This window comes from Bombina bombina, chromosome 10 (assembly GCF_027579735.1).
Source record: "Bombina bombina isolate aBomBom1 chromosome 10, aBomBom1.pri, whole genome shotgun sequence".
Lineage (NCBI taxonomy): Eukaryota > Metazoa > Chordata > Amphibia > Anura > Bombinatoridae > Bombina > Bombina bombina.
In genome coordinates this window covers 58,673,750-58,962,107 of record NC_069508.1, presented here as the reverse complement: position 1 = coordinate 58,962,107, position 288,358 = coordinate 58,673,750, and the positions used below count along the sequence as shown (strand labels likewise).

Sequence of the window (288,358 nt, the reverse complement as noted above, 5' to 3'; positions counted from 1 at the left end):
GAGAGAGAGAGAGAGAGAGAGAGAGAGAGAGAGAGAGAGAGAGAGAAATACATAATTTTTTTTATTAAAAATAGAATTTATATAGTTTATAACCAAAGTTGTGTTGTGTTATTTATACATATCTTTTTCTCTTTTTGAATAAAAAATGAATATTTTGAAAAAAAAAAAGTTTCGTTATTTACTTTGAATAAATTTTTTTTATTTATTAATATAAAAAACTTTATTAAACAACAAAAATTAACATCAAAACAGTGAACTCTAATAAACATTAGAAAAGGCTATAAGTGCGTTAAATATTTTAGAACCCATAACTTAAAGGTATATATGGAGAATACAATTATAAATCAGGATGTCGTCTATTCAAGAACTCTAACTTTTTCTGATAATACTCCTTTTGCACTGTTAATTGTTCTTGAAGTATATTATTTCTTTGTTTTTCCAATTCTATCATTTGTTTAAAAAATTCATTTTGTTCGTTTCTGAAAGACAATGCCATATCTGTTAATCTTTCAACCTCATTTGGTCTCTCCGGTTCATCTATCGGGCATTGTTCTGCATCCTCAATCTCTTCTTCACATTCTGATTCCTCTACATGTGGTGTTTCAAGTTGTGTCAATGTTTGTCCCTCTATTTGTGTCTCATCATCATCATCCTCCTGACAAACTGTGTCAGTTACAAGTGGTTGTAATGTGATTTCTATTTCATCTATGAATGTAAAAAATAATTATTTTAAAAAATTATTAAAATTACTTAAAAAAAAAAAAAGGCAATAATTACCATCAAATAATGTAATTGACGAATCCTGCATAGTTTGTAGTAATCCCATGACACCTGTAACAAAATTAAATTGAGATTAATATATATGTTTTTAAATTAAATATCTTCACATAAACAGAATTTTCATGGTGAAAAGTAAGAAACGTAGTAATACATATTAATTACATTTCATTGTCCATTCTTTTCATTAATACAAATGATATTATCATTTTTGTAATATACTTTTACTTACTGGTAGTTTCTTCCCTGCATGGTATACCACATGAAGATGTTGTGGGTTGTTCACTAGTCAACTCAGACTCGGATGGTAGGTCCACCTGGGCATTTTCTAATTCATTTTCTAATGCCTGTTCATGTTCTTCTATAGTACATATAAACAAATTAAAATTTAATTAAAATTAAAGATTGAGAAACTGAATATACAAAATACATGTTAAAGAAATAGTATAGTGTAAATTATTATTTCATTATTCTGATAGAGCATTGAATTTCCAAAAAATTTTATAATTCAATACTAATAAAATTTTTATATTTTCTTCTTTTTGGATTATATCTCATTTCCGAAACCAAAAATCTAAGTTTAGAAGCGTGGCCATTTTTGGGTGTGACACCTGTTTAGCGCTTGCTGATTGGTTTCTTTTTAAATGTAGCCAGCCAATTAACAAGCTGTATCCAGGTACTCATCCAAAAATGGTCCTGCTTCCAAGCTTACAAGCAAACTTTGTTCAATACATATTAAAATAAAAAAATAAAAAATATTCATATAAAAAAATTATTAACAGGGTATGCTCTGTCTGAATCTTGAAATATAAGTTAAGAATATATTATACTATTCGTTTAATAGCAATCAATTAGATATTTACCTCGAAAATCCATGGTATCTGATGGTACATCAAGTCCCACCACGACAGCATCCCCCATCCTGGCATACAGCATCTGTTCGTAGTCAAGCAGTTCAGCCCTATATGCGGGGCCTCCACCAGTTCCTTTTGATAACTGCTTTTCCTTACATACTTTTCTTTTAATATTCTTACGAATATCATTCACCCGCTTCCGACAGGCCCTGACGTCTTTCGGAAAACTACCCTCTGCTGACACAGCACGACTAATTTGTTCCCAAATAGCCTTTTTTCTTTGAGGGTTGACAGATTTTGCTTGATATCCGATAATAACATTGTAATGTTCGATGACAACTTCAACTAGAATACAGTTCTGTCGATGACTAAACATCACACTTCGGCCACTTTTCGTCTTTCCAGCTAGTCCAGTAGCCATCGCAAATTTAGATAAAAAAATGGCGCTAATAAGAATAGTGTCTTCGTTCGAAGTCAGAATAAAGTAATGAACAATTATCACTAACAACTTTTGTTCCAGAACGTTACAGAAATGGGGCGTTATATGAATAGATTACTGAATAATTTAAATAAATTTAGTAACTGTAATTTGATTGCACAATTAGAATTTACTTTATTCCTATTGGTCAAATGTGTATTTTTTTCAAATTGATGTGTCTTTATTTTTATATACATTATTTTTAAAAATTCGAAACTATTTGTATGTATCAATTGGGGTAACAACGAACATAGCCCTAAAAATAAATTTAACCTAGGAAAACAAATGTATCGACTGTAGAAATATCGTCACAGTTATTGCGCATTGTAACAATTGCCAGTTATCTTCTATCGACTGTAGAAATATAGTGCACGTTATTGCGCACTTTGTAACAACTTACATGTAATCTATATTGATACAAAAAGATGTAACTATTTTTTTTTTTTTTTTTTAATATTGATAAATAATGAAGTTTCGACTTGATTACTTATTTCTATTAAAAATAAATCATTTTTAAAATGGGTATATTTTAATGCGCACTAACAATAACAATTAGTTCCGTTATTGGGTGGAGTTTTATGGTTAGAGAGATACATACATACATTTGAAGATGAATCGTTCCAAGAAGTTTTCCATTGGTGAATTACTGATTATCACCTATACAATGGAAAAGTATTTTCCGAAAAAAAGGAAGGGGATATTCACATTGGAACAGGATAAAAGAAATCCAATTTTATCAGAGATGGTGCGACGGGTCAGACGTCTGTCTGGCCATAATAGGACTAGAAAACAGTGCCTGAAGCGTTATAATGATCTAATCCGGAGACAATCTAAATTAAGGACCCTAATAAGAAGCTATGTTATGAAATGTAAGTATTTATGTAATAGTTGTGTATCAATTTTTTAAATCTATTGTAATCTGTCATTAGTTGTTACTTTGTTTACATAATCTTGAACTTTGTGCACAAATATAATTGCAAATTTTGGATACATTTTATATTTATTGCGGTTTGTGAAACAGTATTAACAATGTAATTGTTTCAGTCTGATGTTGTACTGTGCAATCGATTACCAATATAAATACTATTGTATTTCAATTTTTAACAGTCAAAAATAGAAAAAGGCCCCGTTATCTGCGCCCAATAAAATGGAATCCATCCAGTCCAGAAGCTGATTGTGATCCACTACCGACTGTTTTTATGGAGTCTGAGGCTATAATGACAACAGGTATGAATATAGTTACTAAAATGTATAATATTAAGATAACTCATCATTGATATTAACATTTATATGTTCAAAATTTTTACAAAAAGGCAAAAAAAAAAAGAGGCGACAACGTCGCAGAAGGCCAATGCCCATCATTGATGATGAATCTGACAATGAAGGTAGATTTCATTAACATATATCTTACAAATAAATAAAATTATTCTATTTAATGACTATAATCATATTAATTATAGACATGATTGAAGAAGATACAGACCAAAATGCCATTGAAGATATAATTGTTGAAGAGGAAAATAATAATATGAATCAAGATTCACCAAATAGCGAGCAACAACAAGACAATAATATATGTAGGTTCATATGTCTATTCAGTCACTCCTTTTATGTCATTATTTGTACTAAAATAGAAATTTTGTTTTAGTGAATAAATATTGAAAAGAGATATGGATTTAAATCAGCATTGTTCTATTACATAAGTATTCCTGTTATAATTATGTATGTCTTTCAGCTATTCAAGATGAAGGACAGAACCTTGAGCAGGAAGAAGAAATGCAATCTAATTCATCCAATGTAACGGAATTTTATGATTGGAGTGAGTTCTTTTGTATCATAACAATCTTTTGTGTGGAACAAAAGATGCATGTGCGTGTACACAGTATTATCAAGATGACATGCTTTTAAATAACAACAGAGGTGTAGATAAAACCTTCTAACAAGAGATTAGTCTTTTGTCTGTGTTTCTTGTTAGCATTAGTTAAAACACTATTGATCTTGTAATACTTTACTGAAATGTATTCAAGTCATGACATAACTATTTTTCTATTTCTCATTGGTATAGTGGCTGAAGAGCAAGAAATAACTATAAACAAAAAAGAAATTTTGGATACCCTGCTGGAAGTTGAAAATAATTTGATGAGGACATACATAAAAGTGCAAAACTTAAGAGAAAAATATCAATCCTTTTAATTAGGAACAATAAAGAAAAAAATAATTTCTTTTCAGTTTTAAATAAAAAAAAATATTATGATATGAAAATAACTTTTATTTTGGGTTACAATAAATACATATATTTTACTATTTAAAGGTGTGTGTGTGTTTATTTAATCTAAAAAAACCAATATTAATGCTGAGGGGGGAGGTGGATATAAATATAAGAGTTGGGTTAGATCAAAGAGTTGGGTTATATCTTTGAAATACAGAAACTCATGTTTAGATAAGTAGTTCAAAAGTTAATAAAAAGATATAATTTGTAATACAATTTTGATTGAGATCTTGATGTGCTTTCTTAAATAATATAAACATTGATACAACAAATCATAAAGTAGATATCAAAAAATTGTGTTATTTCAACATTAAATTTTAATCTTACCATTTAACTTAAGATTTATATGTGAGAGAATGTGATAATATGATCACAATTATTATATTCAAATTTTTAAAACATTGTTAGCGATTATCGTAAATATAAATAAATTTTGTGTTTATTGAAAAGCACACATCGAATTTGTAACATTGATAACTGAACAATACAAATTAAAAAGTAATCAATTAGAATTCACATTTATTTCTCATATGCGCTTTAATTTAAGACATTTTTAATAATAAATATGGCGCAAATATATGAATAACGGCGAGATTTATCAATATCACGCCACATCTCGCCTTTGGAAAGTAACGTAGAAATACGACCCCTTTTATGATAAATAATGGCGCACATGTGCGCCTATCGGATGGCGATATGCAGAGTACTTGACGGAGAACTGAATGGCGATCTTGAACAAAGTTTGATAAATCGAGCCCAAATAGACAGAAAGTACACGTGGGCTATATAGATAACACTGTGTTCAGGCACAGAAAGTTATTTAAGATCTAGCACAATACAATGCTAAATGCAAGACAATAGATAATAAACAGTCACAGTCATGTGATCAGGGGGCTGGAAGAAGGTTCCTAGATACAAGGTAATCACAAAGGTAAAAAGTACATTAATATAACTGTGTTGGTTATGCAAAACTGGGGAATGAGTAATAAAGGGATTATCTATCTTTTAAAACAATAACAATTCAATGGTTGACTGTCCCTTTAATGTTGCCTCTACCCACAATGAAGGGTGAAATCAGTTATTCTAGTTCAGACAAAAAAAATACAAACCTATATAAAGGGGCATAAATTCTTAGAGCTGGTTCTGTCAACCCAGCTTCTCTGGTGGGCAGCAATCCCCTGCTTGCATTTACCATTGCACACAAGCGCTCCTGTGCGCTTGTGTGAAACACTGCCTGCAATCACACATGGGCAGGAGCTGTGAATCTCCCTGGTTGGAAGAAACCTGTGAGATTGAAATTCTCCCCCTAACAGGGCAGGGAAGCAATGGTCTTACTGTTGCTTGGTAAATTCGGACTGCAGGTTCGCTTGTGCAAAACTGCAGTCAAAGTGGAGAAAATAGCTTGATAAAATTGAGCCCTTAGGTTACTAACAGACTGATTTTCTAAGATAAAATACTTACTACATCAAATTAATATGCCAATCCAGAGCCGATACAACATTAACAGAATTTTGACGGGTAGTGGGGAATAGCTGTAGGTAGGGGTGCCTTTTAAAGCTTTCCAATGAATAATCAATAAAGTATGTGTGTATATATACTTTTTTTTTTTTTTTTTTCCTCACCACCTTTCTTTCCTGTCAGTCACTGTTCTGTGTTCCTTCTCCCTGTTAATCAAAATGCTCTGTATGAGTAAAGAAGCACTTTGGCCATAAAGAGAATAAAACTCTACTTATCTCTGGCTGCTATTTTAATGTAGTGTTCAAGCTTTTTTGTGGTGTGGGTTTTAGCTAAACAATTTTACTGATCATCCCCAAATTATATCTATAACAGTATGTGATGATGTTCCCACTGATTCAAAAGAAAAAAAAGCCAGTGCTTTTAAATTGTTCTGTTCTAATTTTTTTTACTCTTAAAGTACTACTCCTTTTTGGGTTCAGTACATGTAACATTGGGCCCTTAATTTTATGTTTCATCACTTTTTCAACCTTTTTTTGTATAAAAGCTTTAGTAATGGGCACTTAGTACATACTGTCACAAGTCTACATCATATTCATGAATGACACATTTTCATCAGGTATGCAATTTTTTTTATCTCCACTACATTTTATATATTCATTTTGTAGTAAGCTTACACTTTTGAAGTTTATGGGGGGGAAGTGTGCGTGTTTTTTGTTATATATTTTTTTTATATATATATTAAAAAGAATCTATAGTAGTTAAGGGGGGTGGGTTGTTATTGTTTTCCACTCAGTTTATTGCAAATGTGCATATATGCAAGTATTTGAAAGTTTTATTCTGATTTTTTTTTGTGATTTTTTTTTCTCTTCCTTCCCCCCCCCCCCCAAAGTATTTAGCTACAACTGAGCTTTTAATGAGATTTACTGAATGCCTAGGGACAATCATTTAGATGCTTTATATTTCTAAGTACATTTATGTAAGACACTTTAAAACTGGTAATGTATATTCTTTTTCTAAAAGATTAATCAAATGTTTTGCTCTATTGTATTAAATGGCATATTAAGGGAGAAAAGCGCAATAAGCAAGAATGTATTTTTGTAATTGAAAAGAGTGGATTATAGTATACTGCACTTGTAATATACAAAGGATGAATACAAATTTAATTTTTAATATTAGAAAAAGGCACTTTTCTTAAAAAATTTGCAACCTTTCGTTACCACTCAATACTTACAGTATTAGCTTCACAACAGTATTCACAATTGTGCAGTTGTGCATCATATTGACAGGAATCTTCTCCTCTGTAACCTAAATATGTATTTAGATTGAATATAAATATCTTCTGCCTATTTAAATTAAAAAAAAAAAAGAAGATGGACACATCAAGTTTAACAGCACTGGATAAATACTCTTCACAAACAGATCAGCTGATAACACACATTGTCAAATGATCTGCTCATGGTCTGACCAGAAAAACAAGATGGCACCACCCATGAAAACAACAGCATTGGCCCTTTTTGATGATGATAGATTTGCACCAATACTGAATACATCAGCAGCATGTAAATGTTACTAGTTACTGATAGTTGCTAAATCAATACAGAGATCAATATTGAATGTAAACATATCAGTAAATGATTTTAGAAAGTAATTTTAATAAAAAAAGAAATGCTTCCCAATCCAATTCCAAAGACACACACATACTCTTTCAACCCCAGCACTCTCTTATAGGGATCATGTTGCTTGTGTGACATGTTGTCAGTTTAGGATTGGCTGTGAAGGTGATAAGGATATTATGTAAGGTAAAAAGAGTGCAAATCTGCCATTTTATATTTAAGTGGTTGTTTTGTTCGGTGTATCCATTCCAGTGTTTGTTCATTCTCATGTTATTCTTTGTTAAAGAGATATCTAGATAGGTAGCGTGCACATGCCTGAAGCACTACATGACAGGAAATAGTGCTGCCACCTAGTGCTCTTGCTAATGTATAACATTGTTATAAAACTGCTGCCACCTAGTGCTCTTGCTAATGTATAACATTGTTGTAAAACTGCTGCCACCTAGTGCTCTTGCTAATGTATAACTTTGTTATAAAACTGCTGCCATCTAGTGCTCTTGCTAATGTATAACATTGTTATAAAACTACTGCCCTCTAGTGCTCTTGCTAATGTATAACATTGTTGTAAAACTGCTGCCACCTAGTGCTCTTGCTAATGTATAACATTGTTGTAAAACTGCTGCCACCTAGTGCTCCTGCTAATGTATAACATTGTTATAAAACTGCTGCCACCTAGTACTCTTGCTAATGTATAACATTGTTGTAAAACTGCTGCCACCTAGTGCTCTTGCTAATGTATAACATTGTTGTAAAACTGCTGCCACCTAGTGCTCTTGCTAATGGATAACATTGTTGTAAAACTGCTGCCACCTAGTGCTCTTGCTAATGTATAACATTGTTATAAAACTGCTGCCACCTAGTGCTCTTGCTAATGTATAACATTATAAAACTGATGCCATCTAGTGCTCTTGCTAATGTATAACATTGTTATAAAACTGATGCCATCTAGTGCTCTTGCTAATGTATAACATTGTTATAAAACTGCTGCCATCTAGTGCTCTTGCTAATGTATAACATTGTTATAAAACTGCTGCCATCTAGTGCTCTTGCTAATGTATAACATTGTTATAAAACTGCTGCCCTCTAGTGCTCTTGCTAATGTATAACATTGTTATAAAACTGCTGCCACCTAGTGTTCATGCTAATGTATAACATTGTTATAAAACTGCTGCCATCTAGTGCTCTTGCTAATGTATAACATTGTTATAAAACTTCTGCCATCTAGTGCTCTTGCTAATGTATAACATTGTTATAAAACTGATGCCATCTAGTGCTCTTGCTAATGTATAACATTGTTATAAAACTGATGCCATCTAGTGCTCTTGCTAATGTATAACATTGTTATAAAACTGCTGCCATCTAGTGCTCTTGCTAATGTATAACATTGTTATAAAACTGCTGCCATCTAGTGCTCTTGCTAATGTATAACATTGTTATAAAACTGCTGCCCTCTAGTGCTCTTGCTAATGTATAACATTGTTATAAAACTGCTGCCACCTAGTGTTCATGCTAATGTATAACATTGTTATAAAACTGCTGCCATCTAGTGCTCTTGCTAATGTATAACATTGTTATAAAACTTCTGCCATCTAGTGCTCTTGCTAATGTATAACATTGTTATAAAACTGCTGCCATCTAGTGCTCTTGCTAATGTATAACATTGTTATAAAACTGCTGCCATCTAGTGCCCTTGCTAATGCATAACATTGTTATAAAACTGCTGCCATCTAGTGCTCTTGCTAATGTATAACATTGTTATAAAACTGCTGCCATCTAGTGCTCTTGCTAATGTATAACATTGTTATAAAACTGCTGCCACCTAGTGCTCTTGCTAATGTATAACATTGTTATAAAACTGCTGCCACCTAGTGCTCTTGCTAATGTATAACATTGTTATAAAACTGCTGCCACCTAGTGCTCTTGCTAATGTATAACATTGTTATAAAACTGCCGCCACCTAGTGCTCTTGCTAATGTATAACATTGTTATAAAACCGCCGCCACCTAGTGCTCTTGCTAATGTATAACATTGTTATAAAACTGCTGCTATCTAGTGCTCTTGCTAGTGTATAACATTGTTATAAAACTGCTGCCATCTAGTGCTCTTGCTAATGTATAACATTGTTATAAAACTGCTGCCACCTAGTGCTCTTGCTAATGTATAACATTGTTATAAAACTGCTGCCACCTAGTGCTCTTGCTAGCTAATGTATAACATTGTTGCAAACTGCTGCCACCTAGTGCTCTTGCTAATGTATAACATTGTTGCAAACTGCTGCCATATAGTACTGCAGACACGTGCACACTCCTGAAAGTACCTTCATGCTTTTCAACAAATGATAGCAAGGAAACAAATAAAAATTGATAATATAAGTACATTGCAAAGTTGTTTAAAATCGTATGTTCTATCTAAATCATAAATTAAAAATGTAGGGTTTTATGTCCTTTCAAGGGTGCCGTTATGGAGAAAAAAAATCTCATGGCAGTTATTCTGATGTCAAACAAGAAAAACATAATTTATGTAAGAACTTACCTGAGAAATTCATTTCTTTCATATTAGCAAGAGTCCATGAGCTAGTGACGTATGGGATATACATTCCTACCAGGAGGGGCAAAGTTTCCCAAACCTCAAAATGCCTACAAATACACCCCTCACCACACCCACAAATCAGTTTAACGAATAGCCAAGAAGTGGGGTGATAAGAAAAAAGTGCGAAAGCATAAAAAATAAGGAATTGGAATAATTGTGCTTTATACAAAAAAATCATAACCACCACAAAAAGGGTGGGCCTCATGGACTCTTGCTAATATGAAAGAAATGAATTTATCAGGTAAGTTCTTACATAAATTATGTTTTCTTTCATGTAATTAGCAAGAGTCCATGAGCTAGTGACGTATGGGATAATGACTACCCAAGATGTGGATCTTTCCACGCAAGAGTCACTAGAGAGTGAGGGATAAAATAAAGACAGCCAATTCCTCTGAAAAATAATCCACACCCAAAATAAAGTTTAAATTTTATAATGAAAAAAACTGAAAACATAAGCAGAAGATTCAAACTGAAACAGCTGCCTGAAGTACTTTTCTACCAAAAACAGCTTCAGAAGAAGAAAACACATCAAAATGGTAGAATTTAGTAAAAGTATGCAAAGAAGACCAAGTTGCTGCTTTGCAAATCTGATCAACCGAAGCTTCATTCCTAAACGCCCAGGAAGTAGAAACTGACCTAGTAGAATGAGCTGTAATCCTTTGAGGCGGAGTTTTACCCGACTCGACATAAGCATGATGAGTTAAAGATTTCAACCAAGATGCCAAAGAAATGGCAGAGGCCTTCTGACCTTTCCTAGAACCGGAAAAGATAACAAATAGACTAGAAGTCTTTCGGAAATTCTTAGTAGCTTCAACATAATATTTCAAAGCTCTAACTACATCCAAAGAATGCAATGATTTCTCCTTAGAATTCTTAGGATTAGGACATAATGAAGGAACCACAATTTCTCTACTAATGTTGTTGGAATTCACAACCTTAGGTAAAAATTCAAAAGAAGTGCGCAACACCGCCTTATCCTGATGAAAAATCAGAAAAGGAGACTCACAAGAAAGAGCAGATAATTCAGAAACTCTTCTGGCAGAAGAGATGGCCAAAAGGAACAAAACTTTCCAAGAAAGTAATTTAATGTCCAATGAATGCATAGGTTCAAACGGAGGAGCTTGAAGAGCCCCCAGAACCAAATTCAAACTCCAAGGAGGAGAAATTGACTTAATGACAGGTTTTATACGAACCAAAGCTTGTACAAAACAATGAATATCAGGAAGATTAGCAATCTTTCTGTGAAAAAGAACAGAAAGAGCAGAGATTTGTCCTTTCAAAGAACTTGCAGACAAACCTTTCTCCAAACCATCCTGAAGAAACTGTAAAATTCTCGGAATTCTAAAAGAATGCCAGGAAAAATTATGAGAAAGACACCAAGAAATATAAGTCTTCCAGACTCTATAATATATCTCCCTAGATACAGATTTACGAGCCTGTAACATAGTATTCATCACAGAGTCAGAGAAACCTCTTTGACTAAGAATCAAGCGTTCAATCTCCATACCTTTAAATTTAAGGATTTGAGATCCTGATGGAAAAAAGGACCTTGCGACAGAAGGTCTGGTCTTAACGGAAGAGTCCACGGTTGGCAAGAGGCCATCCGGACAAGATCCGCATACCAAAACCTGTGAGGCCATGCTGGAGCTACCAGCAGAACAAACGAGCATTCCTTCAGAATCTTGGAGATCACTCTTGGAAGAAGAACTAGAGGCGGAAAGATATAAGCAGGATGATACTTCCAAGGAAGTGACAATGCATCCACTGCTTCCGCTTGAGGATCCCTGGATCTGGACAGATACCTGGGAAGTTTCTTGTTTAGATGAGAGGCCAGCAGATCTATTTCTGGAAGTCCCCACATTTGGACAATCTGAAGAAATACCTCTGGGTGAAGAGACCATTCGCCCGGATGCAACGTTTGGCGACTGAGATAATCCGCTTCCCAATTGTCTATACCTGGGATATGAACCGCAGAAACTAGACAGGAGCTGGATTCCGCCCAAACCAGAATTCGAGATACTTCTTCCATAGCCAGAGGGCTGTGAGTCCCTCCTTGATGATTGATGTATGCCACAGTTGTGACATTGTCTGTCTGAAAACAAATGAACGATTCTCTCTTTAGAAGAGGCCAAGACTGAAGAGCTCTGAAAATTGCACTGAGTTCCAAAATATTGATTGGTAATCTCACTTCCTGAGATTCCCAAACCCCTTGTGCCATCAGAGACCCCCACACAGCTCCCCAACCTGTAAGACTTGCATCTGTTGAGATTACAGTCCAGGTCGGAAGAACAAAAGAAGCCCCCTGAACTAAACGATGGTGATCCGTCCACCACGTCAGAGAGTGTCGTACAATCGGTTTTAAAGATATTAATTGAGATATCTTTGTGAAATCCCTGCACCACTGGTTCAGCATACAGAGCTGAAGAGGTCGCATGTGAAAACGAGCAAAGGGGATCGCGTCCGATGCAGCAGTCATAAGACCTAGAATTTCCATGCATAAGGCTACCGAAGGGAATGATTGTGACTGAAGGTTTCGACAAGCTGATATCAATTTTAGACGTCTCTTGTCTGTCAAAGATAGAGTCATGGACACTGAATCTATCTGGAAACCCAAAAAGGTTACCCTTGTCTGAGGAATCAATGAACTTTTTAGTAAATTGATCCTCCAACCATGATCTTGAAGAAACAACATAAGTCGATTCGTATGAGATTCTGCTAAATGTGAAGACTGAGCAAGTACCAAGATATCGTCCAAATAAGGAAATACTACAATACCCTGTTCTCTGATTACAGACAGAAGGGCACCGAGAACCTTTGTAAGAATTCTTGGAGCTGTTGCTAGGCCAAACGGCAGAACCACAAACTGGTAATGCTTGTCTAGGAACGAGAATCTCAGAAACTGATAGTGATCTGGATGAATCGGAATATGCAGATATGCATCCTGTAAATCTATTGTAGACATATAATGCCCTTGCTGAACAAAAGGCAGGATAGTCCTTACAGTTACCATTTTGAATGTTGGTATCCTTACATAACGATTCAATATTTTTAGATCCAGAACTGGTCTGAAGGAATTCTCCTTCTTTTGTACAATGAAGAGATTTGAATAAAACCCCAGCCCCTGTTCCAGAACTGGAACTGGCATAATTACTCCAGCCAACTCTAGATCTGAAACACATTTCAGAAATGCTTGAGCCTTCGCTGGATTTACTGGGAGACGGGAAAGAAAAAATCTCTTTGCAGGAGGCCTTATCTTGAAGCCAATTCTGTACCCTTCTGAAACAATATTCTGAATTCAAAGATTGTGAACGGAATTGATCCAAATTCCTTTGAAAAAACGTAATCTGCCCCCTACCAGCTGAGCTGGAATGAGGGCCGCACCTTCATGTGGACTTAGGAGCTGGCTTTGATTTTCTAAAAGGCTTGGATTTATTCCAGACTGGAGATGGTTTCCAAACTGATACCGCTCCTGAGGATGAAGGATCAGGCTTTTGTTCCTTGTTGTGACGAAAGGAACGAAAACGATTATTAGACCTAAATTTACCTTTAGATTTTTTATCCTGTGGTAAAAAAGTTCCTTTCCCTCCAGTAACAGTTGAGATAATAGAATCCAACTGAGAACCAAATAATTTATTACCCTGGAAAGAAAGGGAAAGCAGAGTAGACTTAGAAGACATATCAGCATTCCAAGTTTTAAGCCATAAAGCTCTTCTAGCTAAAATAGCTAGAGACATATACCTGACATCAACTCTAATGATATCAAAGATGGCATCACAAATAAAATTATTAGCATGTTGAAGAAGAATAATAATGCTATGAGAATTATGATCTGTTACTTGTTGCACTAAAGTTTCCAACCAAAAAGTTGAAGCTGCAGCAACATCCGCCAAAGATATAACAGGTCTAAGAAGATTACCTGAACACAAGTAAGCTTTTCTTAGAAAGGATTCAATTTTCCTATCTAAAGGATCCTTAAAGGAAGTACCATCTGCCGTAGGAATGGTAGTACGCTTAGCAAGAGTAGAGACAGCCCCATCAACCTTAGGGATTTTGTCTCAAAATTCTAATCTGTCAGATGGCACAGGATATAATTGCTTAAAACTTTTAGAAGGAGTAAATGAATTACCCAAATTATTCCATTCTCTGGAAATTACTTCAGAAATAGCACCAGGAACAGGAAAAACTTCTGGAATAACTACAGGAGATTTAAAAACCTTATCTAAACGTTTAGATTTAGTATCAAGAGGACCAGAATCCTCAATTTCTAATGCAATTAGGTCTTCTTTAAGTAAAGAACGAATAAATTCCATTTTAAATAAATATGAAGATTTATCAGCATCAACCTCTGAGACAGAATCCTCTGAACCAGAAGAGCCATTATCAGAATCAGAATGATGATGTTCATTTAAAAATTCATCTGAAAAATGAGAAGTTTTAAAAGACTTTTTACGTTTACTAGAAGGAGGAATAACAGACATAGCCTTCTTAATGGATTTAGAAACAAAATCTCTTATGTTATCAGGAACACTCTGAGTATTAGATGTTGATGGAACAGCAACAGGTAATGTAACTTTACTAAAGGAAATATTATCTGCATAAACAAGTTTGTCATGACATTCAATACAAACAACAGCTGGAGGAACAGCTACCAAAAGTTTACAGCAGATACACTTAGCTTTGGTAGCTCCAGCACCAGGCAGCGATTTTCCAGAAGTATCTTCTGACTCAGCTTCAACATGGGACATCTTGCAATATGTAATAGAAGAAACAACATATAAAGCAAAATTGATCAAATTCCTTAAATGACAGTTTCAGGAATGGGAAAAAATGCCAGTGAACAAGCTTCTAGCAACCAGAAGCAATAAAAAATGAGACTTAAATAATGTGGAGACAAAAGTGACGTCCATATTTTTTTAGCGCCAAATAAGACGCCCACATTATTTGGCGCCTAAATGCTTTTGGCGCCAAAAATGACGCCACATCCGGAACGCCGATATTTTTGGCGCAAAAGAACGTAAAAAATGACGCAACTTCCGGCGACACGTATGACGCCGGAAACAGAAAAAAAAATTTGCGCCAAGAATGACGCAATAAAATGAAGCATTTTCAGCCCCCGCGAGCCTAACAGCCCACAGGAAAAAGTCAAATTTTAAGGTAAGAAAAAAATTGTTTTATTCAAATGCATTATCCCAAATATGAAACTGACTGTCTGAAAATAAGGAATGTTGAACATCCTGAGTCAAGGCAAATAAATGTTTGAATACATATATTTATAAAAAAGTGCCCAACCATAGCTTAGAGTGTCACAGAAAATAAGACTTACTTACCCCAGGACACTCATCTACATGTTGTAGAAAGCCAAACCAGTACTGAAACGAGAATCAGTAGAGGAAATGGTAAATATAAGAGTATATCGTCGATCTGAAAAGGGAGGTAAGAGATGAATCTCTACGACCGATAACAGAGAACCTATGAAATAGACCCCGTAGAAGGAGATCATTGCATTCAAATAGGCAATACTCTCTTCACATCCCTCTGACATTCACTGCACGCTGAGAGGAAAACCGGGCTCCAACCTGCTGCAGAGCGCATATCAACGTAGAATCTAGCACAAACTTACTTCACCACCTCCATAGGAGGCAAAGTTTGTAAAACTGATTTGTGGGTGTGGTGAGGGGTGTATTTGTAGGCATTGCTAATTACATGAAAGAAATATGAAATATTTCAAATTTGATGTGTTTACTACAAAGGTGTTAAACACATAGGTAAAGTCCTGCTTGGGATTTACAAACCTTGCAATCAGTAGCAGCTGTAGCAAGACCCTACTCACCAGCTGTGTACTGCTTGGGAGCTGCAAAGCTATACTAGGGGGCCTATCTATCAAGCTCCGTATGGAGCTTGAGGGCCCGTGTTTCTGGCGAGTCTTTAGGCTCGCCAAAAACACCAGTTATGAAGCAGCGGTCTAAAGACCGCTGCTCCATAACCCTGTCCGCCTGCTCTGATAAGGAGGACAGGAATCGCCAGAATTCAATCGGATCGAATACGATCGGGTTGATTGACACCCCCTGCTGGCGGCCGATTGCCCGCGAGTCTGCAGGGGGCGGCATTGCACCAGCAGCTCTTGTGAGCTGCTGGTGCAATGCTGAATACAGAGCGCGTATTGCTCTCCGCATTCAGCGATGTCTGTCGGACCTGATCCGCACTGTCGTATCAGGTCCGACAGACATTTGTTAAATAGGCCTCTAGGACTTAACCTATGTGTTTAACCCTTTGCAGGTTCAAAGCAGTACACAGTCAGCCAATCAGAAGCAGCAGGCATATGACTCTGCCAATCACCAACTGTCCCCTACTCAGGAGCTGCAAGACTTGCAGCTTCCAGAAATACTTAAAGAGACATGAAACCACGTTTTTTTCTTTCAGGATTCAGATAGAGAATACAATTTTAAACAACCTTCCAATTCACTTCTATAGTGCTTCATTCCCTTGGTATCCATTGTTAAATGAGAAGCAGTGCCCTACTGGGAGCTAGCTGAACACATCAGGTGAGCCAATTAATGATTATTCAATGATTACTCAGTTTAAAAAAAAAAAAAACTATTGATGTTTTATTAGTTAAAGGGACATTAAACACTAAATACATGCTAGATAGAATGATGCATTCAAAGAAAAGATTAGTCCATGACTAACATGTAGATGTATTTTTTAAAGTTTCATTAGTTTAAAAAGTGACAAAATAAGTGTAAAGTTTTAGTGTATATAAAACACTGGGAGCTGCCATGTTGTAACTTGTGTTACCTTTTCTGCTGTGGCCAATTAGAGACAGTTATAAATAAGTCACTAGAGTGTGCAGCCTATGGTTGTGCTGGATTTAACAGTGTTCTGCACTTCCATTTCTAACAGGAACTGAAAAGCTCACAATTTCAGAATGGAATTACAGGCAAAGAGGACAAAATAAATAATGAAAGTTATATTGCAGAGTTGTTTTATATATACAATTGATCATTTTATATTACCATCTCAAAGTGTTTAATGTCCCTTTAAAAAACAATGGCACTACTAAGAAAAGTGGAAATATCATATTTCTGCATCATTATATCCACATGTAATGATGATTATATTATGTAAATACTTTGCAGGGTATAGGTGCTGTGTACTTATAATACCAAATGCAATTTCTTATCAGTACAAGTCTGATATTTATGTACAACTTAAAGCACTCAATTTCAAAATGGCTAGAAGTGGAACAAGATTAGCAGGGCAAAATTAAGTTAAATATTACTTTTATTAAACAATTTAAAAATGGAAACATATTAAAACCACAAGGAAACAGAGGGTGGAAAAGATTACTGTCCCTTTAAATATCCTATGTTTATTTTAATCCATGGTCATTTAATATAAAGGTTAACATTAAACACTTTGTTATGATAATATAAAATGACAAATCATATATATATAAAAACCTCTTTAATATACTTCCATTATTATTATTATCAGGTATTTGTAGAGCGCCAACAGATTCCGCAGGGCTGTAAACATAGTCGATATAAAGGATAACTTTTGTAGAGATCAAGTGGGTAGAGGGCCCTGCCGAGAGTTTCACTGCTGTAGTCGGCTCTAATGAAGGTGATCTGCAGACAGCTGGGCTCATAGGCTTACATTCTAAGGGGTTCAAGGGGAAAGCAATGGAGTTAGGAAAGGTTAGTGTAGGTTGTAAGCATCCCTGAATAGTAGAGTTTTTAGGGAGCGCTTGAAGCTGATAAAACTAGGGGAGAGTCTTCTGGAGCGAGGCAGGGAGTTCCACGAGATGGGGGCCAGTCTGGAGAAGTCCTGTAAAACGGGAATGTGAGGAAGTAACAAGGGAGGAGATGAGGAGGAGATTGTGATCAGAGCGAAGGGGACGGGAGGGAGAGTATCTGGAGACAAGTTCTGAAATGTCAGGGGGAGCAGTGCAGTTGAGGGCTTTGTATGTCAGAGTGAGGATTTTGTGTTTAATCCTAGAGGCAAGAGGAAGCCAGTGAAGGGATTGGCAGAGAGGTGCAGCAGATGAAGAGCGACGAGTAAGGAAAATGAGCTGGGCAGAGGCATTCATTATGGATTGTAAAGGAGCTAGGCGGCAGCTGGGGAGACCAGAGAGGACGGAGTTGCTGTAGTCGTGTCGGGAAAGGATAAGAGAGTGGATTAAAATCTTAGTTGTGTCTTGTGTAAGGAAATGTCTAATTTTAGAGATGTTTTTAAGGTGGAAGCGGCAGGCTTTAGCCAAGGACTGAATGTGAGGAGTGAAGGAAAGGTCAGAGTCAAGTGTGACCCCAAGACATTGGGCATGCGGGGTAGGGGTAATGATGGAATTATGAACAGTTATAGAAAATTTGGGGGGTGGAGATATTGGAAGGGGGAAAAATAAGGAGTTCAGTTTTGGAGAGATTTAGCTTAAGGTAGTGAGAGGACATCCAAGATGAGATGTGAGAAAGACAGTTAGTGATACGGGTTAGTAAGGAAGGAGGTAGGTCTGGTGCAGAGAGGTAGATTTGGGTGTCATCGGCATACAAATGATATGGAAACCCATGGGACTTTATTAAGGAGGATTGGTTGCGGCTGCACAGCTCCCGGAGCTCTCTGCCGAAATCTGTCCCGGGTATGTGACGTCACCCGCTGTAGCGGATGCAAATATCTCCGTGGTAGGTCCTCGATTCAGAAAAGGTGCAGGGCTCAAGGGTGCGGGAACCAACCGCACAGAAAAGTGCAAAAAAGATAAAAGAGCCGCACAAAGTTCAAATATACAAATAAGCAAATTTATTGCATGTAGATAGAAAAAACAAACATAGCAATAAAGGTGTCTGACGCGTTTCCCGCCCTCTAGTGGCGCTTAATCTCTGATGAAGCGCCACTAGAGGGCGGGAAACGCGTCAGACACCTTTATTGCTATGTTTGTTTTTTCTATCTACATGCAATAAATTTGCTTATTTGACTTTATTAAGGAACCTAATGATGACGTGTAGATTGAAAAGAGAAGGGGACCGAGGACAGAGTCTTGGGGTACCCCAACAGAAAGTGGTAACGGGGCAGAGGATGCTCCAGAGAAGGCTACACTAAATGTACGGGTAGACAGATTGGAAGAGAACTACGAGAGAGCTGTGTCACAGATGCTGAAGGATTGGAGGGTTTGGAGCAAGAGAGGGTGGTCAACAGTGTTAAAGGCTGCAGACAGATCAAGGAGGATAAGCAGAGAGAAGTGGCCTTTGGATTTTGCTGTAAGTAGGTCATTGGTAACCTTGACAATTGCTGTCTCTGTGAAGTGATGGGGACGAAATAAATTGGAAAATTACATGCGCCATCTGAATCATGAAAGTGAAAAATTGGAATTCATGTCCCTTTAACTAGCACCCATATCAGGATTTCTGAACATACTTGCGTATGATAGCAGTGGAAGTTCTTTTTGTGATGAGCAGTAATACAGGAACTCTCATTTGTAAAAGATGCCTACATATAGGGCTTGATTTATCAAGCAGGGACCGACAGGAGCGTACATATTCGCAATCCGCTGCCGGAATTTAAGATTGCACTTGAGTGCTATCTTGCGCTTGCATGCAATCCCGCCCCTTGCCCACGCATAGCCAATCACGTTCGGGCAGGAGCTGTCATTGAAATTCTCTACCTAAGAGGTGGAAGAGAGGCTAGGACCGCTGTTTGATAAATACTGACTGCAGGTTCTCTTGTGAGAACCTGCAGTCGGAGCTTGGCGAACAGCTTGATAAATCGAGCCCACAGAAAAAAACGTGTTTTATCACACCCATGAGCAGGTATTTCTATCAAGCACCTATTTAGGTGCTTTAATTTCATTTCACATTGGGATCATATTTGAGTACACTGTCCCATTAAGAAAGGTCTTCATTCTGAATTCTGCCATCAGTTGGTTAAATATGATAAGACTGCAGTGGCTGAAACACTTAATTGAACATCAGTTGCTACAATATTAACATACAATGTGACTGACATATCAGTTTAAAGGGACAGTATACACTCATTTTCATATAACTGCATGTAATAGACACTACTATAAAGAATAAGATGCACAGATACTGATATAAAAATCCAGTATAAAACTGTTTAAAAACTTACTTAGAAGCTCACAGTTTAGCTCTGTTGAAAAGGTAGCTGGAAAGCCCACTGCAAGTGGGAAATATCAGACACTCCCCCCTCCCCCTTCTTTTGCATATGAAAAGACCCTTTACACAAACAGGAGCAAGCTGGAGAAGGTAGCTTACGGTATTCACATAAAACTTTGGGGCTTGGTTAGGAGTCTGAAAATCAGAGCAATGTTATTTAAAAATAAGCAAAGCTATGCATTAAAAAAAACAAAAAACTTGATGGGCTATATAAATAGATAATCTACAAAACATTTATGCAAAGAAAAAATGAGTGTATAATGTCCATTTAAGGGATATTATAATGTAAAAATGAAATGCTCTATTCCATCACTGCATACCATATTTAGATAAATTCCCCTTTTTAATGTGTTTAAGCCTAGTCAAAATGGTACAAAAACACAAAGTAAAAGAATTTGTTTAAAATAAAACACAGACTAGACTATCCGTTTAAGTGTTTATAACCAACAAGCTGTACACAAACATCCACTTCATTTTAGTTTCACTTTAAATTTACAGCTTTTTACTTAAAGAGATAGTAAAGTAAAAAATTAAATGTTCATAATTCAAATAGAGCATGCAATTTTAAACAACTTTCCAATTTACTAATATGATCAAATTTGCTTCATTCTTTTAGTACCCTTTGTTGAAGAGTAAACCTGGGTAGGCTGATAGGAGCTTATGAGTGAGTATGGGTCTTTCAAATTCCATGGTTGCTACTTTGTATAACATTGCTATAAAAATGTTGCAAACACTGCTGCCAGATAGCTAAAGATGTGCACGCTCCTTAGCTCACAAAGGATACCAAGAAAACTAAGCAAAATTGATCAATTGGAAAGTTGTTTAAAATTGCATGTTCTATACATTTGATTTAAGTTGAATTTTGATTTTACTTTGCCTTTAACTTTTTTTTTATGGTGATTTGTAAGTTTTTAACCCTTTCATAAAGGATCAAACAGAATGGGGAAGACTGAACCCACCAAAAATGCTTGGATCACATTTTACCAGCAGGGGGCACTAACACTCCATTAATAACCAAATTACATAAAAGTACTAAAAACTTTACAGTATAAAGTCCATGACACATGTAAGGAAGTCCAAACTCCAGTGCTGCTCCTCCCCCACTACACTTGGCCACATGTGAAAAGTCCGTCTGTAAAAAAGGAGCGCTCCATAGTGATTTATCTCAGATGTTTAAGTCTTTATTCGTAAGATAAGGGCACTTACAAGGTTCTACAACCTGCAGTCTGGGCACTTTAAAGGGACACTTAACCCATTTTTTTTCTTTAATGATTCGGATAGAGCATGCAATTTTAAGCAACTTTCTAATTTACTCCTATTATCAATTGTTCTTTGTTTTCTTGCTATCTTTATTTTAAAAGCAGGAATGTGATGCATAGGAGCCGACCCATTTTTGGTTCAAAAACCTGGGTTACATTACACTTGCCTATTGGTTTGCTAAATGTAGCCACCAATAAAGCAAGAACTAACCAGGGTGCTGAACATAAAATGGGCCTGCTCCTAAGCTTTACATTCCTGCTTTTTATATAAAGATAGCAAGAGAACGAAGAAAAATTGATAATAGGAGTAAATTAGAAAGTTGCTTAAATTTGCATGCTCTATCAGAATCATTAAAGAAAAAATTGGGTTTAGTGTCCCTTTAACAGCTGTCCACCAAGTTGATGCTAAAGTTCTGATGTTTTTTCCTCAATAAACACAACAGCAAACAATCGGCTAGATTTAGAGTTCTGAGGCCAAAAGGGTGCGTTAGCTATGCTGGCTTTTTTTCCCCCGCACCTTTTAAATACCGCTGGTATTTAGAGTTCACAGAAGGGCTGCGTTAGGCTCCAAAAAAGGAGCGTATAGCATATTTACCGCAACTGCAACTCTCAATACCAGCGGTACTTACGGATGCGGCCAGCTAAAAAAACGTGCTCGTGCACGATTCCCCCATAGGAAACAATGGGACAGTTTGAGCTGAAAAAAAACCTAACACCTGCAAAAAAGCAGCGTTCAGCTCCTAACGCGGCCCCATTGTTTCCTATGGGGAAACACTTCCTAAGTCTGCACCTAACACTCTAACATGTACCCCGAGTCTAAACACCCCTAACCTTACACTTATTAACCTCTAATCTGCCGCCGCCGCTATCGCTGACCCCTGCATTTTATTATTAACCCCTAATCTGCCGCTCCGTACACCGCCGCCACCTACGTTATCCCTATGTACCCCTAATCTGCTGCCCCTAACACCGCCGACCCCTATATTATATTTATTAACCCCTAATCTGCCGCCCCCAACGTCGCCGCTACCTACCTACACTTATTAACCCCTAATCTGCCGACCGCACCTCACCGCTACTATAATAAAGTTATTAACCCCTAATCCGCCTCACTCCCGCCTCAATAACCCTATAAGAAATAGTTTTAATCCCTAATCTGCCCTCCCTAACATCGCCGACACCTAACTTCAATTATTAACCCCTAATCTGCCGACCGGATCTCGCCGCTACTCTAATAAATGGATTAACCCCTAAAGCTAAGTCTAACCCTAACACTAACACCCCCCTAAGTTAAATATAATTTAAATCTAACTAAATAAATTAACTCTTATTAAAGGGATACTAACCCCACATTTTTTCTTTCATGATTCAGATAAAGCAAGCAATTTTAAGCAACTTTCTAATTTACTCCTATTATCAATTTTTCTTTGTTCTCATGTTATCTTGATTTGAAAAAGCAGTAATAAAAGGTTAGGAGCCGGCCCATTTTTTAGTTCAGCACCTGGGTAGAGCTGCTGATTGGTTTGCTACATTTAGCCACAAATCAGGAAGTGCTACCCATGTGCTGAACAAAAAATGGTCTGGCTCTAAAGCTTACAGTACTGCTTTTTCAAATCAAGATAGCATGAGAACAAAGAAAAATTGCTAATAGGAGTAAATTAGAAAGGTGCTTAAAATCTCATGCTCTATCTGAATCATGAAAGGAAAAAAATGGGTTTAGTATCCCTTTAAATAAATTATTCCTATTTAAAGCTAAATACTTACCTGTAAAATAAACCCTAATATAGCTACAATATAACGAATAATTATATTGTATCTATTTTAGGATTAATATTTATTTTACAGGCAACTTTGTATTTATTTTAACCAGGTACAATAGCTATTAAATAGTTAAGAACTATTTAATAGCTAAAATAGTTAAAATAATTACAAAATTACCTGTAAAATAAATCCTAACCTAAGTTACAATTAAACCTAACACTACACTAACAATAAATTAATTAAATACAATACCTACAAATAACTACAATTAAATAAACTAACTAAAGTACAAAAAATAAAAAAGAACTAAGTTACAAAAAATAAAAAAATATTTACAAACATTAGAAAAATATTAAACTAATTACACCTACTCTAAACCGCCTAATAAAATAACAAAGACCCCCAAAATAAAAAAATGCCCTACCCTATTCTAAATTAAAAAAGTTCAAAGCTCTTTTACCTTACCAGCCCTGAAAAGGGCCATTTGCGGGGCATGCCCCAAATAATTCAGCTCTTTTCCCTGTAAAAAAAAAACATACAATACCCCCCCCCAACATTACAACCCACCACCCACATACCCCTAATCTAACCCAAACCCCCCTTAAATAAACCTAACACTAAGCCCCTGAAGATCTTCCTACCTTATCTTCACCATGCCAGGTTCACCGATCCGTCCTCCGAAGTCTTGATCCAAGCCTCCGAAGTCTTCATCCAAGCCCAAGCGGGGGCTGGCGATCCATAATCCGGCTGAAGTCTTCTATCAAGCGGCGGCTGAAGAGGTCCAGAAGAGGCTCCAAAGTCTTCATCCTATCCGGGAAGAAGAGGAGATCCGGACCGGCAACCATCTTGATCCAAGCGGCATCTTCTATCTTCATCCGATGATGAACGGCTCCATCTTGAAGACCTCCGGCGCGGATCCATCCTCTTCTTCCGATGTCCAACTGAAGAATGAAGGTTCCTTTAAGGGACGTCATCCAAGATGGCGTCCCTCGAATTCCGATTGGCTGATAGGATTCTATCAGCCAATCGGAATTAAGGTAGGAAAATTCTGATTGGCTGAGGGAATCAGCCAATCAGATTCAAGTTCAATCCGATAGGCTGATTGGATCAGCCAATCAGATTGAGCTTGCATTCTATTGGCTGTTCCGATCAGCCAATAGAATGCAAGCTCAATCTGATTGGCTGATCCAATCAGCCAATCGGATTGAACTTGAATCTGATTGGCTGATTCCATCAGCCAATCAGAATTTTCCTACCTTAATTCCGATTGGCTGATAGAATCCTATCAGCCAATCGGAATTCGAGGGACGCCATCTTGGATGACGTCCCTTAAAGGAACCTTCATTCTTCAGTTGGACGTCGGAAGAAGAGGATGGATCCGCGCCGGAGGTCTTCAAGATGGAGCCGTTCGTCATCAGATGAAGATAGAAGATGCCGCTTGGATCAAGATGGTTGCCGGTCCGGATCTCCTCTTCTTCCCGGATAGGATGAAGACTTTGGAGCCTCTTCTGGACCTCTTCAGCCGCCGCTTGATAGAAGACTTCAGCCGGATTATGGACCGCCAGCCCCCGCTTGGGCTTGGATGAAGACTTCGGAGGCTTGGATCAAGACTTTGGAGGACGGATCGGTGAACCTGGCATGGTGAAGATAAGGTAGGAAGATCTTCAGGGGCTTAGTGTTAGGTTTATTTAAGGGGGGTTTGGGTTAGATTAGGGGTATGTGGGTGGTGGGTTGTAATGTTGGGGGGGGTATCGTATGTTTTTTTTACAGGCAAAAGAGCTGAATTATTTGGGGCATGCCCCGTTAATGGCCCTTTTCAGGGCTGGTAAGGTAAAAGAGCTTTGAACTTTTTTAATTTAGAATAGGGTAGGGCATTTTTTTATTTTGGGGGTCTTTGTTATTTTATTAGGGGGCTTAGACTAGGTGTAATTAGTTTAAAATTGTTGTAATATTTTTCTAATGTTTGTAAATATTTTTTTATTTTTTGTAACAGTTCTTTTTTATTTTTTGTACTTTAGTTAGTTTATTTAATTGTAGTTATTTGTAGGTATTGTATTTAATTAATTTATTGATAGTGTAGTGTTAGGTTTAATTGCAACTTAGGTTAGGATTTATTTTACAGGTAATTTTGTAATTATTTTAACTATTTTAGCTATTAAATAGTTATTAACTATTTAATAGCTATTGTACCTGGTTAAAATAAATACAAAGTTGCCTGTAAAATAAATATAAATCCTAAAATAGCTGCAATATAATTATTCGTTATATTGTAGCTATATTAGGGTTTATTTTACAGGTAAGTATTTAGTTTAAAATAGGAATAATTTATTTAATAAGAGTTAATTAATTTCGTTAGATTTAAATTATATTTAACTTAGGGGGGTGTTAGTGTTAGGGTTAGACTTAGCTTTAGGGGTTAATACATTTATTATAGTAGCAGTGAGGTGCGGTCGGCAGATTAGGGGTTAATTATTGTAGGTAGCTGGCGGCGACGTTGTGGGGGGCAGATTAGGGGTTAATAAATATAATATAGGGGTCGGCGGTGTTAGGGGCAGCAGATTAGGGGTACATAAGGATAACGTAGGTGGCGGCGCTCTGCGGTCGGCAGATTAGGTGTTAATTATTGTAGGTAGCTGGCGGCGACGTTGTGGGGGGCAGATTAGGAGTTAATAAATATAATATAGGGGTCAGCGGTGTTAGGGGCAGCAGATTAGGGGTACATAAGTATAACGTAGGTAGCGGCGGTGTGCGGTCGGCAGATTAGGGGTTAAAAAAATGTAATCGAGTGGCGGGGCCTCGGTTTAGGGGTACATAGGTAGTTTATGGGTGTTCGTGTACTGTAGAGCACAGTAGTTAAGAGCTTTATGAACCGGCGTTAGCCCAAAAAGCTCTTAACTCCTGGTTTTTTTCTGCGGCTGGAGTCTTGTCGTTAGATTTCTAACGCTTACTTCAGCCAAGACTCTAAATACCAGCGTTAGAAAGATCCCATTGAAAAGATAGGATACGCAAATGGCGTAGGGGGATCTGCGGTATGGAAAAGTCGCGGCTGGAAAGTGAGCGTTAGACCCTTTCCTGACTGACTCTAAATACCAGCGGTAGCCCAAAACCAGCGTTAGGAGCCTCTAACGCTGGTTTTGACGGCTAACGCCAAACTCTAAATCTAGGCGATAGGTTTTATCTCCAGTCATAAATTTAGACCACGTAGGTCTTTGCAGAGGTTAAACACTGAGGAGTTGGTCATAATCCTCTAGAAACTTCTCAATAAAATTCTCCTTTAAATTCCATTAGGATTTTTTTAGAACAAATCATTTGATACTATATATGCTCAGGAGCTACAATGCATTACTGGGAGCTATCTGCTGATTGGTGGCTGCACATATGTACCTCTTGTTATTGTCTGCCTGCTGTCTTCAGCTAGCTCCCAGTAGTGCATTGCTGCTTCTTCAATTACGGATACCAAGAGAATGAAGAAAATTTGATTTAAAAAGTTCTAAACCAGAAAGTTGTTTTAAATGTTATATTCCATCTGAATCATGAAAGTCATTTTTTTGCGGTTTTATGTCCCTTTAATTTTGATTAGACTGTCCCTTTAAGTTTAGTTTTGCTTATCTTAGTTTATTCTAGTTCGCTATATTTAAAAAAAAATGCTGAGTTAACGCAGGTTATGTTTCTTACCGAACTTACTGAATGTAGCATCCACAGATAATTTACAATAAGGTTCTTCCCGTTAGGTGGACGGACATGATTTATATTGTACAAATTACCTCCGGATCTCACATAACTGTATCCTTCTGTTAAGAATATTTTTATACGTATTAACTTGTGTGTGTGTTTCTCAATAAAAATAATTGGGGGGAAAAATACTTAAAAGGGACAGTCTAGTCCAAAATAAACTTTAATGATTCAGATAGGGAATGTAATTTTAAACAACTTTCCAATTTACTTTTATCACCAATTTTGCTTTGTTCTCTTGGTATTCTTAGTTAAAAGCTAAACCTAGGAGGTTCATATGCTAATTTCTTAGACCTTGAAGGCCACCTCTTATATGAATGCATTTTGACCACTAGAGGGTGTTAGTTCACGTGTGTCATATATAACACTGTGATCATGCAGGTGGAGTTACCTAGGAGTCAGCACTGATTGGCTAAAGTGCAAGTCTGTCAAAAGAACTGAAATAAGGGGGCAGTCTGCAGAGGCTTAGATACAAGGTAATTACAGAAGTAAAAACACAATTTATGCTTACCTGATAAATTTATTTCTCTTGTGGTGTATCCAATCCACGGATCATCCATTACTTGTGGGATATTCTCATTCCCAACAGGAAGTTGCAAAAGGACACCCACAGCAGAGCTGTTATATAGCTCCTCCCCTCACTACCATAGCCAGTCATTCGACCAAAAACAAGCAGAGAAAGGAGAAACCATAGGTTGCAGTGGTGACTGTAGTTTAAATTTAAAAATTACCTGCCTTAAAATGACAGGGCGGGCCGTGGACTGGATACACCACAAGATAAATAAATTTATCAGGTAAGCATAAATTGTGTTTTCTCTTGTAAGGTGTATCCAGTCCACGGATCATCCATTACTTGTGGGATACCAATACCAAAGCTAAAGTACACGGATGAAGGGAGGGACAAGGCAGGTACTTAAACGGAAGGTACCACTGCCTGTAAAACCTTTCTCCCAAAAATAGCCTCCGAAGAAGCAAAAGTATCAAATTTGTAAAATTTTTAAAAAGTATGAAGCGAAGACCAAGTCGCCGCCTTGCAAATCTGTTCAACAGAAGCCTCATTTTTAAAGGTCCAAGTGGAAGCCACAGCTCTAGTGGAATGAGCTGTAATCCTTTCAGGAGGCTGCAGTCCAGCAGTCTCATAGGCTAAGCGGATTATGCTTCTTAGCCAAAAAGAAAGAGAGGTTGCCGAAGCCTTTTGACCTCTCCTCTGTCCAGAGTAGACAACAAACAAAGAAGATGTTTGACGAAAATCTTTAGTAGCTTGTAAGTAAAACTTTAAAGCACGAACCACGTCCAGATTGTGTAATAGACGTTCCTTCTTCGAAGAAGGATTAGGACACAAGGATGGAACAACAATCTCAGGTTTGGTACGCAGGACTACCTTATCCGTATGAAAAATCAGATAAGGAGAATCACATTGTAAGGCAGATAACTCAGAGACTCTACGAGCCGAGGAAATAGCTACCAAAAAAAGAACTTTCCAAGATAAAAGTTTGATATCTATGGAATGAAGAGGTTCAAACGGAACTCCTTGAAGAACCTTAAGAACCAAATTTAAGCTCCATGATGGAGCAACAGGTTTAAACACAGGCTTGATTCTAACTAAAGCCTGACAAAATGCCTGAACGTCTCAGAGGCAGAGACCATGGTGGAAAGGATGACATGTCCACCAGATCTGCATACCAGGTCCTTCATGGCCACGCAGGTGCTATCAGAATCACTGATGCTCTCTCCTGCTTGATCTTGGCAATCAGTCTAGGGAGCAGAGGAAATAGTGGAAACACATAAGCCAGGTTGAAAGACCAGGGCGCTGCTAGAGCATCTATCAGCGTCGCCTTGGGATCCCTGGACCTGGATCCGTACCACGGAAGCTTGGCGTTCTGGCAACACGCCATGAGATCCAGTTCTGGTTTGCCCCAACGATGAATCAATTGTGCAAACACCTCCGGATGGAGTTCCCACTCCCCCGGATGAAAAGTCTGACGACTTAGAAAATCCGCCTCCCAGTTCTCTACACCTGAGATATGGATAGCTGATAGGTGGCAAGAGTGAATCTCTGCCCAGCGAATTATTTTTGAAACTTCTAACATCGCTAGGGAACTTCTTGTTCCCCCTTGATGGTTGATATAAGCCACAGTCGTGATGTTGTCCGACTGAAATCTGATGTACCTCAGAGTTGCTAACTGAGGCCAAGCCAGAAGAGCATTGAATATCGCTCTTAGTTCCAGAATATTTATTGGAAGGAGAGTCTCCTCCTGAGTCCACGATCCCTGAGCCTTCAGGGAGTTCCAGACTGCACCCCAACCTAGAAGGCTGGCATCTGTTGTTACAATTGTCCAATCTGGCCTGCGAAAGGTCATACCTTTGGACAGATGGACCCGAGATAGCCACCAGAGAAGAGAATCCCTGGTCTCTTGGTCCAGATTCAGTAGAGGGGACAAATCTGTGTAATCCCCGTTCCACTGACTGAGCATGCATAGTTGCAGCGGTCTGAGATGTAAGCGTGCAAATGGCACTATGTCCATTGCCGCTACCATTAAGCCGATTACTTCCATACACTGAGCCACCGAAGGGCGCGGAATGGAATGAAGAACACGGCAGGAATTTAGAAGCTTTGATAACCTGGACTCCGTCAGGTAAATTTTCATTTCTACAGAATCTATCAGAGTCCCTAGGAAGGAAACTCTTGTGAGTGGGGATAGAGAACTCTTTTCCTCGTTCACTTTCCACCCATGCGACCTCAGAAATGCCAGTACTACGTCCGTATGAGACTTGGCAATTTGGAAGTTTGACGCCTGTATCAGGATGTCGTCTAAATAAGGGGCCACTGCTATGCCCCGCGGCCTTAGGACCGCCATAAGCGACCCTAGAACCTTCGTAAAGATTCTTGGGGCTGTAGCTAATCCAAAGGGAAGAGCTACAAACTGGTAATGCCTGTCTAGAAAGGTAAACCTGAGAAACCGATGATGATCTTTGTGTATCGGAATGTGAAGATAAGCATCCTTTAAATCCACTGTAGTCATATATTGACCCTCCTGGATCATAGGTAGGATGGTACGAATAGTTTCCATCTTGAATGATGGAACTCTGAGGAATTTGTTTAAGATCTTTAGATCCAAAATTGGTATGAAGGTTCCCTCTTTTTTGGGAACCACAAACAGATTTGAGTAAAAGCCCTGTCCCTGTTCCTCCTTTGGAAATGGATGGATCACTCCCATAACTAGGAGGTCTCGTACACAGTGTAAGAATTCCTCTCTCTTTATCTGGTTTGCAGATAATTGTGAAAGGTGAAATCTCCCTTTTGGGGGGGGGAAGCTTTGAAGTCCAGAAGATATCCCTGGGATATAATTTCCAATGCCCAGGGATCCTGGACATCTCTTGCCCACGCCTGGGCGAAGAGTGAAAATCTGCCCCCTACTAGATCCGTTACCGGATAGGGGGCCGTTCCTTCATGCTCTCTTAGAGGCAGCAGCAGGCTTTTTGGCCTGCTTACCTTTGTTCCAGGTCTGGTTTGGTCTCCAGACCGTCTTGGACTGAGCAAAAGTTCCCTCTTGTTTTGCATTAGAGGAAGTTGATGCCGCACCTGCCTTGAAGTTTCGAAAGGCATGAAAATTAGACTGTTTGGCCCTTGATTTGGACCTGTCCTGAGGAAGGGCATGACCTTTTCCTCCAGTGATATCAGCAATAATCTCCTTCAAACCAGGCCCGAACAGGGTCTGCCCCTTGAAGGGAATGTTAAGCAGCTTAGATTTTGAAGTCACGTCAGCTGACCATGATTTAAGCCATAGCGCCCTGCGCGCCTGTATAGCAAAACCAGAATTCTTAGCCATTAGTTTAGTCAAATGAACAATGGCATCAGAAACAAAAGAATTGGCTAGCTTAAGTGCTCTAAGCTTGCCAAGTATGTCATCCAATGGAGTCGCTACCTGTAAAGCCTCTTCTAGAGACTCAAACCAGAACGCTGCAGCAGCAGTGACAGGAGCAATGCATGCAAGGGGCTGTAGGATAAAACCTTGTTGAATAAATATTTTCTTAAGGTAACCTAATTTTTTATCCATTGGATCTAAAAAAGCACAACTGTCCTCGACAGGGATAGTAGTACGCTTTGCTAAAGTAGAAACTGCTCCCTCCACCTTAGGGACTGTCTGCCATAAGTCCCGTGTGGTGGTGTCTATAGGAAACATTTTTCTAAAAATAGGAGGGGGAGAGAACGGCACACCTGGTCTATCCCATTCCTTATTAATAATTTCTGTAAACCTTTTAGGTATTGGAAAAACATCAGTACACACAGGCCCTGCATAGTATTTATCCAGTCTACACAATTTCTCTGGCACTGCAATTGTATCACAGTCATTCAGAGCAGCTAAAACCTCCCTGAGCAACACGAGGAGGTGTTCAAGCTTAAATTTAAATGTAGAAATATCAGAATCAGGTATCTTTCCGGAGTCAGAAATATCACCCACAGACTGAAGCTCTCCTTCCTCAGCTTCTGCATATTGTGAGGCAGTATCAGACATGGTTCTTAAAGCGTCAGTATGCTCTGCATTTCATCTAACCCCAGAGCTATCTCGCTTACCTCTAAATTCAGGTAGTCTGGCTAATACCGCTGACAGTGTATTATCCATGACTGCCGCCATGTCTTGTAAAGTAAACGCTATGGGCGCCCTGGATGTACTTGGCGCCATTTGAGCGTGAGTCCCTTGAGCGGGAGTCAAAGGATCTGACACGTGGGGAGAGTTAGTCGGCATAACTTCCCCCTCGTCAGATTCCTCTGGTGATAAATTTTTTAAAGACATAATATGATCTTTATTGCTTAAAGTGAAATCAGTACATTTGGTACACATTCTAAGAGGGGGTTCCACCATGGCTTTTAAACATAATGAACAGGGAGTTTCCTCTATGTCAGACATGTTTATACAGACTAGCAATGAGACTAGCAAGCTTGGAAAACACTTTGAATCAAGTTAACAAGCAAATAAAATAAACGGTACTGTGCCTTTAAGGGAAACAAATTTTGTCAAAATTAGAAAAACAGTGAAAAAAGGCAGTAAATCAAACAAAATTTTTACAGTGTATGTAATAAGCTAACAGAGCATTGCACCCACTTGCAAATGGATGATTAACCCTTTAGTTCAAAAAACGGATCAAAAAAACGTTATAGACGTTTTTTTAACAGTCACAACAAACTGCCACAGCCTGCTGTGGCCCTACCTTCCCCAATAAACGATTTTGGAAAACCTTTGAGCCCTTCAGAGATGTCCTATAGCATTCAGGGAACTTCTGAGGGAAGCTGGATATCTCAGTCTGTAATTTTAACTGCACAAAAAAGCGCTAAAATAGGCCCCTCCTACTCATACTACAACAGTGGAAAGCCTCAGGAAACTGTTTCTAGGCAAAATTTAAGCCAGCCATGTGGAAAAAACTAGGCCCCAATAAAGTTTTATCACCAAAGCATATATAAAAACGATTAAACATGCCAGCAAACATTTTATATTGCAATTTTAAAAGGGTATTACCCCTGAGAGTAAGCATGATACCAGTCGCTATTAAATCACTGTATTCAGGCTTAACTTACATTAATCCGGTATCAGCAGCATTTTCTAGCATTTTCCATCTCTAGAAAAAATTGTAACTGCACATACCTCATAGCAGAGTAACCTGCACGCCATTCTCCCGCTGAAGTTACCTCTCTCCTCAGACATATGTGAGAACAGCAATGGATCTTAGTTGCAACCTGCTAAGATCATAGAAACCTCAGGCAGATTCTTCTTCTATTTACTGCCTGGGATAAAATAGCACAACTCCGGTACTATTTAAAAATAACAAACTTTTGATTGAAGAAGAAAAAAAAAAAAAACTAACTATATTTCACCACTCTCTCTTACTACCTCCATGCTTGTTGAGAGTTGCAAGAGAATGACTGGATATGGTAGTGAGGGGAGGAGCTATATAACAGCTCTGCTGTGGGTGTCCTCTTGCAACTTCCTGTTGGGAATGAGAATATCCCACAAGTAATGGATGATCCGTGGACTGGATACACCTTACAAGAGAAAAGTGTATTAATATAACAGCGTTGGTTATGCAAAACTATGGAATGGGTAATAAAGGGATTATCTATTAAAACAATACAAATTCTGGCGTAGACTGTCCCTTTAAAGAGACAGTAAAGATTTTTTTTTTTTAAATGTTCTTTATTCCGATAAATCATGTAATGTAACTTTCCAATTTATATCTATTATCTAATTTGCTTCTTTCTTTTGGTATATTTTGTTGAAAAACAGCACATATATGCTTTTCGTCATTGGCTCATCCAGGATGTTTAGCTAGATGCCAGTAGTGCATTACTTCTCCTCCAACAAAGGATACCAAGAGAATGAAGCACATTTGATAATAAAAAAAGTATCAAAGTACTGTCCATGGGGCCATATGCGGCCCTGAAGATAGTTTATTCTGGCTCCTTGTTTAATAGGTAAACCATTAATTTGTCTTTAGGGTTCTAAGTTGATGCTCTATATAGGCACTCACAAGATAAACATAAGGAAAAGCGTCAAGTGTAGATTCCCACCATGCACTGCTTGGATAAATGTCCCTTTTTATGTTGTTATACAGTTCCAGAATGATCAACTCACTTGGCACTCACGAGATAAATATAGAAAACTATGCAAGTCTATTGTGGGCTACAACTCCCACTAATCACTACTACTTGGGTAAATGTCCAATTCCTAGTATATCCAGTTTCGGAGCACTTATTCAGTTCACGTGGTCCCCATGGGAGAAGAACGCTTGGCCAGTGGCCCCCGGATATTTTGAGCTTGATACCCCTGCTCTATCTGAATCACAAAAGAAAGAAAAAACTGAGTTTCATGTTCCTTTAAGTTTAGAAATAAGAAATGTAAACTGATCACCTCTTCCTCAAGTACCACCATCCAAATGTGATGCATAGTGCTGTTAGCACCTCCAATGTTTAAATGGACATTAAAGACTAAATACACGTTAAAGCAAAGTATTGAGGTTATGCCCCGCCTCCCTTCAGATACCTGCAGAGTAACCTACGTTACATAATGGTTAGAAGGAGGGGCCTAAAATGTATTTAGTGTTTAGTGTCCCTTTAAAAACTAGAACCACAACTGTATGAAGCTGTAAGTCTATGTTAAAGGGACAGTCTACACCAGCATTTTTATTGTTTTAAAAGATAGATAATCCCTTTATTACCCATTCCCTAGTTTTGCATAACCAACAGAGTTATATAAATACACTTTTTACCTCTGTAATTACCTTATATCTAAGCCTCTGCAAACTGCCCCCTTATTTCAGTTCTTTTGGCATCCATTATAGCCAGAGCTGGCTCACTCGATTTCCACGTGCATGAGCACAGTGTTATCTATATGACACACATGAACTAACACCCTCTAGTGGTGAAAATCAGTCAAAATGCCCTGAGAGAAGAGGCGGCCTTCAAGGGCTAAGAAATTAGCATATGAACCTCCTAGGTTTCGCTTTCAACTAAGAAAACCAAGAGAATAAAGCAAAATTGGTTATAAAAGTAAATTGGAAAATTGTTTAAAATGACATTCTCTATCTGAATCATGAAAGTTTATTTTGGACTAGACTGTCCCATTAAGTCCTTCTGTCCTGCTATGTCTCCATGTGAGTTTCCAAGTTGGTTGTGCCTGACTTCTTCTGTATGGAGGGCTCGTGGAAATAGTAAGCCACATTACATTAAACTGACAATTATGCTAAAGAAAATGACTCAAAATTAAATTAGATTATAATTAAATTTTTACTTAAACTCCCAAAGCAAACTAGAAACTGTAAAATACATTTAAAGGGACACTAAACCCAAATTTTTTCTTTCGTGATTCAGATAGAGCATGGAATTTTAAGCAACTTTCTAATTTACTCCTATTATCATTTTTTCTTCGTTCTCTTGCTATCTTTATTTGAAAAAGAAGGCATCTAAGCTAGTTTTTAGTTCAGAACCCTGGATAGCACTTGTTTATAGGTTGGTTAAATTAATCCACCAATCAGCAAGAATAACTCAGGTTGTTCACCAAAAATAGGCCGGCATCTAAAATTACATTCTTGCTTTTCAAATAAAGATACCAAGAGAATGAAGAAAATTTGTTAATAGGAGTAAATTAGAAAGTTGCTTACAATTGCATGCTCTATCTGAATCACACAAGAAAAAAATTGGGTTCAGTGTCCCTTTAAATGTAAAAATAAAGGTAGTATAAATAGATGATTACCTAATGAGAAGTGTAGCAGCTTTTTCAATAACTGTTTTCTGCTCACTGGTGCTGAGGGCCACACAAAACCCTTGGGACCGGATTCACTAAAGCTCTCTGGTCTGGTGAGATTATCCAAGAGGGACCATCTGTAATGCAAGGTCCCTCAAATAACTTTTTAAAGGCACATTTTAGATTGATAGCTATGCAGGGCTCTGGGTGTGATACCGACATTATAACATAATGATAAAAAACAAACACAACTTTTGTTGATTTCCCTACGTCAGAGAGTTTTTGATAATTGGGCCCTTGAAGACCCAGATGTGGCACATGGGGAGTAGTTTGAAGGGCCCGGCTATAAACTATTGCAAGGTAATATGAGAAACTGTTTTTGACAATCTCTGAAATGCTATTTTTTTATTCTCTTTGCTGCTTGATGTTTGGTTTTCCACTTATCCGAGAGTCACGTATTGCTTCTTTCACTTTGTGGGGTAGTTCTCTACCATTATTAAAGGGATATGAAACCCAATTTTTTCTTTCATGATTCAGATAGAGCATGCAATACTAAGCCAGCTCATTTTTGGTTCAGAACCTAGATAGCGCTTGCTGATTGGTGGCTAAATGTAGCCACCAAGCACTACCCAGGGCAATGAACCAAAAATGGGCCTGCTACTAAGCTTACTTTCCTGCTTTTTCAAATAAAGATACCAAGAGAACGAATTGATAATAGGAGAAAATTAGAAAGTTGCTTAAAATTACACGCTCTATCTGAATCATGAAAGAAAAAAATAAATTTATGCTTACCTGATAAATGTATTTCTTTCTTGACACGGTGAGTCCAGACTCCACGGATCATCATCAATTACAGTTGGGGAATATCACTCCTGGCCAGCAGGAGGAGGCAAAGAGCACCACAGCAGAGCTGTTAAGTATTACTTCCCTTCCCACAAACCCCAGTCATTCGACCGAAGAAAAAAGAAAGAAAATAAATAACACAAGGCGCAGAAGTGCCTGAGGTTTGTATAAAAAAACCTGTCTGAAAACAGGGAGGGCATTGGACTCACCGTGTCAAGAAATAAATACATCAGGTAAGCATAAATCTCAGCTGAGCAATCAAACAAGGAATGATGTCCATGGAAGCACCATCATACCAAATACCTCCATACACTGAACCTCTGATGCCGAGCATTAGACTGAAGAGAGAGGCAAGAGGAAGGATTTTGGCTTTTCTGTCAGAAGGATTTTCATCTATAGGGAAACAATTATAGTCGCTACACAGACTACCCTGTTGCTGAGACAAGGGACTTCTTTTCCAGCTCCACTTCCAATCGTGGAACTAAGAAAGACAACAAAACCCTCAGAATGAGATTTTGCTTGAAGAAGGATGCCTAAACCAATAGGTCGTCAAGGCAAGCCGCCACTGCAAAACCCGGAACCATTGAGAGAACTCTGGAAGCTGTGGCCAAGCCATTGTTGAACCACAAACTCAAAAAGTTTGGCCAGAAGTAAAACTCAGAAATCTGAGAAGAACCCTTTGATGGGAACCTGAGAGTATGCATCCTTTAGGTCTAAAATCATTATAAAATGACCCTCTGTACCAAGGAAGAATGGAGCGATAGTCTCCAACTTGGAGGACAGTACTCTGAGAAACTGTTTCGACATATCAGGTCTAAATTAGGACGACAAGTTCCCTCCTTTTTTTAGGAACCACGAACAGAATGGAAAATAAACTAACTCCTGTTCTAAAACTGGAACTGGACATTCACTCCCAGGGAGGAAGATCCTGAACACATTTCAAGAACGCCTCTCTTCTTATCTGACTACAGATAATCTTGAGAGGAGAAACCTGCTCCTGGGAGAAAGAAGTTGAATTCCAATTCATAACCCTGGAATACTATATCAACAGCCCTTTTGGGATCTAGGACCTTTTGTATCCAGGCAGTACAAAAACTGAGGTAGAATGCCCCCCGTAGAATCAGATCCTGGCTCAGGGGTAAACCCTACATGCAGAATGAGAGTTAGCTGTGGGTTTCTTTAATTACTTCCCCCTGATTCCATCCTGATTGGGTATCCAAAAGGGCTTGAACTACTCCAGTTTGGAAGACAAAGGGGAAGAACTTTGTGAAGTTACGAAGTAACGAAAATTAGCAACAGAAATAAAAAAGTGGCCTAACAGCCTTTTTGTGGAATTAGACCAGGCGTCGCACCAAACAATGATGCACTTGTCCATAAAGGTCTCCATTCCTAAAGGAGCATCTTTTTTAATCAGAATAGAGGACCCTACTACTTTAAGTACCATGCACCATGATATTTAAGGGAGACAGTTTATTACAGACAGGAGATGGGGAAAAAGGATTCCTTGACTTCTTCCATACCTGAGAAAATTCTCCTAGTATAGTCGAGAAGAACAGGAGAAATCTTTACAAATGAATACTAGTATTTATAAACATTACTAGATTCTAGAGGCTTGACAACGACAGGAGAGTCGAAGTCAACCAAGAAGCCAACCCTTCCTAAATAATACCCAAAGGTGTACAGGCTTGAATCTGAAGAGAACTACTTCAGTACCAGATGAAGGAATTATACTGTCTGAATAGGAGATTTAACCCTCAGATGCTACCGATTATAACCCTTATCAGCCTATAAGGAAGGCAATATGTATAGTAGCCAGCCGGGCAGAAACCTTACTATCTGATTTATTAAATTTCCTCTAGTGATTTCCCTTTAAGATAGGAAGAGCAGATAATGCCACAGATACCAGAAGACACCTGGGCAGACAATTCTGCACAAAACTCCTCCAGGAGATTGAGAAGAACTGCAGGACACTGCATGTGACGCCATAAAAAGGGGCTTGGGACGTTTGAGGAGAAGCTGTGGCATTAGCCTAGACAGCATCATCCAGGGAAACATGAGGCTAAAATAATTCTTGGAAATAAATTTATTTAAAAATATTTAAAATGACTGTGTCACTTTAAAAATAGAGACACTTGCTGGAATTATAATTATACTTAGGAACATACCTCTGTTCCATTCTTTAGCAAAAAAAAAAAATTAATTGGAATTAAGATAATGTTTCCTTATGTGAAGGAAATCTAACATAAACAAGGGATATGTATGAGGAACCTATGTAACAAGCATAAAATTGCAATTGTGTACCATACAAGAGCAAAGAAAAGGTTTTTCCTTAAAGAAAAAAATCAATTTGTTCAAAAACGAATTCTTTTCCCTTGGTATCCCTGAGTGTAATGTTCCATCGTTTATTTATACAGATCGTCATAAAAAACATAATATTCCACAAGTCTTGTTACTTAGATTCAAAACTAAGTTTTTAAAAAACAAACAGATCAACTCTATACAAACTCCGTTTGTATAATTACAGCGGAGAGCCTGATTTTGAAAAACTATGAAAGGAAATCTGCTTGACTCTGCCTCCCAGTACTATACTCTCTCAGGACCGTTGAGAAGAAACACTGCTCCGCTCTCGGTCGGAGAACGAGGCGGGGTCATCAAACCGAAATGACAGTCCAAGATGGCACTTCTCCTACCTGAGAAGGAGGCGGGGCCACGAGCACGGCATGGAGATGAAGCGAGCAAATAGAATACCCCAACTCAGAGATATTGCGTCTCATAAGGCAATATGTGTTCCCAGCTATTCAGCTCCTTAGAAATGGTGTCCTACACACTCTCTTCTCAGTCACTACCAGAGGAAGCTGTTCAAGTACAGATTAAAAACCAAACAGTATTCATTAGATCTAAGCCCCAAGGTAGTTAACCCCTTCCTTCTATGAAGGAGATTAACCCCTAGTCTCCAAGTCTGATGACTAATGTGCCTGCATACTGCCCTAAGTACCCCTAAGGATTTGTCCCACTCACAGCAGAGGGTCTTTAACCCCATCAGTGCCAGCCTTCTAGCTCCAGAAGAACAAAGGCACTTACCTGCATTCTAGCCGTCTGGCAGTCAGACGGCTCACAAAGTATGAGAGGCTGCCACTCCTCACAGAGACCTGTGTAAAGAGAAAAACAGAGTAACCTTACTCAGGCTTTCTACAGGGAGTGCAGAATTATTAGGCAAATGAGTATTTTGACCACATCATCCTCTTTATGCATGTTGTCTTACTCCAAGCTGTATAGGCTCGAAAGCCTACTACCAATTAAGCATATTAGGTGATGTGCATCTCTGTAATGAGAAGGGGTGTGGTCTAATGACATCCACACCCTATATCAGGTGTGCATAATTATTAGGCAACTTCCTTTCCTTTGGCAAAATGGGTCAAAAGAAGGACTTGACAGGCTCAGAAAAGTAAAAAATAGTGAGATATCTTGCAGAGGGATGCAGCACTCTTAAAATTGCAAAGCTTCTGAAGCGTGATCATTGAACAATCAAGCGTTTCATTCAAAATAGTCAACAGGGTCGCAAGAAGCGTGTGGAAAAACTAAGGCGCAAAATAACTGCCCATGAACTGAGAAAAGTCAAGCGTGCAGCTGCCAAGATGCCACTTGCCACCAGTTTGGCCATATTTCAGAGCTGCAACATCACTGGAGTGCCCAAAAGCACAAGGTGTGCAATACTCAGAGACATGGCCAAGGTAAGAAAGGCTGAAAAACGACCACCACTGAACAAGACACACAAGCTGAGACGTCAAGACTGGGCCAAGAAATATCTCAAGACTGATTTTTCTAAGGTTTTATGGACTGATGAAATGAGAGTGAGTCTTGATGGGCCAGATGGATGGGCCCGTGGCTGGATTGATAAAGGGCAGAGAGCTCCAGTCTGACTCAGATGCCAGCAAGGTGGAGGTGGAGTACTGGTTTGGGCTGGTATCATCAAAGATGAGCTTGTGGGGCCTTTTCGGGTTGAGGATGGAGTCAAGCTCAACTCCCAGTCCTACTGCCAGTTTCTGGAAGACACCTTCTTCAAGCAGTGGTACAGGAAGAAGTCTGCATCCTTCAAGAAAAACATGATTTTCATGCAGGACAATGCTCCATCACACGCGTCCAAGTACTCCACAGCGTGGCTGGCAAGAAAGGGAATAAAAGAAGAAAATCTAATGACATGGCCTCCTTGTTCACCTGATCTGAACCCCATTGAGAACCTGTGGTCCATCATCAAATGTGAGATTTACAAGGAGGGAAAACAGTACACCTTTCTGAACAGTGTCTGGGAGGCTGTGGTTGCTGCTGCATGCAATGTTGATGGTGAACAGATCAAAACACTGACAGAATCCATGGATGGCAGGCTTTTGAATGTCCTTGCAAAGAAAGGTGGCTATATTGGTCACTGATTTATTTTTGTTTTGTTTTTGAATGTCAGAAATGTATATTTGTGAATGTTGAGATGTTATATTGGTTTCACTGGTAAAAATAAATAATTGAAATGGGTATATATTTGTTTTTTGTTAAGTTGCCTAATAATTATGCACAGTAATAGTCACCTGCACACACAGATATCCCCCTAAAATAGCTATAACTAAAAACAAACTAAAAACTACTTCCAAAACTATTCAGCTTTGATATTAATGAGTTTTTTGGGTTCATTGAGAACATGGTTGTTGTTCAATAATAAAATTAATCCTAAAAAATACAACTTGCCTAATAATTCTGCACTCCCTGTATATCAGGGCAGCAACATGTCAGGAAAATGCAGCAAAGACCACTTTACAAGTTCCTAACTGTTTTAAAGCTACCACAGCCCTGCAGAAGAGACTAACGTGGAGCTATACCCAAATTATGATGGAAGATCACAGCAATCCTGCCCTGGCTTCAAAATAAAAAAATCTTGATAGAAGAATCTTAATCAGGACACCTAATTACTTCACCTCCTCCTTGCAATAGAGGCAAAGAGAATGACTGAGGTTTGTGGGAAGGGAAGTGATACTTAACAGCTCTACTGTGGTGCTCTTTGCCTCCTCCTCCTCCTGCTGGCCAGAAGTGATATTCCCCAACAGTAATTGATGATGATCCGTGGACTCACCGTGTCTTTAGAAAGAAATGTGTGTTTCATATCCCCTTAACCGTTTATTGACAAGTGGCTTCCTCTGGGGTTTTTTCTAGAAAATACGTATATGTATTCACTGTTTCTGCAAGAAACAAAACTCTGAAGAAATGTACTGGATTAGTTCTTAGCTGTAGGTGGTCTTTGGTTTATTTTGTAAAGTAAAAATAAATCTGGGATCAGCTGTGGATTTATTATATTGAAAAAACGGCATCACTAGAGAACATTCAGATGTGCTCTTTGCTCTCAAAGAAAAAATTGAATTTTTTTTTTCATTAAAAGGGACATTGCACACTAGATTTTTCTTTGCATAAATGTTATGTAGATGATCCATTTATATAGCCCATTTGTAGAAATATATAGTTTTGCTTATTTTTAAATAACATTGTGCTGATTTTCAGACTCCTAACAAAGCCCCAAAGTTTTAGATGTATACTGATGTCTACAGACTCCAGCTTGCTCCCGTTTGTGTAAAGGGTCTTTTCATATGCAGAGGAGGGGGTGGGGTGTCTGCTGTTCCTGTCCCTTTCATTGGGTGTCCCAGCCTAACCTCATCAGAAGTGTTAAACTAGGAGCTTCTAAGTTTTTTTTTTTTTTTATTATATTGGATTTTTTTATATAAGTATCTATGTATATTCTTCTTTACAGTATTGTCTATTACATGCAGTTATATGAAAAATGATGTATACTGTCCCTTTAACAAGCATGCTCTGCCAATGAAGCAGAACAGATAGTGCACACCAAAAAAAATACTGTTTAAATAGACTAAAATGCGCCAAAAAACTGATGTGCAAGTAACCGTGACGTGCACTAACCTGAGGAGCGTAAAATTAATTTGCAAACGAGCGCTAATCCAACGTGCGAAAGAACGTGCCGACGTGCGCTAAGCTGACAGAAGTTTAAAAATTAAGGAGCCAATAGAAAAAATCAAAATTTATGCTTACCTGATAAATTTCTTTCTTTTGCAAAGTACTGAGTCCACAGATTCATCCTAACTTGTGGGATATTGTCCTTCCTGACAGGAAGTAGCAAAGAGAGCACCACAGCATAGCTGTCTATATAGCTCCCCCTTTAACTCCTCCCCTCAGTCATTCGACCGAAGGCCAAGGAAGGAAAGGAGAAACTATAAGGTGCAGAGGTGACTGAAGTTTAAATAAAAAAATACTATCCGTCTTGAATAGACAGGGCGGGCCGTGGACTCGGTACATCGCAAAAGAAATAAATTTACTAGGTAAGCATAAATTTGGTTTTCTTTTGCATGATGTACCGAGTCCACGGATTCATCCTAACTTGTGGGATACCAATACCAAAGCTTTAGGACACGGATGAAGGGAGGGACAAGACAGGAACCTAAACGGAAGGCACCACTGCTTGCAAAACCTTTCTCCCAAAAATAGCCTACGAAAAAGCAAAAGTATCAAATTTATAAAATTTTGAAACGGCATAAAGCGAAGACCATGTGGAAGCTACCGCTCTAGTAGAATGAGCTGTAATCCTCCCAGGAGGCTGCTGTCCAGCAGTCTCATAAGCCAAACGGATGATGCTTTTCATCCAAAAGGAAAGAGAAGTCGCCATAGCCTTTTGACCCCTACGCTTTCCAGAATAGACAACAAAGAAGATGTTTGACAAAAATCTTTGGTTGCCTGCAAATAAAATTTCAAAGCATGAACCACGTCCAAGTTGTGCAACAGACGTTCCTTCTTACAAGAAGGATTAGGACACAGAGAAGGAACAACAATTTCTTGATTGATATTCCTGTTAGTAACAACCTTAGGTAGGAACACAGGCTTGGTACGCAAAACCACCTTATCAGCATGGAACACAAGATAAGGAGAGTCACATTGTAATGCAGATAGTTCAAAAACTCTTTGAGCTGAAGAGATAGCAACTAGGAACAAAACTTTCCAAGATAAAAGCTTAATATCTATGGAATGCATGGGTTCAAACGGAACCCCCTGAAGAACTCTAAGAACTAAATTTAGACTCCATGGCGGAGCAATAGGTTTAAAAACAGAATTTATGTTTACCTGATAAATTACTTTCTCCAACGGTGTGTCCGGTCCACGGCGTCATCCTTACTTGTGGGATATTCTCCTCCCCAACAGGAAATGGCAAAGAGCCCAGCAAAGCTGGTCACATGATCCCTCCTAGGCTCCGCCTACCCCAGTCATTCGACCGACGTTAAGGAGGAATATTTGCATAGGAGAAACCATATGGTACCGTGGTGACTGTAGTTAAAGAAAATAAATTATCAGACCTGATTAAAAAAACCAGGGCGGGCCGTGGACCGGACACACCGTTGGAGAAAGTAATTTATCAGGTAAACATAAATTCTGTTTTCTCCAACATAGGTGTGTCCGGTCCACGGCGTCATCCTTACTTGTGGGAACCAATACCAAAGCTTTAGGACACGGATGAAGGGAGGGAGCAAATCAGGTCACCTAAATGGAAGGCACCACGGCTTGCAAAACCTTTCTCCCAAAAATAGCCTCAGAAGAAGCAAAAGTATCAAACTTGTAAAATTTGGTAAAAGTGTGCAGTGAAGACCAAGTCGCTGCCCTACATATCTGATCAACAGAAGCCTCGTTCTTGAAGGCCCATGTGGAAGCCACAGCCCTAGTGGAATGAGCTGTGATTCTTTCGGGAGGCTGCCGTCCGGCAGTCTCGTAAGCCAATCTGATGATGCTCTTAATCCAAAAAGAGAGAGAGGTAGAAGTTGCTTTTTGACCTCTCCTTTTACCGGAATAAACCACAAACAAGGAAGATGTTAGTCTAAAATCCTTTGTAGCATCTAAATAGAATTTTAGAGCGCGAACAACATCCAAATTGTGTAACAAACGTTCCTTCTTTGAAACTGGTTTCGGACACAGAGAAGGTACGATAATCTCCTGGTTAATGTTTTTGTTAGAAACAACCTTCGGAAGAAAACCAGGTTTAGTACGCAAAACCACCTTATCTGCATGGAACACCAGATAAGGAGGAGAACACTGCAGAGCAGATAATTCTGAAACTCTTCTAGCAGAAGAAATTGCAACCAAAAACAAAACTTTCCAAGATAATAATTTAATATCAACGGAATGCAAGGGTTCAAACGGAACCCCCTGAAGAACTGAAAGAACTAAATTGAGACTCCAAGGAGGAGTCAAAGGTTTGTAAACAGGCTTGATTCTAACCAGAGCCTGAACAAAGGCTTGAACATCTGGCACAGTTGCCAGTTTTTTGTGAAGTAACACCGACAAGGCGGAAATCTGTCCCTTCAGGGAACTTGCAGATAATCCTTTTTCCAATCCTTCTTGAAGGAAGGATAGAATCCTAGGAATCTTAACCTTGTCCCAAGGGAATCCCTTAGATTCACACCAACAGATATATTTTTTCCAAATCTTGTGGTAAATCTTTCGAGTTACAGGCTTTCTGGCCTGAACAAGAGTATCGATAACAGAATCTGAGAATCCTCGCTTCGATAAAATCAAGCGTTCAATCTCCAAGCAGTCAGCTGGAGTGAAACCAGATTCGGATGTTCGAACGGACCCTGAACAAGAAGGTCTCGTCTCAAAGGTAGCTTCCAAGGTGGAGCCGATGACATATTCACCAGATCTGCATACCAAGTCCTGCGTGGCCACGCAGGAGCTATCAAGATCACCGACGCCCTCTCCTGAATGATCCTGGCTACCAGCCTGGGGATGAGAGGAAACGGCGGGAACACATAAGCTAGTCTGAAGGTCCAAGGTGCTACTAGTGCATCCACTAGAGCCGCCTTGGGATCCCTGGATCTGGACCCGTAGCAGGGAACTTTGAAGTTCTGACGAGAGGCCATTAGATCCATGTCTGGAATGCCCCACAGCTGAGTGACTTGGGCAAAGATTTCCGGATGGAGTTCCCACTCCCCCGGATGCAATGTCTGACGACTCAGAAAATCCGCTTCCCAATTTTCCACTCCTGGGATGTGGATAGCAGACAGGTGGCAGGAGTGAGACTCCGCCCATAGAATAATCTTGGTCACTTCTTCCATCGCTAGGGAACTCCTTGTTCCCCCCTGATGGTTGATGTACGCAACAGTCGTCATGTTGTCTGATTGAAATCGTATGAACTTGGTCCTCGCTAGCTGAGGCCAAGCCTTGAGAGCATTGAATATCGCTCTCAGTTCCAGAATATTTATCGGTAGAAGAGATTCTTCCCGAGACCAAAGACCCTGAGCTTTCAGGGATCCCCAGACCGCGCCCCAGCCCATCAGACTGGCGTCGGTCGTGACAATGACCCACTCTGGTCTGCGGAATGTCATCCCTTGTGACAGGTTGTCCAGGGACAGCCACCAACGGAGTGAGTCTCTGGTCCTCTGATTTACTTGTATCTTTGGAGACAAGTCTGTATAGTCCCCATTCCACTGACTGAGCATGCACAGTTGTAATGGTCTTAGATGAATGCGCGCAAAAGGAACTATGTCCATTGCCGCTACCATCAACCCGATCACTTCCATGCACTGAGCTACGGAAGGAAGAGGAACGGAATGAAGTATCCGACAAGAGTCCAGAAGTTTTGTTTTTCTGGCCTCTGTTAGAAAAATCCTCATTTCTGAGGAGTCTATAATTGTTCCCAAGAAGGGAACCCTTGTTGACGGGGATAGAGAACTCTTTTCCACGTTCACTTTCCAGCCGTGAGATCTGAGAAAGGCCAGGACGATGTCCGTGTGAGCCTTTGCTTGAGGGAGGGACGACGCTTGAATCAGAATGTCGTCCAGGTAAGGTACTACTGCAATGCCCCTTGGTCTTAGCACCGCTAGAAGGGACCCTAGTACCTTTGTGAAAATCCTTGGAGCAGTGGCTAATCCGAAAGGAAGCGCCACAAACTGGTAATGTTTGTCCAGGAATGCAAACCTTAGGAACCGATGATGTTCCTTGTGGATAGGAATATGTAGATACGCATCCTTTAAATCCACCGTGGTCATGAATTGACCTTCCTGGATGGAAGGAAGGATAGTTCGAATGGTTTCCATCTTGAACGATGGAACCTTGAGAAATTTGTTTAAGATCTTGAGATCTAAGATTGGTCTGAACGTTCCCTCTTTTTTGGGAACTATGAACAGATTGGAGTAGAACCCCATCCCTTGTTCTCTTAATGGAACAGGATGAATCACTCCCATTTTTAACAGGTCTTCTACACAATGTAAGAACGCCTGTCTTTTTATGTGGTCTGAAGACAACTGAGACCTGTGGAACCTCCCCCTTGGGGGAAGTCCCTTGAATTCCAGAAGATAACCCTGGGAGACTATTTCTAGCGCCCAAGGATCCAGAACATCTCTTGCCCAAGCCTGAGCGAAGAGAGAGAGTCTGCCCCCCACCAGATCCGGTCCCGGATCGGGGGCCAATATTTCATGCTGTCTTGGTAGCAGGGGCAGGTTTCTTGGCCTGCTTTCCCTTGTTCCAGCCTTGCATTGGTCTCCAAGCTGGCTTGGCTTGAGAAGTATTACCCTCTTGCTTAGAGGACGTAGCACTCTGGGCTGGTCCGTTTTTACGAAAGGGACGAAAATTAGGTCTATTTTTTGCCTTGAAAGGCCGATCCTGAGGAAGGGCGTGGCCCTTACCCCCAGTGATATCAGAGATAATCTCTTTCAAGTCAGGGCCAAACAGCGTTTTCCCCTTGAAAGGAATGTTTAGTAGCTTGTTCTTGGAAGACGCATCAGCCGACCAAGATTTCAACCAAAGCGCTCTGCGCGCCACAATAGCAAACCCAGAATTCTTAGCCGCTAACCTAGCCAATTGCAAAGAGGCGTCTAGAGTGAAAGAATTAGCCAATTTGAGAGCATTGATTCTGTCCATAATCTCCTCATAAGGAGGAGAATCACTATCGAGCGCCTTTATCAGTTCATCAAACCAGAAAAATGCGGCTGTAGTGACAGGGACAATGCATGAAATGGGTTGTAGAAGGTAACCCTGCTGAACAAACATCTTTTTAAGCAAACCTTCTAATTTTTTATCCATAGGATCTTTGAAAGCACAACTATCCTCTATGGGTATAGTGGTGCGTTTGTTTAAAGTAGAAACCGCTCCCTCGACCTTGGGGACTGACTGCCATAAGTCCTTTCTGGGGTCGACCATAGGAAACAATTTTTTAAATATGGGGGGAGGGACGAAAGGAATACCGGGCCTTTCCCATTCTTTATTAACAATGTCCGCCACCCGCTTGGGTATAGGAAAAGCTTCTGGGAGCCCCGGCACCTCTAGGAACTTGTCCATTTTACATAGTTTCTCTGGGATGACCAACTTTTCACAATCATCCAGAGTGGATAATACCTCCTTAAGCAAAATGCGGAGATGTTCCAACTTAAATTTAAATGTAATCACATCAGGTTCAGCCTGATGAGAAATGTTCCCTGAATCAGTAATTTCTCCCTCAGACAAAACCTCCCTGGCCCCCTCAGATTGGGTTAGGGGCCCTTCAGAGATATTAATATCAGCGTCGTCATGCTCTTCAGTATCTAAAACAGAGCAGCCACGCTTACGCTGACAAGGGTTCATTTTGGCTAAAATGTTTTTGACAGAATTATCCATTACAGCCGTTAATTGTTGCATAGTAAGGAGTATTGGCGCGCTAGATGTACTAGGGGCCTCCTGAGTGGGCAAGACTCGTGTAGACGAAGGAGGGAATGATGCAGTACCATGCTTACTCCCCTCACTTGAGGAATCATCTTGGGCATCATTGTCATTGTCACATAAATCACATTTATTTGAATGAATGGGAATTCTGGCTTCCCCACATTCAGAACACAGTCTATCTGGTAGTTCAGACATGTTAAACAGGCATAAACTTGATAACAAAGTACAAAAAACGTTTTAAAATAAAACCGTTACTGTCACTTTAAATTTTAAACTGAACACACTTTATTACTGCAATTGCGAAAAAACATGAAGGAATTGTTCAAAATTCACCAAATTTTCACCACAGTGTCTTAAAACCTTAAAAGTATTGCACACCAAATTTGGAAGCTTTAACCCTTAAAATAACGGAACCGGAGCCGTTTTTAACTTTAACCCCTTTACAGTCCCTGGTATCTGCTTTGCTGAGACCCAACCAAGCCCAAAGGGGAATACGATACCAAATGACGCCTTCAGAAAGTCTTTTCTAAGTATCAGAGCTCCTCTCACATGCGACTGCATGCCATGCCTCTCAAAAACAAGTGCGCAACACCGGCGCGAAAATGAGACTCTGCCTATGCTTTGGGAAAGCCCCTAAAGAATAAGGTGTCTAAAACAGTGCCTGCCGATATTATTATATCAAAAAACCCAAATAGAATGATTCCTCAAGGCTAAATATGTGTTAATAATGAATCGATTTAGCCCAGAAAAAGTCTACAGTCTTAATAAGCCCATGTGAAGCCCTTATTTACAATCGTAATAAACATGGCTTACCGGATCCCATAGGGAAAATGACAGCTTCCAGCATTACATCGTCTTGTTAGAATGTGTCATACCTCAAGCAGCAAGAGACTGCACACTGTTCCCCCAACTGAAGTTAATTGCTCTCAACAGTCCTGTGTGGAACAGCCATGGATTTTAGTTACGGTTGCTAAAATCATTTTCCTCATACAAACAGAAATCTTCATCTCTTTTCTGTTTCTGAGTAAATAGTACATACCAGCACTATTTCAAAATAACAAACTCTTGATTGAATAATAAAAAACTACAGTTAAACACTAAAAAACTCTAAGCCATCTCCGTGGAGATGTTGCCTGTACAACGGCAAAGAGAATGACTGGGGTAGGCGGAGCCTAGGAGGGATCATGTGACCAGCTTTGCTGGGCTCTTTGCCATTTCCTGTTGGGGAGGAGAATATCCCACAAGTAAGGATGACGCCGTGGACCGGACACACCTATGTTGGAGAAAACAGGCTTAATTCTAACTAAAGCCTGACAAAAAGCCTGAACGTCTGGAACATCTGCCAAACGCTTGTGCAACAAAATAGAGCAGATATCTGACCCTTTAGGGAACTAGCTGATAATCCTTTCTCCAATCCCTCTTGGAGAAAAGACAAAATCCTAGGAATCCTGATTTTACTCCAGGAGAAGCCTTTGGATTCGCACCAAAAAAGATATTTACGCCATATCTTATGATAAATTTTCCAGTAACAGGCTTTCAAGCCTGAATCAAGGTATTTATGACCGACTCAGAGAAACCCCGCTTTGATAGAATTAAGCGTTCAATCTCCAAGCAGTCAGTTGCAGAGAAATTAGATTTGGATGCTTGAATGGACCTTGAATCAGAAGGTCCTGTCTCAATGGCAGAGACCATGGTGGAAGGGATGACATGTCCACCAGGTCTGCATACCAAGTCCTGCGTGGCCACGCAGGCGCTATCAAAATCACTGATGCTCTCTCCTGTTTGATTCTGGCAATCAGACGTGGAAGGAGAGGGAAAGGTGGAAACACATAAGCCAGGTTGAACGACCAGGGTACTGCTAGAGCATCTATCAGTACAGCCTGAGGATCCCTTGACCTGGAGCCGTAACGAGGAAGTTTGGCGTTCTGACGAGACGCCATCAGATCCAACTCTGGTGTGCCCCATAGCCGAACCAGCTGAGCAAACACCTCCGGATGGAGTTCCCACTCCCCCGGATGAAAAGTCTGACGACTTAGAAAATCTGAATCCCAGTTCTCTACACCTGGGATATAGATCGCTGACAGATGGCAAGAGTGAGCCTCTGCCCATTGGATTATCCTTGAGACCTCTATCATCGCTAAGGAACTCTTTGTTCCGCCCTGATGATTGATATAAGCCACAGTCGTGATGTTGTCCGACTGAAACCTGATGAATCTGGCCAAAGCCAGCTGAGGCCATGCCTGGAGAGCATTGAATATCGCTCTTAATTCCAGAATATTTATCGGCAGGAGAGCCTCCTCCCGAGTCCACAAACCCTGAGCTTTCAGGGAATTCCAGACTGCACCCCAGCCCAGAAGATTGTCGTCTGTCGTCACTATAACCCATTCTGACCTGCGGAAACACATTCCCTGGGACAGATGATCCTGTGACAACCAACAAAGAAGAGAGTCTCTGGTCTCTTGATCCAGATTTATCAGAGGAGATAAATCCACATAATCCCCATTCCACTGATTGAGCATGCATAGTTGCAGTGGTCTGAGATGCAAGCAAGCAAACGGAACTATGTCCATTGCCGCTACCATTAGACCGATTACCTCCATACACTGAGCCACTGACGGCCGAGGAATGGAATGAAGAGCTCGGCAGGTGGACAAAATCTTTGATTTCCTGACCTCCGTCAGAAATATTTTCATGTCCACCGAGTCTATCAGAGTCCCTAGAAATGACTCTTGTGAGGGGGAAAAGAGAACTTTTTTACGTTCACTTTCCACCCGTGTGACCTTAGAAAGGCCAACACTAAGTCTGTGTGAGACTTGGCTAGTTGGAAGGACGACGCTTGAATTAGAATGTCGTCTAGATAAGGCGCCACTGCTATGCCCCATGGCCTTAGAACCGCCAGAAGGGACCCTAGCACCTTCGTGAAGATTTGCGGCGCCGTGGCCAACCCGAAAGGAAGAGCCACAAACTGATAATGCTTGTCCAGAAAGGGAACCTGAGGAACTGGTGATGATCTTTGTGGATAGGAATGTGCAGATATGCATCCTTTAAGTCCACGGTAGTCATATATTGACCCTCCTGGATCAATGGTAAGATAGTCCGAATGGTCTCCATCTTGTAAAGATGGAACTCTTAGGAATTGGTTTAGGATCTTGAGATCCAGAATTGGTCTGAAGGTTCCCTCCTTTTTGGGAACTATAAACAGATTGGAGTAGAACCCCTGCCCCTGTTCTGCTTTTGGAACTAGGCAGATCACTCACATGGTAAAAAGGTCTTCTACACAGCGTAAGAACGCCTCTCTTTTTGTGGGGTTTACAGACAATTCAGAAAGATGGAACCTCCCCCTTGGAGGGGAATCCTTGAAATCTAGAAGGTATCCCTGGGTTACAATTTCTACTGCCCAGGAATCCTGAACGTCTCTTGCCCAGGCCTGAGCAAAGAGAGAGAGTCTGCCCCCTACTAGATCCGGTCGTGGATCGGGGGCTACCCCTTCATGCTGACTTAGTGGCAGCAGCAGGCTTTTTGGCCTGTTTACCCTTGTTCCAAGCCTGATTAGGTCTCCAGGTTGGCTTGGATTGAGCAAAGTTTTCCTCTTGCTTTGCAGCAGGGGAAGAGGTAGAGGGACCACTCTTGAAGTTTCGAAAGGAATGAAAATTATTTTTTTTGGTCCTTGTTTTATTTGATTTATCCTGAGGGAGGGTATGACCCTTCCTTCCAGTAATGTCTGAAATGATCTCTTTCAATGCAGGCCCGAATAGGGTCTTACCTTTGAAAGGGATGGACAAAAGCTTAGATTTAGATGACACATCAGCTGACCAGGACTTAAGCCATAACGATCTACGCGCTAAAATGGCAAAACCCGAATTCTTAGCCGCTAATTTAGCAAGATGAAACGCGGCATCTGTAATAAAAGAATTAGCCAACTTAACAGCCTTAATTCTGTCCAAAATATCATCTAGTGGGGTCTCCATCTGAAGAGCCTCTTCTAGAGCCTCAAACCAAAAGGCAGCTGCAGTGGTTACAGGAACAATGCATGCTATAGGTTGAAGAAGAAAACCTTGATGAACAAAAATTTTCTTTAGGAGACCCTCTAATTTTTTATCCATAGGATCAACGAAAGCACAACTGTCTTCAATAGGTATAGTTGTACGCTTAGCCAGGGTAGAAATAGCTCCCTCCATCTTAGGGACCGTCTGCCATGAGTCCTTTATGGTGTCAGAAATGGGAAACATTTTCTTAAAAACAGGAGGGGGAGAGAACGGAATACCTGGTCTATCCCACTCCTTAGTAACAATGTCCGAAATCCTCTTAGGATTCGGAAACACATCAGTGTAAACAGGAACCTCTAAATATTTGTCCATTTTACACAATTTCTCTGGAACTACAATAGGGTCACAATCATCCAACGTAGCTAAAACCTCCCTGAGCAATAAGCGGAGGTGCTCTAACTTAAATGCCGTCATATCTGAATCTGTCTGAGGGAACATCTTTCCTGAATCAGAAATCTCTCCCTCAGACAGCAAATCCCTCATCCCTACCTCAGAATATTGTGAGGGAATATCGGATACAGCAACTAAAGCGTCAGAAGGCTCAGCATTTGTTCTTAACCCAGAGCTACTGCGCTTCTCTTGCAACCCAGGCCGCTTAGATAAAACCTCTGTGAGGGTAGTATTCATAATTGAAGCCATATCTTGCAAGGTGAAAGAATTAGACGCACTAGAAGTACTCGGCGTCGCTTGTGCGGGCGTTACTGGTTGTGACACGTGGGGAGAACTAGATGGCAAAACCTGATTTCCTTCTGTCTGACAATCATCTAACGCCAAACTTTTATAAGTCAAAATATGCTGTTTGCAATTTATAGACATATCGGTACAAGTGGGAGACATTCTAAGAGGGGGTTCCACAATGGCTTCTAAACAAATTGAACAATGAGTTTCCTCAGTGTCAGACATGTTTAACAGACTAGTAATAAAGCAAGCAAGCTTGGAAAACACTTTATTTAATGAAAAAAACACAATTTTCAAAAACGGTACTGTGCCTTTAAGAGAAAAAAAGGCATACACAAACTGCAAAACAGCTTAAAATTGCTTCAATTTTTCTGAAATTTTAAACAGTGTACCCACTAAGCTTTAGAAGGATTGCACCACAAGTTAATAAGCAAAAAAAAAAAAACACAAATGAAAAAATCGGATTGAAATATGTCTAAAACCGGTTAAAAACCCTGTTAGCACCTTGCCACAGCCCTGCTGTGGCCCTACCTGCCCTCAGGAAGCGATAATATGGGGTTTAAAGCTTCAATTAGTCCCTCAGAAGACTCTCAGGACCTCAGGAGAAGTTGCTTGCTGCTTGTAAATGTAGGCCCCGCCCACCTCACTCGATGTTGCTGGGGCCTACACAAAACTAACAAACCCTGCCTGAAAGCCATGTGGGTTATAAACAACCCCAAAGAACCCTCAAGCAAATGTCCCATAAAACAGAAAACGTTACTCCAAGACACAAAAACGTTTGTCCCAAATTGACATAACAAACTGAGTGCCCACAAAAAATTAACCCTTTATGCAAGCTAGTAAAAACCTCTGATAACACTAGGATTACTGCTTCCCCTATCCCCTAATGGGGACACTGTCAGCCTTTCTGAGTTAACACAGTCTCTGCAGAAAATATGACTGAACATACCTCATTGTTGTATAGCAAGAAACCGTTCCTCACACTGAAGTTTTCCTGTACTCCTCAGCTTCTGTGGGAACAGCAGTGGACCTTAGTTACAAATGCTAAGATCATCATCCTCCAGGCAGAAATCTTCATCTATGTCCTGCCTGAGAGTAAATAGTCCAACACCAGTACCATTTAAAAATAACAAACACTTGATTGAAGATAAAATAAAACTAACAGTTTAACACCTCTTCTCTTTACTCTTCCTGCTTAGAGCCAGCAAAGGAGAATGACTGGGGGGTGGAGTTAAGGGGGGAGCTATATAGACAGCTCTGCTGTGGTGCTCTCTTTGCTACTTCCTGTCAGGAAGGACAATATCCCACAAGTTAGGATGAATCCGTGGACTCGGTACATCATGCAAAAGAAAAGAGTGCACTAACCTGACGAACGTATATCAGCATTGAGAACCCAGCGCTTATCAAAAATGATGCGCACAAAAGCAAGGGGAATTTATATATATATATATATATATATATATATATATATATATATATATATATATATATATATACACACACACACACATATTTCATATACAGATAAACTTTAAAACCTATAAAAGTTCCCACATAAAGCTATACGAGTGTCTATATAAAAAAACAAAAACATACTTACCCATAGACACTCGTCTACGTACAAGCCAGTAGTAGACAGACAAACCAGTACTGAAACATAACATCAGAGGTAATGGAGATAGGAGTATACCATCGATATGTAGAGGGACGCAGAAGACGAGTCCCTGAACTGAATTTATAGAGGGCCCATGAAGGATTTCCTATGAGGCGAAACCATCGTATCACAAACCATACTCTAATACATCCCTCTGACAAGCACTGTACTCTGAGGGGAACCGGGACTCAACTTACACTCTTTTCTCTGAAGAACACTACACATCTTCATTCTTCGACAACCTCCAACGGAGGCAAGGTAAAGACAGAGGTATGTGTGAGGTGGAAGGGGATATATTTGGGCTCTTGGCGTTTGGGAATATTTGCCTCTTACTAGTGATAGAGAAGTAATTCCAATAAGTAAAAGAATTGTGGACTCTCACCACCTGTATGAAGGAAAAAAATATAAATAGTACAGTACAGACACATTTTATGAAGGTATTTTGTAAGGGAGATATGTAGATAAACAAGGTTTAACTAAAATGGTTTGATTTTTTTTGTCTTTTTGGTTATTACTACATTTTAGTGAAAGGAGGAAAATAAAGTCCTACAGGTGTGGATAATTAGTTTATATGAGGGTTTTTGAGTGCTAACAAAAATAAAATAATTCTGGGAGCTGTGGCCCCCCCTCACGCAGCACCGGTGGGAGGGGGAATGCCACTTCAGCGCAGGAATGCAAGTAAAAAGAAAAACAGCGGGCTACACCATCCGCACCCACTGGTCTAGCCACAATGCCGGTATGATGTACAGGTAACTCCAGCTCCAACTCCTAAGTATTCAATAAAGCTGCACACAGGAGAGCGGTAAGTTCTCAGAGTCCACACAACTTATGATAAGTGCAGCGCCTCTCAGCTCCGTCCTCCGTTTCAATTTATTCAGCAGTGATCGGGAATTTGACTTGCCTGTTGGTTTAGCTGAGCACTTCTTCTTGGGTTACCCCGGCTTAATAAGGGGATTGTGTGACAACAACCGTTTTTTTAAAGGGTATTAATTTTGCTGTAATGATAGGTCCTTTTTCAGGGCTGCTACCTGCAGCTATTTAGTGCAATGTCAGGGCACTATAGAGTTTCCAGCAGCGATGATATTCAGCAATACAAGCCACCCTAAACTAGAGGGTTTTAGGCGCGGTTCCACACCAACAGCTTGTAGGTAGGAGAGATCAGGACAGGTGCAGCACCTGATCACACACCTGTGCTCCTCCTCCGGAAGCTCCCAAAGCATGCCATTTTAAACAACTTTCCAATTTACTTCCATTAACAAAATGTGCACAGTCTTTTAATATTTAAACTTTTTGGGTCACCAGCTCCTATTGAGCATGTGCAAGAATAAGTGTGTATGCATTTGTGAATGGCTGATGGCTGTCACATGGTACGTGTATTCATTTGTAATTGGCTGATGGCTGTCACATGGTACAGGGGGAGTGGAAAAAGACATACCTCTTAAAATTGTCAGAAAAAAAAATCTACAACTCATTTGAAGTTCAGACTAAGTGCTTTTGCATTGTCTTGTTATCTTGCATTTGTTGATTATGCAAATCTACTGTGTTGACTGGTCCTTTAAGATCAATTCAGACTATTACACGATCACAGGCATCCATTTTAAAGGGATCTTGGGGGAGGGAAACACGCTGAGGCTGCAGAGGTGGATAAGGAGAAATTTATCAACATCCTAGACCAGTGATGGCGGACTGTGGCATTCCAGATGTTTCAGAGCTACATTTCCCATGATGCTTAGGCACTCAAGTCCAGTCGATCATCATGGAAAATGTAGTTCTGAAACATCTGAAGTGCCAAGGTTCGCCATAAACTGGAATAACACACAAATGTGTACCAATCAGCCAGAGGATGTCAGCATTGCTCTCACAAGAAATTGCCAAACAACAGAACCAGACCAGCGCTGTTGCACAGTTGAAAGACTTTGAGATCTAACCTGCCTAAACACTGTCTCAACCTTCACTCAGCAAAAACTTGAGGCGTTTGCAGTCTTTTTCTGCCAACAAAGTGTCAATCATCTGTTCTAACATTATCATAAATTAACCCTCTCACAGGATTTAGGAACCTCCAAAACAATTCCTCATCCTATTGGACAAACTTCACTGTATGATATTGTTTTCATTAAAGGGAAATTCAAGTCAAAATAAACTTTTATAATTCAAATAGTGCAGCAGTTTTAAGACACTTTCCAATTGACTTCCATTATCAAATTTTGCACAGTCTTTTTAGATTCACACTTTTTGGGGAACAAGATCTACTGAGCATGTGCACAAGGTCACAGGGTATACGTGTACTAGTCTGTGATTGGCTGATGTCTGTCACATGATACAGGGTACCGGAAAATGGGAGAAAAAATAAATGTGTCAGAAAAAAAATCTACTGCTTATTTGAAACTCAGAGTAGGTGTTAAACCATTGTCTTTTTATTATGCACATGTTAGTTATGTAATTCTACTGCATTGAGTGGTCCTTTAAACAAAAAAAAAAATCCTAAAAATATCCGTAGCATATTAAAAGGACATAATATTTAAAACTAACACCTGCTTGAGTGCATTGCTTTTTAATATAAGCATTTTTGCAATATACTTGTATTAGCAACACTGCTCCTAGTAAAACCTATTAACATTTTAGTGGCCTATGCAAATATGCTGTATCTCGTGCACAGAACTTGCTCAGAGAGTAAGTGGCGCCTTGTACGGTGTCAGCAATGTCTCATTCACATACGGTGCAGTCGTGGGGTTTGAATGCTGTTGCATGGGGCATGCACAGACATTGTGCACATTCCACTAACAAAAAAAAATGGAATCGTTTTTACAAGAAGCATTTTTTTGTAAATAGAAATATATTGCAAAATGCTTCTATTCAAAACTGAAATGCACATATCAATTCTGAAAATAAAATTTGAATAGAAAACTAGCATTTTAGATTAGAGAGTGTCTCTTTTGCCTTACAGATCATAGATAACCATGTGTCTAGCACCTTTAAGTGAGTTAAACACATAGATAAAGTCCCACTTTGGAGCAGCCTGCATTGCAGCTCCTGAGCAGGTAGCTGACTGGATCAAGTGCAGCCATCACACGGCTCATTTCTTTGGAAGCTGTTATGCTAATGGCTCTAAATCAGTATTCAAACTATGTGTAGCGGCGCTACACAAATAAATACTAATAATAATGTGTTTAACCCCTTTAAATTGGTAAGCCAGGGTCTGTAGTTTATGGTCCCTTTAACTAGACTACAAATAAAATGGATGACAAGCAAACCGTATATGAACCTGCACATACCTCATGGTGCTTCCAAAGGGATTTTCTGTGGGAGACTGTAAACAGCGTTATTCCAACCTAGATGTAAAAGAGACAGCATATGTTATTTCATCACAGGCAGAGACCATATCCCTATACAGCAAACAGATGGATACAATAACGGATTGAACAGGCTAAAGGGAACAACAAGTCAGTGTTATGTACAGCAGAGTTTAGGGAGAGAGGGAAGTAAAATGATTTAGGTTGAACAGGAATAATTAAATTAAATTGACAGTAAACGCCTTAAGACTTATATAAACTTTGTATTATTTATTTTGCCCCCTTTAATGTAATTTAGCTCTGAAAATCATATTTCTCAGAATCTGAAACACACTCTGCTGACTTATCAAGGCTAACCCTGCTGCATACATGTCCCTAATTGGCGTTATCAGATAATAACTGTAAAACAATGTATTTAATTCTAACATTATGACTAGTCGGCAGAAAACAAGGCTAGCCACAAAGCCCAGATTGGCTCTCCAAATAAAGGCAAACAGTGGATGGAGTTTGGCTATTGAAAAATAATTGCAGTAAAAAAGGAAGTTAGTTTTAATTTGGGGGATTTTCTTACCAATTTAAAAATACTAATCTGATACACAATTCCACTTCTGATTAGAAGATATTTCTATGGCATTGTGAGTGTTCACAAGGATCATAACAAGTAAATGTTAGTTGGAAGACTGCCATCTAGTGGTGCCATTGATTCATATGGAATAGAGAATGTTTTCCATGAGTTGCCTTGTTACAGCACTAATATAAATTTACACTTTAGCAAAAGGTAAAACAGTTTCCCAATATGAAACACGGATGTATTGTGTTACTGACTGTTATCCATAAACCGAGCTCACAAGAGACAGCTTTGGCGCCATCTGCTGGTGAAACATTTAATAGAGGAGAAACATAGGTGCTTATCTCATCCACACTTCTATAAATAAAGGGACATGAAACACAAACATTTCTTTTTTATGATTTAGGTAGAAAATACAATTTTAAACAACTTTCCAATTTACTTCCATTAACAAAATGTGCACAGTTTTTAAATATTTAAACTTTTTGAGTCACCAGCTCCTACTGAGCATGTGCAAGAATAAGTGTGTATGCATTTGTATATGGCTGATGGCTGTCACATGGTACGTTTATGCATTTGTGATTGGCTGATGACTGTCACATGGCAAAGGGGGACTGGAAATTGACATAATTTTTAAAATTGTCAGAAAAAAAACATAATTTATGCTTACCTGATAAATTTATTTCTCTTGTAGTGTATCCAGTCCACGGATCATCCATTACTTATGGGATATATTCTCCTTCCCAACAGGAAGCTGCAAGAGTCCACCCACAGCAAAGCTGCTATATAGCTCCTCCCCTAACTGCCATTACCAGTCATTCGACCGAAAACATGCAGAGAAAGGAAAACCATAGGGTGCAGTGGTGACTGTAGTTTAATGGAAAAATTGCCTTAAAGTGACAGGGCGGGCCGTGGACTGGATACACTACAAGAGAAATAAATTTATCAGGTAAGCATAAATTATGTTTTCTCTTGTTAAGTGTATCCAGTCCACGGATCATCCATTACTTATGGGATACCAATACCAAAGCTAAAGTACACGGATGATGGGAGGGACAAGGCAGGTACTTAAACGGAAGTTACCACTGCCTGTAAAAAACCCTTTCTCCCAAAAATAGCCTCCGAAGAAGCAAGGTATCAAATTTGTTAAATTTGAAAAAGTATGAAACGCAGACCAAGACTCCGTCTTGTAATCTGTTCAACAGAAGCCACATTTAAAAAAGGCCTAAGTGAAAACCACAGCTCTAGTAGAATGAGCTGTAATCCCTTCAGGAGGCTGCTGTCCAGCAGTCTCATAAGCTAAATGAATTATGCTTTTTAACCAAAAAGACAGAGAGGTTGCTGAAGTCCTTTGACCTCTCCTCTGTCCAGAATAGACAACAAACAAGGTGAATGTTTGATGAAAATCTGTAGTAGCTTGTAAGTAAAACTTTAAAACACGAACCACGTCCAAATTGTGTAATAGACGTTCCTTCTTTGAAGAAGGATTAGGATACAAGAATGGAACAACAATCTCTTGAGTGATATTCTTGTTAGATACCACCTTAGGTAAAAACCCAGGTTGGTACACAGGACTACCTTATACGTACGGAGAACCAGATAAGGAGAATCACATTGCAACGCAGATAACTCGGAGACTCTATGAGCCGAGGAAATAGCTACCAAAAAGGAACTTTCCAAGATAGAAGTTTGATATCTATGGAATGAAAAGGTTCAAATGGAACTCCTTGAAGAACCTTAAGAACCAGCTTTAAGCTCCATGGCGGAGCAACATTTTTAACCACAGGCTTGGTTCTAACCAAAGCCTGACCAAATGCCTGAACGTCTAGAATACCTGCCAGACGCTTGTGCAAAAGAATAGACAGAGTAGAAATCTGTCCTTTTAAAGAACTAGCTGACAACCCTTTTCTCAAAATCATCTTGGAGAAAAGATAATATCCTGGGAATCCAGACTTTACTCCATGAGTAACCCTTGGATTCATAACAATAAGATATTTACACCATATCTTATGTTAAATTTTCCTAGAGACAGGCTTTTATGCCTGTATTAAGGTATCAATTACTGACTCGGAGAAGCCATGCTTTGATAACATCAAGCGTTCTGTCTCCAGGCAGTCCATCTCAGATTAGTTATATTTAGATGGTTGAAAAGACCCTGAGGTAGAGGGTCCTGTCTCAGAAGCAGAGACCGTGGTGGAAAGGATGACATGTCCACCAGATCTGCATACCAGGTCCTGCGTGGCCACGCAGGCGCTGTCAAAAGCACCAAAGCACTCTCCTGCTTGATCTTGTGCAAACCCCTCCGGAGGGAATTCCCACTCCCCCGGATGAAAAGTCTGACTACTTAGAAAATCTGCCTCCCAGTTCTCAACACCTGGGATAGGGATAGCTTTTAGACAAGAGTGAGTCTCTGTCCAGTGAATTATTTTAAGACTTCTAACATTGCTAGGGAACTTCTGTTCCCCCTTGATGGTTGATGTAAGCCACAGTCGTGATATTGTCCGACTGAAATATGATGTACCTCAGAGTTGCTAACTGAGGCCAAGTCTGAAAAGCATGGAATATCGCTCCCAGTTCCAGAATATTCATTAGAAGGAGGGTCTCCTCCTGAGTCCACTATCCCTGAGCCTTCAGGGAGTTCCAGACTGCATCCCAACCTAAAAGGCTGGCATCTGTTCTAACAATTGTCCCATCTGACCTGCGGAAGGTCATACCCTTGGACAGATGGACCCGAGATAGTCACCAGAGAAGAGAATCTCTGGTTTCTTGGTCCGGATTTAACAGGAGAACAAATCTGTGTAATCCCCGTTCCTCTGGCTGAGCATGCATAGTTGCAGTGGTCTGAAATGTAGGCGTGCAAACGGTACTATGTCCCTTGCCGCTACCATTAAGCCGATTACATTCATGTACTGAGCCACCAAAGGGCGCGGATGGAATGAAGAACACGGCAGAAATTTAGAAACTTTGACAACCTGGACTCAGTCAGGTAAATTTTAATTTCTACAAAATCTATCAGAATCCCTAGGAGGGAAACCCTTGATATTGGGGATAGAGAACTCTTTCCTTGTTCACTTTCCACCCATGCAATCTCAGAAATGCCAGTACTACGTCCGTATGAGACTTGGCAACTTGGATGTTTGACGCCTGTATCAGGATGTCGTCTAAATAAGGGGCCACTTCTATGCCCCGCGGCCTAAGGACCGCCAATGTGACCCCAGAACCTCCATAAAGATTCTAGGGGCTGTAGTTAACCCAAAGGAAAGAGCTACAAACTGGTAATGCCTGTCTAGAAAGGCAAACCTGAAAAACCGATGGTGATCTTTATGCATCGTAATGTGAGGATAAGCATCCTTCAAATCCATTGTAGTCCTCTATTGACTCTCCTGGATCATAGTTAAGATGGTACGAATAGTTTCCATCTTAAATGATAGAATTCTAAAGAATTTGTTTAAGATCTTTTAGATCCAAAATAGGTCTGAAGGTGAAAGCTTTGAAATCCAGAAGATATCTCTGGGGTATAATTTCCAATGCCCAGGGATCCTGGGCATCTCTTGCCCACGCCTGGGCGAAGAATGAAGTCTGCCCCCTATAGGATCCGTTACCAGATAGGGGTCCGTTCCTCATGCTGTTTTAGAGGCAGCAGCAGGCTCCTTGACCTGCTTATCTTTGTTCCAGGTCCGGTTGTCTCCAGACCGCCTTGGACTGAGCAAAAGTTCCCTCTTATTTTGCCTTAGAGGAAGTTGATGCCACACCTGCCTTGAATTTTCGAAAGGCACGAAAATTAGGCCTTTTTTGTCCCTTGATTTGGACCTGTCCTGAGGAAGGGCATGATCTTTTCCTCCAGTGATATAAGTAATAATCTCCTTCAAACTAGGCCTGAATAGGGTCTGCCCCTTGAAGGGAAGTTAAGTAGCTTATTAATTAAAGTCACGACAGCTGACCATGATATAAGCCATAGCGCTCTGCGCGCCAGTATAGTAAAAAACAGAATTCTTAGCCGTTAGTCTAGTCAAAGGAACAAAGGCATCAGAAAACAAAGGAATTGGCTAGCTTAAGTGCTCTAAGCTTGTCAAATATATTCATCCAATGGAGCCTGTAAAGCCTCATCAAGAGACTCAAACCAGAACGCCGCAGCAGCAGTGACAGGAGCAATGCGTGCAAGGGGCTGCAGGATAAAACCTTGTTGAATAAACATTTTTTATCCATTGGATCTAAAAAAGCACAACAGTCCTCGCCAGAGGTAGTGGTACGCTTAGCTAGAGTAGAAACTCTTCTCTCCACCTTAGGAACTGTCTGCCATAAGTCCCGTGTGGTGGCAACTATTAGAAAACATTCTTCTAAAAAATAGGAGGGGAAGAGAACGGCACACCTGGTCTATCCCATTCCTTATGAAAAATTTTAGTAAACCTCTTTAGGTATTGGAAAAACATAAGTACACACCAGCACTGCATATTATTTATCCAGTCTACACAATTTCTCTGGCACTGCGATTGTACACATTCATTCAGAGCAGCTAAAGCCTCCCTGAGCAACAAGTGGAGGTTCTCAAGCATAAATTTTAAATGTAGAAATATCAGAATCAGGTTAAATCATCTTCCCTGAGTCACAAATATCACCCACAGACTAAGCATATTGTGAGGTAGTATCAGACATGGTTCTTAAAGCGTCTATATGCTCTGTATCTACCCCCAGAGCTGTTTTGCTTTCCTTTAATTTCAGGTAGTCTGACTAATACTGCTGCCAGTGTATTATACACAACCTTTGCCATGTCTTGTAAAATAAACGCTATGGGCGCCATTGATATACTTGGCGCCATTTGAGCGGGAGTCCCTGGAGCGGGAGTCAAAGGGTCTGACACGTGGGGAGAGTTAGTCGGCATAACTTCCCCCTCGACAGAATCCTCTGGTAAAATAAACGCTATGGGTGCCCTTGATGTACTTGGCGCCATTTGAGCGTGAGTCCCTAAAGCGGGAGTCAAAGGGTCTGACACGTGGGGAGAGTTAGTCGGCATAACTTCCCCCTCGACAGAATCCTCTGGTGATAATGTTTTTAAATACAAAAAATGATCTTTATTGTTTAACATGAAATCAGTACATCTGGTACACATTCTAAAATGGGGTTCCACCATGGCTTTAAACATAACAAACACAGAGCCTCCTCTATGTTAGACATGTTAGAACTAATAAAGAGACTAGTAAGCTTGGAAAACACTTTAAATCAAGTTAACAAGCAAATATAACAAACGTTACTGTGCCTTTAAGAGAAACAAATTTTGTAAAAATTTGAAAAACAGTGAAAAAAGGCAGTAAATCAAACGAAATTTTTACAGTACATGTAATAAGTTAACAGAGCATTGCACCCACTTGCAAATGGATGATTAACCCCTTAATGCAAAAAACAGATTAAAAAAAAAAAAGACGACATTTTTTTAAACAGACACAACAAAACTGCCACAGCTGAGCTGTGGATTACCTTCCCTATAACTGTTTCTATGCAAAATTTAAGCCAGCCATGTGGAAAAATTAGGCCCCAATAAGTTTTATCACCAAACATATGTTAAAAAACGATTAAACATGCCAGCAAACGTTTTAAAACACATTCTTATAAGAGTATGTATGTCTATTAATAAGCCTGATCCAGTCGCTATCACTGCATTTAAGGCTTTATTTACATTACTTCGGTATCAGCAGTATTTTCTTAGTCAATTCCATTCCTTAGAAAAATATTTTACTGCACATACCTTATTTGCAGGAAAACCTGCACGCCATTCCCCCTCTGAAGTACCTTACTCCTCAGAATGTGTGAGAACAGCAACTGGATCTTAGTTACGTCTGCTAAGATCATAGAAAAAACGCAGGCAGATTCTTCTTCCAAATACTGCCTGAGATAAACAGCACACTCCGGTGCCATTTAAAAATAACAAACTTTTGATTGAAGAAATAAACTAAGTATAAAAAACCACAGACTCTCACGACCTCCTATCTATGTTGAGACTTGCAAGAGAATGACTGGTAATGGCAGTTAGGGGAGGAGCTATATAGCAGCTTTGCTGTGGGTGGACTCTTGCAGCTTCCTGTTGGGAAGGAGAATATATCCCATAAGTAATGGATGATCCGTGGACTGGATACACTTAACAAGAGAAAATCTACTACTCATTTGAAGTGCTATTGCATTGTCTTGTTATCTTGCATTTGTTGATTATGCAAATCTGCTGTGTTGACTGGTCCTTAAAGCTATCCAAAGCACCAATTAATTGCATATAATATTGATTTCATTATAATTTATGCGATGTGCGACAGCCATTGAAAATTTAAAGCTAATTTTATCTCAATATTGGCTTCATTTTTAGCTGGGTGGTCAGTAAAATCAACTGGTTGGTGTGCACGTTAAATAGGTCTGGGAGAACACAGGCATTCGCCCCTTTAAGTAGAGACAAGAAAAGAGAAAAGTAATGGAGCAGTTTGGCTCTCTCAGATTTTAACACCTGAGTGCACTTTATTATAAAATCTGTTATTTATTTGTAACGAATATTTTGGCTTATAAAATGAATAAAACGATACTTGGTTGTAGCACTAATCTTGTTATAGAGGCAATTGTATACCTCACACTATAATGAGCAATGGGGTGACATACCAACAAAGGCGTTGAAGGGAAATTAGCGCGCAGGGGGTTTTCTCTCTCAAGTCTCTTTATTATGAATATTTTGTCTACTTTGCAATTGGGTAAAAATATAAATAAGCTTCAGCTCGAGCAATTGCTGCGTAGGATGTTGCAGGGTCAAACTTGTAAATCCTTCAGCATTACAAAGCTTTATTTACTATGCATAATTTAGCATTTTGTGGGGGATCACATTTTGAGTTTAATGTTCCTTTAAAGGTATAGTAAAGTCTGAATTAAACTTTCATGATTCAGATAGGAATTGTAATTTTAAACAACTTTCTAATTTACTTTTATCATCAAATTTGCTTTATTCTCTTGGTATTCTTAGTTGAAGCTAAACCTAGGTAGGCTCATTTGCTAATTTCTAAGCCCTTGAAGGCCGCCTCTGCATTTGACAGTTTTTCACAGGTAGAGGGCGTTAGTTCATGTGTTTCATATAGATAATATTGTGCTCATAAACGAGTTGAGTCAGCACTAATTGCCTGAAATGCAAGTCTGTCAAAAGATCTGAGATAAGGAGGCAGTCTGCAGAAGCTTAGATACAAGGTAATTACAGAGGTAAAACGTGTATTAATATAACAGTGTTGGTTATGCAAAACTGTTAAATGGTAAATAAAGGGATTGTCTATCTTTTTAAATAACATTTTTGGCGTTTACTGTCCCCTTAAAGGGACAGTCAAGTCCAAAAAAAACTTTCATGTTTCAAACAGAGCATGCAATTTTAAACAACTTTCCAATTTACTTTTATCACCAATTTTGCTTTGTTCTTTTGGTATTCTTATTTGAAAGCTAGACCTAGGAAGGCTCATATGATAATTGCTAAGCCCTTGAAGGCCGCCTCTAATCACAAGCTTTTGTATTTGCTTTTCACAGCAGGGGAGAGCTAGTTCAGTTAAACCCTATAGATAACATTGTGAGCACGCCCGTGAATTGTGGCAGACACTGCACTAATTGGCTAAAATAAAAGTCAATAGATAATAAATAAAATGTCATGTGATCAGGGGGCTGTCAGAAGATGTTTAGATACAAGGTAATCACAGAGGTAAAAAGTATATTAATATAACAGTGTTGGTTATGCAAAACTGGGGAATGGGTAATAAAAGGATTATCTATCTTTTAAAACAACAACAATTCTGGTGTTGACTGTCCCTTTAACTAAATACTGGTCCCTCTATAATTAATGTAAAAAGGTAGCTGTTCATTTACTCCAGATCTGTGCTGCATAGTAAAATCCCCTGCAGATGAGGTCAAGCTCCAAAGTCCAAACTATTCATTAAGTGACTTTATCCACAAGTCCTCTACAAATATAGTCTTATGAGCTGAGTCAGTAATCATTAACAGGCTACAGATATTTAAAAAACAAAAATGCCTTATAGATTCAAAGGGCATGACTGAGCAATCACTACACAGGGTTAACTGTAGCAAAATAAATACAAGCTACTACACCAATTAGGGTTATCTGCACTTTATCTGCGTATGTTAATAACCTTAAATATAAAAATGCAGCATATGTGCAGCGTACTCTTATCAGACTCGCGTTAGTCAAATGGACAGGATGTGACTGTGTTATCGTAACATTATATAGGCTGAATTAGAGGCACAAAATTGCAAAAGAAAAGGAGTAATTTGTGATTGCACAATTGCTTGTATTTAACTATGTGTTTAAAGTGATGGTAAATTTCAAGTATTTGAAGCACATTTATGAAACGTACCTAACCAGTTCTAATACCGCTATTTTTTTTTTATTATTCTTACTTTTATTCTTATTAAATTTATATTTTCTTCCTATCATTTTCGGCTGCTTTATCCTATCCCCTAACATTTCCTGTGAATGTCTTTCTGTGACAGAGAGTGGTCCCACCCCTGCTCTCTACATAGGCAGTAATGCCACTAGTCTTTTTTTCTTTAGTGCCGTAAGGCAAGCTTTTAGATTGGATATTTAAATAATCATATAAAAAAAGGCAGCTGGAGGAACGACGTGGATAGTAAGATTAGACTTTATATTTACTTTTAGGCAGAAAAAGGACACTTTAGGAATGAAAGTTATACTTCAAAATAACGATTAGTTTAACGGTTCTTTGATGTTACGGCAAAATTTACCATCACTTTAAGATATGCAAAGTCAGTTCTGGTGCAGCAAAGCATTACTGGGACCTAGCTGGATATATCTGGTGATCTAACCAGAGGCATATGTGTGCATCTACCAATCAGCACCTAGCTCACAGCTTCCAGTAGTATATTGCTGCAAACCTAGGTTTGCTTTACAACAAAGGATACCATAAGAACAAAGTAAAGTATCCAGTGTTCTAAACATAAAATGTTGCCACCCGGGTGGCATTATAAAGTAGCCAGGTGGGAACAGAGAAATACTTTGCAATGTTATAACATTTTCTGTTATTTATTAATGGTATTTAAGCTATCCAAAGTACAAATGAATTGCAAATTTTAACATAATGTGATTCATGGATAATTTGTGCAACAAACATTGAAAAAGTTAAAATTAAATAATTTTAGCTTAAGAGAGACATGAAACACAATATTTTTTTCACGATTCAAATAGAGCATGTGATTTTAAACATCTTTCCAGTCTACACCTTTTATCTAAATTGTTTTCTTTTGGCATCCTTTGTTGAAGAGGATACCTAGGTAGGCTCAGTAGCTGCTGATTACTATTATATGTCTTATGGTATTGGCTCACCCAATGTTTTTAGCTAGCTCCCAGTAGTGCTTTGCTGCTTCTTCAACAAAAGGATACCAAGATAATGAAGCAAATTAGATAATAGAAGTAAATTAGAAAGTTGTGGTTGGTAAAATCAACCGGATAGTCTGCCCATTAATTAGATGCGTTCTGCCGAACATTTATTTTTGTCTTTCATGTCCCTTACAAAAATATGTAATACAATTTTACCAAATTTGTTAAACTCATGTAAACCTCCAAATACATTTTCATTTAAAGGGACAGTCTAGACCAGAATTTTTATCGTTTTAAAAGATAAATAATCCCTTTATTACCCATTCCCCAGTTTTGCATAACCAACACAGTTATAATAATATACTTTTAACCTCTGTGATTATCTTGTATCTAAGCCGCTGCAAACTGCCCCTTTATTTCAGTTCTTTTGACAGACTTGCAGTTTAGCCAATCAGTGCCTGCTCCCAGATAACTTCACGTGCATGAGCACAGTGTTATCTATATGAAACACATTAACACCCTCTGAAAAGAGGTGGCCTTCAAGGTCTAAGAAATTCGCATATGAACCTCTTAGGTTAAGCTTTCAACTAAGAATACCAAAAGAACAAAGCAAATATGGTGATAAAAGTAAATTGGAAAATTGTTTAAAATTACATGCCCTATCTGAATCATGAAAGTTTATTTGGACTAGACTGTCCCTTTAAGAAGACCTGAAAAGGGAAAGGGCTGCAATGACTTGTTCTCCAGTATATAGGCTGAAAAGATACGTGGGAATAATGCAATAACTTTAAAGGGAGAAAACTGACATGTCTGAATGTGGGCGCTAAAGTGCATGTGCATATACGCTGTGGTGCACTCGCAAAGTAAAAGCTGAACACTGAACAGTGGTAGTTATTACAATAAACATTTCTATTAAAGGGACACTAAACCCAAGTGTTTTCTTTCATGATTCAGATAGAGCATGCAATTTTAAGCAACTTTCTAATTTACTCCTATTATCCATTTTTCTTCATTCTCTAAGCCATCTTTATTTAAAAAGCAGGAATGTGATGCATAGGAGCCGGACCATTTTTGGTTGAGAACCTGGGTTATGCTTGCTTATTGGTGGGTAAATGTAAGCCTCTAATAAGCAAGCGCTATCCATGGTGCTGAACCTAAAATGGGCTGGCTGCTAAGATTTACATTCCTGCTTTTAAAAAAAAGATAGCAAGAGAACGAAGAAAAATTGATAATAGGAGTAAATTAGAAAGTTGCTTAAAATTGCATGCTCTATCTGAATCAAAAGAAAAAAATTTGGTTCAGTGTCCCTTTAATACAAATATTCATAAGCATTTCACTTGTGGTTATTAACAGCATAGAAAACCAACAGCGCTCACAACAAATTTCCTGGCACTCTGCCTCTGAGCTACTAATATACTGCTAGGTTTGATAGGTTGTACTGCTTAATAAATTATTTTTCTTATAAGCCCATGCTGTATATATTAAAGGGACAATCTAGTCCAAAACAAACTTTCATGATTCAGATAGGGCATGTAATTTTAAACAATTTTCCAATTTACTTCTATCACCAATTTTGCTTTGTTCTCTTGGTATTCTTAGTTGAAAGCTAAATCTAGGAGGTTCATATGCCAATTTCTAAGCTCTTGAAGGCCTGTCAGGGCATTTTGACAGGTTTTCACCACTAGAGGGCGTTAGTTCATGTGTGTCATATAGAGAACATTGAGCTCACGCACGTGGAGTTCCTAAAAGCCAGCACTGATTGGCTAAAATGCAAGTCTGTCAAAAGAACTGAAATAAGGGGGCAGTTTGCAGAAGCTTAGATACTGGATAATCAGAGAGGTAAAAAAGGAAATTTATGCTTACCTGATAAATTTATTTATTTTTTCGATACGATGAGTCCACGGATTTCATCCTTACTTGTGAGATTATGCCTCCTGGTCAACAGGAGGAGGCAAAGAGCACCACAGCAGAGCTGTATAAATAGCTCCTCCCTTCCCTACCAACCCAGTCATTCGACCGAAGTTAGGAAGAGAAAGGAAAAGCCAAGGTGCAGAGGTGTCTGAAGTTTAACAAAAATATAATAACCTGTCTCAGTAGAACAGGGCGGGCCGTGGACTCATTGTATCGAAAAAGAAATAAATCTATCAGGTAAGAATAAATTTCCCTTTTCTTTTTCAAGATTCGATGAGTCCACGGATTTCATCCTTACTTGTGGGATACAATACCAAAGCTATAGTACACGGATGAAAGGGTAGGGACAAGACAAGGAAACCTAAACGGAAGGCACCACTGCTTGAAGAACTTTCCTACCAAAAACAGCCTCAGATGAGGCAAAGGTATCAAATTTGTAAAATTTGGGAAAAAAGTGTGAAGAGACGACCAAGTTGCAGCCTTGCAAATCTGTTCAACAGAAGCATAATTTTTGAATGCCCATGAGGAAGCCACAGCCCTAGTGGAATGAGCCGTAATTCGTTCAGGAGGCTGCTGTCCAGCAGTCTCATAGTCAAAGCAGATGATACTCTGCAGCCAAAAAGAAAGAGAGGTAGCCGTAGCTTTCTGACCAATACGTTTCCCAGAAAAAACAACAAATAATGAAGACGATTGGCTTAATTCCTTAGTCGCCGGTAAGTAGAACTTCAAAGCACGGACCACGTCCAAGTTATGTAACAGACGCTCCTTCTTAGAAGGATTAGGACACAAGGAAGGAACAACAATTTCCTGATTAAGATTTTCATTTGAAACAACCTTAGGAAGAAAATCGGGTCTGGTACGTAACACCACCTTATCTGAATGAAAAATAAGATAAGGAGAATCACATTGTAACGCCGAAAGCTCAGATACTCTGCGAGCAGAAGAAATAGCAACCAAAAACAAAACTTTCCAAGATAATAACTTAATATCAATGGAATGCATAGGTTCGAACTGAACCCATTGAAAAACTTTAAGAACTAAATTCAAACTCCAAGGAGGATCAATTGGTCTAAAAACCGGCCTGATTCTAGTCAGAGCCTGACAAAAAGATTGAACATCTGGAATATCTGCCAGACGCTTGTGTAACAAAATAGATAAAGTAGAAATCTGTCCCTTTAAGGAACTTGCGGACAACCCTTTCTCCAATCCGTCTTGGAGAAAAGACAAAATCCTGGGAATCTGAACCCTACTCCATGAGTATCTCTTGGATTCACGCCAATAAAGATATTTACGCCATATCTTATGGTAAGTTTTTCTAGTAACAGGCTTACAAGCCTGAATCAAGGTATCTATGACCGAATCAGAAAACCCACGCTTAGACAAAATTAAGCGTTCAATCTCCAAGCAGTTAGCTGCAGAGAAACTAGATTCGGATGATGGAAGGGGCCCTGAATTAGAAGGTCTTTCCTCAATGGGAGCTTCCACGGTGGCTGAGATGACTTGTCCACCAGATCGGCATACCAAGTCCTGCGAGGCCACGCAGGGGCGATGAGGATCACCAATGCCCTCTCCTGTTTGACTTGAACAATCACCCGGGGAAGGAGAGCAAATGGAGGGAACACATAAGCTAGACAGAAAGACCAGGGAACTGCCAAGGCATCTATCAGCTCGGCCAGGGGATCCCTCGATTTGGACCAGTATCGCGGAAGCTTGGCATTCTGACGAGATGCCATGAGATCCAACTCCGGCCTGCCCCATATGAGAACCAAGCTGGAAAATACCCCTGGATGGAGTTCCCATTCTCCCGGATGAAACGTCTGTCTGCTCAGAAAGTCCGCTTCCCAGTTTTCCACCCCTGGGATGTAGATCGCTGACAGATGGCAAAAGTGCGACTCCGCCCACTGTATTATCTTGGATACTTCTGTCATCGCTAAGGAACTCCTTGTTCTTTCCTGATGATTGATCTAAGCTACCGTCGTGATGTTGTCCGACTGGAACCTGATGAATTGGGCCAAAGCCAACTGAGGCCAAGCCTGAAGCGCATTGAATATGGCTCTCAACTCCAGTATGTTGATTGGAAGGAGATTACACCCTGAGCCCTCAGGGAATTCCAGACTGCTCCCCATCCTAGAAGACTGGCGTCTGTTGTCACTATCACCCATGAGGGTCTGCAGAAGCATGTCCCCTGGGATAGATGATCCAATGACAACCACAATAGAAGAGAGTCCCTTGTCTCCTGATCTAGAGTTATTTGAGGAGACAAATCGGTATAATCTCCATTCCACTGTCTGAGCATGGTCAGTTGCAGAGACCAGAGATGAAATCGAGCAAACGGAATGATGTCCATTGCTGCCACCATCAATCCAATTACTTCCATGCACTGAGCCACTGACGGCCGAGGATTGGACTGAAGGGCTCGACATGTAGTCATGAGCTTTCTGTCAGAAAGATTTTCAGGGAAAGAGAATCGATTAGAGTTCCCAAGAAGGGTATCCTTGTCTGTGGAATTAACGAACTCTTTCCCAGATTTACCTTCCACCCGTGAGTTCTCAGGAAGGAAAGGACAAGGTCGGTATGAGACTTTGCCAGCTGATAAGAGGACACCTGGATTAGAATATCGTCCAGATAAGGCGCCACCGCAACGCCCCGCGGTCTTAGAACTGCCAGCAGAGACCCCAGAACCTTTGTGAAAATTCTGGGAGCTGTGGCCAGACCAAAAGGAAGAGCCACGAACTGGAAAAGTTTGTCCAGAAAGGCGAATCTCAGGAATTTGTGATGATCTTTGTGAATGGGGACATGAAGATAGGCATCCTTTAGATCCACGGTAGTCATAAATTGACCCTCCTGGATCAATGGAAGAATGGTACGAATAGTCTCCATCTTGAAGGATGGGACTCTGAGAAACTTGTTTAGACTCTTGAGATCTAAGATAGGTCTGAAAGTTCCCTCTTTTTTGGGAACTACAAACAGATTTGAATAAAATCCCTGTCCCTGTTCCTGTATCCTGAATTGGAACTGGACAGATTACCCCCATGGAGGAGAGGTCTCTTACACAGCGTAAGAACGCCTCTCTCTTTATCTGGTCTACAGACAATCGAGAAAGAAGAAATCTTCCTCTGGGGGAAGTGTTTCTGAACTCCAGTTTTTATCCCTGAGACACTATATCTATTGCCCAGGGATCCTGAACGTCTCTTATCCAAGCCTGGACGAAGAAGGATAGTCTGCCCCCTACTAGATCCTGTCCCGGATCGGGGGCCAACCCTTCATGCTGACTTGGGTGCAGAATGGGTTTTTTGGACTGTTTGCCCTTGTTACAAGCTTGGTTGGGTCTCCACGTGGACTTGGATTGAGAATAGTTCCCTTCCTGCTTAGTGGAAGAGGAAGAGAGGATTCCCTTCAAATTCCGAAAGGAACGAAAATTACTCTGTGACCCTTGCCTCCCGTGATGTCAGAAATAATTTCCTTCAAGTCAGGACCAAACAGGGTCTTCCCCTTATAAGGAATAGCCAAAAGTTTAGACTTGGATGACAAATCCGCAGACCAAGATTTCAGCCACAAGGCTCTATGTGCTAAGATGGAAAACCCTGAGCTCTTAGCCACCAATTTGGTAATTTGCAGAGAAGCATCTGTCACAAAAGAATTAGCCAATTTAAGAGTTTTAATTCTATCCTGTATCTCTTCCAAAGAAGTCTCAGTCTTAAGAGATTCTTCCAGGGCATCAAACCAATAAGCAGCCGCAGTGGTAACCGTGACAATACAGGCCGCCGGTTGCAAAAGCAACCCTTGATGAACATAAAGCTTCTTAAGGAGACCCTCTAATTTCTTATCCATAGGGTCCTTAAAGGCACAACTATCCTCAATAGGGATAGTAGTTCGTTTAGCTAAAGTGGAAATAGCACCTTCCACCTTAGGAACCATCTGCCAAGAATCCCTGATAGCATTCGCTATAGGATACATCTTCTTGAAAACGGGAGAAGGGGAGAATGGAATTCCTGGTCTCTCCCATTCCTTAGAAATAATCTCCGAAGTTCTCTTGGGAACTGGAAAAACATCCGAATAAGAAGGAACCTCTAGATACCTGTCCAACTTACTCAATTTTTCTGGAGGAACTACAATTGAATTGCAGTCGTCCAGAGTCACCTAAACCTCCCTCAATAACAGGCGGAGGTGTTCCAGCTTAAACCGGAAAGAAACCACTTCTGAATCAGTCGGTAGCAGGGCGTTTTCAGATTCAGAAAGTTCTCCTTCAGATAGGGCCTCCAATTCTGAGCCCTGTGATGGTACATCTGATATCGCCATTAAAGCATCAGAAGCCGTATTGGCCACGAGGGTGTCCTTCCTTCTGCGTTTGCCTTGCAATACGGGAAAGGCAGATAACGCTTCTGAAAGCGTAGAAGACATAACTGCAGCTATGTCCTTTAAAGTAATCGCAGTCGAACCTGCGGAGGTATTGGACTGCGTCTGAGCAGGCGTTAAGGACTGTGACGCTTGAGGAGAAAGTTGCGGCATATTCTGAATCTCATCAGTAGAACCCTGAGAAGCATCCGCTTTTGTTAAATCTTTATAAAAAAAACATTTGTTCTCTAAACTGCAATGCCCTCTCAGTACATGAGGGACAAAAGGCAACAGGAGGTTCCACATTTGCATTCAAACATAATGAACATGCAACATTCAGAATATCTTCCATGAATAGCGCCAAGGCCCTAATTCCAAAAAATTGGAAAACCACAAACGTCCCCTCTATTTCAGATTGGTCGACTTGGGTTAGCAGGAATCTACAGCTGGAACGTTATAGGTACTGGAGAGAGGATAGAATAGAAATACATGAATACATGCTGGAACTTTGGAAGTCCATGAACACCTAAACATACAGGCATAGAATATGTGGTCTATTAGTGAAATCTACCACTTACCACCTACCCTCCTACTGCTCCCCTTCCTTCCCCTACTATCCCCCCCTTTTTTTTTTTTTTTTTTTTTTTTTTTTTCTCTCTCTTTTCTCTTTCTCTCTCTTCTTCTTCCAATTCCCCTTCCCTCCATCTCTCTTTTAAACTGACTTATACATCTATTTTTTCACATCTTTAGGTGTGCACTATAACACCAACAAATTGAAGAAAACTAATTTTTGTTCTTATTGACACTGTTTTGTAAAAGACTTGGAATTTATTTTGGCAAACATACAATAATATGTTAATTTTTGCTGCTGTACGAACAGTAGCGGGCTCACATTGTAACCAGAGCCAAGTCTGTCATATTCATATTTTTTGTGTTAATAAAGATTTATAAAACTAAAAAAAAAAAAAAAAAAAAAAAAAAATGAATATCTTCCATGTCAGCAAATCAAGCAAAACAGTTTTGGTCATGGATTGCAAAAATAACCTTATATGACAGTAAGCAAAAAAGCTTCTGAATTAAAACGTATAACTGTGCTTTTAAATTTGATTAATAAAGTAACAGCACTCTGGCATATCTAACATGGGACATAAGAAAGGATATAAGGAAAAGCCAAAGTCTTTTTTAACAACAGGCTTGCCGTTAAACTAAAGAGCCTCTGCCGCCTCAACAGTTCTGCTAAGGCCCCTACCTGCCCCCTCGTTACTCCGATCTCTGTCTCCAAGTTACCCTGCCTAAGACCGCTTGCTTTAAGATATAACCATGCGGTCTTGGCAGTCAGCAAAGGCACAGCTCTCGCTCCGTAAGGTTCTAGCAGAAAAAAACTGCCACGCGGCTCTTCCTGAGCGCGGGACGATAACTCCGCCCTTTGTGGGCGTTAACTAACACGCTAGAGCTTCCTGCCTAAGAAACCGTGTTCCGTATGTCACTGCATAAGCAGCCGAACATACCATGCGGTCTGGCCCCATAATGTTCACATAAAACACTCTCCGGACCACAACACAAAACAATTACCCCTACACTGGAGTTTTGCTCCAGAACTAGGGTCCCCAGCGTCCAGCCCACAGTCTACCTGCGCTATCACAATAAAGAGTATAGTGTCCAATTGTGTCCTGAGCGCTCCTTGTCCTGATCTTCCCCCACCGCATCTACCCTTGTAGACAATAGAGAAGCCATGAGGTGTAACTTAAACTAAGGGAGTCAGAGGAATAAAATATGCAGCAGCTTCTGAGTTAGTGCTGTCCCAGAAATTAAAAGCTGCACATACCTTGGTGCTGAGCGACCGCATGAACGGTCCCACAGTCATCAAGAAGTCTGCTTTCCTTCCTGCCATTCTGTGGAGACATACAGGGTCTTAGTTAGTAATTGCTAAGACCATCATGAGAAGGGCAGCACACAGTATGGGAGGCGCAGTGAGAAGTTAATCCCACCAGTTCCCAATGCTTTAAAGCCACCTGTAGCTCTGCTGTCAAGAGGCTGACAAGGAATACGGCTACACCCTGTAATAAAATAGTACTCACTGGCACCATTTTAAAAATAAAAAACTCTTGATTGAAGAATCTAAAACTAACACCTCACTTTACCTCTTCCTATTACTAACACAGGCAAAGAGAATGACTGGGTTGGGAGGGAAGGGAGGAGCTATTTATACAGCTCTGCTATGGTGCTCTTTGCCTCCTCCTGTTGACCAGGAGGCATAATCCCACAAGTAAGGATGAAATCCGTGGACTCATTGTATCTTGAAAAAGAAATTGTATTAATATAATTGAGTTGGTTATGTAATAAAGGGATTATCTAGCTTTTAAAACAAATATTTTGGTGTAGACTGTCCCTTTAAATATATATATATATATATATATATATATATATATATATATATATATTTAAAAAAGGTACCATGGGCAAGCAAGATAATTGTTTTAAGAAGATTAATTGCCAAGTTAGATGAAGACTCGTCACTTCTGGCCAATTACGCTTCTTCAAATAATCCTCTCCATTAAGGTATATATACAGGTCTACATTTTTTAAAGCTTTTTTTTTTTTTTTTTTAATATAGCGCTTTTTTGCCACCATCATGTATGTAGTACAGCAGCATGAAATAAGTGTGCCACAAACACAACCTGCTTAATGTGTATTTATGGACATCCCATATCAGTAAGGATTATAGTTTAGAATTAGAATCTGACTGTTAAAGTAATATTTCATGAGCCGTGTTAACCAAATGGTTAAAATCTTTGTCAGCAAGTGAAAATTATATGTATTACATGTAAATTCCAAATATGATACGTATGAAATGTGTTTACTCACCTTCCTACAATGGCTGTAAATGAACCCTTCGACATCCACACTAACCGCACTTGTGCACTCATCCAAAATAGCAAACTGCGGCTTGTGGTAAAACAACCTTGCCATCTAAAATACAAAATACACATGTTTTATACTAGCTCACATAAATCGCAGATACAACCAGTTACACCAAAACAATAGCCTAAGGTTTCTAAATGGTAATTGCCTGACATACAAATGTTGGTAGTATGTTTGTTCCTTAAAGGGACATGAAACCCAAAATTTCCTTTCATTAGTCAGATAGAGAATACAATTTTAAAAAAATCCAATTGACTTCTATTATCAAATTTGCTTTGTTCTCATGTTATTCTTTGTTGAAGAGATATCTAGATAGGTAGCATGCACATGTCTAGGACACTACATAAAGGAAATAGTGCTGCCATAGTGCTCTTGCTAATGTATAACATTGTTGCAAAAAAACTGCCATATAGTAGTGCTGACATGTGCACACTCCTTACCTTTCTGTTTTTCAACAATGGATAAAAAGAAAAGGAAGATAATTTGATAATAGCAATACAATGAAAAGATTTTTTTAAAATAGTTTGTTCTATCTGAACCATGAACAAAGAATTTTAGGGTTTTATGTCCCTTTAAGATGAACTGTAGAAACTACATAGCATATGCAAAAAACACTGTGGAAGTCATATTAAAAATAAAAAATTCAAACTGTATTAAATATTTTCCTTATTCTAAAATGAGTTTCCCACCTCTAATGGGCAGAACAGGGACATACTATTGGGGTAGCTGAAATTTCTATAAATATTTTCCCCCCAATGCAGATCTCGCTGTTTTTTTTCTCGCTAATTATAAGGTGTAGAGATTGTGTCAGAACACACTAAGCACTTACTATCCTAACAGTAAAACACAGGCATACAAAGAGGCACAACTGTAAGATACTATAGGATGAAAGCAGAGTAATCTGCTTTTTATTGGTTGCAGTATTTCATTTTTGAAGAGCACCCCCTGTTCCCTGCTAACTTTGCTCTCCCTAGTGAAATTTAGCTTTCCAGTGAGTTTTATTGCTTACTATAACAAAAATCTCAGACAACTTTTTTCCCCCCAGAATTCACTGAGAGCTGCCCCTGAGTATCTGCATGGTTTTACGCGTCTAACCTGGAGACGTTTTGTACATCGTGCCCCAAGTGTTTACCCAGGCTTATTCAAGCACCTAGTAAGTTCCCAAGCCCTTCCTGAGAAAACATGTCAAGTGATTGGAGAATATGTATGTATTCTGCTCTAGACTGGCTAAGTAACGACTTTCAACTTGGGCGCAGCAATGCATTGCCTCAGGAAGTACGTCTTTATGTGTTTAACGCTGGGTTAAACACACAGAGATATAAGCATTTATTTTAAAAATGGATTTAATGAATAAGGGCAATTGTTACACTAGACTGTCCCTTTATATACACATAGCCTTCCTGGAATTCTAAAAATTGTTTGGCTTTCTTCACTTGTATGATTGCTTCATACGTCTGATGGAACTGATGTGAACCATAATTGGCAATAAGTATCATAATTAAACCAAGGAGCAATGAAAGAGCATTAAATGGTAATCATAGTAAAAAAAAATTACATGCACGTAATTTTCCAGCTACTCTACTATGTATTTAGTCCCCTGCAAAGGAATTAAACACACAGTAGAAGTACTGCACAGGGTCAGCGGGTGCCCTGCTGGTCCCTACCGGAACCCACTGCTAATTCAATCAGCAGGACTAGTTGCGCAACTTAAATATTCAACTAGTGCTGCTGAACTTCTGCTGTGTTTTTAACCCCTTTGCGGTGGGTTAAATAAACAGAAGAGCAGGGCTGATGGTAGAAAAATTACATACTTTAATGGATTTGAGCAAGTAATTTTTTTGGCAACAATGGCCCATTAAAAATGAAAACTTCTTGCTAAACATTACCCTAAACATTAGGTGCAACAGCACAGATAATTTATCAATTTAAAGGAACATTCTAATGCAAAGTTACATACTTTAATTTGTTAGAGCATGTTCTTTTCACATTAATTTGCCTTGCTAAATAGGTTATTAATTCCCTAAGGCAGGGGGCAGCACCCCAGATGTTTTGCAACTACATTTCCCATGATACTCAGCCAGCCTAAAGTGCTTATAAGCATCATGGGAAATGTAGTTCCAAAACATCTGGGGTGCCAAGGTTGCTGACCCCTTCCCTAGGGTCACAAACACCTAGCTAAAAGTCCCGCTTGGGAGGAGCAACAAATAGCAACACCTGAGCAAGAGACAGCCAGTGAGCCAATTAGAAACAGCATTCTCATGTAACCTCCAATCAATGAGCTGCTAAATATATTACTGTTCCCTAGAGGGACTTCAGCTATGCATTTTCAGGGACATTAGTGCAAAAATAACCTGATATAATGTATTAGAGCATTTTATTTTGTAATATCTCACTAAAAGGAAATAACATGATAATTTACTTTGCATCTGACCTAATTTTTAAAACTGCACTGAGCTCTCAAATATTCACTGTGAAATGATCAAGCGGGTTATAGAAATATGGAAAAAGCATTGGCCCAGTATTTATGTTTCAGTACTGTTCAATTAGTCTCAATTATTCTGTTTTAAAGTGTGAAATGCTGGTTAAATAACCAGTTTTCCCGTTATGGCCAGATTTTGTGAGTGGCCCAGCAGTGAAACAGTTAATGACTCCCACCCTGCAGTTAGCAAATACTACACAATGCAGACAGCAAGGTATGGTTACCTTATTAAAGGGACATTATACACTCATTTTTTCTTTGCATAAATGTTTTGTAGATGATTTATAAAGCCCATAAAGTTTTTTTTTTTTTAAATGTATAGTTTTGTTTATTTTTAAATAACATTGCTCAGATTTTCTGACTCTTAACCAAGCCCCAAAGTTTTAGGAGAATACCGTCAGCTACCTTCTCCAGCTTGCTCCTGTTTGTGTAAAGGGTCTTTTCATATGCAAAAGAAGGGGGGGGAGTGTCTTATTTCCCACTTGCAGTGGGCTTTCCAGCTACCTTTTCAACAGAGCTAAACTGAGAGCTTCTAAGTAAGTTTTTAAACCATTTTATACTGGATTTTTATATCAGTATCTGTGCATCTTATTCTTTATAGTAATGTCCATTACATGCAGTTATATGAAAATGAGTGTATACTGTCCCTTTAACTGTTTCACTGCAAAATCTGGCCTTAGAGGGAACACTGTCCTTAACTCTAATGCATCAGTATAACGTAAGTAAATAAAGAGGCGTTCAGCGTCTTACAAGGGACAAATTATCAGACTGAATCTGGTAGTAGAGGAGAAATGTGCCCTGCAACATCACTTGATGGAAAGATGTTGGGTATCATTCGTTAAAAAACACATGACTTCTCAGTTTGCTTAATATATCAATTAAAGGGACATAATACTCATAGGCTAAATCACTTGAAAGTGATGCAGCATAACTTTAAAAAACTGACATGAAAATATCACCTGAGCATCTCTAGGTAAAAAGAAAGATATTTTACCTCAAAATGTCTTCAGCTCACCAGAGTAAATGCTCTGTGAACCGTTAAAACTGCTGTAAAGCTGCAAATTGAAATAACAAAAACAAAAAAACCCAATAGCCAATCAGCTTCATCAGTGCTGAGGTCATGCTGTGCTTTGCTGTGATCTCATAAGATTTCACAGTAAACTTCCTTAAACTGAATAGTAAAATAACATGACAGTCTGCACATGACAGATGCTCACACCCTTGCAAGTCCTGAGACTAGCATTCTTTACAGTAAGGTGTGAGGACATTTTGAGGTAAATATCTTCCTTTTTTACATAGACCTGTTCAGGTGATATTTTCTAGTCAGCTTTTTACAACAGTGCTGCACCACTTTCAAATGCTTTAACATTTGGGTATCATGTCCCTTTAAAGTAGAAGGGAATTGTTTCCACAATGTGGATGCAGAAAAAAGATTTACCGCCATCCTCTGTTTTTCTCCACCGCTGAGTACATCCATCCAATCCTGGACACTATCCCAGCCTCCTTCTCGATCCAGAATCTGACCAAGCTGGACATTGTCAAGGTAATCCTTTAGTACCTGTTAAATAAAGATCAACTTCTAATAAGCCGTACTGTTTATGTCACAAAGTCTGGCTGTAAACATATCTGCATTACAATACCAAGAAGAGAATGTGTTTAAAGCAATATAACAAATTCAATGTCATTACTTTATTCAACAAATCGTGTTTTTTTACAGCTTGAGCACAATTCTGGAAACTTTCGTACTGTAAACTCGAATGCACTGGTTTCAGAATCCACCCTCAGGGATTAGCAAGTCACCATCTCATAGCAAAATGACTGGGACAATGATTAACCTCTTTTACTACCGACTTTATAGGCTGATCCAAGAACTGATGCAAGAACCAAATGCTTAAAGGGACATGAAACCCCAAAGAAATCTTCTGTGATTTAGGTAGAACATACAATTTTATGCTTTCCAGTTTACTTCTATTATCAAATTTGCATCATTCTCTTCGTATCATTTGTTGAAGGAGCAGCAATGCACTACTGGTTTCTAACTGAACACATGAGTGAGCCAATGGCAATCGGTATATATATGCAGCCACCAATCAGCAGCTAGAACCTAGGTTCTTTACTGCTCCTGAGCTTACCTAGATAAACCTTTTAGCAAAGAATAACAAGAGAAAGAAGCAAATTAAATAATAGAAGTAAATTGGAAAGTTGATTAAAATCGTATGCTCTGTCTGAATCATGAATGTCTAATTATGACTTTACTGTCCCTTTAAGTTGATATTTTTATTGAGCACTATAATATTAACATTTTTATTAATTAGTATGAGCACTTTTAAAACACTTTTTAAACTGATCATTTTATTAGCACTGTACTGTAACATATGTATATATTTTTCGTATACAGAGTGCAGGTTAAGCTCCTTAGCGAGATACACATTTATCAATGTAAAATTTGCCTTTAAAGAAACCCAAGAAGGTCTCTGGATCACCAGTGGATGCAGAAAATTTACCCCTAATTATTTGTCTCCAATATATGATAACACAATTCTTAATTACGTCACATAAACATCTCATTGCATAGCTAATGTATTTATTTAAACAGCCAAGTTATTGTGTTGCACTACAAATATATAATCTCTTTAAAGGGATATTGTAACGCAAACACAAATGGTCTTATTTGTTAGACTATTTTATTTTTGCACTCTCTTGTTAAATACATAGCTAAAGTATCATTTGTGAGCCACAACATAATGTAGGTCCTCAGCAGGACAGGACCTTTGATTGGCAGCTACAGACGTATGCTGTTCCTCTGTAATGTGTTATGGCTACTGAAAGGAACTGTTTCAAGACATTGTTAGCAAGGGAAATTAGTGCATGAAGAATATTCTCTAACGAATTTGAGAATTTTACTTTTGCGTAAGAAAGTGTCTTTAACTTTCACTGAATGAGATCTACTGGTGAAAAAAAATATTATAAAAAACTTTTTTTTCTTCTGAATATAAACTGAATTCAGTTTTTTTTTTGTAATTTGGGAACATTCTCCCTGCAGTGCAATAACTATCAATATGGGGTTGTTCTGTTCCTTGTTCAGAGGAGAACTGCCTGGTATTTCGGCACTGGGCTGACTTTACCCACTAATACCCACAGCCTGCACTAAAGGAGGTCATTTAGTGCAGGTCCTGGGAGCCGCCACGCTATGCCTTCTATTAGCGGGGCTGGGGCTCTGTGAAGAAGAAGAGGAGGAGGAGTGGAATAGCGCATCTCTCCAGCGCACTAAAGTTAAAGGGACAGTAAACCTAAAAATAAATGTTATATAATTCTGCACATAGTGCAGAATTATATAACATTATTTTACTGCTATAGTTATAAAACCCTTTTTTCCCTTTTAATATTAAAAAAAACATGCCGCTTTTACAGACCCGCTCTCTGCTCTCTGCTGAGCGGGTCTGTTTTTTTTAGTCAGTGCATCGGGCCAGCTGTATAGTCACAGCCCGGCCCGACCGCGCCATAAGACTAAGCGCAGCTCGCTCCTGCTCTGTCTGACAGCAGGAGCGAGCTTCACTTAATGCTATGGCGCGGTCGGGCCGGGCTCTGACTATACAGCTGGCCCGATGCGCTGACTAAAAAAAACAGACCCGCTCAGCAGAGAGCGGGTCTGTAAAAGCGGCATGTTTTTTAAATATTAAAAGGGAAAAAAGGGTTTTATAACTATAGCAGTAAAATAATGTTATATAATTCTGCACTATGTGCAGAATTATATAGCATTATTTTTTAGGTTTACTGTCCCTTTAAGTATAAAGCTACATGTGAACTTTTTCACCTGTAGCTTTACAACATTTACATTTGTATAACGAAAACTAATGTAAATGTTTAACGAATATCCAGTATTCAATTTACTTAAAGCGACACTGAACCCAAATTTTATCTTTCACGATTCAGATAGAGCATGCAATTTTAAGCAACTTTCCAATATACTCCTATTGCCAATGTTTCTTCATTCTCTTGCTATCATTATTTGAAAAGCAATAATTTAAGTTTAGAAGCATTTTTGGTTCATAATCTGGGTTGTGCTTGCGGATTGGTGGCTAAATGCTGTCCAGCGTTCTGAACCAAAAATTGGATGGCTCCTTAGCTTAGATGCCTACTTTTTCAAATAAAGATAGCAAGAGAACAAAGAAGAATTTATAATAGGAGTAAATTAGAAAGTTGCTTAAAATTACATGCTCTATCTGAATCATTAAAGAAAAATTTGGGTTTAGTGTCCCTTTAAAACAAATACCGAATAATACGGGCAATGAATATTCTCGAAAAAAAAAAAACTCTCTCTGCATTTTCATTAAGGCCGAACCAAAATTTTCGCCCGTGCACACCTCTCTAGTGTTTACGGTCTGATTACATAAAAACCTAATAAAAGAAGTTGCATTTTCTTAGGTCATCTGATATGCGAGTAAGGAAACACCGCTGAGCACCTGACCGCTTTGGTAATAAATAGTCTATTTTAAAAGCTCTGATAATCTGCAGGGTAGTACGTTACCTTATCAGGTATTCCTTTGCGTTTCTGGTCCTCTTGTGTGTCAGGATAGATGACTTGGTCTCGTAATGTTCCCAGTGTCATATAGGGTCTCTAAAAAGCAAGGTGAATTGATCAGAATAAACCAGGGTGTCTCATGGATGCCCCTGAAAATAAGGATAATGTATTTCAGGCCTGTGGCTAAATCTACAAGAACAATGAGTAAATCTCTGTTAAATAAACTACATTTGCATACAGGGGCAGTGATGTATTTACCTGCGGTACGTAAAACAGTTTTCCTCTTTCAGGTTTCGTTAGCGACCCACCAAAGAGGGGCCATAACTGAAAAAAATCAAAATAAAAGAGTTTGGAATTTTATATTAACCCCAGAATACTTTTCTCAAACATTATCCAGATACCTATACTTAAAATGATGTTCATTACATTAAACCGTAAGATTTTAGAATGGGAGGAATTCAACAAATAGGCATGATATCCGTGTAGATTGCTATCATCTTACTCTATGTACAGATAATAACTACAACATATAGCTACTCGCAGATTACGAGTGGATCGCTAACAGTTACGCATGAGGGATAAAGGTGTTGGCTCTTGTCTGGTTTACCCCGTGTATTACAAGTAGAAAGTAAACGCGATTACGTTCAAGATTCAAACTAGAATGATGACCGCTTCGTCAGAGCTCTGGTTAATGGTTTCACGAAACAAAAAAAAGACAAGACACATCAAAAATACATTACAAAAGTACAGTCACAATCATAATAATACCACCATCTAATAAAAAGTATTAAAAAAAATATTGCACACAAAATTTATAAGGGCTCAAAGATATGAGGTCTGAGGGCAAAGAGCTTTAACATTGCGATACATACATATCCATCTTCAGAGATATGTGTGTGTATATGTGTATGTATATATATATATATATATATATATATACACATACGTACATTACATATATATATATATATATATATATATATATATATATATATATATATATATATATATATATATATATATATATATATATATACACATACACACACACACAAGGAATATGAATTTGTAGTAAACCGGACCCCCGGTAAACCACAAAGACTGTGAGAGGCTATTAAGTGTTAAAAAAAAAAATATATATATATATATATATATATATATATACACATCACAGCCCTTTGCTGTCAAGTAGATGAAAACATGTAAAAGCATATTTATGTAATATTCATATTTAATAAAGTAGTATAGTGTGTATTTATAACAAAGTAGTATAGTGTGTATTTATCACAAAGTAGTATAGTGTGTATTTATCACAAAGTAGTATAGTGTGTATTTATCACAAAGTAGTATAGTGTGTATTTATAACAAAGTAGTATAGTGTGTATTTATCACAAAGTAGTATAGTGTGTATTTATAACAAAGTAGTATAGTGTGTATTTATAACAAAGTAGTATAGTGTGTATTTATAACAAAGTAGTATAGTGTGTATTTATAACAAAGTAGTATAGTGTGTATTTATAACAAAGTAGTATAGTGTGTATTTATAACAAAGTAGTATAGTGTGTATTTATAACAAAGTAGTATAGTGTGTATTTATAACAAAGTAGTATAGTGTGTATTTATAATAAAGTAGTATAGTGTGTATTTATAATAAAGTAGTATAGTGTGTATTTATAATAAAGTAGTATAGTGTGTATTTATAATAAAGTAGTATAGTGTGTATTTATAATAAAGTAGTATAGTGTGTATTTATAATAAAGTAGTATAGTGTGTATTTATAATAAAGTAGTATAGTGTGTATTTATAATAAAGTAGTATAGTGTGTATTTATAATAAAGTAGTATAGTGTGTATTTATAATAAATAGAACATATGTGAAGAACATTGGAATGTGAAATTCATATTTTCATGTCGGGTTAGCGCACATGAGAATATGCAAATAGATTTGCACGCGAATAGAGTGTTAGGATTTTTCCCACTTTTTTTGCTCCTTTGACTTGTATGGGGCAATACGTGAACACAAGCGATATTCTAAATTAGTTTTTTGTGCTCTTCAGGATAGCACAAGAGAGAAAACAGTTTACTTTAAACTCATAATACAAGCGGAACCCTACGAGCGCAAAAAGCTTAGTTCTAGCGCAGTTAACGCTCAAACAGGAGCATTAAATAGCGATCCACTCATAATCTGGCCCAAAACATTTATTCAAATGTAAATAGAAATATGCAATGTATTTATTATTTATTAGCTGCTTCGTGTAATTTAGCTAAATTAAAATTTCTCAGTACTGCAGAATTCTGAGCTAAGACCCTGCAACAACCTACACAGTGACTGCTTGGTCAGTGCAGGAGTTAATTTATAGCTGTCCTTTATCTGTCCACAGTAAAGGAAATAAGATGAACATACTCAAGAGGTATTTCAATGGGTGTGCTCCTGAATTGCAAAAAAAAAAATGGAAATTGAAAAGAATAAAATTCTCAGCGTTTTCCTACCCTTAGTTACTTTTTATGCAAGCAACCAAAGAGCAATCAGTCACTTGTACTAAAGCCCTTTGTGGTAAAGAAGAAACATTCCTATACCAGTGATTCTTACTGAAGATAAAAACGATATTGCTAACATTACACTCACCTCTCCCAAGACGCGGAAAAGGGAACTCTTTCCGCATCCATTTGGCCCACAGATAAGAACGTTTGCACCAGACCTTACCTACAAATATAAATATTGCACCATTTTACTACATTAACCAAAAATATTAAACTTTCATGATTCAGATAGGACATGTAATTTTAAACAAATTTCCAATTTACTTTTATCATCAAATTTGCTTTGTTCTCTTGGTATTCTTTTCTGAAAGCTAAACTTAGGTAGGCTCAAACTGATTTCTAAACCATTGAAAACCGCCTCTTGTCTCAGTGCATTTGGACAGTTTTTCAAAGTTAGTGTTAGCTCATGTGTGTCATATGGATAACATTGCGCTCACTCCCATGGAGTTATTTATGAGTCAGCGCTGATTGGCTAAAATGCATGTCTGTCAAAGCACCAACATAAGGGGGCAGTCTGTAGAGGCTTAGATAAGGTAATCACAGAAGTAATAAGTGTATTAATATTACAGTGTCCATTTAAAACTGGGGAATGAGTAATAAAGGGATCATCTATCTATTTAAACAAAAACATTTTTAAAGTAGACTGTCCCTTTAACAAATCCATTTGGATTTTGCCTGTTGTATCCCCACCTATGTCAAAAACATATATAAAAAATTCCCACCTATATCAAAACCAGATTTAAAAATGTCAGTAATTAATTATGGTTATTGAAAGGCTATGTAAACAAGAAGGTTTAGACAAAATGATGCTCCTAGTGGAGTGTGTGACAGAGAGGTACTAAAAATGTAATTCATTATTGTTCTCTGTAAGCATTGGTCTTTGAGTAATCAGTTAGAAATAAGATGAGAACTTTGAGTAAATAATTAGACAAGTAATGAGGTTTTCTCTCCCTACAAGCTCAGCCCATGTTATTGTGATATAGTGTCAATTAAAAGAAGCAGCTATCTCATATACAAAGGTAAACATAAATAAGCAATTCCCCATACATTTTAAACTCTGCAGCTGGTATAACAAGTCATTCATTGGAAACACATAAAGGGTAAACAATTTACAGTCCACTGTCCCTAAATTTGAAGTAAATTTGTTGACTCATATATTGTTCTATACTTTTCACATCCTTATCAAATATAACCAGAAATTCATCAGAATATTTCACTGTCACACCCACATACAAAATTATTTAAATCTTAAAAGGGGCACTCAAGTCAAAATAAACTTTTATGATTCAGATAGAAAAGCAATTTTAAAACACTTTCCAATTTACTTCCATTATCACATTTTGCACAGTCTTTTTATAGTCACACTTTCTGGGGAACAAGATCCTACTGAGCATGTGCACAATCTCAAAGGGTATACGTATACTAGTCTGTGATTGGCTGATAACTGTCACATGATACAGGGGTCTGGAAAATGGGCAACAAAAATAAAATGTGTCAGAAAAAAATCTACTGCTTAGTTGAACTTTAGAGTAGGTGTTAAACCATTGTCTTTTATTATGCACTTGTTAATTATGTAATTCTACTGCATTGAGTGGTCCTCAATTCTAATGCACAAGAAGGTGTCTACTCGTGCAACACGCTAAGATTTGGATGTCCACAGTTCTTAGTGGATTGCACTTTCACAAGAAGAAATCCGGCTCCGAAAAGAGCCTAACGCCACAAGCGGATGCCTTTTATGCATTCAGGTGCACATACCTAAAAAAACAGTTTGTTTAAATCTCTCATCATTAGTTTCTCATCAGTTTAATCATAAACGGTTTTATTTTCTGAGAAATGTTTTTGTATATTTTAATTGTAAATCCTTTAAACCACTTTGTCATTAAGTTTATTCATTACATTTCAATGTCATGATGATGTAATTTAATGGGACATGAAAGTAAAAAATAAAGTTTTAGGATTTAGATAGGAGCAGGCAATTATCTTTTTTATAAAGAAAATTAAAATTTATATAATCAAATTTGTTTCATTCTCTAGGTATCCTCTATTAAAGAGTATACCTAGGTATCCTCAGGAGTGTGCACAAGTCTTTAGAGCTCTATGGTAGCCGTGTTTACAACAATATATTAACATTGTTACAAATCCTGCTTCCATGGTAAATTGGAAAGTTTTTTTTAATTACATAATCGATACAAAAGATGAAAGGGAAATTGTTACTTCGGGTTTATTTGAAATAGCTGTTTTCGTTCACTGGGACCAATCATCCATTGTTTTTTTAAGGACACGCCCATTTAAGTGAGCTGAGCCTTAAGGACCAATAGATCTCCTTGTATTATCTCTCTCTCTTTCCTGAACTTGGAATTGGACAGTAGTGGATCATTACCTCAAAATTGAGGTCTTTAATGAGAACATCTCCATTTGGCGTTGCTAGGGGAACATGATCAAACCTGTTGGGGGGAAAAGATAAATTGTAACTTTAAAAAAATAAAACATTTGTACTGCAAATTTTATAAAACAGAAGTAACCAGTAATATGGTTTAAAGGGACAGTCCAGCTAAACACATAGTGTATGAGCAAAAAATGCTTCTAGTAAAAGTGATCTGTATTTCAGTGACATCTTTATTAACCCCTTAACGACCCGCGCCGTAACCTGTAGAACACTGGTTATTAGGCCCTTAAAGGGACACTGTACGCAAATTTTTTCATTCATGATTCAGATAGAGCATGACATTTTAAGCAACTTTCTAATTTACTCCTATTATCACATTTTCTTCATTCTCTTGGTATCTTTATTTTAAATGCAAGAATGTAAGTTTAGATGCCGGCCCATTTTTGGTGAACAACTTGGGTTGTCCTTGCTGATTGGTGGATAAATTCATCCACCAATAAAAAACTGCTGTCCAGAGTTCTGAACCCCAAAAAAAGCTTAGATGCCTTTTTCAAATAAAGATAGCAATAAAAGGAAGAAAAATTGATAATAGGAGTAAATTAGAAAGTTGCTTAAAATTGCATGCTCTATCTGAATCCCGAAAGAAATAATTTAGGTTCAGTGTCGTACCCTGTCTGACGCTGCAGTCCTGGGCTTCTTTGCTGCAATCTCACTAAAAGTAGCAAGTGGGGCACTGCAGAAATAGAGTTGCAGAGTTACTCTGTGGCCCTCTCTGCATCGGACAGTGGTGGTGCCGGGTGGGAGGGTAAGGAGGGAGGCGGATGGGCTGCCCATACAACACACACTCTCATACAACACCCACACCCCACACATGCTCTCACACAACACCCACACCCCACACACACGCTCTCACACAACACCCACACACGCTGTCATATAACACCCACACCCCACACACACACTCATACAACACCCACACACACTCATACAACACCCACACCCCAAACACGCTCTCACACAACACCCACACCCCACACACACGCTCTCACACAACACCCACACCCCACACACACACTCATACAACACCCACACACACTCATACAACACCCACACCCCACACACGCTCTCATACAACACCCACACCCCACACATACTCTCATACAACACCCACACCCCACACATACTCTCATACAACACCCACACCCCACACACACTCTCCTACAACACCCACACACACTCTCCTACAACAGACACACACACAAGTCACGACCCAATAAACAAGGTGTTGCGACCCAGTAATAGGTCCTGAACCATGAATTGAAGAACCCTGCATTATGGGATACAGCCTCTGTGTATTTTGTTGCCCAGCTGAGTAAGTCTCTATAGTTTCTGGTTTGTATATGCAAATTACTTATTGTGTAAAAAGGGAAAACCAGATATGGAGTCTTTGCTTACATCTCCTACCTGGTGAAACTGCATCTCAATGATCAGGCCCAGAAAGGCCAAAATCTGTTTGTTGTTTTCTCACATTCAGAAGAGAATTGCAGTATGGGCTGTCTTTTTAGCAGAGTGAGCCAAAAGTAACTGCACCCTAAGTGGCACTGGCCTCTTAAACATGCAGGGATTTTTTTTTACCATCTCTTATTTACTCTCAGCTGTGTTTCCCTGTTTTTTTATATTTACTATGTAATAGTATTCTAAAAGATTGTACAAATATGCCTGGGAACCACTACAGCATGACAAAAAGCGCAGAAGAATGAAAAAGTCACGTTTAATTCATCTTTCTTTTCTTAAAGTCTTAAAGAGGATATTTTAACATTTGTTAGACGTTTATCTAAAAAAAATAGATGTTTCTGCAGTGATTAAAGCAAAGATCAGCCTGAAAATACTTGTACTATCCCAAACTATATTAGTTGTTTAAAGTGAAGGTAAAGTCAAAGTCCTTATTATAAATAATTAGAGAGATGATGTAAAATAAATAAGTTTAATTCATCAATTTTTTATAAAACATAAATTAGCTGTGATATCTAATGTTTTTCTATTCTAATCGGCTTTCCGATAAACAACTCGTACATTTTTTTTTTCTAAATTAATATCACGTGCCTCTTAGATCCAATTTATTTTCTGGCCGTTAGGCGGCCGTCAAATTTTGTCATAAACATCCTGGTTTACATGTGCATGCGTGACAATTTACCCTCCGCAATTTGCAAGCGCGCGCGTTCTCGTTTCGCGCATGCGCATTATAAATTTTGGGTTTTAGTCATTGAAGGAGCTGTCGGTCCATAAATGATGCGCATGCGCGGTTAATCCGTGCTCGATGTGCATGAGTATGCTAAACACGTATAGAGCGGGTGGGACCGCTCTATACGTCAGTGTGTCATAAACCAGGAAATGGAGCGTGGGAGGAGATTATTCAAGGAACGGTAGGAGAAATAAAGTTATAAATTGAACAAAAACAGAATTTATGTTTACCTGATAAATTACTTTCTCCAACGGTGTGTCCGGTCCACGGCGTCATCCTTACTTGTGGGATATTCTCTTCCCCAACAGGAAATGGCAAAGAGCCCAGCAAAGCTGATCACATGATCCCTCCTAGGCTCCGCCTACCCCAGTCATTCGACCGACGTTAAGGAGGAATATTTGCATAGGAGAAACCATATGATACCGTGGTGACTGTAGTTAAAGAAAATAAATTATCAGACCTGATTAAAAAACCAGGGCGGGCCGTGGACCGGACACACCGTTGGAGAAAGTAATTTATCAGGTAAACATAAATTCTGTTTTCTCCAACATAGGTGTGTCCGGTCCACGGCGTCATCCTTACTTGTGGGAACCAATACCAAAGCTTTAGGACACGGATGAAGGGAGGGAGCAAATCAGGTCACCTAAATGGAAGGCACCACGGCTTGCAAAACCTTTCTCCCAAAAATAGCCTCAGAAGAAGCAAAAGTATCAAACTTGTAAAATTTGGTAAAAGTGTGCAGTGAAGACCAAGTCGCTGCCCTACATATCTGATCAACAGAAGCCTCGTTGTTGAAGGCCCATGTGGAAGCCACAGCCCTAGTGGAAGGAGCTGTGATCCTTTCAGGAGGCTGCCGTCCGGCAGTCTCGTAAGCCAATCTGATGATGCTTTTAATCCAAAAAGAGAGAGAGGTAGAAGTTGCTTTTTGACCTCTCCTTTTACCAGAATAAACAACAAACAAGGAAGATGTTTGTCTAAAATCCTTTGTAGCATCTAAATAGAATTTTAGAGCGCGAACAACATCCAAATTGTGCAACAAACGTTCCTTCTTCGAAACTGGTTTCGGACACAGAGAAGGCACGACTATCTCCTGGTTAATGTTTTTGTTAGAAACAACTTTTGGAAGAAAACCAGGTTAGTACGTAAAACCACCTTATCTGCATGGAACACCAGATAAGGAGGAGAACACTGCAGAGCAGATAATTCTGAAACTCTTCTAGCAGAAGAAATTGCAACCAAAAACAAAACTTTCCAAGATAATAACTTAATATCAACGGAATGTAAGGGTTCAAACGGAACCCCCTGAAGAACTGAAAGAACTAAGTTGAGACTCCAAGGAGGAGTCAAAGGTTTGTAAACAGGCTTGATTCTAACCAGAGCCTGAACAAAGGCTTGAACATCTGGCACAGCTGCCAGCTTTTTGTGAAGTAACACAGACAAGGCAGAAATCTGTCCCATCAAGGAACTTGCAGATAATCCTTTTTCCAATCCTTCTCGAAGGAAGGATAGACTCTTAGGAATCTTAACCTTGTCCCAAGGGAATCCTTTAGATTCACACCAACAGATATATTTTTTCCAAATTTTGTGGTAAATTTTTCTAGTTACAGGCTTTCTGGCCTGAACAAGAGTATCAATAACAGAATCTGAGAACCCTCGCTTTGATAAGATCAAGCGTTCAATCTCCAAGCAGTCAGCTGGAGTGGGACCAGATTCGGATGTTCGAACGGACCTTGAACAAGAAGGTCTCGTCTCAAAGGTAGCTTCCATGGTGGAGCCGATGACATATTCACCAGATCTGCATACCAAGTCCTGGGTGGCCACGCAGGAGCTATCAAGATCACCGACGCCCTCTCCTGATTGATCCTGGCTACCAGCCTGGGGATGAGAGGAAACGGCGGGAATACATAGGCTAGTTTGAAGGTCCAAGGTGCTACTAGTGCATCTACTAGAGTCGCCTTGGGATCCCTGGATCTGGACCCGTAGCAAGGAACCTTGAAGTTCTGACGAGAGGCCATCAGATCCATGTCTGGAATGCCCCACAGTTGAGTGATTTGGGCAAAGATTTCCGGATGGAGTTCCCACTCCCCCGGATGCAATGTCTGACGACTCAGAAAATCCGCTTCCCAATTTTCCACTCCTGGGATGTGGATTGCAGACAGGTGGCAGGAGCGAGTCTCCGCCCATTGAATGATTCTGGTCACTTCTTCCATTGCCAGGGAACTCCTTGTTCCCCCCTGATGGTTGATGTACGCAACAGTCGTCACGTTGTCTGATTGAAACCGTATGAACTTGGCCCTCGCTAGCTGAGGCCAAGCCTTGAGAGCATTGAATATCGCTCTGAGTTCCAGAATATTTATCGGTAGAAGAGATTCTTCCCGAGACCAAAGACCCTGAGCTTTCAGGGATCCCCAGACCGCGCCCCAGCCCATCAGACTGGCGTCGGTCGTGACAATGACCCACTCTGGTCTGCGGGAGGTCACCCCTTGTGACAGGTTGTCCAGGGACAGCCACCAACGGAGTGAGTCTCTGGTCCTCTGATTTACTTGTATCTTCGGAGACAAGTCTGTATAGTCCCCATTCCACTGACTGAGCATACACAGTTGTAATGGTCTTAGATGAATGCGCGCAAAAGGAACTATGTCCATTGCCGCTACCATCAAACCTATCACTTCCATGCACTGCGCTATGGAAGGAAGAGGAACGGAATGAAGTATCCGACAAGAGTTTAGAAGTTTTGTTTTTCTGGTCTCTGTCAGAAAAATCCTCATTTCTAAGGAGTCTATTATTGTTCCCAAGAAGGGAACTCTTGTCGACGGAGATAGAGAACTCTTTTCCACGTTCACTTTCCATCTGTGAGATCTGAGAAAGGCCAGGACTATGTCCGTGTGAGCCTTTGCTTGAGGAAGGGACGACGCTTGAATCAGAATGTCGTCCAAGTAAGGTACTACAGCAATGCCCCTTGGTCTTAGCACCGCCAGAAGGGACCCTAGTACCTTTGAGAAAATCCTTGGAGCAGTGGCTAATCCGAAAGGAAGCGCCACGGACTGGTAATGCTTGTCCAGGAATGCGAACCTTAGGAACCGATGATGTTCCTTGTGGACAGGAATATGTAGATACGCATCCTTTAAATCCACCGTGGTCAAGAATTGACCTTCCTGGATGGAAGGATTGTTCGAATGGTTTCCATATTGGACGATGGAACCTTGAGAAACTTGTTTAGGATCTTGAGATCTAAGATTGGTCTGAACGTTCCCTCTTTTTTGGGAACTACGAACAGATTGGAGTAGAACCCCATCCCTCGTTCTCTTAATGGAACAGGATGAATCACTTCCAGAAGATAACCTTGGGAGACTATTTCTAGCGCCCAAGGATCCAGAACATCTCTTGCCCAAGCCTGAGTGAAGAGAGAGAGTCTGCCCCCCACCAAATCCGGTCCCGGATCGGGGGCCCGCATCTCATGCTGTCTTGGGAGCAGTGGCAGGTTTCTTGGTCTGCTTTCCTTTGTTCCAGCCTTGCATAGGTCTCCAGGCTGGATTGGCTTGAGAAGTATTACCCTCCTGCTTAGAGGACGTAGCACTTGGGGCTGGTCCGTTTCTGCGAAAGGGACGAAAATTAGGTTTATTTTTGGCCTTGAAAGACCTATCCTGAGGAAGGGCGTGGCCCTTGCCCCCAGTGATATCAGAGATAATCTCTTTCAAGTCAGGGCCAAACAGTGTTTTCCCCTTGAAAGGAATGTCAAGCAATTTGTTCTTGGAAGACGCATCCGCTGACCAAGATTTTAACCAAAGCGCTCTGCGCGCCACAATAGCAAACCCAGAATTTTTCGCCGCTAACCTAGCCAATTGCAAGGTGGCGTCTAGGGTGAAAGAATTAGCCAATTTAAGAGCACGAATTCTGTCCATAATCTCCTCATAAGAAGAAGAATTACTAATAATCGCCTTTTCTAGCTCATCGAACCAGAAACACGCGGCTGTAGTGACAGGGACAATGCATGCAATTGGTTGTAGAAGGTAACCTTGCTGAACAAACATCTTTTTTAGCAAACCTTCTAATTTTTTATCCATAGGATCTTGGAAAGCACAACTATCTTCTATGGGTATAGTGGCGCGCTTGTTTAGAGTAGAAACCGCCCCCTCGACCTTGGGGACTGTCTGCCATAAGTCCTTTCTGGGGTCGACTATAGGAAACAATTTTTTAAATATGGGGGGAGGTACGAAAGGTATACAGGGCCTGTCCCATTCTTTATTAACAATGTACGCCACCCGCTTGGATATAGGAAAAGCTTCGGGGGGCCCCGGGGCCTCTAGGAACTTGTCCATTTTACATAGTGTTTCTGGAATGACCAGATAATCATAATCATCCAAATTGGATAACACCTCCTTAAGCAGAGCGCGGAGATGTTCCAACTTAAATTTAAAAGTAATCACATCAGGTTCAGCTTGTTGAGAAATTTTTCCTGAATCTGAAATTTCTCCCTCAGACAAAACCTCCCTGGCCCCCTCAGACTGGTGTAGGGGCCCTTCAGACACAATATCATCAGCGTCCTCATGCTCTTCAGTATTTTCTAAAACAGAGCAGTCGCGCTTTCGCTGATAAGTGGGCATATTGGCTAAAATGTTTTTAATAGAATTATCCATTACAGCCGTTAATTGTTGCATAGTAAGGAGTATTGGCGCGCTAGATGTACTAGGGGCCTCCTGTATGGGCAAGACTGGTGTAGACGAAGGAGGGGATGATGCAGTACCATGCTTACTCCCCTCACTTGAGGAATCATCTTGGGCATCATTTTTACTAAATTTTTTATGACATAAATCACATCTATTTAAATGAGAAGGAACCTCGACTTCCCCACAGTCAGAACACAATCTATCTGGTAGTTCAGACATGTTAAACAGGCATAAACTTGATAACAAAGCACAAAAAACGTTTTAAAATAAAACCGTTACTGTCACTTTAAATTTTAAACTGAACACACTTTATTACTGCAATTGCGAAAAAGTATGAAGGAATTGTTCAAAATTCACCAAAATTTCACCACAGTGTCTTAAAGCCTAAAAAGTATTGCACACCAAATTTGGAAGCTTTAACCCTTAAAATAACGGAACCGGAGCCGTTTTTATATTTAACCCCTTTACAGTCCCTGGAATCTGCTTTGCTGAGACCCAACCAAGCCCAAAGGGGAATACGATACCAAATGATGCCTTCAGAAAGACTTTTCTATGTATCAGAGCTCCACACACATGCAGCTGCATGCCATGCTGTTCTCAAAAACAAGTGCGCCATACCGGCGCGAAAATGAGGCTCTGACTATGATTAGGGAAAGCCCCTATAGAATAAAGTGTCTAAAACAGTGCCTGCCGATATTATTTTACAAAAAATACCCAGATTAAATGATTCCTCAAGGCTAAATATGTGTAAATATGATCGATTTAGCCCAGAAAATGTCTACAGTCTTAATAAACCCTTGTGAAGCCCTTATTTACTGTCTGAATAAAAATGGCTTACCGGATCCCATAGGGAAAATGACAGCTTCCAGCATTACATCGTCTTGTTAGAATGTGTCATACCTCAAGCAGCAAGAGACTGCTCACTGTTCCCCCAACTGAAGTTAATTCCTCTCAACAGTCCTGTGTGGAACAGCCATGGATTTTAGTAACGGTTGCTAAAATCATTTTCCTCATACAAACAGAAATCTTCATCTCTTTTCTGTTTCAGAGTAAATAGTACATACCAGCACTATTTTAAAATAACAAACTCTTGATTGAATAATAAAAACTACAGTTAAACACTAAAAAACTCTAAGCCATCTCCGTGGAGATGTTGCCTGTACAACGGCAAAGAGAATGACTGGGGTAGGCGGAGCCTAGGAGGGATCATGTGACCAGCTTTGCTGGGCTCTTTGCCATTTCCTGTTGGGGAAGAGAATATCCCACAAGTAAGGATGACGCCGTGGACCGGACACACCTATGTTGGAGAAATAGATAATTTTTTATTAATAAAAAAACCTAGCGACTACATTTGGGTTAATAACAGCAACATAAAAACGATTGCTGGTTACAATAACTTTACCTTCACTTTAACTATTGGTTGTTAACTACAATTAAAGATGTTATAGTACACTCTCAAGATCTTTAACGTCTCTTAAATAACATGGTCCCACCCAGCTTTCTTAAAGGGACATTACAGCCAAGACAGACAAGTATTAGCAAATATGCTTTCAGTAAAACATAGCTGTTTCAAGAGTATACTTAAAGGGATATTATACACTCATTTTTTTCTTTGCATAAATGTTTGGTAGATGATCTATTTATATAGCCCATAAAGTTGTTTTTTTTAAATAAATGTATAGTTTTGCTTATTTTTAAATAACATTGCTCTGATTTTCAGACTCCTAACCAAGCCCCAAAGTTTTATTTGAATACCGTCAGCTACCTTCTCCAGCTTGCTCCTGTTTGTGTAAAGGGTCTTTTCATATGCAAAAGAGGGGGGGGGGGGGAGTGTCTTATTTCCCACTTGCAGTGGGCTTTCCAACTACCTTTTCAACAGAGCTAAACTGACAACTTCTAAGTAAGTCTTTAAACAGTTTTATACTGGATTTTTATATCAGTATCTGTGCATCTTATTCTTTATAGTAGTGTCTATTACATGCAGTTCTATGAAAATGAGTGTATACTGTCCCTTTAAAGGGTCAGTAAACCTTAAAAATAATGTTATATAATTCTGCACATAGTGCAGAATTATATAACATTACATTAGCCAAACTTTTTAATCATAATATTCCCTTTTTATTTTGTAAAAATACCGCTGTTTTACAGACCCGCTCTCTGTACTCTGCTGAGCGGGTCTGTTGTTTTTACTGAGCGCATCGGGCCAGCTGTATAGTCACAGCCCGGCCCGACCGCGCCATTAGACACAGTGCAGCTCGCTCCTGCTCTGTCTGACAGCGGGAGCGAGCTGCACTGTGTCTAATGGCGCGGTCGGGCCGGGCTGTGACTATACAGCTGGCCCGATGCGCTCAGTAAAAACAACAGACCCGCTCAGCAGAGTACAGAGAGCGGGTCTGTAAAACAGCGGTATTTTTACAAAATAAAAAGGGAATCTTATGATTTACAAAGTTTGGCTAATGTAATGTTATATAATTCTGCACTATGTGCAGAATTATATAACATTATTTTTAAGGTTTACTGTCCCTTTAAGTATGCTCCATGCATCAGCATTTTAAACAAAGCACTTGTTCAGAGTCTAAGGTGCTTGTACCATCTAGTAATTACTCAACTTGCATCATTGCTTATATGATATAAACCCCACTGGTGCTGGGAGCAGCCGGAGTATTTAAAACGCTGGTGCACTGAGGATATCTAGCTATGCTTTACATGCACGTGCAGAAACAAATGGCAACACTAAAACAGTGATAACTTTACCAGAAGCATTTATGCCAATAGATGTATATTGTAAATATGTTTCTATCCAAAGATGTAATTTATCTATGTGCATTTCAATTTTGACCAGATTGTCCCTTTAAAAAGGACATGAAACCCAAATCGTCCTTTCATGATTCACATGGAACATACAATTTTAACCCTTTGAGTGCTAAGCACTTTCCCACCTGGGTGCTAAGATGATTTAATTTATTTTTTTATTTTGTGGGGGAAAAAACAGAATTTATGTTTACCTGATAAATTACTTTCTCCAACGGTGTGTCCGGTCCACGGCGTCATCCTTACTTGTGGGATATTCTCTTCCCCAACAGGAAATGGCAAAGAGCCCAGCAAAGCTGGTCACATGATCCCTCCTAGGCTCCGCCTTCCCCAGTCATTCGACCGACGTAAAGGAGGAATATTTGCATAGGAGAAACCATATGATACCGTGGTGACTGTAGTTAAAGAAAATAAATTATCAGACCTGATTAAAAAAACCAGGGCGGGCCGTGGACCGGACACACCGTTGGAGAAAGTAATTTATCAGGTAAACATAAATTCTGTTTTCTCCAACATAGGTGTGTCCGGTCCACGGCGTCATCCTTACTTGTGGGAACCAATACCAAAGCTTTAGGACACGGATGAAGGGAGGGAGCAAATCAGGTCACCTAGATGGAAGGCACCACGGCTTGCAAAACCTTTCTCCCAAAAATAGCCTCAGAAGAAGCAAAAGTATCAAACTTGTAAAATTTAGTAAAAGTGTGCAGTGAAGACCAAGTCGCTGCCTTACATATCTGATCAACAGAAGCCTCGTTCTTGAAGGCCCATGTGGAAGCCACAGCCCTAGTGGAATGAGCTGTGATTCTTTCAGGAGGCTGCCATCCGGCAGTCTCGTAAGCCAATCTGATGATGCTTTTAATCCAAAAAGAGAGAGAGGTAGAAGTTGCTTTTTGACCTCTCCTTTTACCAGAATAAACAACAAACAAGGAAGATGTTTGTCTAAAATCCTTTGTAGCATCTAAATAGAATTTTAGAGCACGAACAACATCCAAATTGTGCAACAAACGTTCCTTCTTTGAAACTGGATTCGGACACAAAGAAGGCACGACTATCTCCTGGTTAATGTTTTTGTTAGAAACAACTTTCGGAAGAAAACCAGGTTTAGTACGTAAAACTACCTTATCTGCATGGAACACCAGATAAGGAGGAGAACACTGCAGAGCAGACAATTCCGAAACTCCTCTAGCAGAAGAAATTGCAACCAAAAACAAAACTTTCCAAGATAATAACTTAATATCAACGGAATGTAAGGGTTCAAACGGGACCCCCTGAAGAACTGAAAGAACTAAATTGAGACTCCAAGGAGGAGTCAAAGGTTTGTAAACAGGCTTGATTCTAACCAGAGCCTGAACAAAGGCTTGAACATCTGGCACAGCTGCCAGCTTTTTGTGAAGTAACACAGACAAGGCAGAAATCTGTCCCTTCAAGGAACTTGCAGATAATCCTTTCTCCAAACCTTCTTGAAGAAAGGATAGAATCTTAGGAATTTTTACCTTGTCCCAAGGGAATCCTTTAGATTCACACCAACAGATATATTTTTTCCATATTTTGTGGTAAATTCTTCTAGTTACAGGCTTTCTGGCCTGAACAAGAGTATCAATGACAGAATCTGAGAACCCTCGCTTTGATAAGATCAAGCGTTCAATCTCCAAGCAGTCAGTTGGAGTGAGACCAGATTCGGATGTTCGAACGGACCTTGAACAAGAAGGTCTCGTCTCAAAGGTAGCTTCCATGGTGGAGCCGATGACATATTCACCAGGTCTGCATACCAAGTCCTGCGTGGCCACGCAGGAGCTATCAAGATCACCGATGCCCTCTCCTGATTGATCCTGGCTACCAGCCTGGGGATGAGAGGAAACGGCGGGAATACATAAGCTAGTTTGAAGGTCCAAGGTGCTACTAGTGCATCTACTAGAGTCGCCTTGGGATCCCTGGATCTGGACCCGTAGCAAGGAACCTTGAAGTTCTGACGAAAGGCCATCAGATCCATGTCTGGAATGCCCCACAATTGAGTAATTTGGGCAAAGATTTCCGGATGGAGTTCCCACTCCCCCGGATGAAATGTCTGACGACTCAGAAAATCCGCTTCCCAATTTTCCACTCCTGGGATGTGGATTGCAGACAAGTGGCAGGAGTGAGTCTCCGCCCATTGAATGATTTTGGTCACTTCTTCCATCGCCAGGGAACTCCTTGTTCCCCCCTGATGGTTGATGTACGCAACAGTCGTCATGTTGTCTGATTGAAACCGTATGAACTTGGCCTTTGCTAGCTGAGGCCAAGCCTTGAGAGCATTGAATATCGCTCTCAGTTCCAGAATATTTATCGGGAGAAGAGATTCTTCCCGAGACCAAAGACCCTGAGCTTTCAGGGGTCCCCAGACCGCGCCCCAGCCCACCAGACTGGCGTCGGTCGTGACAATGACCCACTCTGGTCTGCGGAAGCTCATCCCCTGTGACAGGTTGTCCAGGGACAGCCACCAACGGAGTGAATCTCTGGTCCTCTGATCTACTTGTATCGTCGGAGACAAGTCTGTATAGTCCCCATTCCACTGACTGAGCATGCACAGTTGTAATGGTCTTAGATGAATTCGCGCAAAAGGAACTATGTCCATTGCCGCTACCATCAAACCTATTACTTCCATGCACTGCGCTATGGAAGGAAGAGGAACAGAATGAAGTATTTGACAAGAGTTTAGAAGTTTTGATTTTCTGGCCTCTGTCAGAAAAATCCTCATTTCTAAGGAGTCTATTATTGTTCCCAAGAAGGGAACCCTTGTTGACGGAGATAGAGAACTTTTTTCTACGTTCACTTTCCACCCGTGAGATCTGAGAAAGGCCAGGACAATGTCCGTGTGAGCCTTTGCTTGAGGAAGGGACGACGCTTGAATCAGAATGTCGTCCAAGTAAGGTACTACTGCAATGCCCCTTGGTCTTAGCACCGCTAGAAGGGACCCTAGTACCTTTGTGAAAATTCTTGGAGCAGTGGCTAATCCGAACGGAAGTGCCACAAACTGGTAATGCTTGTCCAGGAATGCGAACCTTAGGAACCGATGATGTTCCTTGTGGATAGGAATATGTAGATACGCATCCTTTAAATCCACCGTGGTCATGAATTGACCTTCCTGGATGGAAGGAAGAATTGTTCGAATGGTTTCCATTTTGAACGATGGAACCTTGAGAAACTTGTTTAGGATCTTGAGATCTAAGATTGGTCTGAATGTTCCCTCTTTTTTGGGAACTACGAACAGATTGGAGTAGAACCCCATCCCTTGTTCTCCTAATGGAACAGGATGAATCACTCCCATTTTTAACAGGTCTTCTACACAATGTAAGAATGCCTGTTTTTTTATGTGGTCTGAAGACAATTGAGACCTGTGGAACCTCCCCCTTGGGGGAGGCCCCTTGAATTCCAGAAGATAACCTTGGGAGACTATTTCTAGTGCCCAAGGATCCAGAACATCTCTTGCCCAAGCCTGAGCGAAGAGAGAGAGTCTGCCCCCCACCAGATCCGGTCCCGGATCGGGGGCCAACATCTCATGCTGTCTTGGTAGCAGTAGCAGGTTTCTTGGCCTGCTTTCCTTTGTTCCAGCCTTGCATTGGTCTCCAGGCTGGCTTGGCTTGAGAAGTATTACCCTCTTGCTTAGAGGACGTAGCACTTGGGGCTGGTCCGTTTCTGCGAAAGAGACGAAAATTAGGTTTATTTTTGGCCTTGAAAGACCTATCCTGAGGAAGGGCGTGGCCCTTGCCCCCAGTGATATCAGAGATAATCTCTTTCAAGTCAGGGCCAAACAGCGTTTTCCCCTTGAAAGGAATGTTAAGCAATTTGTTCTTGGAAGACGCATCCGCTGACCAAGATTTTAGCCAAAGCGCTCTGCGCGCCACAATAGCAAAACCAGAATTTTTCGCCGCTAACCTAGCCAATTGCAAAGTGGCGTCTAGGGTGAAAGAATTAGCCAATTTGAGAGCATGAATTCTGTCCATAATCTCCTCATAAGAAGAAGAATTATTATTGAGCGCCTTTTCTAGTTCATCGAACCAGAAACACGCTGCTGTAGTGACAGGAACAATGCATGAAATTGGTTGTAGAAGGTAACCTTGCTGAACAAACATCTTTTTAAGCAAACCTTCTAATTTTTTATCCATAGGATCTTTGAAAGCACAACTATCTTCTATAGGTATAGTGGTGCGTTTGTTTAGAGTAGAAACCGCCCCCTCGACCTTGGGGACTGTCTGCCATAAGTCCTTTCTGGGGTCGACCATAGGAAACAATTTTTTAAATATGGGGGGAGGGACGAAAGGTATACCGGGCCTTTCCCATTCTTTATTTACAATGTCCGCCACCCGCTTGGGTATAGGAAAAGCTTCGGGGGGCCCCGGGACCTCTAGGAACTTGTCCATTTTACATAGTTTCTCTGGAATGACCAAATTCTAACAATCATCCAGAGTAGATAACACCTCCTTAAGCAGAGCGCGGAGATGTTCCAATTTAAATTTAAATGTAATCACATCAGGTTCAGCATGTTGAGAAATTTTCCCTGAATCTGAAATTTCTCCCTCAGACAAAACCTCCCTGGCCCCCTCAGACTGGTGTAGGGGCACTTCAGAACCAATATCATCAGCGTCCTCATGCTCTTCAGTATTTTCTAAAACAGAGCAGTCGCGCTTTCGCTGATAAGTGGGCATTTTGGCTAAAATGTTTTTGATAGAATTATCCATTACAGCCGTTAATTGTTGCATAGTAAGGAGTATTGGCGCACTAGATGTACTAGGAGCCTCCTGTGTGGGCAAGACTGGTGTAGACGAAGGAGGGGATGATGCAGTACCATGCTTACTCCCCTCACTTGAGGAATCATCTTGGGCATCATTTTCTCTAAATTTTGTGTCACATAAATCACATCTATTTAAATGAGAAGGAACCTTGGCTTCCCCACATTCAGAACACAGTCTATCTGGTAGTTCAGACATGTTAAACAGGCATAAACTTGATAACAAAGTACAAAAAACGTTTTAAAATAAACCGTTACTGTCACTTTAAATTTTAAACTGAACACACTTTATTACTGCAATTGTGAAAAAGTATGAAGGAATTGTTCAAAATTCACCAAAATTTCACCACAGTGTCTTAAAGCCTTAAAAGTATTGCACACCAAAGCTTTAACCCTTAAAATAACGGAACCGGAGCCGTTTTTATATTTAACCCCTTTACAGTCCCTGGTATCTGCTTTGCTGAGACCCAACCAAGCCCAAAGGGGAATACGATACCAAATGACGCCTTCAGAAAGTCTTTTCTATGTATCAGAGCTCCTCACACATGCATCTGCATGTCATGCTTCCCAAAAACAAGTGCGCAATAGAGGCGCGAAAATGAGACTCTGCCTATGATTAGGGAAAGCCCCTAGAGAATAAGGTGTCCAATACAGTGCCTGCCGGTTATTTTACATAATTCCCAAGATTAAAATAATTCCTCAAGGCTATGGAGTATAAAATATGCTTATATATAAATCGATTTAGCCCAGAAAATGTCTACAGTCTTAAAAGCCCTTGTGAAGCCCTTTTTTTCTTTCTGTAATAAAAATGGCTTACCGGATCCCATAGGGAAAATGACAGCTTCCAGCATTACATCGTCTTGTTAGAATGTGTCATACCTCAAGCAGCAAAAGTCTGCTCACTGTTCCCCCAACTGAAGTTAATTCCTCTCAACAGTCCTGTGTGGAAACAGCCATCGATTTTAGTAACGGTTGCTAAAATCATTTTCCTCTTACAAACAGAAATCTTCATCTCTTTTCTGTTTCAGAGTAAATAGTACATACCAGCACTATTTTAAAATAACAAACTCTTGATTGAATAATAAAAACTACAGTTAAACACTAAAAAACTCTAAGCCATCTCCGTGGAGATGTTGCCTGTACAACGGCAAAGAGAATGACTGGGGAAGGCGGAGCCTAGGAGGGATCATGTGACCAGCTTTGCTGGGCTCTTTGCCATTTCCTGTTGGGGAAGAGAATATCCCACAAGTAAGGATGACGCCGTGGACCGGACACACCTATGTTGGAGAAAATGGTTTTAACTTCCCCCCCCCCCCCCAGATCCCCAAGACTTACACCATTGGAAGGGTTATGCGATTACCTTTCCAATGGTGGGTCTTGGGGGTCTGTAGCTGCCTGAGATACAGGCTTCTAAGCAGCATGCCCCTTTCCCTATACTTTGTATTGACAAATTGCTAATAAAGTTGCGCAGTGACGTCATCACGTCATTGCTCGTGACGTCACCGTGCAAAAATGTGAAGCCCCGGCGATGCCCATCACTCCCTCAGGCGCGATCGCCGGGGTAGGACTGGTTGGCACCCCCCAGATCTCCCTCAAGGTGGAAGAGTGCTAGTGACGGCTCTAAGCCGTCATTAGCGCCAGAGTGGGAAACTCTGTGACGGCTCAGAGTCGTCGTTAGCACTCAAAGGGATAAACAACTTTTCAATTTACTTCTATTATCTAAAATTATTTGTTCTCTTGGTATCCTTTCTTGAAAACCATACCTAGGTATACTAGAGCTGGAAGCTAGCTGCCGATTGGTGGTTGCGCATATATGCCTCTTGTCATTGGCTAAGCAATGTGTTTAGCTAGCTCCCAGTAGTGCATTGCTGCTCCTTCAGTACAGAATACCAAGAGAATGAAGAAACATTGATAATAGAAGTATATTGAAAAGTTGTTTAACACCTTATTGACCACCGATGTACAGGATACGTCAGCGGTCATTAACAGGCCCTCTTATTTGGCCTTGTTTATAGCGCAGGTCTTTCTGATGTCGCCAAGACCGTGCACATTAACAAACATCCAGGCATGCAGTACTAGCACAGCTTTTGTAAAATCCTTAAAGGGACATGAAACCCAAATTTTCTTTCATGATTCAGGTAGAAAATACAATTTTAAACAACTTTCCAGTTTACTGCTATTATCAAATTTGCTTCATTCTCTTGGTATCATTTGTTGAAGAAGCTTTAATGCACTATTGGTTTCTAACTGAACGCATGGGTGAGCCAATGACATTCAGTAAATTTATATAAATGCAGCCACCAATCAGCAGCTAGAAACTAGGTTATTTGCTGCTCCTGAGCTTTCCGAGATAAACCTTTCAGCAAAGGATAACAAGAGAAGGAAGCAAATTAAACATTAGAAGTAAATTGGAAAGTTGTTTAAAATTGTATGCTCTGTCTAAATCATGGAAGGAAATTTTTTGAGTTTCATTTCCTTTTAAAGACCGTGCGACGTACAGGGTATGTCGGTCGTTAAGGAGTTAAAAAATATATATGCTTTATCTAAATCAGAAAATACAAATTTTGGGGTTTCATGTCCCTTTAATGAATAACCAATTAATGTGCAAAATATAAAAGGCGTCTGTTTTAAAAACCTTCAACACTCCCAATATTAAAAAATACATTGACGAGACAGCTATTTTGTGAATTAGCAGACACTCTGGGAGATACAAGACAACGTACTATTTCATAAATAAATGGGAGCCATATATAGTTACCCTACCCTACCAGTCTCCAGAAAAAAAACAAATCATATTCCCTCTCAAAGATCAGAATACATCTTAATAGAACAGCGCATGGCAGTTTAAATTTTAACATCACCTTACTTAGATAAAAGCAATAGTAGTTAGAGACCGTTCCCCAGAATATCGCTCACCTACAAGCTTTACCCAGGGAGTCGGAGTTGCTAAATATTTAGGTGAAATGATCTTATGTTGTTTTAGGTTAGATGGAACTGTGTTTATTTTAGTTTATTTTTAATTTAAATTTATGTTATTGTATTTACCATTTTCTTTAAAAATAAGAAAATGTATGCCTATGTTGACTTGTTTGCACTAAATAGCGAGACTTCTTTGATATGAACAAACAAGATTAACCACAAAAGGGAAAATGACAGAGAAGGACTTATATCAAACAGAAACAGATGCGCCACATGGCCCAATATTGTAGTTTCCAAATGTATGTAGATTTTACTATATAGTTGCACTCACATGTATTGGAGCACCTCAATTGGTGCAAATGACACAGTCTGGGATCTATAACAGTCACCCAGCAGACCGGCCTCTCGAGTTATTGCAGGGTCTGTGTAAAATAGAAAACACAAAAAAGCCTATATGGCCTAGTATTGTATGACTAGAGTGATTCCACACCAAATAGTAGTATAAGATTTTGAACTCACATTTGGTGAAGCATCCCCAATGATGCTATAGAGACAGGCTGGGATTAATTCGGTCACCCAACAGACTTAACTCGTGGCATACAGCATGCAATAATCCTCTTGGTGGTCTATAGGTCAGTTATATCCTCAGATAAAAACCAATTCAAAGGCAGCAAGTGTTTTTAGTAAAAGTTAAAATCACTTTAATAAAATAATAAAAAATTGCAACGCGTTTCTCAGTCTCAGACTGTTTCTTCTGAGACTGAGAAACGCGTTGCAATTTTTTATTATTTTATTAAAGTGATTTTAACTTTTACTAAAAACACTTGCTGCCTTTGAATTGGTTTTTATCTGAGGATATAACTGACCTATAGACCACCAAGAGGATTATTGCATGCTGTATGCCACGAGTTAAGTCTGTTGGGTGACCGAATTAATCCCAGCCTGTCTCTATAGCATCATTGGGGATGCTTCACCAAATGTGAGTTCAAAATCTTATACTACTATTTGGTGTGGAATCACTCTAGTCATACAATACTAGGCCATATAGGCTTTTTTGTGTTTTCTATTTTACACAGACCCTGCAATAACTCGAGAGGCCGGTCTGCTGGGTGACTGTTATAGATCCCAGACTGTGTCATTTGCACCAATTGAGGTGCTCCAATACATGTGAGTGCAACTATATAGTAAAATCTACATACATTTGGAAACTACAATATTGGGCCATGTGGCGCATCTGTTTCTGTTTGATATTTTAGATTGCTTAATTGGATCCTGGTCTGGACCACTACAGATTGCTGCCTTGGTATTCTACTATCAAGATCCTTATAAAAGACAATTTAGTGATCATCATCACCCAATTATTACTATCTTTGAGTGAGATACAACTGTCCTATTAACATTGTGATTAACATTGTGATTATCAATTGTATGGGTTAATATATATGTACTCTATTCATAATATATATACAAGTTACTACAGATCTAGTGAATCATTACTTATACTGAAAGGTGCATTATAATTGGTAACATATGATCTACCGTTCTATACTACATATTATCATATAAATTTAATTGTCAATTTAGGAAACTAAAATTATATTGGATACTCTCAAGGGCGCCCCCTTTTCTTTTGTTGTAGAGAAGGACTTATATAGACCTGGCATATGGTCAATCCGGAAACCCCCAAATGATGTGACCAATTATTCTCATTCTTTACAGAACTCTGAACAACACTACCGGACTGTAATCTCATAACCTGCTGTTTTGTAACTAAGATCTATTTTATACCATGTACACAGTTTTCCAATCAAATGTTTGTAAAATGAGGCAACTATGCAATAAAAAAGATAATTAAAAAAAAAATGTGTGTTTTGTCAGAGATATGGGAGGGGTGCTATTAATCTGCCGTTATTTAGGGTTGGCATTTCATCTGTAACAACTATGTACGCTGCTAACATATATAGGCTTCTCTATAAAACTCAAGCATACAGCTGAATTACTGAGTACTATGTAGAATACACCCTAAAGATTCATGGTATTATTTCAAAACATACTTAATTATGTGATCAGCATTGATAATTTTTCCACTTCCAGGTATCAAGGGACTGCTCAGTGCGGCTTCTATTTCTGTAAATTTTAGGAAGAATTGGTAGAATGAGAATTTGCACATATAAAAAATAAAAACCATTTACATTTCATAAAATCACATAACATTTTTTACCTTTGTCTTGAGAAACCATAGTCCGCTCATATTTCCCATTATTCAAATCCTTTAGCACTTGCATTAATTCTGTAATCCTGGCTGTGAAACTGCAAATTAGACAAAAACGTTTTGTTTGATTGGATTAAGATCATATTCACTTCTTAATTCCTAGCATATAAACACATTTTAAAGAACTATCCCAGGCGAGCAAAGAAAGGTTTGTTGTTTCAAATTAAATTGTTAGTACAACTAAACCTTTTATATTAAAATCAAGGTGTTTACTGTGCCTTTTATTAAAAGTTTTATTTTAAAGAGACAGCAAAGTCAAATGTTCAGGATTCAGACAAAGCGTGCAATTTTAAACAACTTTCGGCCCTTGTCTGTCTGGCCCTTGGTAAATGGACCCCTTAGTATCCATTGTTGAAGAGTAAAACTAGGTAGGTTTAAAGAAGCTCAGAAGCGTGCATGTACCTTTAACAATTTATGGTAGCAGTGTTTGCAACCATCTATAACATTGTGTAAACATTGTTGCAGACAATGGCTAAAGGCACGTGCATGCTCCTGAGATCACCTAAAATTACTCTTTAATAAAGAGAACCAAGCTAAATTGATAAAAGAAGTAAATTGGAAAGTTGTTTAAAATGTCATTCTATCCAATTCATTTGTTACATTTTGAATTTACAGTCCCTTTAATGGCAAGTCAAAATGCATAAGAAGAAGTCACTGATTTTTTTTTTTCTTCCACTACTTGCTGCTACTGCTACACGATAAACCATTATTATTTTTATTACCAATTACTTTTTAGCATAAGCACAAATTAAATAAATCAAGTTGGGACCCCACAACTTGTAAACGCCAAATCGGGAAATACTTTGTTATAGCCAGATTTGTTTCAATATTGGATCAACATAAGTGCTGGCATGGGGCAGAGGCAATACACAGATTCTTATCCAAGATTCAGTGCCAACATGAACCTAACATCTCATTTAAAGGGACATAATACTCATATGCTAAATCACTTGAAACTGATGCAGTATAACTGTAAAAAGCGAACAGGAAAATATCACCTGAGCATCTCTATGTAAAAAAGGAAGATATTTTATCTCACAATCTCCTCAGCTCAGCAGAGTCAGTTCTGTGTAAAAAGTTATACTCAGCTGCTCCCAGCTGCAGGTAAAAAAATTTAAAAAAATGAAGAAATGAACAGCAGCCAATCAGCATCAGCAGTGCTGAGGTCATGAACTCTTACTGTGATCTCATGAGATTTGACTAAACTCTCATGAGATTTCATAGTAAGCTTCCTTTACCTGATTGGTGAAATAATATGAGAGTGCACGATGCTCATCCTTTCAGCTGTCCCAGGACAGACACACTAAAATGCTGCTTAGAAATCCTTTACAATGGGAGGTGGCTACTGAGGAACTTTTGAGGTAAAATATCTTTCTTTTTTACATAGAGATGTTCAGGTGATATTTTCTAGTCAGCTTTTTACAGCTATACTGCATCACTTTCAAGTGTTTAAACATTTGGGTATTATGGCCCTTTAACCCCTTAATGACCACAGCACTTTTCCATTTTCTGTCCGTTTGGGACCAAGGCTATTTTTACATTTTTGCGGTGTTTGTGTTTAGCTGTAATTTTCCTCTTACTTATTTACTGTACCCACACATATTATATATCGTTTTTCTCGCCATTAAATGGACTTTCTAAAGATACCATTATTTTCATCATATCTTATAATTTACTATAAAAAAATTATAAAATATGAGGAAAAAAATGGAAAAAACACACTTTTTCTAACATTGATCCCCAAAATCTGTTACACATCTACAACCACCAAAAAACTCCCATGCTAAATAGTTTCTAAATTTTGTCCAGAGTTTAGAAATACCCAATTTTTACATGTTCTTTGCTTTTTTTGCAAGTTATAGGGCAATAAATACAAGTAGCACTTTGCTATTTCCAAACCACTTTTTTTCAAAATTAGCGCTAGTTACATTGGGACACTGATATCTTTCAGGAATCCCTGAATATCCCTTGACATGTGTATATTTTTTTTTAGAAGACATCCCAAAGTATTGATCTAGGCCCATTTTGGTATATTTGATGCCACCATTTCACCGCCAAATGCCATCAAATAAAAAAAATCGTTCACTTTTTCACAAATTTTTTCACAAACTTTAGGTTTCTCACTGAAATTATTTACAAACAACTTGTGCAATTATGGCATAAATGGTTGTAAATGCTTCTCTGGGATCCCCTTTGTTCAGAAATAGCAGACATATATGGCTTTGGCGTTGCTTTTTGGTAATTAGAAGGCCGCTGAATGCCACTGTGCACCACACGTGTATTATGCCCAGCAGTGAAGGGGTTAGTTAGGGAGCATGTAGGGAGCTTGTAGGGTTAATTTTAGCTTTAGTGTAGTGCAGTAGACAACCCCAAGTATTGATCTAGGCACATTTTGGTATATTTCATGCCACCATTTCACCGCCAAATGCGATCAAATTGAAAAAAACGCTACATTTTTCACAATTTTATGTTTCTCACTGAAATTATTTACTAACAGCTTGTGCAATTATGGCACACATGGTTGTAAATGCTTCTCTAGGATCCCCTTTGTTCAGAAATAGCAGACATATATGACTTTGGCGTTGCTTTTTGGTAATTAGAAGGCCGCTAAATGCTGCTGCGCATCACACGTGTATTATGGCTAGCAGTGAAGGGGTTAATTAGGTAGCTTATAAGGAGCTTGCAGGGTTAATTTTAGCTTTAGTGTAGAGATCAGCCTCCCACCTGACACATCACACCCCCTGATCCCTCCCAAACACCTGTCTTCCCTCCCCCACCCCACAATTGTCCCCGCCATCTTAAGTACTGGCAGAAAGTCTGCCAGTACTAAAATAAAAGTTTTGGTTTTTTTTGTTTAAAAAAATAAAATAATTCTGCTGTGTAGGACCCCCCCCCCTTAGCCCCAACCTCCCTGATCCCCCCAAACAGCTCTCTACCCCCCTCCTCTGCCTTATTGTGCACCATTGTGGGTACTGGCAGCTGTCTGCCAGTACCCAGTTTGAAATCAAAAGTTTATTTTAATATTTTCTGTAGTGTAGCTTACCCCCCTTAACACCCAACCCCCCACCCTCTCCCAGATCATTAATATTTTTTATTCCCACCCTCTCTCCCACTGAGTCCTACCTTGTGCCTCTTCCACTTCAATTTATTTTTTTGGCAGTTTCACACGTGCACGCGCGCGCACGCTCCCGTGCACGCGCGCGCACACGCGATCCCGCCCCCCTCCTCTACTGATGGCCTCCCTGGACACGCTCCCACCCACCAACGATCATAGCCGATGCAGAGAGGGCCACAGAGTGGCTCTCTCTGTATCGGACTGCTTAAAAAAGTTATTGCAGGATGCCTCTATATCGAGGCATCACTGCAATAACATGAAAGCAGCTGGAAGTGATCAGGATCGCTTCCACTGCTTTCAAAGACCAACGACGTGCAGGGTACGTCCTTGGTCGTTAAGGACATTTTTTTGGAGGACGTACCCTGCACGTCGTTGGTCATTAAGGGGTTAATAGGACAGGGGTGGCACTGAAAACAAATTTGCTGCCGTTCTGCCTCTGAGCTATACCATACTGCTTGATTTCATGGACTGCAAATTGCAGTACATAAAGGGATATGAAACCCAAAATGTTTCTTCCATGATTTAGATCTGATGTTGAAAAGCAGTGATGTAAGCTTAGAAGCCCTTTCTGGGGCACTATATGGCAGCAGTTTTGCAAGGACGTTATCCATTTGTAAGAGCACTATATGGCAACACTATTTCCTGCTATGTAGTTCTCCAGAAACCTATCTAGGTATTTCTTCAATACAGAGTATCATGGGAATAAAGCAAATTTGATAATAATAGAAGTAAATTGGAAAGTTTTTTTTTTAAAATGGTATGTTCTATCTGAATCACAAGAGAACATTTTTGGGTTTCATATCCCTTTAATGTTTTTATTTTTCTTATGAATCCATGGTATATATCAGCAATTCAGCTTTAACCTTTTAGCGCCGTTATGGCATTGTATTCTGTCCAAACGATGCTTCCTGGAGGTGATCGCGGTCTGGAGGGCATGCCTAGTGTCATAGGGACGCCCCCCTGACCCGATCCCATAATTTGAAATGTCGCGATTACCTGCACGATCGCGGGATTTCAATTTGTCTACATTCCGATGTAGACATTATGACCCTGTCATGAAAGGGTTAATTATTTGTACATATTATTGATTGAAAGAAAAAATAAAGGTGAATTTAAAACGCAAAAAAAGGTACTAAGTTCACAAACTATTCCTGTGATAGGAGTTCTGATTTGCACTGATTTATATCACTGCTAAAGAAAATGTATTACCAACTTACGATTGGAATTTCTGAAACACATTGTTTCAGGTTATTTGTAATTTCATCTGTAGCAGCACCTGTGCACTTATTTAGATTACTACTGCTAATTTTCAGATAAACTCACCCGGCTAATCTTGTCATTTCTCTGCCAGCCAGTACAATTCTACCCAGAGCCTGTGACATCCTCAGCAACATTCGTCCACTTTGGTAGTAATCCTTAAGGGTACAGGAAACAAATGAGTGTAAGTGAAGAAAGAGGGGAAATCAGACAACACATTTTTCCTACAATGTGAGAATTTAAGAGCAGAAATGTTGCGGTTACGCCACAGCACAAAAACAAAACAAAACAAAAAACAGAATTTATAATATTATTAATTTCTTTATACACCAAGTGGAGACATAATGTTTAGGTTCTGGTGGTGGAATACTGAGTTGTAACTTATTGGAGTAGGTAGAAACAGAGATTGGGGACAAAACCTATAGTGGTTTAAAAGATATAGTCTAGTCAAAATTAAAGTCATGATTCAGATAGAGCATGCGATTTTAAACAACTTTCTAATTTACTCCTATTATCAATTTTTCTTCGTTCTCTTGATATCTTTATTTGAATGTAAGCATAGGAGCCGGCCCATTTTTGGTTCAGCACTTGAGTAGCGCTTGCTGATTGGTGGATACATTTAGACACCAATCAGAAAGCTCCACCCAGATGCAAAACCAAAAATGGTCCGACTCCTATGCTTACATCTCTGCTTTTTCAAATAAAAATACCAAGAGAATGAAGAAAATGTATATATATTTATAGAAATAAAATTAGAAAGTTGCTTAAAATTGCATGCTCTATCTGAATCATGAAAGTTTAGTTTTGACTAGACTTTTCCTTCAATTAAGTAGCATGATGTATTCTCACTCCATGTTAATAACTGTCCTTGGGGCTTTGCTTGGGAATTATTTTATTAAGATTTGTAAACATTCATTTAGTTCCTCCAAAAATAGTAATGTCTGCTCTAAGTACATACAAGCTATATGCATATTCATCCTGATGTGCGGCAGAGAATCTTTTTCCTACAAGAAATAACCTAAGTGATAGACCTGGGATCATAATGGACTTTCTAGACCAGGGATGGCCAACTGGCAGATTAAAGGGACACTGAACCCAAATTTTTTCATTCTTGATATAGATGGAGCATGAATTTTTAAGCAACTTTCTAATTTACTCTTATTATCAAATTTTCTTCATTCTCTTGGTATCTTTATTTGAAATGCAAGAATGTAAGTTTAGATGCCGGCCTATTTTTGGTGAACAACCTGGGCTGTACTTGCTAATTGGTGGATAAATTCATCCACCAATAAAAAAGTGCTGTCCAGAGTCTAAACCAAAAAAAAAGCTTAGATGCCTTCTTTTTTAAATAATGATAGCAAGAGAACGAAGACAAATTGATAATAGGAGTAAATTAGAAAGTTGCTTAAAATCGCATGCTCTATCTGAATCACAGAATAAAAAAATTGGGTTCAGTGTCCCTTTAAGGGCTCCATGCAGCCCATCTGCAGTAGTTTTTGTACTCCTGGGAAAAGCAGAACTAACAATGTGGTCCATAGTGTTTGTGCCCCGAGGAAAAAAAACTAAAGTAAAAATGTGCGCTTTGGGGTGACCACAACTAAAAAAAAAAAAAAAATTGGGGGGGGGGCAGCACACAGAGGGTACCCTGCACCCTTACCTAAATCTAGTCCTGTATGTCACTATTCAAGACAAAAAGAATTTCCAAAAACATGGAGATGGAGGTACTATACAATATTTATTTGTAGTAATGCAACAAAGGCTGTAAGTATGCAGCGAACGTCTTTATGGAGGTCATACAGTTAAAGGACAATTGCACCAGCAGAGATGCAGCCTACACTCAAACAGGACTAATAGACCCGTTTGTACTGTAAATTAGACTTGAAAGCAAATCCCAGTAAAATCAATAGCAGGGAGCTGTGGGTCTTAAGCGTTTCAACTTCACACTGTAGCCGTAATCATAAGCCACAGCTACCCGAAACCCGCCATCAACTTTTAAAGTGTTAAAATTATGCAATTAATTTGTCCTTTGAATAGCTTTAAGTAATATTTACAAATAATAGAAAATGTTATAATATTTCAAAATACTACACTGTCCCCAACCTGATATGTCATTGGTCCTTTCGGGTCTACAAGCTACAGCTCATCTGGTGCTTCCATAAATCACAAAAATAAAGCACGAAAAAGAAAGAAGGGAAAGTATAGAAAATAAAGCACAAACTATATCTGTCCACTAGACAATGAAATAACTGCAAGGTTAGAACTGCTTGATTTGATTCATGTCACTCTTTTGCGAGTTGTTTCAGTCTACAAGTTTCCTTTTCTGATAAAGTTTGTTTTTCACTCCTCTCCTTTTTACTTATTTATTTATTTTGTTTGGTGGGGGGGATCGTTTTCTTTTCTTATTAACCACCGATTTGTTGTGGTACAATACTCGATCTGGTGGGGTGGATATATGACATTCTGACTACCTGGTACATAGAGTCGGATGATCTCTCCTTTCAGCAAAGATTATCCAAGTAGGCTTTTCAGTAGCAAAAGGTATCTCGAAGAATATTAGAAAGGGAAATTTTAGCTTGAGAGCTATTTATCTGCCTGTAGCATTCTGTATGTGAGGGAGAAAACCTATACAATTGCAACATAATGCTCAAAAAAACCATCACGCCCTGTTCAATGTAGTTATAGCTATCTCTCTATGGGCCCAATGATCAAAAACTTGCCATCATGGACAGAAATCACGAAAAATAGTTTTTGAGCACTGTTTTATAATTAAGGTGTCTCTCCTTCACATACAGAACCTAGCGCAGCTCTCAAGGTTTTTTAAAATTCTATAAACAAACCTCACAGTACTGAGGACACTTCTAAAACAATCTCACCACATCAGAAAGCTTTAACTTAGATAACTCTTTTATCTCTTTCACTAAATAGCCTATATTTCAGTTTCATATATGGATTGTTTAGAAATCAATGCTTACTAAATTCTTTATTATTAGGTGTGCATCGGATCTTTCGTTAGGTGCCTGAATGTGTAATTAGGTGGCCGCACGTGGGAATCGGCTCTTTTTGGAGCTGCTTTTAATCTTATGAAAGTTTAACACAATGGGATCTGTGCAAATTCAGATCCTAGTGTGTTTAACTTTCACAGGAATAAATGCAGCTCCGAAAAAAGCCAAATTCCTACGTACGGCCACCTTCTTACACATTCGGATCCTAACAAAGGATCCAAATTCACACCCCTATTAATTATATTTAATTGTGGGAAAAACTATAGAAGATATCTTAGTCTGTATCATTCTTTTTAAAACCTCCAATTCTAAATACATTATTTTTAAAAATATAAAACTTTACAGAACCCACCTCCAAGAGTTCTGCATGTGTGCTGTTCAGATGCCGTGGGTGATTCACAGTGAGGAACGGACGGCTGACAACCAGGTAACCGACCACAGTAGCAAGATCTGGAATAATCAAATAATAAAAAATATACAAACAATAAGCAAAAACAAACCATTGACAGGATATGAAACCCTTTGAGATCATAAATAGAACATTTTAAATTATGCATAGTAAAAAATAATTTATATATTTTTTATTTTGCCTCATTTTGGGGTAATTTGAGGGTGCAAATTGTGGGTTTTCTCAATTCTGAAAAAAAATTGGAAATGCACCCTGAAGACTTCAAAAGTCTAACCATATAGGTCTCTAATTTTTCTCAGCAGAGATAATCAGATAAGAGGCTGCAAACAGTTGAACTTTGCTAACACAACTTGCAGTGGCTATATGTGTATGCTCCAGCAACAAAAAAAAGGATTGCTCTTTCCTCATAAGGCAAGTGGAATTTGGCTACTGATAAACAATCCAGCAAACAAGGTGTTAATGCATTTTAAAAAAAAACACACTGATTATGTTAGTTTATTGGTAGACTGCAGAAAAATCTTATTAAGTGTAAATACTAAAAGTTTATAGTAGACTATGTAGTCATTTTTTTTATCTTTTGCTTAAAGTCCCTTTAAAGGGATACTTCTACCCATAGGATTTGAATAAAGCAAGATATGGTTTGAGTATATTTCAGATTGTATAACGGTGTTCTCCGCAGGACCTTTTTAATGGTGTGTACCTCCCTGCTGATTTTAATGACGACCCGCCTAAAATTTAAGCCAATATTAAAGGGACATGAAACCCATAAATTTTCTTTCATGATTCAGATAGAGAATACAATTTTAAACAACTTTCTAATTTACTTCTATTATTTAATCTGTTTTATTCTCTTGGTATCATTTGTTGAAGGAGCAGCAATGCACTACTGGTTTCTAACTGAACACATGGGCGAGCCAATGACAATCAGTTTATATATGCAGCCACCAATCAGCAGCTAGAACCTAGGTTCTCTGCTGCACATGAACTTGCCTAGATAAACATTTCAGCAATGGATAACAAGAGAAAGAAGCAAATTAAATAATAGAAGTAAATTGGAAAGTTTTTTGAAATTGTATTCTCTATCTGAATCATGAAAGAAAAATTTGGGGTTTCATGTCCCTTTAAGCTAAAATTAACCAATATAAAAAAATGTTTCAATGTTTAATTCACACATTATCATTAAATAAATTTAAGTTAAATTATGCAATTAATTTGTGCAACGGATAGCAATTTTTTTTTTATAATTTTATAAAATATTACACCAACCCGGCTATTTCATAATGCCACCCAGCTGGCAACATTTTTTGTTGAGAACACTGTATAATGCCAAGGAAAATGATCCTTCCAATGGTTATTCGATAGAGTATACAATTATTATTATATATAATTAAAGGGACAGTAAAGTCAAAATTAAACTTTTATGAGTCAGATAAAGCATGCAATTTTAAACAACTTGCAAATTTACTTCTGTTATCAAATTTACTTTGTTCTCTTGGTATCTGTTATTGAAGCGTAAAACTAGATAGTCTCATTATAGCTCAGGAGTGTGCACGTGTCTTTAGTACTCTACGGCAGCAGTGTTGTGCAACATTATTTGTAGATTTGTTATGCAATGTTGCAAAACACTGCTGCCATAGAGTACTAAAGACACGTGAACACTCCTGAGCTCTTATCAGCCTACCTAGTTTTACTCTTCAATAAAAGAAACCAGGAGAACAAAACAAATTTGATAACAGAAATTGGAAAGTTGCTTAAAATTGCATGCTCTATCTGAATCGTGCCAGTTTAATTCGGACTTTACTGCCACTTTAAAAAAAATAAGGCAATTAAGAATGATGTAAAAAACAAAAAACAACATTTACCGTTTCTAGAATCTCAAGAGACTATTTGTTTTATTAAATTATTCAAATAAAAAATCAAAATGCTGTTCAGTATAAATAAAAGGGAAGATTAAAAATTATGCTTTCAATCATAAGGTAGCAGGAGCCAAATGTCTGACGCAGGAGCAACATACAGCATCCATAGATCTTACAGAATTTCTGGTTACCATCTGCTGAACCAAAACAAGGACCAATCACAGGTGACTGAACATTTATATAAGAAAAACAATCCTATATAATAAAAGGCCAGGTATATTTGTCAGATGCATTCACTCGCAGTAGAGACTGCAGACAAACATATCTGGCCTTGAACAGCAGAGGAGTGCGCACTGCGATAGCTGCCTGGTGGGGGCGTGACCGGGCGTGCCGTGATGGGGGCGTGGCCGGGCGTGCCGTCATGGGGGCGTGGCCGGGCGTGCCATCATGGGGGCGTGGCCGGGCGTGCCATCATGGGGGCGTGGCCGGGCAGGAGCGCACATGAAGGGGCGTAGCCAACGGGAGCAGCCGTGGAGATGGTCAAGTGAGAGAGAAAAACAGAGGGGAGAGAGGAGGGGGAGAGAGACCAAAAGAGTGGAGGGAAAGAGCAAAAGAGAGGGGGGGAGAGAGCGCAAAAGAGAGGGGGGGAGAGAGCGGGAGGGAGCGCAAAAGAGAGGGGGGGGAGAGAGCGCAAAAGAGAGGGGGGGAGAGAGCGCAAAAGAGAGGGGGGGAGAGAGCGCAAAAGAGAGGGGGGGGGAAAGAGCGCAAAAGAGAGGGGGGGGGGGGAGAGCGCAAAAGAGAGGGGGGGGGGGGGGAGAGCGCAAAAGAGAGGGGGGGGAGAGAGCGCAAAAGAGAGGGGGGAGAGAGCGCAAAAGAGAGGGGGGAGAGAGCGCAAAAGAGAGGGGGGAGAGAGCGCAAAAGAGAGGGGGGGAGAGAGCGCAAAAGAGAGGGGGGGGAGAGAGCGCAAAAGAGAGGGGGGAGAGAGCGCAAAAGAGAGGGGGGGAGAGAGCGCAAAAGAGGGGGGGAGAGAGCGCAAAAGAGAGGGGGGAGAGAGCGCAAAAGAGAGGGGGGGAGAGAGCGCAAAAGAGAGGGGGGGGAGAGAGCGCAAAAGAGAGGGGGGGAGAGAGCGCAAAAGAGGGGGGGGGGAGAGAGCGCAAAAGAGGGGGGGGGAGAGAGCGCAAAAGAGAGGGGGGGGAGAGCGCAAAAGAGAGGGGGGGGAGAGCGCAAAAGAGAGGGGGGGAGAGAGCGCAAAAGAGGGGGGGGGAGAAAGCGCAAAAGAGGGGGGGGGGAGAAAGCGCAAAAGAGAGGGGGGGGGAGAGAGCGCAAAAGAGAGGGGGAGAGAGAGCGCAAAAGAGAGGGGGAGAGAGAGCGCAAAAGAGAGGGGGGAGAGCGCAAAAGAGAGGGGGGGAGAGAGCGCAAAAGAGAGGGGGGGAGAGAGCGCAAAAGAGAGGGGGGAGAGAGCGCAAAAGAGAGGGGGGAGAGCGCAAAAGAGAGGGGGGGGAGAGAGAGCGCAAAAGAGAGGGGGGGAGAGAGCACAAAAGAGAGGGGGGGGGGAGAGAGCACAAAAGAGAGGGGGGGGGGAGAGAGAGCAAAAGAGAGGGGGGGGAGAGAGAGCGCAAAAGAGAGGGGGGGGAGAGAGAGAGCGAGAGAGCGCTATAGAGAGCGAGAGAGAGAGCGCTATAGAGAGCGAGAGAGAGCGCGAGAGAGAGAGAGCGAGAGCTAGATATGGAACCGCGGTACTTAAAAAAAACAAAATTTATGCTTACCTGATAAATTTATTTCTCTTGTGGTGTATCCAGTCCACGGGTTCATCCATTACTAATGGGATATTCTCCTTCCCAACAGGAAGCTGCAAGAGGACACCCACAGCAGAGCTGTCTATATAGCTCCTCCCCTAACTGCCACCCCCAGTCATTCGACCGAAGACAAGCAAGAAAAAAAAGGAGAAACTATAGGGTGCAGTGGTGACTGTAGTTTAAAAATAAAAAAACACCTGCCTTAAAATGGCAGGGCGGGCCGTGGACTGGATACACCACAAGAGAAATACATTTATCAGGTAAGCATAAATTTTGTTTTCTCTTGTAAAGGTGTATCCAGTCCACGGGTTCATCCATTACTTGTGGGATACCAATACCAAAGCTTTAGGACACGGATGAAGGGAGGGACAAGGCAGGAACTTAAACGGAAGGCACCACTGCCTGTAAGACCTTTCACCCAAAAATAGCCTCCGAAGAAGCAAAAGTATCAAATTTATAGAATTTCAAAAAGGTATGAAGCGAAGACCAAGTCGCCGCCTTACAAATCTATTCAACAGAGGCCTCATGTTTAAAAGCCTATGAGGAAGCTACTGCTCTAGTAGAATGAGCTGTAATTCTTTCAGGAGGCTGCTGGCCAGCAGTCTCATAAGCTAAGCGTATTATACTTCTTAGCCAAAAAGAAAGAGAAGTTGCCGAAGCCTTTTGGTCTCTCCTCTGTCCAGAGTAGACAACAAACAAAGCAGATGTTTGACGAAAATCCTTTGTAGCTTGTAAATAAAACTTTAAAGCACGAACCACATCAAGATTGTGTAATAGACGTTCCTTCTTTGAAGAAGGATTAGGACATAGTGAAGGAACAACAATCTCCTGATTGATATTCTTATTAGATACCACCTTAGGAAGAAACCCAGGTTTGGTACGTAACACTACCTTATCTGCATGCAAAATCAGATAAGGGGAATTACATTGTAAAGCAGATAACTCCGAAACTCTTCGAGCCGAGGAGATAGCTACTAAAAACAGAACTTTCCAAGATAAAAGCTTAATATCTATGGAATGCAAAGGTTCAAACGGAACCCCTTGAAGAACTTTAAGAACTAAATTTAAACTCCATGGCGGAGCAACAGGTTTAAACACAGGCTTGATTCTAACTAAAGCCTGACAAAACGCCTGAACATCTGGAACCTCAGCCAGACGTTTGTGCAAAAGAATAGACAGAGCAGAAATCTGTCCCTTTAAGGAACTAGCCGACAATCCCTTCTCCAATCCTTCTTGGAGAAAAGATAATATCCTAGGAATCCTGACCTTACTCCATGAGTAACCCTTGGATTCACACCAGTGAAGATATTTACACCATATCTTATGATAGATCTTCCTGGTGACAGGCTTTCGAGCCTGAATTAAGGTATCAATGACCGATTCGGAAAAACCACGCTTTGATAGAATCAAGCATTCAATCTCCAAGCAGTCAGACGTAGAGAAATTAGATTTGGATGTTTGAAGGGACCTTGAAGTAGAAGGTCCTGCCTTAGCGGCAGAGTCCATGGTGGAAAAGATGACATGTCCACCAGATCTGCATACCAAGTCCTGCGTGGCCACGCAGGGGCTATCAAGATCACCACATCTCTTGATACTTCCTTTCTTGTCGAGAGCTGTAAGAGAATGACTGGGGGTGGCAGTTAGGGGAGGCGCTATATAGACCGCTCTGCTGTGGGTGTCCTCTTGCAGCTTCCTGTTGGGAAGGAGAATATCCCACAAGTAATGGATGAACCCGTGGACTGGATACACCTTTACAAGAGAAATATGCCAGTGTACACGGGCTTTAGGACTAGTTTACATAGTATTACTACAGTATGTTAGTTACAAAATGTATCATTTAATATTTTTAAATTCTCAACGATAACATGAAATGTGCCAACATATAGCTTTTTTCTGTGTATTAATATTTGATTGTAATAAGTATTTTAGTGTAAATTTTAAACTCCTATTCTACTAAGTGTAAATAACTTATCCGTTAAATTAAAAGGGACAGTAAAGTCATAAATTAGACATTCATGATTTAGACAGAGCATACAATTTTAAACAACTTTCCAATTTACTTCTATTATTTAATTTGATTCCTTCTCTTGTTATCCTTTGCTGAAAGGCTTATCTAGGAAAGCTCACCAGCAGCAAAGAATCTAGGTTCTAGCTGCTGATTGGTGGCTGCATATTTATACCGATTGTCATTGGCTCACCCATGTGTTCAGTTAGAAACCAGTAGCGCATTGCTGCTCCTTCAACAAATGATACCAAGAGATTTAACCAAATTTAATAATATAAGTAAAATGGAAAGTTGTTTAAAATTGTATGTTCTACCTAAATCATGAAAGTAAAATGTTGGGTTTCATGTCCCTTTAAGCAAACTAATAAAGATTTAATAGCAACCTCTTTCACTAAAACTAAAGACTAAAACCATCTTATCAAGGAGTGCACATGAAGGGGCATGGCCAACGGGAGCAGCCGTGGAGATGGTCAAGTGAGAGAGAGAAAGCGAGCAAAAGAGAGGGGGGGAAAGAGAGAAAGCGAGCAAAAGAGAGGGGGGGGAAAGAGAGAAAGCGAGCAAAAGAGAGGGGGGGAAAGAGAGGGGGGGAAAGAAAGAAAGCGAGCAAAAGAGAGAGGGGGGGGAGAGAGAAAGCGAGTAAAAGAGAGGGGGGAACGAGAGAAAGCGAGCAAAAGAGAGGGGGGGGGGGACGAGAGAGAGAGAGCAAAAGAGAGGGGGGAAAGAGAGAAAGCGAGCAAAAGAGAGGGGGGGAACGAGAGAGAGAGAGAGCAAAAGAGGGGGGGAAAGAGAGAAAGCGAGCAAAAGAGAGGGGGGAAAGAGAGAAAGCGAGCAAAAGAGAGGGAGGGAACAAGAGAGAGAGAGAGAGAGCAAAAGAGAGGGGGGAACGAGAGAGAGAGAGCAAAAGAGAGGGGAGAGAGCGTAAACTGCACGTCCATCTTGAAAGTAAAACCATAAAGAAGGCATTTCAGCTTATGTCATGTAACTCGCTAGCATAGAGCGAAGGAAGACCAAGCATGTGACTTTACTCCAATTTATTTAATCAAGAATAACTTACATTTGGCAATAATGCTATCTACAAAGCCCATGGAGAAACGGAACAAAATGAAGTTATGCAAGTGCTCCACCTGTGAAGAAAGGCGCGAGAACAATAATGAGTAATAGAAGAGAACATAGAGAGCAGACCAAATCAATACAATATATGTACTCAATGAGTTTAAAAGGAACAGTCTAATCCAGAATTGTTACTGTTTAAAAAGAAAGATAATCCTCTTATTACCCATTCCCCAGTTTTGCATAACCAACACTGTTATATTAATATACTTTTTACCTCTGTGATTATCTTGTATCTAAGCCTCTGCAGACTGCCACCTTATTTCAATTCATGTGACAGATTTGCATTTTAGCCAATCAGTGCCCTTTCATAATTAACTGCACAGATGTGAGCACAATGTTATCTATATGGCACACATGAACTAGCACCCTCCAGTTGTGAAATACTGTCAAATGCATTCAAATAAGAGGCGGCCTTCAAGGGCTTCAACATTAGCATATGAGCCTATCTAGGTTTAGCTTTCAACTAAGAATACCAAGAGAACAAAGCAAATTGGATGACAAAAGTAAATTAGAAAGTTGTTTAAAATTACATGCCCTATCTGAATCATGAAAGTATCATTTTGACTAGACTGTCCCTTTAAGACTTTACAGATATAGATAGAAAAACAGCTGGTCTACACTATTTCTGTTCATTTTTTTTTTTGCTTTGGTAGGTCACATCTTTGTGTATTTACATGTTGGGCCAGACAGATAAAAAAAAATATTCATTCATGAGGCAACCCAAACCTTTGTTGTTTTAATGTAACAATCTACACAATGATACTATTTATTTGTGCTGCTTAAAGATCGAGGTGATTACTACTGAGAAACACTCAAATACTGAGCAATCACCCAAAAACCGCTTCATTTATCACTGCATACAAAGAATAAAAATAAATAAATGTAGATGTTGCAAAATTGTGGCCCATTGTCATATGCACTAGAGCAGTGCTTTTCAACCGCGGTCCTCAAGTTCCCCCAACAGTCCAGGTTTTCATTATAGCTGAGCCAGTGCACAGGTGAAATATTCAGCTGATCAGTAACACCATGGTTACTGATCAGCTGATTATTTCACCTGTGCACTGATTCAGCAATAATGAAAACCTGGACTGTTGGGGGTACTTGAGAACCGCGGTTGAGAAACATTGCACTAGAGGAGTACAGTACTGCTAGTTTTAACAGTTTGTGTACAAGGCTGATAGGCAGTGACTCCAAACTACATCACAATATCTTAAGGAACCAGCGTTATAAATATCATTTATACAAATTACAAAAAAACACAAATGCTGTTTAAAACAAACTAATTTTCCAGCTTACCAGTTTGCTAAATGCAGAGTAAATAGTTAGCTTTTCCCTTTTATTTCCATTGTAAAATGCAATTTCCTCACTGAAAAAAATAAAAACAAATATAAACATTTTTAAAAATAATAATCTTATAGAATTTACAAAGACCATAAGGTTGCATTAATATAGTGTGTGTGTATGTGTGTGTAAACATATATATAATTTTATGTGTGTGTGTGTTACCAATGTACCAGAGGATTCTAGGTGAGATATGTAAATTAGATATGCAACAACAATCCCCTTTTGGAGTAAGTGCAGAAGAAACAAAACCACTTCTGGACAGCTGTTTCGTGCTCATAAGCACTCATGAGAAGATGGGCTTTGATTTGCTGCCAAGTGAAGCTCAATTCCAGGGTAAAAGGAATATTCATTTAAGTTATGGTGGAGATAAAACCATGAGATTAAAATCCTCCATTTCATAAAAGTAAGAGAAAAATAATTATTGCATAGGCAAGTATCCCCTAGAAGTACTCTCTATACCAGTGTTTCCCAGAGCTGTGTAAACAGTTATACTACAGCTGCAAGTTGAAAAAAAATGCTTTGCCTTTACTGAAATCTTATGAGATTTCAATGAACTTCTGTAAACTGAAAAGGAAAATAACATGACTGTGCCTGCACATGACAGATGCACACTCCCTAGCTTGTCCTGGGACTAGCATCCTGATTGGCTGCTCAAAGTCTCTTTACAAAGGGGTGTGAATAAATTTGAGTTAAAATATTTTTCTTTTTTACATAGAGATGTTCAGGTGATATTTTCTAGTCAGCTTTTTACAGCTATACTGCATCACTTTCAAGTGCTTCAACATTTGGTTATCATGTCCCTTTAATACAGGTGTCCTAAAATGTATAGTGTAGAACTTGAAAATGAATAGTACTCAGTATGAGAACATTTGCTTAGGACCACTTATATCAGTTTTTTATGTTTACCATGCAGGAGATGCCTCACACATATGTATCATGCACTAGGAATTGGCAATTATTTGTGGCTTAGAAGCAATTCTCGCTAACAACAACAACCAGATTTCATGTCTTTTTTAAGCTGTGTTATATTTCAAATTATTTTATTTTTTAATTATGTGCAGGTTCATTGTGAACTTGACATTTAATGACAAGAATTTTCAGTTTTGGGCCCCAGAAGACCTATTAATTGTGCACACAGCACAAATTAGGAACACTTTTAGGGTAAAGGATATATCCCACATGCTCACTCCTCGCAACCTCAAAAGGTGGCTTTAAACAATGGAAGTTGGGACTGTGGAAGGAATCAAATCTGATGTTCTAGGTTGGTGACTTAACCACTGCCCAACAGAGGTTCCATCTCTGCACCACAAGGGCCCCCCTCCTGCACTACAAGTGTTCACAAAAGTCACACACCTAGGAAACACAAGGCCAAAACATCAAAGGTTCGATTCTCTCCAAGCCCCACCTTCCATTGTTTAAAGCCATTGTTTATCACCAATCTACCTTATGAGGTTGCAAGGAGTTAGTGTGTGGCATATGGATGCTTTAGGGTAAAGGATATAGTCAGAAACCACTGTGGCCTGTAGTGAAAACTCATTTGGTGTTGGCATAAGCAGAATAAAACAAACATGACCAACTGAGTTGTTCATAAGCAAAACTTAACTTAAAGGGACATGAAACCCAAACATGTTCTTTCATAATTCAGATAGAGAATACAATTTGAAAAAAACTTTCCAATTTACTTCTATTATTTAATTTGCTTCCTTCTCTTGTTATCCTTTGCTTAGGAGCAGCAGAGAACCTAGGTTCTAGCTGTTGATTGGTGGCTGCATATATATACCGATTGTGATTGGCTCACCCGTGTGTTCAGTTAGAAACCATTACTGCATTGCTGCTCCTTCAACAAATGATACCAAGAGAATGAAACAAATGAGCTAATAGAAGTAAATTAGAAAGTTGTTAAAAATTGTATGTTTTACCTTAATCATGAAAGAAAATGTTTGAGTTTCATGTCCATTTAAAAGGATACAGAACCCAATTTTTTCTTATTTTATGATTCAGATAGATCATGCAATTGTAAGCAACTTTCTAATTTACTCCAATTATAAATTTTTCTTCGTTCTCTGAGCATCTTTATTTGAGAAAGCAGGAATGTAAGCTTACGAGCCAGCCGATCTTTGGTTTAGCACCTGGGTAGTGCTTGCTGATTAGTGGCTAAATGTAGCTACCAATCAGCAAGCACTATCCAGGGTGCTTAACCAAAAATGGACCGGCTTCAAAGCTTTACATTCCATTTTTTTAAAATAAAGATACCAAGAGAACGAAGAAAAATTAATAGGAGGATATTAGAAAGTTGATTAAAATTGCATGCTCTATCTGAATCATGAAAGAAAAAATGTTGGTTCAGTGTCCCTTAAAGAAATGTTTATTGGTAAACATGTAACGTAGGCCATAGTTTTTTTAGGAACCCCGATTCTTTTAAGGTACTGAATTGTATTTAGTTCAATAAACACGTGTTGAGGTTACAATTTGCCCAGACACACAACTGTTCGGAGACATCATGGTTTACCAATGCAAGTATAACTTTTTATTGTATTGGAATGTTGTTTTGTGTTTTTTAGTAAAACATTTCTTATGTACTCATGCACTCTCTTACGCCTTTTTTTACGTCTTTTTTTAATTGAATTAAAGTGTATAATTAACTATTTACTATTACTTCTTAGGCAAACATAACAGCACATTATAAACCCTCTTCCGTACCTGTTGGTAATAAGTCGCGAGTTGACGTATCTGTATTCTCCTTCATACCTCTGCTCGGCGACCGTCATCTTACCAATAGGCCTCCTGAGTCGTGTAAGGAAAAGGCCTGAGATAAGCAAATAGCCCATCATGCTAGCTGGACCCTAGAGGAACACAGTGACACAACCATTATCTGTGAATAAGTTTTTGTTATAGAGGTGATGTATTTCTTTATTAATTAAATAGCTACTTTTGATAATAATTAACTAGGTGGACTGCAGTTTCCTAAACCCGTTCTATTACACTTACCTGAGCTCCAATGGCACTTGTCAGCTTGAAGATGTATAAGACAATGTCCAAAAATGGCTGTAAAAGGAGAATATAAAATAAGTATTTCATCATTTTAACATGAAGATAAAATATGACCATGTGCATCAATATATAAAAACTAAAAAATATTCTGATAAAGGTGAATTCAGGCGCAGAAATGCAAATTATAATTGGACACTGTAATAGCATCTATTATAATTACATTTATTTAAAGGGCCATAATACCCAAATGTTTAAACACTTGAAAGTGTTGCAGCATAGCTGTAAAAAGCTGACTAGAAAATATCTCCTGAACATCTCTATGTAAAAAAGAAAGATATTTTACCTCAAAAGTTCCTCAGTAGCCACATCCCATTGTAAAGGACTTCTAAGCAGCATATTAGAATGTCTGTCCTAGGACAGCTGAAGGGATGAGCATCGTGCACTCATCTTATTTCACCAATCAGGTAAAGGAAGTTTACAATGAAATCTCATGAGAGTCAAGTCAAATCTCATGAGATCACAGTAAAAGTTCATGACCTCAGCACTGCTGATGCTGATTGGCTGCTGTTCATTTCTTCATTTTTTTAAAAATTTTTACCTGCAGCTGGGAGCAGCTGAGTATAACTTTTTACACAGAACTTACTCTGCTGAGCTGAGGAGATTGTGAGGTAAAATATCTTCCATTTTTACATAGAGATGCTCAGGTGATATTTTCCCGTCAGCTTTTTACAGTTATACTGCATTAGTTTCAAGTGATTTAGCATATGAGTATTATGTCCTTTTAAAGGAACTTGCTGATGTAAAAAATGACATGCGCCAATTCATAAATCTAGCTAACTATACATTCACCCACTGCAAACACATAGGTAATGTCCTCTCGGGAACTGCATCCAATGAAGAAATCAAGCAGGAAATTGTTGCTGATTAGAGGATTGTACCTGTATGCTAACCCTTTTGTGGTGCTTAAAGTGTGATAAAACAGGTTGGGATCTGTGCATATCCTAATAGGGCTAATTAATTAAAAAGTAGTTTGCATAAAAAAAATTGCTGGCAAGTATTTTAAAAAATAAGCAAAAATACTTCAATAGCCATGCTGTCTAGAGCAGTCTACTGCACCCCCCTTATCAGTGTTTAGACACAGGCATTGTATTTCAACTGAGTTCACAGCTTCTAGTCATGCTCCAGCAGATAATCCCATATCAAACAACAATAGATATAGATACAGCCATAGAAGGAAATGTGTGGGGGGGTTAGAGCTGTACAATTCGAAAACTTAAAAGAAAGGGTTAATGGCGAGGCACTGCAGTATAAATTTGCAGGTAAAATAATTAAAGTACATATTCTATTTTGTCTCTATCCCAACTTGTTTTATGTCCCTTTAAACATGTAGTTAGCTAGGATAGGTAAGGCAACATTTACAAATGACAGTATGTTTTCACACCAGAATGTCCCTTTAAATTAATGCACCAAAAGATTTTTATTTATAAGAGAGTACTATGCTCAGTCATACCATCATGAAGGAGAATTCCCAATACTTAATGACAAATAAAACATCCAACAAAAAAAAAATACATTTAAAGATAATGTCCCTGTATAACATAAAACAGATCAACAACAAAAACAAAACATATCCTAACAGATTAAACACATAACGCTCGTTTACGGGCGCATGATAAATAGCCAGCAATTACACATGGCTGGTTAATGCTTTTGCGAGCTCGCGGTACCAATTGACGCTCTGCAAATTAACCAGATCTCTGGTTAATTTTCAAAATGTGCCCAAATTGCCCCAAAATTAAGGGTATTATTGTTTTTTAAAGTTGCATTTTTATTTATTATTTAAAAAAAAAAAAAAAAAAAAAAGTGCTTAAAGTGAGCGGGTGTGGAGTGTTGGAAAAAAATGGCACTAAAAAATACCTTTATATTGCGGTCTATGGGGAACTATGCGTTCCCTGTAAATATATATGTATATACACATATAAACACACAAATATATATATATATTTTTTATTTTATTTATTTTTTTAAATTTGCTGCCCATCGCTGCACGACTTACCCCCTTTGCTGCCCTAGGTTCTTTGTCGTATATGATGGAATCAGAACGATTACTAGTATAAATATTGCGCTCACAAAATCGCAATTTTGTGCTCCACTCGTAATCTAGCCTAAATAAATGCTAGATAGAATGATGCATTCAGAGAAAAGGATTAGTCTGAGAATAACATTTAGATGTATTTTTAAAGTTTCATTGGCTGTTTAAATATTGACTAAAAAAGGTGTCAAATTTTTGTATCTATAAAACAATGGGAGCTGCCATGTTGTAACTTAGGTTGCCTTCTCTGTTGTGGCCAATTAGAGACAGTTATAAATAGGTCACTAGAGTGTGCAGCCAATGACTGTGTGGAATATAACAGTGTTCTGCACTTCCATTCTAACAGGATCTGAAAAGCTCACATTTTCAGAATGGAAAAGGGGACAAAATAAATAACAAAAGTATATTGCAGTTTATATATATATATATATGAGATTTATCATTTTATATTACCATCGCAAAGTGTTTAAAGTCCCTTTAAAGGCAAATCCTGTAAAAACTCACCTTGCTCAGGTTAGAATACAAATCCACGACGCTGTTGCAAAACTTCTCAACATCTTGAGTAAGAAGTTGATCTGCATTTGCAATTCGGTTGTCTAAATTCCCCATTTTATAATATGTAAAAGATCTAATGTGGGATAGAAACACAGAATATTTACAAGGCAAAACAGATAGTATAAATTATCTAAAGGGACATGAAACCCAAATTTTGTATTTAATTTAAGCAATTCTCAAATTTACTTCTAGTATTTAATTTGTTTTATTCTCTTGGTATTCTTTGAAGAAAAAGGTATACCAATGTTGGCTCAGGAGCGGCTGATTGGTGGCTGCACATTTATGCCTCATATTATTGGCTCACGAAATTAGCTAACAAGCTCCCAGTAATGCTTCTTCAACAAAGAATACCAAGAGAATGAAGCAAATTAAATAATAGAAGTAAATTGGAAAGTTGTTTAAAATTGTATTCTCTATCTGAATCACGAAAGAAAAAATTGGGTTTCATGCCCCTTTATTTGTGATAGTAAATCAGATATTCTACAGATGGTAAGAACATTTTAGGAATAATTCACTACAATATTTACATTACTTTATGCATTTTTGTTGGCAAATCTAAAGTTAGAGAAGAAGAACTTACTTCAGGTATTCGTCATACAGGTACTTTGTTAGTCTTTCCCTGAAACACAATTTCAGCTCGTTGAGACCAAACTTCAAGAAGTTATTCACTAACGAGATCTGCAAATAAAGAATTAAAGCAATAATTAATATTAATAAAGTAGAGACACTCAAGCCATGAGACACAAGTGCAGTCATACTGAAATTAAAGTCAACATCCCCCAGAATTCATTCTACATTTACTAAATGGAGATCCCCGTTATTGAGAGGAGGCCCCACCCCTGCAAGCTGTGTTAGAGAGAAACATGTAAGTCAAACAAACTTTCATGACTCGGATAGAGCATGTGATTTTACGACACTTTTCAATTTTCTTAAAGGGACAGTCAAATCAAAATTAAAACTTTCATGATTCAGATAGGGCATGCAATTTTAAACAACTTTCCAATTTACTTTTATCATCAAATTTGCTTTGTTCTCTTGGCATTCTTAGTTGAAAGCTATATGCTAATTTCTACGCCCTTGATTGGTGGCAACACTCATATGCCTTTTGTCATTGGCTCCCCAGATACTTTCAGCAAGCTTTATGTAGAGCATGGTTGCTCTTGAGCCGACTTTACCCCCCCTTTGCAGGTGTTAAACACATAGTTATATGCAATGCATTTTCTTTTTACACTTTTAAAGTCCACACAATCTGACACTGACATGCTTAGGATGATATTGTATGTACTTGTGGATTTAAAGGGACTCAAAGCTCGGGAGCTTGACGTATGTACCGATGCATAATAAAAGGAATATCAAAGTCAAAATTTAAACTTTCAGGATTCAAACACTGAACAAAAGTTATTTTTTTAAAAACTATTTACTGCTACTGATGTTCTGAACTTACAGTTTGGTAACTTTTCCATAAGAGCTTATTTAGGAAGGCTAAGGAGTGTGCAAGTCACATAATGAACCATCTCAAGCCTTTCTGGGTATGCTCTGATGAAAAGGAGCAACATTTTACAAAGGATACCAAGAAAAAGAAGTACATTTGAAAAAATAAAGTGGATTTTTACATACTATTATAATCACACATATTTAAATTTTGACTTGCAGGCCTCTTTTCTGTGAGAATTAAAAAAAAAGTGCATTGTCCACCAAAAGAAACAAAAAGAGTCATGAGAGTAGTAGTGTACTTTTTTTCCAAAGATCACCCAAGACCATAGATATAAGCGCAACAGCTGTGCACGTGGTAACTGCACTTCTGATTGGTTCTTAAACCAATGCTGTGCTATGTTACAAAAAACAAAGAAAGTATGTGGCAAACAGTAGAGAAAGAGGGAGAGAGGGATCTCAGGTGAGAAGTCAGAGAGAAAGGGACACTAAAGTCAACTTTTTTTCTAAGTTTTATCCAAAAGATAGAATATCAATTTTTTAGGGGTTTGTTTTTAAACTCAATTTCCTGTCCTGCATAAATCACTGTATAATTATTATAATCTTGGTTTTAGGCCAAATTTGACAGCTTCTACGTTGCATATTTTCATAATAATGATAAAAAAAATGCACAATGTCCCTTTAATGCAGGTTGTATACATACCCAATAATTTATGGGGTTTTTTTTTTGGTTTTTTTTTTGGGGGGGGGGAATGCTTGAAGCGTTAAAAACGATGTTAGTCTTGTGGAATGAGGAAAGAAAGTCCATGCAACAGATGTAGTTCAACAAAAGCCCTCTAGACAGGAGCATATGAAAGTAACGAGAGAGAAGTATTGTCCAGAAAGAAGGAACAAGTTGGGGAAAATTTACAGACAAGAGCAGAGATACAGGAGGCTGCAGTGCAGATGTATGGGATACCCATCAATAAGTATTACAAATACTGACAAATGAGTTTTTAACCGTATCGTATCAAACAGTCATGCATATAAGAGAAGAACGTAAAAAAAAGCACTTACGGCAGGCATGGTAGCTATGAAGTTGAATAGGTATCTCTTAAAATCTTTTCTGCTGCGGCCAATGATTGCACTGCAAACCAGCACATGCACAAATGGTTAATAGCACATATTTACAAAGATTCATTCACACACAAAAAATATGCGCTAATCCAGCAATTCTAACCTATAGATAAAAAATACAATTCAGGGCAAGTCCTCGGTCAACTATTTTTAGAAATTTTGATGGGGAAAAAAAAAGGACCCCAGAATTGTACAGATCTGCAAATGCTGTATCGGTAGTTAGAAATGTTTTCAAATGCAAAAGCAATCTACATGCTGCAGTGAGAGGTCTGCATAATATTGTTAAGTGCATATATCCATGCTTCAAAGCCTTTGTTTACCAGTGGGATGGCATAAATATATTGCAAAAAGTGCTTCATAAATAGAGATTTATTTCTGCTTATGATTCCACTGAAATGAAAAGCAAGAGACAGAGACAAAAAAAACATTTTAGAAACTATAAAGGAAAAACTAAATAAAGTCTACAGTAATCTTTTGACCCTAATTTGTGGCTGCATTACATGTGCATAGTTAATAAAGGGACATTATAGTCAACATTTAAATGCACAAGATGAATTACATCTTTGGATAGAAACATATCTGCAATATACATCTATTGGAAAATAAAATAATATATTTATGCTTACCTGATAAATTTATTTCATGGTGGTTAGAGTCCATGAGCCATTACTCCAGGGATTCAACTCCTGGCCACTAGGAGGAGGCAAAGATTCCCAACGCTCTAAGAGCACTTAATCCCTACCTGTCTGGTATGCCAGTCTTACATATAGCCAAGCAAGGAGAAGTAGAAAGGTAGGAAAGGACAAAGCAGGGAAAATGAGGTGCAAACTAAAACTGTTGCCAGAAAAAAAAGTATGTAAAATCAGAGAGTACGAGCGGGTCTTATGGAAAGAAATTTATCAGGTAAGCATACATTTTGTTTTCCTTCATATGGTGGTGAAAGTCCACAAGCCATTACTCAAGCTGTGGTATCCAGAGTAATTTGGGCGGGACAAAAAACAGAATTTATGCTTACCTGATAAAATACTTTCTCCAACGGTGTGTCCGGTCCACGGCGTCATCCTTACTTGTGGGATATTCTCCTCCCCAACAGGAAATGGCAAAGAGCCCAGCAAAGCTGGCCATATAGTCCCTCCCAGGCTCCGCCTACCCCAGTCATTCGACCGACGGACAGGAGGAAATATATATAGGAGAAACCATATGGTAACGTGGTGACTGTAGTTAGAGAAAATAATTCATCAGACCTGATTAAAAAAACAGGGCGGGCCGTGGACCGGACACACCGTTGGAGAAAGTAATTTATCAGGTAAGCATAAATTCTGTTTTCTCCAACATAGGTGTGTCCGGTCCACGGCGTCATCCTTACTTGTGGGAACCAATACCAAAGCTTTAGGACACGGATGAAGGGAGGGAGCAAATCAGGTCACCTAAACGGAAGGCACCACGGCTTGCAAAACCTTTCTCCCAAAAATAGCCTCCGAAGAAGCAAAAGTATAAAATTTATAAAATTTGGCAAAAGAGTGCAGTGAAGACCAAGTCGCTGCCTTACATATCTGGTCAACAGGAGCTTCGTTCTTGAAGGCCCATGTGGAAGCCACAGCCCCAGTGGAGTGAGCTGTGATACTTTCAGGAGGCTGCCGTCCGGCAGTCTCAAAAGCCAATCTGATAATGCTTTTAAGCCAAAAGGAAAGAGAGGTAGAAGTTGCTTTTTTACCTCTCCTTTTACCAGAATAAACAACAAACGAAGAAGATGTTTGTCTGAAACCTTCAGTAACCTCTAAATAGAATTTTAGAGCACGGACTACGTCCAAATTGTGTAACAAACGTTCCTTCTCTGAAACTGGATTCGGACACAAAGAAGGTACAACTATCTCCTGGTTAATATTTTTGTTGGAAACAACCTTCGGAAGAAAACCAGGCTCAGTACGCAAAACCACCTTATCTGCATGGACCAGATAGGGCGGAGAACACTGCAGAGCAGATAACTCAGAAACTCTTCTAGCAGAAGAAATTGCAACCAAAAAACAAAACTTTCCACGATAATAACTTAATATCTACGGAATGTAAGGGTTCAAACGGAACCCCTTGAAGAATTGAAAGAACTAGATTAAGACTCCAGGGAGGAGTCAAAGGTCTGTAAACAGGCTTGATTCTAACCAGAGCCTGAACAAACGCTTAAACGTCTGGCACAGCTGCCAGCCTTTTGTGAAGTAAAACAGATAAAGCAGAGATCTGTCCCTTCAGAGAACTTGCAGATAATCCTTTCTCCAAACCTTCTTGTAGAAAGGAAAGAATCTTAGGAATTTTTATCTTGTTCCATGGGAATCCTTTAGATTCACACCAACAGATATATTTTTTCCATATTTTATGGTAAATTTTTCTAGTTACAGGCTTTCTAGCCTGAATAAGAGTATCTATTACAGAATCTGAAAACCCACGCTTTGATAGAATCAAGCGTTCAATCTCCAAGCAGTCAGTTGGAGGGAAACCAGATTTGGATGTTCGAATGGACCCTGAACACGAAGGTCCTGTCCCAAAGGTAGCTTCCATGGTGGAGCCGATGACATATTCACCAGGTCTGCATACCAAGTCCTGCGTGGCCACGCAGGAACTATCAAGATCACCGAAGCCCTCTCCTGATTGATCCTGGCTACCAGCCTGGGAATGAGAGGAAACGGTGGGAAAACATAAGCTAGGTTGAAGGTCCAAGGTGCTACTAGTGCATCTACTAGAGTCGCCTTGGGATCCCTGGATCTGGACCCGTAACAAGGAACCTTGAAGTTCTGACGAGACGCCATCAGATCCATGTCTGGAATGCCCCATAATTGAGTTATTTGGGCAAAGATTTCCGGATGGAGTTCCCACTCCCCCGGATGCTCCTCCATCACCAGGGAACTCCTTGTTCCCCCCTGATGGTTGATATATGCAACAGTCGTCATGTTGTCTGATTGACACCTTATGAATTTGGCCTTTGCTAGTCGAGGCCAAGCCTTGAGAGCATTGAATTTCGCTCTCAGTTCCAGAATATTTATCGGGAGAAGAGAGTCTTCCCGAGACCATAGACCCTGAGCTTTCAGGGGTTCCCAGACCGCGCACCAGCCCACCAGACTGGCGTCGGTCGTGACAATGACCCACTCTGGTCTGCGGAAGCTCATTCCCTGTGACAGGTTGTCCAGGGTCAGCCACCAACGGAGTGAATCTCTGGTCCTTTGATCTACTTGGATCGTCGGAGACAAGTCTGTATAATCCCCATTCCACTGTCTGAGCATGCACAGTTGTAATGGTCTTAGATGAATTCGTGCAAAAGGAACTATGTCCATTGCCGCAACCATCAAACCTATTACTTCCATGCACTGCGCTATGGAAGGAAGAAGAACAGAATGAAGTACCTGACAAGAGCTTAGAAGTTTGATTTTCTGGCCTCTGTCAGAAAAATCTTCATTTCTAAGGAAACTATTATTGTTCCCAAGAAGGGAACTCTTGTTGACGGGGACAGAGAACTTTTTTCTATGTTCACTTTCCACCTGTGAGATCTGAGAAAGGCTAGGACAATGTCCGTATGAGCCCTTGCTTTTGACAGAGACGACACTTGAATCAGGATGTCGTCCAAGTAAGGTACTACTGCAATGCCCCCTGGTCTTAGCACCGCTAGAAGGGACCCTAGTACCTTTGTGAAAATCCTTGGAGCAGTGGCTAATCCGAATGGAAGTGCCACAAACTGGTAATGCTTGTCCAGAAAGGCGAACCTTAGGAACCGAAGATGTTCCTTGTGGATAGGAATATGTAGGTACGCATCCTTTAAAACCACCGTGGTCATGAATTGACCTTCCTGGATGGTAGGAAGGATCGTTCGAATGGTTTCCATTTTGAACGATGAAACCCTTAGAAACTTGTTTAAAATCTTGAGATCTAAAATTGGTCTGAGTGTTCCCTCTTTTTTGGGAACTATGAACAGGTTGGAGTAAAACCCCATCCCTTGTTCTCCTAATGGAACAGGATGAATCACTCCCATTCTTGACAGGTCTTCTACACAATGTAAGAATGCCTGTCTTTTTATTTGGTTCGAAGATAATTGAGACCTGTGGAACCTTCCCCTTGGGGGTAGTTCCCTGAATTCCAGGAGATAACCTTGAGAAACTATTTCTAGCGCCCAAGGATCCTGAATATCTCTTGCCCAAGCCTGAGCAAAGAGAGAAAGTCTGCCCCCCACCAGATCTGGTCCCGGATCGGGGGCCAACACTTCATGCTGTTTTGGTAGCAGTGGCAGGTTTCTTGGCCTGCTTACCCTTGTTCCAGCCTTGCATCGGTCTCCAGGCTGGCTTGGTTTGAGAAGTATTACCCTCTTACTTAGAGGGTGTAGAATTTGAGGCTGGTCCGTTTCTGCGAAAGGGACGAAAATTTGGCTTATTTTTAGCCTTAAAAGACCTATCCTGAGGAAGGGCGTGGCCCTTTCCCCCAGTGATGTCTGAAATAATCTCTTTCAAGTCAGGGCCAAACAGTGTTTTACCCTTGAAAGGGATGTTAAGCAATTTGGTCTTGGAGGACACATCCGCTGACCAAGACTTTAGCCAAAGCGCTCTGCGCGCCACGATAGCAAACCCAGAATTATTCGCCGCTAATCTAGCTAATTGCAAAGCGGCATCTAAAATAAAAGAGTTAGCCAATTTAAGTGCTTGAACTCTGTCCATAACCTCCTCATACGAAGATTCTTTATTGAGCGACTTTTCTAGTTCTTCGAACCAGAAACACGCAGCTGTAGTGACAGGAACAATGCATGAAATTGGTTGTATAAGGTAACCTTGCTGAACAAACATCTTTTTAAGCAAACCCTCTAACTTTTTATCCATAGGATCTTGAAAGCACAACTATCTTCTATAGGAATAGTAGTGCGTTTGTTTAGAGTAGAAACCACCCCCTCGACCTTGGGGACTGTCTGCCATAAGTCCTTTCTGGGGTCGACTATAGGAAATAATTTCTTAAATATAGGGGGAGGAACAAAAGGTATGCCGGGCCTTTCCCACTCCTTATTTACTATGTCCGCCACCCGCTTGGGTATAGGAAAAGCATCAGGGGACACCGGAACCTCTAGGAACTTGTCCATCTTACATAATTTCTTTGGAATGACCAAATTGTCACAATCATCCAGAGTAGATAATACCTCCTTAAGTAGTGCGTGGAGATGTTCTAATTTAAATTTAAATGTTACAACATCAGGTTCAGCTTGTTGAGAAATTTTCCCTGAATCTGAAATTTCTCCCTCAGACAAAACCTCCCTCCTGGCCCCTTCAGATTGGTGTGAGGGCATGTCAGAACAGTTATCATCAGCGTCCTCTTGCTCTTCAGTGTTTAAAACAGAGCAATCGCGCTTTCTCTGATAAGTAGGCATTTTGGATAAAATGTTTGCAATAGAATTATCCATTACAGCCGTTAATTGTTGCATGGTAATAAGTATTGGCGCACTAGATGTACTAGGGGCCTCTTGTGTGGGCAAAACTGGTGTAGACACAGAAGGGGATGATGCAGAACCATGCTTACTCCCCTCATTTGAGGAATCATCATGGGCAATATCATTATCTATGGCATTATTGTCCCTACTTTGTTTGGACACTATGACACAATTATCACATATATTTAAATGGGGAGAAACCTTGGCTTTCATACATATAGAACATCGTTATCTGATGGTTCAGACATGTTAAACAGGCTTAAACTTGTCAACAAAGCACAAAAAACGTTTTACAATAAAACCGTTACTGTCACTTTAAATTTTAAACTGAACACACTTTATTACTGAATATGTGAAAAAAGTATGAAGGAATTGTTCAAAATTCACCAAAATTTCACCACAGTATCTTACAGCCTTAAAAGTATTGCACACCAAATTTGAAAGCTTTAACCCTTAAAATAACGGAACCGGAGCCGTTTTTACATTTAACCCCTATACAGTCCCAGGTATCTGCTTTGCTGAGACCCAACCAAGCCCAGAGGGGAATACGATACCAAATGATGCCTTCTATAAGCTTTTTCAGTGGTTCTAAGCTCCTCACACATGCATCTGCATGCCTTGCTTTCCAAAAACAACTGCGCATTAGTGGCGCGAAAATGAGGCTCTGCCTATGACTAGAAAAGGCCCCCAGTGAAAAAGGTGTCCAATACAGTGCCTGCCGTTTTTTTAAAACAATCCCCAAGATTATAATAACTATTAATAGTTATAATCTGCCAAATATGCTTAGTAAAGTAATCGTTTTAGCCCAGAAAAATGTCTACCAGTTTTTTAAGCCCTAATGAAGCCCTTTATTCTTATACTAAACTAAGAAAATGGCTTACCGGTTCCCATAGGGAAAATGACAGCTTCCAGCATTACCAAGTCTTGTTAGAAATGTGTCATACCTCAAGCAGCAAAAGTCTGCTCACTGTTTCCCCCAACTGAAGTTAATTCATCTCAACAGTCCTGTGTGGAAACAGCCATCGATTTTAGTAACGGTTGCTAAAATCATTTTCCTCTTACAAACAGAAATCTTCATCTCTTTTCTGTTTCAGAGTAAATAGTACATACCAGCACTATTTTAAAATAAACTCTTGATTGAAGAATAAAACTACATTTAAACACCAAAAAAACTCTTAGCCATCTCCGTGGAGATGTTGCCTGTGCAACGGCAAAGAGAATGACTGGGGTAGGCGGAGCCTGGGAGGGACTATATGGCCAGCTTTGCTGGGCTCTTTGCCATTTCCTGTTGGGGAGGAGAATATCCCACAAGTAAGGCTGACGCCGTGGACCGGACACACCTATGTTGGAGAAATAATTGTTTTTGAAAAAACAGGCACCTAATTTCCAGACACTGCTGCATAGAGGACTTTCCTACCAAAAAAAAAAAAATATTTCTGAAACAAAACATCAAAGTGGTAGAAAATAGAAAAGGTATGCAAGGGTTACCATTTTGCTGCATTGCAAATTTCAATAGAAGTCTCATTTTGAAAGTCCAGGAAGAGGAAAACTGATCTAGTAGAATAGGCTGAATGTTTTCTGGGAAAGACATTAACGCCTCCAAGAAAGTAATGGCTGAGGCTTTGTGGTCTTTGCGTGGACCCGAGAAAAGACTAAACAAAATAGAGGATTGATTAAAATCCTTTGCAACTAAAAATTTTAAGCACTCAGTAATACTAAAATACGTAGGAGCCTTTCTTTTATAATTTCATGGAAGAGAAGAACGAACTATAATCTCCTGATTGAGGTTATCAGAAGAAAACACTTTTGGGAAAGTCAAAATTAGCACTTAAAACTGCCTTATCCAGGTGCAAAACCAGACAAGGACGTATCCAAGAGTAGACCATTTTGATACTCTTCTGGCAGAAAATATTGCTAAAAGAAACAATACCTTCCAATACAGAAGCTGAATGTCCAAACTATGCATACGCTCAAAAGGAAGGCTCTTCCTCTTCTTTAAACCAACTTCTCCTTCTTTGTACTTTTTCTAACTAAAGCTTGAACAAAGCTCTGGAAGTGAGGAAGTTTAGCAAATTTCTTGTACTATAAAACAGAAAAACGAAGAAATCTGATCTTATAAAGAGCTGGCAGATAAACCTTCATCTAAAACCTCTAGCAAACATTTAAGAATTCTAGGAATTTAGAATGAATGGCAGTAGAAACCTTTCCAAATCATGATAGATATTTCTTGTAACAGACTTTTGGGCATGAAATAAGGTGATAACTACATCATAAGAAAAGCCTCTTTGCTTAAAATTAGGAGTACACTATCCAATCCTTTAAGTTGAGTCTTGAGACCTTAATGGGAAATAAGGGACCTTAAGACAGTAGGAAGAGTCTTAGTGGAAGAGACTATGAAGGACAACTGGACATCTGTACCAGATCGGCTAAGCAAAATTTGCATGGCCAGGTTCACACAATCAGAATTACCGACGGAAGCTTTTGCTTCATTCGACCATTACTTTTGGAAGCAGAGTAGTTGGAGAAAATATGTAAGCAAGATAAGCAAGATAAAAAGACGAAGGAGGTGCTAAAGCATCTACAAACTCTGTCTGTGGAACCCTGGATCTTGCAAAATATCTGGGAAGTTTTTTGTTCAAACGAGAAGCCATCAGGTCTGTCTCTGATAGTCCTATTGATCTACAATCTGATTGAAAACTTCCAGGAGATGAGAACATTCCCCAAGATGAAGGGATTGGTGACTGAGATAATCAGATTCCCAGCTGTTCACCTCTAGAATAAGAATTGCAGAATTGTACAGAAATCTCTTATCACTAGAAAATTACTACATCCCCCTTGACGATAGAAAGGCCACTGCTGAGATATTATCTGTTTGGAAATGCAGAAGTCTCTACTTTCAAAAGAAGACAGCTCTTTAAAAGGTCCTAAAGATAGTTCTAAGATATATAATGGTGACCATGCCTCAATGATACCAAACTCCTGCTCTCTGCGTCTGTCAAGATTATTGCCTCTAGATAAATTACAGACACATAACACCACAGACACAAATAGTAATACATATATTGTAGGATAGAATAAGCAAGCAGGGACTATTAACAAAGCCCAAGAGCTAGGGCAAATACAGTTAGATGAAGTATAGAAAGACTCTTAGTGGATTACACACTAAATAAATGTATAATAAAATGAATAATATATAGCCCAGCTTTTGAAAAGAAAAAGGTAAAATGTACCCCCCCCCCCTCCATACACAAATAACAAAATAAAAAGGACTCTTACAGTACCAGCATCAGAAAACCCTCTGAGTAACGTAGAGCAGAACAAAGGAACTGGTGTTTTGCGCAGTGGAAAAGTTAACTACCGCGCTGCCAGATCAAGAAGCTGTTAGGTGTACAGAGTATAGATCAAAACAACTTGCTTTCCCAAGTCGTGAGCACGGCTTGGTAGCGTGGAGGGTAATTTCAACTGCCCAAAAAAGCTAGGAGCGTGGTCTGACATATTCAGAGAGGACACTAACCGACAGCGTGCAGTAATAGCACTGGGAAAAAAAGAAGAAGATCTATTTACTGTCAGCATACAAAGTGATAAATTGTAAAAGTGCACAGAAAAATGTGAGCTAAAATAAAAAAACAGAATTAGTCTCACTAAAAGGTTCCTATAGTTCCAAATAGTCTCCATACATGACATCTTGACAGAATGCATAATAAAGTCTAGTGTATATGTGGTAATGTATGTAGCATTAATGTCCCCTGACTATGATGTAACATAACAAATGTACCTACTGATAGCCTGTGGGCTATGTGAGGGTAAATGTGTGCAAACTTACCTGCGAAGCACCCACTCCACTGTGCTTATTAGCTGCAGAAAAGACTGCTTTCAGTAGATAGCCCATCCAGTGCTGAGCACATTATAGCAGATGATTAAAGTGTAGAGTATATTGACGACCCAACAGGGAGGAGGCTAAGGGATCAGCCCCCTCGGCACCTGTGGCAGGCTTGTTACCGACTCCTTCACTGGGAGTGATTATGCCACTGCCCAATACTCCAATATCACCTCTGCATCTCAGTAGCAGCTCTCTGATGAGAAAAATGGGCCTCAAATTGGTCAGAAGACCCCCACAAATAACAAATAATCTGGGGCACCTCAATGCTTCACCTGCCCCCTGGGAGGCAAAGCTAAAACTAGCATACCAGAAAGGTGGGAGGGATTTAAAGTGAATGAAAATTTTGATGCTAAAGTGCCCGGTTTTTAAAACTTCGATTAAAAACAGGGGCACTTTAATTTATCAAAATTTTCATTTCACTCCTGTTGTGAAAAAAAAAAAACTTACCTTTTAATCTTCACGGCAGCTCCAGCTTCCTCCACCCGTTTCAAAGCCTCTTCCTGGGCATCCGGCTTCCTCCAATCACAGCAGTGAATCAGACACTGAATCCCCCGGGGGGGAAGCTGTGATTGGAGGATGACCTATCAATCGTTTCTGACATCAGAAATGGCATGTGAGACCGGAGGAAGCTGGAGCTGCTGTGAAGTTTAAAAGGTAAGTTTTTTGTCACAACAGGAGTGAAATGTAAATTTTGATGAATTAAAGTGCCCCTGTTTTTAATCAAAGTTTAAAAAAAAAATTACATTCACTTTAAGTACTCTGAGTTTTGGAAATCTTTGCCTCTTCCTAGTGGCCAGGAGTTGAATCCCAGGAGTAATTGCTTGTGGAATCTCACCACCTTATGAAAAAAATAAACTAAAAGTGTTATTCGAGGAAATGTTCTGCAAATGGGCACAGAACCTGGACTAAGTGTGACCAGGCAGAACAAAAAACAAAAACAAAAAAAATAAAAAAGATGAAGCACAAGGGAAGGGGAAAAAAAAAGAGTTTAAATTTGTATCCACATAGCCAGACATTTAATACCTTTCAATTGAAGTTCCATTCTGAATCATCCAAACATCACAGTACGTCCGAGCAATCAACATTACAGCTATAAGTGCAAGATAACCGCTCTGTAAAACAATATTCCCCAGGTTAAGAGCCACTTAAGAGAAATACAGTCGGCTCAGAACATTAGCAACGCAAAAAATCCGTACCTCTTTACTGATGGTTTTGGGAACTAATATTCTTAGGATGCTTCCAATCCTTCCAAAGAAAACTTTGTCCACCACGGCTTTTTCCTTTTTTCCATCTTTCTGCAAATTAAACAGAAATTCAGAATTCAAGCTTTAGACGCTTGGAAATTCTTAACGGTCAAAGATATTCAGCATGAAGTATCTATAGGTGTTTTGACTATACTATTTTGTTACTATAAAAAAGGTAATTAGAAAACATTTAGCAACTAATGTAATAGTAAAATATATTATATTTAACCCTTATGACTGAGGGTCTGATTCCCTAAAGCTCTTAACCCAGGTGGAAACTGGTGACAGGATTCTCTAAGGGCAAACGCTACCTAGATAGCTGTGTATTTCGCTATGGGGTAAAACGTGCACTTCTGTATAAAAAGATACATACATTACAATAACAGAGGTTTAAAGGTGTATTGAAAGTATTCATTAAAATCATAATTGTATTAAAATATTAAAAGTATACAGACAATATGAACTTCCATAATAAAATTATTTATACACGGGGAAAAATAGACTTAATGTACACATAACAAATTGTGTTTAAAAGGGCAATGTAAATTTAAAAGGACAGTCAAGTACAAATTAAACTTTCATGATTCAGACAGAGCAAACAATTTTGAACAACTTTCCAATTTACTTTAATTATTTAAATATGCACAATTTTTTTATATGCACACTTTCTGAGGTAGCAGCTCCTACTGAGCATGTGCAAGATTCACAGGATATATCTACATGCATTTTGTGATTGGCTGTCACATGATGCATTAGGAAGGAAAATGTAACTGACATTTGTTAGAAAAAAAATCTACTACTCAACTGAAATTCAAAGGAAGTGCTTTTGCATTGTCTTTTTATTATGCATTTATTGATTATGCAATTATACTGTGTTTCGTGGTCCTTTAACTTGAAAAAAGTTATAATTGTACCAAAAGGCTCAATTTTGATATTGTGAAATGAGCCTTAAAAGATGTCTATTACCAGGAAAATGTGTGTGATTCAATTAATAAAAAATAAATAAATGTATAAATCTAACCAACTGATTTATGGTTTCTGGTTAACCCTAACTTTAGAATACGTGAACTGGACCTCTACATTTCGTTCTGAAGACAGACTTATTTAATAGAAATCTAATATTTAAAAAAAAAAAATCTATAGGTCTTTAGAAATTTTAAATATTGGGGCAAAATAAATGGCAACTTATTAACACGTGTAACTCAAATATTTATTATAAAAGTACATTTTGAACTCTACATAAAATCAGTGTCTTTATTCTAAGAACATAAATAAAAGAGAAAATGTTTTAAAAACATGAAGTTTAATTTGCTGGGGAGAGAGGGAAAAAAAAAAAAAAAAAAAAGACAAAATTTCAACTCATGCGTCACAAAAATATAAAATATATTTTACCTAAAAATAAATAATTATTTACAACTTGCTGTTTATTAAACACAAATAGTTTGCAACAAATTCAAGATATTTAAAATCCTAAAAACGCTAAGATTTGACAGCACTGAAGTCACAATGTTTCTGCAATTTTAAAGGAATGAATTTAGAAAAAAAAAAAGGCTGAACCTCTGGTATTTAAAACAGAATGAGAGACCAGTGGTTGTAGCTTAACACAGAGTACAGTAGCTTTATTGTTAAGAGAGCTGAATTGCTTAATCATGGAGGGATGTGAGACTATAGACGCCCCCCCAAACTCATCATAGCTGCATGTACCAAAGAAAACCTAAAATCCTATCACCTCATTATTCTGTGGTGTCTTGTGGCTTTTCTTCCTAAAAGGAAAAAGAAAGTTACAAACATGTAAAAACGTTGAAAAATATGAATATAAAGATCAAATGGTAGTTTTATAAGATTACTTTAAATAATACAGCAACTTGAACAAATAGGCTACAATAATTATAAAAATATTTTTTATTGTCTTTATGCAATAAATTATTATGGAGTAAATTCATTTTTTGTCCATATAGCTGACCGTTACCAATTCATGTGATGCCCAAATTACATGTTTAAAAGGGATAGGAAACAATGTTTTCTTTCATGATTAAGATAGAGCATGCAATTTTAAGCAACTTTCTAATTTACACCTATTATCATTTTTTCTTTACTTGAAAAGCAAGAATATAAACTTAGGAGCCAGACCAATTTTTTTGTTCAGCACCTGGTTAGTGCTTGCTGATAGGTGGCTAACCAATAGCCAAAAATCAGCAAGCACCACCCATGGTTCAGAACCAAAAATTGGCCTGGCTCCTAAGCTTACCTTCCTGCTTTTTCAATACCAAGAGAACAGACAAAAAAAACTTAAATTATGCTTACCTGATAATTTTCTTTTCTTCAGATGGAAAGAGTCCACAGCTGCATGCATTACTTGTGGGAATTCAGAACCTGGCACCAGGAGGAGGCAAAGACACCCCAGCCAAAGGCTTAAATACTCCTCCCACTTCCATCATCCCCCAGTCATTCTGCCGAGGAACAAGGAACAGTAGAAGAAATATCAGGGTGAAAAGGTGCCAGAAGAACAAAAATTACAACCGCCCAACAGAAAAAATACGGGCGGGGAGATGTGGACTCTTTCCATCTGAAGAAAAGAAAATTATCAGGTAAGCATAATTTAAGTTTTTCTTCATAAATGAGTCCACAGCTGCATTCATTACTTTTGGGAAAACAATACCCAAGCTATAGAGGACACTGAATGCTATAACAGGGGGGGGGTACAAGAAACGGCCCATTCTGAGGGCACCAGGCCTGAAAACCCCTACCCGACAAAACCCGCTTCGTCCGAAGCCGAGAAACCTTAAAAAGGAAAGGCCCCTATGACACAGACCCAAAGATAGTCCACAAGCCTTGCTAGAGACCGCAGGAACTAGACACGACTGAGCCAACAAGCCTCCAGGAGATACTTTCGCCCGGCGGTCGGTCCCAAACAACACACCCCTTACTAGAGAAAGGGATCAGACTACCGTATTCTCCCACAAAGTGAAAATACACGGATGAACATCCATCAAGGCCTCCAGAAAAACCCGAATAGGGTACAACAAGTCCCAAATAAAAATACAAGGCAACCCCCGAGAAACCGGGCCAAGCTCACAGAGACCCAATCAGTCTCGAAAAAACAAGGGAAGGCAACGCCCAGACCCCCAAATTATACAGAAGCCATGAGGTAGGAAAGGGAATCTGAAACAGAGAAGCGATCTTCTCCCAAACACAGTGCAACCGCACTCTAGAAGACAACCTAAGGCGAAAGTCCCCAGAGTCACAAAGGTCGCTCAGATATCTAAATCTTCAGAAACTGCAACCATGTGCAGCACATTAGGTAAACATTAGGTAAACACCTGAGTCAAAACACTTCACGCTACAGTCATACAAAGAGGACTTTGAATTTGAAAACCTGCAGGGCAAGTAAGGAGCAGCTGAAGATAGGTTACGAACCATCAGGCTGCTAATCATCCACTACACAGTGGGCACTACACGGGCTATCCAAAGTCACCAGTCCTTCCCACATAACCTGAATGTGGAGAAGACACAGAGCCCTCAAGGAGGCTCATTTTACCTTGACGACCCGAGGACGAAACAGCATAGCAACACATCACCGATCCTGCTCCAAACACCAGACCAGCCCAAGCGACAGGCACGTCTGAAAGACAGGGGAACAGAAAGAACCCCAACCACAAGCCTCCAGGAAATTGAAGAATGGGAGGAACTCACCCACCCAACAGAGCTCGGGTGCCAACCCAATCCACTCTTCCAAAATAGGTACTCCCAATGAGAACCCCCTAGGACCTAAACAGAGAAAAGTGCAGTAGCTCCCTGAGAAGCCCTGGCACAACTCCTTATAACGGTCCCGACAGGGAGACTTCAACTTCCAAAGTTGAAAAAGGACAAGCCCCAGAACAGCAGACCGCTATCCCTTAGCCCCTGTTCCCACCTCCTGCACACAGGGCAGGACAACGAAACTCCCTAGAGAGGAAAACCCAACGTCTTAAGGAAGATAACTACTCCCTCAAAGGGGAGAGTAGAGATAAAAATCCAAACACACTTTGTAAAAGTCCATGTGCAAACTATTGTGTCACAGAACCCCACAAAGTGAAGGACATGCACTGTGAAGAACATGAAGCCATAGCTAGAATTGATTCTCAACTATCAGCCTACCGGCCCTGCAAAGTTTACAACTAAACCACTGCGGGACACCTTCCAAGGACAAAACAGGCCCTAAGGAACATACCAGCACCCAAAGGTGAACGCAAATCCTAGCTCAGCTGCTAGCAGTTTCAACAAGCTAGCCATTAGGCCAAAGCCTGTGTTCCCGGGAAACCTGGGTCGCCCCAAACCAGTCCGCAGGATCATAAGTCTCCAGACATCCATAAGGATTCAAGACAAGAACCATGGGCCCGGGCCTCAGAATCGTTTGGAAACAAACAACACCCCAGAGAACACAAGATACCTCGTCTGACGGATCAGACCTCACAGAGGAAGACAACCGGACTAAACCGGAGAACGGGAACAAGACTCACTCGTAATTCCCCGCCCAAGGTAATAGACACCCATAGCAGGAGTCCACTCTCCAAAAATAAGCTAGGGCATGACAGAGTCGCGCAAATACTCTAGAACCCAAGGGCGCCAAGGACAACACACAAGAAGTCCAAGGCCAGGTAAAAACCAAGGACAAAGTCACCCGAAGGTAGAGGGTAGAACAAAAGCTAGTCTCCATAGTCCTCTCAAGATACATAACCAGAGGATCACACCCAAGGAAGAATAATGCAGAGCATCCCAAACTCTGGTAACAAAAAAAAACCTAAGCGAAGCTTGGAGTAGGAGACATCACTGCCTATCATTCCTGATATGGAGACGACTAACCCCCGGAAATAGGAAAAAGCCACACAGCCTTCACTTCCTAATTAGATGGCAAAAACCATCAAGTAGAACCAGACATTCCAGAAGTCTCGACCCGAAGGAAGAGAACCTCAAAGGAACAAGACCAAAAGGGACAATCCAAAGAGCCCCTAAAGGCAAGACCGCCAGAAACCAGCAGCAAAGAGGCCCGAAGTCTTCCCAACCTCCAACCCACGCGGGGAAAGAGACACTCCAAGACCCAACAGAAAAACGGAATCCAATGAATGTGTTGCAGTAGAATTCCTAGTCCCAGTCGACCAACATGAAAAGGCTAATGAGGACTGACCCAATCCCCCATGCCTCACGGACCCTCAGGTCCTCGCAGAATGCAGAGCTAAAACTTGTTAACGAAAAACAAGAAATAACACAATTAATAAAGTGAAGTACTCTGCGCCCTAACCTGACCAGCCAAGCCAAACAGGCGCCACATGTCGGATTAGGCCTCAAGACAGAAGGATCTGAACCCAATCAGGACCAGCCTGAATCTAAGGGTCACTGTCAAAGGCCGCATAGAATCTCCCCTAGAGAGGGAGAAATAAACAGCAGACAAATAAAGGACTAAAACACGTCCAAAACAAACTTCCTTAGAAGCAACAGTGCGATCAAACAATCGTGAGTATCAATTACAGATAAAATTCCCAAAGGAAATAGAAAACCAACATGAGCTTTAAACCAAATAAAAACAATCCTCACCGGATAAAAATAAAAGATAAGGCAATTTGCAGGTTATCGCCTAAGAAGAACAGGCGCACCCGCAGGACCGGCCCATCAGGGACCCTGTTCTTCCAAGCTCAGAACTGGAAAGGAATAATCAATAAACAAGACTATAAGACGATTACTTCATCCCCTTATGTCTAATTCTGTAAGTTATTCGAAGAAACAGACTGAAAATTCTTAGATCCATCAAGGATGGGATCTTCCGACAACGCCAAAGCTTGCCTCAATAAAACACAAAGGCGCGCCAGTCTATACAGAAAAGCACAGCATACCCCCGCCGGAGCAAAAGACAACTCCGGCCCCGAAGGTTGACCCCCTGAAGCCTCAGGGACAGTCGTTCCCCAGAGAGCTAAAAAGGCCATCCCATGGCCTGAAGAGCCCTGGATAACGGAACACGAACAATATCTTAAACCAACTTCTGGAAGTTGCAGATGCGCCAGCTCCAAAATTATGGGCATGCGATATTGTGCCGAAACCCCTGGCGGGAACAAGCCACCTTTCAAAAAAGGATAAGCAAATTCTGAGTTACCTGCATGTGTAGTAAGCGATAGTGGAAGGGAACTCGCCACTCGGAGGACAGAAGCCCCAGAGACGGATGGCTCAGAGGCCCCTTGATTCCCCGAGGAATTGAGCACTCTAATAAGGCATCCAGGACATAACTGATAGGCATGTATCATCCGGGGCAATATGCATTCTGCGCAAGGAGTATAAACTGAAACAGAGACGTCCGTCTCCACAATATCAGACTCCTCCATAACTAGGATATTGATACAGAAGATTGGACCAAAAAAATCTAAACAGCACCCGACACCTACAGTGGCTGGGGCACTCACCACCTCCTATGAACCAGACACCAGCAGACCAGAATTTCTCCATCGCCACACGGTCAGGAATGCAGAAGTGGAGGCCAAAAACATGACCACGCCCGGTCACCAGAACCGTATAGTCCAAAAAAGTGCACCCGACCGTAAGGCCGCATCACTTTCCAAAGCCATTATGTTCCCCAAGCCATGAGCCAGAATGCACTACACATAAGCAAGTTGAATCATACAACAAACATGATTATAAACCCCCCCCCTGTTCAACAACCCCCCTCAGGAGATATTAACCCTTGATTCCAAGATACAAAAGGAGCCTCACTGAGGACCTTAGATATAAGTTAGTCCCGCTAGGTGATAGCCCCTTGAGAAAACATCTGTAATACAGTACATTTCATGAAGAAAGTAAAATAAAGTGATCTTACCGGAATCTACGCCGTGGAACAGGAACACGGCCCTTCAAGTGTGACAGATAGTAGCATCGCCTCTGCCATGGACTTAAGAGAAGCAAGCAGCAAAACTCGTCAACGCCGATTGCTTGTGGAGCTGTTAAAATGAGTCGGGATGATTTCGCAGAAAGACTCGCCCTGCATCTCCGGACTCAGTCCCATGCCGAAAGATACTACCCTCCATAAGAGACTAATTCAAAACTTCTGACACTTCTCTGCCAACCTCCTGGGACAAAAGGCAAAGAATGACTGAGGGATGAGGGAAGTGGGAGGAGTATTTAAGCCTTTAGCTGGGGTGTCTTTCCCTCCTCCTGGTGGCCAGGTTCTGAATTCCCAAAAGTAATAAATGCAACTGTGGACTCTTTCCATTTATGAAGAAAATTGATAAATAGGAGTAAATTAGAAAGTTGCTTAAAATTTCTGCTCTATCTGAATCATGAAAGAAAAAAAAACTGCATTTTATATCCCTTTAAATATAAGTGACTGCATAGATTCTATGAATGCAATACAATGAGACAAACATTAAAATATTTCTAAGTACAATATATTTATCTCAATATTTCATAACTTGTTTTCACTAAAAACTTTCTTTTTAAAGGGCTATGCTAAAAAAAAAAAATAATGAATCAATCAAGAAAATAAAATGTTTTGGGCTGAAAATTAAAGGGACATGAAACTCAACTTTATTCTTTCATGCTTTAGATAGAGCATACAATTTCATACAGCTTTCCTATGTACTTCTATTATCACATTTGTTTTATTCTTTTAATATCCTTTGCTGAAGAAGAAGCAATGCACTACCTGGAGTAAGCTGAACACATTTGGTGAGCCAATGACACAAGGCATATTTATGTAGCCACCAATCAGCGGTTAGCTCCCAGCAATGCATTGCTGTTCCTGAGCCTCCCTAGGTATGCTTTTCACCAAAGGATACAGAAAGAACAAAGTATATTATATAATGGAAGTAAATTGGAAAGTTGTTTAAAATTTCATATTATCTCAAGCACAAAAGTAAAATTTTTGACCATGTATAATGCTAAATACTGCAACAATGTTACTAATATTCCCCCACACTATGTATTGTCCCTCCTCTGTTTCATGTTCTACACGCGTTTCACGTTATACATTTGTTCCAGGTCTTTTTTTCTCTTTATTTCCATACTCTAAGCATATAGAAGTAAGATAAATTTGACAGACCGTGCTCAGTTACCGTATGAAGACAGATGCCTCCAGCTCAGGCAGAGAAGCTCTCAGCTGTCACTTGACAACCAAGACTGCTGGAGCTTCCTAAAGCTGCGACAGAGTGTGAATCTGCTCACTCAGCCCTAAGAGTAGACATTAAATTTGGTGACCTGATGGAAAGATAAGTAGCATAAAGGAGGAAAATTGCTTATGGGGATAAGTGAATATTAGGCTGTTATATAAAAACTAACGCTCCACAGTCGCAACATGTTAATAGTATGGGCAAGATTTAGGACGAGGCAAATGCCCCTATCGGTTGCAGGCTCGCCGATTTGAACCTGCCACTGATATTTATGAAGCAGCAGTTTAAACCACTGCTTCATAAACTCTATCTGCCAAACTGGTATCGGCGGATAAAAATCACCCCAGATTCATTCGACCAGGGTGATTTCAGATTGATAAGCCCTACTCTCACGCAATTGGTTGCGTTAGGGTGGGGGGGGCATTGCACTGTGTGCAGAATTATATAACATTATTCTGAACCTTTACTGTCCCTTTAAGAATTAATTTAATGCATTTTTTTCAAAGTAAAAAAGAGTTAAAACATGTTTAAAGGACACAAAACCCACATTTTTCTTTCATGATTCAGATAAAGCATGCAATTTTAAACAACTTTCATATTTCCTTTGATTATCTATCTAGCTGGGAGGTAGCTGAGTAGATTGTTTGAGTCAATGACAAAAGACATATGTTTAGACACTAATAAGCAACTTGCTTCCAGTAGTATATTGCTGCGACTGATCTTAAAGGGACACTGAACCCAAATTTTTTCTTTCATGATTCAGATAGAAAGTTGCTTAAAAGTGCATGCTCTAATTTACTTCTATTATCAATTATTCTTCTTTCTCTTGCTATCTTTATTTGAACAAGAAGGCATCTAAGCTAAGGAGCCAGCAAATGTTTGGTTTCAGAACCATGGACAGCACTGGTTTATTGGTGCTGTCCAATCAGCAAGGACAACACAGGTTGTTCACCAAAAATGGGCCGGCATCTAAACTTACATTATTGCTTTTCAAATAAACATACCAGGATAATGAAGAAAAATTGATAATAGGAGTAAATTAGAAAGTTGCTTAAAATTGCATGCTCTATCTGAATCACAAAAGAAAAAATGTGGGTACAGTGTCCCTTTAACCAAGTTATGCTTTTCAAAAAAAGGATATCAAGGAAACAAAATAGAAATCAAACTCGAAAGTTGTTTAAAACTGCATGATCTATCTCAATCATAAAAGAAAAATGTTAGGATTGATGTCCCTTTAAAATCTGATCATTAGCCTTATTGTGCAGCTGCTCCTATGCTGAGCACAGTGTTGATTGATGGCTATGTGCATATGCCTCTGCCAATTGATTTACCAGCCGTGAGGGTTAAACCCCAAGGTACAGGAAAGCAGTAGTGCAGTAATAAAATAGTATATTAAATGCACTAGTAGGTCTATTTAAAGGGACAAGAAAACCAAAATTTTTCTTGATTCAGATATTGCATGCAATTTTAAACAATTTTCAAATTTACTTCTAATATACATTTTACTTTGTTCGCTTGGTATCTTTAATTGAAAAGCAGGGATGTAAGCTTAGGAGACGGCCAATTTCTGGAGCACTATCTGGCAGTAGTTTTGCAAGAATGTTATCCATCTGCAAGAACACAAGAACACTAGATGGCAGCACTATTTCCTGCCATGTAGTGCTCCAGGTGCTACCTAGGTATCTCTTCAAAACAGAATATCATGGGAACAAAGCAAATTTGATAATAGAAGTAAATCCTATATAATAAAAAGGTCAAGTGTGTTTGTCCGAAGCTGTCGTGCGCAGTAGAGACTGCACGCAAGGACAAATACACCTGGCCTTAATCCAACTGACCTCACCTGGCATCTGGCGTGGAGTGGACGGGGCATGGCAGACAGAGAGTTCTAAAGAGGGGGTATAGAAAGAGCAGAAGAGGGGGGATAAAGAGAGGGGGATAAAGAGAGGTGGGAGAGCAAAAAGAGAGGGGGGGGAGAAGAGAGAGCAAAAGAGAGGGGGGAAGAGAAAGCAAAAGAGGGGGGGAGAGAGAGCAAAAGAGAGGGGGAGAGAGAGCAAAAGAGAGGGGGGGAAGAGAGAGCAAAAGAGAGGGGGGGAAGAGAGAGCAAAAGAGAGGGGGGGGAAGAGAGAGCAAAAGAGAGGGGGGGGAAGAGAGAGCAAAAGAGAGGGGGGGAAGAGAGAGCAAAAGAGAGGGGGGGGAAGAGAGAGCAAAAGAGAGGGGGGGGGGAAGAGAGAGCAAAAGAGAGGGGGGGGAAGAGAGAGCAAAAGAGAGGGGGGGGGGAGAGAGAGCAAAAGAGAGGGGGGGGAAGAGAGAGCAAAAGAGAGGGGGGAAGAGAGAGCAAAAGAGAGGGGGGGGGGGGGAGAGAGCAAAAGAGAGGGGGGGAAGAGAGAGCAAAAGAGAGGGGGGGGGAGAGAGAGCAAAAGAGAGGGGGGGGAAGAGAGAGCAAAAGAGAGGGGGGGAAGAGAGCGCAAAAGAGAGGGGGGGGGAGAGCAAAAGAGAGGGGGGGAAGAGAGCGCAAAAGAGAGGGGGGGAAGAGAGCGCAAAAGAGAGGGGGGGAAGAGAGAGCAAAAGAGAGGGGGGAAGAGAGAGCAAAAGAGAGGGGGGGAAGAGAGAGCAAAAGAGAGGGGGGGAAGAGAGAGCAAAAGAGAGGGGGGGAAGAGAGAGCAAAAGAGAGGGGGGGAAGAGAGAGCAAAAGAGAGGGGGGGGGGAGAGAGAGCAAAAGAGAGGGGGGGGAAAGAGAGCAAAAGAGAGGGGGGAAGAGAGAGCAAAAGAGAGGGGGAAGAGAGAGCAAAAGAGGGGGAGAAGAGAGAGCAAAAGAGAGGGGGGAGAGAGAGAGCAAAAGAGAGGGGGAGAGAGAGAGCAAAAGAGAGGGGGAGAGAGAGAGAGAGCAAAAGAGAGGGGGAGAGAGAGAGAGAGAGAGAGAGAGAGAGAGAGAGAGAGAGAGAGAGAGAGAGAGAGAGAGAGAGAGAGAGAGGAAAAGAGAGGGGGAGAGAGAGAGAGAGAGAGCAAAAGAGAGGGGGAGAGAGAGAGCAAAAGAGAGGGGGAGAGAGAGAGCAAAAGAGAGGGGGAGAGAGAGAGCAAAAGAGAGGGGGAGAGAGAGAGCAAAAGAGAGGGGGAGAGAGAGAGCAAAAGAGAGGGGGAGAGAGAGAACACCTGGACTTAATCCAACTGACCTCACCTGGCATCTGGCGTGGAGTGGACGGGGCATGGCAGACAGAGAGTTCTAAAGAGGGGGTATAGAAAGAGCAGAAGAGGGGGGATAAAGAGAGGGGGATAAAGAGAGGTGGGAGAGCAAAAAGAGAGGGGGGGAGAAGAGAGAGCAAAAGAGAGGGGGGGAAGAGAGAGCAAAAGAGAGGGGGGGAAGAGAGAGCAAAAGAGAGAGGGGGGAAGAGAGAGCAAAAGAGAGGGGGGGGGGAGAGAGAGCAAAAGAGAGGGGGGGGGGAAGAGAGAGCAAAAGAGAGGGGGGGGGGAAGAGAGAGCAAAAGAGAGGGGGGGGGAAGAGAGCGCAAAAGAGAGGGGGGAAGAGAGCGCAAAAGAGAGGGGGAGAGAGAGAGCAAAAGAGAGGGGGAGAGAGAGAGCAAAAGAGAGGGGGAGAGAGAGAGCAAAAGAGAGGGGGAGAGAGAGAGAGCAAAAGAGAGGGGGAGAGAGAGAGCAAAAGAGAGGGGGAGAGAGAGAGCAAAAGAGAGGGGGAGAGAGAGAGCAAAAGAGAGGGGGAGAGAGAGAGCAAAAGAGAGGGGGGGGGAGAGAGAGCAAAGAGAGGGGGAGAGAGAGAGCAAAAGAGAGGGGGAGAGAGAGCAAAAGAGAGGGAGAGAGGGGGCATGGCTAGGAAGAGGCCATGATCGGTCGCTTTTTATGAAGCTCCTGGGGCTATATAACTAATTTACAGGTTTTACAAGCTATACGGATCTTATCTCATCCTTCAACTACAGCAATTTACTATTCCTTATCTTGTGATCCTGAGCTGAACTCAGATGGACTTATACTATTACCCAGGACCTGAACTAGCCAGTAACAACTTTTTGGCCATTCTCCGCACTTGATCCTGCATTATCTCCTGCAGCCTGCTTAAGCTCCACGTTTGGCAATCCGAGTGTGTACCTTAATAATTCTCTTAACCTGAGGAATCTACTTTTAAAAAGATTACACATCTTGGACTTCTACTTCCCATGCCGAATTAGGTAAGGAGACGGCCTATAATCATCTAACCCCCCCCCCCGGTTTTCCAGGTACAATGGGCCTACCTAAATACTGCCTCGCAGGATGGAGGATTTACGATTCACCATAGAAGCTTTGCTCCTTGATTTGGGTCGGAGGATGGACATCGGGTCTGCCTGACTCACAGCTTGCATTATGGAGGCCCGTATAAAAGATGGCGCCCGACTACCACAAGCCAAGTATGTCGCTCCTATCCCAGCTGCACATCACCTACTTGATAACCAGATCTTATCCGGTCGACCAGAAGAGTTTATACAGACTCCGGACGGCTCCACAGCAGGACTCTATGTACGCAGTTCAGAGGCAGCTATTGCAGTTCACTTGCACTGCACCGATATAGCCTCACAGAAACCCGGGACTTTGAGCGCCATTTTGCTCCCAGACATGGCGTGTTTGACTTACCCTAAACTACCCATCTCTACTTCATCACCAATTTGGGAAATGATAACCCCCTTCTCATCTCCGATGTCCTGGTCGGGGGATGCGGCCGGCTCCTGCTCGGGTCACCCGGGGCTCCTTCAACATCACGCTGCCCCAGAGTCATCAAATGGGAGGAAAGAGACTTTAATGTTAGTCTTACTAGATCAGATCAAGACAGAGCTCTCCCGGGTATCTTTATTTGTCCTTGTCACAAGAATCGACAAAGACTGGGTCCTGTATCACAGAGGTTCAGACCTGAGTCGCTCTGGTGTGGGTTAGACTTAGAAAAGTCTTTGTTATGCATCTTAAGCACAAAATTAAGGGTTAATTTCTGAATGCTAATATTTGCATCTGTTTTCACACTACTATATGTTATTTGTTTGCTGGCTGGAGTTTTTGACATGTTTTGCTGTGCGGTGGACTGGTAGATTACCTCCTAACATGAATATGTATCTATTTAATTGTGATCTTGTGAGGGAAAAATTTTAGCAGAGATTATGTGTAGAACTAGTTGGTTATCTTGCACACAAAGTTATCATCAGATGGCACCTATGGACAGATTGTATACATCCTTACACACTCTTATCCCTTTTTTTGATACATCATTAGAAATTATCTTTGGAATCACTTTTAGCTTTCCCTACTACCTGTTCCCTAAATTTTACAGAAGTGGATATAGGATGGTGTCCCATGGCTCACTCTATTAGTTCAGGTATCCCACACATTCACCCTAAGAATTTGGATTTGCTTGAGACAAGTGCCCCTCGTACTATGTTACGCCATATGCACCTTAGTTCTCCTATGTCTCTTATGGTTCCTATTAGTTATGTTATAGGTCTGCACTTAATCTGAATGTAGTGTCCTGTAAACTGGACATTTGTCTCACACAATGCTACACCTTATGGGTAGCTGTGATTATGTTCCATTCTGAAGCCCCTATTATTTTTAGATTCATGTACTTCCTCATAACCTCCTGATTTTAGCACCTAATTAAGAACTAACTTGGCCCAATATGGGTTCTAGTATGCCCTGAATGAGTTTCACACTATCCTGATGTAGTTTTCAGTAGCAGCTCCTAATAGTCCTCGCGCCATGTAGATTTCCGTGCCCCCCACCCCCATTAAAAGATCCCCTGCTTTCAAGTTCCTCCATATCAACTCAGACAACATGTTCCCTTAGACTTTAGTATTCCAACATACTTCGCTCCTTATCAAACTCGCCAGGCCTTTAGAATCACCCACTTGTTCTATAAATAGTTAAGTTCCTTGAACTGTGCATATAAGAATCTATAAAACTAGAGGTGCAAGATACCGGTTTATTACAATACGCTATGATGTTCTTTTCCTTGTGAGCCCTTATAACTGTCACTTTCTGCATCAAGCACTACCTCAAAGAAAGATACCTTCACTGTTAGAGATATACTAATTCACTCGCCTCCCCACCCCATTGATTCCCTCTCAAGCTTGCTTAATATCTATATACTTAGGTATGGCTATTAGTGTATATTTGCCCTTTGTTATAGATCCTTGTTTGAAATTACTCCATCCTGCCTCTAATATTGAGTACTGTATTAAGGCCCAATTCCCCCCCTCCTACCTTCTTACAGAGCAGCTCTTGCCTGCTGATCTCCCTTTCCCCCACCTTTCAACACTCAGGTCCAAAAGTGGCCATCCCAGAAGCTAATTTCCTCCTTATAGATTTCATTAGTCTCCATAGGTCCAAAAGTGACCTTATAAGTCAAAGAAGAATCAAATCATAAAAATAATATTAAAAAAAAAAAAAAGAAGAGGTTTCAAATACTGGCTCATAAAAAACCACTGTGCTGCTTTACCTTGGTAAAATGCCACCTGCATGCGTTACTGTATTCCTGTTATTTGTATTTTATGCTGTCTCATTTATATTGTATAATCCGCATAACCTCAATAAAAATTGTTTTTAAAAAAAAAAAAAAAAAAGAGAGAGAGAGAGAGGGAGAGAGAGAGAGCAAAAGAGACAGAGAGAGAGAGCAAAAGAGACAGAGAGAGAGAGCAAAAGAGACAGAGAGAGAGTGCAAGAGAGAGAGAGCGAGAGAGAGAGAGAGTGCAAGAGAGAGAGAGTGCAAGAGAGAGAGAGTGCAAGAGAGAGAGAGTGCAAGAGAGAGAGAGTGCAAGAGAGAGAGAGTGCAAGAGAGAGAGAGTGCAAGAGAGAGAGAGTGCAAGAGAGAGAGAGAGAGAGAGCGCGCAAAAGAGAGCACGCAAAAGAGAGAGCGCAAAAGAGAGAGAGAGAGAGCGCAAAAGAGAGAGCGCGAGAGAGCGAGAGAGAGCGAGAGCGAGAGCGAGGACCGCTGTACTCCAAAAAATGGCCATGTACATGGGCTTTAGGACTGGTAGAAAATTACAATGGTTTGCTCTGTCTGAGTCACAAAATAATTTTTTTGAGTTTCATAAACCTTTAACAGTTTCAGCATAAGGCTCAAAATATCAACAGGTATTTCATAACGTTTACATCAGTAAAGACCGGAAGTGACAGTCATTTTGCCTAAATCCGGATGTGTATAGTCACAGTTCTTTCACATACTTTACACCGCGCTACCTTTGGCCAACTGAAGTGAAGTGACGCATACAGTTCAAAGTTCATTTCTCAGTAACTCCAAGCACACCCTGGTATGTCATTACTACATATTCCAACTGCTCAGTTACCCTGATCACCTTGACAATAATGACCATTAACCATAACTGGCTATAAAAAGAAAAATTTGTTGTTAAATAAAAAAATGAATATAACATTAAAGCGACATTCCGGTCAAAATTTAAATGCACATAGATGAATTACATCTTTGAATGGAAACATATTCGCAATAAACAAACATTTATTGGCAAAAATGCTTCTGAAAAAAAGTTACCACTGTTTTAGTGTTCACATTTTTCTCTCCTTGTGCATGTGAAGCATAGCGGTCTATTCTCATTGCACCAGCATTTTAAATACTGCAGCTGCTTACAGCGTCAGTGGGGCTTGCATCATATCAGCAATGAACAAATGGAGTCATTAGCGAATGATACAACCACCTTAGGCTCTCTAAGCAATTGCCGTATTTTAAATGCTGGTGCATACTTAAACTTTTGAAACAGCTAAAGCTTTTATTAGAAGTATTTTTGCTAATACATGTACAGTATATATTGCATCTACGTGAATTCCAATTTTGACTGGAATGTCCCTTTAAGAAGGCAGAAGGAACAGATTAGGCAAACAGTATGTTTTGTGATGTTTGTTAACAACTGTATGGAGAATAATGCAAAACATTTGGAGGGACAGTCTACTCCAGAATCATTGTTAAAGATAAATTCCTTTATTACCCATTCCCCAGTTTTGCATAACCAACACTGTTATATTAATACACTTTTTACCTCTGTGATTCCCTTGTATTAAAGCCTCTGCAGACTGCCCCCTTATTTCAGTTCTTTTTACAGACTTGCATTTTAGCCAATCAGTGCTGACTAATAAATAACTGTCAAAATGCACTAAGATAAGAGGCGGCTTTCAACAGATTCAAAATTAACATGAGCCTACCTAGGTTTAGCTTTCAAAAAAGAATACCAAGAGAACAAAGCAATTTTGATGCTAAAGGTAAGATTGGAAAGTTGTTTAAAATTGCATGCCCTATATGAATCATGAAAGTTTAATCTTGACTAGACTGACCCTTTAACCGCAGGTATTTCTCAAGCAGTGCACTGAATTGATATTAAAGGTCATTTAAGTGTATAATACACCCAAATAAATATATAATTACAGAAATGTAGTTACATTTCCTATAACTTTATTATGTATAACTGAAAAGTGCTTTGCAAATAATATTTTTACAGTGGAATTAAACAAGCATTTTTGCTTATCAACATGTATTTAAAAGGGATTTTAAACGATAAATAAATGCTAGCTATAATGATACATTAAAATCAAAGATTAGCTTGAGAATAATATGCAGGAATATTTTGAAATATATATATTAGTTGTTTAATTTTAAATATTGAAGAAATATTTGTAAAAGTTTCCAAAGAGCAATTTGCAAGGTTTCCCTAGGTTTAAAAATATGTTGTCTAATATCTCTCCTGCTGTGTGTGGCCTCACAATTTGCAACGCCCCTTTAAATGATGTAAGATTAAATTAAAAATCTAATCCATACCAACAAGTTTATTTTACTTGTATTTGCTGTAAAATAGATCTGTGAATTTTGATTGTAAATTAAAAAGTTGCTTAAAATTGCATGCTCTATCTGAATCATTGAAGAAAAAAATTTGTGTTTAGTGTCCTTTTAATACTATGCTTAGAAAATGTATTTAGTGTTTAATGTCCCTTTAAGTGAAACATAGCCAAAAAAACAGAATTTATGTTTACCTGATAAATTACTTTCTCCAACGGTGTGTCCGGTCCACGGCGTCATCCTTACTTGTGGGATATTCTCTTCCCCAACAGGAAATGGCAAAGAGCCCAGCAAAGCTGGTCACATGATCCCTCCTAGGCTCCGCCTACCCCAGTCATTCGACCGACGTTAAGGAGGAATATTTGCATAGGAGAAACCATATGGTACCGTGGTGACTGTAGTTAAAGAAAATAAATTATCAGACCTGATTAAAAAAAAACCAGGGCGGGCCGTGGACCGGACACACCGTTGGAGAAAGTAATTTATCAGGTAAACATAAATTCTGTTTTCTCCAACATAGGTGTGTCCGGTCCACGGCGTCATCCTTACTTGTGGGAACCAATACCAAAGCTTTAGGACACGGATGAAGGGAGGGAGCAAATCAGGTCACCTAAATGGAAGGCACCACGGTTTGCAAAACCTTTCTCCCAAAAATAGCCTCAGAAGAAGCAAAAGTATCAAACTTGTAAAATTTGGTAAAAGTGTGCAGTGAAGACCAAGTCGCTGCCCCTACATATCTGATCAACAGAAGCCTCGTTCTTGAAGGCCCATGTGGAAGCCACAGCCCTAGTGGAATGAGCTGTGATTCTTTCGGGAGGCTGCCGTCCGGCAGTCTCGTAAGCCAATCTGATGATGCTTTTAATCCAAAAAAGAGAGAGGTAGAAGTTGCTTTTTGACCTCTCCTTTTACCGGAATAAACAACAAACAAGGAAGATGTTTGTCTAAAATCCTTTGTAGCATCTAAATAGAATTTTAGAGCGCGAACAACATCCAAATTGTGCAACAAACGTTCCTTCTTTGAAACTGGTTTCGGACACAGAGAAGGTACGATAATCTCCTGGTTAATGTTTTTGTTAGAAACAACTTTAGGAAGAAACCCAGGTTTAGTACGTAAAACCACCTTATCTGCATGGAACACCAGATAAGGAGGAGAACACTGCAGAGCAGATAATTCTGAAACTCTTCTAGCAGAAGAAATTGCAACTAAAAACAAAACTTTCCAAGATAATAACTTAATATCAACGGAATGTAAGGGTTCAAACGGAACCCCCTGAAGAACTGAAAGAACTAAATTGAGACTCCAAGGAGGAGTCAAAGGTTTGTAAACAGGCTTAATTCTAACCAGAGCCTGAACAAAGGCTTGAACATCTGGCACAGCTGCCAGCTTTTTGTGAAGTAACACAGACAAGGCAGAAATCTGTCCCTTCAGGGAACTTGCAGATAATCCTTTTTCCAATCCTTCTTGAAGGAAGGATAGAATCTTAGGAATCTTAACCTTGTCCCAAGGGAATCCTTTAGATTCACACCAACAGATATATTTTTTCCAAATTTTGTGGTAAATCTTTCTAGTTACAGGCTTTCTGGCCTGAACAAGAGTATCGATAACAGAATCTGAGAACCCTCGCTTCGATAAGATCAAGCGTTCAATCTCCAAGCAGTCAGCTGGAGTGAAACCAGGTTCGGATGTTCGAACGGACCCTGAACAAGAAGGTCTCGTCTCAAAGGTAGCTTCCAAGGTGGAGCCGATGACATATTCACCAGATCTGCATACCAAGTCCTGCGTGGCCACGCAGGAGCTATCAAGATCACCGACGCCCTCTCCTGATTGATCCTGGCTACCAGCCTGGGGATGAGAGGAAACGGCGGGAACACATAACATGCGGCTGTAGCGACAGGGACAACGCATGAAATTGGTTGTAGAAGGTAACCCTGCTGAACAAACATCTTTTTAAGCAAACCTTCTAATTTTTTATCCATAGGATCTTTGAAAGCACAACTATCCTCTATGGGTATAGTGGTGCGTTTGTTTAAAGTGGAAACCGCTCCCTCGACCTTGGGGACTGTCTGCCATAAGTCCTTTCTGGGGTCGACCATAGGAAACAATTTTTTAAATATGGGGGGAGGGACGAAAGGAATACCGGGCCTTTCCCATTCTTTATTAACAATGTCCGCCACCCGCTTGGGTATAGGAAAAGCTTCTGGGAGCCCCGGCACCTCTAGGAACTTGTCCATTTTACATAGTTTCTCTGGGATGACCAACTTGTCACAATCATCCAGAGTGGATAATACCTCCTTAAGCAGAATGCGGAGATGTTCCAACTTAAATTTAAATGTAATCACATCAGGTTCAGCTTGTTGAGAAATGTTCCCTGAATCAGTAATTTCTCCCTCAGACAAAACCTCCCTGGCCCCATCAGACTGGGTTAGGGGCCCTTCAGAAACATTATTATCAGCGTCGTCATGCTCTTCAGTATCTAAAACAGAGCAGTCGCGCTTACGCTGATAAGTGTTCATTTTGGCTAAAATGTTTTTGACAGAATTATCCATTACAGCCGTTAATTGTTGCATAGTAAGGAGTATTGGCGCGCTAGATGTACTAGGGGCCTCCTGAGTGGGCAAGACTCGTGTAGACGAAGGAGGGAATGATGCAGTACCATGCTTACTCCCCTCACTTGAGGAATCATCTTGGGCATCATTGTCATTGTCACATAAATCACATTTATTTAAATGAATAGGAATTCTGGCTTCCCCACATTCAGAACACAGTCTATCTGGTAGTTCAGACATGTTATACAGGCATAAACTTGATAACAAAGTACAAAAAACGTTTTAAAATAAAACCGTTACTGTCACTTTAAATTTTAAACTGAACACACTTTATTACTGCAATTGCGAAAAAACATGAAGGAATTGTTCAAAATTCACCAAATTTTCACCACAGTGTCTTAAAGCCTTAAAAGTATTGCACACCAAATTTGGAAGCTTTAACCCTTAAAATAACGGAACCGGAGCCGTTTTGAACTTTAACCCCTTTACAGTCCCTGGTATCTGCTTTGCTGAGACCCAACCAAGCCCAAAGGGGAATACGATACCAAATGACGCCTTCAGAAAGTCTTTTCTAGTATCAGAGCTCCTCTCACATGCGACTGCATGCCATGCCTCTCAAAAACAAGTGCGCAACACCGGCGCGAAAATGAGGCTCTGCCTATGCTTTGGGAAAGCCCCTAAAGAATAAGGTGTCTAAAACAGTGCCTGCCGATATTATTATATCAAAATACCCAAATAAAATGATTCCTCAAGGCTAAATATGTGTTAATAATGAATCGATTTAGCCCAGAAAAACAGAATTTATGTTTACCTGATAAATTTCTTTCTCCAACGGTGTGTCCGGTCCACGGCGTCATCCTTACTTGTGGGATATTCTCTTCCCCAACAGGAAATGGCAAAGAGCCCAGCAAAGCTGGTCACATGATCCCTCCTAGGCTCCGCCTACCCCAGTCATTCGACCGACGTTAAGGAGGAATAATAGCATAGGAGAAACCATATGGTACCGTGGTGACTGTAGTTAAAGAAAATAAATTATCAGACCTGATTAAAAAACCAGGGCGGGCCGTGGACCGGACACACCGTTGGAGAAAGAAATTTATCAGGTAAACATAAATTCTGTTTTCTCCAACATAGGTGTGTCCGGTCCACGGCGTCATCCTTACTTGTGGGAACCAATACCAAAGCTTTAGGACACGGATGAAGGGAGGGAGCAAATCAGGTCACCTAAATGGAAGGCACCACGGCTTGCAAAACCTTTCTCCCAAAAATAGCCTCAGAAGAAGCAAAAGTATCAAACTTGTAAAATTTGGTAAAAGTGTGCAGTGAAGACCAAGTCGCTGCCCTACATATCTGATCAACAGAAGCCTCGTTCTTGAAGGCCCATGTGGAAGCCACAGCCCTAGTGGAATGAGCTGTGATTCTTTCGGGAGGCTGCCGTCCGGCAGTCTCGTAAGCCAATCTGATGATGCTTTTAATCCAAAAAGAGAGAGAGGTAGAAGTTGCTTTTTGACCTCTCCTTTTACCTGAATAAACAACAAACAAGGAAGATGTTTGTCTAAAATCCTTTGTAGCATCTAAATAGAATTTTAGAGCGCGAACAACATCCAAATTGTGCAACAAGCGTTCCTTCTTTGAAACTGGTTTCGGACACAGAGAAGGTACGATAATCTCCTGGTTAATGTTTTTGTTAGAAACAACTTTTGGAAGAAAACCAGGTTTAGTACGTAAAACCACCTTATCTGCATGGAACACCAGATAAGGAGAAGAACACTGCAGAGCAGATAATTCTGAAACTCTTCTAGCAGAAGAAATTGCAACTAAAAACAAAACTTTCCAAGATAATAACTTAATATCAACGGAATGTAAGGGTTCAAACGGAACCCCCTGAAGAACTGAAAGAACTAAATTGAGACTCCAAGGAGGAGTCAAAGGTTTGTAAACAGGCTTGATTCTAACCAGAGCCTGAACAAAGGCTTGAACATCTGGCACAGCTGCCAGTTTTTTGTGAAGTAACACCGACAAGGCAGAAATCTGTCCCTTCAGGGAACTTGCCGATAATCCTTTTTCCAATCCTTCTTGAAGGAAGGATAGAATCCTAGGAATCTTAACCTTGTCCCAAGGGAATCCTTTAGATTCACACCAACAGATATATTTTTTCCAAATTTTGTGGTAAATCTTTCTAGTGACAGGCTTTCTGGCCTGAACAAGAGTATCGATAACAGAATCTGAGAAACCTCGCTTCGATAAAATCAAGCGTTCAATCTCCAAGCAGTCAGCTGGAGTGAAACCAGATTCGGATGTTCGAACGGACCCTGAACAAGAAGGTCTCGTCTCAAAGGTAGCTTCCAAGGTGGAGCCGATGACATATTCACCAGATCTGCATACCAAGTCCTGCGTGGCCACGCAGGAGCTATCAAGATCACCGACGCCCTCTCCTGATTGATCCTGGCTACCAGCCTGGGGATGAGAGGAAACGGCGGGAACACATAAGCTAGTTTGAAGGTCCAAGGTGCTACTAGTGCATCCACTAGAGCCGCCTTGGGATCCCTGGATCTGGACCCGTAGCAAGGAACTTTGAAGTTCTGACGAGAGGCCATCAGATCCATGTCTGGAATGCCCCATAGTTGAGTGACTTGGGCAAAGATTTCCGGATGGAGTTCCCACTCCCCCGGATGCAATGTCTGACGACTCAGAAAATCCGCTTCCCAATTTTCCACTCCCGGGATGTGGATAGCAGACAGGTGGCAGGAGTGAGACTCCGCCCATAGAACAATCTTGGTCACTTCTTCCATCGCTAGGGAACTCCTTGTTCCCCCCTGATGGTTGATGTACGCAACAGTCGTCATGTTGTCTGATTGAAACCGTATGAACTTGGTCCTCGCTAGCTGAGGCCAAGCCTTGAGAGCATTGAATATCGCTCTCAGTTCCAGAATATTTATCGGTAGAAGAGATTCTTCCCGAGACCAAAGACCCTGAGCTTTCAGGGATCCCCAGACCGCGCCCCAGCCCATCAGACTGGCGTCGGTCGTGACAATGACCCACTCTGGTCTGAGGAATGTCATCCCTCGTGACAGGTTGTCCAGGGACAGCCACCAACGGAGTGAGTCTCTGGTCCTCTGATTTACTTGTATCTTTGGAGACAAGTCTGTATAGTCCCCATTCCACTGACTGAGCATGCACAGGTGTAATGGTCTTAGATGAATGCGCGCAAAAGGAACTATGTCCATTGCCGCTACCATCAACCCGATCACTTCCATGCACTGAGCTACGGAAGGAAGAGGAACGGAATGAAGTATTCGACAAGAGTCCAGAAGTTTTGTCTTTCTGGCCTCTGTTAGAAAAATCCTCATTTCTGAGGAATCTATAATTGTTCCCAAGAAGGGAACCCTTGTTGACGGGGATAGAGAACTCTTTTCCACGTTCACTTTCCAGCCGTGAGATCTGAGAAAGGCCAGGACGATGTCCGTGTGAGCCTTTGCTCGAGGGAGGGACGACGCTTGAATCAGAATGTCGTCCAGGTACGGTACTACTGCAATGCCCCTTGGTCTTAGCACCGCTAGAAGGGACCCTAGTACCTTTGTGAAAATCCTTGGAGCAGTGGCTAATCCGAAAGGAAGCGCCACGAACTGGTAATGTTTGTCCAGGAATGCAAACCTTAGGAACCGATGATGTTCCTTGTGGATAGGAATATGTAGATACGCATCCTTTAAATCCACCGTGGTCATGAATTGACCTTCCTGGATGGAAGGAAGGATAGTTCGAATGGTTTCCATCTTGAACGATGGGACCTTGAGAAATTTGTTTAAGATCTTGAGATCTAGGATTGGTCTGAACGTTCCCTCTTTTTTGGGAACTATGAACAGATTGGAGTAGAACCCCATCCCTTGTTCTCTCAATGGAACAGGATGAATCACTCCCATTTTTAACAGGTCTTCTACACAATGTAAGAACGCCTGTCTTTTTATGTGGTCTGAAGACAACTGAGACCTGTGGAACCTCCCCCTTGGGGGAAGTCCCTTGAATTCCAGAAGATAACCCTGGGAGACTATTTCTAGCGCCCAAGGATCCAGAACATCTCTTGCCCAAGCCTGAGCGAAGAGAGAGAGTCTGCCCCCCACCAGATCCGGTCCCGGATCGGGGGCCAATATTTCATGCTGTCTTGGTAGCAGTGGCAGGTTTCTTGGCCTGCTTTCCCTTGTTCCAGCCTTGCATTGGTCTCCAAGCTGGCTTGGCCTGAGAAGTATTACCCTCTTGCTTAGAGGACGTAGCACCTTGGGCTGGTCCGTTTTTACGAAAGGGACGAAAATTAGGTCTATTTTTTGCCTTGAAAGGCCGATCCTGAGGAAGGGCATGGCCCTTACCCCCAGTGATATCAGAGATAATCTCTTTCAAGTCAGGACCAAACAGCGTTTTCCCCTTGAAAGGAATGTTTAGTAGCTTGTTCTTGGAAGACGCATCAGCCGACCAAGATTTCAACCAAAGCGCTCTGCGCGCCACAATAGCAAACCCAGAATTCTTAGCCGCTAACTTAGCCAATTGCAAAGAGGCGTCTAGAGTGAAAGAATTAGCCAATTTGAGAGCATTGACTCTGTCCATAATCTCCTCATAAGGAGGAGAGTCACTATCGAGCACCTTAATCAGTTCATCAAACCAGAAATATGCGGCTGTAGTGACAGGGACAATGCATGAAATGGGTTGTAGAAGGTAACCCTGCTGAACAAACATCTTTTTAAGCAAACCTTCTAATTTTTTATCCATAGGATCTTTGAAAGCACAACTATCCTCTATGGGAATAGTGGTGCGTTTGTTTAAAGTAGAAACCGCTCCCTCGACCTTGGGGACTGACTGCCATAAGTCCTTTCTGGGGTCGACCATAGGAAACAATTTTTTAAATATGGGGGGAGGGACGAAAGGAATACCGGGCCTTTCCCATTCTTTATTAACAATGTCCGCCACCCGCTTGGGTATAGGAAAAGCTTCTGGGAGCCCCGGCACCTCTAGGAACTTGTCCATTTTACATAGTTTCTCTGGGATGACCAAATTTTCACAATCATCCAGAGTGGATAATACCTCCTTAAGCAAAATGCGGAGATGTTCCAATTTAAATTTAAAAGTAATCACATCAGATTCAGCCTGCTGAGAAATGTTCCCTAAATCAGTAATTTCTCCCTCAGACAAAACCTCCCTGGCCCCCTCAGATTGGGTTAGGGGCCCTTCAGAGATATTAATGTCAGCGTCGTCATGCTCTTCAGTAACTAAAACAGAGCATCCACGCTTACGCTGACAAGGGTTCATTTTGGCTAAAATGTTTTTGACAGAATTATCCATTACAGCCGTTAATTGTTGCATAGTAAGGAGTATTGGCGCGCTAGATGTACTAGGGGCCTCCTGAGTGGGCAAGACTCGTGTAGACGAAGGAGGGAATGATGCAGTACCATGCTTACTCCCCTCACTTGAGGAATCATCTTGGGCATCATTGTCATTATCACATAAATCACATTTATTTAAATGAATAGGAATTCTGGCTTCCCCACATTCAGAACACAGTCTATCTGGTAGTTCAGACATGTTAAACAGGCATAAACTTGATAAGAAAGTACAAAAAACGTTTTGAAATAAAACCGTTACTGTCACTTTAAATTTTAAACTGAACACACTTTATTACTGCAATTGCGAAAAAACATGAAGGAATTGTTCAAAATTCACCAAACTTTCACCACAGTGTCTTAAAGCCTTGAAAATATTGCACACCAATTTTGGAAGCTTTAACCCTTAAAATAACGGAACCGGAGCCGTTTTAAGCTTTAACCCCTTTACAGTCCCTGGTATCTGCTTTGCTGAGACCCAACCAAACCCAAAGGGGAATACGATACCAAATGACGCCTTCAGAAGTCTTTTATAAGTATCAGAGCTCCTCTCACATGCGACTGCATGCCATGCCTCTCAAAAACAAGTGCGCAACACCGGCGCGAAAATGAGACTCTGCCTATGCTTTGGGAAAGCCCCTAAAGAATAAGGTGTCTAAAACAGTGCCTGCCGATATTATTATATCAAAATACCCAGAATAAATGATTCCTCAAGGCTAAATAAGTGTTAATATCAATCGATTTAGCCCAAAAAAGGTCTACAGTCTAAATAAGCCCTTGTGAAGCCCTTATTTACAATCGTAATAAACATGGCTTACCGGATCCCATAGGGAAAATGACAGCTTCCAGCATTACATCGTCTTGTTAGAATGTGTCATACCTCAAGCAGCAAAGGACTGCAAACTGTTCCCCCAACTGAAGTTAATTGCTCTCAACAGTCCTGTGTGGAACAGCCATGGATTTTAGTTACGGTTGCTAAAATCATTTTCCTCATACAAACAGAATTCTTCATCTCTTTTCTGTTTCTGAGTAAATAGTACGTACCAGCACTATTTGAAAATAACAAACTCTTGATTGAATAATGAAAAACTACAGTTAAACACTAAAAAACTCTAAGCCATCTCCGTGGAGATGTTGCCTGTACAACGGCAAAGAGAATGACTGGGGTAGGCGGAGCCTAGGAGGGATCATGTGACCAGCTTTGCTGGGCTCTTTGCCATTTCCTGTTGGGGAAGAGAATATCCCACAAGTAAGGATGACGCCGTGGACCGGACACACCTATGTTGGAGAAAAGTCTACAGTCTTAATAAGCCCTTGTGAAGCCCTTATTTACGATCGTAATAAACATGGCTTACCGGATCCCATAGGGAAAATGACAGCTTCCAGCATTACATCGTCTTGTTAGAATGTGTCATACCTCAAGCAGCAAGAGACTGCTCACTGTTCCCCCAACTGAAGTTAATTGCTCTCAACAGTCCTGTGTGGAACAGCCATGGATTTTAGTGACGGTTGCTAAAATCATTTTCCTCATACAAACAGAAATCTTCATCTCTTTTCTGTTTCTGAGTAAATAGTACATACCAGCACTATTTCAAAATAACAAACTCTTGATTGAATAATAAAAACTACAGTTAAACACTAAAAAACTCTAAGCCATCTCCGTGGAGATGTTGCCTGTACAACGGCAAAGAGAATGACTGGGGTAGGCGGAGCCTAGGAGGGATCATGTGACCAGCTTTGCTGGGCTCTTTGCCATTTCCTGTTGGGGAAGAGAATATCCCACAAGTAAGGATGACGCCGTGGACCGGACACACCTATGTTGGAGAAACAGCAATATGTGATTGCAGAACCATAAATATGTAGTAGGCCCCATTTCAGCATTTATAGACTGTGAATGTTTATATAGAAACATATATTTAGTTTGAGAGAGGAGATAAGAAATTATTTTTGTTTTATAAAAAAAAAGAAAGAAAAAAAAACACACATTTAAAAATAATAATTAAATGGTCACTAAACCCAAAAAATTTTCTTTAATGATTCAGATGGAGAATACAATTTTAAACAACATTCCAATTTACTTCTATTATCTAATTTGCTTCGGTCTTTAGATATCCTTTGTGGAAGAAATAGCAATGCACATGGGTGAGCCAATCACACAAGGCATCTATGTGCAGCCACCAATCAGCAGCTACTGGTCCTATCTAGATATGCTTTTCAGCAAAGGATATCAAGAGAATAAAGCAAATTAGATAATAGAAGTAAATTAGAAAGTTGTTTAAAATTAAATGCTCTTTCTAAACCATGAAAGAAAAAAATTTGGGTTTCATGTCCCTTTAACCCTTTGAGTGCTAATGACGGCTCTGAGCCGTCACAGAGTTTCCCACTCTGGTGCTAATGACGGCTCAGAGCCGTCACTAGCACTCTCCCACCTTGAGGGAGATCTGGGGGCTCCCACCCGCTCCTACCCCGGCGATCGTGCCTGTAGAGTGACAGGCATCGCCGGGGCTTCCCGTTTTGCGTGGTGACGTCACGTGCAATAACGTGATGACGTCACTGCGCAACTTTATTTATACTTAACAATGTTAAGTATAGGAGCAGGGGACATGCTGCTTAGACGCCTGTATCGCAGGCATCTAAGCAGCTACAGACCCCTGAGACCCACCATTGGAAAGGTAATCGTCTAAAATTTCCAATAGTGTAAGTCTTGGGGGACTGAAAAGAGAGAAAAAAAAAAAAAAAAAAAACATTGAAAAAGCTTAGCACCCAGGTGGGAAAGTGCTTAGCACTCAAAGGGTTAAGGAAAATAAGTGCTAAATACCCAAAGGGAAGGCAAGATGGTAAGACTTGTCTAACCTCTTTCTACCGCTTGTGTGTAAACAATAATGCACATTTATACACCATATACATGTACAGGGTCATGATTGGCAAGGGGTCTTTTGTTGCGAGAGGCAGGGAAAATAGTGAAAATAAAGCATAGCAATAAACTCATTTGACAACAATCTGCATTATTCATTGCAAATGTATTCTTAAATATAAAGCTGCCTATTCACGAGCTCCCCATTTGTTTTTAATTATTATTATTATCGATTATTTGTAGAGCGCTGACAGAATCCGCAGCGCTATAAACAAATGCGGAGTACAACAAAACAATTGTATGGATCAAATGGGTAGAGGGCCCTGCCAAGAGTTGCACTGTTGTAGTCAGCTATTAAGAAGGTGATCTACAAACAGCTGGACTCTTAGGCTTACATGCTAAGGGGGTTCAAGGGATAGCGATGGAGGAGAGGAACTGGTATAAAGAAAGGTTAGCGTAGGTTGTATGCATCCCTGAACAGTAGAGTCTTTAGGGAGTGCTTGAAGCTTTCCAAACTAGGGAAGAGTCTTGTGGAGAGAGGCAGAGAGTTCCACAAGATGGGAGCCAGTCTGGAGAAGTCCTGTAAACAGGAGTGTGATGAGGTGACAAGAGAGGAGGAGGTTAGGAGGTCATAGGCAGAGCGAAGGGGATGGGAGGGAGAGTATCTGGAGAGAAGGTCTGAGATATAGGGGGGAGCAGTGCAGTTGAGGGTTTTGTATGTTAGAGTGAGAATTTTGTGTTTGATCCTAGAGGCAAGTGGAAGCCAGTGAAGGGATTGGCAGAGAGGTGCAGCAGATGAAGAGCGACGTGTAAGAAAGATGAGCCTGGCAGAGGCATTCATTATGGATTGAAAAGGAGCTAGGCGGCAGGTGGGGAGACCAGAAAGGACAGAATTGCAGTAATCGAGGCGGGAAAGGATGAGAGAGTGGATTAAAATCTTAGTTGTGTCTTGTGTAAGGAAGTGTCTAATTTTAGAGATGTTTTTAAAAGGTGGAAGCGGCAGGCTTTAGCCAAGGACTGAATGTGAGGAGTGAAAGAAAGATCTTAGTCAAATGTGACCCCGAGACATCGGGCATGCGGGGTAGGGGTAATGATGGAGTTGTCGATAGTTAGAGAGATTGGGGGTTGAGATTTTGGAAGAAGGGGGAAAATAAGGAGCTCAGTTTTGGAGAGATTTTGCATGAGGTAGTGAGAGGACATCAAGGAAGAGATTTGAGAAAGACAGTTAGTGACACAGGATAGCAAGGAAGGAGATAGGTCTGGTGCAGAGAAGTAGATTTGGATGTCGTCGGCATACAAATGATATTTGAAACCGTGGGACTTTATTAGGGAACCTAGTGATGACGTGTAGATTGAGAAGAGAAGGGGACCGAGGACAGAGCCTTGAGGTACTCGGACAGAAAGTGGTGACGGGGCAGAGGAGGCTGTAGAGAAGGCTACACTAAAGGTACGGTTTGACAGGTAGGTAGAGAGCCACGACAGGGCTGTGTCACAGATACCGAAGGATTGGAGGGTTTGGAGCAAAAGAGGGTGGTCAACAGTGTCAAAGGCTGCGGACAGATCAAGGAGGATAAGCAGATAGAAGTGGCCTTTTGATTTTGCTGTAAGTAGGTCGCTGGTAACCTTAACAATTGCTGTCTCTGTGGAGTGATGGGGACGAAATCCAGATTGCAGTGGTTCAAGGAGGGAGTTTGATGTAAGGAAATGGGATAGGCGTGCATATACTAGTTTTTCAAGAAGCTTTGAGGCAAGAGGGAGGAGGGAAATAGGGCAGTAGTTGGATGGGGAGGTAGGATCAAGGGAAGGTTTTTTGAGGATAGTTGTGACTAGTGCATGTTTCAGATGAGGGAAATATACCGGTGCTGAGGGAGAGGTTGAAAATGTGTGCGAGTATAGGGGTAATGGTAGCAGAGAGGTAGGGGAGTAGCTGTGAGGGGATAGGGTCAAGGAGACAGGTAACGAGGTGAGAGCGCAGTAAAAGTGCCGAAACTTCTTCCTCAGTAACAGGGGAGAATGAGCTAAGTTTAAGGTTATGTGGGTTGTGGTTGATTGAGAGCAATTAAGGGGGTGAGAGAATGGAATTATGTTGAGAGCTGATTTCATTTCTGATGGAGTCGATTTTGTAAATGAAGTGGCTGGCAAAGTCTTGAGCTGACAGAGAAGTTGTATTAGGAGGTGGGGGAGGGTGGAGAAGAGTATTGAAAGTGGAGAACAGACATTTTGGGTTTGAAGAAAGATTAGAGATAAGAGTAGAGAAGTAGTGTTGCTTATGGAAATTAAGGGCAGAATATTAGGAGTAATGAAGAAAATCAGCTGAACTCCGAGATTTTCTTCAGTGCCGCTCAGCAGTACGGAACATCTGCGTAGGTACCGTGTCAGAGAAGTATGCCAAGGCTGAGGATGAGTGTGCAATTTCCGAGCTATGGTAAAAGGGGCCAGATTGCAAGGACGGATATAAGGGTGGAATTATAGTGGCAGATAGATTGGTCAGGGCAGGAAAAGGAGGAGGAGAAGGAGGAGGAGGAGAAGGAGGAGGAGGAGGAGGAGGAGGAGGAGAAGGATGAGAGGAGAGGTTTGAGGGAATTAGCAAGCTGTTGCTGATCTAGTGACAATGCTTCTGTGAAGTTTGGTGTGATGAGTAGAAGGAGGGAGAGTTGTAGGGAGGGATGATATGTTGCAAGCAAGGAGGTGGTGGTCAGAAAGAGGAAAGGGGGAGTTTGTGAAGTTTTGAGAGAGTGCATCGATAGCTAAAGATCAGGTCAAGGGAGTGACCGTCTGTGTGAGTGGGAGAATCAGTCCAAACAAACCGAAAGTGGAGTTGCAGAAGTTGTTTTGCAGATGAGGCAGTGGGATTGTCACTGAACCCAAAGTTTTTCATTCTTGATTCAGATAGATCATGCAATTTTAAGCAACTTTCTAATTTACTCCTATTATCAAATTGTCTTCATTCTCTTGGTATCATTATTTGAAAAGAAAGAATGTAAGGTTTAGATGCCGGCCCATTTTTGGTGAACAACCTGGGTTGTTCTTGCTGATTGGTGGATAAATTCACCCACCAATAAACAAGTGCTGTCCAGGGTCTCAACCAAATAAAATAGCTTAGAGGCCTTCTTTTTTAAATAAAGATAGCAAGAGAACAAAGAAAAATTGATAATAGGAGTAAATTAGAAAGTTGCATGCTCTATCTAATTCACGAAAGAAAAAAAATTTGGGTTCAGTATCCCTTTAACATAAAGCAGAAGTCCTTTGGACCCCCTTTATAAATATAAAGGCCCCCCATTTTTTTATGCACTATTAATTTTGGTGGTTTATCCGCTATAACAATGCCCAGAATATATATATATTTTTTTTTTTAAAAAACAGCTTACAAAATGGAAAAAAGTTAATCTGGAATAAAATTGAACAAAAATATGAGGGGGGAAACAGAGAATTTAGAATAAAAAGTGGAATTAATAATTATTCTATGTTCAAATAAATAATAATGAAATAGAGGGAATACATAATATAGTTGGATAGGAGAATATAAAACCCTTGATTATTATGGGATTTTAACACTGAACTCCCTTATTTAGAAGATTCACAGGATTTGGGATGGGCTAAAATAAGACAAATAACCTGCTTCCTCTTGTATGAAAATGAGTGTTCCCAACTAAATATAAACTAGAAAACAAATAACCCCACAGGGGACTTTATAAGGTGTCCTTAAAAAGATCTTTGGAACTGAAATGGGATTAAACATTCAGTAAGCATCTGGTTATTGGCTAAAATATGCTTTTTGGTTTAATTAAGTTACACTTTAAAGGGATATAAAAAAAACAATAGTTTTGTGATTCAGACAGAGCATACAATTTTAAAACAAATTCCCAATTTAGTTCTCTTAACAAATTTGCTTGATTCTCATGGTGTTTGAAGAGATACTTAGGTCGGTGTCTATAGCACTACATGGCAGGAAATAGTGTCGTCATCTAGCGCTCTAGCAAATGGAAAACATTTAGCTAAACTGCTGCCATATATAGTGCTCCAGACACGTGCACACTCGTGAGCTTAAGTGCTTTTTAAAAAAGGATATAAATAGAATGAAGAAAAAAAGTTGCTAGAGAAGTAAATTGTTTAAAATTGCATGCATATTTAAATCATGAAAGAAAAATTTGGGGTTTCATATCCCTTTAAGGGGCATAAAAGTTGCATCTGATTTGCCTAACAGGGCAATTTATATACCATTATAGGTTAAAACGCTTCTGTTAAAAGGGACATGAAACCCAAATTTTTTCTCTTTCTTGATTCAGCTAGAGCATGTGATTTTACACACCTTTCTAACTTCCTTCTATTATTAATTTGTATTTGTCCTCTTGATATCTAGCTTAGGAGCATGCTCATTTCTGGAGAACAATGTGGCAGCAGTTTTGCAAGAATGATATCTATTTGTAAGAGCACTAGAGGGCAGCACTATTTCCTGTCATGCAGTGCTTCAGGTCTCTACCTAGGTATCTCTTCAACACAGAATATCATGGGAACGAAGCAAATTTGATAATAGAAGTCAATTAGAAACTTATTTTAAATCGTATGCTCTGTCTGAATTGCAAAAAGAAAATTTGGGGTTTCATATCCCTTTAATATATTTTAAAACTTACTGCTTAGAGTTTAAAGGTACATAAGACTCACAATAAGCAACTTCACTCCTCTGTCTTCTGCAACTGATGCGCTGTACAAAGTCAACACAAATCAAATCTGTGTACCAAGATTATAGTTTATATTCACACCTTAAAATAGCTGACTTAAAGGGGAGTTAACACCTTGTAATTATATTTGTATCCAGCCCTGCAATAAATGAACATACTAGGTGTGTATGAAAATAATTAAAAAGGAATAGGATGGCTAAAATAAAATGTATTGGGAAGCTGTTGCACTATGCACAGTTAAACATTTTATATAACAGTCTGAAAGTGTTTTCCATCCCTTTAAGATACACAGCTAATATAAATCATTTATATTCATGTTCCCAGAACTGCATTGCCGCTCCTTCAACAAAGGATACCAAGAGAATGACAATAATTGAACAATAGAGTTAAATTGGATGCGTTGTTCAAAATTGTATTTATTTGTCAGAATTGTGAATTGAAGTCAGTAAGACGTTATCAGTACCCACTGCATAGACCAAAGGCCCAATCATTCAAATGTCAAGATGCAGCAAAACCTTGAAGTTCAAAGTCAAAGGATAAAAGCACTGAGAAGCTCTATATTTTCAATTAAAGGGACATTATACACTCATTTTTTCTTGGCATAAATGTTTTGTAGATCTATTTATAAAGCCCATAAAGTTTTTTTTTTTTAAATAAATGTATAGTTTTGCTTATTTTTAAATAACATTGCTCTGATTTTCAGACTCCTAACCAAGCCCCAAAGTTTTATGTGAATACCGTCAGCTACCTTCTCCAGCTTGCTCCTGTTTCTCTAAAGGGTCTTATCATATGCAAAAGAAGGGGGAGGGGGAAGGTCTTATTTGCCACTTGCAGTGGGCTTTCCAGCTACCTTTTCAACAGAGCCAAACTGACAGCTTCTAAGTAAGTTTTTAAACAGTTTTATACTGGAATTTTATATCCGTATCTGTGCATCTTATTCTTTATAGTAGTGTCTATTACATGCAGTTGTATGAAAATGAGTGTATACTGTCCCTTTAAGGTTTAATCATTTCTACAACTGTGTTTACAACATAATAAAAGCCGTGAAGCCTCCTGCAATCTCAACTGGACATTATCCATAGTGGCGTTCAGACTATGGGATTTGTACGAACAGAGTTCCTGCTATGGGGCTATTCACACCCTAGGTTCGCCACTTTGGCCATGTTTTCCTGGACACTTATGAGTTACACATGCTGCAGGGTATGCTGAGGGGAACATGCATTGTGCACCTGGACAGCACTTTTCATGTTCCCCTCAGCACACCCTGCAGCATGTGTAACTCATAAGTGTCCAGGAAAACATGGCTGAGGTGGAAACCCTAGGGTGAATACCCCATAGCAGGATTGCTGTGCTAACAAATCCCATAACTCCCCCTCTTGAATCCTGCACAACATTGTTTATTTGTCACTACAGGGTTATACACTTGACATCAGTTTACTTTATTAGGAGTTCTCATAACCTAACCCGAGTTTAAAGCTATGGGTTTGTGTTCTTTGAATACTTCATTCCTTGCTTTATTTACCATACAAATAGGTATATTAACAGTCAAGGGAATAGCTGCACTTTTATAAACAATTAACCCTGACCTAGGGAACAGTATGTGCTAATTCATACCAAAGTGTTTTGTGGGATTACCTGAAAGGAGCGTTTCAGAGAATAAAGTCACAGTCCATAGGTATCAGTGATTAAACCCAAGGGAAGCTCTGATGCATATGGTAATCTATTTGGACCACTGCCAGAGGTCGAAAATGGCAGCAGTAACCTGAACTGTGAGGTGCCAATTTCACACACACAAAAAAATAATAATAAAACTTTATTTATAAAGTGACCTGGAGAACGTTACAGCTTATACTGCATAACTCCAAAAAGTAGAAACAGAACTGCACTAAACACAGAAGTAAAAAAGCACAAGTTACTAGTATCATAACAGAATAAGAAATCCTATATTAAAAAGGGACAGTAAAGTCTAAATAAAACTTTCATGATTAAGATAGAACATGTCATTTTAAACAACGCTGTATAATTTGCTTTGTTCTCGTAGTATCTTTGGCTAAAAAATATAGCTAGGCAGGCTCAAGAGCACTACTGTGAGCTAGCTGCTGATTCGTGGCTGCAGTTAGCTCAAAGTAGAGCAGAGGTCAGCAACCTTGGGCCCTCTGATGTTTTAGAACTACATTTCCCATGATGCTGAGACACTCATTAGGCTGTCTCAGCATCATGGGAAATGTAGTTCCAAAACATCTGGAGGGCCAAGCTTGCTGACCCCTGGAGTAGAGCATTGGTGCTCCTTCAGCAAAGGATATTAAGAGAATGAAGCAAACGTCATATTAGACATAAATTGGAAAGTTATTTAAAATGATATGCTCTGAGTTTGGTGTCCCTTTAAAAACGGATTCCTATGCTTGTGCTGCCATATCAGAACAAGATTTTCTTGATTGTCTATAATGGGTGAGGCTTTAATCTGCATGCAGACCAAAACCAATTATTTGCAGATCTTTATGAAATTCTACTGCCATTTTCACTTGTGTTAACCACTAGAAATAGCCAGTTACAAGTGTTAATTATAATTACTAATATGGAGCTTTAGGTCACTGAAAAAAAGCAAAGTTTAAACCCATTGACTACATAATAGATATAAATCTAAGTCATACAAGTACTTGAGAATACAAAAATCATAACTACTTGTAGTCCGGGATGGCTCAAGACATTGTGCAGCCTGGGCCCGAGATCAAAATGACGCCCCCCCCCCCCCACACACACACTTCTACCTATCTAACTCCATCATTAACACTGCAATTACATTTGTGTTACTACTGTTAATAATTAATATTACAGTGCCACTTACACACTCAGACAGGCTGGGTGATACAAGTCAGTTGGCTTGTTTATAAAACAAGTGAACAGCCATGTAGCCACTATACCAAAAGAGCATTAGAAAAAAAACAAGTACTTGAGGAAAGATTTTTTATTTAGTATTTTTTTATTAAAATCAAATAATGCTTTTCCTTAAAGGAATAATTTAAACAAAAAATGATACCTTGACTGAGGGCTCTGTATGCCGATGAGAGATGATGATTTATACTGCTGCCTGGCCTGCAAATTTGCAAAATATATCTGATGGTGATGGGTTGTGTGTACTTGAACTTCTTAGTCACCTGTGTCTGATTCTGCAAAGGTTTGCTCTTAGGAATGCGACTAGGTAACTGAGCGCATGAGCAGTTCCTCTAGTCACACATTGTGATGGGTTGCAGAATCTGACAGTAGTACAGCCAACCCCCCCACAGAGACTGAGTTACAGAGTGACAACAAAGGTTAGCGCGGCGGTCTGCTAGTAATGCCATGCTCCTGAGGCCCAACGGGTCACCGTCAGGAGCAGCATTGAAGGCATTCCAATCCCGTCCACTGACTACTGACCCGGGGACCGGTGAGGTGACAGAGTGACATTGACAACAAGTACAACTAAGGACATTTAGGACTAGTGAGCGGCAGTCTGCCTTCAATGCTGCTGACAGGTAGCTAGGATTTAGCTTTAGGAGTGAGCGGCGGTCTTCCTTCCTTCAATGAGGCTGACGCGCTGAGCCTGTCAATCCGAATAGAGCCAGAGAGAGGACAGTCAGAGTCAGGACCAGCAATCTATAAATGTGATAGACCGCGTAGGACTGCAGGTGAGGATTTAGGAGTGAGCGGCGCCGACGGTCTTCTGTTTCATCAATGCCTGTCAATTAATCCCAATCGGATGATCCATCATCCAGAGAGAGATGACAGTCACAGAAGGCTATGAGCGGCAGTCTGAGTCTGACTAAAAGTGACTGACTAAAAGCCCCCTGTCAAGTGCCGTCTGGGTCCGTGGGACCCTGTTGGTCACATGGTTAAGCCAGCCCTGCTTGTAGTTAAAGGGACAGTAAAAAAAAAAAAAAAAAAAAAAAAAAAACTTTCATGATTTAAACAGGGAATGTAATTTAAACAACTTTCCAATTTACTTTTATTATCAATTTTGCTTTGTTCTCTAGGTATTCTTAGTTGAAAGCTAAATCTAGGAGGTTCATGTGCTAATTTCTTAGACTTTGAAGGCCGCCTCTAATCTATGAGCATTTTGACAGTTTTTCACCACTAGAGGGCGTTAGTTCATATGTTTCATATAGATAACATTGAGCTCTGGCACGTGAAGCTCCTAGAGCAAGCACTGATTGGCTAAAAATGCAAGTCTGTCAAAAGAACTGAAATAAGGGGGCAGTTTGCAAAGGCATAGATACAAGGTAATCAGAGGTAAAAAGTGTATTATTATAACTGTGTGGGTTATACAAAATTGGGGAATTTGTAATAAAGGTATTATCTACCTTTTTAAACAACAAAAATTCTGGTGTTTACTGTCCCTTTAAAAGCAGACGGGCACATCAGAATTAACTGTTTTGCAGGTGAAAATGCTTAAATGGAAGAAAAAATTAAATAAATAGTCCTCAACTATCCCCTAACTGGCCAGATTTTCATGATATCTGAACTAGAGCACAGGTGAAATAATCAGCTGATGGGTGAGAGCAGGTTAGTAACCATGGTTACTGATCAGCTGATTGTTTCACCTTTGCTCTAGTTCAGTGATGATAAAAATCTGTCCTGTTAGGGGATAGTTGAGGACTGGAGTTGAGAAACACTGTTTTACTCTATATTAGTGCATGAAAAATAGTAATCTGAATGCATTAAAGGGACAGTCAACACCAGAATTTTTGTTGTTTTAAAAGATAATTGACCAATAACAAAACTTTACAGTAAAAGACAAAATTAAAGGGGCATTAAACCCAAACATTTTCTTTCATGATTCAGATAGAGCATACATATGTAAAGAACTTTCCAATTTACTTATATTATCTATTTTGCTTCTTTCTCTTGGAATCCGATCTTGAAAAAGCAGCAATGCACTACTGGGAATGAGCTGAACACATTGGTTAGCCAATCATAAGAGGCATGTATATGCAGCTACCAATCAGTAACTAGCTCTTAGCTCCTGAGCTTATCTAGATATACTTTGCAACAAAGGATACCAAGAGAACAAAGAAAATTAGTTAAAAGAAGTACATTGGAAAGTTGTTTACATTTGTGTGCTCTAACCATGAAAGAAAAATATTGGGTTTAATGTCCCTTTAAACTTTCAGGTTTCGGAAACAACATACAATTTTAAACAGCTTTCCAGTTTACTTCTGTTGACAAATTTGCATAGTTGCATACCCAGGTAGTCTCAGGAGCAACAATGGACTACTGGGAGCTAGCTGCTGATTGGAAGCTGCACATATAGCCTCTTGTCATTGGCTCACTCAATGTGTTCAGCTAGCTCCCAGTAGTGCACTGCTGCTCCTTCAGCAAAGGACACCAAAATGAAGCAAATTTGATAATACAAGTAAATTGGAAGTTGTTAAATATCTTATGGACTGGGAATTTTAGAGAAAAATTTGCCCAAAGTACCAGAGAATGTTTAACATTTTTATATATCTTTTAGTAGACAACCTAAGGTATTGAACTAGCCCCATTTTGGAATATTTCATGGCACCGTTTCGCTGCCAAATGTAATCATAAAAAAAAAAAAAAAAAGTTAACTTTTTCACAAACTTTGGGGTTGTCACTGAAATAATTTACACACAACTACTGCAGTCATAAAACAAATGGTTGTAAAAGCTTTGTGGGGGTCGCCTTTGTTCAGAAACAACAGCCATGCATGGCTTTGCCATTGATTTTGGCAATTAGAAGACCGCTAATTGCAACTGTGCACCACACTTCGGATGTTCCCAGCAGTGAAGGGGTTAATCAGGTAGCTTGTAAAGTTAATTTCAGCTATAGTATAGAGACTACCTTCCCGTCTGATACCTCTCACTAGGGTTGCCACCTTGGCCCTGTTTTCCTGGACACTTATGAGTTGCACATGCTGTAGGGTGTGCAGGGAGGAACATGTAATGGTCACCACCATCTTAGGTACTGACAGTCTGCATTTTAGGGCATTTTGGTTTAGTTTTTTAGGAATTTTTTTTTTTTAACTGTTTGGATCCCTCCTCAACCCTCCCACCTTGCTGATCCCTCCCAAACAGCTCTCTAACCCCACCCCCTCACTAGGTGCAGCCATATTAAGTACTGGCAGTTGTCTACCAGTACCCACTTTACAGATTTTTTTTATTATTATTTATAAAAAAATATATATGTTTCTGTAGTGCAATTCGCCCTGCACCTCAAACAATTGCTCATAGGACACCCTTCCCTCACCTCTTTCAGTAGTGGAGGGAACCCATTACTCCCCCTCTTTCCTTAAACTTTTTTTCCCCATAGGTAGGGAACCCACCCTTCCTCCCACACCACCCACTGCAACACCGCAAGCCAGAGTGTCACTGTCTGCATCGGCAATCTGCCTTCTTATGGTAAAGGGAGCACGATCAAAGCTGACTGTCGGGACCATAGCATGAGGAAGAAGGTTGGATGTAGGTACTATGTCAACAGGGTATGCTAAGCAAAGTACCCTGTGATGTAGTACCTATGTCTAATAGGCATGGGGGGGGGGTTAAAATTGTATGTTCTATCTGAACCATTTAAAAAAAAATATTTGGTTTCATGTCCCTTTAAAGAGTTTAGATTACTTTCTAAACAGTATATTTGTTCATCATTAAAATTCCATCCTACCAAGATTACTGGTCAAAGTAAAGAACATTCATTCTCAAGGGCAGGACACACGGCAGGTTTTAGGATATCACTGTGTGAAAAAGTGTGTCTGAGCAGTAAATCTGACTCACTTGTGGTCCCCCTAGCAATAACCTTAAAAGGGACAAGGTACTATAAAAATTCCCTTTAAAAGATGGTGTGTATTGAATCAATGAAGCATTACTTGTGTCATACAAGTCATGGTTCAGATACAGCAGCAAGTTTAAGCAACTTTCTAATTTACTCCTATTATCATTTTTCTTCTCTTGCTATCTTTATTTGAAAAAAGCAACAATCTAAACTAAGGAGCCAGCCCAATTTTGGTTCAGACCCTGGATAGCGCTTGCTGATTGGTGGCTTCATTTAGCCACCGATCAGCAAGCGCAACCCAGTTGCTGAACCTAAAATAGGCTGGCTCTTAAGTTTATATTTTTGCTTTTCAAATAAAGATAGCAACAGAACAAAGAAAAATGAAAAATGATAATAGGAGTAAATTAGAAAGTTGCTTAAACTTGCATGCTCTATCTGAATCATGAAAGAAAAAGTTTGGGATTACTATCCCATTAAAATCTGCAAAAGTTGTGGTTTTTGAATGCTGGTGCACGACACTCACTGCATATGTGTGTATGCAGCAGAAAAACAGTAACAATGTTTACTAGAAGCATTTTTGCTAATGGAAGGATATTACAAAAATGCTTTTATGTTTAAAATGGAAATGCGCCTGAGCACATTTCAGTTTTGACCTTTTTATCTGTTGGATCACAATTCACTGCTACATGATACGGTGACCTTGACAGATCAAGAGAGGCCAAAAGTTCTAATGCTTACAGTGAGATTAGCATAAAAAATGACCTCACTGTACTCCTATTTCATACAGGTATACATATAAATATTTAGCCTAACTACTGATTTTATTTATTCTGCAATCTAGCTGATATCATTATAAAATGATGTTACAAAATAAAAGTATTAAAGAGATATAAGTTGTTTCATACAAAAGCAATAATGATAAAAGAGGAGTCAAAGAGAACCTTTAAAAGAGCCAAACTGCTGAGATAAATTTTTAAAGATTTGTAAGAACCAGAAGCAAAATATCTATTAGGTAATTTTAGGTTAATATTGGCTACATTTTAGCTGAGTGGTTAGTAAAATCAGCCATGTGTTGTGCCCACCTCAAAAATCATACCCCTAACTGTATGGTCAAAACTACCCCTAATAATTAAAAGGGACATGAAACCCAAATTTTTTCTTTCATGATGCAGATAGAGAATACAATTTTAAACAACTTTCTAATTTACTTCTATTGTCTAATTTGTTTCATTCTCTTGGTATCATGTATTGAAGGAGCAGCAATGCACTAATGGTTTCTAACTGAACACATTGGTGAGCCAATCACAATCGATATAGATATGCAGCCACCAATCAACAGCTAGACCCTAGGTTCTTTCCTGCTTCTGAGCTTGCCTAGATAAACCTTTCAGCAAAGAATAACAAGAGAAGGAAGCAAATTTAATGATAGAAGTAAATTGGAAAATTCTTTAAAATTGTATTCTCTATCTGAATCATGAAACACATTTTTTGGGGGTTTCATGTCCCTTTAAGTATAGGAATTTTAGCCACACCCATTGCTAACAGGGGCATAAACAAATACTGGCAGTACAATGAGGTCATACTGAAGAGCTCAGCGATTGTGCAAGTGGTGTAGAGAATGCCACCACTGGACACTGGACCAGTAGAAACATCTTCTCTTGAGTATTGAATAACATTTCCCTATCTTTAAGTCTGATGGAAGAATCTGGGTGTGGGGGGGTTCCAGGAGAACACTATCCACCAAAATGCATAGTGCCTGTGAAGATCGGTAAAGGGGTTTAAATGGTTTGGGTCTGTTTTTCAGGGTTTGGGCTAAGCCTCTTAATTCCAGTGAAGTCATCTTAATGCTACAAGATACAAAGAGATTTTTAAATAAATGAGTGTTTCCAACTTTGGGGCAACAGTTTTGGGGAAGACTCTTTCTTGTTTCAACAATGCTGTACCCCTTACACAAAGCAAGGTCCATGAAGACATGGTTTGACAAGATGAGTGAGGAGGAACTCAAATGGCCTCCAAAAGGCCCTGACCTTGACCCCATTAAACACATTTAGGATGAATTGGAACACAGATTGTAATTCAGAGCTTTTTGTCCATTACCAGGGCTTGATATCACAAATGTTCTTTAGGTTGAATGGGCTCAAATTCCCACAGAAAACAACATACCCCTGTTTCGAAGGTGGTATGTCGCCTCAATGAAAGAACTGCTGGCGAGGAGAAAGGAAAACTATATCCCATACTGCAGCAGGGTGCACCCTGTGACGGTTGAGCCCTCCGTACAGCAAACTTTGAAAAATACAAAACGGTGGCACTTCAGGAGCTTTATTTATTTATTGTCTTTTTTTAAATTCCTACAGACCAATCTAAAATCTTGTGGCAAGCCTTCCTAGAAAAGCGGAGACTGCTGAAGCCACAAAGCGGAGGGAAATCCATATCAATAGCCATGATTTTGGAATGGGATGTCCAACAAGCTCATATAGGTGTGATGGTCAGGTGTCCACATACTTTTGGCCATATAGTGTGGATGGATGGATGGAATAGGCATTTTTTGTCACCTCCAGTCCCTGGTTATCTGCTCTGTTCAAGAATTAAATGTCAGAGCAGATTTAAAAAGTTATAGGAACAGTGAAGTCAAAATTAAACTTTTATGACAGAGCATGAGAGAGAGCATTGCACTTTCAAAAAAACTTTCCAATTCTTTTCTATGATCAATTTACATCTTCCGGCATTGCTTGTTAAGTAGTGTTTTTCTCATTTCATTTGCTGAGGTTAATTAGGGACAGGCATAAATAAGCAATCACCATGCAGCATATCAAATTCAAATTACAGAAAAAGTAGGCAAAGTATAGGGATATTAAACAGTGCTCTTTCGGTAAATACAAATATGCTAAAATTTAGGCAGAGCTACACTGAGAATTTCTCATTATGCTAGAAAACAAGTTTTGCTGTTGTGTTTTTTTTTTGTTTGTTTTTTTACACAATAGGTTTCTTTTTACGTTTACTTTGATTTAGCAGCTAAATCAAAGTAAACGTAAAAAGAAACCTATTGTGTTAAAAAAAAAAAAAAAAAAACACACAACAGCAAAACTTGTTTTCTAGCATAATGAGACATTGTCAGTGTAGCCCTGCCTCCAGGGTGATATGGGAGCTGACATCTTTCAAACTAAGGTAACATTCTGATTGATCTAGGCATGAGCAAGTCTGACTCCCTGTTATCTATTTATGTAATAGTAACCAGCCTAAAATGTTTTATGACAACAGGCTAAGAAACTTCCCTATAGGGGCCCCTCCACCTTGCAATGCTGTGACACTGAATACATACAGAGGGGAAAAAAACCCGAAAGAAAAGGTAAAATCAATTTAAATAGATGAATACATATTGCAATTATTTTTATAAAAAAAAGGTATAAGACACAGCTTAGCACTTTTTATTACAACAATGAAACATACTGTTTAAAGAGACAGTCTACTCCATAATTTGTATTTTTTAACCCTTTGAGTGCTAAAGATGGCTCTGAGCCGTCACAAATTATACCAGTCAGGTGCTGACGATGGCTCTGAGCCGTCACAAATTATACCAGTCAGGTGCTGACGATGGCTCTGAGCCGTCACAAATTATACCAGTCAGGTGCTGACGATGGCTCTGAGCCGTCACAAATTATACCAGTCAGGTGCTGACGATGGCTCTGAGCCGTCACAAATTATACCAGTCAGGTGCTGACGATGGCTCTGAGCCGTCACAAATTATACCAGTCAGGTGCTGACGATGGCTCTGAGCCGTCACAAATTATACCAGTCAGGTGCTGACGATGGCTCAGAGCCGTCGCTAGCACTTACCCACCTTGAGGGCAATCTGGGGGATTCCACTGACTCCCACCCTGGCGATCTGGCCTGTATAGCGACAGGCATCGCCAGAGCTTCACGTTTGGCGCAGTGACATCACACGCAATGACGTCACCGCACAACTTTATTTAAAAGTTGACAATGGACAAGTATAGGGAGATGGGGGCATGCTGCTTAGAAGCCTGTATCTCAGGCATCTAAACAGCTACAGACCCCCAAGACCCACCATTGGAAAGGTAATCGCCTAACTTTTTCAACAATATAAGTATTGGGAATCTGAAACAAAAAGTTAAAAATAAATATATTTAAAAAAAAAAAAAAAGCTCAAAACCAGCTTAGCTCCAAGGTGGGAAATGGCTTAGCAGCCAAAGGGTTAAAGGGACAGTAAAGTCAAGGATTAAACTTTCAGGATTCAGACAGAGCATGCAATTTTAAAAAACTTTTTAATTCTGTTTTACATATAAATGTGTAACAAAGAAAGGGAGGCAATGTATGAACCTAATGCTCTTTAGCAAGACTAACCTTTGCCTTACAAAGCCGTTGTATCGGCAATACACTCACTAGTTCATGTTACAAGTTAGGACATAAAACAATCTTAAAGATATACAGATATCGTGTACCTCTGATAAGATTTGACTATCATTGCCAAATTTATAGTTTGCAACTGGCCCTTAACAACAAAACCAAATAAATACAACATAAAATACATGATTTAGCAGTGTTTAGACTTATACATTGAGATGCCTTCTACTTAAACTAACCATAAACACCGTCAGATAACATAAAATGTTTAATTATGTGGACTAAAAAAAGTTTGCAATATATTTCCATTATTTTTTTCCACTTTCATGTAATTTTTACACTAAAAATGATGGGTTTTCTAAGGGGGCGATTTATCAAACTTAGGCGGACAGGGGCGCACACACGCACCTCTGTCCACCGCAGCTCGCCTCTGGCGGGTTGAATTCCCCTGGCGGAATTCAGCATTGCACACAAGCGCTATTTTGCGCTTGCGCAATCCCGCCCCCTGCCTGCGCACAGCTAATCACAAGCAGGCAGGAGCTGTCAATCTCCCGGGTCGGACAAGACCGGGGAGGTTGAAATTCGCCACCTAAGAGGTGGCAAAAGGGTAGGAAAACAGTGTTTACAGCGTGCAGGTTCTCTTGTGAGAACCTGCTGTCGTAGGCAGGCGAAAGCCTGCCAAAGAGGCTGATAAATCGACCCCTAAGTCTCATTTCTAAGTCTCAGAAATGTACAGTGCAGACTTCAAGTCCTGCTACATATCTGTCACTGCTTGACCTCAGCAAGGATTATCAGATAAGGAACTGCAAAACAACAATGTTTTTGCCAATATGATAGCCGTGGCTAGCAATGTCTATTTAAATGACAAGTCCATATTGGCTCCTCCATATAAGATAATTAGCTGGTGGATACTGATAAACATTTACAGCAAATAAAGTGTGAATTTGTTTTTCAAATGTTTACACTTGTCTGATATTATTATATACCAAGACAACAAATTTTATGTACTGAGAATGTGTTATGCCAATGAGAACACTGTTAATGTAAAAATGGTGTACAAAATGAACTAGCAAAGACTGTACAAGTTCTGCTTAGTTAAAGGGACAGTCAACACCAGAATTTTTGTTGTTTAAAAAGAAAGATAATCCCTTTATTACCCATTCCCCAGTTTTGCATAACCAACACAGTTATACTAATATACTTTTTACCTCTGTGATTACCTTGTATCTAAAGCCTCTGCAAACTGCCCCCTTATTTCAGTTCTTTTGACAGACTTGCATTTTAGACAATCAGTGCTCACTCCAGGGTAACTTCACGTGCATGAGCTCAATGTTATCTATATGAAACACATGAACTAATGCTCTAGTGGTCAAAATGCATTCAGATTAGAGGCAGTCTTCAAGGTCTAAGAAATTAGCATATGAACCTCCTAGAATTAGATTTCAACTAAGAATACCAAGAGAACAAAGCAAATTGGTGATAAAAGTAAATTGGAAAGTTGGTTAAAATTACATTCCTCATTTAAATCATGACATTTTTTTTGGACTTGACTGTCCCTTTAAAAGGGACTGCCTACTCCAAAAATCTTTATTGGTTAAAGAGTTAAATACCAGCTTTACTACTCATTCCCCAACTTTGCATAACCAATATTGTTATATTTAGGGCTGCAACTAACGATTATTTTCATAATCGATTAATCGGCCTATTATTTTTTCGATTAATCGACTAATCGGATAAAAAGAGAATCAATAATAGTTTTCTATGTTTTAAATTAAAATCCACATAATGAGTGTTACAAATATAAACACCTGTTTCTTCAATTTTTATGCAGCAGAGCACAGTTTTATAATTAAACAAAACAAAACCACAAACTGTTTGAAAAGAGGTAGAACTAGAAAGAGTTAGACTATCACTGTTAATAACATTCTGTTATTCACTCATTGAAATGCAGACATCTCAACATGTCCACATGCTTCTGGCTAAGGCTGGTTCTCTGTTTGCGGCTATATTTCCTGCAGCAGAGAAAAGGCTGTTGAGGTGTATAAGTAGGGTTTTGCCAATTTCACCAAAGTGGTATATTTATCTTTGTTAGCTCTTCACCAATGCTAAGTGTTTTCTACCTTGGCAAGGGGCCTCTCAATAAAGTAACCCTTGACTTCATTCTAACATAAAAATATCTTGAATATCTATATGCAATGGTAAATAACCAGCTATAAGGTTAGGGGAAATATCTAGTCCGCTCTAAAAATAACGAATATATACTTATAAAGGTTGAATCTGGTACATATTATCACAATTTATTAAAAATATAAAAAAACAATAAAAAACAAAATCAAAAGCGCTAAGGACTGTATATCAATAACAGGACAAAGCCTTACACATTTATTTATACAGTACATATAATCAGCAATAGCAAGCAATACGCTAATAATTGTGCAAACAGATAATAGTGCACATCAATTTAAATAACTCCCATCAGTCTAGGGGCTAGGTGTAAACAACAAGCGTGGCACTATATCATGCAAAGCATAGTTCCAAATCACCAGATTTAATATAAACAATTCCAATTGATGACTATTATGTCTGGGTTGCACATAAGCCAGGGGTAGTTGTAAACTTACTGTCTTGAAAAAGTGAAAAGTAGACGTCTGTAGATGTCCTTTAGGCTAAGGAAATAACCATAAAACACAATACCATATGCAGGAGTTCATTGGAGTGAAGCTGCTGGTGTTGTGCACAGACCAACTAATTGCAACCCGATTAATCGATTATGAGATTCGTTGACAACTATTTTCATAATCGATTATTATCGATTATGACGATTAGTTGTTGCAGCTCTAGTTATCTTAATATACTTTATAACATCTAAAACTCTAAATCACTGACTGTTTTTAAGCCCCTGCAGGCCGCCTTTATCTCAGTCCCTTTTATAAGTTTTTCACAGCAAGACATAGCTAGTTAATGTGTACCATATAGATAACATTGTGCTCACTCCTGAGGAGTTACAAATGAGACCGCACTGATAGGCTAAAATACAAGTCGTAAACACCCATAAAATAAGAGGGCAGTCTGCAGAGGCATAGATACAAGTTAAAGGGACAGTCTACACCAGAATATTTATTGTTTTAAAAGATAGATAATTCCTTTATTACCCATTCCCTAGTTTTGCTTAACCAACACATTTATAATAATATATGTTTTACCTCTGCGATTACCTTGTATCTAAACCTCTGCAAACTTCCCCTTATTTTAGTTCTTTTGACAGACTTGCATTTTAGCCAATCAGTGCGGGCTCTGAGGTAACTCCATGTGCAGGAGTACAGTGTTATCTATATGAAACACATGAACTAACACCCTCTAGTGGTCAAAAACTGTCAAAATGCCCTGAGCTAAGAGGCGGCCTTCAAGGGCTTAGAAATTAGCATATGAACCTCCTAGATTTAGCTTTCAACTAAGAATACCAAGAGAACAAAGCAAAATTGGTGAAAGAAGCAAATTTGAAAATTGTTTAAAATTACATTCTCTATCTGAATAATGAAAGTTTGTTTTGGACTAGACTGTCCCTTTAATCACAGAGGTAAAAAGTATACTTAGAGGTTATAAAGTACATCTATTATGATTCAGATAGAGAATACCATTTAAAAAAAAAAAAAGTTTCCAATGTATTTTTATTATAAAATTTGCTTTGTTCGCTTCTTATTCTTTGTTGAAGAGATATCTAGATAGGTAGCGTGCACATGCCTGGAGGACTACATGCAAGGAAACAGTTATACCATATAGTGATCCTGCTAATGTGTAACATTTTTGCAAAACTGCTGCCGTATAGTGCTACAGGCCACATACACGCTCCTGAACATAGCCTTCCTGCTTTGCAACAAAAGATAACAAGTAAATGAAGAAAGTTTGAGAATAGCAGTAAATTGGAAAAAAAAAAAAATTATGTTCTATCTGAATCATGAAAGAAACATTTTGGTGTTTATGTCCCTTTAATATAACAATGTTGGTTATGCAAAGCTGGGGAATGGGTAGTAAACGTGTTACCTATCTTTTTAAAGAAAAACAAAAAATAAAGTAGACTGTCCCTTTAAGTTGGCTTACCACTGATTCTTCTTTATATATAATATATTTAATAGGTAATTATGTATTTCTTTCTAATATCCATCTAACAGCTAAACATAATATATATTTTATTATACACAATAATATTCACATCTAAACTACTTATTTCAGATGTATTTTACAGCAAAATGAAGCAAATAATGAATGTTGCAATTAATGTTTCCCTTTCAATAATGAAACAGTTTAAGCGTTGTTGTAATGTCAAATGTAAATTATTCCTCAGTAGTCAATGTAAAAAAAGTCATTTGTGGTATACATTTCACACCACATAGAACAAGTGTCAAGGCCTTGCTATTGGAGCTGATAAGACAGGGTTGTCACTGTTATATCAAACATACAGCATTCTTTGTATTATCTTCAAGTGCACTGTCAGGAATCCTAGATTCTGAGGTTTACTCTCACAGACTGCAGCTTAAAGTAAAGGTCAATTTGGATGAATTTGTGCCCGGTTTTTAATAATCCTATTAAAAACAAGGGCACTTTAATTCATCAAGATTGACATTTCACTTCTTTTCTTCAAAAACTTACCTTTTAATCCTGAATGCCGCTCCACCTATTCCCCCGGCCGTCGGAAGCCTCTTCTTATGTCAGAAATGACGAATCCGGCTTCCTCCAATCACGGCTTTCCCCCGGGGGGGGGGGATCATGGCCTGATTCAACGCCGTAATTGGAGGAAGCCGGATCCGTCATTTTGGACCCGCGAAGAGGGCTTGGAACAGACGGAGGAAGTGCTGCAACGACTCACAGGATTAAAAGTTACATTTTTTTTAATTTTTTTTTTTTTAAGGAAAAGGAGTGAAATTTCAATTTTGTTGAATTAAAGTGCCCTTGTTTTTAATAGATTAAAAAACGGGCACTAATTCATACAAATTGACCTTCACTTTAATGGGACGTAAAAGCCCCTGCAACAATGCAACAGCAGCTCTTGCACATAGATTTTTTTTTCACACAGGGATATCCTGAAAATCAGTCAACGTTAGTATAGTTTTAGCCAAAATAGACATTAGAGCATTTAATTTTTAATTAGAAGCAATTCTGCAGGTGCAGCTTCTGAGTGTACACAGGGCAAAAAGATGTGAGCCCCATATGTCCCATTCACAGCAAACAAACACTAAAATCAGTTATGTGTGTATTGTAAAAATTCTTCTAATCAGAACTGATACACTATAGGGTTGATTTATCAAGCTATGGCAGACAGGGGCATACATACCCGCCCCTGTCAGCCGCAGCTATCCTTTGGCAGACTGAATTCCACTGATGGAATTCAAAATTGCACAAGAATGCAATTTGAGCTCTTGTGCAATGCCTCCTCCTGTCCGCGCACAGTCAAACACGTGCGGGCAGGAGCTGTCAATCTCCCCGGTCGGACGAGACCAGGGAGATTGAAATTCGCCACCTAAGAGGTGGAGAAGAGTGTAGGAAGCAGTGGTCTTGATAAATACGGAGTGCAGGTTCTCTTGTGAGAACCTGCAGTCATATCGGTGCGAAGGCAGGCGAAGCCTTTGATAAATCAACCCCAATATATTGTTTCTTTTAATTGGAAAAAAAAAACAAAACAAAGTTCACATTAAAAAACACCAGATAGAAAAAAAGCTAGCACAGCAGAACATTTTATTTTTAACTCTTACCAAAATTAAAACATTTTCATGCGTGTTAGTGTTTAAGCCAAAGTGATACAAATGAAACAAATTGATCAATATGAAGTAACATCTGCATGATCAGTATATTTAAAACCATTGGTGAAGAAGAACAGATAAAAGGCTAAGATGTTGTAAACTCTGGGTCATTATGGGGTGATAAACTGCACCAGTAGAAGTCACTCCTCCATCAGTTCAAAGAGAACAATGATTAGTCTTCAACCTTTGCTCTGCTGTCTAACATCTTCAGCACACAGAAAATCTGGCCTTTATTAGAGACATAAAAGTGCAAAAACTAAAATGCCCTAAGTATAATAATAATAATAATAATAATAAGCTGTAACTACACATGTAACCCCTGAAAATTGGTTAAACACATAGTTTAAGTCAGCTACAGAGTAGCAATGATCTACTGGGAGCTAGCAGAATACATTTAGTGAGCCAGTGGCAAAAGGCATGTGTGTAGGCACCAATCACCAGCTAACTCCCAGTACCAAATTGCTGCTCCAGACCCTACCCAGGCATGCCTTTAAATAAAAGATTCCTAGAGAACAATCTGATAATGGTAAATTGAAAAGACTTAACGCCTTTTTAAATCACAACATATTTTATTGATATTTTCTAAATATGCAACTAAATTCTAGCACAGCTGTATACCCTATGTTACATTGTATTCATTTGTAACAAAACATTACTTTAAATTGATATTTACTGCAATCCAAGTTCTTTCCAATATTCCAACTGTATTTTTCAGAAGAAAATGCTGTTTTTTATTCTTATGTTATTTTGTTAAAATATTAGAAAACTGGACTGCTCAGCAATAGACATGGAGCATACTGGGAACTGTAGTTCAAAGTTTTCTAATATAATTCTAATAAAAAACTGTGGACTGCTCAGTAGTGGACATGGAGCATACTGGGAACTGTAGTCCACAGGCACGCACTGGAATAATAATACCCATCAGGCTGTAGACCAGTCAAAACCCGATGCTTGAAGGATCAGGACACTAAAGAACCATTTAAAATGCAGTCAGGACAGTATGATGGTAGATAAAACAAGGAGCACAAATACTGGCACCAGACAAAAACATGATGTTGAATATAAATTAGCAACCAAAGCAGAATTGGTGAATAAAGATACTAAACAATTAGGGCAAACACTTTAGGCTCTTATAAAAACAGAAACATGGTGAGCATGGCTCATAGAGAATCCAAAGTGGATTTGGGTGCAATTCATGAGATCATGTTTTTGGTGGGAAGTGAAATGTGCCACATGCAGTGGTGACTTTGGCACAAGAGGCAACTTTTTTTCAAATTAGCATTTGTTTAATAATAAACTGCTCTTAAAAGACAAAACGGTCAGATTTGAATGTGCACAAGTGCAGCCATGCTGTGTGAATGATTGTGCACAGCCTTCATAGCATGAGTGGGCATGCAGCTGAAAAACAGTAACACCTTGTCTACATGCATTTATGCTAATAATGCAAAAATGCCTCTATTTAAAATTGAAAATGCACCCATGCACATTTTAAATTTTGACCTATCACTTTAACAAATTGAGGATTATTATTGATACAGTGAAAAATCTCTTTCAACAATAGCTGTTGTAACCTATGTGCATTTATACTGCTGAACTCTGTCCAACCTGCTGATGCTCTAGAAATTAAATAATAATAATAATAATAATAATAATAATAATTATTATTATTATTCTAAACACAGGGAAATATTTTTTTCAGATTACTTGGGTCAATAATTTAGTTTGACAAATACATGTTAATTAGCAATATAACAAAGCTATTTGTGAATAGGATATATTGAAAGTTCCAATATTTTAAATACTAAATTAAAGTTAAATTCAACCAGGTGCAGAAAGAAAATAAAAATAAAAAAGGTATACATTGCTTTAGTTTGGAAAAATGCCTAGAAGTATAAATTAAAAATAAAAAAAGTTTCAAATCCATCTTTTTCCATTAAACAAATGCAATTGTAATTAATTTAACAAAAAATCCAATTTACTTCTACTATGTAATTTGCATTATTGAAAAGTATATCTAGGTAGGCTAAAGAGCTGGGAGTTTGCTGCTTATTGGTGGTTGCACATATATGCCTCTTGTCATTGGCTTATGGATGTATTTGGCTAGATCCCAGTAGTGCATTGCTGCTCCTTCAATAAAGAATACCAAGAAAATGACACAAAAATTGATAATAGAAATAAAATGGAAAGCTGTTAAAACAAATGTATGTTCTATCTGAATAATGAAAGAAAAATGTTGGGTTTCATGTCCCTTTAAGTATTAGGGAGCTTCTGTGATTACAACAGGGAATACAGTAGGTTACAAGAATTGCTTTTATTCATTCATTTCAAAAAAAGTGTCTGTATATATATATATATATATATATATAAATAAATAAAACATACACATGTACATACATAAAAGTATACATAATTATATAGAAGGTTATAAAGTAATCTTGTAACGGTCTTTAATATTGACTGGCTAGTAACTCTTTCTATCCTGGCTAGTGACATTTCATACCTGACTTGTAAACTACAATGGCATTTCACATAGACTCTATATACTTTGATTTAATATCCTAAAATGTATATGACTTAGACAAACAGAGGCAGAGATAAATCTACTGTCAATAACACAACACTTGGCAGAAATCTGTCTTATTAAAACAGTTATCACTTTATGCCTGATAAAATAATTAAAGTAGAGTAATAATTCACATTCATAGATGCAGAGCATGACAATTCCTAGTGACTGAGTTAAATAACCTTTGGCACATACCCTGCATACAGATATTGCTACTTTATCTATTTGACAGATGCCAATCATTTTATATTGTTGACAGCACCTTTATTTAGGGGCTAAACTTCATGCTTTGAATACACTGCTTCATGCTAAATACACTGTAATGCCCCATCATTGCATTGCACAAACTATGGAAATTGCAGTATCACAGATGTTGAAAATAAACTGTGTCACATGAATTGCTGAAGTTTAATGTCTATTGTTAAATAACCAAATATTTAGAACAAATGACAGATTTATATAATTCTGTTCTGCTTTGGGTCACACACAAATAGGGTATCTAATTTGTATTATTAATAAACATTAATATATTAAACCAGCAGAGAGTAAATAACACATAACTAATTATATAACAATAATAATAAACTATATAGATAATAACCAGAGCAGCAATCACTAATAACCAATGTGTGTACAAATCTGCATTCAGTGACAGTGTTGGTGCCTATGTGCCTATCTCCCTGGCACAGAGTGACACCTCTGGGCACCTGTCTGACAGTGACAGTTTTCCTGGCCTCCCCCTCTGTGACTGCCCTGCCAGGAAAACAATATTGTGCCCAGCTGCCCCCGGCTCACCTGCTTGCCGCTCTCCGCTTGCTCAGCAGGTAAAGGAGGACAAGCGCCGCCCCGGCCGCCGACGAGTTGCGAACGGTCAGGTACTTGCTGTACACCGGCGCCATGGTCACTGTCAGAAGGAGGAAATGCAGAGGGGAAGCCGGTCACAGTCCTGCAGCATGCTGGGAACTCACAAACTCCACCCCTAGTTCCCCCCACTCACGGCCGTCACCATAGCAACGCCCCCACTCCCAAATAGGACAGCCAAAGTCCTCTTTGTTACTTAGTTGTTGTATGTCGTCTAATACAGATGTTTCATTTATATTCGCGCCTTTCTTGTGTAGCTATGGAACTCAGGGTGTACTTGATCAGCATAACTATCTAAATGAGAGGGAATGAGGAGTTGCAGGAAATAGGGAGTGAGGAGTAGAGTAACTAGGGGTTTGAGGGCTGTCATAGTTTGTGTATTTTTTGGGTGGAAAATAACAAGAGTGACTGAGGTGCAATATATAGCAGGTGAACTGAGGGGTATACAACTAAAGTACTGAGGAGGTATGAGGGGCAGTATAGCTAGTGAACTGAGCGGTATACAACTAAAGTACTGAGGAGGTATGAGGGGCAGTATAGCTAGTGAACTGAGGGGTATACAACTAAAGTACTGAGGCGGTATGAGGGGCAGTATAGCTAGTGAACTGAGGGACACATAACTAAAGTACTGAGGAGGTATGAGGTGCAATATATAGCAGGTGAACTGAGGGGTATACAACTAAAGTACTGAGGAGGTATGAGGGGCAGTATAGCTAGTGAACTGAGGGGTATACAACTAAAGTACTGAGGAGGTATGAGGGGCAGTATAGCTAGTGAACTGAGGGACACATAACTAAAGTACTGAGGAGGTATGAGGTGCAATATATAGCAGGTGAACTGAGGGGTATACAACTAAAGTACTGAGGAGGTATGAGGTGCAATATAGCTAGTGAACTGAGGGGTACAGCACTAAAGTACTGAGGAGGTGAGGTGCAATATAGCAGGTGAACTGAGGGGTATACAACTAAAGTACAGAGGAGCTATGAGGGGCAGTATAGCTATTGAACTGAGGGGTATACAACTAAAGTACAGAGGAGGTATGAGGTGCAATATAGCTAGTGAACTGAGGGTTATACAACTAAAGTACTGAGGAGGTATGGGGGGCAGTATAGCTAGTGAACTGAGGGACACATAACTAAAGTACTGAGGAGGTATGGGGGGCAGTATAGCTAGTGAACTGAGGGACACATAACTAAAGTACTGAGGAGGTATGAGGTGCAATATAGCTAGTGAACTGAGGGACACATAACTAAAGTACTAAGGAGGTATGAGGTGCAATATAGCTAGTGAACTGAGGGACACATAACTAAAGTACTGAGGAGGTATGGGGGGCAGTATAGCTAGTGAACTGAGGGACACATAACTAAAGTACTGAGGAGGTATGAGGTGCAATATAGCTAGTGAACTGAGGGACACATAACTAAAGTACTGAGGAGGTATGAGGTGCAATATAGCTAGTGAACTGAGGGACACATAACTAAAGTACTAAGGAGGTATGAGGGGCAGTATAGCTAGTGAACTGAGGGACACAATACTAAAGTACTGAGGAAGTATGAGGTGCAATATATCTAGTGAACTGAGGGACACATAACTAAAGTACTGAGGAGGTATGAGGTGCAATATAGCTAGTGAACTGAGGGGTACACCACTAAAATACTGAGGAGGTATAAAGGGCAGTATAGAATTACTAAGGTGGTATGAAGGGCAGTATAGCAGGTGAACTGAGGGACACATAAGTAAAGTACTGAGGAAGTATGAGGTGCAGTATAGCTAGTGAACTGAGAGCATAACTAAAGTACTGAGGAGGTATGAGGTGCAATATAGCATGTGAACTGAACATAACTAAAGTACTGAGGAGGTATGAGGGGCAATATAGCAGGTGAACTGAGCATAACTAAAGTACTGAGGAGGTTTGAGGGGCAGTAAAAATTACTAAGGTGGTAAGAAGGGCAGTATAGCAAGTAAACTGAGGGACACATAACTAAAGTACTGAGGAGGTATGAGGGGCAGTATAGCTAATGAACTGAGGGACACATAACTAAAGTACTGAGAAGGTATGAGGGGCAGTATATAATTACTAAGGTGGTATGAGGGGCAGTATAGCTAGTGAACTGAGGGGCATATAATTAAAGTACCAATGAGGTATGAGGGCTAATATAGCTAGTGAACTGAGAGCATAACTAAAGTACTGAAGAGGTATGAAGGGCAGTATAGAATTACTAAGGTGGTATGAGGGGCAATGAACTGAGGGGCACATAACTAAAGTACCAATGAGGTATGAGGGGCAATATAGCTAGTGAACTGAGGTGTAGCATAACTAGAATTACTCAGGGGGTATGAGGTGCAGCATAGCCAGTGAACTTAGGAGGTATGAGGGGTAAAATAGTTAGGGAAGCTTAGAGGGTATTGTGGTAGCATAGCTTTGGAACTGATGAAATATGAAGATTAGCATAGCTAGGGAATTATGGTGCTATCATGGCTAGGAGTCATGTTTTATGAGAGGGTTATGAAGGTTATAGCTAGGAAACTGAGAAGTAGCATACCTAGTGAATTGATGGGTAATGAGGGTTATAGCCTAACTAGGGAACAGATGAGATAAGAGGGGTAGGATAATAAGGGTATGGAGGATATCGGAATGGTAGCATAGTTGCATCACTGAGATGGCTTTGAGGGTTTTCATGACATCTTTGCAAGGGAACTGAGGAGATATGAGGGGTAACATATCTAGCGATTTGAGCAGATATGAAGGATGATATAGATAGGGAACTCAGAAGGTATGATGAATAGTATATCTAGCAGAGGAATTATGAGGGGTCAATTAGCTAGGGAACTTAAGGGGTATAAGTAGTAGCTTAACTAGGGAAAGTAAGGGGTTATTGGGGTGGTATACCTAGGGAACTGATGAGGGGTAACATAGCTAGGGAACTGATGGGAGTATGAGGGGTAATATCGCTAGGGAAACTAAGGGGGTATCGAAGTAGCAAAGATTTGGAACTGAGGAAATATGAAGAATAACATAGCTAGGGGACTATGGTGGTGCTGTGGCATGGCAACTGATGGTTTATGAGAGGTAGCATAGCCAGGGAAGCAAAAGGGATATAAGAAACAATAATATCTATTTTAGTAGTACACACAATCTCAAAAAGCTTAATCACATAAAACAATGATTTTATTGAATACATGGTGCTGTGGACTTTGCCAACACAGAACTAAATAATGAGATTAATAAAGGAAAATTGAAGATATTTGATAGGGATGAATCATACTATTCTACAGCTGAACCTGAAAGCAATGTAGAAATAAGTTCATTTAAAAGAAATACTACTGTAGAACAAGAACCCAGAGCTAATTTGAAATCTGAAAAACTTTAAAAAAAAAAAAAATAGAACCAAAATATGTCAAGAGAAACAAATAAACCAGAATGGATGAGAAATAGGGGGTTTATATGCTCAAGATATAGCCCCTAGGGATAATAGGAACCAAGAATGGAGAGGTGGAGACAATAAAATATGAGACACAATAAGGGAAGAATAAGATATGAACCAAACCAAGATAATAAAAAATATGTTGAGAGAAATTATCGTAGAAAAAATTAGGAACAATTTATATGGTATACAGTAATAGTTGTCATTCTGAACTGAATTACTCATACAAAACAAGATATTGGGACATCCTGTTAGACAATAAATATAGTCTACTTAGTAGGGTTAGAGAAGAGTGAAATGTCATTTTTTTAAAGGTAACCCAACCTAGACCATGGATGTCACAGGATTAAATACTAGACAACAGAATAAGGGGCCGATTTATCAATGACTGGCGGACATGATACGCTGTAGCATATCATGTCCGCCAGACATCGCTGAATGCCGACAGCATACGCTGCTGGCATTTAACATTGCATAATCAGTTCTAGTGAACTGCTTGTGCAATGCCTCCCCCTGCAGATTCGCGGCCAATCGACTGCTAGCAGGTTGTGTCAATCAACCCGATCGTATGCGATCGGGCGAATTGATGTCCGCAGCCTCAGAGGCTCGCGCGGAAACAGAGGTATTCAGGGCCATTTGGCCCTTGATAATTCGGCCCCTATGACTTGAGTTACAACAGCAAAAAATAAAAGAGTTAAAGATTCTAGAGGGAGAGGAAGAGAGAAAAGGAAACTAAAGGCAGAAATAGCCAGTTATAAAAAGGAGGGAATTTTTAGCCTAAGTAATTATAAATTAAATGATAAACAAGAAATAATTCTAAGTAAGGGATTATCATTCACACCCTAATGCGGTATGAATACATTGAACCTTTGATCATCGTCAACCAATTTATTAGAAAACTGGCATTGAAATGCCTTTTTAAAAAAAAAATCCCATAGAAAGAACTTTAAGCAATCCTCTATAGTCCAGGACAATACTGTTTGCATATAATTCAAATCAATATCCACTTATTACTCTACACAAGATAAGGGTAAATGTTTGGAAATTTTCAAGAATCTGCATGATTGTAAACTGATAATAAATATGCGCTTTTAATTTGACTAAAAAAGAAAATTTAGTGTTGAAGGAATTAGGTAACAACCTGGAGATAATAATTAAATAGGCAGACAAAGGAGGAGGGGCCGTGCTTATAAATACCTCTTTTTATCTTCTCAAATCTTATAGATTGCTGGGTGATCCAATAACTTATAAAAACAAATTAAAATGGATCTCCCTAAGGAACAGATGAAAACATTAGATAAATTACTAGAAGTTGCTAGATCAGAAAGAAACATTAACAATAGCGAATTTAATTTTTACACATCTTAGATTTTTTATTTTCTGCTAAAGATTCATAAAATTTTAGAAAGACCACTAGTAAGACCAATCATATCAGGCATTTATATCTGTGTTAAGCAAGTTTATCTGTTTAACTACAGAGTTAGAGAACTAAGGCAGTTTTAAAATTGTTTGCTGTGTAAGGTGTGCAAAGTTTTAATTTAAGTATAGAGTTAGAGAACTTAGGGAGTTAGAGCAAATAATGAGCCAGAGTAACCAAGGGCGAAAATAAATATTTTATATTTTTAAAGGGCCATGATACCCAAATGTTGAAACACTTGAAAGTGATGCAGCATAGCTGTAAAAAGCTGACTAGAAAATATCACCTGAACATCTCTATGTAAAAAAGAAATATATTTTCCCTCAAAAAATCATCAGTAGCCACATCCCATTGTAAAGGACTTCTAAGCAGCAAATCAGTATGTCTGTCCCGGGACAGCTAAGGGAGTGAGCTTTCGTGCACACTCATCTTATTTCCCTATTCAGTTTAAGGAAGTTTACTATGAAATCTCATGAGAGTTAAGTGAAATCTCATGAGATCACAGTAAAAGAGTTCATGACCTCAGCACTGTTGATGCTGATTGGCTGCAGTTCATTTCTTCATTTTTTTATTTTTTTTACCTGCAGCTGGGCAGCAGCTGAATTATTACTTTATACACAGAACTTACTCTGTTGAGCTGAGGAATTGTAAGGTAAAATATCTTCCTTTTTTACATAGAGATGCTCAGGGTATATCTTCCTGTCAGCTTTTTACAGTTATACTGCATCAGTTTCAAGTGATTTAGCATATGAGTATTATGTCCCTTTAAGTTAAAGGGACAGTTAAGTCCAAAAAAACTTTCATGATTTAAATAGGGAATGTAATTTTAAAGGGACAGTTTACTCAAAAATTTTCTCTCCTTTAATTTGTTCCCAATGATCCACTTTACCTGCTGGAGTGTATTAAATTGTTTACAAGTAGCTCCTTTACCCTTATATTGGAATTTGAAATTGTTAATTTAGCATGTGGTAGCCCCACCTATTCTGAAAGTTTGTGGCCGCGCGTACCAGCTATAGATAAGCTTTGTAAACACAGCCAGCAGAAGAAATTACACTCCCAGTGTGATAAAGCAGAGATAAGGTAATAAAATGTTGATTTTCCATTGTTCTCTTTAAGTATTGGTAATTGTTTTAAGGACAGATATAAGATAAAGAAGCAGGTATATGTGCACAATGTGATACAGTAATGAGATCTGATTATACCTACAAGCTCAACCTATTTTATTAGGCTGTGGCTTCAAAACACAAAAACAGAATTTATGCTTACCTGATAAATTACTTTCTCCAACGGTGTGTCCGGTCCACGGTGTCATCCATTACTTGTGGGATATTCTCCTCCCCCACAGGGAAAGGCAAGGAGAGCACACAGCAAGAGCTGTCCATATAGTCCCTCCCAGGCTCCGCCCCCCCAGTCATTCGACCCACGGTTAGGAGAAAAAAAGGAGAAACTATAGTGTGCCGTGGTGACTGTAGTGTATAGAGAAAGAAATTCTTCAAACCTGATTAAAAAACCAGGGCGGGCCGTGGACCGGACACACCGTTGGAGAAAGTAATTTATCAGGTAAGCATAAATTCTGTTTTCTCCAACATTGGTGTGTCCGGTCCACGGTGTCATCCATTACTTGTGGGAACCAATACCAAAGCTTTAGGACACGGATGAAGGGAGGGAGCAAATCAGGTTACCTAAACAGAAGGCACCACGGCTTGCAAAACCTTTCTCCCAAAAATAGCCTCCGAAGAAGCAAAAGTATCAAATTTGTAGAATTTGGACAAAGTGTGCAGAGAAGACCAGGTCGCTGCCTTACATATCTGATCAACAGAAGCCTCGTTCTTGAAGGCCCATGTGGAAGCCACAGCCCTAGTAGAGTGAGCTGTGATTCGTTCAGGAGGCTGCCATCCGGCAGTCTCGTAAGCCAATCGTATGATGCTTTTCAGCCAAAAGGAAAGAGAGGTAGCAGTAGCTTTTTTGACCTCTCCTCTTGCCAGAATAAACTACAAACAGAGAAGACGTTTGTCTGAAATCCTTTGTTGCTTCTAAATAGAACTTTAAAGCACGGACTACATCTAAATTGTGTAACAAGCGTTCCTTCTTTGAAACTGGATTCGGGCACAAAGAAGGCACAACTATTTCCTGGTTAATATTCCTGTTGGAAACAACCTTTGGAAAGAAACCAGGTTTAGTACGCAAAACAACCTTATCTGAATGGAACACCAGATAGGGCGGATTACACTGCAAAGCAGATAATTCAGAAACTCTTCTAGCAGAAGAATAGCAACCAAAAACAGAACTTTCCAAGATAACAACTTGATATCTATGGAATGTAAGGGTTCAAACGGAACCCCTTGAAGAACTGAAAGAACCAAATTTAGACTCCAGGGAGGAGTCAAGGGTCTGTAAACAGGCTTGATCCTGACCAAAGCCTGAACAAAAGCTTGAACATCTGGCACAGCTGCCAGTCGTTTGTGTAACAAGACAGATAAAGCAGAAATCTGTCCTTTTAGAGAACTCGCTGATAATCCCTTATCCAAACCTTCTTGGAGAAAGGAAAGGATCCTAGGAATTTTAATCTTACTCCATGAGAATCCCTTGGATTCACACCAACAGATATATCTTTTCCATATTTTATGGTAAATTTTTCTAGTTACAGGTTTTCTGGCTTGTACCAGAGTATCTATCACAGAATCCGAAAACCCACACTTAGACAAAATCAAGCGTTCAATTTCCAAGCAGTCAGCTGGAGAGAAACTAGATTTGGATGTTCGAATGGACCTTGTACTAGAAGATCCTGTCTCAAAGGTAGCTTCCATGGTGGAGCCGATGACATATTCACCAGGTCTGCATACCAAGTCCTGCGTGGCCACGCAGGAGCTATCAAAATCACAGAGGCCTTCTCCTGTTTGATCCTGGCTACCAGCCTTGGAATGAGAAGGAACGGTGGAAACGCATAAGCTAGGTTGAAAGTCCAAGGCGCCACTAATGCATCCACTAGAGTCGCCTTGGGATCCCTGGATCTGGACCCGTAGCAAGGAACCTTGAAGTTCTGATGAGACGCCATCAGATCCATGTCTGGAATGCCCCATAATTGGGTCAACTGGGCAAACACCTCCAGGTGGAGTTCCCACTCCCCCGGATGAAAGGTCTGACGACTCAGATAATCCGCCTCCCAGTTTTCCACTCCTGGGATGTGGATCGCAGACAGGTGGTAGGAGTGATCCTCCGCCCATTTGATGATCTTGGTCACCTCTCTCATCGACAGGGAACTCCTTGTTCCCCCCTGATGGTTGAAGTAAGCAACAGTCGTCATGTTGTCTGATTGGAATCTTATGAATCTGGCCTTTGCTAGTTGAGGCCAAGCCCGGAGAGCATTGAATATCGCTCTCAGTTCCAGGATGTTTATCGGGAGAAGAGACTCTTCCCGAGACCATAGACCCTGAGCTTTCAGGGAATCCCAGACCGCGCCCCAGCCTAATAGACTGGCGTCGGTCGTGACAATGACCCACTCTGGTCTGCGGAAGCTCATTCCCTGGGACAGGTGATCCTGAGTCAGCCACCAACGGAGTGAGTCTCTGGTCTTCTGATCTACTTGAATCACTGGAGACAAGTCTGTATAGTCCCCATTCCACTGTTTGAGCATGCACAGTTGTAATGGTATTAGATGAATTTGCGCAAAAGGAACTATGTCCATTGCTTCAACCATCAACCCTACTACTTCCATGCACTGAGCTATGGAAGGCCGTAGAACAGAGTGAAGAACTTGACAAGCGTTTAGAAGCTTTGACTCTCTGACATCTGTCAGGAAAATCTTCATTTCTAAAGAATCTATTATTGTTCCCAAGAAAGGGACTCTTGTTGACGGAGACGGGGAACTTTTTTCTATGTTCACCTACCACCCGTGAGATCTGAGAAAGGCTAGAACAATGTCTGTGTGAGCCTTTGTCTTTGAAAGAGACGACGCTTGAATTAGGATGTCGTCCAAGTAAGGTGTCACTGCAATGCTCCTGGGTCTTAGAACCGCTAGAAGGGACCCGAGCACCTTTGTGAAAATCCTTGGAGCAGTGGCTAGTCCGAATGGGAGAGCCACAATCGGTAATGTTTGTCCAGAAAGGCGAACCTTAGGAACTGATGATGATCTTTGTGGATAGGAATATGCAGATACGCATCCTTTAGATCCACGGTAGTCATAAATTGACCCTCCTGGATTGTAGGTAAAATCGTTCGAATAGTTTCCATTTTGAACGATGGCACTCTGAGAAATTTGTTTAGAATTTTTAAATCCAGAATTGGTCTGAAAGTTCCCTCTTTTTTTGGGAACTACAAACAGATTTGAGTAAAACCCCTGACCTTGTTCCACAGTTGGAACTGGGAGTATCACTCCCATCTTTAACAGGTCTTCTACACAATGTAAGAATGCCTGTCTCTTTACTTGGTTTGAAGATAAGTGAGACATGTGGAACCTTCCCCTTGGGGGTAGTTCCTTGAATTCTAGAAGATAACCCTGAGAGACTATTTCTAGTGCCCAGGGATCCTGAACATCTCTTGCCCAAGCCTGAGCAAAGAGAGAGAGTCTGCCCCCTACTAGATCCGGTTCTGGATCGGGGGCTACCTCTTCATGCTGTCTTGGTAGCAGCAGCAGGTTTCTTGGCCTGTTTACCCTTGTTCCAGCCTTGCATTGATTTCCAAGCTGGTTTAGTCTGGGAAGCGTTACCCTCTTGTCTAGAGGCTGCCGAGTTGGAAGCCGGTCCGTTCCTGAAATTGCGAAAGGAACGAAAATTGGACTTATTCTTAGCCTTGAAAGGTTTATCTTGTGGGAGGGCATGGCCCTTTCCCCAAGGGATGACGGAAATAATCTCTTTCAATTCTGGCCCAAAAGGGGTCTTACCTTTGAAAGGGGTATTAAGCAATTTTGTCTTGGAAGATACATCCGCCGACCAAGACTTTAGCCAGAGCGCTCTGCGCGCCACAATTGTAAACCCTGAATTTTTTGCCACTAACCTCGCTAACTGCAAAGCGGCGTCTAAAATAAAGGAATTAGCTAACTTAAGTGCGTAAATTCTGTCCATGACTTCCTCATACGGAGTCTCCCTACTGAGCGACTTTTCCAGTTCCTCGAACCAGAACCACGCCTCTGTAGTGACAGGAATAATGCACAAAATAGGTTGAAGGAGGTAACCTTGCTGTACAAAAATCTTTTTAAGCAAACCCTCCAATTTTTTATCCATAGGATCTTTGAAATCACAATTGTCCTCAATAGGAATGGTTGTGCGCTTGGCTAGAGTAGAAAACTCCCCCTCGACCTTAGGGACTGTTTGCCATGTGTCCTTCCTGGGGTCGACCATAGGGAACAATTTCTTAAATATAGGAGGAGGGACAAAAGGTATGCCTGGCTTCTCCCACTCCTTATTCACTATGTCCGCCACCCGTTTAGGTATCGGAAAAGCATCAGGGTGCACCGGGACCTCAAGGAACTGTCCATCTTGCACAATTTTTCTGGGTTGACCAGATTGTCACAATCATCCAGAGGAGATAGCACCTCCTTAAGTAATGCGCGGAGATGCTCTAATTTAAATTTAAATGTCACAACATCAGGTTCTGCCTGCTGAGAAATTCTTCCTGTATCAGAAATTTCCCCATCTGACAAACCCTCCCTCACTGCCCCTTCAGATTGGTGTGAGGGTATGACAGAAAAATTATCATCAGCGCCCTCCTGCTCTACAGTGTTTAAAACAGAGCAATCGCGCTTTCTCTGAAATGATGGAATTTTGGATAAAATATTAGCTATGGAGTTATCCATTACTGCCGTCAATTACTGCATAGTAACAAGCATTGGCGCGCTAGAAGTACTAGGGGTCGCCTGCGCGGGCATAACTGGTATAGACACAGAAGGAGATGATGTAGAACTATGTCTACTTCCTTCATCTGAGGAATCATCCTGGGCAACTTTACAATTTGTGACAGTTCTGTCCTTACTTTGTTTGGACGCAATGGCACAATTATCACACTATATTTGAAGGGGGAAGCACATTGGCTACCATACATACAGAACATGATCTATCTGAAGGTACAGACATGTTAAACAGGCTTAAACTGGTTAATAAAGCACAAAAACCGTTTTAAAACAAAACCGTTACTGTCTCTTTAAATGTTAAACAGGGCACACTTTATTACTGAATATGTGAAAAACTATGAAGGAATTATCCAATCTTTACCAAATTTTCACCACAGTGTCTTAATACATTCAAAGTATTGCACCCCAAGCTGTTAACCCTTAAAATGTGGAAACCGGAGCCGTTTTTAATTTTAACCCCCTTACAGTCCCAGCCACAGCCTTTGCTGCAACTTCACCAATCCCAGGGGGGTATATGATACCAAATGAAGCCTTCTAGGAACGTTTTTAGTGGATTCCAGACCCTCACACATGCAGCTGCATGTACTGAACTCAAAATTAACTGCACAGTAATGGCGCGAAAATGAGGCTCTGCCTACTACAGAGAAAGGCCCTTCCTGACTGGGAAGGTGTCTTAACAAGTGCCTGGTGCTAAAAACGTTCTCCAATGTTATAAAAGTGTGAAATACAACTTCAAACTGCATATAATACTTAAATAAAGCAATCGATTTAGCCCCTAAAAGTGTCTACCAGTTTATAGCCCATAATAAGCCCTTTATTCTGTTTGAGACTAAGAAAATGGCTTACTGATCCCCATGAGGGAAAAATGACAGCCTTCCAGCATTACACAGTCTTGTTAGAAATATGGCTAGTCATACCTTGAGCAGAAAAGTCTGCAAACTGTTCCCCCCAACTGAAGTTATCTCATCTCAACAGTCCTATGTGGAAACAGCAAATGATTTTAGTAACTGCTGCTAAAATCATAATCCTCTCACAAACAGAAATCTTCATCCTTTTCTGTTTCAGAGTAAATAGTACATACCAGCACTATTTTAAAATAACAAACTCTTGATAGAAGAATAAAAAACTACAACTAAACACCACAAACTCCTCACCATCCCCGAGGAGATGCTACTTGTTCAGAGCGGCAAGGAGAATGACTGGGGGGGCGGAGCCTGGGAGGGACTATATGGACAGCTCTTGCTGTGTGCTCTCCTTGCCTTTCCCTGTGGGGGAGGAGAATATCCCACAAGTAATGGATGACACCGTGGACCGGACACACCAATGTTGGAGAAATCAGAGCTTTAATATACAGAAATAAACCTTAAAAAGCTAATTTTCATAAATTTTTTACTCTGCAGTTGATAAAAAAAGCAATTGTAAACACATTAAGGGAAAAACTATTTTACAGTATACTGTCCCTTTAAATAACTCTCCAATTTACTTTTATCACCAATTTTGCTTTGTTCTCTTTGTATTCTTATTTAAAAGCTAAAGCTAGGAGGTTCATATGCTAATTTCTTAGACCTTGAAGACTTCCTCTAATCTGAATGCATTTTGACCACTAGAGGACATTAGTTCATGTGTTTTATATAGATAACATTGAGCTCATGCACGTGAAGTTACCCTAGAGTGAGCACTGATTAGCTAAAATGCAAGTCTGTCAAAAGAACTGAAATAATTATAAGGGGGCAGTTTGCAGAAGCATAGATACTAGGTAATCACAGAGGTAAAAAGTGTATTTCTATAACAGTGTTGGTTATGCAAAACTAGGGAATGGGTAATAAAGGGATTATCTTTCTTTTTAAACAACAAAAATTCTGGTGTTGACTGTCCCTTTAAACCTCTTAAGTAAGAATGTTTGATAATCTCATTCAGTGTACAGCTTGCCATATGTTTGCATCACTGGAGCTGACACTTCAGGGATCATTTGCCTGTGGCAAGTTTGAGCATATTGTTTCTTTAGAAACTCGTATTAGAGTTCTGGAGGAACAATTTGCAACACTGCGTGATATTCAGGCAATTGAAAGGGAAATAGATATGACTGAGCAGGTTGTTCTTGGTTCTAACAGTGGGAATGGAGAGGATTAAGATGGTAAGACTCTGGAAGTAGCTGTGTCACAGTTAGAAGGGGAAGTAAAGGTAAGCAGAAAAGGCAGGCCAGTTCTGAGCTGGTACACCTCAACAGATTTGCCAGATTGAGTGAAGATGTTGGGGATATCAGTTCAGGGGTGGCATTGTCAGAGAGAGCTGTTCTGTCTAATATAGTGAGCAGTCCTTCAGTCGTGAAAGAGGAACATACTACAGTAAACAGTCCTTCAGTCATGGAAGAGGTGCATGCAAGTCTGGGCCTGAGGCAGATGTTGGTGGTAGGAGACTCTATTATTAGGAAGTTTGATAGGGTAATTTGTCATCCAGATCCCTTAAATAGAACAGTTTGCTGTCTTCCAGGGGCTCGTGTTAGGCATATTGTGGAGCGTATTGATAGATTCTTAGTGGAATCTGGGTCTGATCCTGCAGTCATGGTGCATATTGACACTAAGGAAGGAATCAGCAGGAGATGGAGTGTCCTAAAAATTACTTCAGGGAGTTAGGTAGCAAGCTTAAAGCAAGGACCTCCAAGGTTATATTTTGGGAGATATTACAAGTGACTTCAGGGAGTTAGGTAGCAAGCTTAAAACAAGGACTTCCAAGGTAATATTTTGGGAGATATTTCAAGTGACTTCAGGGCATTAGGTAGCAAGCTTAAAACAAGGACCTCCTGTAGTTAACATAAGAAAAACCCTGGCAATATCCTCCCATTATTGGTATGATACACGCTCACACAAACAGTCAAGTCTTCTGGACGCATGCTTTTTGGCATTAGACGCCGAAAAAGTTTTCGACAGGATCAAATGGGATCATCTATACACAACCATGGAACACTTCGGCATAACTGGCACATTTTTCAATCTCATACAAAACTATACACTACCCCTAAGGCATCGATAATAATAAATGGAGGATTGTCCTCCCCTTTTGGTTTACAAAGAGGGACCCAACAGGGATGCCCCCTTTCCCCCTACTCTTTGACTTGGCTATAGAGACACTAGCCTGCTACATTAGACAACACAGGGAAGAGATAGACATCAAGGGTCATAGACAACACCTATCATTGTACGCTGATGACCTCCTCTTATTTACCATAAATCCAGAGTCAAACGTACCCAAACTCCTTGATATCATTGACACATTTGGTACCTTTTCAGGTTACAAAATTAATAAAGATAAATCAGAGGTCACCTGGCTGAAAAATTCAAAACATAATAAACTAAAAAATACTGGCCTCCAAATAACGGAAAGTTCATTTAAATACCTTGGTATACAAATGCACATAGAGCCAAACAAAATATATTCTTTAAATATAGGTAAAACAATCTCAAATAGAAAAACCCTGCTGCAAGGATGGGATAAACTCCCTCTATCATTGACTGGTAGAATTCACTTTTTTAAAATGGTAGCCCTACCTAAGATACTTTACCCCTTACAGGTACTTACCCTACTCTTGATGCAACAAGACGCTAAATCAATACAATCTGCTCTAGGTCAGTTTATTTGGAAAGGTAAAAAACATAGGATAAGCAAATCTAGTTTGGTCATGCCATTCACTAAAGGTGGGCTGTGCCTTTGGTACAACTGGGCGACATTTACAAAACTAGTATTGGACTGGCTGCTTGGGAATGGACGTTTAACAATACCTACTCTAGAAGCAAGACTTCTTCACCCAACACACCTAGCTTTCTTACCACATGCAAAGCTAAACACTCTACCTTTAAAAATTCAGTCACACATGTTATACAGAGATTCCTTAAGAGCTTGGGCTAAGATATGTAAGTTGTGGGGATACAATTCTCTTCCAGCAAATTCCTCCCTATTCAAGGTAACGTACACTTTTTTCCGGGTTACACCACAGAAGTATTTAAAAATTGGCAGACAAAACACCCCACTAAAATTGGTCAGCTCTTCAATCCAGTAACCCTTGAAATTCACTCCTTCCAGGAGTTACAAACCACATATCAACTCCCTAACATACACAGGTTCGTGTATTTCCAGTGCAGACATTATATTACAAAACTAAAAACAGATGGCCTCCTCAAAACGGAAACTAACAATATTGACACATTATGCTCGCTGGCAAAACAGGGCTCATACAAATTAGCAAATGTATATGAACTCATTTTCAAGCAACAAGACACTCTTAACACTCATAAAATATTAATGAAATTGCTCAACTATAGAACCATCTAGGTGGATCAAGAAAGACTTACTGATAGCTTCGAAAAAGTTAGGAACCTAGCACTATCTGCAAATCTGTGAGAAACACACACCAAAATCTTACATCAGGCATACATTACTCCAGCACTTAGGTCCAAATGGGTACCCGAAGCAAAGGACATATTGCGTCAAGTGTAGCCAAGCAAGCCCTGATTGGATCCATTTGTTTTGGGATTGTTCCAAACTAAAGTGGTTCTGGAGCAAAAAAACGTATTGGTTGACAAAAATAACTTAAGAACACCTATCCCTTTCAGCCCACCAAATTATGTTTTTTCTCCCAGAAGACAACACACAAAAACATGGTAATTTAATCACTATGGAGTATATTTATTAATGTGCGAGCGGACATGATACGATGTAGCGTATCATGTCCGCTGCACTTCGATAAATGCCGACAGCATACACGGTATTTATCATTGCACCAGCAATGCTGCCCCCTGCAGATTTGCGGCCAATCAGCCACTAGGGGGTGTCAATCAACCCGATCGTATTTGATCAGGTTGATTTCTGTCCGCCGCTTCAGAGCAGGCGGACAAGTTAGGGAGCAGCGGTCTTTAGACCGCTGCTTCATAACTTCTGTTTCCGGCGAGCCTTCAGCCATACGGAGCTTGATAAATATGCCCCTATAACTATACTAATCGCAAGGCAACTGATTCTACAGAACTAGACAGATAGGAAAACTCCACCATTCTAACAATTACTCACTAAAATACATACCCAGATGCTTATAGAACGAGCAGATGTAAAGGGAAACGTTTAAAAAAGAATATCAAGATTCTTTAAAAAATGGGAAACTTACCTAATACAGTAACTGTTAGAAAAAGAGTCCTACACCCATTTAAAAATAGCGAATATATCCTAAACAAAAATATTAAAGGAAAATGGTGTTTCTCAAATAACAAAACAAACTACTTCAATAATAAGATTAACCATACCCCCAATTACACTGTCCCATGTGATAGATCTGTGCAGGTGGTTTTGGGGTGCTCCGGGTAAGTACTGTTTGCCCCAAGTTCTCTTGGTGTGCACTATTTTGCTTATTTATGTTATTATGTGTATTTATTTTATGTTATGTTTATTTTATTTTATTTATATTATTCTGGTATTTAAAAAAAAGGGGGGGGAAACGAGAGGAAGGGCCTTGAGATATGTCTTCCTTAACATACAAATACAGGACTGTAACAAATCATTTACTGGACTTAAAGGGACATGAAACCCAAAAAATTATTTGATGATTCAGATAGAGAATTCAATTTTAAACAACTTTCTAATTTACTTCTATTATCTAATCTGTTTCATTCTCTTGGTATCATTTATTGAAGGAGCAGCTATGCACTACTGGTTTCCAACTGAACACGTGGGTGAGCCAATGACAATCAGTATATATATGCAACCACCAATCAGCATTTAGAACCTAGGTTCTCTGCTGCTCCTGAGTTTGCCTAGATAAACCTTTCAGCAAATGATAACAAGAGAAGGAAGCAAATGAAATAATAGAAGTAAATTGGAAGGTTGTTTAAAATCGCAGTCTCTATCTGAATTATGAAAAAATTTTCGGGGTTTCATGTCCCTTTAAGATGGAATAATACCTTATCAATGTCTTGTATATGATACAATCTATACATTTTTCTACATATGTACCATATTTCTCATTGCTGTATGCTCATGACAGCTCCTTTCTCATCGAATAAATAAAGTTTAAAAAAAACAACAACAAAAAACAAGGACCTCCAAAGTTATATTTTGGGAGATATTACAAGTGACTTCAGGGAGTTAGGTAGCAAGCATAAAACAAGGACCTCCAATGTTATATTTTGGGAGATATTACAAGTGACTTCAGGGAGTTAGGTAGCAAGCTTAAAACAAGGACCTCCAAGGTTATATTTTAGGAGATAATACAAGTGACTTCAGGGAGTTAGGTAGCAAGCTTAAAACAAGGACCTTCAAGGTTATATTTTAGGAGATAATACAAGTGACTTCAGGGAGTTAGGTAGCAAGCTTAAAACAAGGACCTTCAAGGTTATATTTTTGGAGATATTACAAGTGACTTCAGGGAGTTAGGTAGCAAGCTTAAAACAAGGACCTCCAAGGTTATATTTTGGGAGATATTACAAGTGACTTCAGGGAGTTAGGTAGAAAGCTTAAAACAAGGACCTCCAAGGTAATATTTTGGGAGATATTACAAGTGACTTCAGGGAGTTAGGTAGAAAGCTTAAAACAAGGACCTCCAATGTTATATTTTGGGAGATATTACAAGTGACTTCAGGGAGTTAGGTAGCAAGCTTAAAACAAGGACCTCCAAGGTTATATTTTAGGAGATAATACAAGTGACTTCAGGGAGTTAGGTAGCAAGCTTAAAACAAGGACCTTCAAGGTTATATTTTAGGAGATAATACAAGTGACTTCAGGGAGTTAGGTAGCAAGCTTAAAACAAGGACCTTCAAGGTTATATTTTTGGAGATATTACAAGTGACTTCAGGGAGTTAGGTAGCAAGCTTAAAACAAGGACCTCCAAGGTTATATTTTGGGAGATATTACAAGTGACTTCAGGGAGTTAGGTAGAAAGCTTAAAACAAGGACCTCCAAGGTAATATTTTGGGAGATATTACAAGTGACTTCAGGGAGTTAGGTAGAAAGCTTAAAACAAGGACCTCCAAGGTTATATTTTGGGAGATGTTACAAGTGACTTCAGGGAGTTAGGTAGCAAGCTTAAAACAAGGACCTCCAAGGTAATATTTTGGGAGAGATTACCAGTGCCATGTGCTAACGCAGTAAGGCAGAATGAGCTAAGGTCAGTTAATTTCTGGTTAAAAATATGGTGTAAATATTATGGGTTTGACTTTTTAGAGCACTGGGGTGACTTTTCACTTGGGTAAAATTGTACAGTTAGGATTGATTACACCTGAATGACATGGGTGCAGGTGTGTTGGGGTAGGGGATGATAGCACGCTTATAGAATCTTTTAAACTTGGCAAAGGGGTGAAGGGTCAGTCCAAACATAATAAAACAGACGGATCAGCCTGTGAATATGACTCACCTACAATATCTCATAGAAGGGAAGACAGAAGGTTACACTTAGAAAATGTCACATTAGAAAGTTTGGAGGAAAGTGCATCAAGTAGCAGTAGAAAGCACATGAAAATTAAATGTATGACAGCAAATGCAAGAAGCATGGTGGGTAAAATGGGGGAGCTGGAGATCTTAGTTGCTGAAGAGGACTATGATATTATTAGTATAAATGAAACCTGGTGGTATTATTCATAAGACTGGGTAGTTAACTTAGAGGGTTAAACTTTATTTAGGAGGAACAGGAATAATAAAAGGGATGGAGGAATGTGCATGTATATTAAAATTGAACTTAAACCTGCAATAAGGGAATATATTTATGATGATACAGGAGATAATGTAGAGACCCTGTGGGTTGAAATAAAAAGTTGGGAAAAAAATCCTAAAAAAATATTACTAGGAACATGCTACAAATCCTCCAAAATTAGTGACATGGAGGAAAATTAACTACTAATGCAAATAAGAAAGGCTGCTAATAATACCAGTGCTGTAATTATTGGATATTTTAACTACCTTGACATAAACTAGGCCAATGAAACTAGTAATAGTAAGGGAGTTAGAATTTTAAATTCTCAAGGAGAACTTCATGTTACAATTGATAGAGGAGCCAACAAGGTATACAGCTATATTGGATTTAGTGTTATCAAAGATAAATATATAAACATAGAAGTCAGAGAACATTTGGGTAACAGTGATCATAACATGGTCATGTTTGAAATCACTTTCCATAAGCAACTAAGATTTTTAATTTTAAGAAAACAAAATTCAATGATTTAAGGAAATCATTAAATAACATAAATTGGGACAAAGTATTATCTAATAAAATGGATAACATTTAAAACTTTGTTAAATAAATATACATATCAACATATACCACATGGTTATAAAGGTAAAATAAATAAATCCAAGCCAATGTGGCTAAATAAAAATGTGTTAAGAGAAATAAGGAAAAAAACAAAGGGCATTTAAATTATTCAAAGAAAATAGTACAGACTGAAAATTCCAAATATAAAATGAATGTATGCAAAAAAAACAATCGAATTAGCCTAAATTGGAAAAAAAGATTTATTGCAAATGATTCTAAGTCAAACCCTAAAATGGAAAAGAAAATCTAAGGAAAATATAGGTACTTTAAAGTGTGTGAAGGGTAGCATGATTAACAGTGACAGGGAGACAGCTGAGGTACTAAACCAGTTCTTTCCTTCAGTACACACAACAGAGGAACCAATGGGAGATACTTTGAAACAAACTAGAACATACAAGCTCATACCATTAACTGGGTTATCTCTAAAGGATATCAGGAGAAAAAAAACTGGATAATATTAAGGTAAATAAAACTCCAGGCCCAGATGGAATACACCCAAGGGTTTTACGGAAACTTTCCACTGTTATAGCCAACCCTTTACTCTTATTTTTTAAAGACTCATTATCCTCAGGCATAGTACCCCAAAACTGGCGTAAAGATGATGTGGTGCCATTTTTTAAATAGGGAAGTAGGACTGATCCAGGAAACTATAGACCAGTTAGTCTGACATCAATAGTGGAGAAGATACTTGAATGGATTATAAAGGATCATATTGATGAGCACATTCATGTAAACAAGATTATGAGTTCAAATCAGCATGGTCTTATGAGAAATAGATCATGTCAAAATAATCTAATTAGAATAGATTCTACGAGAAAGTAAGTAAAAATATAGATAAAGGGGAATTAGTTGATGAGATATACTTGGATTATGCAAAATTAAGTGACTGGGAATAGATGAAAATGTTAGTTTATGGATAAATAACTGGATAAAAGACAGGGAGCAACGAGTAGTTGTAAACAGATCATACTCAGATTGGACAAAGGTCATCAGTGGAGTCCCCCAGGGATCAGTACTTGGCCCTGTTCTTTTTAATATTTTTATTAATAACTTGGAGCAAGGATTAAAAAACAACATCTCAATTTTTGCAGATGATACCAAGTTGTGTAAGGTAATTAGATCAGTGCAGAATGAAATTGCTTTACAAGAGGATCTACAAAAATTTGAAGAATGGGTAGTTAAATTTAAAATGAGATTTAATATTGGAAAATGGTTTTACATTTTGAAAGTAAAAATAAGCAGGCACCGTATTATTTAAATGGGACAAGACTTAGCAAAACAAAGGAGTAAAGGGATTTGAGAGTAGTTATAAATAACAAACTAAAGATGGGTGCAAAATGCAAGGCAATGGCTTCTAAGGCTAATAAGATACTAGCATGTATTAAAAGAAGTCTTGATTCAAGGGAGGAAAGCATAATTCTATCACTATATAAATCCTTGGTAATACCTCACCTTGAGTATGGAGTGCAGTTCTGGGGACCAATCTCAAAAAAAGGCATTGCAGACTTAAAGAAATGTTCAGAGAAGGGCCACAAAACTAATAAGGGGAATGGATAATTTAAGCTATGAGAAGAGGTTAGCCAAACTTGCCCTGTTTTCTCAAGAAAAAAAAAAGTAAAAAAAAAAGACCCAGTCATAGGATAAACTGGCACAGAGTAAAAAAAAAAGACCTAATCATAGGACATTTGGTTGAAAATTATCTAAAAGTGAATTTTAAAAAAGCAAGAAATTTTAGAAATATACTGGCCCCAGTGAATTTACCACAAAGGAGAAAATGCATTGCAAAGCTGATCTGAATGGTAGAAGGCTAGAAGTTTTTTTCCATGTTACAGTTGTAAATCCTGTAAATATAGTAATAAAATAACGATTGAGAGGTGCCATGCTGCAGCAGTGCGGGAGATCTGCACACAGTTTGTATAGTCGCTTTACATATATCAAGGAAGATTCCTAATTATATTTATTCACTCAATACTTTATGAAAATTGTATCTACTTCTATCAAGTTGGGATCGGAATTGTTGCCGTTTAGGATGGAACTTATAATGAGCATCCTATGGTTATTTATTTACCAAGTGGATTAGGACTGTTTACTTTTAACCAAGTTGATTAGGACTATACATTTTTTGATCCATTTTTTTCTGTTTTTAAATATATTTCATTTTACACAGATGTGTGTTTAGGTTTGTGGGCACAATCTCTTTTAATATACAGCTTATAATATACAACAACCTTACTGATTTTAATAGAATAATTTCTTTTGTAATATTTGGTATTTATTTTTTATTTTTTTATCCTTTAGCTGTTTAAAGTTCAGCTCATTCTTTTTGTAACTAACAAGGTTATAAGGTGTAAGCATGTAGGGAACTGATGGGGTATGAGTGGTAGCATAGCTAGGGAATAGAGGAGGTATTAAGGGTAACATAGCTGTGGAACTAAGGGAGGAAATATGAGCGATAGTATAGCTAGGGAACTATGGTGGTATCAAGGCTAGGAAACTGATGCTTTATGACATATATAAGATCGATATCCTGATTCCCAATGGTTTGAAATCTGAGCTTGATATTTCCCCTTTCCTTAGTAATTGAGATTATAAAGAAAGCTGTGATGTATTTATTTAATGTATAAAATATTTAACCTGTTAAGCAATATAATAATATATTTGTGATGTCTAAATTGTGTTGTGTATTTAATATTTGAATTGGAGTTTTTTCCCCTTATATATAATTAATACCGGTCAATGTTTCTGTATATAGTGGGTAAAATACAATTAACTTGTTGGTCTGAGTCTTACACAGGTATTGTTGTTCAATAAATGAATACTATCTTTATAGGTATGCAATGAAGAATCCAGCACCACTCCTTTTGCAAGTACTTGACTTGGTTTCTTTTATTGGGATAAAGAACACACAGATGCATCTGTTTAATATTAAAGGGATACTAAACCCACATTTTTTTAAATGATTCAGATAGAGCATGCAATTCTAAGCAACTTTCTAATTTACTCCTATTACCATTGTTTCTTCATTCTCTAGCTATATTTTTTTAAAAGCAGGAATGTAAAGCTTAGGAGCTGGCCTGTGCTGGTATGTAAATGCGATAGGTATATACGTAAATATGATAGTGCTAGTATGTACATATAATGGTGCTGGTATGTACATATGATGGTGCTACAGCCAATCGGAATTAAGGTAGAAAAATCCTATTGGCTGATGCAATCAGCCAATAGGATTTTTTCTACCTTAATTCCGATTAACTGATAGAATTCTATCAGCCAATCGGAATCTAAGGGACGCCATCTTGGATGACGTCACTTAAAGGTACCTTCATTCCGAAGAAGCCGTCGATCGAAGAGAATGCTCTGCGCCAAATGTCTTGAAGATGGAGCTGCACCGCGTCGGAAGGATGAAGCTAGAAGATGCCATCTGGATGAAGACTTCTGCCCGTCTGGAGGACCACTTCTGCCAGCTTCGTTGAGGACATCTTGCCGCTTGGATGAAGACTTCTCCTGGTAAGTGACTCTTCAAGGGTTAGTGTTAGGATTTTTTAAGGGTGTATTGGGTGGGTTTTATTTTTAGGTTAGGGCTTTGGGCAGCAATAGAGCTAAATGCCCTTTTAAGGGCAATGCTTAGGTTTATTTAGTTAGGGTTTTATTTGGGGGGGGGGGTTGTGTGGGTGGTGGGTTTTACTGATGGGGGGGTTGTTTGTATTTCTTTTTCAGGTAAAAGAGCTGATTTCTTTGGGGCAATGCCCCGCAAAAGGCCCTTTTAAGGACTATCAATAGTTTAGTTTAGGCTAGGGTTTTTTTTATTTTGGGGGGCTTTTTTATTTTGATAGGGCTCTTAAATTAGGTGTAATTAGTTTAAATATGTTGTAATTTGTTTTTTATTTTCTGTAATTTAGTGTTTTGTTTTTTGTAATTTAGCTAATTGTATTTAATTTATTTCATTTATTTCATTTATTTAATTTAGGTAATTTGTTTAATTGTAGTGTAGTGTTAGGTGTTAGTGTAACTTAGGTTAGGTTTTATTTTAAAGGTAAATTTGTATTTATTTTAGCTAGGTAGTTATTAAATAGTTAATAACTATTTAATAAATATTCTACCTAGTTAAAATAAATACAAAGTTGCCTGTAAAATAAAAATAAATCCTAAGCTAGATACAATGTAACTATTAGTTATATTGTAGCTAGCTTAGGGTTTATTTTATAGGTAAGTATTTAGTTTTAAATAGGAATAATTTAGTTATTAAATTATTTTAATTATATTTAAGTTAGGGTTAGACTTATGTTTAAAGGGTTAATAAATTTAGAATAGTGGCGGCGACGTTGGGGGCGGCAGATTAGGGGTTAATAATATAACATTATAATAAGTATAATGTATAATGTAGGTTGTGGCGATGCTAGGAGCAGCAGATTAGGGGTTAATAATATTTAACTAGTGTTTGCGAGGCTGGAGTACGGCGGTTTAGGGGTTAATATGTTTATTCTAGTACCAGCGGGCGTAAAAAAGCAGCGTTAGGACCTGTTAACGCTGCTTTTTTACCTTAACACACAACTCGTAATCTAGCCGAATGTTTCTTCATTCACTTGGTATCTTTATTTGAAATGCAAGAATGTAAGTTTAGATGCCGGCCCATTTTTGGTGAACAACCTGGGTTGTTCTTGCTGATTGGTGGATACATTCATCCACCAATAAAAAAAATGCTGTCCGGAGTACTGAACCCAAAAAAAACTTAGATGAATTCTTTTTCAAATAAAGATATCAATAGAACGAAGAAAATTGATAAAAGGAGTAAATTAGAAAGTTGCTTAAAATGTCATGCTCTATCTGAATCACAAAAGAAAATATTTGGGTTCCGTGTCCCTTTAATTAATGGGCTTAAAAATCAGTCCAGGTACATCATCTTTTTATTAGAGTCTGCAGCTCTTAAAGGGACACTAAACCCAATTGTTTTCTTTCATGATTTAGATAGAGCATGACATTTTACTCCTATTATCAAATTTTCTTTGTTCTCTTGCTATCTTTATTTTAAAAGCAAGAATGTAAAGCTTAGGAGCCGGCCCATTTTAGGTTCAGCACCCTGGATAGCGCTGGCCTTTTGGTAGCTACATTTAGCCACCAATCAGCAAGCATAATACAGGTCTCATAAGTTTTACATTCCTGTTTTTTAAATAAAGATAGCAAGAGAACAAAAAAAATGATTATAGGAGTAAATTAGAACGTTGCTTAATATTGCATGCTCTATCTGAATCATGAAAGAAAAAAAAAATTGAGTTTAGTATCAATTTAATAATGTTAAAGAATAAAAATAATTTTTAAAGAGGGGCGGAGCCGGCCGAGGATCGTAATGGCCGCATGATTCTTAGCTCCGGTTAGAGGAGCTCTTTCCACGGCATTATCAAGGGACATACCGGCAATTGTGAAGCCGGGAAAAACAACCTAATACTAGGCGAAGCCTAGAGGCATCGAACAAAAAACTTTTGAGGCTTTGCCGAGGCGACTGAAGACTGCATCATATCCCGGAGCGTGTCAGGCCTAAGTGCGCACCATGTCAAAATGAAAAGCTAACACACGCGCCATCGCTACCAGGGGTAAGAATACAGCACTCCATCTACTACATAGATGTCTTACAGTTACCCTCTTAGAGACAATAAACAGAGGTTTTGTTGGCAGCATGACTTACTATTTGGGAAACAGAACAACATTGTGTTTATTAATGGAGTCGGTTTAGACCCTCTCCGGACAGTTCATTATTAACTCCTGAGGCAGAAGCATTATATCTCCCGCAAATCCAGCCCTTTAAAAACTACACAGCACAGCGTTTAGGGGTGTGCTGCTACCGATTAGAAAACAACTTTAAACATGTGAACAGATCCCGCCACGCACCGCCTTAAGCAGCCGAAAACGACACTGATCTGCAGAGGTACAAAAGCCTGAAAGTGCCCAAACCAATCCACAAATACTGGTGCCTAGGCAGATTAGTACAGATTGGCAACGCTCTTGCTGTAAGGACACTGTTTTGCAGCTCATTAAAAAAGGACTGTTGCTTATTTATTTTTATGACATCTTCACCCTGGGTTGTGATACTACTTGTCACCACAGTGCAGCAAAGTGTACAAGCTGATTCTTAACCACACTAATTCTACAAAGCCAGAAATGGTGTCTAGACGCACACCCAGGCCAGACAAAAATACTAAGGGCCTAACAACTCCCAATGCTAAAATGGACAACTTTTTTAAAGTCATGGAATCCTCCATGTCTGCTACAGCTGAACAGCCAGATGCTGAACAGACCACTTCTGAGATGGATTCACCTGCTCTCCTCACTATAGCTGATATACAGAATCTGCCTACTAAAGCGGACTTTGCCTCTTTTTTCACCCAAGTTGGGAAACTTATTAAAGATGGACTATCTGACGTCAGGAAAGATCTCTCAGACTTGGGGGATAGAGATATGCAGGCAGAGGAGGATTTGGAACAATTTTCTAATACTACAGAACTTCAAAACCGTACTCTTCAAGTGCATGATGATATGATACTACAGCTTCAAAACCAAGTCGAGGATTTAGACAACAGAGGGAGACGGCAAAATCTAAGAATAAGAGGCGTCTCAGAGAAAGCTACAACATCCCAAATCCAACAGCACCTGCAGCAACTGTTCCAACATATCTTGCAAGAAGATATACCAGTTATCCCCTTAGACAGAGCCCACCGGGCCTTGCGTCCGAAGCCGCCAGAAGATAAGCCACCCAGAGACATAATTCTGCGATTTCAAAACTTCAAAGACAAGGAGAAAGTGATGACAGCCTCGAGGAAAACACGCCAAATCTTGTTTGAAGGAGATACAATACAGATATATGCAGATCTAAGTAACATTACACTCTCCAAGCGCAGGGAGGCGAGATATCTCACAATGCACCTCCAGGATTTAAAAATACCCTACAGATGGGGTTTTCCCTTCTGTATCAAAGTGCTACACAACTCCCAGATTGTCACATATAGTCACCCAGATGACTTAGAGCAATTTTGCAGCAGTTTAAAGATTCCACCTCCATCTATAAGCTCGTCTGAATCCACTTCAAGATCTGGAGATAACTCATTATCACCGGCACCGAAGCAACAAAGACTTGCCTGGACAAAAGTTTCCAAGAAAACTAACAAAGGGAACCAGAAAACAGCCCAGCAGGAAGGAGAAATAACCTGAAATAAAAGACTTAAGAACTGGTCCGCCTCATAATTGCCTATTATTCGGTAGAATACTATGCCAGGAACCTAGAAGTTTCTGGTAACCTGTGTAGGAAATGTTTTGTGTCCATATACAATTGTATTATCACTGTAGATTAGATTAAAACTAGTATGCCAAACACTAGCCACCCCTCAGATAGTCCCCACTACCTGGTATTCAAATCTCAGATGGAAATGCTCCGTCATGGTAATTCTCTCTATTTACTATGACCCCCCCATCTTGTACAAGATACTGTTTTAAGTATTGTTGTTCTGTTATGTTATTGTTAATGCATTATATGTTTTACTTATTTTCTCTATTCCTTCCAGCGGATCCTTACACTAGAGGAGATCGCTGTTCCCTATGCAACCCCTCTTTTCCTTCTTACCCTTTTTCTGACAGAGACGCAGCTGAGAGACATCAACAGCGAGCTTTCATACTCAGGTACTGTGACATGCAGCACGTAAACAATCGCATTGAACTAGCAGACACCCCTTCCAATTCATATATAGCAATTGATAGGCTCTGCAAACAACACTACATAAACACTCTTCCTCATAACACGTATGGCAGTCCCTGATATGTTATTAATTTCCCAAAATGTTAAAGGCCTAAACTCACCCACAAAAAAATCCATTGCCCTTAATTGGTTTCATAAACATAAAGGAGAGGTGATCTTCCTACAAGAGACACACTTTTGCAAACATATGACACCGAAATGCTCCTCTAAACAATTTCCAATAGGATATTTTAATTCAGCACCCACTAAGCGGAACGGAGTAGGCATCCTATTTAGACATAATATCCCTTTCCAACTCACTCAGCAATATACAGACAATGAGGGACGATTCTTGATTCTAGTAGGTACAATATACAACCATCCAACCACACTTGCAACATATTATGCGCCAAACACTGGCCAGGCCCGTTTTTTAAAAAAACTGATTAGAAATTTATTAGAGGTAACACAGGGGGTGCTGATTCTAGCAGGAGATAGTAATGTAGCTATGGAACCGCCTTTAGATTGCTCTAACAAAAAGAGCTCAATGCCCAAAAGCTCCCTGGGTGCTATCTCTAGGGCCCTGCGCAGTGCAACGCTATTAGACACCTGGAGAATCCAACACCCCGAACAGAGGACATATAGCTTTTATTCAAATCCTCAGAAGTCATATTCCAGAATAGACCACATATTTATAGACCAGAGGAGCCTACCCCTAGTGAAGCACTCGGAAATTCTGCCGACCCCATGGTCTGACCATTCGATGGTAACACTTTCCCTGGCCCTGCCAGATAAACCCCTATCTGACCCTCATTGGCGACTAGACGAAACGCTTCTACTGCAGCCACTAATTAAAGATAAAATTACGCGCTCGCTCAAAGACTATTTTTTACATAATGCTACCCTGGATACATCCCCCGCCCTTGTATGGGAAGCACATAAAGCAGTTGTGAGAGGGGAATTCCTAAAACAGAAATCTATTGCAAGGAAAAACTATAATGGGAAATATAACATATTAATCCATCAACTCCAAGATATTGAGAGACTACATATGCAGGCCCCATCCAATGTACAGCACATAATTCAACTGACTAAGACTAGACGCGAGCTGAATGAACTACTCAATAGAGAGGCACAACGTAAGGCAACCTATTTAAATAAACTTTATTTTGTAGAAGGTAATAAGGCAGGTCCTCTACTGGCTAGAGCCCTTAGAAATCGTACTAATAACCAATTTATCCGTAAATTATCCCTTCCAACCACACAAGGGGAATACACACACGATAGTAGAGCAATTGCAAATGTATTTGGAGATTATTACAAAAAGCTCTATAATATTCCTGTAACTCCATACTCCACAGACAACAAGGCAATAGACTCTTACATTCTAGGGGCCAACGTTCCAACTCTACCTAACCATGCCTCAAAGCAAATGGAGGACCCCATAACCCTACAAGAAGTCTTAGCAGCCATAAATAGTGCACCACTGCATAAAAGCCCTGGCCCTGATGGCCTATCGGCCTCATACTACAAACAGTTCCAGTCCATCCTGGCACCTCACCTCACTAATCTATTCAACTCCCTTGATAAAGATGGACTACTCTCCCATAACCTTTTAGAAGCGCACATATCGGTTATCCCCAAAGCAGGAAAACCACCCACAGAACCAAGTAGTTACCGACCTATATCCCTATTGAATGGGGATATAAAAATATATGCCAAAATACTAGCGAACCGGATTAGCAAAATACTTCCAACTCTAGTGCATGTAGACCAAGCCGGCTTTGTTCCGCTCAGGGAGGCCAGAGACAACACGATTAGGGTTCTCCATTTAATGGAATATGTTAAAACAAAACAAATACCCGCTGTCCTGGCCTCCACTGATGCGGAAAAGGCCTTTGATAGGCTGAACTGGCCTTTCCTGCTTAGCACACTTAAACATTTTGGCTTCGGGGAACTAATGATCAAACGAATATTTCACCTATATAATGGTCCCTCGACAAAAGTCCGTGCAAATGGGGTATTATCACACAGCTTTCATATTCATAACGGGACCAGACAAGGTTGTCCACTATCACCCATACTTTTTGTCCTCACGATGGAGATCCTAGCCTGTCATATCAGGAAAAACCCAGACATACACGGTATTAACATTGGTCCAGACTCACACAAACTAGCTATGTTCGCGGACGACGTGCTGGTCACCTTAACGCTCCCCGACATATCCATGCCCAACCTGACCCGGGAATTTGACAAGTTCAGTAGATTTTCGCATTTTCACATAAACTATTCAAAGTCAGAACTCTTAAATATCTCTATGACTACCAATACCTTTGCAGCTTTCACACCAGCGTGTCCATTTAAAATTCAAAACTCACATCTAAAATATTTAGGCGTGGTTTTGTCCTCTAGTCCAGGGCGATGGTTCGCTCTGAACTACCGACCCCTCCTACACTCTATACAGCACTCTCTATCCTCCTGGAAGGACAAACCCCTGTCATGGTGGGGCAGGATACAGTCGATCAAAATGACAATACTCCCGAAAATTTTGTATATGCTACAGGCAATACCAATCGCCCTTCCTAAAACATTCATACAACAGCTTCAAAAAGCTGTGAATGCCTTTGTGTGGGGTAAATCTCGTCCAAGGATAGCACGGGGAACAATGTATAGATCCCTCCAGAATGGAGGATTGGGATTGCCAGACATAAGCTTATATTACCATGCATCGGTGCTGCAGAGAATACTAGATTGGCATTGTAGAAAAGACTCTAAGGCATGGGTAGCGATTGATTCCCAGTTGCTTAGATCCCCTAACCCAGGCCCTCTTTGCTGGCTCCCTAAAATCAGGCGCACCCCTCCTTGCCAATCGTCCATACTCTATCGACATATATTTAGCACATGGGATCACTTAATCAAAACAGCCCCGACATTGTCTACACCTACTTCCCCGCTTACTCCAATTTTCCCCAACATAGAACTGATGGGGGGCTATGATAACAGGAAAAAAGACACACTAATTACTGAGCTACTAGACTCCGTTCCCATAGCACACCTGATTACGCAAGGCAAACTAAGAACTAGAGAGGAACTCGCACCAATTTTATTTGGCTCCTTTGCCCCGTGGCTAAAATATGCGCAATTACGACACTTTATCATGACATCTCCCAACAAAGTAGACCTTCTAAGATTGCCGACACCATTTGAGCAAATCTGCTTAACAGGGAAAACTGCCAGAGGTACACTTTCACTAGCTAAAGGGATACTCCAAAATGCACAAACCCCCTCACTTCCCCCATATGTAGCTAAGTGGCACAGAGGACTAGATATGACAATAGATACTAAACAATGGCTACAAATATATCAGAACACATGTACCTCCTCCACTTCCCCCAAGGTTATTGAACTCAACTACAAAGTGCTTATGCGCTGGTACTTGACACCAGCTAGGCTAAACAACATTTACCCCGCCTCCTCATCATTATGTTGTAGAGGCTGCAATGAACGGGGCACCACTCTGCATATGTGGTGGTCTTGCCCCAAACTTCACTCATATTGGAAGGGAATAGAGGCCACATTGGGAAAATTGGCAGAGGCGGCCTTCTCTCTAAACCCAAAATTGATCCTCCTAAACGAGACCCCCCCTCTCCAATGTAAAATTAGGAAAACACTGATACGTATTGGACTCAATAGCGCCAAATCACTGATCGCCCTATACTGGAAATCCCCCACAATACCATCACAAGACAGCTGGTTACAAAATACAGACAAGATGCTCTCATGTGAAGAATATGGCTATTTTAAAAGAGGTAAATCTGCATTTTATGCAGATATCAGATTTTACTGGGACTCTGTTACTGCCACACAAACACAATAGACCCCCCACACACCAGACGCATCTTTAGAGTAAGGAAATTAGAAACACTTTCCAAAACATATATTTCTTTTTACGCCACTGGTGCGGATGCTTTAATAACTTCAGCGCAAACATCACATCAGGGATGTCTCTGTCAGATACCCTTCCCCCCCTTTTTTTTCTCCCGCCCCCCCTCTCCCCCTCTGTTGCTTCTCTGTACCCATCTTTTGTTGGACTAGGGATTGATGTTAGACTTATGTATAAGAAGTTATAGCACGTAGTAATTGCTTCACACCACCTATGACTTATGGGAAAGAATTTGACTAAAGTCTCCAGAAAATGAAAATGGATAATAAAAGACTTTGTTAATGACTGTAACAACTGAGACGTTATACTCCAGAAGCCCACGGATCAGATATCTGTTGTTTGAAATCTGTGGCTATTTGCAGTCTAGCCGTTTAGATCTTTACGATTTGTATGCTAAATTCAGATCCCTGTGATTTCTTTTCTTTTGTTAAAAGGATGTTTTATTTGTTATCAAAATCAATAAAAATTTATCTTTAAAAAAAAAAAAAAAATAATAATAATTTTTAAAAAACATAATTACATGAAAACTTTGTGTAGCAATAGCACACTCTGTTGGTCAAAAGTGAAATGACAAGAATATAAACACCCCAGATACAAATGCTTTAAACATACAGTTCATAAGAGCTGCCATTGAGACAGGGCAAGAAGGACACCCACCCAGGGCTACACTCTTTTGGGATGCCCCTCAATGGCAGGGGTGACCTATGAGAAGGTGCATTATACATCCAGGCCTAGATTAAGGGTGACCATATTGCCGCTTTACAAAGGGACACATATGAAAAATACATATGTCAGGGCTGTTTTCAGCACTGTTTAAAGAAATGTTTTTCATAAGAACCCTGACTTATTTATTTTTCATGTGTCCCTTTTTATATATGCACACCTTGGGTCACACATTTAAAGAAATTGTTTACTCACTGCATGTCCCTATAGGGTTACCCACTATTATATGCCATCTCTGGGCTAATAAAACATGCAACATACAGTATATATTATCATTTTAAGGACTCCACTGGCATCCTGTACAAAAACTTTAACCATAACACAATAATTACTAGGGTCTAACAATCATCATGATGAGAAACAGATATAAGATACAGAAAAAAAAACAGATAAACAGATAAACAAACAAAAAAAACACAGAACTTATTATTCTGCAGTGCTAAAAGGGTCTACTATGCAAGGTAACAATTATAGAAGACAAAGAGATAAAGCGCCCTACCATGAGCTGCACAGCTCTCATAAAGGTGATCTACAAAGCAGCTGGTCTTGTAAGTTAACATGCTAAGGGGGTTCAAGTGGATGACAAAGTAGGAGAGGAACTCAGATAAGAAAATTAGTGTATATTGTACGCATCCATGAACAGTAGACTCTTTAAGGAGCACTTGAAAGTTTGAAAACTAGGAGAGAGTCTTGTGGAGAGGAGAGAGTTCCACAAGATATGAGGTAACAAGAGAGGAGGACAGAAGTAGGTCATGAGTATGAGGTCATGAAGTAAACAAAGGCCCCCTCATCACTACATTTTGAGAAGCAGATTCTCACTTACATGAATAATCTTTGCACATCTCTCATATATTATCAAATAAAGAGGTCAGTAAGCCAGGGAACATACATAGCATCAGATTTATATATTGTCATTAGGAAATACATTTAAAGCTACATTTAAGAACCAAGCAAATAAATCCACCAAAGCAAAGTTTACCCTATGCCAGTTCTACTAGGTTTCACTGACAGTTCTACTTGCTTAGATCCAAGAGGAAGAGGTAAAAAGCAATCCCAGCATTCAGAAATAGTGTACTGCATAATAGATGAATGTGGCTCAGCAAAGTCCCTCACAGACCCCATACACTTCCAAATTTGAGCTTTGAGCTGGCTTCTCAGCCAGCAGTACATTTATGTTCCTAAAGGAACAGCCAACTGTTCTCCACTCCACTAGGGCCATAACAGCTTGCTCCCCTGTCACCTCAACCCCAACAGGGCCCACATCATATTCAGGGAGGCCGGCCGCACGCCCCTGGAAAAAAGGCAGTGGCAATCCTGCAACGAGCTTACACATATGCCCAACCGTATGCTGCATGTGTCTTATATTCCACACTCTCCTTCTCTTCTAAAGGATTATCACCCTTTGAGTGGAAGCTCCGATGAGTGGCCACCTGCAGAGAACCTCAATGCCTATCCCCCTACAGACCTGCCTCACAGCTGGGAATTTACTGATTTGACGGCCATAGGATATTATCTATTCTGCTGCAAACTTTTTCTTCAAAATCTTCCAGTAAAGCCTTTATATCTATGTATATTTCCTCCATGTGTTGGTGTACTTAAAGGGACACTGAACCCAGATTTTTTCTTTCATGATTCAGATAGAGCATGCAATTTTAAGCAACTTTCTAATTAACTCCTTTTATCAAATTTTCTTCATTCTCCTGGTATGTTTATTTGAAAAGCAAGAATGTAAGTTTAGATGCCGGCCCATTTTTGGTGAACAACCTGGGTTGTCCTTGCTGATTGGACAGCACCAATAATCAAGTGTTGTCTATGGCCTTGAACAAACAATTTGCTGGATCCTTAGCTTAGATGCCTTTTTTTCAAATAAATATAGCAAGAGAACGAAGAAAAATTGATAATAGAAGTAAATTAGAAAGCTGCGTAAACTTGCATGCTCTATCTGAATCATGAAAGAAAACATTTGGGTTCAGTATCCCTTTAATATTGCCGGGTGACACTTTAGGAGCATTATTACCGGAGGGTGGGATGCCAAGGACTGTTTATGTCGCAACCTCAGGCCTCGGCAGTCCGGTCTACTGTGCTGGGGTCATAAATATCAATCTGGTAGGGAAGTAAGTGTGATGTGTCTTTCATCTGCTGCACTGAGTTTCCTTGGCCACCACTGCTTTATGATCCTCAACATTGCACATTTGTTTGTACTTCATCAGAAGTGCTTGGACAGCACATCTGGAAACCCGTCTGCCTTGAAAATTCTGCCTGGGACAGACCTTGCTGATGTATTATAACAACCTTGTGTCTTGTTGCTGTGCTCAGTCTTGTCATGGTGTATGACTTTTGACATTAAACTGTCTTCAGCAATCTCACCTTGTTAGCAGAGTTTGGCACACACCCAGTTTTATTCATCCTACACAGCTGTTTTTGTTTCAGTTAATGATTGTGTTTCAATCTTCATATTAAATTGAAGATCATTAGCACGTTTGGTATATCATGCACCTGACTATACAAAATCCCTGACTTTGCACAAGTCTACATAGAAGAATTGATGCTGTTTTGAAGGCAAAGAGTGGTTTGAAGGCAAAAGATCTTTCTTCTGCTCACTCACTTTGCATTTTGTTAACTGATAAAAATAAACTATTAACATTTCTATACTTTCTTAATTTACATTATTTTCACACCTGCCTAAAACATTTGCACAGTGATGTATATACTGTATATATATATATATATATATATATATATATATATATATATATATATATATATATATATATATATATATAGTCACATTGATTGGAGTAGCCGTGTTAGTCCAGAGATTTAGATATCAAAATAACAAGAGTATTGCATTGAGCAATGATACTTTTTTTATTGGACTAACTATACATTTATAAGTTGACAAGCTTTCGGAAGAGTTCCTTCCTTTATCAAGTCTGAAGCAATACTGACAAATTCAATGGAATTTACAGATTATATCTTAAAACACAGAATAGCTAAGAAGACAGAAAGTGCAGGGAGAGGAGGAGGTGTCGTAAAAATCCCGAGGGGGGCTTAGGTAACAGGCAGACAGTGTCCAGTGTAGGAGAACAGACAGGCGAAATATATAGCTATACATAGAGCATATACTGACATAGTTATATATCAACATTGAATCAATATCTATAAAGATGTGAAATTGTATATACAGGGGGAATACAAAAGTTAAAAAAAGACAAAAGTGTGGACATAGGCTTACCTGTGTACCTATGTATATAGAATGTGGAATATACAATGTAATTGACTAAAAGAAAGTACATTACAAAAAATTCTGATAATGTGTTAAGAATCCAAAGTCCACATTTATTCCAGAATTAAACAAGTTGAAGTGCATTATCATTTTCATTTCAAAGGTTTTTCTTTCCATGGTGTTTTTGAAGTTGCCTCTGAGAATTTTGATTTTGAGGTTTAGGATGGAGTGGTCAGGTTGGGTGAAATGTTGACCAACAGGGGTGCAGTATTTTGTTTCACAGTGGTTTTTGATTGAGTGTCTGTGTAAGTTCATCCGAAGGTGCAGTTTTTGGCTTGTTTCTCCAATATAGCATCCTACTTCACATGCAGTGCAATGTATCATGTATACCACATTTGCAGATATACATGAATATGCCCCTTTAATGTTATAGGATTTATTATTGTGATTTGCTGTGCTGCTTTCACAAACATGTTGACACAGTTTGCAGAGTGTTCTTTTTCTCAAGGGGTAGCTTCCTATGTACCAGTTTCTGCTTTAGGTTAGGTGGTTGTCTGTATGCCAGGATTGGGGTTTTGGAAAGAACGTTTTGAGTGTGGGATCCTCTAGGAGTAGTGGCTGTAAGTCTTTTATGATTAAATAAATTATGATAAATAAAAAAATGAACTCTGCCCTGAATACTCCACGTGAAGACTTGCTACAATACAGGGAGATGAAAAACATATCACGTATCCCACTAGTTGTCAAATACAACCCTGCTGTGGAAGGGATACGAAAAATCATAGAAGACTTACAGCCACTACTCCTAGAGGATCCCACACTCAAAAAAATCTTTCCAAAACCCCAATCCTGGCATACAGGCAACCACCTAACCTAAAGCAGAAACTGGTAAATAGGAAGCTACCCCTTGAGAAAAAGAACACTCAGAATGGAAGCAAGTGCTGCTATAAAGCTCTCTGCAAACTGTGTCAACACGTTTGTGAAAGCAGCACAGCACATCACAATAATAAATCCTATAACATTAAAGGGGCATATTCATGTATATCTGCAAATGTGGTATACATGATACATTGCACTGCATGTGAAGTGGGATGCTATATTGGAGAAACAAGCCAAAAACTGCACCTTCGATTGAACTTACACAGACACTCAATCAAAAACCACTGTGAAACAAAATACTGCACCCCTGTTGGTCACCATTTCACCCAACCTGACCACTCCATCCAAAACCTCAACATCAAAATTCTCAGAGGCAACTTCAAAAACACCATGGAAAGAAAAACCTTTGAAATGAAAATGATAATGCACTTCAACCTGTTTAATTCTGGACTAAATGTGGACTCTGGATTCTTAACACATTATCAGAATTTTTTGTAATGTACTTTCATTTAGTCAATTACATTGTATATTGCACACTCTCTATGCATAGGTACACAGGTAAGCCTATGTCCACACTTTTGTCTTTTTTAACTTTTTTATTCCCCCTGTATATACAATTTCACATCTTTATAGATATTGATTCAATGTTGATATATAACTTTATGTCAGTATATGCTCTATGTATAGCTATATATTTCCCCTGTCTGTTCTCCTACACTGGACACTGTATGCCTGTTACCTAAGCCCCCCTCATGATTTTTACGACACCTCCTCCTCTCCCTGCACTTTCTGTCTTCTTAGCTATTCTGTGTTTTAAGATATAATCTGTAAATTCCATTGAATTGGTCAGTATTGCTTCAGACTTGATAAAGGAAGGAACTCTTCTTGTCAACTTATAAATGTATAGTTAGTCCAATTAAAGAGTATCATTGCTCAATGCAATACTCTTGTTATTTACTCTTGTTATTTTATATATATATATATATATATATATATATATATATATATATACTATATATATATTCAGAAAAACAAGATAAAAAATAAGAGGAGATTTACAATTAGCTAATTAAAACATGACCAGGATGTAATTAAATCAAAATGAACAAAAGAGAATATGTCAATAAAATATTTAAACACATTTACCAAAACTACCCAAAGATCAAACGATAGAAATTAAAAAAGAAATTGAGTATATAAGAACAAAAGCAATAGAGAGTAAAGTGATTTCAGTTTCAATAACTCATTGACAGCGAGGTTACTGAGAACAAGTGGAGATTATTCAGAAATCCGGATCCAATTTTTAATTTTTAATATAACAATTATTTTGTTTTTATGGATGATTTTTACTTACAAAAGCAAGGAACACCAATGGTCTTCAATGCTGCCCCAAGATATACCAGTATTTTTATAAACAGCTTTGAGGAACACTTTGTTTATACTCTTCCTTTGTTCTGTCTCTATGGTGTTCTGGTTTAGGTTTATAGATTATATATTTGGCTATGGTTGGGAGACATTGGCAGTCTATTAGAATATTTAGAAGATTTAAATCTCTCTGTAATGAGTTTGAGATTTTTTTTAAAGTTTTTTTTTTAAAATTGAGAACAGACTTAATACAATACAATTCATAGCAAACAAATACATTTTGCCAGTAACAATGTATAGAAGGCTTTGAAAGTTTACAAGGCAATAAAATATAACTAGACATGAATAGTAATAACAAAAAGCATCTTGCTATAATGCTTAAGGAAAAAGATTCTTCAGGTAATGGGAAAAAGATGTATGGGAAGGGGACACGAGAGAGAGAGAGAGAGAGAGAGAGAGAGAGAGAGAGAGAGAGAGAGAGAGAGAGAGAGAGAGAGAGAGAGAGAGAGAGAGAGAGAGAGAGAAAACAACGCTGAGAATTACAGAGTCCAATCTGACTCAATCAATATGAAAAACTGTCATAAAGAAGAAAAAAATACACACAAAAAAAGATTTCCCCTACATTTCTCTCCCTCTATCCCTAACGTTCTGCCATTACACATTAAATTCTATTATTTAATTTGCTTCTGTCTCTTGTTATTCTTTGCTGAATGGTTTATCTAGGTAAGCTGAGCAGTAAAGAACTGAGGTTCTAGCTGCTGATTGGTGGCTACATATATACACAGATTGTTATTGGCTCACCCATGTGTTCAGTTAGAAACCAGTAGTGCATTGCTGCTCTTTCAACAAATGATACCAAGGTAATGAAGAAAATTTGATAATAAAAGTAAACTGCATAGTTGTTTAAAATTGTATGTTCTACCTAAATCAAGAAATAAAAATTCCCTGTCCCTAGTGTTCTTAATTGTTTTTAATAATAAAACCTTGGCTCTTCATTTCTAATGTTTTTATATATGGTCCCCAGCAATTAAAAAGCCTCTCTAGTCTATTATTAGGATCTATTTTAGCATCCATCATAAACCTCTCTCAATCATTGAGCCCAGATCTCGTTCTTTAATTGCCTAATACATGGAGAACTATGTTTTAACCATTTTTTTAAAAAATAAATTTTCTTGCTAATGCTATAATCAAAATAATACTAGTAATGAGTTTACGATTTACATTATCCACTAGTAAACAGTGTGCACAATATTTGTATACAGTGGTGTATCAAGAAAATTGGGAATTCAAAGCAGATTTGTGTGCGAAACCTACGTGTCATAATAGGCACTTGTCTAAGAGAGTGATTTCTGTCCCTGCAGCAGTTAGGCATGCTATACCTTTAAAGGGATACTAAACACATTTTTTTCCCATGATTTAGATAGAGTATGCAATTTTAATTAACTTTCTAATTTACTCCTATTATCAATTTTTCTTCGTTCTCTTGGTATCTTAATTTGAAAAAGCAGGAATTTTTGTTTCAGCACCCTGGGTAGCGCTTGCTAATTGGTGGCTACATTTAGCCACCAATCAGCAAGCACTTACCAGGTGCTAAACCAGAAATTGGCCAGCTCCTAAGCTTATATTCATGCTTTTTCAAATAAGATACCAAGAGAATGAAGAAAAATTGATAATAGGAGTAAATAAGAAAGTTGCTTAAAATTGCATGCTCTATCTGAATCATGAAAAAAAAATGGGTTTAGTATCTCTTTTAGTAGACCTGGAAGATCAATTAGTCCTTAATTGCAATAGTCTATAATAGCTCTCTCTATGCAGCATGATGCTACTTGTGTATTGAGTGTTCTGACCATTACTCGTGCACTTTGTTGTTTGACTATGTTGGTTTTATTTTGGCTTTTCCTGACTTTGCTTCTGTATTAAGACTGATTTGGTATTTGACTTAAGCTTGTTTTTGGACTCTGCATTTGTTTAATGATTCTGTACTGCGTTTCTCTATGAAGCCTAGACCTGGACTGTCTGATTTTGAATTTCCTTATTCTTTACCTTAGCCTTTGTTTTCTTGACTATTTTCCTTGCACTTTTGCTGCTGTTACCCTAATCACAAATGCCTTATTACATTGGATTCCTCTATCAGGAGATTTGCATTTAAGTCACCAATGTGATTCTGTCTTAGTCTTGAAAGCAAGACTAAACTTTTAGATTTATACATTTACAGTTTACTTCCTAGTATTTATTTATTTTCTTTTGCTTGTAGGTACTGATTAAGGTACTAGAAAAAGTTCAGCAATTAAGTTTAATCTCATTGCTTTCTAACTCCTAGCTCCTGCTGGGTTACTGTTTTTAACTTGCAGTTTCCCAGTAAGGGTTTGTGGTGAGTTGGGTCTCTCAGTAATTGATTTCAGCTTATTATATTCTGGGACAGCAATACTCCACCCGACTATGGTGAAGACAACGGCACGGCTAGGAAAACAGTTTACTTTTTTTACACTACGGATAAGACCAAATTATTACTTAAAAGTCGTTCACACCAGTGAACAGAGATGCAGGGAGAGATTTAGAAAGATGGAAAATAAATTTATGGATAGAGGTTATCCAGATGATCTGATAATTACACAAATGAAAGGAGTAGATCAGAAGAATGGGGATATTTAAATTAAGTATGGAAACAGATGGGGAGAAATAAATTAAGGGACAAATGTCTATATGTCTAGGATGCAAGAATGGCAACTGAATGATTAAGGGATATTCTTTACTCTTTATCACCCAACGTTGTTAACACAATTTAAAATGTAAGAATATCCAACATGTAGATCATCATTTGTTATTTACTTGATTAAATGTCTCTCTGGGCTAATTTACATAGGAGAATTGTGTAAAGAAATATGAGAGAAGATTAATGAACACAAATCCAAGAATATGTGCAAAAATAAGAATGCTCCTACCCACTCCCATTTTCTTTTTATGGAACACAATATCAATCATTTGAGATTTCAAGTAATATCAAGTAATAGAGAGGACTAATAGTCCAAGAATGGGCAGTGATAGAGAGCATCTTCTTAAAATGAGAGAAAAGTATTGGATTTTTAAATGAAAAACATTGGTTCCAAAAGACCTGAACAGAGATTTTAATAAGAATGTATTTTTTATAAGGAAAGGTAAATTTGTACTTACTCAATGTGCCATAAGATTCTTTTTATAAGAATATTTTATATACATATACATTTCTAGTTTATATTTAATTTTTACTTCTGGGATTAAAAAATACATCATTTTGGGGGCGGAGCCAACAGCCGAGGGAGCCAGACGTGTTTTTCCTGAGCTCCCAACTCTTGGCTAAGTTAAATGCATATTTATGCATATTTACGATAAAAGAAAATGATATCTGGGGATGCAGAACGACTAGGATTATCCAGCAACTAAAGAATGCTCTAAAATTGAAAACTAAGACTATACGCTTTTACAGACTACTCATACGGCCCAGTCTACACTGAAGCAGACCTGTTCTCACTTCAATTGTGATTTAAGCCACGTACTCTCTAACTATGAATGAAATACGGGCTCTACTCTTAGAATTTGCAGAGCAGATGCAGACTCAGTATGCTGACCTTAGGCTCACAATTAGAGCGACATACGCTCCGATAAAGGAAGAAGAAGGCAAGATGGCGGAAAGAGAGGATACCTTGCTACAGGTCCCAACTACGCAAGAAGTTCTCCCCGAGACTACTGAAACCAAGTCGCATGGGACACAGTATGAGAGAGACACACACGCTGTAGAGAAAATAATCCATGAGAGAGGTTCGCCTAATGGAGCTCAGCGGCCATTGCCTGATACAGATGTCAGAGAATGGCAGAGAGCGATTGAGCGCGAAGAGATATTTGAACCCCGCCATACTTTCTTAGGAGACATGGCAGTTGGGACTGTCGGGAGGCGCGCTCTAGCCTATGAGGTAAAAAATGTGAATTATCTGCAGGTGGCATCTACACAGCACATTGCGACCTCTCCGGAACGGACCCGGCTGATCATAGAGCTCCTTTCCTGTGCATTAACTGCTGTGATAGGGAGCCCAGATCGATCGCTTACAGGATCATGCTGCAGGCGGCTCTATTCCCCTCACCTACGATGTTGGAGGTTCCTACCCCTGAGACACCCCTGCAGAAGGGCAGATAGAGATGGAGTCGGCTAATTACGGACTGCACTAGCTGGCAAGTTAAATGTAATATCCTACATAGTTGTGCCAGATCAGTTGGCCGGATAAATTCGGCAGTTAGAGAACTACCTGATACGAGAGAAATATCTGACTTACAGTGATGAACTTATGTATACGTGTATTTTCTCCTTACATGCTTACTTTTTGCCCCTAAGCATTCCTTCCACCGGCCATATGACTGGTTCTTTTAAGATTCATGATGAAGGCCTACTAAACATCAATACACCATGCACAGTCTGGAACATTAACCCTTGCTCTCGGTAGCTATATAAGTGTACCACTTTCAGGACTTTCCTGAGACTCAGAAGACGGCTGACATTCTTGGAACTAAATTATGACAATTTAAATGTATGCTTTTATGCTTTGTCTTTTTACCTCCATCACCCTAATGATTCTAAAGGCTATAACCCTTTGCAGTTTCTTAGAAAAAAGTCAGTATGTATGCCTACTAATTTACAGTTACTTCTTTCCTCATAAGATTATTTGCAGGTCTTCTGGGGCTAGCACTTCTGCCTCTCATTACCTGAGTTGGTATTATACTGACTGTGGAGTCCTAGAAAATCATACCTACTAGGAGAGTAAAATGGAGCTACATTAGGGTAAACAGAGTCACCTAACTAACCATATGTTCGCCCTAATAATAAATACTTAGCTTAGTGATCTAACAGGGGACAGATGTTTATATTAGTCCCATTATGCTTAACCTGTGTTATTACTGTATTATGCCTGATGATATGCCTTTACACTATATAGTTAATGTGTCTGAGTCAATTATTGTTAGGTGCCTCCTTATTTAATCATTACCAATAAGGATTAGCGATCCAGATATGTATAATGAGAGTAAGAACTCCTCACGCATCTGTAAGCCTATCTCATCTAGTTAGCTATTCATGCCCCCCCTTTTACATAAGCTTTACAGGTGAGGTCTGTAGTACTATGACTTACCTCAGGCCAGTTTAAAAAAAAAAAAAAAAAAAAAAAAAAGTACAGACAAGACACAGGGACAAGTTGGTATAGTCTAATGAGATTTTATTAAGTCCCTTTTTACTTAACTAATTATGCTCCTCTATCTGTCTGTTTCTATACGACAAATTGCTATATCTGGTTCTTGCCATACAGAACTAACTAACACTGCTAAAGTTACGGTTGATTTCACATATGCTAAGGTGACGTTCTACTTAAAAATCTATCTAATCTGCCTCTCCTCAGTCGGCGGGGAAGCATGTATACTTTATCTACAAAAAAAAAAAAAAAAAAATCCTACACACTATGCTTGCTTAAAGGGAAGGGTATTTCCAAAAGCATAATTGTATGTGCCTATGTTAGTGTAGCAGTGTTGTAGATTTTACAGTTGAGGTCCTACCTCCACCTATTATAATATATACTCCAAGTATTTAACGCTTACTCCTACCCTAGATTAACCCCTTAACATACAGTTTGCAAAAGTCCCCTTGTCCCTTTAACAAGGGAGATACAACAGCCAGAGTAATAATCCCGTCACAGTTATGTCTATTTTTTTTTTTTTTTTATACACTTTACCATTCTGGCATAGGTTAAAATATTCACTCTGGTCCTAATATCTTGATTGTACTGGCCTATGTACTAATGTAGATAGCAGCCATTTTATGTTAAGATGTTACCTTATCTCACTACCTACTACTAAATTGCCTAGCTTCCCAAGGCATATCTCATTTGGATCTCTCGTTACCCAGTTACTAGACATACGGTCTCTGAGACTAGGCACTCACGAGTCCACACTAAGTATCATATATTACTTATATTTCTATATGGCTCCGTCCCCCCTACTCCTTTCCCTATGCGTATAGCGGTGCTTACCCGCTGAATATCCCCTTCCCCCCTATCTATCTAGGCCCAAGAGTGGCTGATACTTCTATTAACCCTCCACAGGCTGTTATTTTGGTCTTAGATAAAATATTATTAGAATGTGGAGTTCATATGTTGATAATATAATATAAAATTAAGTTCTATTTCATCTCGCCTAAGATAATGTCTATCTTCATAACCAGAATTGAAATGTACTTTCTTTTGCTGTATGTTCATATTGCTTTCTCAATAATGCCTTTGTATAGACAGTGTATTACTCTTTTTGGTATAACCTTGGCCTTAGGGCGAGTCCTTGTTGTAATAATATATGCTTTAACTTCAATAAAAAAAATTATTTAAAAAAAAAAAAAAATACATCATTTTAATGGTACATGTTCAAATGTAATTACAACATATGGCCACAAGATGGTGATACAGCATGTGAGTTTTGGAGCCAAAATTATAGGGACAGTAAAGTCAAAATTAAGGAGGATGAAGACACAGAGGTGCCAATATGGCCTAGTAACGTCTGCACAATAGTAAGACAATGTGATGTAAAATAATACTCACAAAGATAGAGCACCCAAAAGTGCAAATCAAACAGGCTGAATCAATTAGCAGTGGTCCAGCTCACTGTATGCTCTATAAGGATCCACTCAAATGGAAACCAGCAGGCAGAAACAGAATTCCTATTCCTGTGAGTGACATAAGACAAAATCCATAGCCTAGTACAGTCGGGGTATACAGAGTACACAATTGTTAGTCAGACTTACAGAAAGCAGCGCACCTCCAGGTGCAATCAAGGCAAGCTGGAACCTCTCAGTCGCCCAGTAGACTGTACTCAGGTATAGATGGCGTCCGTGCACCAGACACACGGTATAAGTCCAAAGGATGATAAGAAACTCCAAAAATGAGGGCAGCAAGTGTATCAAAAAAGCATATATTTATTAAAAACAAAGCAATGCATTTCTCAGCCCCTTTAGGGCTGTTTCCTCAGGCTGAACAATACGTCAAAAGTCAAAATTAAACTTTCCTGATTCAGATAGAGCATGCCATTTTAAACAACTTTCCAATTTACTTCTGTTATCAAATTTGCTTCGTTCTCTTGGTATCTTTTATTGAAGAGTAAAGCTGGGTAGGCTCATAAGAGCTCAGGAGTGTGCACGTGTCTTTAGTATACTAATAAATGCCTCTGCCAGGCTAATCTTCCTTATACATCGCTCCTCATCTGTTGCACCTCTCTGCCAGTCCCTTCACTGGCTTCCTCTAACCTCCAGAATAAAACATAAAATCCTGACTCTAACTTTTAAAGCTCTCAATAGCACTGCTCCCCCTATATATCAGACCTTGTCTCCAGATACTCTCCCTCCCGTTCCCATCGCTCTGCTCATTACCTCCTATGCTCCTCCTCTCTTGTTAATTCCTCACATTCCCATCTACAAGACTTCTCCAGACTGCCTCCTATTTGTGGATCTCTCTGCCTTGCTCTACATGACTCCCCCTAGTTTTCAATGTTTTAAGCGTTCCTTAAAGACTCTTCTGTTCAGGGATGCATTTAATATACACTCATATTTTCCTATCTTACTTCCTCTCCTCTTTTAGTTATCACCTTGAACCCCCTTAGCATGTAAGCCTAAGAGCCTAGCTGCTTTGTAGATCACCTTCATGAGAGCTGATTTACAACAGTGAAACTCTTGACAGGGCCCGCTATCCCTTTGTCTCACTTAACAGTCAGCTTGCATATTATACCCATGTCTTTAGCGCTGCGGAACCTACTCTACAAATAACTGATAATAATAATAATAATATGACAGCAGTGTTTTGCAACATTATTTGTAGCTTTGTTATACAATGTTGTAAAACACTGCTGCTATAGAATACTAAAGACAGGTGCACACTCCTGAGCTATTATGAGCCTACCTAGTTTTACTCTTCAGTAAAAGAAATCAAGAGAATGAAGCAAATTTGAAAACAGAAGTAAATTAGAAAGTTTTTTTTTAAAATGTATCCAAATCATGAAAGTTTAATTTTGAGTTTACTGTCCCTTTAAGTATAAATACAACTAACTTATATATGCCCAAACAGACATGACTTAGTGCTAATAGCCGGTCAGAATCATTGTCCTTTTTTTCTGTGGAACCTGATGTATCTTTAAATAAAGTCCTTTTAAATGAAAGACAGACTGGAATGACCTTTATTTTTATTTCTGAGATTCTATAAGATGCCTCAGTATTACAAGGCCCCTTAGATATTTTTAATGGCAACTCTTACCGTGTATAAAGATGAGTTCACTAATATTCTTTATGTGGATAGACAGTTACTTTACAATATAACGAATGCTCAGTAAAATAAGTTGATAATTTTTCTCACTGCTACCAAGTTATTGATAATCGGGCCCCTAGTATTAGCAAAAAGCCATTCAGGAAGAGAGCTTCCATTATATATACAACACTGCCTGTGTATAACATCCAGGGGGCTGCAAACATACCAATGCCCTTTCAAACTCTAAACACCCACAATCTCCCCCAAAGAAATTCCATGGACCAGGCAAGTATGTGGGGGGAAGGGGTGATCCCATATAGTAAATGATGGTGAAAGGGGGTTGTTATAATTATTTTTATTTTATTTTTTTAAATAATTATTTCTGTTAAAAAAAACATATTCTAAAATTATTTTAGTTTTGGAACACTGAAAAGTACATGACTATTACCCATCCCTATTAGGGGTTATTAACCCCTAAACCTCTGGCCTCCCACATCACTACCACTAAATAAACCTATTAACCCCTTAACCACCAGCCCCCCACATCACAACAACCTAAATTAAACTTTATTAACCCCTAAACCTAACCCTAACGTAACCCTAACCCTAAACCTAACCCTAACACCCTCTAACTTTAACATAATGAAATTAGATCTAAATTAAATTTACAATTATTAACTAAATAATTCCTATTTAAAACTAAATACTTACCTGGAAAATAAAACATAAGCTAGCTACAATATAACTAATAGTTACATTGTAGCTAGCTTAGGTTTTATTTTTATTTCACAGGTAAGTTTGTATTTATTTTAAATAGATAGACTAGTTAGTAAATAGTTATTAAATATTTAATAACTACCTAGTTTAAATAAATACAAACTTACCTGTGAAATAAAGCCTAACCTGTCTTACACTAAAACCTAACATTACAAAAAATAAAAAAAACACTACCATTACAAAAAATAAAAAATGAAATTATCCCAAAAAATAAAGATTATTCCTATTCTAATACCTTTTAAAAAAAAATTTAAAAAAATGAAAAAGCCTAATCTAGAATAAACTACCAAGGGCCCTTAAAAGGGCCTTTTGTAGGGCATTGCCCTGAGTTAAACAGCTCTTTTGTTCCAAAAAAAATACAAACACCTCTTAACACTATACAAACCCCCACCCCCCAAACTACCAAGGGCCCTTAAAAGGGCCTTTTGGGGGGGCCTTAAAAGGGCTTTTTGTAGGGCATTGCCCTGAGTTAAACAGCTCTTTTGTTCCAAAAAAAATACAAACACCTCTTAACACTATACAAACCCCCACCCCCCAAACTACCAAGGGCCCTTAAAAGGGCCTTTTGGGGGGGCCTTAAAAGGGCTTTTTGTAGGGCATTGCCCTGAGTTAAACAGCTCGTTTGCTCCAAAAAAAATACAAACAGTCCCTAAAACTATACAAACCCCCACCCCCCAAACTACCAAGGGCCTTTAAAAGGGCCTTTTGTAGGGCATTGCCCTAAGTTAAGTTAAAACAGCTCTTTCTTCTGTTAAGTGTGATCAGTCCACGGGTCATCATTACTTCTGGGATATTACTCCTCCCCAACAGGAAGTGCAAGAGGATTCACCCAGCAGAGTTGCATATAGCCCCTCCCCTCTACGTCACCCCCAGTCATTCTCTTGCACCCAACGACTAGATAGGATGTGTGAGAGGACTATGGTGATTTTATTTAGTTTATTTCTTCAATCAAAAGTTTGTTATTTTTTAATAGCACCGGAGTGTGTTATTCCTTCTCTGGTAGAGTTTGAAGAAGAATCTACCAGAGTTTTTACTATGATTTTAGCCGGAGTTGTTAAGATCATATTGCTGTTTCTCGGCCATCTGAGGAGAGGTAAACTTCAGATCAGGGGACAGCGGGCAGTTTATTCTGCAAAAGGTATGTAGCAGTTTTTATTTTCTAACAATGGAATTGCTGAGAAAATCCTGCCATACCGACATTATATCATGTATGTATAATTTACATTTTAGTATTCTGGAGAATGGTACTTCACTGGAATTACATTGTGTATTTAAGACTTTAGCCTAATAGAAATACAACAGGCTTTTTAATAACTCTTAATTATGTTAAACGTTTTTGCTGGAATGTAAAATCGTTTTCATTTTCTGAGGTACTGGGTGAATAAAATGTTTGGGCACTATTTTTCCACTTGGCAGTTGCTGGATCTAATTATGACAGTTTTTAATCTCTCTCACTGTTGTGTGTGAGGGGGTGGGACCTTTTTTGGCGCTTTTGCTACGCATCAAAAATTTCAGTTAAAAGCTCATTGTTTTTTTTCCTGCATGTTCCGGTTTATCTCTACAGAACCCAGGGATCTTCAAAGCTAATTTGAGGGAAGTAATCTAACAGAGCTGTAAGATTGTAGTTGACTGTGATAAAAAACGTTTATTCTTTAACTTTTTTATGCCTCAGGGTTAGTTATTTCTTGCTACTGGGTACAAGCCTTTGCTAAGTTGCATTTGTTTTACAAAGCTGATTGATTTCATCTGTTATATATATTCAGTGCTTTTCAAGCACAGTTCGTTTTTTTTTTTCATTGTATTTTACTTGTATAGTATTTCCAAATTGCAAGTTTATTTGCTAGTTTGTTAAACATGTCTGATTCAGAAGATGAGACCTGTACTATTTGTACTAAAGCCAAGGTGGAGCCCAATAGAAATTTATGTACTAACTGTATTGATGCTACATTAAATAAAAGTCAATCTGTACAAATTGAACAAATTTCACCAAACAACGAGGGGAGAGTTATGCCGACTAACTCGCCTCACGTGACAGTACCTGCATCTCCCGCTCGGGACGTGCGCGATATGGCGACACCAAGTACATCTGGGCGGCCATTACAAATAACATTACAAGATATGGCTACTGTTATGACTGAGGTTTTGGCTAAATTACCAGAACTAAGGGGCAAGCGTGATCACTCTGGGGTGAGAACAGAGTGCGCTGATAATCTTAGGGCCATGTCAGATACTGCGTCACAACTTGCAGAACATGAGGACGGAGAGCTTCATTCTGCGGCTGACGGTTCTGATCCAAACAGATTGGATTCAGATATTTCAAATTTTAAATTTAAGCTGGAAAACCTCCGTGTTTTACTAGGGGAGGTGTTAGCGGCCCTGAATGATTGTAACACAGTTGCAATACCTGAGAAAATGTGTAGGTTGGATAAATATTTTGCTGTACCAACAAGTACTGACGTTTTTCCTATACCTAAAAGACTAACTGAAATTATTACTAAGGAGTGGGATAGACCCGGTGTGCCGTTCTCACCCCCTCCAATATTTAGAAAGATGTTTCCAATAGACACCACCACACGGGATTTATGGCAAACGGTCCCTAAGGTGGAGGGAGCAGTTTCTACTTTAGCTAAACGTACCACTATCCCGGTAGAGGATAGCTGTGCCTTTTCAGATCCAATGGATAAAAAATTAGAGGGTTACCTTAAGAAAATGTTTGTTCAACAAGGTTTTATATTGCAACCCCTTGCATGCATTGCGCCGATCACGGCTGCAGCGGCATTCTGGATTGAGTCTCTAGAAGAGAACCTTGGTTCAGCTACGCTGGACGACATTTCAGACAGGCTTAGAGTACTTAAGCTATCTAATTCATTCATTTCGGAAGCCGTAGTACATTTAATTAAACTTACGGCTAAGAATTCCGGTTTCGCCATTCAAGCGCGCAGAGCACTGTGGCTAAAATCCTGGTCAGCTGATGTAACTTCTAAGTCCAAATTACTTAATATACCTTTCAAGGGACAGACCTTATTTGGGCCTGGTTTGAAAGAAATTATCGCTGACATTACAGGAGGTAAGGGCCACGCCCTACCTCAAGACAAAGCCAAACCTAAGGCTAGTCAGTCTAATTTTCGTTCCTTTCGGAATTTCAAAGCAGGAGCAGCATCAACTTCCACTACTCCAAAACAAGAAGGATCTGGTGCTCGCTACAGACAAGGCTGGAGACCTAACCAGTCCTGGAACAAGGGCAAGCAGGCCAGGAAGCCTGCAGCTGCCACTAAAACAGCATGAATTGAGGGCCCCCGATCCGGGATCGGATCTAGTGGGGGGCAGACTTTCTCTCTTCGCCCAGGCTTGGGCAAGAGATGTCCAGGATCCCTGGGCGCTAGAGATAATATCTCAGGGATACCTTCTGGACTTCAAACTCTCTCCTCCAAGAGAGAGATTTCATCTGTCAAGGTTGTCGACAAACCAAACAAAGAAAGAAGCGTTTCTACGCTGCATACAAGAACTATTGTTAATGGGAGTAATCCATCCAGTTCCACGGTCGGAACAGGGACAAGGGTTTTACTCAAATCTGTTTGTGGTTCCCAAAAAAGAGGGAACTTTCAGACCAATCCTGGATTTAAAGATCCTAAACAAATTCCTAAGAGTTCCATCATTCAAAATGGAGACTATCCGGACAATTTTACCCATGATCCAAGAAGGTCAGTACATGACCACAGTGGACCTAAAGGACGCTTATCTTCACATACCGATTCACAAAGATCATTACCGGTATCTAAGATTTGCCTTTCTAGACAGGCATTACCAGTTTGTAGCTCTTCCATTCGGATTGGCTACAGCTCCAAGAATCTTCACAAAGGTTCTAGGTGCTCTTCTGGCGGTACTAAGACCGCGGGGAATTTCGGTAGCTCCTTACCTAGACGACATTCTGATACAAGCTTCAAGCTTTCAAACTGCCAAGTCTCATACAGAGTTAGTACTGGCATTTCTAAGGTCACATGGATGGAAGGTGAACGAAAAGAAAAGTTCACTCGTTCCACTCACAAGAGTTCCCTTCCTGGGGACCCTTATAGATTCTGTAGAAATGAAGATTTACCTGACAGAGGACAGGTTAACAAGACTTCAAAGTGCTTGCCGCACCCTTCATTCCATTCAACACCCATCGGTGGCTCAATGCATGGAGGTAATCGGCTTAATGGTAGCAGCAATGGACATAGTGCCATTTGCTCGCTTACACCTCAGACCACTGCCATTGTGCATGCTAAGTCAGTGGAATGGGGATTACTCAGACTTGTCCCCTTCTCTGAATCTGGATCAAGATACCAGAAATTCTCTTCTATGGTGGCTTTCTCGGCCACATCTGTCCAGGGGGATGCCATTCAGCAGACCAGACTGGACAATTGTAACAACAGACGCCAGCCTTCTAGGTTGGGGTGCCGTCTGGAATTCTCTGAAGGCTCAGGGACAATGGAGTCAGGAGGAGAGTCTCCTGCCAATAAACATTCTGGAATTGAGAGCAGTTCTCAACGCCCTCCTGGCTTGGCCCCAGTTGACAACTCGGGGTTTCATCAGGTTTCAGTCGGACAACATCACGACTGTAGCTTACATCAACCATCAGGGAGGGACAAGGAGCTCCCTAGCAATGATGGAAGTATCAAAGATTATTCGCTGGGCAGAGTCTCACTCTTGCCACCTGTCAGCAATCCACATCCCGGGAGTGGAGAACTGGGAGGCGGATTTCTTAAGTCGTCAGACTTTTCATCCGGGGGAATGGGAACTTCATCCGGAGGTCTTTGCCCAAATACTTCGACGTTGGGGCAAACCAGAGATAGATCTCATGGCGTCTCGACAGAACGCCAAGCTTCCTCGGTACGGGTCCAGATCCAGGGATCCAGGAGCAGTCCTAATAGATGCCCTGACGGCACCTTGGAACTTCAGGATGGCTTATGTGTTTCCACCCTTCCCGATGCTTCCTCGATTGATTGCCAGAATCAAACAGGAGAGAGCATCAGTGATTCTGATAGCACCTGCATGGCCACGCAGGACTTGGTATGCAGACCTGGTGGACATGTCATCCTGTCCACCTTGGTCTCTACCTCTGAAACAGGACCTCCTGATACAGGGTCCTTTCAAACATCAAAATCTAACTTCTCTGAAGCTGACTGCTTGGAAATTGAACGTTTGATTTTATCAAGACGTGGGTTTTCTGAGTCAGTTATTGACACCTTAATACAGGCTAGGAAGCCTGTTACCAGAAAGATTTACCATAAAATATGGCGTAAATACCTATATTGGTGTGAATCCAAGGGTTACTCTTGGAGTAAGGTTAGGATTCCTAGGATATTGTCTTTTCTACAAGAAGGTTTAGAAAAGGGTTTATCTGCTAGTTCATTAAAGGGACAGATCTCAGCTCTGTCTATTCTGTTACACAAACGTCTGTCAGAAGTGCCAGACGTTCAGGCTTTCTGTCAGGCTTTAGCGAGGATTAAGCCTGTGTTTAAGACTGTTGCTCCACCATGGAGTTTAAATCTTGTTCTTAACGTTTTACAGGGCGTTCCGTTTGAACCCCTCCATTCCATTGATATAAAGTTGTTATCTTGGAAAGTTCTATTTTTAATGGCTATTTCATCGGCTCGAAGAGTCTCTGAGTTATCAGCCTTACATTGTGATTCTCCTTATTTGATTTTTCATTCGGATAAGGTAGTTCTGCGTACTAAACCTGGGTTCTTACCCAAGGTAGTCACTAACAGGAATATCAATCAAGAGATTGTTGTTCCATCCTTGTGTCCAAATCCTTCTTCAAAGAAGGAACGTCTTCTGCACAATCTGGATGTAGTTCGTGCCCTAAAATTTTACTTACAGGCAACTAAAGAATTTCGACAGACGTCTTCCCTGTTTGTCGTTTACTCTGGTCAGAGGAGAGGTCAAAAAGCTTCTGCTACCTCTCTCTCTTTTTGGCTTCGTAGCATAATACGTTTAGCCTATGAGACTGCTGGACAGCAGCCTCCTGAAAGAATTACAGCTCATTCCACTAGAGCTGTGGCTTCCACTTGGGCCTTTAAGAATGAGGCCTCTGTTGAACAGATTTGCAAGGCTGCAACTTGGTCTTCGCTTCATACTTTTTCCAAATTTTACAAATTTGACACATTTGCTTCCTCGGAGGCTATTTTTGGGAGAAAGGTTCTTCAGGCAGTGGTTCCTTCTGTTTAAAAGAGCCTGCCTATCCCTCCCATCATCCGTGTACTTTTGCTTTGGTATTGGTATCCCAGAAGTAATGATGACCCGTGGACTGATCACACTTAACAGAAGAAAACATAATTTATGCTTACCTGATAAATTCCTTTCTTCTGTAGTGTGATCAGTCCACGGCCCGCCCTGTTTTTTAAGGCAGGTAATTATTTTTAAATTATACTCCAGTCACCACTACACCCTTGGTTCCTCCTTTCTCGTTGGTCCTTGGTCGAATGACTGGGGGTGACGTAGAGGGGAGGGGCTATATGCAACTCTGCTGGGTGAATCCTCTTGCACTTCCTGTTGGGGAAGAGTAATATCCCAGAAGTAATGATGACCCGTGGACTGATCACACTACAGAAGAAAGGAATTTATCAGGTAAGCATAAATTATGTTTTTGCTAAAAAAAAAACACACCCTAAAAATATACATTACACAAAATAAACAAATTATCAAAAATAAAAAAAAAATCCTATTCTAATACCCATAAAAAACACCCCAAAATAAAAAACCTAATCTAGAATAAACTACCAATTGCCCTTAAAAGGGCCTTTTGTAGGGCATTGCCCTAAAGATAGTAGCTCTTTTAGTGAAAAAGGCCCACTAACATTACAACCCCCCCCAAACCCACAAAATAATAAAAAAAAACTATTTAAAAAAACCTAAGCTACCCATTGCCCTGAAAAGGGCATTTGTATGGGCATTGCCCTTAAAAGTGCATTTAGCTCTTTTACTGCCCAGACCCTAAACTAAAAAATAAAACCCACCCAATAAACCCTTAAAAAAGACTAACACTAGCCCCCTGACAATGCACTTACAGTTTTTGAAGTCCCGCTTGAACGATCTTCATCCCGTAGTTGAAGTCCTAATCCAGGTGGCGAGAAGTCTTCATCCAGGCAGCCTCTTCAATCTTCATCCCGGCAGCGAAGTCCTGATCCAAGCGGCGAGAAGTCTTCATCCAGACGGCCTCTTCAATCTTCATCCAGGTGGCATCTTCTATCTTGATCCCGGAGGCACGTCCATCCTGAAGACATCCGGCGCGGAGCATCCTCTTCATATGGTCGCCGCCGTACACTGAATCTTCAATGCAAGGGACGCAATTCAAGGTGGCGTCCCTTGCATTCCTATTGGCTGAATAATTTGAATTAGCCAATAGGAATTAGGGTTGCTAAAATCCTATTGGCTATTAAAATCAGCCAATAGGATTTAAGCAGCTCTCATTCTATTGGCTAATTCGAATTAAATCCTGCACCGGATGTCTTCAGTATGGACCCGCTTCACGCCTCCGGGATCAAGATAGATTATGCCGCATGGATGAAGATTGAAGCGGCCGCCTGGATGAAGACTTCTCGCTGCCTAGATTAGGACTTCAACTCCGGGATGAAGATCGTTCAAGCGGGACTTCAAAAAATGTAAGTGGATCATCAGGGGGTTAGTGTTAGGCTTTTTTAATGGTTTATTGGGTGGGTTTTATTTTTTAGTTTAGGGTCTGGGCAGTAAAAGAGCTAAATGCCTTTTAAGGACAATGCCCATACAAATGCCCTTTTCAGGGCAATGGGTAGCTTAGGTTTTTTTAGAATTAGTTTTTTTATTTTTGGGGGTTGGTTGGGTGGTGGGTTTTACTGTTGGGGGGGTCTTTGTGTTTTTTTTACAGGTAAAAGAGCTGATGTCTTTGGAGCAATGCCCCACAAAAGGCCCTTTTAAGGGCCATTGGTAGTTTATTGTAGGCTAAGGTTTTTTTTAATCTTGGGTGGGCTTTTTTATTTTGATAGGGCTATTAGATTAGGTGTAATTCTTTTTTATTTTGGATAATTTCGTTTTTTATTTTTTGTAATTTAGTGTTTGTTATTTTTTGTAACTTAGTATTTTTTTTGTAATTAGATAGGCCTAGATTTAGAGTTCGGCGGTAGCCGTCAAAACCAGCGTTAGAGGCTCCTAACGCTGGTTTTGGCCGCCCGCTGGTATTTGGAGTCAGTGATTAAAGGGTCTAACGCTCACTTTTCAGCCGCGACTTTTCCATACCGCAGATCCCCCTACGCCATTTGCGTAGCCTATCTTTTCAATGGGATCTTTCTAACGCTGGTATTTAGAGTCGTTTCTGCAGTGAGCGTTAGAGCTCTAACGACAAGATTCCAGCCGCCTGAAAATAGCAGGAGTTAAGAGCTTTCTGGCTAACGCCGGTTTATAAAGCTCTTAACTACTGTACCCTAAAGTACACTAACACCCATAAACTACCTATGTACCCCTAAACCGAGGTCCCCCCACATCGCCGCCACTCGATTAAAATTTTTAACCCCTAATCTGCCGACCGCCACCTACGTTATACTTATGTACCCCTAATCTGCTGCCCCTAACACCGCCGACCCCTGTATTATATCTATTAACCCCTAACTTGCCCCCCACAACGTCGCCGCAAGCTACTTAAAATAATTAACCCCTAATCTTCCGACCGCAAATCGCCGCCACCTACGTTATCCCTATGTACCCCTAATCTGCTGCCCTAACATCGCCGACCCCTATGTTATATTTATTAACCCCTAATCTGCCCCCCACAACGTCGCCGACACCTACCTACACTTATTAACCCCTAATCTGCCGACCGGACCTGAGCGCTACTATAATAAAGTTATTAACCCCTAATCCGCCTCACTAACCCTATCATAAATAGTATTAACCCCTAATCTGCCCTCCCTAACATCGCCGACACCTACCTTCAATTATTAACCCCTAATCTGCCGACCGGAGCTCACCGCTATTCTAATAAATGTATTAACCCCTAAAGCTAAGTCTAACCCTAACACTAACACCCCCCTAAGTTAAATATAATTTTTATCTAACGAAATAAATTAACTCTTATTAAATAAATGATTCCTATTTAAAGCTAAATACTTACCTGTAAAATAAATCCTAATATAGCTGATCGGAACAGCCAATAGAATGCGAGCTCAATCTGATTGGCTGATTGGATCAGCCAATCGGATTGAACTTGATTCTGATTGGCTGATTCCATCAGCCAATCAGAAAATTCCTACCTTAATTCCGATTGGCTGATAGAATCCTATCAGCCAATCGGAATTCGAGGGACGCCATCTTGGATGACGTCCCTTAAAGGAACCGTCATTCGTCGTCTAGTCGTCGGAAGAAGAGGATGGATCCGCGCTGGATGTCTTCAAGATGGAGCCGGTCGTCATCGGATGGAAGAACATAGAAGATGCCGCTTGGAGAAGATGTTTGCCGGTCCGGATGTCCTCTTCTTGCCGGATAGGAGGAAGACTTTGGACCCTCTTCTGGACTTCTTCAGTGGATGTCTAGCCCCCGCTTGGGTTGGATGAAGATCTTGGAGCCAGGACGGATCGGTGAACCTGGCATGGTGAAGACAAGGTAGGATGATCATCAGGGGCTTAGTGTTAGGTTTATTTAAGGGGGGTTTGGGTTAGATTAGGGGTATGTGGGTGGTGGGTTGTAATGTTGGGGGGGGGGGTATTGTATGTTTTCTTTTACAGGCAAAAGAGCTGAACTTCTTGGGGCATGCCCCGCAAAGGGCCCTGTTCAGGGCTGGTAAGGTAAAAGAGCTTGTAACTTTTTAAATTTAGAATAGGGTAGGGAATTTTTTATTTTGGGGGTCTTTGTTATTTTATTAGGGGGCTTAGAGTAGGTGTAATTAGTTTAAAATTGTTGTAATATTTTTCTTATGTTTGTAAATATTTTTTTATTTTCTGTAACTTAGTTCTTTTTTATTTTTTGTACTTTAGATAGTTTATTTAATTGTATTTATTTGTAGCAATTGTGTTTAATTAATTTATTGATAGTGTAGTGTTAGGTTAATTGTAGGTAATTGTAGGTAGTTTATTTAATTATTTTATTGATAGGGTAGTGTTAGGTTTAATTATATCTTAGGTTAGGATTTATTTTACAGGTAAATTTGTAATTATTTTAACTAGGTAACTATTAAATAGTTCTTAACTATTTAATAGCTATTGTACCTGGTTAAAATAAATACAAAGTTACCTGTAAAATAAATATTAATCCTAAAATAGCTATAATATAAATGTAATTTATATTGTAGCTATATTAGGATTTATTTTACAGGTAAGTATTTAGCTTTAAATAGGAATCATTTATTTAATAAGAGTTAATTTATTTTGTTAGATAAAAATTATATTTAACTTAGGGGGGTGTTAGTGTTAGGGTTAGACTTAGCTTTAGGGGTTAATACATTTATTAGAATAGCGGTGAGCTCCGGTCGGCAGATTAGGGGTTAATAATTGAAGGTAGGTGTCGGCGATGTTAGGGAGGGCAGATTAGGGGTTAATACTATTTATGATAGGGTTAGTGAGGCGGATTAGGGGTTAATAACTTTATTATAGTAGCGCTCAGGTCCGGTCGGCAGATTAGGGGTTAATAAGTGTAGGTAGGTGTCGGCGACGTTGTGGGGGGCAGATTAGGGGTTAATAAATATAACATAGGGGTCGGCGATGTTAGGGCAGCAGATTAGGGGTACATAGGGATAACGTAGGTGGCGGCGGTTTACGGAGCGGCAGATTAGGGGTTAAAAGTGTAATGCAGGGGTCAGCGATAGCGGGGGCGGCAGATTAGGGGTTAATAAGTGTAAGGTTAGGGGTGTTTAGACTCGGGGTACATGTTAGAGTGTTAGGTGCAGACGTAGGAAGTGTTTCCCCATAGGAAACAATGGGGCTGCGTTAGGAGCTGAACGCTGCTTTTTTGCAGGTGTTAGGTTTTTTTTCAGCTCAAACAGCCCCATTGTTTCCTATGGGAGAATCGTGCACGAGCACGTTTTTGAGGCCGGCCGCGTCCGTAAGCAACTCTGGTATCGAGAGTTGCATTTGCGGTAAATATGCTCTACGCTCCTTTTTTGGAGCCTAACGCAGCATTTGTTTGAACTCTCGATACCAGAGTTAAATTTATGGTGCGGCCAGAAAAAAACCCGCGGAGCGTTAACAGCCCATTTACCGCCGAACTCCAAATCTAGGCCATAGTTTGTAATTTTTAGAGTAGTGTTAGGATTTTTTTTAATGTGTAGTTTAGTTTTATTTATTTGGTAGTTAGTTTAATTTTACCTTTTCCTGAAGTATATCAGTCTGATCCCGCCAATTAAGGTCAGTCCAGCCCCAAAATACCAGACAATTCTCCTCTGAACAAGGAGCATGACAAACCCCAACCAATCTATGCATATTAATATGACCCTGGGAAGTCTCCCTATGGGTGATGGGGGAAACCAGACGTGGACTCCTTGCCCAGTGTGCTTAGAGGAATGTGGCTGCACCTCACTGACGAGGCCCATAGGAGGCCAAAACGATCATCTGGGGTTGTCATGTTCCTTGTTCAGAGGAGAATTGCCTGGTATTTCGGGGCTGGACTGACCTTAATTGGCGGGATCAGACTGATATACTTCAGGAAAGTTTTCCTCTGTGAATAGCACACTGGTCTAAAAGAGGCTGCTTCCGGGTGGTAAATCACCATAGAACTAGCTGATGAGCTGTTGTTCGTTCCTGGTAAAGCGCTTCTCTCTTTGTATGCAAATTAATAAGTTTATTATAGTGGTGACGATGTTGGGGAGCGGCGGAATAGGGGTTAATAAAAAAATTTAGTGGCTGCGATATCGGGAGCGGCAGATTAGTGGTTAAAAACTTTAAAATAGTGTTTGCAATGCAGGAGGGCCTCGGTTTAGGAGTTAATAGGTAGTTTATGGGTGTTAGTGCACTTTTTAACACTTTAGTTATGAGTTTTATGTTACAGATTTGTAGCATAAAACTCATAAATACTGACTTTAGATGGCGTTACGGGTCTTGTCGTTTTAGGCTGTAACGCTCGTTTTTTAGCCTCACCGCAAAACTCGTAATACTGGCGCTATGGGAATCCCTGACGTTGCGGTACAGGCTAAAAGGCTTGCAGTACATATATACCGACAAGACTTGTAATGGCTGCGGTGCTGTTTTAACGCTGAAAATACCATATTTTCAGCGTTAAAAGACGAACGCACAAACTTGTAATCTAGGTGTAAGGGTTTTCAGGTGGATAAGGAAATCATAGACACATTCCCTCAATACACCTGCTTTCCTAATAGTTTTCATTTTGTTAGAATTCACCTCAAACGTAGAAACCCAACATAAACATGCATGACCCCTTACTGGATTAGAATAGACCCCCTAGTGTTAATTGCACACACAACTGTCCATATTGTCTGTGGGCTCTCTGACATTGCACATCCAACCCATGTTTTGCTTCAATAGTTGGCACTTAAACTTACTACTTAAAGGCATATGAAACAGTGCTCCGTTAGTATAGACAAAGTAGAGACACTTATGTTGCCTCGTCTGAGCATGGGCAAGAAACTGACTTACTGTTTCTCTAGTGTTCACTGAACAGTAAGTCAGCTCAAGTTGCTCAAGAAGATTGATGCCATCAAGTTACATATTCCTTTGTGTAGAGGCCTCATCCCCTTTGTTTAAAATGATAAATAATACAAATTGCAATTATTTCTATTAAGTATAAGCCACTGCTTGGTATGTTTTTTTATTACAACAATGAAGCAGACTGTTACATTTACATAAGGGAATAATGTATAAAATACTAAGTAGAAAATAAGATAAGTATAAAACATACAGGGTAACTCAACTTCAAATTTATTTAAACAATGTTTTTGAATACTGAGAATTTTTTTATAAAAGGGAGGAGGTTTCAGTTACCGGAGGTTGACCTCTACTACTTTTATACGTGTTGCAGCTAAAATAAAGCTGTTATTCATTTACATGTTGCTGTTTTGATTTAGTTTGATATAGAATGTTAAACATACACTGGGTTGAAGCAGACAAAGAGTCAGACATAGGTGAATGATACCCCCACATTTCTTAGACCTCTCCTTGCTCCCCAATAAAGCTATACACATGTCATAGGCACTGAAGGTCCCCCAAATCCCTTAAAGGGACACTGAACCCAATTTTTTTTCTTTTGTAATTCAGAAAGAGCATGCAATTTTAAGCAACTTTCTAATTTACTCCTATTATCAATTTGTCTTCGTTCTCTTGCTATCATTATTTGAAAAAGAAGGCATCTAAGTTTTTTTGTTTCAGTACTCTGGACAGCACTTTTTTATTGGTGGATGAATTTATCCACCAATCAGCAAGGACAACCCAGGTTGTTCACAAAAATAGGCCGGCATCTAAACTTACATTCTTGCATTTCAAATAAAGATACCAAAAGAATGAAGAAAATTTGATAATAGGAGTAAATTAGAAAGTTGCTTAAAATTTCATGCTCAATCTGAATCACGAAAGAAATTTTTCGGGTACAGTGTCCCTTTAACTACTAAAGTCCTGCCAGAAATATTGTCCTTAGAGCTTACCAGCTCTGGACACACAAGAGTCACTCTGCCCCAGTGTCCCTGAGTCCCAGTGTTACCTTGTGTCCCACAGTGACAGGTTGTAGATTTTCATTGTTGTTTACAACTAACCAGGTGACAAACAACACAGGAGCTGGTATTTCTGAGATATTAATTCCTCCACCTGATTGCGCCAATTTAATTTTCTCTGGGCAAGTAGAGCTGATGTGCCCCACTTTGTTGCAAACAAAACATCTGCGGATATCTCCCTGACCAGACGTGGCACTAGCTCCCCTCTCCCTGAGGGAGCTGAAGCAAAATATGGTTCAACAGACTTGGTGATGGGGGGTTGTGGAGCAAAACTCTTCTAGTTAGATGCCCCTTCAGAAAAGGCTTTTCTCCTATTCACTGGTGATCTGTTAACTGTATAGAAATTTGCTAGCTCACCCACCACTGCTGTTTTAGGCTTGCAATCCAGCACCTACTCATGCACTTCTGCTGGGCACAGCTGCATGAACTTTTCCTTGACCATCAGATCTTCCAGGTCCTCCATGGTGGTAATCTTTAGCCCTCTGATCCTCTGACGAAATGCTGTTTTCAGGTTTCCTACAGCTAAAGTGTAGCTCTCTGATTTACCCCTCTGCAGAATATGGAATTTCTTCCTGTAAACCGCAGAAGTGAGATTATACCTCCTCTTCAGTGCAGCCTTAATTGCATCACAGTCCGGATTTAACTAGGAGGCAGTTCTGCAAAAGCCTCCATGGCAGGGCCTTTCAAATCCGGGATGAGATACTTTGCCCACTGGTCCCTTTGCAGCTGTTACTGTCTGCAAGTCTTCTCAAATCAGCGCAGATTTCCTCTTTATCTAGAGGAAAATTTCTGCATGCGGTCTGAGTACAGAGGAGTCTCTAGATCAGTGTTTTTCAACCAGTGTGCCGTGAGAGATCCTCAGGTGTGCCACGGCAGACTGACAACAGTGTGACATATTTTTTAAACTTTGCTTGTTTTTTACTCCCAGTGCAGGGGTAGTTTGTAGGAGGCATGGCATAACAGCACAATACATACAGTATGTGTGTGCTTGTGTGTATGTGTATATATATATGCTGTATTAGGCTACAATGTGTGATTTTTTAAAATTTTGGGATGGTGGTGTGCCACAGGATTTTTTAATGTAAAAAAGTGTGCCACGGCAAAAAAAAGGTTAAAAATCACTGCTCTAGATTAGCTAATAACAGGTGAGGCAGTTGCTCTCTCCAACTGTGCCTCTAGCTGGTACTCTCACTCAGCTTGACTCTCTGTTGCTTCCCTCACAGCCTGGCATTTAGAGGTTATCTGTTGCCTGCAAGTGCCTCCCTCTCAGTCTGGCGTTTAGAGCTTGTCTGTCTGCTTCCTGTGCCTCCCTCTCAGTCTGGCGTTTAGAGCTTGTCTGTCTGCTTCCTGTGCCTCCCTCTCAGTCTGGCGTTTAGCTGTAGCAGCCTGACGTTCTGCCGCTTCCCTTGCAGCTTGCTGTTCTTGGTACTTTATCAATTGTATACACAAACTTGGATCCCACATGCTTTAGAACAGTTTGCAAATAATGTTCAAGTGATCTCCAGACCTTGATTAATCTCAGCCCATAACTGCAGATACCTCTCCTGAGGCCAAGCCTCTCTCATCTGTGTGTGAGGCTTCACTGCGTTGCTCTGCATGGCATGTGTCATAATCCATCCAGTATGATATTCCTCTGGCCTGGCACAAAACTTCCAGTTTCCCCTTGAACTTCTGTTTGTATGCCTCCATAGTAAAAAAGAAAATAGGAAAAATAAACTAGGGAGGGGGCTGTTTGCAATGTGTGACTATATAATGCACTGAGTTTTCACCTTTGGAAATTGTGAGATTCACAATTCTTTTTAGTACTTCTATTTCTACACTTGCAAATACACAAAGTAGTAAAATCTAATAAAAAAATAAATAAATAATAATAATTATATATATATATATATATATATATATATATATATATATATATATATATATATATAAATAAATATATACTGTATATATATATATATATATATATATATATATATATGTGTATACAAGGATAGATACAGCGCTTATATATCCTTTAAAATATGGGTGGTATATGGGGATATGAGTGAGAGCTAAGGATAATTAGTTAAGAAATAATAACAATTAAAAGAATATAAAAAAATATTAAAATAAATGATGCTAGAAAAATGATGAATAGATTATGAAACAGTGTTCATATGAGTCTTTAGACAATATACAGTCCGTGGTAAATCTTCACATGAAGTTGATATCAGTAAATAGATGGTATATAATACCCTTACCATGTATTTTTTTTCTAATTGTATCATGTGATAGCTATCACAGGATACAATTAGAAAAAAAATACATTTGCCAGTAAAAAATTCAGAGTATCTTTACGCTGGAGAAAGTTTATACCAAGACCGAAAAGGTACTCCAAGAGGCTAACTACCAACACAAAGGAAGTACAAGGGATCTATCTACAACCAGAAACACATCCCTGCATACTCCAGGAGGCTAACGAAAACCCAAGAGGCACCACATCTGGATACAAGGAGAAGATTCTACCATCTGTATATACCCCCAGTGCGGCATACTTACCTCATTAGATTGAGGTAATATCTGGTAAGGGTATTATATACCATCTATTTACTGATATCAACTTCATGTGAAGATTAACCACGGACTGTATATTGTCTAAAGACTTATATGAACACTGTTTCATAATCTATTCATCATTTTTCTAGCATCATTTATTTTAATATTTTTTTATATTCTTTTAATTGTTATTATTTCTTAACTAATTATCCTTAGCTCTCACTCATATCCCCATATACCACCCATATTTTAAAGGATATATAGGCGCTGTATCTATCCTTGTATACACATTTTTCACTTACTGACTGGGACCTTACATCTCAACCAGTATTTGTCTTATATAGCTGCCACTATACCCTACACAATACTGACTAGCGCCAACTATAGAGTATCACTTGTGTTTACCCAGTATACTGAGTGAACACATTTTACTTGCTTCTCTATATATATATATATATATATATATATATATATATACAAAACACGGAAGGGAACTACACTCTCATACCGGACCGGGTACACATCCCATGACCCTGCAACAAGCTCAGCCCTGGGTGCCACTGGCACTCACAGGAAGCTGTGCTGTCCCCAGAGTCACAGGCAGTTAACCCCAGACAGGTTTGGGTGCAAGAACCATAGGGAAAATTACAAAACCAATTAATACAACACACAGAGAAAGTCCAGCACTCACTTACAAGCTCTCAGCTAAGATTTAAAAGCAAAAAATGGAAAGGTTAGTTACCGCATCTGGCCAAATGGTACAAGCTCAGGTACCTCGTCAAGGTCTTTTCCAATACCTGGGACCCTAAAACAGCCACATAATGCAAGCTTTCAAATATATATATATATATATATATATATATATATATATAGTCAAAATAATATGATATACACTTGCTGTCACAGACCGGATAATAACATAAGTTGTATAATAGCCCCTTCAGCAATGTCAGTGTTAATCGCCAAACAATCCTCAATGAAATCAATAGATGAATGTCATTGAAATACTTCTCTTTGCATGCAAGACTGAGCTTGAACGCAACTGGGAGTGTATTTACACAGCAAAATAGTGGTGACACAATAAAGGCAGTCTGTGTTCATCGGCCTGTGGCCGTACAAAGCAGTTTATGCTCAGCGGTTTTTTAACCGTACACACTCACCACACCATAGGTATTGCGATATCCCAGTCTGTCAGCGTTCCATCGCTCCTAGCCGCTCTCGTCCACAGCGGCGTGTCTAACTGGAGGAGGTGTGTCTGGTCACATGTGAACCCAGTGGCGGATCCAGGGGGGGGCAATGGGGCAATTCCCCCCCCCCCCGAGAATATAGTGAGAGAGGGCTTCCCTATTCCGCACTACCCTGCAGTTCTAGTAGGGCGGCAGTTTTGGGGGGGGCGGCAAAGTGTCACAACTGCATATTTTTATTTTATTTATTTTTTTTCCTGTAAATTTAAAAAACTTTTTTTTTGTTATGCGGTCACGTGACCCGGATTTTTGCCGAGGTCACGTGACGTTTCTGTTACTTCCACCACCCGCCTTCCTGTCCCAGACTGTTGCCGACTTGCCGCACATGGATGGAGGGAGACACGCACATGATCTCCCTCCCAGGGCAGTGAGGAGCGGCTGTGAGGATCGCACGCACTGAGGACGCATGATCGCAGCAGAGGCGCAGACAGTGTGAGTAGGATCGTCACAGATTGCACAGGAGTTGACAGTCACTGGAGGCCGGAGCGGAGAGGACTGGTGAGGAGGGAGGGGGCCAGCAGGGCAGGGGTGGCCAGGCGGGAGGACTGATGAGGAGGGGGCTGATGAGCGTGGTGCCGGTGATATAGTGTAAAAGAGTCTAAGACTGTGGAGTTGATAGTAAGACTGTGACGACTCACTGGAAAAGCAATGTTTAGTTCCTACCTGGCTGGTATGCATGATCGATGTTTTGTGTAAAAAAGTGACTAATTTTCTTTTAAGCCTGACTACCTACCCCAGCAGGAAATCTCCTAGTAGTGGCCATGAAATCCGTGCTTGCAAAGCATCTGTTATTTTGGGAAGTAACAGTTGTTTTAAATAGTCTTTGTCTGTTTCACACAATAAATGCATACTAGGCATTCACAGTCCCCCAGATAAACTGTTCATGTGGCACTGTGGCAGTGCTTATTTTATTTTATTTCAGTAGAACTGGGTTGGGACTTGGGATTATAGTTTCCTGTTGTTTAACATAACATCTAATTCTGTTGCTGTCATCTTCTGATAGCATGTTTATTGTAGTTATTGTCTATTTCGTTTATAAGATGCCATTTTATATGTAAATATTAAAGAGCACAAGCTTCAGTTTCAGGACTGTTTAAATTGCTCAGTTTTATGGAAAACTTTGAAAACCCAATTGCACCATAAAATGTTCTTTATTTTTATTTTTTAGGGCAGATTGTCTGTAAAACAAGTTGATGTCACAATTTTAGTTTACATTTGTTGGAACTGTTTGGATTTCCAGGAAGGGGTGTGTCTTACTATAAAGAATCAAAATCTCTTATTAAATGTGTTTTATATGTAAAAAAAAAAAATAATCTTTGTTGGGTGTAAATTATCTTTAGACCCTGACATGTTTTGTGGAAATTTAAATTTCTCCAACATAGGTGTGTCCGGTCCACGGCGTCATCCTTACTTGTGGGATATTCTCTTCCCCAACAGGAAATGGCAAAGAGCCCAGCAAAGCTGGTCACATGATCCCTCCTAGGCTCCGCCTTCCCCAGTCATTCTCTTTGCCGTTGTACAGGCAACATCTCCACGGAGATGGCTTAGAGTTTTTTGGTGTTTAACTGTAGTTTTTATTATTCAATCAAGAGTTTGTTATTTTAAAATAGTGCTGGTATGTACTATTTACTCTGAAACAGAAAGGTGATGAAGATTTCTGTTTGTAAGAGGAAAATGATTTTAGCAACCGTTACTAAAATCGATGGCTGTTTCCACACAGGACTGTTGAGAGGAATTAACTTCAGTTGGGGGAAACAGTGAGCAGACTTTTGCTGCTTGAGGTATGACACATTTCTAACAAGACGATGTAATGCTGGAAGCTGTCATTTTCCCTATGGGATCCGGTAAGCCATTTTTATTACATAAGAAAAAAAGGGCTTCACAAGGGCTTTTAAGACTGTAGACATTTTCTGGGCTAAAACGATTGATATATAAACATATTTTAATACTTCATAGCTTTGAGGAATTATTTTATTCTTGGGAATTATGTAAAATAACCGTCAGGCACTGTATTGGACACCTTATCCTCTAGGGGCTTTCCCTAATCATAGGCAGAGCCTCATTTTCGCGCCTCTATTGCGCACTTGTTTTTGGGAAGCATGACATGCAGATGCATGTGTGAGGAGCTCTGATACACAGAAAAGACTTTTTGAAGGCGTCATTTGGTATCGTATTCCCCTTTGGGCTTGGTTGGGTCTCAGCAAAGCAGATACCAGGGACTGTAAAGGGGTTAAATATAAAAACGGCTCCGGTTCCGTTATTTTAAGAGTTAAAGCTTTCAAATTTGGTGTGCAATACTTTTAAGGCTTTAAGACACTGTGGTGAAATTTTGGTGAATTTTGAACAATTCCTTCATACTTTTTCACATTTGCAGTAATAAAGTGTGTTCAGTTTAAAATTTAAAGTGACAGTAACGGTTTTATTTTAAAACGTTTTTTGTACTTTGTTATCAAGTTTATGCCTGTTTAACATGTCTGAACTACCAGATAGACTGTGTTCTGTATGTGGGGAAGCCACGGTTCCTTCTCATTTAAATAGATGTGATTTATGTGACACAAAATTTAGAGAAAATGATGCCCAAGATGATTCCTCAAGTGAGGGGAGTAAGCATGGTACTGCATCATCCCCTCCTTCGTCTACACTAGTCTTGCCCACACAGGAGGCCCCTAGTACATCTAGTGCGCCAATACTCCTTACTATGCAACAATTAACGGCTGTAATGGATAATTCTATCAAAAACATTTTAGCCAAAATGCCCACTTATCAGCGAAAGCGCGACTGCTCTGTTTTAGAAAATACTGAAGAGCATGAGGACGCTGATGATATTGGTTCTGAAGTGCCCCTACACCAGTCTGAGGGGGCCAGGGAGGTTTTGTCTGAGGGAGAAATTTCAGATTCAGGGAAAATTTCTCAACAAGCTGAACCTGATGTGATTACATTTAAATTTAAATTGGTACATCTCCGCGCCCTGCTTAAGGAGGTGTTATCTACTCTGGATGATTGTGAGAATTTGGTCATTCCAGAGAAATTATGTAAAATGGACAAGTTCCTAGAGGTCCCGGGGCCCCCCGAAGCTTTTCCTATACCCAAGCGGGTGGCGGACATTGTAAATAAAGAATGGGAAAGGCCCGGCATACCTTTCGTCCCTCCCCCTATATTTAAGAAATTGTTTCCTATGGTCGACCCCAGAAAGGACTTATGGCAGACAGTCCCCAAGGTCGAGGGGGCGGTTTCTACTCTAAACAAACGCACCACTATACCCATAGAAGATAGTTGTGCTTTCAAAGATCCTATGGATAAAAAATTAGAGGGTTTGCTTAAAAAGATGTTTGTTCAGCAAGGTTACCTTCTACAACCAATTTCATGCATTGTTCCTGTCACTACAGCAGCGTGTTTCTGGTTCGATGAACTAGAAAAGGCGCTCAATAAAGATTCTTCTTATGAGGAGATTTTGGACAGAATTCATGCTCTCAAATTGGCTAACTCTTTCACCCTAGACGCCACTTTGCAATTGGCTAGATTAGCGGCGAAAAATTCTGGGTTTGCTATTGTGGCGCGCAGAGCGCTTTGGCTAAAATCTTGGTCAGCGGATGCGTCTTCCAAGAACAAATTGCTTAACATTCCTTTCAAGGGGAAAACGCTGTTTGGCCCTGACTTGAAAGAGATTATTTCTGATATCACTGGGGGCAAGGGCCACGCCCTTCCTCAGGACAGGTCTTTCAAGGCCAAAAATAAACCTAATTTTCGTCCCTTTCGCAGAAACGGACCAGCCCCAAGTGCTACGTCCTCTAAGCAAGAGGGTAATACTTCTCAAGCCAAGCCAGCCTGGAGGCCAATGCAAGGCTGGAACAAAGGAAAGCAGGCCAAGAAACCTGCCACTGCTACCAAGACAGCATGAGATGTTGGCCCCCGATCCGGGACCGGATCTGGTGGGGGGCAGACTCTCTCTCTTCGCTCAGGCTTGGGCAAGAGATGTTCTGGATCCTTGGGCGCTAGAAATAGTCTCCCAAGGTTATCTTCTGGAATTCAAGGGGCTTCCCCCAAGGGGGAGGTTCCACAGGTCTCAATTGTCTTCAGACCACATAAAAAAACAGGCATTCTTACATTGTGTAGAAGACCTGTTAAAAATGGGAGTGATTCATCCTGTTCCATTAGGAGAACAAGGGATGGGGTTCTACTCCAATCTGTTCATAGTTCCCAAAAAAGAGGGAACATTCAGACCAATCTTAGATCTCAAGATCCTAAACAAGTTTCTCAAGGTTCCATCGTTCAAAATGGAAACCATTCGAACAATTCTTCCTTCCATCCAGGAAGGTCAATTCATGACCACGGTGGATTTAAAGGATGCGTATCTACATATTCCTATCCACAAGGAACATCATCGGTTCCTAAGGTTCGCATTTCTGGACAAGCATTACCAGTTTGTGGCACTTCCGTTCGGATTAGCCACTGCTCCAAGAATTTTCACAAAGGTACTAGGGTCCCTTCTAGCGGTGCTAAGACCAAGGGGCATTGCAGTAGTACCTTACTTGGACGACATTCTGATTCAAGCGTCGTCCCTTCCACAAGCAAAGGCTCACACGGACATTGTCCTGGCCTTTCTCAGATCTCACGGGTGGAAAGTGAACGTAGAAAAAAGTTCTCTATCTCCGTCAACAAGGGTTCCCTTCTTGGGAACAATAATAGACTCCTTAGAAATGAGGATTTTTCTGACAGAGGCCAGAAAATCAAAACTTCTAAACTCTTGTCAAGTACTTCATTCTGTTCCTCTTCCTTCCATAGCGCAGTGCATGGAAGTAATAGGTTTGATGGTAGCGGCAATGGACATAGTTCCTTTTGCGCGAATTCATCTAAGACCATTACAACTGTGCATGCTCAGTCAGTGGAATGGGGATTATACAGACTTGTCTCCGACGATACAAGTAGATCAGAGGACCAGAGATTCACTCCGTTGGTGGCTGTCCCTGGACAACCTGTCACAGGGGATGAGCTTCCGCAGACCAGAGTGGGTCATTGTCACGACCGACGCCAGTCTGGTGGGCTGGGGCGCGGTCTGGGGACCCCTGAAAGCTCAGGGTCTTTGGTCTCGGGAAGAATCTCTTCTCCCGATAAATATTCTGGAACTGAGAGCGATATTCAATGCTCTCAAGGCTTGGCCTCAGCTAGCAAAGGCCAAATTCATACGGTTTCAATCAGACAACATGACGACTGTTGCGTACATCAACCATCAGGGGGGAACAAGGAGTTCCCTGGCGATGGAAGAAGTGACCAAAATCATTCAATGGGCGGAGACTCACTCCTGCCACTTGTCTGCAATCCACATCCCAGGAGTGGAAAATTGGGAAGCGGATTTTCTGAGTCGTCAGACATTTCATCCGGGGGAGTGGGAACTCCATCCGGAAATCTTTGCCCAAATTACTCAGTTGTGGGGCATTCCAGACATGGATCTGATGGCCTCTCGTCAGAACTTCAAGGTTCCTTGCTACGGGTCCAGATCCAGGGATCCCAAGGCGACTCTAGTAGATGCACTAGTAGCACCTTGGACCTTCAAACTAGCTTATGTATTCCCGCCGTTTCCTCTCATCCCCAGGCTGGTAGCCAGAATCAATCAGGAGAGGGCATCGGTGATCTTGATAGCTCCTGCGTGGCCACGCAGGACTTGGTATGCAGACCTGGTGAATATGTCATCGGCTCCACCATGGAAGCTACCTTTGAGACGGGACCTTCTTGTTCAAGGTCCGTTCGAACATCCGAATCTGGTCTCACTCCAACTGACTGCCTGGAGATTGAACGCTTGATCTTATCAAAGCGAGGGTTCTCAGATTCTGTCATTGATACTCTTGTTCAGGCCAGAAAGCCTGTAACTAGAAAAATCTACCACAAAATATGGAAAAAATATATCTGTTGGTGTGAATCTAAAGGATTCCCTTGGGACAAGATAAAAATTCCTAAGATTCTATCCTTTCTTCAAGAAGGTTTGGAGAAAGGATTATCTGCAAGTTCTTTGAAGGGACAGATTTCTGCTTTATCTGTGTTACTTCACAAAAAGCTGGCAGCTGTGCCAGATGTTCAAGCCTTTGTTCAGGCTCTGGTTAGAATCAAGCCTGTTTACAAACCTTTGACTCCTCCTTGGAGTCTCAATTTAGTTCTTTCAGTTCTTCAGGGGGTTCCGTTTGAACCCTTACATTCCGTTGATATTAAGTTATTATCTTGGAAAGTTTTGTTTTTGGTTGCAATTTCTTCTGCTAGAAGAGTTTCAGAATTATCTGCTCTGCAGTGTTCTCCCCCTTATCTGGTGTTCCATGCAGATAAGGTGGTTTTGCGTACTAAACCTGGTTTTCTTCCGAAAGTTGTTTCTAACAAAAACATTAACCAGGAGATAGTCGTGCCTTCTTTGTGTCCGAATCCAGTTTCAAAGAAGGAACGTTTGTTGCACAATTTGGATGTAGTTCGTGCTTTAAAATTCTATTTAGATGCTACAAAGGATTTTAGACAAACATCTTCCTTGTTTGTTGTTTATTCTGGTAAAAGGAGAGGTCAAAAAGCAACTTCTACCTCTCTCTCCTTTTGGCTTAAAAGCATCATCAGATTGGCTTACGAGACTGCCGGACGGCAGCCTCCTGAAAGAATCACAGCTCATTCCACTAGGGCTGTGGCTTCCACATGGGCCTTCAAGAACGAGGCTTCTGTTGATCAGATATGTAAGGCAGCGACTTGGTCTTCACTGCACACTTTTACTAAATTTTACAAATTTGATACTTTTGCTTCTTCTGAGGCTATTTTTGGGAGAAAGGTTTTGCAAGCCGTGGTGCCTTCCATCTAGGTGACCTGATTTGCTCCCTCCCTTCATCCGTGTCCTAAAGCTTTGGTATTGGTTCCCACAAGTAAGGATGACGCCGTGGACCGGACACACCTATGTTGGAGAAAACAGAATTTATGTTTACCTGATAAATTACTTTCTCCAACGGTGTGTCCGGTCCACGGCCCGCCCTGGTTTTTTAATCAGGTCTGATAATTTATTTTCTTTAACTACAGTCACCACGGTATCATATGATTTCTCCTATGCAAATATTCCTCCTTTACGTCGGTCGAATGACTGGGGAAGGCGGAGCCTAGGAGGGATCATGTGACCAGCTTTGCTGGGCTCTTTGCCATTTCCTGTTGGGGAAGAGAATATCCCACAAGTAAGGATGACGCCGTGGACCGGACACACTGTTGGAGAAAGTAATTTATCAGGTAAACATAAATTCTGTTTTTTTATCTTTTTGAGAGGTGGAATCTGGTTGTGTATATGCAAGTTAGTCCCTTACTCAAAATGATTTAAATCTGTATGTTGGGAACCAAGCCAGTCATGTGGAAGTATTTTTGCAAAATAGCTATTAGGGGTATTCATGGGGAATTTTGTGTATGAGTGTATATATGTATGTATGTATGTGTGTGTGTGTGTGTGTGTGTGTGAGAGGGGCTGTGTGTGTGGGAGAGGGGCTGTGTGTGTGGGAGAGGGGCTGTGTGTGTGGGAGAGGGGCTGTGTGTGTGGGAGAGGGGCTGTGCGAGTGGGAGAAGGGCTGTGTGTGTGGGAGAGAGAGGGGTGTTGTGTGTGTGTATATATATATATATTCAAATTACACCATGACCAAAAAATATTATGGCCGAAAAACAGCCTAAAACTTAGGGTGGGTAGGGGGTGGGGGGACAAAAAAATCTGGAAGTGCCCCTCCCGAGACCAGGCTCTGGATCCGCCACTGTGTGAACCTAGACCAATGAGGAAGATAGAGTCTCCGAATGTGATGCGTTCTGAGTCTGGGGCAATCCGGGAGCTCCCTATGCCTGCGGTAAACCTTGTCCAAGTATAATCCACACAAAAGAAGAAAATACTGTGGCAAGGGTGAAGTAAAAACAAACTTTCTTTATTATAAATTCCAATCAGGATAAAAGAAATCTGGAGGTACAAATAAAACATTGCACATACTTAGGAGTACAAATGTGCTAACATGTTTCGGCTCTTCGGCCGTAATCGTAGCTAATTAGTACACCCGTGTGTGAACATTTAAGAACAATACTCCGAGCTCATAGGTGGAAATATCATCCAATCCTAAGGATAAACACTGTGGGTGTGTGCGTGACCCAATTTATCACTATATGAAAGACTGGCTAAGAAACAAATGACTTTTGAACTTCACGCAACGACACTTGCAGAATATCACAGGGTGGGAAGAATCCCAAGGGGCCTAAGGATGAGCTCTAGACCTACCTTATTGGTAGATAATAAAGAGTATTGCAAGAAGTTCGAGTGCATCCTAAACAAATGTTCATTGGACATTATAGTGTTAACGGTAGAATATCTGCAGAAAGCCATTGATGAGCAAAAGATTGAGATCAAAAGAATGGAAGATATGTTAAAACTTGATCTCTCTGCTGCGGATATAGAATCTAAGTTGGCCTCAGTGAATAAAGAAATTACGGAAATAAGAAAATAATTGCAAACCAAAAAACGTGAAAAGTTTTATCGTGATGAGCAAGATTACACTCACGGAACAGTTTATAGATGGACAAGGGAGCATACCGGAAGGGAATGCCAATACACTTCCGGTTGGTCCACACGCGGTAATCGTTACCAGAGACGTGAAACAAGTACCATGGATTCACAGACAGATAGTTCGCCGGGGGAATCCGACACAGGAAGCGACGTGGGGGTAAGAGACACCACCGCAAAAGGCTCACAAGGACGGATACTACAGAGGGAGCCGCAACAGCAACGCATGACAAGACAGAGACACAAGGTTTAGTGGTATATATCTCTGGGGTACCCCTGACTGCCGCAGAAGACAAAGTATTGAGTAAGGGACTCTCTTTTTGCCCTAGCAAGGATTGTGACTTTTTTGATCTGCAACAGGATTTAAATAAACTGTTCAGGAATGTGAAATTAAAGTCTTTTTTTTACCAATAATGAATTGCGAGTAAGAACGAAAGTTTGCACAGAGTTAAGCATTCGCAATTTTGGGCTAAAAAATAAAAGCAATTTTGTTCCTAGCAGCTATAATCACTGTGTAGATACATATATAGAATTGGTGTGTAAAGACATTAAAGGGACATAATACTCATATGCTAAATCACTTGAAACTGATGCAGTATAACTGTAAATAGCTGACAGGAAAATATCACCTGAGCATCTCTATGTAGAAAAGGAAGATATTTTACCTCACAATCTCCTCAGCTCAGCAGAGTAAGTTCTGTGTAAAAAGTTATACTTCACCTGCTCCCAGCTGCAGGTAAAAATCAGCAGCCAATCAGCATCAGCAGTGCTGAGGTCATGAACTCTTACTGTGATCTCATGAGATTTGACTTAACTCTCATGAGATTTCATAGTAAGCTTCCTTTACCTGATTGGTGAAATAATATGAGAGTTCACGAGGCTCATCCTTTCAGCTGTCCCAGGACATACACACTAAAATGCTGCTTAGAAATCCTTTACAATGGGAGGTGGCTACTGAGGAACTTTTGAGGTAAAATATCTTTCTTTTTTACATAGAGATGTTCAGGAGATATTTTCTAGTCAGCTTTTTACAGCTATGCTAAAAGAAAAAATGATATTGCGCTTGACTATCTGTGCCTGAATTAGTTTAAACAGTATAAAATTCTTTTTTAAAATAATAAATAATAATGATGTGTCCACTATACGTTGGTTGTTAAAAAAAGGAACAAATATAATGCAATTTGCAAAATATAACAATCATCCACATCCACCTTTAAAGTTTTATATCAGTAAAGTGCTGTATTAGATGCAGTACAAAAGATGTATTAATACATAGTACTATCAATATTCTTGATAAACAAATCACACTTCACCTTTATGCATTAAACGGTAATAATCTGTTAAAATAACAAATTTGTCAAAATGCCCTTTCAAATTGACAACAATACCTTTAGAAAGTGTCCAATATAGATCTAAATGATTTGTTTGCTGTTTTCAGCTGAAGAACTCTTTTCCCCGCTTGTAAGGCTGGTCCCTCCCGGTGCAGCTTCGGATTGGTCAAAAGGATCCTTGTTTGACTCGTAGTATTAACATATGAAAAGAGAAACAAACAGAAGCGCACCAGGGCACGATTCAAGTGAAGATTTATTTCTCAAAACACACACGCAACTGATTATGTTGCACTTACAAGATAAAAACAATTATGAGCCTGTTGATATAAAAAGGTCTTTACGTGCGCTGGAACATAGATGGCAAAAAGTTCCTGATCGTCTCTCTCGGTCAGTACAAGGCGTCCGGACTGCCCTTTTGTACTACCGTGATGACTGTCCACACTGAAAGACCAGAAGATATGTCCTTTACTCCTCGACGCGTTTCCCCCGAACCTCGGTCGGGCTTTATCAAGAGGTCATTGAATGCTGTCCGTTTTGGCGCTCTTCAGTTTTAAAAGTGTTCATATTGGTTAAACACACCCCTTTTACGGGGCCTGCCGTAGGTGTGTCACATTTTACCAATTCAATTGGTGCAAAGTCTGTGATAGAAAAAAGGAAACAATAGTATATATTTCATTTATAAAGTGTTCCATTTTAAAACACACTAACACGATCATGTTGAAATTCATCCCATCTCTATTTTATATGTCCCAAATTGAAACATTTAGAGTAAGAGAGAAAAAGAAAAAAAGACATGGTATGTTGAAAATACATTCCCTTGGTTCAGCAGTCATGATTGTATTTCATTTTCTTAAAACTGCTAAAACTTTACCATATATAAATAATTTACCATAATATAAATATATAGAAAACATACAAATTGTCCCAAAACATACATATAAATAAAATAAAAAAATAGCTTTCATAGCTATATTCTAATACCCATACATTGAACCATCTTAAAATATCCTATCTCATGATTTCAACGATAAATACTCCCTATATTGCACACATCCATAAAATTCCGACAGTGATAAAATTCTAAAACTAATAAAACCCATATGGGTTAATAAATATATATTTTAATGCTAAATAGTAAATGGTGATTAAAAATAAATGATAAATTAAAACTAACATATTGATTAATATACTACCTTAAAATTATCCCTCAAGTTTCCACATTAGGCCATTGTTTTAATTGTTATTTATTTATTTACTAAACAAAATTTATTCTTAGAGTATTCTTTAACGACTACATATATGCAGCTATATCTATATCGATATTCAACCCTAATGGTTGTAAAGTCTTCAACTTATAGATCCATTTAGTTTCTAATCTTCTCAGATCGAGTAATCTATTTGGTTTACTTGGTGGGACCCAGTCTATCACCTGTACTTTTAAACACTTTGGATTACTACCATGATGTTCAAGAAAATGTTTAGGTACACTGTGTGTCAGCAACTTCTCTTTAATATTATAAATGTGCTCATTTATTCTGCGTCTTATTTTCCTTTTGGTGCGGCCTACATACATTAGGCCACACCCACAGTGTAATAAATAAACTACATAAGTACAATCACAATTTTTCCTACCTGTAATATTAAAAGTTTCTGTTAATTCTGAATTGGAAAAAGTGGGTGATTTATCTACGTGTGCACACATGTTGCATCTTGCTTTGCCACATTTATATGTGCCTTGCCAGTTGGCCAACCAATTTTCGGTAGTAGAAATATTGACACCTCTCTGTTGTTTAATCTCTCTTAATTTGCTAAGGGCCAATATATTCTTGAGGCTTTTACCTTTCTTGTATGTAAACACTGGTTTCTCATTTATTCTAGTTTTTAATATGGGATCAGTTACTAGGAGTGGCCAATGTTTCTGTACTATTTTTTTCTAATTTTTTGGACCCCTCATTGTAGGTAGTGATAAACCTAATGGGTTTCTTATTAGCTGAAAGGGTTGTCATTAGATCATTATGTACTTTAGTGCCAATGGGTTGATCACTGAATTTATCTTCTTTATCAAATAATGAATTTCTTTCCTTTGCAAGAGCTTTGTTTTTAGCTTGATTAATAACTTCCATACTATACCCCTTTTCTATAAATTTATTCGTGAGAATATCAGCTTCTATTGTAAAATCCTCCAAGTAAGTACAGTTCCTTCTCAAATGAAGGAACTGACTATATGGAACGTTTTGAATCCAGCTTCTCTTATGTTAACCAGTACCCCCAGTGGAGAAGAAGAGACTCTCATAGAGACAATAGGAATCCAATACATGATAGTGGTATGAGAATAAACCAACAATCATCAGTAGGAATTTCAACAAATAACAGATTTGATCCTTTAGCGGATAATAAGGACACTGATCTAGCATTATGGGATTCAAGGGGAGCCAGACCCAAAGAGAGTTCGGCTAAAGATCTACATTTTTTAGGAGGAGGAGAGGGGCTAAACCCCCTCAAACAAAATCAGGGAGATATAAGATTAAGGCCAAGAAAAAGATCATTAGAAAGGGAAGAAGAGGAAATAGAGGAGGAAAGGCAATACAGGCAAACAGGGCGGCCAAGGAGAGATTAAAACAAACTAAAAACAAAATATTTAATTTAGCAGGAATCGATTTAGATTCAAATGATCTTAGCCTTTTACAAAAAGGTCTCAAGTTTGCCCCAAAAACTAGGCCAAGTAAATTTGAAATGTATATTGATGTACATAAATTTGTACGAAAACTTACTTTGCAACGGTATTACCTTAAAAATCCAGAAGTGAAAACTACTCAGAATGCTCAATATATTGAATCTAAGGATTTAGGCACACTAAATATACTCAAAAGCCTAGAAAATGAGAATTTACCACCCCCTACTTTGACACATAACCATCAGGATGATTTATTAAATTTGTCAATATATGAACTAGAACCCGGTATACAACACTCTGCTTTTAAAGGGAAATCTTGTTTTAACCCTATAGGATCACAAGGTGATCAATTAGCCATGTTTTCTAAATTAGTACTTAGGGATATCGAGGAAACTTTTATTGATAATGATAACTGCCTTAATAAATACAATGACAATTTAACTATCCTTGAAAGGAAATCCCTGCAGAAACTTAATAACAATAAAGAGATAGTAATTCGCTCTGCGGATAAAGGCGGAGGTATAGTCATACAGCGTAGAGACGACTATACAAAAGAAGCATATAACATTTTAAATGATTCTAAAACTTACAAATTATTATCATGGGACCCAACTCAGAATTTTATTAAAGAATTGAATAAGATTTTAAATAAAGCAAAGGAAGAGGGTATTCTGAATAACGATGAATATAAATTTTTAAGCAATCAACAGCCCAATATTTCTATATTTTATCACCTCCCCAAACTACACAAGGACCCCATTAATCCCCCAGGGAGGCCAATTATTTCAGGTTTGGGTTCTATTAGTGAGAACCTTTCAAAATATGTTGATTATTACCTTCAACCCTTGGTTAAAAATACTAGAGCGTACTTTAAAGATACCACGGCTGTAATAAAGGAATACGAAGGTATTAAGTGGGAAGAGGATATGTGGTGGATAAGTTGCGATGTGTCGTCACTCTACACCTGTATTCCCCACGATAAAGGACTGAAGAAAGTTAAGGAAGAATTAGATAACTGGCAAATTCCATCACACCATATAAATTTTCTAGTAGAGTGCATGAAGTTTATCCTTCAACATAATTATTTTTCCTTTGAACACAAATTTTATCTCCAAATGCAGGGAACAGCAATGGGGACGACTTTCGCCCGCTCATATGCTAACCTGTACGTCAATGCCTTCGAACATGAATTTATCTGGAATAATAATCCTTTTAAAAATAATATAATTAAATATGGAAGGTACATAGACAATATTTTAATTTTATGGAAAGGGGACGAGATTTTAATCGATAATTTTATAAATTTTATTAACAATAATGATTTTAACTTAAATTTTACCAAAGTCCATTCTAATACACAAATTGAATTCCTGGACTTAATTTTATATAGAGATAAGGATAGTAAAATTGCGGTTAAAAACTTTAGAAATTTAACAGATAGGAATAGCTTCATTCAAGCCAAGAGTGCACATAAGAGAAGCTGGATTCAAAACGTTCCATATAGTCAGTTCCTTCATTTGAGAAGGAACTGTACTTACTTGGAGGATTTTACAATAGAAGCTGATATTCTCACAAATAAATTTATAGAAAAGGGGTATAGTATGGAAGTTATTAATCAAGCTAAAAACAAAGCTCTTGCAAAGGAAAGAAATTCATTATTTGATAAAGAAGATAAATTCAGTGATCAACCCATTGGCACTAAAGTACATAATGATCTAATGACAACCCTTTCAGCTAATAAGAAACCCATTAGGTTTATCACTTCCTACAATGAGGGGTCCAAAAAAATAGAAAAAATAGTACAGAAACATTGGCCACTCCTAGTAACTGATCCCATATTAAAAACTAGAATAAATGAGAAACCAGTGTTTACATACAAGAAAGGTAAAAGCCTCAAGAATATATTGGCCCCTAGCAAATTAAGAGAGATTAAACAACAGAGAGGTGTCACTATTTCTACTACCGAAAATTGTTTGGCCAACTGGCAAGGCACATATAAATGTGGCAAAGCAAGATGCAACATGTGTGCACACGTAGATAAATCACCCACTTTTTCCAATTCAGAATTAACAGAAACTTTTAATATTACAGGTAGGAAAAATTGTGATTGTACTTATGTAGTTTATTTATTACACTGTGGGTGTGGCCTAATGTATGTAGGCCGCACCAAAAGGAAAATAAGACGCAGAATAAACGAGCACATTTATAATATTAAAGAGAAGTTGCTGACACACAGTGTACCTAAACATTTTCTTGAACATCATGGTAGTAATCAAAAGTGTTTAAAAGTACAGGTGATAGACTGGGTCCCACCAAGTAAACCAAATAGATTACTCGATATGAGAAGATTAGAAACTAAATGGATCTATAAGTTGAAGACTTTACAACCATTAGGGTTGAATATCGATATAGATATAGCTGCATATATGTAGTCGTTAAAGAATACTCTAAGAATAAATTTTGTTTAGTAAATAAATAAATAACAATTAAAACAATGGCCTAATGTGGAAACTTGAGGGATAATTTTAAGGTAGTATATTAATCAATATGTTAGTTTTAATTTATCATTTATTTTTAATCACCATTTACTATTTAGCATTAAAATATATATTTATTAACCCATATGGGTTTTATTAGTTTTAGAATTTTATCACTGTCGGAATTTTATGGATGTGTGCAATATAGGGAGTATTTATCGTTGAAATCATGAGATAGGATATTTTAAGATGGTTCAATGTATGGGTATTGGAATATAGCTATGAAAGCTATTTTTTTTTGTTTTTTATTTATATGTATGTTTTGGGACAATTTGTATGTTTTGTATATATTTATATTATGGTAAATTATTTATATATGGTAAAGTTTTAGCAGTTTTAAGAAAATGAAATACAATCATGACTGCTGAACCAAGGGAATGTATTTTCAACATACCATGTCTTTTTTTCCTTTTCTCTCTTACTCTAAATGTTTCAATTTGGGACATATAAAATAGCGATGGGATGAATTTCAACATGATCGTGTTAGTGTGTTTTAAAATGGAACACTTTATAAATGAAATATTTACTATTGTTTCCTTTTTTCTATCACGGACTTTGCACCAATTGAATTGGTAAAATGTGACACACCTACGGCAGGCCCCGGAAAAGGGGTGTGTTTAACCAATATGAACACTTTTAAAACTGAAGAGCGCCAAAACGGACAGCATTCAATGACCTCTTGATAAAGCCCGACCGAGGTTCGGGGGAAACGCGTTGAGGAGTAAAGGACATATCTTCTGGTCTTTCAGTGTGGACAGTCATCACGGTAGTACAAAAGGGCAGTCCGGACGCCTTGTACTGACAGAGAGAGACGATCAGGAACTTTTTGCCATCTATGTTCCAGCGCACGTAAAGACCTTTTTATATCAACAGGCTCATAATTGTTTTTATCTTGTAAGTGCAACATAATCAGTTGCGTGTGTGTTTTGAGAAATAAATCTTCACTTGAATCGTGCCCTGGTGCGCTTCTGTTTCTTTCTCTTTTCATATGTTTTTACAGCTATGCTGCATCACTTTCAAGTGTTTAAACATTTGGGTATTATGGCCCTTTAATAAGTTAAAGAACAATATGTACAACAAAAAGGGTATACACAATAAGATAGAGAGTAAAGGTAATCTTACTAGAGCTGAGAGAGAGACCTTAATACTGTTGAAGGATAAGAAAGATATAATCTATAAGCAAGCGGATAAGGGTGGTGCCCTTGTACTTACTAAGGGATACTATGTTGATGAAATTAAAACACAATTGAATGATGCGGGGGTTTATCAGTTATTAAACTATAATCCTACATGGGCGATTCAGAAAGAGATTGCTCATTGTTTGAATAAAGCCATTGATAATGGATTAATTGATGAGGAAACTAGAAAGTTTTTATATATTGAGAATGGGATAATACCCGTTTTTTACACCCTTCCAAAAGTACATAAAAAGCTTGATAAGCCACCAGGGAGGACAATTGTGGCGAGTACAGAGTCCATTTTTTCAAATATTTCTATATATTTAGATAAAATCTTAAGGGGCTTTGTTGAACAGTCAACATCTTATGTAAAAGATACTGGAGATTTTCTGAATAAAATTAAGAACCTTGTGACACCGGATAGATGCATTATGTATAGTCTCGATGTGGTCAGTTTATATACCTCTATAGAGCATGAAAGTGGCTAGGGGGCCGTAAGAAATATATTAACTACAAGTGGTATATACACTGACCAACAGCGAGAGTTTTTGCTGGATTTATTAAGTATTATTCTGTACTGTAACTATTTCCTGTTTGAAGATAGCTTTTACATGCAAGTGAAGGGGGACTGCAATGGGGTCCAATGTCGCCCCTACCTATGCAAACTTGTTTATGTCTGCATTTGAAGAGAAATTTGTTTATCAAAATATGATGTTTCTTCTATATGGCGCCACCTGGTGGCGCTATATAGATGACATCTTTGGAATATGGTGTGGCGACATTGGATCCCTGCTTGATTTTGTGGATGATTTAAATAGAGCAACAAGACACATTAAGTTTACCCTGACTTGGGATGAGCAATCAATACAGTTTCTTGACACTCTGATCTATAAGGAAGGAGGGACTCTTATGACAGATCTGTATAGGAAGAGTACAGATAAAAATAGTTTACTACACTATACAAGTGCCCATCCATCTGCTCTGATCAGGTCTTTACCGAGAAGTCAAATGACAAGAGTGAAAAGGATTGTTTCAGACAAAAAGCTTATTGATAGGAGGCTTGATGAAATGGGTAAAAAGTTTAGTGATAGAGGTTATCCAGCAGACCTTATACATGGTGAAATATTGAGGGCTAAGAGTGACACTTTAACCAGTAATAGGAAAGTAGACAATAGAGAGGATAGAATATTTTTTTGTTTCAGAATATAACAATCAGAGTTTAAACATACAAAAAATTGTTAACAAATATTGGTTTATGTTAAGAGATTGTCATCTGGGTAAACAAGCTTTCACTAATAATCCAATGTCTGCCTATAGAAACAGTACTAGTATTAAAGACAGACTTGTAAGAGCAGATATTGGTAGTAGGAAATTAAAACAAAGTTATATCTCTGGTAAAGGTTTGGGTTGTTATCCTTGTTTGGGATGTGCAAGTTGTAATAACATGACTAAGGGGCCTAATTTTGTGCATCCGCTTACTGGTAAAATTTATAAGATTAATGGTTTTTTTCACATGCAACACAAACTATGCAATTTATTTAATCAAATGCCCATGTGGGTGGATTTATATCGGAGGGACAGAATTATACAACATAAGTCCAATATTAGATGTAAGGATTTAAATGCCCCAGTTTCCAATCATTTTTTAACCCTTGGTCATTCAATTGCACAATTAAAATTTCAAATAATAGATCATGTTCCGGTCCCACGGAGAGGTGGTGATAAGGAATTGATCTTAAAAAGGCGAGAATCAATGTGGATAAATAAGTTGGACTGTATGTATCCAAAAGGTATGAACCGTGAATTGGATTTTAATATTTTTCTTTTTAGATTCTGCAATGTCCCTACTCTAATCGTGAGCGTTATGAGGAAGAATTTCCCCTTTCCACTGTAGATATCACTGTATATATAACTGTTTTGCTATGAGTATTTTTTGATACATGTTTATATATTTACTGAAATTGTAGCCTAATGTCAATATGTAACATTGTTGAAATTGACTTGTTTTTATTAAGATGTATTACCATTTAAAGACCACTAGGTGGTGCTTATACTTAAATAATGTGTTTGATAAAGTTAGGTTAAGATGTAATTAGCTGCACCTGTGGTGGCAGGTATATAAGAAAGGTGTATACTGCAAAAATGTCATATGATTAAGGGCAACTGAGCCCGAAACGTCATGTTTTCCTCCTGGTACTAAATAAAGTTGGAACATAATTTTCTTTTGTTGTGCTTCTGGAGTTTTTTGGATCCTGAATTGGGTTAGCGTCTTCAAGCCGTGGCTCTTTCAGCTTGCACACAGATAGAAATTGGTGCTGGAGTATATCTGATTCTAAGGATAAACACTGTGGGTGTGTGCGTGACCCAATTTATCACTATATGACAGGCTGTAATGTTAAGATTGCACTCAAACTATGTATAAGTGCAAAAATCCACAATAAATTTAAATGGAAATGCATAATAGCTCAAACATAACAGAACAATATAAATATTAGTAATGGTTAGATGATATTGTTAGTGGAGATCGGGATAAATATCAAGTATCAATACATGTATAGTTATGGGTATATATAAACAAATAGACCAATTAAATGATACCGTGTCCATATAAATAGAAACACATATTACTGTTTGATTAAACAATTCTGTAACAGGAAATAAGAAATAAGTCCAAATTCACTCTGTTTCTAAATATATATATATATATATATATATATATATATATACCACATTGTCATGCAATGAGCGATCCTATACATTTAATATACATTAGGTAAATTGCTTTATCGTATTCATATTCATGCATTCACTAAGTGATCAAATAAATCTGTATCCATGCTTGGCTCATATTTAAATAGTACATGGAAATCAATATCTCAGGTGTATACCCTATATACCTAATATTGATTAAACTTCATCTTAATGAACAAGTGGGAAGAAGTTTACATTTACAGATGAACAAGTATGTACATCTATAGATGCTTACATGTGTATATAAACACAATTATTTGGCAATATAGTTTTGTAAACGAAATTGGGATAAAACAGTGTCTTACTGTAAATATCTCAAGTTCAACAATATGTACAGAACAGACTACATGTGTATACAGTGTGCCAAATTGTGGAAAATCAGAATGTATCTTGAAACATCAAAAGTCACAGAAAGATGTAATCTAAAAGAGAGAGAAGAGAAGGGAAGAGGGAGATGCTATTGGATCAGTATACCCAATATTTAATTTAATTTCCAATAGTTGATCAAATCATTAGAGTTGAGACCATTAGGTACCCGTGTATTGAGTTTACAGATCCAAAACATCTCCCTCTTCCCAAGCAACTTCTCTCTATCTCCCCCTCTTGAGGGATAACCTATCTGTTCAATTATTTGCCATCTGAATATCTCATTATTCTTCTTATGTGTGCGAGTGAAGTGTTTCACTAAAGGAGTACTAGCTTCTCCAATTTTAATGGATGAAAGGTGACTCCTAATCAGTAGTGGTGAGACCTACGTACTGTAGGTGACATGCAATACATGTGAGTAAATAGATCACATGTGATGTTGTACAATTGAGACATGTGTCTATCTTGAAAATTTCTCCTGTTGCCTCAGAGCGAATCAGTGGAAGAAGGATGTTCTATTCTCATACGATTTCAGATACAAATGGAGACTCCTGCACTGGCAACAGCTACAAATCCACAAAGAAAATCCTTCCAGCAAGATTGGACACCAGTTGGGAAACCGGGGAAATCCAAAAAGCCAAAACCAAGCCCAAGCACTTCAAAATATGCTGATACCCAGGACGAAGACGAGGATCCACCATCTTGAAGATTAAAAGATAGTAAGATATATAATGATTGTATTCCAGGGCCCACTTGAAGGGGCCATAGTACTCAAGCCATTTGGGTACGATGTTAAGAATTCTGTTATCAATTACTGTTCCTACTTATAGTTGTTTATTAACTTATATACAACCTTGTGAAACGTTTCTATTCACTAAACGTTTGTAAACAAAAAATATCCTTCTCAGGTCTACCCTTATCCTTCCCCCTTTTCCTAAATCCCCTGCCCACCCCGCCCTACCCCCCTTCATTAATAATTCATACTCATTGATTTAGTTATAAATTGGCCTGTCACTCGGCCTCATCTTCATATCGTTTATTAACCTTGTTATGATTCTTGTTTCTTTTTTTTAATCATATTTTCTGTCATTGATATGTCAATAATTCAAGCTGCACTAAATTCAACATTGGTATGTCTTTCCTTCCACTGCTTTACAGTGAATATTGCTAATTACAGGGATTCAGATGACTTAATAAATTGGTATTCCTTATATGACTTAGTTTTTAGTCTAGCCATTTCCTATGGAAAAGTCTGCTCAAATTTCAAGAGATTAAGTCCCACTCCACGACATTCCCAGATATCAAAAACATATAGAAAGATCCCTATGGTCAAGCTCACTCAAGGCCTTTTGCTGATGCCCCCCTCATATATCTATCATGTCGATTAAAATAATTACACATAATGTCAGGGGACTTAACTCTATCATCAAACGGAAGAAAGCAATATCTGAGTACAAATCCCTAAAAGCCCATATTGTTATGATACAGGAGACACACTTCACCAAGACTTACACCCCTAAATAGTGGGACAAACTGTTTCCTACACAATACCATGCAATTAGTAATAAAAAAAATGTGGAGTCACAATCCTCCTGCATTCTTCGCTAAATTTCAAAGAAGAAGAAGTGATTAGAGATAAGGGGGGATTTTTAATAGTTAGAGGACTAATACAAAATACCCCAATAGTATTAGTGAACATTTATGCACCCAATGAACAACAAGCCTCATTCCTGACACAACTAAACAAACAATTAAATTAATGGAAAAGGTATAAGACTATTATAGGCGGTGACTTCAATACAACACTAGATATCAGATTAGATAGGTAGTCACATGGGATATTAAAGAAACCTATCCCCACACAACCAAACAAAATCTTAAAAGACTTTACCTCTAATCATAATCTGATTGATTGCTGGAGGGCATTAAACAGAGGGACTCGTGATTACACATACTACTCACCAATGCATAACACACATTCTAGGATCGATTACATCAGACAATGATACCCTTAGTAGTGAGAGCTACTATTCTTAACTGTTCCTGGTCTGACCACTCGATGGTAGAAATTACACTGTTGGGAGTGATCAACCCAAATAGGACTAAATCATGGTCACTCAATCCAAACATACTTTAGTATAAGGTTTTCCTACAAAAACTTCAAAGACAAATCACTGACTTCATTAGTATTAATGAGTGCTCAACATCTAATCCAATAAACACATGGGGAGCACTTAAGGCATATGTCAGATGCCTCCTGATAGCAAAATTTAATATACTAAATAAAAACACAAAACTAAAGTCAAACAATTAAAAACAGACATATAAGTTCTACGGACACAATCCATTTCCAACCCACGATGAGTGATGACAATTAAAAAATAAAAATGCGGAATTGGACCAGTTGTTGAATAAAGATGCTGTTAGATCAATCAGACTTATTGATTCCCAATATTATATTTATGATAACAAACCAGATAGAATGTTAGCAAATAAGTTGAAAGAAATCACTAAAATCTCAACAGTCCCTCAAATCCAACAACCAGACGGAATGGTTACTAATGACCCTCTATCTATAGCAGATTATTTCAAGAATTTATATAACCTCCCAACTTCTAATAGAGGCCAGGACAAAACAATAGAACTGGAAAATTTTCTAAGTACCAGTAACATGCCAACTTTAAATGAGGAAGAGTTAGATGTCTTGAATGCCCCAATTACCCTAGAGAAAGTCAAAATAGCTATAAAGGAACTTAATAGCTCTAAAGCACCAGGCCCTGACGGGTACTCAGGACTTTTTTTTATAAAATCTTACAGAACCTGATAGCCCCACAACTTGTCAAACTGTTCAACTCTATTATGCTAGGTAATGAAATTCCGAAGGAAATGTTAATGGCTAGGATTACAGTTATTCCAAAACCAGGCAAAAAAACCCTAATATTGTCATAATTATCGACACATTTCTCTAATAAATCAAGATTTGAAACTCTTCACTAAAATACTAGTAATGCGGCTAAATACCCCCCTCACAAATTGAATTTATTTCGACCAGGTAGGATTCATCAGAAATAGATAAACACTGGATAAGACTCGCAAAATTATAGACTTTATAGATACTGCCACAGTTAATGGAATGCCTTCTCTGTTCCTTCCTTGGATGCAGAGAAGGCGTTCGACAGGATTAATTGGGAATATATGCATGCAATTTTAAACAAAGTGGATATCACAGGCGCCTTCCACACGGCGTTAACCAAATTATACTCTATACCAACCGCGTTTATTAAGCTATCGGGTTATCAATCCAAACCTATAACTATCAGCAACGGCACCCGCCAAGGGTGTCCGCTATCACCCCTTCTTTTGGCACTATGCATTGAACCTTTAGCAATTAAAATTAGAGATAACCCAGATATAGCAGGTATTACAATAGGAAAGTAAGAATATAAAGTCTCACTGTTTGCACATGACATCATTTTATCTTTAACTAAACCCTTGTTATCTCTCCCTCCATTATATGCTTTGATACATGGTTTTGGACATCTATCTAGCTACAAAATAAATGAGGACAAGTGTGAGGCTATCAGTGTTAAACTTCCACAACACAATAAAAAGCTTTTGGAGCTAAACATTTCCTTTTCATGGGCTAAAAAGACACTCAAATATTTAGGAATTAACCTTCCGGCCAATATCCACTTAATTTATCAAACCAATTATAAACCCATGTTTTCACACATTAGAAGCCTAATAACAAAATGGTTGAAAATGAAAATCTCATTTTCTGGGAGGATCGTAACTATAAAAATGACCCTGTTGCCGAAACTATTATATCTATTCCGATCCCTCTCCAATCTCAATCCCCATATCAGAACTACATAAAATACAAACCGATATTTATTTGGCAGGGAAAAAAGGAAAGAATTAATAAGAAACTTATGTGTAAACTTAGAGATAAGGGAGGAATGGGTGTTCCAAACCCGATCTCATATTATTATTCAACAAGAATGGCCCAGATTTTACAATAGTACAAATTAGATACTGACACACAATGAGTTCAAATTGAGTCTAAAATGATGGATATGGATCATCTATATCGATTGTTATGGACACTCAAAGTTTTTAAACTTCCCCTAAAAACTACAACTATGGAATATATTAATGACTAAATACCCTCTAATTCAGGACAAATCCAGAGTAACTCCATTAACAACCTTACACTCTCTAATCGACACACAGACACAACAGAAATGGGCTAACAAATGTCTTTATGGAATCAAAGATGCTCTTGTAAACGATAATATAATATTGTTTGATCAATACACGATACTTGACACATCAGACAAGAACATATGGTTCCACTATTTGCAGATAAAATCCAGAGCACATGAAGTTTTAGCCTTTCAATCTTTATGCCTAGCTAAAACCCGCATCAATTGCCAAATCTCAATATTATATTATATATTCAACTCCTCTTCAGAAGAAGTAAAGACAACCTATATATTAAAATGGGAGCAAGACTTAGGCAACACCTGGTCAATTAAAACATGGAACAATAACTTGTCCCAAGGTCTTTCTTTCTTACTCAACGCTTTCCTCAGGGAATTTTTTTTTAAAGTAGCATTTAAATGGTATCTTTACCCCACAAGATCAATTAGATTAGTAACTACAAACACACAGTTATGTTACAGAGGATGTGCAGAAAGATGTACATATATACGCATATGTGGTGGCACTGTGATTAAATTGAAGTCATATGGGACCAAGCATCAACACTACTAAGCTCCATATTTCAAAAACAGATCACACTGACACCTGATGTAATGAAATGGGTCTTTTGCATTAAGTCAGTCCCTTTTATGGATCAACAACTGTGTATAGAGTAGTTTGTATTACTTAGCTTTTGATTAACATATAGGTGAATGTTAACCCCAGTGGCCCAGAGTGAGTTATTATGAATATAAGAAGTTGTAATATATATGTAAAAGGATACAACGTATAAATATGTTAATCCTTTGAAGGAGAGTGATACTAAATGAATGTCTCTGGTGATATTTGTGCAGTAACAAATGTAGCCGAAAGGGAAATAATCAATCTTATGTTTCCCAAGAGGATCGTCACTCAAAAGTAATAAGTTCCCAGTATCAAGTTGGAAGTAGGAGGTTAAGCTCAAGCAGAGAGCTGGTTGTACACAGAGGAACAAGCGAGTCAGACCGGGAGAGCTGCTGCGGTCAGAGCCTGTCAGAAAGCTGTGCAAACAGCGAGGCGTGTGACGTCACCGGCTGTGTAAACAAGCTGCGAGCGGTTCTGTGATTGACAGGGCAAGTAACTCCAAACGGCAAACAGAGAAGGAGAGTTCAGCTTACCGGAGGAACCGATAACATGTAGAAATCAGGTGGGAAGAATTTCAGCCTAGTCTCGCATCAAGTTTGGTAGGATTACTACGCAACTGTTTGTACTCCAGACTTGCGGTGCAGTGGAAACCTGTCCTTAGCGACTTAGCTGGAAAGCACACGATCCTAGTGAGGAATATTGAATTAAGTTGTACTAAATAACTTTAAGTCGTTATATGTAACAGGGTACTTCAAGTGAAGTAAGCTCAGTTTAGGTTAATTTCTCAATCACTAAGCACCTGGCTGACGTCAGGAGCAAGTTTAAATAGCTTAGGGGTTTGGCCAAGGTATGTAAAGGTGGAATTGGAGGTTACAGACACCTATGAATAGGTGGAATAAGTATTCATGACACCTGAGCAGACATTATTACACTTTCCAATTCCACAGATCCCTAAGAGACATAGAAAACTCATTATGGCCATTTGCACTGTGGTTAGAATCGGCATAGCTCGGTTTTGGAAGACAACACCACCCAATTTCACTTTCATCAAAGAGAAAATAGCATACCATTATAACATGGCTAGTTTAGCGGCTGAAACATTAAATGACAAGGAGTGAGTCTCAGTTCAATGGGAACCTTATCTAATGTTTTGCAAAGCTAATGCAAATCATAATGGGTGATGTTATTCCTTATTATTCCTTAAAGGAACAGAATACACCAGAATTTTTATTGTTTAAAAAAATAGATAATCCCTTTATTACCCATTCCTTAGTTTTGCATAACCAACACAGTTATATAAATACACTTTTTACCTCTGTGGTTACCTTGTATCTAAGCCTCTGCAAACTGCCCCCTTATTTCAGTTCTTTTGACAGATATCCATTTTAACCAATCAGAGCTGGCTCCCTGGAACTCCACGTGCGTGAGCACAGTGTTATCTATATAACACACATGAACTAACACCCTCTAGTGGTGAAAAACTGTAAAAATGCCCTGAGAGAAGAGGTGGCCTTCAAGGTCTTAGAAATTAGCATATGAACCTCCTAGGTTTAGCTTTCAACTAAGAATACCGAGAGAACATAGCAAAATTGGTGATAAAAGTAAATTGAAAAACTGTTTGAAATTACATTCTCTATCTGAATCATGAAAGTTTATTTTGGACTAGACTGTCCCTTTAAGATTCATTCTTACTGTCTACTAAATGATTTATGTGTTTGCTATAAATATGATGCACAAAGTCTCTATTCATAAAAGGGACCTTTCTTTTATCAAGAGAGATTGACACTTTGAATATACGAAGGCAAGAGGATGGATATTGTTACTATTGTAGTTCTCTTTTGATGTACAATGTTTTCACTTGATAAGACATATCAATGTTAGTAATTCATTAACATGTTAAGAGTATTTATTTTTTTATTATTCTGTATTTATATGAAAAATGACAATAAAAATTATTTCACAATAAAAAGTAATGTTAAGAAATTGTAACAACTGGCCGTTAGGGGGCGCTGTTACTCTAAATAAATTTCCAATTTGTTCATTATTCTACAGAGTTCTGAATCTTCTACTAAATTGCTGGGATCATTCACTAGAAGTTTACTGCTCCAAACTGAAATGTGATGCAGGTGAGTTTTTGCTCTGACAATTACACAAACTCAGACTTGGCACAAGCATTAACAAAAATTCCACAACAAAAACGTCCTGAAAAAATAACCAGATTATCTATAATAACAAATTTGGAGACAGACGTGTTTTGTTTTTATTGTAGCCTATTGTAGGAGGAAATAATAAGGAATATTACAATAGAGCCTTAAAAAGACAGGGTAGCAGGTCCAATGTGTTCTTTTAGGAATCAAGTTGCAGAACTGGTGTTGGCTGATCCTGTGTCTGCTATCTGTTTCTGTTTGTTTAAACCTTTCACAGTTTTCAATGGAGGAAGCAAAGTGTTATTTGTTCTTCTGACTTCGTAGAAAAAAAGAAAAAAAAGAATTTTTCTTAGAAATGAAGAAAATACTTAAACAGCAACATATTTAAACTAAATATACATTTCTAAATATTTTTTTTTTCTGGTATAATGCATTCAGCTAATGTATTGACTTACATAGCGTATGCATCCGTTTATTTAAGCCTTTTCCTGCTAAATACCATGTTCAGAGGGTTCTAGTAGGGTTGTTTCTCAACAGAGCACAGAAACTTTAATTGGAATAAGCACCAAAAATAAAATATAATATAATAATATAATATAACTATAATGTCCCTTTAAATGGAGATGAAACTCAGAACTGAATGCAGATCATTGCATTTTAATTGTACAAATATTTTTTCTTCCAATGCATGTGTATATCCAAAACTTATTTTAATAAAAGTTAATTATGTGTTATCATATTAAATAACTCACTGATAAGGTAAATACATACAGCAGAGAAATGTTCTGCCTACTACGGGCCAGATTACAAGTGGAGTGCTAAAGCGATATTAGCGCTCCACTGAGTAATACCAGCGCACACTCACATTTGCATTGTTGGAAAGCATTGCTCGTGCTTCTATAAGCTCCAATGAGAGGCTCATTATCATGCCGTGAGACACGGCATGAGAGCGAGCACAGTGAAGGGGGTAAGTCGTGCAGCGATGGCAGCAAATATAAATATATATGATAATGCTGATATACATTTATAACAATAAAAATAAAAGGAGAAACACTATGGTACATACAATACTGTCCTGAATAGAAAGGGAAAACAAACAGCACACAAATATTAATTAGAATTGTAAATTTATTTACCAAAACCACCACTACCAACTGATTATGCTGACAGAGTTCTATGAAATAAAATCATATTTCAACATATGGGAAATAATCAGTAACAAAGAATATTGCACGTGCAAACTGACATAAATTAGGCTCTCACAGGCTCTCACAGACCTGTATCTTCTTCTTTAAGAGGCTCCTCTGTCCTCCACTCATTACCTGTATTAATGGCACCTGTTTGAACTTGTTATCAGTATAAAAGATACCTGTCCACAACCTCAAACAGTCACACTCCAAACTCAACTATGGTGAAGACCAAAGAGCTGTTGAAGGACACCAGAAACAAAATTGTAGACCTGCACCAGGCTGGGAAGACTGAATCTGCAATAGGCAAGCAGCTTGGTGTGAAGAAATCAACTGTGGGAGCAATTATTAGAAAATGGAAGACATACAAGACCACTGATAATCTCCCTCGATCTGGGGCTCCATGCAAGATCTCACCCTGTGGGGTCAAAATGATCACAAGAACGGTGAGCAAACATCCCAGAACCACACGGGGGGACCTAGTGAATGACCTGCAGAGAGCTGGGACCAACGTAACAAAGGCTACCATCAGTAACACACTACGCCGCCATGGACTCAGATCCTGCAGTGCCAGACATGTCCCCCTGCTTAAGCCAGTACATGTCCGGGCCCGTTTGAAGTATGCTAGAGAGCATTTGGATGATCCAGAAGCAGATTGGGAGAATGTCATATGGTCAGATGAAACCAAAGTAAAACTGTTTGGTAGAAACACAACTCGTCGTGTTTGGAGGAGAGAGAATGTTGAGTTGCAACCAAAGAACACCATACCTACTGTGAAGCATGGGGGTGGCAACATCATGCTTTGGGGCTGTTTCTCTGCAAAGGTAACAGGACGACTGATCCGTGTACATGAAAGAATGAATGGGGCCATGTATCGTGCGATTTTGAGTGCAAACCTCCTTCCATCAGCAAGGGCATTGAAGATAAAACGTGGCTGGGTCTTTCAGCATGACAATGATCCCAAACACACCGCCCGGGCAATGAAGGAGTGGCTTCGTAAGAAGCATTTCAAGGTCCTGGAGTGGCCTAGCCAGTCTCCAGATCTCAACCCCATAGAAAACCTTTGGATGGAGTTGAAAGTCCGTGTTGCCCAGTGACAGCCCCAAAACATCACTGCTCTAGAGGAGATCTGCATGCAGGAATGGGCCAACATACCAGCAACAGTGTGTGACAACCTTGTGAAGACTTACAAAAAACGTTTGACCTCTGTCATTGCCAAAAAAGGATATATAACAAAGTATTGAGATGAACTTTTGATATTGACCAAGTACTTATTTTCCACCATAATTTGCAAATAAATTCTTTCCAAATCAGACAATGTGATTGTCTGGATTTGTTTCCACATTTTGTCTCTCATAGTTGAGGTATACCTATGATAAAAATTACAGGCCTCTCTCATCTTCTTAAGTGGGAGAACTTGCACAATTGGTGGCTGACTAAATACTTTTTTGCCCCACTGTATAATCTGAAACCAAACTAAACCCAGGGGTCAAGTCCTACAATGAAAGTGTGGGAACTCACCAAGACTTCCACCCTCCTTTACAATTAATATTGTTTCATATATATAGATAGAAGAATTCAATATATGCACTCTCTGGATTTACAACACAGCAATCTTTAATTCGTTGTGACATTTCGGGGCATTCACTCTGAGGAAGGGGTGAATGCCCCGAAACATCACAACGAATTAAAGATTGCTGTGTTGTAAATCCAGAGAGTGCATATATTGAATTCTTCTACTGTATTATATATATATATATATATATATATATATATATATATATATATATATATATATATATATATATATATATATATATATATGAAACATTATTGAATTCTTCTATTTAACCGCTTATGCACCCTGGTGTTTAAGAATTTGGCTAGTCGGAGTGCGCTATCTACTGTGTGTATATATATATATATATATATATATATATATATATATATATATATATACACACACACACTGTATTTATATGTATTATATGTATA

At 39.3% G+C, this 288,358-nt stretch overlaps 1 protein-coding gene and 1 long non-coding RNA gene across 2 annotated transcripts; both read right to left on the bottom strand.

Annotated features, from left to right (window-relative positions):
• Positions 1 to 629: 629 nt before the first annotated feature.
• On the bottom strand, positions 630 to 1,083 carry LOC128641184 (uncharacterized). The gene is made up of 3 exons (XR_008399449.1): positions 1,010 to 1,083; positions 778 to 831; positions 630 to 705 (listed from the first exon to the last, which is right to left on the bottom strand). It is a non-coding gene; the product is annotated as an uncharacterized LOC128641184 (long non-coding RNA).
• A 55,718-nt stretch (positions 1,084 to 56,801) lies between these two features.
• Positions 56,802 to 195,581, bottom strand: ABCD3 (ATP binding cassette subfamily D member 3). Its single transcript, XM_053693133.1, has 23 exons — positions 195,427 to 195,581; positions 144,501 to 144,534; positions 142,724 to 142,822; positions 142,551 to 142,639; positions 132,522 to 132,591; positions 130,235 to 130,332; positions 129,604 to 129,727; positions 127,005 to 127,061; positions 126,717 to 126,859; positions 123,969 to 124,038; positions 122,614 to 122,683; positions 115,846 to 115,943; positions 112,558 to 112,649; positions 108,069 to 108,157; positions 107,902 to 107,974; positions 88,438 to 88,501; positions 86,143 to 86,220; positions 83,776 to 83,841; positions 83,524 to 83,613; positions 80,434 to 80,553; positions 76,460 to 76,564; positions 57,411 to 57,467; positions 56,802 to 56,915 (listed from the first exon to the last, which is right to left on the bottom strand). Exons 1-23 carry the CDS (start codon positions 195,528 to 195,530, stop codon positions 56,802 to 56,804), a joined length of 2,004 nt encoding a protein of 667 aa, XP_053549108.1. The 5' UTR covers positions 195,531 to 195,581.
• Between the last annotated feature and the right edge of the window lie 92,777 nt (positions 195,582 to 288,358).

Coding starts and splice junctions, on each gene's coding strand:
- ABCD3 (XM_053693133.1), bottom strand. CDS start 195,530: ATGGCGCCGGTGTACAGCAAGTACCTGACCGTTCGCAACTCGTCGGCG. Junction 132,592..142,550: donor AATGGAACTTCAATTGAAAG/GTATTAAATGTC, acceptor TTTTCATTTCAG/TGGAATCATAAGCAGAAATA. Junction 86,221..88,437: donor TTAAAGACCTCAATTTTGAG/GTAATGATCCAC, acceptor TTATATTTGTAG/GTAAGGTCTGGTGCAAACGT.